This window comes from Lygodium microphyllum, chromosome 11 (genome assembly GCF_053477565.2).
Source record: "Lygodium microphyllum isolate KBCC chromosome 11, Lygodium_microphyllum_v1.1.10, whole genome shotgun sequence".
NCBI lineage: Eukaryota > Viridiplantae > Streptophyta > Polypodiopsida > Schizaeales > Lygodiaceae > Lygodium > Lygodium microphyllum.
This window is the reverse complement of record NC_141145.1, coordinates 35543210-35831567: the sequence shown is the minus strand read 5'-3', so window position 1 is coordinate 35831567 and position 288358 is coordinate 35543210. Positions and strand designations below refer to the sequence as shown.

The following is a 288358-nucleotide window of genomic DNA, read 5'->3' as shown; positions in this document are numbered from 1 at the left end:
CTACTGACCCTAATTATCCTTATCTTAGGTCTCCTTGTAAAATAGATCATGGACAACCCCGTCGTCCTCGGTTGGTCAACTTGCTGGTTATCTCCTAGATCCCTTGTAGTACCTATGTACCTTTATCTTTGATCTTAATTGATCAAGATTGTCTATCCCCTTAACCATGGTTAGTCAAGATGGTTCTGTTTAGAATAGTTCCTACTCTGTCTTAAGTGTAATCTTCTTAAGCCCTCTTAATAATACTCATAGGCGCTTAAGCTTTTACCTATCCCTCTTGAAGTCACCGATGACTTTGACATGGGACTCATGGATCTCAACCCCATTTGGTAGATTACAAACAACGTTGAATTTTCCCAACAACTTTAATGCAGGCAATGTAATGCCATGCCTTCATTTCAATGCTTATAATTTTGATATAATCCATACAATATTTTATGCCACACATGCGAAGGTACTTTCTATGCATGCAATCTTAACATTATCCTCTATGTAATTATTTACACGATCTATAACCTTCTTGGAAGATCTGATCTTTATAACTTAATGTAATTATTGTATGAGACTAGCTGCACTTTAATCTTTTCTACAGCTTATTACATGTACCTTAGAATCCATCTTGCAATATGGAGATGCACTTTGTTTCTTTCAATGTCCTTTGAAATGCATTTTAAGCAAGAACTTGTGCAAGGAGCAATGCACACTTTATGCAGGAATTCATGCAAGACGTTTTTGGTAATTTACGATGCAATTATCCAATCAATTTGACCTATTATGATGTCATCTTACAACGAAAATTATCTTGTTTGTTACATACATCACAACTAAGTTCATACCTAGGAAATTATCAAACAAGCAATTAATGTGATGCATGTGAATATGATTTTTTCACCGTGATAATTATAACCTATGATTTAATAATAGAGCAACCTGGGTTTGGAGCGATGCCTTGATTCCAGTGGTATTGATGCCCGATGAACCGTTTGCGGTTGCGGTGCCACCTCCATCCACACTTGCAGGGTTTTCGGCCATCTTTGTGGAACTACGCTTCGGGGCCATACTCGAAGACGCGTATACAAGAGATAGAATTCCCGCACTCTCCTATGCAAAATTATTGCTGCCTCTCCTTGAGTGGAGAAAAGATAATGAAGGGAGAGGGGTGTATTTTCGGGAATATCAAGAGGGGTGTGTGACCTCTCTTTAAGGAGGAGGGAGAAGAAGCTTCTCTCTCTCTCTCTCTTTCTCTCTCCCTCCCTCTCTCACTCTTCTCACTCTTCTCTCTCTCTCCCTCACTTGATGATGATGATGGGGGGGGGGGGGGGGAGGTTGCTACCAACAACGAGGAGGGGGCTGCCGCGTGATGCTGACGATGAGGAGGGGATTGCCATTCAGGAGGGAGGGGAGGGCTCCCCTTTTAAAGAGGGGGAGGAAGGTGGTATGGGGGGAGACATGGGGGGAATCAATAATTAGATTATTAGCATTAACAAATTCAATTTTAGCACCTTCATCATCATCAAGCATTGCCTAGATACTTTGTAACCTAGGCTCTTCTTCTCCCTATACCATAGCATGTATGAGATCTCCAATCTACCATTTTCTCTTAATGATATCAATTATCCTTTCATGGAACTCTCTCTTGGAAATTCCAAGTATAGCTCATGGGGTAAATTTCAGGTTACTCTTGAATATGTGTTTTTCCAATACCTTTTTAAGCTTCTTCTCTTTTGGAACATCCTCCATAGTATGCTCAAGAAAAGGCCTAGCAAGAAGCAGAGTTAGTGTCAGATATGCCAGTACCGTTGGTAGCCCTCGTAGAAGTACCTAAATTTTCATAATATCTATTTCTCTTTTCTTCCACAATAATTTTTGTATTATGAGACTTAGCAAGATAAGCATAAATAAAAAAGGAATCTACCAGAGTATCCCAATCTATCTTTTCCTAAATACTCTTTCTTGCTTCATTCAATTTTTCTCTTGGAAATTTTCTCTTTCTAAGCATAGATACACAACCAGGATCTTTCTCAATTTGCAAACTATATGTAGTTGGTTTCATTGTAGCATATACGTTCTTTATAGTAGCCACATCATCAACTAACTTTTACAAGCCACCCTTTTCAAAAATTGAATTGAGTGGTAGCCCTGTTTTCCACAAGTAGATCTTTCCATCCTTATAGAAAATCAAATTCTTGTCCAATGCATCTTTATACATCTCATAATCCATGCACTTGTGCTCATGCTATCACACCAAATACATTGCCATACAAAGTCTTCTTTAATCAAAGCCCTTGGTCTTATAAACCAACCATTTTTTTGTATCTTTGCAAGTTTTAGTTGCATGTCATGTACACCCTTAACCAATTCATCCATCATATCCTTTTCAATAGGAGTACCTACAGGAATCGATTTCTTACCTACATGCTTAGTTACTTTTCTAGAAGCTAATGACTTATGCATCCTAGCTTTTCTTCTTTGCCACTTAATAAGCATAGAGACAGCATCTTTAGCATATTACTATCTAGTTTTCAATCCCTATTTAGTGGTTTTGTGTTCTAAGAGCTCTTCCACACTCAATTGAATGCAGGATTAGCCAATTGCAAAAAAAATTCTATCTTTTCAAATTCTAGAGCTTATTGCACCATATTATCAAACTAGTCATATGTATCCTTAAACTCACAAAAAAGCTCCCAACAATCCTTTTATTTGGGTTTTGCAATCCACTATGAAAGTCTTATGAGTAAATCTTGTTTATACATGATTTCAACTCATGGATTATAAGTTACACAAAATATTGAATTATCAAGTGAGTAGGTACTTCAAAGAAATCTAGATTTTCTATATACACCTTCAAGTAATTGGAAATATTCCACACCATCAAACAATTTAACTTTGCTCTTTATTGGAGTTGCATGAGAATGGGGATTGCATGTGCACAAAGAGAGAGAGAGAGAGAGAGAGAGAGAGAGAGAGAGAGAGAGAGAGAGAGAGAGAGAGAGAGAGAGAGAGAGAGAGAGAGAAGATGCTATGTTTGTGGTGCTTTCAATAGCTCTCTTATGAGTAGCACCTTATTGTCTTATCTCTCAAGAATAAAGAATGAGTGTGCACATATATAATTAGGGTTAGTGACTAAGATGGTTGGCTAGCTAGATTGGACTTTATCCCAAAAACCTCCTAGTTAAAGGCCAACATGCCTTTAAGAGGGGGACAAAAGAACGAGAGAATGTGTGATGTACAATACATGTGAGTTCATCTCACCTAATGCCCATCAACTGCTTACACTGTGAAAATTTTTTGAAGGATAGACTCTTGGTAATAAATTCTGCAAAGTTATCATCAATATGAACTTTGACAAGCCTAACTTGATTATCCTCAAGCATCTAATGACAAATGAAGTGATATCTTACTTCTATGTGCTTAATATTTGTATGAAACACATGATTCTTTGCCAACATGATGGAGTTAGGACTATCACTTTGCAACAATGGCATGTCTTCATCATTGAGATCCAAGTCTTCCACTAGATGAGTAAGCCATATGGCTTCCTTGCACACTGCTGTGGTTGCAATATACTCAGCTTTAGCAAGATAGATAATGCCATGCATTTCTTCAAGCAGGACACTGATGAGATTGCACCATCATACAAGGTAAAAACATATCTTGCGATTGATTTTCTATTGACAACATTTCCTACATGTTTTGAAGTTGTACACCATTGCTAATTCTCCTAAACCATATGTATATATGTATTGTATCACTCAAGTATCTCAAGATGCCTTTCACTATTTTTCAATGATTCTTGCCAGGATTTCTGCTCACTACCCCCATTCCAAATGTAGTGTCGAAGCGAGTTGTGAATCATGGTATATATGAGACTACCCACATATGATGAATATGGAACCTTGTGCATTTTAGCATTCTCTCCATCAGATTTGCGACAATCATTAGCACTAAGTCACATATGGAGGCAATGGAGTGCTACTTGCCTTCCCCCCTCCATTTTGAAACATTATAATACTTTGCAAGGATAGATAGGGCAATCTCTTTGCCCTATTCGTGAATATACTCATGCCAAGAATGCAATTCCGTGCCCCAAATCTTTCATTTCAAATGTTTTCACTAATCTTATCTTCAAGGCATCAATCTGATACTTGTTTTTCCTTTCTATCAATATATTATCCATATAAAGGATCAACACTATTAAGCTACCATCTTTAGCCTTTCTAGTGTATAAGTAGTGGTATGCCTCATTTCTCTTGTAGCCATGAGATTGTGTAAAGGCATTGATCCGGGTTTTTTAAAACCCGGATTATTACCACAAAATTTTGGCCAAAGCCCCTATCAGGAGCTTACCATATCACTTTGGGTTTACTCTTCAAGCACTAGGTATGCTACATTGCTTCTTGATTATGATAACTCTAGCAAATGGGGGGAACAAGTTCTTAGAAGGCATGTCAATGTAAAGGGTAAAAGGGATGGTTATCTTAGTGAAGATGAAAATGGATTACACCTAGGGGTTGAGTGCATGCATAGATTTTTCAAAGGACTAGCCTCCAACTACACATGGACTCCGTCTGCATCACTAAGATTTGGAATCTATCACCATCATTAGAGGACACCTCACCCTAGCACACAAGTCAATATCCACATCATGGTGTCATTTGGATCTTGCACAAAAGCTTACAAGCATGGACCCCTTTTGTCACATGCTTATATGTATTTATATACATATGGGGGACTAAAGTCAAAGAAGCTTTTAAAAGCCATTTTTTATAATTTCAATAACTCCCAAGAAAAAGCGAATTTCAAGAAAATTCTCGCGTAAGCCGATCGGTTTCGACCTGGTCTACAAAGTTGCAGAAGAAAATTTTTTCAAATTCCTCACGGATTTGAAGTTACAAAGGCGCAGACTGTTGGCTACGTGCAATTTTCTTCTCTCTTTCACCACACCAACTTTCCACTCTATCCTTCTTGTAAATATATTATAATAATGTGCTTTGGGCACCCACCTCTTGTAATCTAGCTCCATTTCTCTATGTTTTTCTACCACCACCCTTGGCTTCTTGCATGATGACCAAGGTGGGGACTTGTCCCATTCACTATGCTCCATATTTTCAAAGATGCCATACATAATCTAGGATTATGTTAATCAAGAAGATTAGCTTAATCTAATCCCTCATGGAGGCTATATAAAGAGCCCATGGAGAATGAAGGGGAAAGAAGAAGAAGGACAATGACAAGTCCATGGGAGCATTCTAGAATACCCTCATCTCTTTGAGGGAAGCTAAGAGTGAATTCTTTTATTATGTAGCATAATGGCAAGCTTCCTCTACCTCTTCTCCTATTATCTCCCTCTCTTCTCATCTTCTCATCCCATGTAGCATAATGGCAAGCTTCTTCTACCTCTTCTCCTCTTGTCTCCCTCTCCTCTCATCTCTCTCTCTCTTATATTTCAATATGGTGTCTAGTACATATATTCTCTCTTGTAAATTTGTGTCTTGGTTCTCTTGATTCTCTTTGAGAAAGGGGAAGAAGGACAATGACAAGTCCATGAGAGCATTCTAGAATACCCTCATCTTTTTGAGGGAAGCTATGAGTGAGTTCTTTTATTATGTAGCATAATGGCAAGCTTCCTCTACCTCTTCTCCTATTATCTCCCTCTCTTCTCATCTTCTCATCCCATGTAGCATAATGGCAAGCTTCTTCTACCTCTTCTCCTATTATCTCCCTCTCTTCTCATCTTCTCATTCCATGTAGCATAATGGCAAGCTTCTTCTACCTCTTCTCCTCTTGTCTCCCTCTCCTCTCATCTCTCTCTCTCTTATATTTTAATATGGTGTCTAGTACTTATATTCTCTCTTGTAAATTTGTGTCTTGGTTCTCTTGATTCTCTTTGAGAAAATAGAAGAAGAAGAATGACAAGTCCATGAGAGCATTCTAGAATACCCTCATCTCTTTGAGGGAAGCTATGAGTGAGTTCTTTTATTATGTAGCATAATGGCAAGCTTCCTCTACCTCTTCTCCTATTATCTCCCTCTCTTCTCATCTTCTCATTCCATATAGCATAATGGTGTAGCATAATGGCAAGCTTCCTCTACCTCTTCTCCTATTATCTCCCTCTCTTCTCATCTTCTCATTCCATGTAGCATAATGGCAAGCTTCTTCTAGCTCTTCTCCTATTATCTCCCTCTTTTCTCATCTTCTCATTCCATGTAGCATAATGGCAAGCTTCTTCTACCTCTTCTCCTCTTGTCTCCCTCTCCTCTCATCTCTCTCTCTCTTATATTTCCAATATGGTGTCTAGTACATATATTCCATCTTGTAAATTTGTGTCTTGGTTCTCTTGATTCTCTTTGAGAAAATGGATGTCCTAGCCCATCCTCCCTTTGGCTAGGTGGTGCCCCTCTTTAGTTCTCTTAGTGAGGATTGGAGGTTGGATGGGTAAGAGGCAACCCGTTCATCATTTCAGCCCTCAGCATCAAAATTATTGTATCATTTCCGTGGGACCTATTTTAATACATAGAGACCTTTTTGAGCTTGTAGACAAGCTTTTCTTTACCATATTCCACAAAACCCTATGGCTACTCTCATCATGAAGATCACCATTTAGAAATGCTATCTTGACATCCAATTGTATAAAGTTTATATAATCATTAGCCACCATGGCAAGTATAGTGCAAAGAGTAGTCAATTTCACCACACGTGAAAAGATATCATCAAAGTCCACACCTTTTTCTTGCCTTAAATGTTTGGTCACTAACCTTGCATTGTACTTTGATTTGGCATCACCTATAACCTTCCACTTATAGATTTACTTGGATGGAAAAGAATCTATCTCCCATGAAGCTCATCCTCTTGATCCAAAATGTGAAGACCCATATTGTTCCATTTGGATGCAATGCACCTCTTAATGTTGGTAATTGTTAACCCCTTCCATTTCCTACCTTTTTGCTTTCTTCCATTCTCCCCTACAAGCAGTATTAGGTTACCCCATTGGAGGAAGCTCTTGATCTATCCTACACTTGTTGCTATAGTCATGTTGTATCAATAACGACCTCTTATTCTTGATAATAATTAGCACCCTACTTCTAGCCCATCTATTGGTAAATATCGTATTCTCTATATTTGGGAATATTTTGTCCATAGCATTTATTATTTCTACCAACAAGCTTGGTTTTTATTGTTTCAAGAATAAGAAACAATATTTATATTATGTTGCATGCACGACACCACGAAGGTAAGAATATACCTCCCTTTCACACGCATCCATCTTGAGATTACCTTGTTCATCTATGTCATACCACATCATACCTTCACTAGGGGGCTCTAAAGGTAAACTTGGCCTCCCTTATATCCTCCATCCCCTCCACTCTTCCTGGTCCTTTGATGTCCTTGACTAGTGGATGGGACTACCACATGTGATTGAGTGATAGCATGACTTGCCACATGACTATGTGATACCATTTGCAATATGGATGCTTGAGGGGTTGATGGAGGCCATGTTACCACTTGTGCAATTGAGATGGTTGAGGACAAGAATGCAGTATCTACGTGGATGGTTGTAGTCTAGAATATCTATGTGTAGAGTCTTTAGGCTGTGGTACTCTATGATCAAGATGGTCTTAGGTATGACATATAATAAAACACCTCCTCTTGCTTTGGGGAATGCCCAAATTAGTAAGCCCTCATTTGTACCATCATCTATTTCTAATTTGAATTCTAAGATGATGAGTTTGATGATATCTATAACATAACAACAAATAAACAAATATGCATTTATATATAAAAAGATTTACAAATACTATTTTATTATATTAAAAGTGAATGGGAAAGAAAAACCAAAGGATAGAATGCATCTTGATGTGTATTTGAAGATGGAGATGTTGTACAAGCAAACACAAGAACAATTAAACAAATTAGAAACTACAAGTAAAAGACTTCACATAAGACACATGAGCAATACCACTTATTGTTAACACTTTTTACTTGCAAGAATGGCTCATTTATCATTATGATGTTATGTTGGCTTCACCAATAGGCTAGCACTTCTACTCTACTATGCACCTCTAAATTCATGTTTACTATTGTTTAAAAATAGGCGAGCACTCAGATTTATTTTGATGTTTATCTTCATATAGACAAAGCTGAGAGAAAAATTACTTAATAGAGTGCTTACCCATATAGAAAAGGGCATCTAATTCTAAGTCCTCATCAATACCCAATTGTGCCTTGTTTGCACCCACTTCTTCTACAAAAGGTTGAATTCACAACATTGAATATATCTTCACAGATATCAAATGAGAAGCATGGATGAGAAGTTGCATGCATCATAGGTGCAGTGCCACACCCCATCTCCAAAATCAAACCTGACACTGGACATAAGTGATCCGATACATAGAGTAAGAACATAGGTGATATTTGTAGACCTCCATGCCAAAGAGATGAAGAAGATGGCTATGCTAATCTATTTCTCTCTAGAAGGTAATGGGGCCAACAATCACTCGATGCATCTATGCTAATCTATTTCTCTCTAGAAGGTAATGGGGCCAACAATCACTCGATGCATCAATCTACAACTTGCAAAATTAAGAACTGCTCTCTCCAAGAAAAGTAGATGGATAACATCCAGTGTGACGAGTAATAAATACCAATAGAGAGGACCGACTCTACATACAACATAAAAGGCTAGATAGCTTCACCAAACGAATTATAGTAAAATAATTAAGATCACTTTACACGATACCTCTAGATCACATTGGTTTCCATAGCCACATGGAAGCTTGTCAAGCACAAAAACTCGCCTAACAACTTTAAGACCAAGCACATGTATGCACTTTTCAAGCCAATACAACGCATCACTTATTTTGTAAAATACAAATTTAATATCTTGTTTATTTAATTTCTTATACCAATACACATTAACCAAGATAATATACTTGTCAAAGTAATCCAAGTAATTAACCATCCATTATTGTTGGGAGCTCACGCTCGACTACCAAGACCCATGGATCGCTTATTGTTCAAGCATTTCAAGCCGAGCACTAATGGCTACCTCTCACATAGCTAATGCGTGTAGTGAATTTACCTCCATGCCTAATCGAGTTGCCTTCTCTCTCGAGCACTCTGGTGTAAGAAAGCTAAATTCCACAGCAAGCTTTTAAACTAAAAATACAAGAAATAGACATAAAATTCCAGGAAGCCATAGCCAAGGTAGCTTGGCAAGAAATGGTATTACCAATATTGGTTGAGAATCAAATGATGAGAGGCTGCAGCAAGGTATGTACCCCAAGCTATGGTGGCCAAGAGAATTCACCCTCTTAAATGGTGGGAGGTTGAGACCTCAAACAAGATATGTTTGTAAAATGGCAAAAGGATTCTACACATGTTACACCTCCACCTTTTATACATACCCTAGACTAAGGCATTTATGCTAAGCATTTATGCTTTATTACAAGCCATCCCGGCCTAAAAGAGATTTGTCCTCAAAGTTGAAATTGGGACAATTGATAAAGCAAGATTACAATAATAGCTTGTAAGTGATGAATCCATGCTAAATGAAACTCCAAGCTGAAGAAGATCTCATATATCAATGAAGTATAGGTATGAAATTTGAATATATTGCTAGAAACTGTCCAAAACAGGCTGCTACACAAGAATGGCCATAACTTGAAGAAGGAATTTCCAATCATCATGGTTGAGCTATAGAAATGTAGAGGAAAATCTCTAGTATCCATCCATGCCATAAAAATCCAATTTTGATGACCATAGAGCAATTATTTTTATGATAGAAATTTAATACATCAAGCTGCCCTGTTCAGATATTACTCTGTTTCCTGCAAAAGCCATGGAAAAGAGTCAATGTATGATGATGGTTTCCAAGTAGACTCCTCCATGGGAAAAATTCTCCATTTAATAAGGTAATCCAGCAACGAATGGTTCCTTAAAATCTTTTCTCTTTTGCCAATAACCTTTTTAGGCTCATAAATGATAAGACCATCTTCATCCATGGGAGGTAACTCCTGTAAAACCTTTATGGATGGACCCATATATCTCTTAAGTTGGGAAATATGGAAGGTAGAATGGATCCTTGTTGAAGAAGGCAAATCAAGCTTGTATGCAAGCTCACCAACTCATTTGAGGATTTGATAAGGCCCATAGTAACGATGAGCCAACTTATTATGACAGCCTTTGAGAGAAGCATAGGCACTTTGAGAAATACTCAATCCCCTTCTTCAAACTCCAAAAGTCTTTGCTTTTCGTTAGCATAAGCCTTCATAACATCTTGTACCTTCCAAAGGTTTTCCTTGCATTGATGCAAAAGAGATTCCATTTTCTCAACTTCAGCCTTGGCTTGTGGATTTACGTCTTCATGAAAAAAGGGCCGAAGGTATTTGCACTTTGTATCCATAAAATTCTTCAAATGGTGACATGCCAATGCTTATATGATGAGTATTATCATAACAGAATTCAACAAGATGTAACCAATGATCCCACAAAGCTTGAGTGTCATGGCAAAAATGATGAAGATAGACTTCCAACTATTTATTGACACGCTCCATTTGGCCATCGGTTTGGGGATGATATGCCATGGTAGGAATCAAAATTGTTCCCATAGAAGTGAATAAAATCCTCCAAAATCTTCTCATGAACTTAGTATCACGATCGGATACTATCTTTAGCGGCATACCATGAAGCTTAAAAACACATTCCATAAACTGTTCAGCCACGCTTTGTTGTAAATTGAGCCTTGGTAGGGATAAAATGAGCATATTTAGTCAGTCAGTCCACCACCACATAAATGCTATTCCACCCATTCTTTGTTGTAGGTAAGCCCACAATAAAGTCCATTGTAATATCAGTCCACTTGCCTTGAGGAATAGGAAGTGGCTAAAGTAATCCACTGGGTAGAAGAGAGGAATCTTTATTTTGTTGACACGGAAGACATTGCATAACATAATCCTTAACATCCTTCCAAATGCCCTTCCAATAGAAACTCTTATGGATTTTGTCAAATGTTAGAAACTATTATGGATATTATCAAATGTTTTGAACAACCCATGGTGTCCCGCTTTCTAAGGGTGAAGAGTGCATCTCATGCAAGATACGGTCTTTCAAAGAAGATTGTGGTGTCAAGAATACTCTACCATGATACCATAAAAGACCGTTGTGCCATTTGAAATTTGGATATTCTTCTCCTTGCCTTGTTAAAATTCCTTCATCATCTTTGATGCTTGCTCATCAAGCAAATACTCCTCTTGGATATCATGGATCGAATCCTTATGCACGGTTGAAATGGTAGAAATGGAACATGCCCACATTCTTGATAAGGTGTCTGCCACCACATTGTCTTTTCTAGCCATATAAGATATTTCGAAGTCATATCCTTGAAGAGTAGCTAACCATCTTCGTTGCTTGGGAGATAAATTTGGTTGTGAAAGAAAACATTTCAGCACACCATGATTGCTTTTGACCTTGAAATGACTGCCATAAATGTAATGATGCCACTTTTTGATAGCATGCAATATTGCTAACATCTCTTACTCATAAACATGTAACTGATGCTCCTTGTCTCATCAAGATTTTGGCTCTCATAAGCTATGAATAAATGATCTTGACATAAAACAACCCCAATTCCTCTTCCACTAGCATTTGCACATATGATAAATTCCTTTGAGAAAGCCGAACATACAAGGATGGATGCTGAAATTAGAAGAGATTTCAGCTCACTGAAACTTTGATTGGTGATGGAGTCCCAAAATAAAGCTTCTTTTTTTAGCCTATCCATCAATGGAGCCGCCACAAGAACATAATTCTTGATGAACCTTCTATAGAAGGATGACAACCCAAGGTATCCTGTCAAAGAGGTTTCATTCGCAAGAGTAGGCCATTCTTTGACACATTTTACCTTATTGGGGTCCACTCTAATCCCTTGTTCTCCCACAACATGACCTAAGTATTCAACTTCATCTTCCATGAAAGAACACTTTGTCATCTTGGCAAAGAGTGTGTGTCTTCGTAAAGTGTCAAAGACCTCTCTCATATGCTTCAAATGCTCATCCTTGGATTTACTATAGATTAGGATATCATCAAAGAAAACAAGAACTATTTTCAACAAGAAGGACTGCAATATTTTATTCATAAGGGCTTGGAAAGTAGCAAGTGCATTGGAAAGTCCAAATGGCATAACCAAGAAGTGATATAACCCTCTTTCAATTCTAAAGGCTGTTTTGAACTCATCTCCTTACTTCATTTGAATTCAATGATAACCTGATCGAAGATCTATTTTGATGAAGACCTTTGCATCTTTAAGCTCATCTAGAAGATCATCAATTCGGGGAATAGGAAACCTATTCTTGACCGTTCACTTGTTCAAATCCCGATAATCAATACACATGCGAAATGATCCATCCTTCTTTTTGACTAAGAGCACAGGAGAGGAAAATGGTAATTGACTTTGTTGAATTAAACCCATTTGCAACAATTCCTTGAATTGATGCTCTACTTCTTCCCTTTCAAACTTGGACAAGCGATAGGGAGGTTTGTTGATGGGTTTTGTATTGGGCAACAAGTCAATAGGATGGTCAACCTCTCGCTTTGGAGGTAAGGATGATGGTGGCTAAAATAAATCCTTGTACTCCTCCAATAGCTCTTCTAATTTTGGATCCCTTTCCTTTGAAGGAGAAGATGACTGATTTGTTGATTGACCTTTATCTACTTTCGCAAGAAAAAGAGTGAAGATGCATGATTTTGCATTGATTTCTTTTCACAACTTCTTCATAAAAATGAGTTCTATTTGTTTGTGGTCTATGCCTTTCAACTCTATGTGCTGTCCTTGCCAATTAAATTCCATTAGCATTTGTTCCAAGTCCAAGGTAAATTTGCCAAGTGTTTTTAGCCAATTACAACCAATGACAATCTCAATAGGCCCCATATCCAAAGTGATCAAATCCACTTTTATTGTGCAAGAGGGCGATAACTCAATTGAGGTACATGGACACACTTCTTTACTAGACTCATATGCACCATTGGCAACTTGTATCCGCAAGGAAGAATCCATATCAATGGGTAGAAACTTCAGCCCATTCAAAGATTTGGTGTTGATGAAGCTATGAGTGTTGCCCGTATCCACTAGAATATGTGCAACCTTGCCATTAATGAAACCTTTGAGTCTAAGTGTATTTTCCCCTTTGCAACCGGTCTATGCATAATGTGAGATGGTATACAAGGAAACATGAGAATCATGATTACCACCTGGATCAAAAGGAAATCCATCCATGGGATTATAAAATTCTTCGTTGGTGGCATGCTCCCTCTTCATGAATCTCTTCAACCATTGGATATGCATCAACATGTAGTAAATTTACCACTTGATCTTCTTCATCTTCAATTTCCACTTCCTGAGTGATCACCATGTTGATTTTTGAGTTCTTAGCTTTACACTTCAGCTTATGATATTGCAACCACTTCTCCCCATACTTGAAGCATAATCCTTTTGCATGCATTTTCCCAAGCTTGTCGTGAGGAACGAAGTTGTTGTTAGAACTATTTTGGGGCACTTTAGGAGCATTTTCAGTTCTTGAAAAATTACTTCTTGGCTCAGCCACATTTTTGAAAGTTTACTCGTGTTTTGGTACAAAATTTTCACTCTATTTAGAGGCATAAACAGTGGGAAATGTTGGCACTTTGCTATTATAATTGTTTGGACTGTTATACCTTTTTTTTCTCATCTAAAAGAGTCTCTTGATTGGCTGAAAACTTGCCCATACTTTGTAGGTTGATTGGAAATATTATTACCCATACTTCTTTGCTGAAAATTTCCTACATCCCTTTTGTACTTCAAAGAGTATCTTTCAACCAATTGTATGGCCTCATGTAATGTTTTTGGTTGTTTAGCTCCTACCTCTAATGATAGGGCAGGGTCAAGACAAAAAATGTATTTATTCAGCTTAGCAAAATCTGAAATACCTTCAACATACATGGAAAGATTCAAGTACGCATTGGAATAGTCTTTTACGGACATTCCCCTTTGAGCGCACGCATACCATCTTCTTTGAAGTCTTTATTTTTTCAAAGGAGACACAAAGACATCAATCATTGCTTGCTTGAACTCCTTCCAAGAGTCAAAACTTTGCCCAATCTTTTGCATGTAATGTCAGCAAGTATGGGCATAACCTTCAAGATGAAGAGCCGCAAAATAAATTTTGGCCTCTTCACTTCTAGGGTAAAGGGTGAAGTACAATTCAAGCCTATTGATCTACTCCTCCCATTTTGAAGGTGATGCATTATCTCCTTTGAAATTAGTGATATTGATCTTCTCTTTATATTCTTTTTCCTTGTAAGATGACTGCCCATGACATTGTTGTCTCCATGAATCTTTATTCCATGAATTTTGTCTAAAATTAGGTGGCCCAAAACCATGAGATGAGGGTTATCCATTTGAAACACACCCTTGGTTTGGGATGTCATGGGTTGATCTTCGATCATCATGCCTTCCACCTTCGTGAATTTGATTGTTGACTACATTTTATTTTTGTGAATTTGAGGGTTGATGATAAAAATTCTTGTAGAAGGGGTCACATCCATGATAATCACTGTCCCATCAAGTGTTTTCCTATTCCCTTTCACGTCTATGATTATCCTTTAGATTGCTAAACTGAGGCCTTGGGTTATGAATACCATGAATTTGTGAAGGATGATGCTTGCCCCTGACTCTAGAAGGCTCTCCCTTTTCAAAGGTGTGTAATATTGGCTGAGAATTTTCTTTGTTTGTATGGGAAGGATCACCAATAAAGGGAATCGCATGGGAGTCTTCAATATTTTGAGTTTCACTTTGTGGTTTGCTTCCGATTTCCTTTATGACTAAGATGAGCTCTTGGAATAAGAATTTATTTCTTTGCTGCAAATCAGAGATTCCTTGGTGTACTTGAGCCATCCCTTGACACAAACCTTGATTCATATGGGTTAAACCTTCATTCAAAGCCTTCAAATCATTGGAAAGGCCTTTATTGACATGTCCCAACTCTTATGATAGTAGGAGATAATCATTCCTTGCATGCTCTTCATGTATGTCCTGTTGTCCTTGATGTGTGCTATGAGCAATCCCAATACTTAATTCTTCATATACTTGATCAAAATTATGGGCTTCAGTTGTGTAATTTTGATCCTCTTGGAAGCCTCTGACACCATCATTCAATGCCTCAGTAATAGGGTCTTTCTTCCTATTCCTGGCCATTAGGAAACAATGTTGTAATAGTAGACAGTTTATCACCACTTATTTCTCTCTGAATATGGCACCAACCCCAATTTTTAATAACTCTATGGAAATATTATTATATGGGGATATACTAGATTTAATAATATCTCAACTTACAATAGTGTATATAGGTTGATTGAACTCAAATAGTGTATTCCAGACAGCCTGTTTAGGTGCAGTCCATTAGACCCCTTGTCAGTAAATTGACCATAACTTTTGCTCCCAATGTCGGATCAACAAAATTTTTGATTCAAATTAGAGCTTAGTATCCCCTCTTCAAAGGGAGCTTTCAAGTTCTTAGTTTGGATCAGGACAGAATTCTCTGTAATAAGAACTGTATACCTATCCAGAGAATTCCTGCAACCTGTTAACACCCTGTGGGAACCCTATTTGACCCTGAAATGAATCCTGTAGTACTTGTAGACCTTCAAAGCAATTAGTAGACTTGTGATAGGTTGTAACACACCTGTAAGTATCCAGTAAACCCTTGAAACTGATAGGTATTTGTATGGAAAGACCTATAAGTCTGTCCAAGGATGTCACAAACTGCCCTGTTCGGTACCCCAAGTTTTCAAATCTTCATCCACTCTTTCCCAAGTGGTCTTCCGTGGTCCACCACCTGTGGTGAGGGATAAAATGGTAGGATGGGCACCTATATGGGCTCTAAAACTCCAGAAGGTGTGCAAAGTTCCTTGTGTACCAGGTTGTGCACCCCTACGGAGTCTTAAATAGCTCACCTCTCTTTTGACTTGCTATCTCATCCGGCTTTGACCTTTTTCCTCGGTCGAAATATACATGGCAGAGCTAGTGTTCTAACAATCAAGGAATGCAATGCATGGCTGAATCACAATTTTGTCATTTCATGGTATGCAAGAATTGAAAGGTAAAATATATGAAGATTGAGGATGAGAAAGGCTTACCAATAGTAACCAGTGATTCACTAATTTACTATGCTCACCTTTTACAATTTATTGGATATTCTCAATGGATTGAATCACAAAAACCCCAAAGTTAGAGGTTAAGCAATTCTTAAGCATCAATGAAAGGAAAGTGTATGAATTTGTAATATGGGTTGATCAAGCAACAAAGTAAGGAGTAATGAATCAATCTATGCAATCATTTGGGCATCAATTTATGAATGGACAAAGCTACAAATTAGTAAACAAACATCAATCAACCCTAGGTACGGTATTATATGATCATGACATCAATGATTTACTCTTAATTTCTTCCCTTTCAGCAATTGGAAAGCTTGAACAAGTGGATTAATAGGGAAATTAAGAGTAGGAAACAAGAATTACCTCTTGATTGATGTTGAAGAATGGTAGATGAATCAAAATCGGTCAATACTCTATAAAATCCACCATCAAATTGATCCAAGTTGAAGGGTGTAAGCTTAGCTTCAAGAGAAGATTAACCCCATAATGCTTGCTCCAACTCCAAGAAATCAAGAAGCTCTAATTGATTATGGGAATGCCATCATTGATTGAATGTCTTCAAGAAAGGGCTGTAGATAATCCAAGAACCTTGAAGAAGCCTCAATTCTTGATTAGAATCAAGAATTTATGAGAATTCAGGACCTTCTTGCCTTCATGAAGAGAATATGCCTTCAATTCTTGATAGATTTCTCCAATGTTGGCCCTCCTTTGATGTAATAGATTTAATGAGACCTTCTTGAACCTGAATAATACAAAAGCCCCATGATTTGAGCCTTGTAAGACCAAAAATTTTGAAGAATTAAGTGGCTGCCCTGTTTTTCCCCAAATTTGAGAAGAAGAGTTGCTCCAATCTTGACAAAAGCCTTCAATGTCGGGTCCTTGAAGTGTAGGGAAGCTTCAAGAAGAAAGAAAGATCAAAAGCCCCATGAATCAAGCTTCATTTGACCAAAAATTTCATGAGATACATGGCTGCCCTATTTTTCCCTTCATAAAGAGAAGAAGAATGCTTCAAATCTCTTCAAAATGCTTCAATGTTGGTTGTAGATGCTTGCCTTTGACCTTTGGAAGCTAAAAGGCATCAACAAGAAGCAAATTCTTCAAGAAATTGAAAGAGTCTTCATGCTGTCCACAAACTCCATAGCTAGGGTTTCATGTAAGCTTCAAGAACTCAAATGCCAGTGAAGAAGAAGATGTTTGAGGCCAAGATCTTCAAGATAATGCTCCAAATGATTGAATAAAAGACTCCATAGCTCAAGGGATGAGCTTCATCCTGATTTTGTGAAGTAAGAATGGCCTGAAATTCAGCGCAAAATGCGATGGCTGGACAACATCATACGTGGCATTTAATCCCTATCAAAATGGTGTAAGACACGTAGCTAAAGACTCCAAGAATCTCATCCAAGTGGTGCTTTAGGTCCCTGATAGACATGGAAGGAGATATGAGTGAAAGCCTCCATGGAAGCTTGAGGTGGAAGTTCAATGGAAGCTTTGGAAGAGAGAGAAGACCCAGTCTCTTCAAAAAGTAGTGAAAATTTTAGTCTCTTCCAACTCCCTATAGCCCATTTTTGAACCGAAAACCTCCAAAATACCCTGTCAAATGATCATGACCTACTAAACTTGGAAGATATCCACCATTTTCCCCTGGTTCTTGGTCAAATACTTCAAAATAACCATGGTTTGCTGAAGAAGAACCTATTTAGTCACAGTTATGGTGTAACCAGACCTTGTAACTAAATCTTTAACTACAATTCCCTGTCTTCAATGTCTGAAACTAGATAGTGACATGAAATTGACCTTACTCATGGATCAAAGCAAAGCTCTAATACCAATGTAATAAAGCTAAATTCCGCAGCAAGCTTTTAAACTGAAAATACAAGAAATAGACATAAAATGCCAGGAAGCCATAGCCAAGGTAGCTTGGCAAGAAATGGTATTACCAATATTGGTTGAGAATCAAATGATGAGAGGCTGCAGTAAGGTATGCACCCCAAGCTATGGTGGCCAAGAGTATTCACTCTCTTAGATGGTGGGAGGTTGAGACCTCAAACAAGATATGTTTGTAAAATGGCAAAAAGATGCTACACATGTTACACCTCCACCTTTTATACTTACCCTAGACTAAGGCATTTATGCTTTATTACATTCGGTAGCTCCATGATCCAAGTGTAAGCTTCAAGCGAGCTCAATCCTCAAGCTCCATTTCCGCGAGCAAGAGAAGAGAAGAAGAGAGGAGAAGATGGAGAGCTTCTCCACCACACTCCAAGCTCCATTGCCGCGAGCAAGAGAAGAGAAGAAGAGAGAAGAAGATGGAGAGCTTCTCCACCACGGTCCCTCACCCTCACACACTCACTCCCTCACACTCTCACACTCCCTCTCAAGCACAAGCTCAAGCAATCACGAAGAAGAAGAAGAATAAGAATAAGAAGAAGAAGAAGAAGAAGAAGAAGAGAGCTACTTTTGGCCACACACAAGAATGAGCTTCTCATTCACTTTTCAACTTTATATACAAAGCCCTAAATCCCTTTTGGGCGGTCATCCCCTTATCCCCTTTTTTACATGACCGGCTGTGGGCTATAGGCCCTTTTTCCCATTGTCCTCCTATCTTCTTAGCTTCCTTCTTACCACCCATCTACCTTTACAATTTGCATGGGTGAGAGCTCGACACTTTTAAAATAAATCAAAAACAAAATCATCATCATCAAGTATTGTATCAATAGCTACTAAGGCACCTGCAATGCTTCTCACCTTTAAAACATACTCATTTATAGACATCTTTTCTTTCTTTAAGGTATTCAAATCTTGCTTGAGTTGAATCTTTTATGCCTTTGTGTTTATTGAAAATATATTCTCAAAGATTGTCCAAGCTGCATGTGAAGTTTCTGAATTTCTCATATGACCCAACATACTGTTGTCAATGAGTGTAGATAGCCAATACATCACCTTTTTGTCTTTCACACTCCATTCCTTCCACATCTTTAATTCTTTTGCAGTTACAAGATTACTTAGCTTTGGCTCATTTTCTTCATCTGAAATGAGATCGTAAAGGTATTTTCCAATAAGTAAGTTTATCACACGACACTTCCATGATGGATAATTATTCTTGTGCAGCTTCTCAATGATGGGGTTTCCACTATTCTCTACCATATTCACAAAATTGACACAAAATAGTAAGCAAATCTTATGTAACCTTTTACAACAAGTCCACAACAACACACTAAACAACCTCTTTCACTAATTTCTCGATAATACATATAATTTGCAATCTTTATGTAGATAAAACTTGTGTTTTCTTCTTGTAAAACACCTCAAAACTTATAGATTCAAAATCTGTAACATGTGCACCCACTTTCGATGGACATAGCCGAAATCATACTATATCCTAAAACTATTATCCATAACCTTGTGGGTCTAAAACAAGGCCCAAAATGGCCTCAAATGACTAAAAAAGTATTGGAATATCCTTGAAGGGATGATTTGTAGAATATACAGTGCTATGCTCTATCACCAAATCTCATAGCAATATGAGATTTTTGCTCTGCCTTGCTTCCAGTGCCTCCATGAGCTCTATCTAAGAGAAAGAGTGGAAGAATGGGAGAGCTTCTTATTCGTTGCTTGGTTGCTCGAATTCTTGCTTCTTCTCTTTCATTTCAGCCTTCAAAACTAGCCTCTCTCAATGGTGCCACTCTAATGCCATGTCAAGAATCGTATGGTGGAGGGGTACTTGAGTTCTTGCACCAAACACATACTATATATACAAGAGGAACCTCAGTCAAGATCACAAGAGGAGAGATGTGTAATATTTATGCATGAAATATTAATGATTTTTGATCCTACACATCCTACGCAAGAGTAGTTTAAAATAATCTCCCTCGACTAGAAGAACCCTGGGCTAAATGCTTTACTCTCGTGCGTTAATAAACTGCAACCGCGTTGTGCAAATGAGGCCGAGTCTAAAAACCCGTAGGCTGCACGGGAACACCTCTCCAAAAGGGAAAAAGGGGATAATGGTTAAAATTGAGGCAAATTTTTTTATTATTAACCCCCTCCCCCCAAGCCGATGCATGGCAGGGATAGGGAGTGTGAGAAGGCCTTGAGAGGTGGAGACCATGGGGGAGGGAGGAGGCATGCACATAAGCCACGTGGGTGGCTATCTCCCCCCCCCCCCCTATTCTATATAACCTCCCCCTTAATCTTGGGGGGAGGGAGAAAGAGAGAGAGAAGAGAGTCGTGACGTCTGCCAAGCTACCGTGCTGCCGCCATATTTCCGCCACGGGCTGCTGCCACACCTCCACCCATCTTCATCATCGTCAGCATCATTATCATCATTATCCTCATCATCATCTCCTCCATCAATCCTTTCTCTCTCCACATCACGTGTTCTGTCACACAGAAGTTGGAAGCTTCTTTAGAAGCTTCTAAAACAAGGCTTCCATAAGCCTTGTTCATCCACACCATCTTGGGTTTTTTAAAACCGCGACTGTAAGGCCGTGTCCTGTGCGAAGGAGAAGATATCAGGCAGAAAGGGATTCGCAACACATAAAGAACCCAAGAGGAAGTTTCTGAACTGGAATTTGACCCGTCAATGGCTCCCAAGAAAATGGCAAGAGGCGCTCACGCGGGAGCTTCTACCCCGAGCACACGTGTGGACAATACCTCGAACCTCAATGCCCAAGTTCTTAGAAAACTAATTCCACATAAAAGGGATGCATTAGGCACGTTTAATTTTCATGGGGAAGTTATGAATGCATTTATTCATTCATCTCCGAGTTGTGATTCATGTGAGATAATCATTGATGTCCATTGATGTTGTCCAAGTAGTTGCATTGCATGAAAGGGATTTATGTACCATGCATATTGCATGTGATGTTAATTCCATCCTAGGTTGGGTTAAATGCTGTAGGACAGATTAAGTCAATAATAGTCCTATGACATTCGCTCATGCATGAACTTCTTTTATCGAAGTTGTTTTAGAAAAATATGCATTTCATATTAAAGCTTGAATTCAATGCATTAAGCGAAGGGTTATGAGCATAGTTCTTGTTGAGATTCAACGTAGGGTTTACACGAATTAGCCCTAAATTGTTAATCTTTATAGTTTAGGCAAAGAAAAGAAATGGTCATTGTAAATCTCATAGTTGTATATAAGGAAAAAGTCCATGAACCACATATTTGCATGGAATGTTGCATTTGAAATTATTTACATCTTTTTTTAGAAAAAGTATTTGCATCTCTAAGAAGAGATCACCTCTTGTCGCAAGACCATTAGATCGATTAGGTAATTCACTTGCAAAGGTCTAACTCAAGCAATGATCACCTCAATGTGCTAGATAGAGTCAAGTCACGATAAAATTCTGCTTAGTATCGCACTCGGAAAACTAACTTGATAACTCCGACCTCAAAGGTCCTACCCACATTCACACAATGTTAGGGTTAATTGGATGCCCATACAATAATGATCTAGGGTTTTTACCCTAGGGTAAATTGGCCTAATACTAGAATTCTGATTGAGTTTAGAAACCCTAGGGCCAAATGTTGTTGGCCTAGTAAGATTAGGGTTGGGTTGAGTCAAGAGGACATCCCAAAACCCTACATCTTGACCAAGGAATGCCGTTTGATGGGAGAAATGATCCCACAATGTGACAAGTTGCAACATATTATGGCTTTGTGTTTAAATCACAAGATAGATTTGCCACTCCTTGGGACAAGGTTGGTAGGTCCTAAGTACAAGTTTAATTTGCAAGAGGATGAGTAGTCATCCTGCTACATCACCCTTCCTTGGGTTGATTTGCCAAGTTAGGGAAGTTATGTATTGCCTAGCAAGCAATTGACCAATCAAGTTAGGGCGATGAGGTTGCCTAGAATTTACTGTCCTAGTTTAAGGAACCTAAGATGTTTGTTAATTTGGGTTAACAGGGTATAAACCCTAACCCAAGGATAAAAGGGTAAACAAGCAACGAAACCCTTGGGGATCTTGCCAAGTTGCAATTGATCCCGGATCGAATGCTGGATGCATTCGGAGAGAAGGAATTATACCTTAGCAGTTGGCCAAATAAATGACCACTGGATTGATTGTGTTTGTACAGTTAGGAGCACTATTTATACTTCTTTGCTCAAGGAATTAATGTTGGAAAAACAATTATTGCTTCAGGTTGAAGGCATGGAGGGAGAGGCAGCATCAGTTACCCCCGATTGTCTGTTTGACCCTATCCAAGGGGGTTGTTAGCCGCGCCAGGTACGTGGACCGAACCCGCCACGAGAGGTCTCTCCGTGGGTGCTACTTGGAGTAGGAGGACGCTTGGGTGCTGGGGGGGCTCTGGCCGTAAATCCCTTGCCTTTGGGTCCTACACAAGAGGCCAACATGACTCAGGATTGGATCTCGAGGCCCGCATACTAGTCTACGGGTGTAAACTTGGATTAGTAATCCTTGAGGATTGTTGGATTTCCTTCGAGCAGATTATGGATTAGCCTTCGGGCTGGATTATATGATGTATTCCAAAGACTGATAAATAAGATCAATTGTTGAAAAGAAACTTGTTTGACGTTTTTTTTCTATGTCAGTGCATAAGTTACGTGAAAGAATCGGTGATTTATTGGCTAATTAAGGAAGTTGTTTTTGCATGTCAAACTAAATGTGATAGGTAATTAGATAACTAAAGCAACCCCGAGGGAAGTGCAGCGGATGTGACCATGGGTCCGTCCTATGGAAGGGTGGTCCCGGTTGGCTGGGAACTTTTCTTGAAGGAAATTGACAGCAAGGAATGATGACCTAGAATCTAGGAAGCTAGAAACCCGATTTATATTGTTTTAGGGAAATGGAATGGGACTATTCCTTATGGGCAGAGAGGTCGAGCTTTGCATCCCTCTCATTTCCCATTCTCCTTGAACCAAGTGCAGTATAAATCCGCTTCGACGTTGATGTTTCTGCGTAAAGTAGTTCGCCTGGGGCTCAACGCTAGCTACCGTTCTAGGAATTTGACCACTAGGAAAACCCTGATTCAGGTCGGTCCTAAGTGGGAACGACCGGAATGCTTCCACTTCGTGGCAGACTCTGGAAGACCTAGATCGCAAACCCCGTGACATTCCGTGGGAGTGCCGGGCGGCGCTTTCTGGACTCTCTTCCCGATGGGCTGCTAAGACATGTCCTTCGAGTGAATAGGTGGCCACGTTACAAGATGGAGGTCAAAATGTTTTCTTTCTGGTTTTTTCTTCTTCTTTCATACATAATAAAATGTACACAAAATATAGATAAGATACAACATAAAGGAAAGTGTCCTATTAAGTCAAAGAGTGCATAATTGACTATACTAATAAATTGTACTATAACTATGCCTGCTAAAGCTAGGTGCAACAAACTAAATATAATAAGTGATAAGTCAATGGCCATGTGAGGATCATAATAACCATTGATGTGCTAAGTGTAGATGTGCAAATCCATCTAACCAGGCTGTCCATCATCAACGTATGCACCTGTTGATCTTGCCATCTCAACATAGAGCTAGTGGGGAGGAAAGAGAAGAGATCAAGGAAGATAGTAATAATTGAAAGATGAAGAGAGATAACAATAAAGATAAATATATTTAACAAATAGATAAAAAATAGAAGGGAGAAATGGTAAAGAGAGGGTGAGAATAAATAGAGACAGGGAAGAGATAAAGAGAATGTACTCAAAGATAGGAGATAGAGGCATGGCATGGGAGGGAACTTTGCCCTACCCTCCCACAATAAACACAAATTCTAGAGTTGGGGAGAGGGGGGTACAAGCACCCCCACGATAAACAAAAATTTTTTATAGGGGCTGTGTGAGTCCCCCATTAGCATGGCACCCTCTTTATGGATGGGGGCTCTATGCCCCTCCCTTGTGATACTCTTTATTATGGGTAGGGAGGGTCTTTGTCTCCCTCCCCACTATAAATTAAATGGATATATGGCCTCCTCCACCAATGTGGCATGGGAGGGGACATAGCTCCCCTCCCTTGGACCATTTGTATATGCATAGATGATCACAAGGGATGTGGGAGTGCCCCAATGTTGTACCCTTTTTATGGATAGGGGGCTCATTGACCCCCACCCCTTCCCCCCTTCAAACAACAAATTCAAATTCTTTTTATGGGCGGGGAGCTTTGTGGTCCCCCAACAATATGGCATCCTTTTGATGGGGGAGGGGGACTCTTTGCCCCCCTCCCTCTCCCCCCCCCCCCCCCCCCCCCCCCGCGCCCCCCCAAACAATAAGTACAAATCCTATTTTTTTAAGGGGGGCTCTTTAGTCCCCTCTCCCTAATAATTATTTCAATTTTTTTCAATTGGTTGGGGGCTTTGTGCTCCTCGTCAATGTGCTGTGGAAGGGTCACTTTTTGGACCCCCCCACCAATACATCTTTTAAAAATATATTTTGAATTATTTGATCTTAAAAACATGCTTTGAACATGTATTTTAAGTAGAAAGTGAGTTTAAGAGGTGTATTTGAAAAAAGAATCGAATAACTATTTCTTAAAAGATATTAGATATAAAAAGTACACATAATAATTTTGAAAAAATTAATTTCAAATTTCAAGAATCTGTAAGAACAAAGAAATAAAAAATATTAAACTTAGAAAGAACTAGCTCAGAGCTAGAGATCACTCATCACTCCAACCAATCCTTTCACTAGAACCTTTCTAGAAGAAGGATCTGGACCCATCACTCTGGCTACTATCTACACCTGCAACAAGTACATACTAATGCTGGCAACCAACTATTGCACCAAATGGGTAGAAGCTTGGGCTCTACAAGACAACACCGCCAAGTCAATAGCTAAATGGGTAGTAGCTTGGGCTCATACAACACTACCAAGTTAGTAGCTAGATGCCTATTTCAAGATATCTTTACTAGGTATGGCACACTAATTGAATTGGTTAGTGGACTGAGGTATACACTTTATAAATAAGGTCATCCAAGAACTCACATCATTGTTTCTAATTTTCCATAAAAAGTCATCTCCCTACTATCCGCAAGACAATGGTTGAGCCGAATCCACCAACAAAGTTCTGTGCAAGATTCTTACCAAATTGGCAGATCATCACCGAATAGATTGGGATCCCAAGCTTCTTGCTGCACTACGGGTTTTCCCAACATCTTTCAAGGTTGCAACTCGCATGACTCCCTATAAGCTAGCCTTTGGATTGGAAGCCATTACACCACTTGAATTTGTAGTCCCCAATTTTTTGATTGCTAACGATATGAGATCGGCTAATTTTGGAGGAATCCCTCCCATTCCAAATGGAACCCATCACTTAGCTCGAAGAAGATCACATAAACAACACCTACATCTAATCCAAAGTCCAAGCCTGACAGAAACACCAAGTCAGCCAAATCGTTGTGGTTTTCCAAACCCAGATGCGGAAATTCCCTTGTAAGCTCAAATTTAGGTGGAGTGGCCCCTTTTGGGTATTTCATGACTCCAACACTGATTTATTTTATTTGATTGACTTACAAGGTAAGTTGCTGCCAAGGCCTATTAATGGATTCCGGCTATAACATTACCATGCGGAGGGCTTAAGCAACCACTTCCAAAAACCTACATCATTTATGGAACATATAGCAATAACTACCTAATATGCCTCACAAACATATAAAAAAAGATCTAGATAGTAGCTTTCCATCCATTTCTCTCACGTGAGAAAAGTATAAAAGGGTGACAACTTGTTTTATTTCTCATTTGTATCTTTTGTTCCCTCAAGGGTGTTTGTTCCCTCCCATTCTCTTTTTCAACAGAAGTGGTGAGTCCATTATCATGCCTTGATTTTCTTTTTTTGTGCCATAGCTTAATAGAAGGCTACATTGCTTCCTCCATGAAGCCTACACAAAAATTCACTCACAAGTTTATGCTCTCCCTCCATCAAGAAGTGAGGCTATGTCCTCCCATGGTGTTGAATTCCTTGAGGAGGTAGAATAGGCCCATTAATTGGCTACTTCTTTCAAGATTCCCATTCAATTTTTGGGTTTAACCTTCAGATTGAAGTGCAGGGAGACATTGTGGTGACCCTCGGCTTGGTTGGGGTCCATCTTGCCACCTAGTGGTAGACTTTCTCTTGCTCGGCCCATGAAGTGCCTATGGGATACAGTGCACCTCCTTGTAGGTCTTGCCAAACTGGGTGATCACATGCACTTCTGGTTTTGACAATTCATTGATCTCCACTATATTGGCTCATGGCATATGTGCCATGCCTTGTCCTTGCCTCTTCTAAGCATCATATGATTGGGCATTGGGGCATTCAACTCGCTAATGTCCTTGCATACAAAAGAAGCAATGTTTAGAAAAGGATTGGAAATTCCCTTGGCCTCTTCCACCTTGACCACGGCCACACTGGCCATTGCCCAGTTATTGGTAATCCTGATTATTATATGCCACAACTAATGTAGGAGCCAAAGTGGCCTAGAGGTTTGTCCATTGGCTAGAGTTGGTTACTCCACTCCCTTGCTAACCTCTAGGATGGACGATCTAGAACTGCCATTGTACCGACACAACACTCAATGTTGTGTGTAGCCAAGTTGTAGATGTTGCACCATCTTTAGTTCAGGCCACATTTAGCCTAATGTCCAAGGGAGATTGTTGCACTGTGTGCACTAGAGGTTGCTACCCTCGTTCTTCTTGTTGTTGTCTACTGCTTTCTTTCCTTTATCTTTCTTCTTGCTTTTTTTGTCTTTTTTTCTTCCTCCTCCTTGAAATCAGAATTTGTACTACTGGACTTTATGTCTAGGTCAGAATCAAAAGTTGATGTGATGTTATCCTCATGTTAGTACTTTCTAGCTGACTTGTCAAGCCTCTTCCCTTTTCTTGACTTCTCTTTCGACAAGAACTACTCTAACGTGAGAGCCTTCTTATAGAATGGGCGAATGATGGTACCAGAGAGATCATCGAAGACAAAGGATTTTCGAATAGATTTTTTGAAACCTTGGACATATAGGGTATTCATCATTTCATCCTTCAACTGCATATTTGGATCAATGTGGCTATTCAATATTGTGAACTTGGTGGTATACACCTGAATCAATCTGTCATCTTACTTGGGGTGGTGGATTCATTCAAGTTTTTGTGCATCCATTTGATCTTCTTAGAACCAGATATACAAAAAGTAGTTAGGGCTTCATTCCATGATGACCAACAATGTTCTACAGCTAGCTAGGTTGTAGCCTTCTTATGCATCAAGGATTTGAAAATAGCAACCTTGTGAGATTCATTAACCTAACTAGGGTAATTAACTATATATGCTACATCAAACTAATGGATAAAAGCATTTAGATCTTCATTGGAAGATCCAAATAACTTTGGGAGGGAAATACTAGGATAGTGTGCCGTGGGGGTTAGGATGATAGGTAAAGAAAGGATTACTAGTGGGACATCTACTAGGTTTAGTGAAGCAAGAAATCGGCTAGTTAGATTCAAAGGTATAATAGGCAGAAAGATAGAAGGATTCAAAATGCTCCCAATTAGGGGAGCAGTATGCGAATGATGCATCCAAAATTTTGGGATAGCATGCTACACCTTGAGTATGGCCTCACTAAGGAATGGGATAGCCTTAGGGGGTAGTACCATTGTTGTATGACTAGGACTATTGAGTATGGATTACAGCTAAAATTGCCTCATGTGGACTGTGTGAATGCATATGCATTCAGGCTAGCACACATATGAATAGAAATCATGGTCACCATGTATTATCAGTTTCCTTGAATGAGCGCCATAGAGATGATGATGGACACACTCAAAACTGACACTGATTGACATACTTTCAACATTCAGAGCCTAGGTTGAAGAGTGAGATATAATCACAACACTAAAAACAAGCACAAAAGGTACTCAAGACTCAATTTAGAGTGTATTGCTAAAATCAAAGTCTATAAATCAATTAGGGACCAACAGATCACCACACAGTTCTATGAAATACAAGAGCATAACATTGATGGATATAATGACTAAGGCAATACTACTGCCGAATACACTAACTAGGGACAATTCAATCTAACTCTATTGCTAGAGAGCATGAAGGATTCCAGTCAAGAGGGCTTGAAGAATGGCTCAAGAAGGATATGGCATCGAGTATGAGGACCTCCTGTTTGTTGCCCTCCACGATAATGAGTATATGCAAAACAACAACAACCATGCTTTGCTTCCTCCTATTTAAACATATCATTGCTTGTGGTAGGGCCCTCTCATAGCCCATGTGCCATGTTGTCAGATGCATGGAAAGACATTCTCTTCACCCATGTGCTATGTTGGGTTGCCATTACTCCTCTGCTCTTGTCGGCCCTTCAATACGTCACGGGTGACTCCTGTGTTTAATGCCACTGCTACCTTTAACAAAGAGTAAGAAGAAAAAGAGAAGAAGAAGGGGGAGGAATAAGTAAAGAAGAAGAAGAGATACAAAAGGAGAGGAACGAATAAAGTGAGAGGAAGGAACAAGAAGAATAGAAGAGTAGAAGGAGAAGGAGTAGGTGCATTAAGGGGGAGATATAAGAAGAGGATAGAGGAGGAATAGGAGTATGAGTCGTAGGGTGAAGAGAAGAAGAAGAGAGTGGAGGAGTAAAGGAAAGAGAAGAATCAACAAAGGAGAATATGATCCACATCATCAGCTACCTATGCTTCAGTACAAGGAGTCCTATTCTATCCGATAGAAATCTTGTCCAATACTTGTGGATGGCTCCACCATCCTCATCTCACAAGGGATCCACCTAATTGCTCGAGGGTCCAATCATATCTTCAAGACCAATAAAGCTTGGTAGGCTAGTATATGAGGACCCTATTTGCAATGGCCCCGAAGAGATGACACTCTGAGGTGGGGAGTGCAGGAGACATAAATGCAGCCGTGTGTAGACAACACACCATCACACACAACACCATCCCAGGTTTCTTTCATAGCTCATAAAATGTTCTTCCAAATTTTAAATGGAAATTTTGTAATTAGCAAATTAGAAAAGTTAAAATTTTGATAAGAATGGAATGTTAGAATAAAGTAGGAACTATCAATTTAGATTTTAAATTTTGAAAGGTAGGATAAACTGCATGACATCATAATGCATTGGATAAACTCTTGTTTTAGTTGCATATAAGCAAAGTACATCAAATAAATCAATTTTTAATTTAGGAAGGATCATTACAAAAATCCACAACAAATTTTAATAAGAATTAGGAATCATGTAATTGCATCAAAATATATTTCTTGGCATTTACGAATCATGTAAACATAGGGAAAGTGAATTAAGGTAGTTAAAAGTAGGTCATTAAATCCATTGAGTAAAAGTATACTCTTTAATAGAGAAAATTCCACTTGTTATTAGTCAAGTTAAAGTTATTGTGATGGGACCTAAAATGGGCCGGCACTAGCTATGGCACTAGATGGACCTCATGCATACGACTTACAACCCCACCACACGGCCTCGCGGGCCAGGAGCGTCTAAAACTCACTTTGCACTAAATGCTTATGACGATTTTGCGTTTGTATCCAATATGTAGTCGAACGTTCACCTTCCCTTCTCCTCAGAGGAAGATCCCATAACATATAGGCATAATGCCTCATAATACACACATAGGGAAGCACCTCTCAGCTAATTACCGTGGCTCCACTGCGACTCTCCTACACCTCAGGGATTAGCCCCAAGATGCGTCGCTCTAACACATATAACATTCGCACAAACTCCATTCTTTCATAATTTAGCATCCTAGGAGATTTTAATTTTCCTCACAAAACTTTTCCCAACGGAAGCACCCGTCTAATTACAGCTTGGGTTTCCTGTCCTCTCAGCGTTGGTCAAAGTTTATCAAACAAGTGCAATGCATTCTAGGAGATACCACATGACATGCTTGATGCAAGGTGTATGACAATTGTGCACAACCATTTATGATTAAAAAACAGCCATGTGAGGTGCGAAAAACAACCCTTTCATAAATTTTAACTAAGCGTTACGGCTTCGCTGCTTTAGAGACTAGCATCGGAACTTTCGTGCTACTAGTCACCTATATTTGATTATGGAACGATCCCTAAATGCTATGCATAAAGAGGGAAATCAAAATTTATATCTTTTCAGCAATTAGATCGTCACACAAACTTTATCCCCCCCCTCGTCACCGTTTAGGTGTTGCTGCGGTGCATAGGTGTAAATGCTTGTTTTGTATCATTTTTGTATATAAAAAACAATAAACACAGACTATAACACAAAGTACAATGCCAAAATGAGGCTTGACCTCATGCTTTAACCTTGCCAAACATTCACACACATAAATCTTATTTTTCCATATTTTTTGAGCGTAAAAAATCCAATTTTTCCTATTTTTTACAATTTTTTCCTATTTATTATTTATAAAAAATAGGTATTTTCTGATTTATTTGTATTGGCTTATTATTTTGACTGAAACTTAATATTTTCTCTAAGTTTATCCCATTTTCACCTCGACTAATTTCCTTTAAAAATGACATTTTATGGGTTTTAAAGAATTAATAACGACTCTAAATCATCACAGATTCTGTATTTCTATAGTTAGAGCCCTCAATCATGATGCAAAAAAGGGTTAAACAAAAATTCATTGCATATGAACAACATTTGGACCATGAAACAACAAAAACAAGCAAATTTCTTCATATAATTGGAGCATACCGCGTCTTGCGTGTTGCGGGTTTTTTAATAATTATTCTAGGTAGCCCACAGACCAACCAGCAACCATTCTTCAGTACTGAACCTCTTTCTTCGGCCTCCTCTTCATCTTGAAGCAATTCGATCTCACCGCCGAACAAGCAATTTGTCCACCCCTCTTCTTCTTGATTTCTTACACATGAATTGCCTTTATGCATGAGAGATAGGGAGGAGAGAGAAATACTAAAAACTAGAATTTCATTCCCTTCATCATATTGCACGTGGTTACCATCAAAATCTTGCCCTCTTAGTATGGATCACGGTGTTGTATTGCTGCGCATTCGAGGTGTGTAAACCACCCAAAAGTTGTGCGTGTGATTTGTTACTTTGTACATACTTAGACGTAGACGTTGTGCTTTGCTTTGCTTGAACATTTTGCTTTCAGTTGGTTCAAGTTCAATTTCACAGAAGAGTCAAGCGCTGTTTGGGATTGAATCTGATATTTGGTATAAACAAATTAGAAGGAGAATGGGTTCTAGATCTGCAATGAGTATGGTTTTTCCGAGCTTCCCAAGTTGTCTGCTTATGCTGAAGATACAAATGGTATCGACAAGGGAGTTTAAGAAGACCAATGAATTTTCAGTAAAGTTTCTAATTTGGAAACCTCAAGCCTGTTTTTCTTACAAATGCCAACTTTGGATTCATTACTTGCTGTTGGAATGTGGTGTTGTAAGTTTTGGAGGACTCATGTTAGAGAAGGATGTGCTGACCATGTTCTTTGCTCCGAAGGATGAAAGAACTATTTTGAAAGAGCCTTTTTGGGGGAGAAAAAGAATACTATTTTTGAACAGAGAATCGGAGAGAGGAGAAAAAGGGATATACAGATCATAAATCGGTATCTAGGCAGAAGTCATTCGACAGAGCTCTCAGACTGATAGATATCTACCCATAGCTCTCTAATCTATATCAGATCTATCCACTGCACCAGTAATGCATTCTATTGCAAAGAGATAATTTGAGGTGTATGTACCTCTTCTGTGGTTGTCTTCAGCTATGGCACACCGAAATGCTCGTTTGTTTTACTCTTTGTGAAGAAGCTCCCCAAACTCGACCGCCATAGCCGTAATGCAGGAATTTTGATAGCACAATAGAATGGGGGAATGTTTTTTTTGTGATCGAATTAGAGAGGGCGATGAATCTTTGTGGAGCATGCTTTTGTGTTACGCAATGCAGAGGGAGGGAGCAAATTAGCGGGCTATTTGAAAAAGCAGGAGAGAATTGCACTGTGCTGACAAGTGATGAAGCATTGCAACAGGCTAATGCGGCCATAATGAGAAATATCCTACCTTACAACCTTACAGCGATCACTCCTGAAAGAGCATTATCTTTCGCCGACATATTCACACAAATCAAAAGGATGAAAAGGCTGCAGATGGATGAGAAGAAACAATGGCACATGGAATAATCCCTTCGCCTCCCCAAAACAGAGGAAATTCTTAACTGACACACACCAACCGAGGGCAAGATTACTGCCAATATTTGTAACGCGAAGGAAGGAGATTAGGCGTGTCAGGCTTGTGAATCCACAGTAGAAGAAATTTGATTTGGATCACGATGAGATTCAATGACTATATATCAGATTCATCTTACGAGAATGAATGCATACCTACTCCCTACAAGCTGGGTCTTTTGTTCTATGAAGGGTTGATGAATCTTAGACAAAACTGAAAGTTGATTGAAAAGGGAAGGAGGGCCTGATGCAATACCTGCTCGATCTGGGACTGTAAAACTGTAAGTAAGGCCTTTATGGACAAAGGTGCATAATAGTATGAGGACTGGCCAAGCTATCTGATCAACTGCATCTCTGATGTTATTCTGAGCAGTCTGTTGGAAGCTGCAGTAGCACCTTTTGATGTTGCATGAGCTCTGTTTTGAGCTCTTTTGGAGTGGAAGAGCTTGAGTTCCTTTTTTTTCAGAAAGTTCAGAATGTTACTGTTGTCAAAGAAGAGGAAGGAACTGAATTTTTAATGCAGAAAAGAGAGCCTCACAAGAGCTTTCATCTTTGTTTGATCCCGTGCATCGGCTTCAGGAAACACTTGACAATATTCATCAGTGGAAGGAGGTTTTTAACTCTTGGAAAGATATCTGATTTTGAACGAAAAGTGTTATTGAGAGGAAGAAGCTTGAATTGCTTCAGTTGCTTGCACTATGGCTTAAGTGGCAAACTGAAGTGGATAAACAGAGTGCTGGAAGCACATTTTCAGGATTTTCAGAGTTTCTGTTGGCAAGCTGATGTGATTGGTAAAACTGCTTTTGACCAAGTGTGGATAGGCAAAAGATGACGACGCTCGAGTGATGTAAGAAGGAGCTTCAAAGAACCATACAATCATTATAGCAGAAGGATCTACAAATGCTGCAAAATTAAATTGGGTGGCCTAAAACGAGTGAACTGATTAGATTGGAATTCATCTTGTATTTTGTAAACATCTTGGCAGTAATACAATTATTACTTGGCATCATTTTCTTATCTTGCTCATTTGCTTGATTGATCTTCTATCTTGGAATTTCTCAAGGACCTCTGTGGTTGCGACTTTGCTTTTGAAAACCCTTCGACATCTTTGGTGAACCCGACGTGAAAGCGTCGCAGAAATTTCAGGATGGGAGATACTTCATCCTCTATTTCAGCCTCTTCTACAATTCCAGCTGCGTCTACTTCAGCTCCATCAATGACTGCTACGTCAAGTACTTCAACAGAGGATCTAAAGCAGATTTTGCAGAATATGTCCATGTATATGCAGCTCCAAAATCAGCAGACACAATTGTATATGCAGCAGCAGCAACAATTGCATCAACAGCAGTTGTCTCAGCAAAGGCAACTCTATTCAGAGCAGGAGCAAACAGTGCGACTAAGGCTATTGAAGCAGTTGAGAATGAGAAGAAGCTATTTGATGGCCGAAATGTTTCAGCATGTTTGAAGACATATGAGATCAAGATGGGGTTTTTTGGAGTTCCAGCTGGACTTATGAGTAAGTACTTCCTTCGTCTTGTCACACCCGCTTTGAGAACAAAAGTGACTGATCTTTTTATTCAAAATACACATTGGCAAGATTTTAAGAAGGCCTTGAAAGAAGAATACTTCCTTGAGGACTTTGGTATGGCTACTCGGCGGTCATTCCGAGAGTGGGTCTACATGCCAAACAAAGGTCTCGCTGCTTCGGAGTTGATTCGAGAATTCGAAGAGAGGTATAGTCAGCTTGATGCCATTGAACAAAGAGCATTGGATGTTGAAAAAGTTGAGCTTTTCTTGCAAGCTGCAGATCTTGCTCTTCAAGAAGAATTGGGTGAGCTTCTTGAAGATCGCACGAAGCCTATGGGTCTTAAAACTGATTGCAGGATGCTCAGGATGCAGTCTTGACTTTGACCAAGAGGAGGATATGGAAGACTCGCCTACAGAATGGTTCCATGACACCTACACCATCATCAGCTCCTATGCCTACTTCTATCCTTGTTATTTCTTCTCCTCCTCAGCCAGTTTCTTGGCCTATGCCAGTGCCTACTGTTGCCACTCCACCTATTCCTCCTGTTCCACGACCGATGCCTACACCTTCTGCTCCAAAACCATCCGCTCCATCGGTACCTACTTCTCTTGATGACATAATCAAAGGCATCACAGATTTGACACTGGAGTCAGTCAAAGCGGAGTTGGTGGGAAAGTTGAAGGAGCAGTTTGCTTCGACTGCACCTACTGCTTCTTCTAGCGCTCCTACTGCACCTAGGAGTGCTCCTAGTGCACCTAGGAGAGATCGGAGATGTATTTGGTATGATAGTACGGAGCATCAGCATTGCAGGGATTGTGACTCTTTCCAGGATGCAAGGAGGCAGAATTTGGTATATTGGGGGCAAGATGGTAAGATTTGGTTGACTGAGACAGGAGCTCCACTTGCTACTAACTTTGATAAAGGTGGAATGAAGAAGTTAGTGGAGGACATGGCTGCGCGTACTTCTTATGTGACAGCTAGAGGTGATGCTTCTGCATATGGAGTACAGATTGAGAAAGGATCAGAGACTCAGTCCGCGCTATGGACTTATGCTATGGAGATTGCAAACAAGGGGAAAATTCAGCAAACTGTTTTGACTAGTGCAGGCTCTAGCATCAGATCAGAGACAGGTTGGGACTCACCTGTTGACAGGTACTCTATTTATGCTTATTTGGCTAAATCTCATGGTGCAGATGTATTTGTTGAGGAGAAGCGTAAGAGGGATGAAGAAAATCCAAGTGCAGCTAAGAAGACTAGAGGGGGTGAGTTTGTTACTCCACCTACTGCAGGACCGTCTTCAAGACCAGGGCCAGATCGACAGATGGAGGATGCTCAAAAGAGAGAAAAGAGGCAAGAGCCTAGAGAGAGAAAGCAGCCAGGATTCAGATTGATGTCCGATATTGAGACATCTATAGACATGAAGAAAATCTTTAATGATAAGATACTTGGCAGTGAGGTGACTTTCACTATTTCTGAGATTTTGGGCATCTCAAAAAGAGAGTTTCAGGATCAGTTTCAGGAGGTCCTGAAGAGAAAAAGGCATGCATTGTCTACCACTGATACACAGGGAGTTTTGATTGGGGAGTTGGATGAGGATGAGGATGAGGTTATGGTTGATAATGCTTCTGTTTTTTCGCAGGTTGAGAAGAGGGTTCAGCCTATGCATTATGCTGAAATTGATGAGCCTGTCATGATACCGCGTAGTCACTTTTCGCGGAGCCATTGGGCTAGGGCAACTACAGAGACGATGGTAAAGATTGGAGAGAAACAGGTGCCTTATGTTGCATTGGTTGATCATGGTTCAGAGATTAATCTCATAGTTCGTGGAGTTTATGAGAGTAACAGATGGCCTATGGATGTAGAGCATGGGTGGCGTATGAGAGCCGCCAATAACACTGCAGGTGATTTATATGCTGCTTGTCCTAGTGTCAGGGTTTCTATTGGTGATGTAGAGGAGGATTTTCATTTCTTTGTGCAGGATTCATGCTCTTATCCCATAATTCTTGGTCAGCCATTCATTACAGAGATGCGCATGGAAACAAAGGTCATGGATGATGGATCTGCTTATGCACGGATTCACAGTAAAGATGGTATGAGAGCAGTTCAGTTTATGACTGTATGTGTGAACCATGTTAGAAACAGGGATACTCTCAGAGATGCACCCTTGCCCACTGTGAGGGATTCGGGTTTTCATTAGGTACCGCCGTTTCGCGAGACGACGGTGGTACAGAGGAGAGGAGATTGGAGTTCTCGCCTCCTGGCAGCGGTGTTTTCTCCTCCGGTTTTGTTGGGATTTCAGCAAACAGTTCAATGAGTTATCAGAAGACTTCTGGGTTGCCTAGAGCTGCCAAGCAGTATATATGCAGGAAGGAGAAAAATTTGAAAAATGCAGGAATTTTGGAGGATGATGAGCATATAGATGGGATGTATGACAGTGTGATTTGTGCAGATACGATGACAGAGATGGGAGATATGCTGAAAACTGATATGCTGAATTGTCACGGTAATGTATTAGTGCAGTCCCTAGACATGTTTCATGAAATTGCAGATTTTATGTCACAGATTGAGTCAGAGGCTGAGGTAACTCAGCAAAGAGTGTTGAGTGCTGAAGAAATTCAGCAAACAGAGTTTCCAGCTGGTTGTGATCAGCTTTCAGAGAGACAGAGGGCTGAAAATTTTCAGCCAACAGAGTTTACTGCTGAAATATTTCAGCATTCAGAGTTTGGGGCTGTTTCTATGCAGTCCATAGAGCAGAGGGCTGAGAATATTCAGCCATTGGAGTGCAGAATTGCTGATTTACAGCAAGATTTATGTAATGCAGAAGAGCATAATGAAGCCAGGGTTGACACGAAATACAAAACTGTGGATAAGAAGGTGAAGCCAGTTGCTGTACCGCTTCCACCTCTGACAGTGATCAGCAAATAGAGAGGGCTGCTAAACAGCAAATTTTGAGGAATCCAGAGCATATTGGTCATAAATTTTTAGCAGAGACTCTTGCTGAATTGAAAATTGGAAATGGTGATTTCTTGCTACCCATAGAGAAGCAATGCTTTCAGGATATGCTTGAGCGTCATGGAAAGGGATTTGCTTTTTTCCCACATGAGATTGGATGTGTGAATCCTGATATTGTTGCTCCTATGGTCATTTTTACTATTCCTCATATCCCATGGAATCTCCGACCTATTCCAGTGCCTAAAGCACACTTGCCAAAGCTGATTGATTTATTGAATGAGAAAATCAGGATGGGAATCCTTGAGCCTTCATCTGCTCCATACTCAAACAGGTGGTTTAGAGTTCCAAAGAAGAATGGCACTCTTCGATTTATTCAGGACATGCAGCCAGTGAACAGAGTTACTATCAGGAATGTTGGTATAGGTCCAGTTGTGGATGAGTTTGCAGAGGAATTTGCTGGACGTACCATCTATTCTTTGGGTGATTTGTATTCAGGATATGATCAGTTTCAGCTGGCTTTGGAAAGCAGGGACATAACCACCATGAGAACTCCTATTGGGCTTGTCAGGATGTGTACCTTGCCTCAAGGTGCCACTAATTCTGTTGCGCATATGATGAATGCCATGCATAAGGTCCTTCGTGATTACATACCTCAGCTTACCATGCCTTTCTTGGATGATGTGCCCATAAAGGGGTGTGCAGAAGAAGAGAAGAATGAGAGCCTAAATGAGCAGGGATGTAGATACTTTGTGGCTGATCATATTTCAGCATGTGAGAAGATTTTGGCCAGGTTAGAAGAAGTGAACTTGACACTTTCAGGGAAAAAATCTATTTTTGGAGTGAATGAGGTTGTTATTGTTGGGCATATGTGTGGATATTATGGCAGGAAACCCTCACCTGATAAGGTGAATGCTATAGGCAAGATTGCAGAGTATTGTTCTACGACTTTGGAGGTACGGAGATTCATTGGTGCTTGTGTGTTTTATATGATTTGGATACCTCATTTTGCACACATAGCAGATTGTTTGTATCAGCTGCTTCGAAAGGGGTAGAAATTATATTGGGATGAGAGCCACACTAGAGCCATGCGGAAATTGAAGAAGTTATTGCAGAATGCTCCTACTCTCAGGAAAGCGGATTATAATTGTGAAAGGCCTATTGTATTGACAGTTGACACTAGTCCAATTGGCATAGGTTGGGCTGTGGGTCAAGATGATGCAGATGGAAATAGGTATGCTATTCGGTTTGGGGCAAAAGTCCTAAACAAGAGACAGAGGAGATATCCGCAAATCAAGAGGGAGTTATTGGGGATTGTCACGGCTCTCAAATGTGACAAGGAGTACTTTATTGGAGCTTCAGTTGTGGTAGAGACAGATTTCTTGCCATTGATTGGTATGATTACGAGTTGCTCTACTCCGGATATAGCCATGTTGAGATGGATTGCATACATCAAGTCATTAAATCCGGAATTTAAACACATAGCAGGGAAGGATAATCCAGTGGCAGATATGTTGTCTAGAGCCAGATATGATGATGAGGAGACTCTACTTGCAGAAGAGGATGATGCAGAAATTTCAGCCACTATGGTTGATCATGTTTGTCATGTCTATGATATTGTGGCTTTCACAGAAGAACTCTATGTTGGAGATTGGTTGCAGATTGGCAGGTACCTTAGTACACTAAGCAAAAGAGATGAATGGACAGATGAAGAGTTCAAGAAGATCAGAAGGAAAGCCTATGGTTATTTTCTCAAGGACGGATTTCTTTGGAAGCATCCGAAGAAAAGAGGCGGATTACCTTTGCAGGTTGTCTGCGATAGAGAGACACAGTTACAGGTGATGAGGGAGTTTCATGAGAGTCCTTGGGCTGGTCATAGAGGAGTGTGGGCTACTTATGAGAAAATCAAGGAGAAATATTGGTGGAAAGGCATGTACAGATATGTTTCTCACTTTGTTGAGACTTGCAGAGATTGCCAGATGTATTCAGTAGTGCGTCATCGAGATGAGCTTCATCCGACCTATCCGCTATGCATTCATTATAAGTGGGTAGTTGATTTGGTTACCATGCCTATGGGTCTATGGCAGATGAGGTACATTGTTTTGGCTAGAGAGGATCTTACCAATCATGTTGAGGGCAGATCTTTGAGAACGAAGACCACTAGTGCAGTGTGTAAGTTCTTATTGGAGGAAATTTTCTGCAGGTATGGTTGTGTGGGTAAGATCACTGCAGATCGTGGTGAATTGGATGCAGATGAAGCTAGGGAGTTTTTCTCTCAGCTAGGAATCAAGTTGGCTCTAACAACAGCATACAATCCAGAGGGAAATGGAAAGAGTGAAAGAGGGCATCCACCGATAGTGAAAGCATTAGCCAAAGCATGCAGAGGATGGATTGGAGAATGGCCGAGACTTCTACCATTTGCTTTGTGGGCTGATCGTACGACTCATAGTGTTACCACAGGATATATGCCTGCAGAGTTGATGTATGGTCAGAAACCTGTTATGCCGATTGAGACTTGTGCTTTGACTTGGTCAGTTTTACCTTGGCAGGAGGATTTGACGAGAGAAGAGCTCTTAGCTCTTCGGATTCAACAGTTGGAGAGGAGACCTGAGGATATTTAGCTAGCTATTGACAGGTTGAAGGTTGCTAGACTAAGAAATAAGGACAGGTTTGACAGCAGGCATCGCTTGCGGCCAAGAGCAATAGAAGAGGGAGATTGGGTATTGGTCTTTGATAGCAGCCTTGAAAATCAGCATACTGCACTTCGGAAGATGGTGAAAAGATGGTTTGGGCCGTACATAGTTAGACATGTCTTTGATAATGTAACATATGAGCTGACAGAATTGGATGGAACAGTGCTTAGAGTGCCTATTGCTGGAAAAAGAATCAAGATTTTCAAGAAAAGAGATGATGAAGATTATGCATTGGAAGAATTTGCAAGAGAAGAGCAACGAGAAGAAACTCCAATGGAAGAGACAGATGATATGACAGATAATCTTGTTGATCTACCGAAAATGCATAACGAAGAGATTGAACTATTTGTGGATCTTGATGATAACGATCATGGGTAGTTGGACCATCCGGAGGATGCGCAGGATTAGAGGGGGTGGATGTCGTATTGCTGCGCATTCGAGGTGTGTAAACCACCCAAAAGTTGTGTGTGTGATTTGTTACTTTGTACATACTTAGACGTAGACGTTGTGCTTTGCTTTGCTTGAACATTTTGCTTTCAGTTGGTTCAAGTTCAATTTCACAGAAGAGACAAGCACTGTTTGGGATTGAATCTGATATTTGGTATAAACAAATTAGAAGGAGAATGGGTTCTAGATCTGCAATGAGTATGGTTTTTCCGAGCTTCCCAAGTTGTTTGCTTATGCTGAAGATACAAATGGTATCGACAAGGGAGTTTAAGAAGACCAGTGAATTTTCAGTAAAGTTTCTAATTTGGAAACCTCAAGCCTGTTTTTCTTACAAATGCCAACTTTGGATTCATTACTTGCTGTTGGAATGTGGTGTTGTAAGTTTTGGAGGACTCATGTTAGAGAAGGATGTGCTGACCATGTTCTTTGCTCCGAAGGATGAACATGAGGCTCATGTGCAGCTTGCCCTTGAGCATGGAATCCCTGCCATTTTTGCAGTGATGGGGACTCAAAGGATTGGGAATTGATTGGAAGAAAATCAAGAATATGATGGACAAAGGGGGCGTGAAAAAGCAAAAAAAAAAAAAAAAAGAACTATTTTGAAAGAGCCTTTTTGGGGGGGGGAAAGAATACTATTTTTGAATAGAGAATCGGAGAGAGGAGAAAAAGGGATATACAGATCATAAATCGGTATCTAGGCAGAAGTCATTCGACAGAGCTCTCAGACTGATAGATATCTACCCATAGCTCTCTAATCTGTATCAGATCTATCCACTGCACCAGTAATGCATTCTATTGCAAAGAGATAATTTGAGGTGTATGTACCTCTTCTGTGGTTGTCTTCAGCTATGGCACACCGAAATGCTCATTTGTTTTACTCTTTGTGAAGAAGCTCCCCAAACTCAACCGCCATAGCCGTAATGCAGGAATTTTGATAGCACAATAGAATGGGGGAATGTTTTTTTTGTGATCGAATTAGAGAGGGCGATGAATCTTTGTGGAGCATGCTTTTGTGTTACGCAATGCAGAGGGAGGGAGCAAATTAGCGGGCTATTTGAAAAAGCAGGAGAGAATTGCACTGTGCTGACAAGTGATGAAGCATTGCAACAGGCTAATGCGGCCATAATGAGAAATATCCTACCTTACAACCTTATAGCGATCACTCCTGAAAGAGCATTATCTTTCGCCGACATATTCACACAAATCAAAAGGATGAAAAGGCTGCAGATGGATGAGAAGAAACAATGGCACATGGAATAATCCCTTCGCCTCCCCAAAACAGAGCAAATTCTTAACTAACACACACCAACCGAGGGCAAGATTACTACCAATATTTGTAACGCAAAGGAAGGAGATTAGGCGTGTCAGGCTTGTGAATCCACAGTAGAAGAAATTTGATTTGGATCACGATGAGATTCAATGACTATATATCAGATTCATCTTACGAGAGTGAATGCATACCTACTCCCTACAAGCTGGGTCTTTTGTTCTATGAAGGGTTGATGAATCTTAGACAAAACTGAAAGTTGATTGAAAAGGGAAGGAGGGCCTGATGCAATACCTGCTCGATCTGGGACTGTAAAACTATAAGTAAGGCCTTTATGGACAAAGGTGCATAATAGTATGAGGATTGGCCAAGCTATCTGATCAACTGCATCTCTGATGTTATTCTGAGCAGTCTGTTGGAAGCTGCAGTAGCACCTTTTGATGTTGCATGAGCTCTGTTTTGAGCTTGAGTTCCTTTTTTTTTGGAGTGGAAGAGCTTGAGTTCCTTTTTTTTTCAGAAAGTTCAGAATGTTACTGTTGTCAAAGAAGAGGAAGGAACTGAATTTTTAATGCAGAAAAGAGAGCCTCACAAGAGCTTTCATCTTTGTTTGATCGCGTGCATCGGCTTCAGGAAACACTTGACAATATTCATCAGTGGAAGGAGGTTTTTAACTCTTGGAAAGATATCTGATTTTGAACGAAAAGTGTTATTGAGAGGAAGAAGCTTGAATTGCTTCAGTTGCTTGCACTATGGCTTAAGTGGCAAACTGAAGTGGATAAACAGAGTGCTGGAAGCACATCTTCAGGATTTTCAGAGTTTCTGTTGGCAAGCTGATGTGATTGGTAAAACTGCTTTTGACCAAGTGTGGATAGGCAAAAGATGACGACGCTCGAGTGATGTAAAAAGGAGCTTCAAAGAACCATACAATCATTATAGCAGAAGGATCTACAAATGCTGCAAAATTAAATTGGGTGGCCTAAAACGAGTGAACTGATTAGATTGGAATTCATCTTGTATTTTGTAAACATCTTGGCAGTAATACAATTATTACTTGGCATCATTTTCTTATCTTGGTCATTCGCTTGATTGATCTTCTATCTTGGAATTTCTCAAGGACCTCTATGGTTGCGACTTTGCTTTTGAAAACCCTTCAACAACGGATCTTTCCTACTCTCTCTACATGATTGAGTATCCAAGAGGCACATACATCCCCAAAAAATGGGGCATCAATCAAAAAATGCCCCTCCCTGCATCACGACATGTTTTTGCATGTTTTCTTCATTTAGAGTTTCATTTCATTTCATTTATAAAATGTTCACTTTAAAAAAAAACCACTTTCACACTACTATGGAAGGGTTTTCAGCATGGCTGGGGGTGCAAACGGACTCCGATTCGCGATCTGATTTGACAGCTGCCTCCGTGGCATCGAAATATATAAAGCTGGGCCCCGTCACGCTCTTCTTGACTTCTAGATCCAGTAGCCACTTCACAACCCCGAACCTTGCGGGGATTAAATGGGGGATCAAACGACCTCGGAATTGAGATGTGAGACTTGCGTTGGATTCCTAATGTCATTTTGCATCTAGGAAAACTCTAGCTGGGCCATCCACCATCATTTGATTTTCCATGAAAATTAGTAATAGCTCTTTAGGGACTTGCCACTTAAAATTGTCCTGATTGCTACCACCGCCTTTGACGAAGTCTATTTTTCCCCGGATATTTGTAATTTTTGGTTATTTTTAAGCACTTCTCGACATAAAAAATCATCTGTCATTGGCGACCACGGGATAGGGTGACTTAGTCCATCGAATCCCACGAATAGATCTGCACATAAACAACAATAAGGAGCATCAAGCTGATACAAAGAATACACAATACAACACATCCCAGCTCATACCCTACCCCCTGACAAAACCAAGGCATGAAATCCACGAGGAGTAGGCCTAGCATAATCTGACAGAAAGTCTGAAGTTAGTCGCTAACCAACTGCTCCAACACGACCAAACTAAAAAGAACTATCAAGGAGGTTGCCCTAAGTGGTGGTCTGAACTACCTACCCAACTAAGGACAACTCAACCAGGAGCTCCTCATAGGCGAGGACTCCTATAGCCTCATCAAGTAATATTTTTTTTTAGCACATTTCTTCTTTTCAGCTTTTATTTTTCCATACTCGGGCATGTAAAAAGGAGGGAGCTGAAGCGTAGTGACCCAAGGAGAACAGGGCATCGGCCTCAGGTCTTGTATCGATACCCAAGAACCTACCAAGCCCTCGCAAGGCGACACTTAATCCTTTTCTAATGCTCACTTTTATTTTCGCTCCAACCTTCTTTTATTCTTTATTTTTATGCTAGATGCCACCCCTAGGAAGACAAGGCATCGGCCTCGGATCTTGTCTCATCCCCAGGAACCTACCAGGCCTTCGCAAGGCGATAGACATTGTACTAGAACTTTTTCTTGCTTTTCTATCATTATAGGGGTTAAAATCCCTTTTTACACACCTCCGTATATATATATTTTCTTTCAGATATTTATGGTTTTGTCTATTTCCATCATTATTTAGTAGGCTTCTCTAACTGCCTCACAACTAACAGAAACTCCTAGAACGATCGCCTAGCAGGCTAGCACAATAGGGTCACTAGAACTCCCATCTAAAACATGTCTTTCAATGCCTGACAATGCCTTGCAGGAGACAATGACTACTTAGACCTCCCCCAGACATACAGAACTTGAACCTGGGACTTCATGCCTCAAGTGCCGATCCCCAACAAACAAAAGAAAGTAACCCTCACTCACACATATATCATTAATTGCTTAAGGAAAAACCGAGAAAAGGGGGACGAAACCACCTGGAATGGCCACAAGAAGCTTCTTCGCAGCAAAGGCTCCCTCCAGCGACTTCGTCAACCTGTATGGCGCAATCACTAAAACAACAAAGCATTAAGCGTACCTGCACCAAACAGAGATAGGGCCCTCTGGGCCTAAAGAAGTAGCACGTTTCATTGCAAACTAACTGGCACTCTAGGCCTAAAGAGATAGATTATTAAAACCTGAAAACAACTAGCCCTCTTGATCTAAAATGGATAGTTCATTCTAATCCATGCAATATATGATGTCCTTGGCATATATAACACATCCTATCAAACTAATCAGGATACCAAGGATAGCATAAAATAGGAGGACTAGTCTCATGCTCCTATGCGAGTCAGCTAAATGTTGATCTATACTCTTTGTAGATCCACTAGTCCAAGCCTTTCTATTGATATCTCAGTAATAATGGCCATCTCTTCTTGGGTACTATGAGCTGAATGAATGACATCATTAGGTTGATATATCTTATCCCCTTGGTCCTCATTCAAACGGATCACTTGTCCCAACTTTCCAGTAACTCCTCCTATAGGGAGAATCATGGATTTACGATCATTCAACTCTTCTCTAATTGGACCATTACATATGTCAATGATATAATCCAAACTACAAAGAGCTTCAAGCCTAGACCCATCACATAGATGCATCTCAGGGCGGTGGTCCCTATTGACAGATGTCACATTATGGCCTTTAGTCACATCCTCTTGGGAATCCATCAAAGCATATCCACACGCAATTCCTGGCCCTTCATCTGACACACCAACAGTATTTTTAGGGGTTTTGGGCCTCCAAACCCATTGCATATTCCTTTTCATATTCTTAGACTGCCTCATCTGCCCACATTGGTCCAATGGACTCATAGTGGATTTATCACCATTACTTGATGGCCTCACAACCTTATGGCTTCTATTTAGTACAGGTGGACATCTTCTCTACACGAGATGTCTTTACTTGCCTTTGTCCACTCTACAACTTCTTAGCCATAGGAACCATGCTTTTACTAAAAGGAATAGCATATACTCGAAAGCATGATTCATCTATAAATTGGAAAGGTCTCTCAAGAGCCTTACTAGGAGCACAACTAGAACCACTCATAGAATGCTCATCTAAGCTTGTAGACCTAATGGTTCTATCAATTCCACTATCACAACTACCTCTCATGGAAGTGTTGCAAGCCTTGATGGGACTTACTGGTCTTGGAATCTTTTTATCCCCAGGGGGTATATTATCCCTACTATTGCCATTTTCTGCTTGGAGATTTTGGCTACTAAGGTTCCTCTCATAGGTTGCCTTGGTATCAATAAGTGAGCTGTCTCCTTGTAGAAATGGTTGAAAGCTAGGATGCACTTATACTGAGCGGGGAAAACTCCAAAAGTTTTCCTAACATCTCTGAATATGTCCCTCATAATCAATGCATGCATCTTTGCTTCCCTTAACGACTTAGAATTCCGTAGTCCCACTTGGATTTGCATGTTAATCTCTAAGCCATTCAAAAAGAGCTCACATAGCACATCACCTGGCAATGCAGTAGCTCTTCTTGGCCAAAGCCTCAGAATATCATCAAAGGCTCTAGCATATTCTTTAACAGAAGGATAGGACTCTTGTCTAATCTGCATCAGCTACCCTAAAACTTGGGTCATAGGCACCTTCTTCTCATATTCATCTAAAAATCGATCACTCAACTCCTCAAAGGATTTAATAGACCCCCTTGGGAGGCTCCAGTACCATTTTCTAGCCTCTCCCTTTAGGGTACTTGAGAATACGAGCATTTGATGAATATCATTGAACCCACTTGCAAGGCAAGTTAGGCCGTATTCTCATAAATGCACCATCGGATCCTCATTAACCAGCCCATGAAACACTAGGAGATCCTTATAAGGAGGAGGGCATTTAGTCCTTTCCTTCGGGATCAGCACTGGGGCATTAAAATCCTCGTAATCATAACCCAACTCTAGTGTCGTAGGGTCTCCAACCTCTTACATTTCCAGCTTTACTGGTGTGGGGAGGTTAATATTATCCTTAATGTCCCTTTCTGCCAACTCATAAAGTGGTCTAGGGAGACCTATAGCTCTTAGCATGTCATTCCGATCCTTTCTTAGAGGATCTTCCATATCTTGCCCCTTCCTAGGCAGTTCCATGATGGCTCTATCTAGGAGCTTCTACCCCTCATCAAAAGAAAACTTATCCTTAGCACTTAGGATCTGGGGACCGTGTCTCTTAAGCAAAGGTTTTCCCTTTACATCTAGGGCTTCTAACACCCTTGTGATACTTAAAATTTTGGCATGATGCCCCACCACATGGGATGTTTCAGCCATAACTGCACTCCACTGTGTGTCGAGTTTTTCCCATGGCACTACGGCTTTAGCATAATCACTTGTTGATGCCAAGGTAGTCATAGCTTCCAACATACTTATTCCATCCCCTCTAGGTTGATGGATGGTTATACATGATTTCTCTTGGGTAGAGACCACACCAAGGCAAACCTCGACCCATGCCATCACATTAGAGGATGGGGTAACCACTAACTGGTTACTCTTCTCATCACCTAAATGATCTTCTGTAGAGGACTCATGCTCTACATAACTAACCAAGTCCATTAGTAAGTTTTGTATAGGGAAAGCCAAGGTTTTCCATCCTTGAACAAACCCCATTTTATGGTTAGCTTAGCATACTTCTAATGGAAATTATAAACTTAGGTCCCTTTACAACCTAGATTCGGAGACCGCCACTTATAGGCAGCTCCTGATGACGCACCGCTGATGGGACCTAAAATGGGCCGACATTGGCTATGGCACTACTGGACCTCATGCATACGACAGCCAACCCCACCACACGACCTCGCGGGCCAGGAGTGTCTAAAACTCACTTGGCACTAAATGCTTATGATGATTTTGTATTTGTATCCAATATGTAGTCCAACGTTCACCTTCCCTTCTCCTCAGAGGGAGATCCCATAACATATAGGCATAATGGCTCATAATACACACATAGGGAAGCACCTCTTGGCGGGCTGATTGCCACGGCTCCACTGCGACTCTCCTACACCTCAGGGATTAGCCCCAAGATGAGTCGCTCTAACACATATAACATTCGCACAAACTCCACTCTTTCATAATTCAGCATTCCAGGAGATTTTAATTTTCCTCACAAAACTTTTCCCAACGGAAGCACCCGTCTAACTACAGCTTGGGTTTCTTGTCCTCTCAATGTTGGTCAAAGTTTATCAAACAAGTGCAATGCATTCCAAGAGATACCACATGACATGCTTAATGCAAGGTGTATGACAATTGTGCACAACCATTTATGATTTTAAAAAAAGCCATGTGAAGTGCAGAAAACAGCCCTTTCATGAATTTTAACTAAGCGTTACGTGAGTGCTGCGCTGCTTTAGGGACTAGCACCGGAACTTCCGTGCTACTAGTCGCCTATATTTAATAATGAAACGATCCCTAAATGCTATGCACAAATAGGAAAATTAAAATTTGTATCTTTTCAGCAATTAGATCGTCGCACAAACTTTATCCCCCCCCGTTTAGGTGTTGCTGTAGTGCATAGGTGTAAATGGTTGTTTTGTATCATTTTTGTATATAAAAAATAATAAACACAGACTATAACACAAATGACAGGGCCAAAATGAGGCTTGACCTCATGCTTTAACCTTAGCAAACACTCACGCACATAAATCTTATTTTTTCATATTTTTTTAGTGTAAAAAACCCAAATTTTCTTATTTTTTGCTATTTTTTCTATTTATTATTCATGGAAAATAGGTATTTTTTGATTTATTTGTATTGGCTTATTATTTTGATTGAAACTTAACATTTTCTCTGAGTTTATCCCATTTCCATCCCTTTTCTCCAACTCAAAATCGAAAAAAACCACTAATTTTTACTAAAAATGACATTTTACAAGTTTTAAAGAATTAATAACGACTCTAAATCATCATGGGTTCTGTATTTTGTAGTTAGAGCCCTCAATCATGATGCAAACAAGGTTCAAACTAATATTCATTGCATATGAATAACATTTGGACCATGAAACAACAAAAACAACCAAATTTCTTCATATAATTGGAGCATATCGCGTGTCTTGCGTATTGCGGGTTTTTTAATAATTATTCTAGGCAGCCCAGAGACCAACTAGCAACCATTCTTCAGTGCTGAACCTCTTTCTTTGGCCTCCTCTTCATCTTAAAGCAATCTGATCACCGCTGGACAAGCATTCTTCAGCCCCTCTTCTTCTTGATTTCTTGCACATGAATTGCCTCTATGCAGGAGAGAGAGGGAGGAGAGAGAAAGACTAAAAAATGGAATTTCATTTCCTTCATCATATTGCACGTGGTTACCATCAAAATCTTTCCCTCTCAGCATGGATTAGGGATCTTCCCTTCTCTCTCTACATGATTGAGTATCCAAGAGGCACATACATCCCCAAAAAATGGGGCATCAATCAAAAAACGCCCCTCCCTGCATCACGATATGTTTTTGCATGTTTTCTTCATTTAGAGTTTCATTTCATTTCATTTCTGAAATGTCCACTTTAAAAAAAATCACTTTCACATTCATATGGAAGGGTTTTCACCCTGTTTGGAGGTGCAAACGGACTTCGATTTGCATCGAAATCTACAAAGTTGGGCCCCATCACGCTCTTCTCGATTTCCAGATCCAGTAGCCGCTTCACAACCCTGAACCTTGTGGGGATTAAATGGGGGATCAAACAACCTCGGAATTGAGATCTGAGACTTGCATTTGATTCATGACATCATTTTGTATCTAGGAAAACTCCAGCTGGGCCATCCGCCATCATTTGATTTTCCATGAAAATTAGCACTAGTGCTTTAGGGACTTGCCACTTAAAATCGTCTTTATTGCCACTACTGCCTTCGAGGAAGTCTATTTTCCTCCGATATTCGTAATTTTTTGGCTATTTTTAAGCACTTCTCGGCATAAAAAATCATCTGTCATATTGAATTGCATATGTAACCAACATATGTAATCATCTGTCATCTGTCATATTGAATTGAAGTCTTGGATATTCAAATTGATTCATTTTACCAACATAACAACATGCAGTATGAACCCTAGTTCATGAAGCAACCAAAAAGCCGATATAATTCTCTTTTGAGAAAATAGAAGCTTGAAATTCCTAGGGAAAACTACTCACCTTGTTAGCTTACCTAGCTTCCAAGGTAAAAATCAAGATTCCAAGGTTTCCAATTGAGCTTCCACAAGTAAAGATAAATCTTAACCATATCCTAATATATAGCAGTCTAGGAAAATTGTCAAGTCCCATAATAAGGTACGTCAACCAACCAACAAAGGTTTAGACTAAGAAACATCGTGAGTAAAGATAAAAAAAGTTAGAAAAAATGAAAATAACTAATGAAAGATCCAACAAAGAAGATTAATTAGAATGGAGATTCCAAAGAGAACCTAGATAGATTCTAAAGGAAACCTAGAACATCCAAGAAAGGGAATAGACCAAGTTGAAAAGAATTGCCACTAGATTAAAACCTTGCTCTAAATTCCTCTTTATTTTTGTAGAAATGTTACTTGAAAAATAATTTCTTATTCTTGCAATGGTGCCGTACAAGTTTACTTGTTGCATTTAGGAAGTTTGATTAAACTAGTCAAAATCCTAATTTACCAAATTTACAATAGGATAAATGGAAAGCATGCTAGACCTCTCCCAAGACTAGATGTGAATCCCTTCACTAAGAGGGATTGATTTTAACCACCTCAACGAGTTCAGATTAGCCACTATGGTGAGAGGTCGCTCCATAGGGGATCCTTGGGTAGGAGGAGTTGAGGATGCCAAGGGGGATTTAGCTAGTAAACTCTTAGGCTCCTAGGGACTGCGTCTCCAAACCCCTAGGTGACTCAGGATGGACTTCTTAAGGGCCCTGTTTACTTGTTAGGGGTGAAATCTTGGTAAAATAAAGGCCTTCGGGTCATTCTTCTGTATGGGAGAAATGTGAATACTTATATAAGATTCTCTAATAAATAAAGTTGTATTTCAAAGGACCGTTTTCATTAGAAGAAAGATAAAGAGTGAGAGAGAGTTAAAAATAGAGAGAGAAGAGAGATAGAGAGAGAGAGTTGAAGATAGAGCAGAGAGATGGAGAGAGAGAGATAGAGAGAAGGATAGAGATTGAGAGAGATAGAGCGAGAAGGAGAGCAAGCAGACATTGAATACTTGATTCTAAACTCCATCAACTCAAAGTAGGTCATTGAGACTCAAAACATATGAAACATAGGGGAAGAAGCAAGGCCTCAAACCTTGAAGTTGAAGATAAGCACAAGTGTTGTTGAGATTCAAGAAAGAGCACATAGAGCTGGGATGCATGATGGCTATTTGAAACACAAAACACTCAATTGTGACTACAATGTCCATTCTAATCACATCAAAAGCCTTCTAGATTCCTTTTATAAAGTTTTTCTTTTTCCTAAGCAGACTATAGAAGGATAAGTGATCTAGTAGTTAAAGATAAGCTATAACCTAGTAAAGCAAAGATTAGACTAGTAGGATTAGCAGCACAATTTTCTTAAATATTATGATTTACTTGATTAGGAACTCTATGCAAATAGACCTAAAGAAAGGATACGTTGTGGGTTATACCTTCTTTTGTAGAGTATTTGAAGGACATTGTTTTGGGTTGATAAGGTTTTCTTTTGAGAAAAGGCTAAATTTTATGGAATATTTAAACTAATTTTTAGATTGATGTTATGGGAAAGGAATATTTTCCTAGCTATAGGATGATTGCCTTGATTGTGTGTTTACATAAAAGTTCTTGTGCCCTTACGGGAGGATTTATGGTTACATACTAAACCTCACCCAAGGTTAGTGGCATGAGCCATTCCCCAAGGGGATATTTGACCATGATGGAGGCTAGGACTGGCCCCAAATGTGAGAGGTCTCTATGTAGGGAGAATGCTAAGCTATGAGGCAACAAGGGTGCTAGGGGAGGATCGCAACCTAACCCCTATGAGCCTAGGATGAACTTCCTAGAAGGCCCTAATACTAGTTAAGGGTAGATTGGTAGATCATGTGCTTGAGATTTGGACCTAAGTCCCAGATTAAGAAATGGATTGCCAGGGTAGCATTGTATCTTAGAGAAGGTGTAGGATAAATACATTGCTTGGCAACTACTTTCAAAGGATTGTTTAACATTTTTTTTTGTATTTGTGATAATAAATTACATGAAAGAACTAGTTTCTAATGGTTAATTAAGAAAGTTATCTTCACATGTGAAGTTAAATATATTAGGATATTAGATAACTAAAACACACACTTAAGAAAGGTGAGAGGGTGACATTACTATAGGTCCATCCTACGGATGGGTGATCAACTCTTGGTGAGTCGAGAGTTTTTCTTCAAGACGTTAGAACTAGGATGAGGCTACTTGGCTACCTATTATAACTTCTTAGATCCCAATCAATTTCATTTTATGAGACCGGGGTTGAGAATATACCCTATAGGTAGAGGGTTCGATGCATATCACCCATTATTTCTCTCTCATTATGAACCAAGTGCGGTATTGATCTACTTCAGTTTGAGTTGAATTGCAGATATAGTGGCTCAAGGACTGACACTAGTTTAGCTTATAGGTGACATTGGCATTTAATTCGAAACTTCGATTGATCCTTATGGGTTATGGATGGAACTTTTGTAGTGGAGTGTATGTTGCCCCTATTTGTATAGTTATTAGCATTAGTATTTGTATTGAAAATTGTGACGCTAATAATGATTGTGCCAATTTGAATTGGAAACGACAATCAGTATACCTTCATATCCTTATAGTGAGTTTTGCACAATAAAGTTTATCCTCAGCTCACACTTAAAGATTTCATGTGGTGGACAAATGTTCTTACAACATCCATCCACACTAAACCTACATATCCTCTAAATGTGCTAAACTATGTAGCCACCCAAATCAAACACCCATATGATCATGGATTAAGCAAACATGTGTATCACATTAATTGCGTATTTTTCCTAGGCATGAACTTAGTTGTGATGTATGTAACGAGCAAGATAATTTTTGTTGCAAGATGACATCATAATAGGTGAAATTGATTAGATAGTTGCATCGTAAATTACCAAAAATTTCTTGCAAGAATTCCTGCATAAAGTGCATTGTTCTTTGCACAAGTTCTTGCTTTAAATGCATTTCAGAGGACATTAAAAGAAACAAAGTGCATGTCCATATCGCAAGATGGATTCCAAGGTACATGCAATAATCTGCAGAAAAGATTAAAGTGCAGCTAGACTCATACAATGATCACATAAAGCTAGATCATTCAAGAAGGTTATTGATCGTGTAAATAATTACCTAGAGGATAATGTTAAGATTGCATGCATAGAAAGTACCTTCGCATGTGTGGCATAAAATAATGCATGGATTATATCAAAATTGTAAGCATTGAAATCAAGGCATGACATTACGTTGCGTGCATTAAAGTCGTTGGGAAAATTCAATGTTGTTTGTAATTTACCAAATGGAACTGAGATCCATGGGACCCATGTCAAAGTCCTTGGTGACTTCAAGAGGGATAGGTAAAAGCTTAAGCGCCTGTGAGTATTATTAAGAAGGCTTAAGAAGATTATACTTAAGACAGAGTAGGAACTGTTCTAAACACAACCATCTTGACCAACCATGGTCAAGGGGATAGACACTCTTGATCAATTGAGATCAAAGATAAAGGTACATAGGTACTCTGAGGGATCTAGGAGATAACCAGCAAGTTGACCAACCAAAGAAAACGGGGTTGACCATGATCTACTTTACAAGGAGACCTAAGGTAAGGACAATTAGGGTTGGTAGGGTACAAACCCTAACCCAAAGGAAAAGGGGAAACAAGCAACCTAGCTTGCCAAGCCCTTGGAATCTTGCCAAGTTGCAAACGACCAAGGATCGAATGCTGGGAGCATTCGGGAAGAAGGAATCATGCCTTAGCAGTTGGTCATACAAACGGCCTCCGAAATGATCGTGATTGTACACTTAGGCACATTTTTTGAATTTCCTTGCTCAAGGAACTAATTCAAGGCAAAACACTTAATGCTTTAGGTTAAAATCCTGGAGGGAGAGGTAGGTTAAGTTACCTCTGACTAATTGCCTTGCCCTATCCAAGGGGGTTGATTAGCCGCACTGAGTATATGGACCAAATCTGTCGTGAGAGGTCTCTCTGTGGGTAGTGCTTGGAGCGAGAGGAAACTTGGGTGCCAGGGGAGGCTTTGGCTATAAATTCCTTGCCTTCAGATCCTGCACAAGAGGCCAACGTGACTCGAGATGGGATCTCGAGGTCCGTGTACTAGTCTACGGGCGAAAATTGGAGCAGCTACCTTGTAGATTGCTGGGATAGCCTACGGGCATGATACTTGATGTATTCCGGGACTATGATAAATAAAGATTAGATATTTGAAAAAGGAACTTGCTTGACATTGTTTTTGTGTCAGTGCCTAAGTTACGTGAAGGAACCTGTGATTAAATTGATTAATTAAGGAAGCTGCTTTTGCATGTCAAACATAATGTGGTAGATAATTAGATAACCAAGCAAACCGAGGAAAGTGCAGTGGACGTGACTTGGGTCTCCTATGAAAGGGTGGTCCTGGTTAGCTGGAAAGTTTTCTCAAAAGACGTGATAACAAGACTATGAAGACCTAGCATCAGTAGAGTTAGAATCCTGATTTATACTGTTTTAGGAGAACAGAATGGGACTATGCCTTACGGGCAGAGAGGTTGAGCTTTGCATCCCTCTCGTTTCCCATTCTCCATGAACCAAGTGCAGTATAAATCCGCTTCGACTCTGTTGTTCCTACGCAAAGTGGTCCATCTGGAGCTTGACGTTAGCTACTTCCTAGAGACTTTGCTGATAGGAAAGAAACCTTGACTTTAGGTCGATCCTAAGTGGGAACGGTCGGATACTTTCACTTAGGGCAGACTCGAGAAGACCTAGATCACAAACCCTATGACATTCCTTGCGAGTGCCATGCAGCGCTTTCTAGACTCTCTTCCTGATGGGCTGCTAATATGTGTCCCACAAGTGGATGAGCGGACACATTACAGTTGGTATGAGAGCGAGCCAACGAGATCTAAAGGTGGTAAGGGAACTTAATGGAGGTAAGTAAAGGGAATAAGGGGATAAACAGGGGAATGTGAGTAGAATAGAGCAGTGTTTTCTATTAAAAACATTTCTTTAATGCTTCGAATTATCGCTAGAGGCTTGGCATGATGGATATTTTGGACCGCATCTATAATCCTTCGCCCCTGTATGTAGAGCGGAGATGGACAGGAGACTCAGGAATATATTACATAGCAGCCAACCGACTCGCGTACCTTTAGAACAACTTGAAGAGAATCAAGTGGATGGAGAATTTAAAGATCGTGAAGCTGTTCATCTTTGTCAAAGCTCGTGTAAATGCAACTTTGCACGTTAGCGGTTGGCAAGTCAAGCAGAACAAGTATGTCTATGAAGAAGTGACCCGGGTGATCTTTGCTGACAGAATCAAAGTATTAGGGTGCTATGAGAAGAACAGGTATCAGAGGAAGGGATACCCTAAGCTTCCTATGGCTTACCATTTCCTGAAAATCCATGAACCCACTCCATATTATTATTCCATCCCTGTAACCGATTGTAACACAATCCTATTTTTCCCAAACTGATGTATCAATCAGCATGTTCTACTTATCCAAAATAAGTGTACTCAAAGGGTTATACCTTCATGAATAAATAAGACTTTTTATCTTGATTGTGAATGTTAGCTAAGGTATTAAGTGATTAAATCACTTAGCTAAAAAGCTGTGCTAGTCATATTAACATAATATGGAAACGTATGATAAGATGTTAACATAAAGAATCTTATTGCCCAGACGCAACCCCAAGTGCAGATTCCAAGTCTGACTTCTGCACTAAGTCCAGCTGTGGTTCAAGAGAAGAAGCTCCTTCTCAAATAAATTAAGCCACTCAAGTTTGATGGCAAGGGAAGGACGGTTCAAGCCAACGTCGAGATCTGGATTGAGTCCATGGAGGACTATTTTGAGGAAGTAGGAACTGCACCTGCTAACCAAGCCATGCCCGCCAAACTTAAGCTTACAGGCGAAGCGAGACTTTGGTAGAAACAGTGGTGCAGAGATCAAGTGATCTCGGAGGGGACAGTCACTTGGGATAAGCTTAAGGAAGCTGTGCGAGGGAGGTATCTGCCACCTGACTACCGCACACAAAAGATGAATGAATTCTATGATTTGAAGCAGCTAGGATTATCCCTTGAAGCATATTATTCAAAGTTCATCTCACTCCTAAAGTATGCACCCCCAATGGATATGACACAATAGGTGTCAAAATTTTGTGTTGGGTTGAATCCACCCATAAACACTCGATTGGAATCAATGCACCCAACGGACCTACAAGATGCACTCATTCGAGCTGCCCCGATAATACAGGAGGTGCAAACCAAACCAAGGTATAACAAGATTTGGCCTTACAAAGATCAGAATAAGGGTCTGTCTATGGCTCAGACTAAGAGAGTGCAGGGTCAGAATCAGGGCCAAAGAAAGAAAGCTAAGGCCAATGCTGTCAACAACTTTGTTCCAACACAAAGCAATGATCGCAACCCATGTTGTTTCCATTGCAACGAGCCCGGATACTTCAAGAGGGAGTGTCCCAAGCTTAGCAAAGGACATCGCCAAGGGCAATTCCAAGGTCAAAATAGAGCCACTCATAGCCAAGGAACCATCGTTATGGCCAGAGGGAGAACCTCCAGTGTTTCCAACAAGGAGCTGGACAATGAAGAAGATCCATCCATGGATGCTGACATTGAGAGGGCAACGGTTCACGCCACTCTTCATAAGAAGGGTCCAAATCTCCAATTCTCGGTGATCCAAACTCCATTAGAATATCAAGGTAAAAGCTTCAAAACCCTGATTGAGTGTGGCAGTACACATTCCTTCATTTCACCAATCTGCGCAAAGAGATTAAGGATAACCACAATAGATGCACCTACTTTACTTGTGGAATTAGCAAATGGTTGTGAGGATACTTGTACTAGGCAAACTGCTAAGGTGAAACTCCTACTAGGTGGGAAGCCAACTTCTGTGAGATTTAGGGTAATGAACCTAGGTTTCCACAAATGTTTTCTTGGAATGGATTGGCTAATACCCAATGATGCCCACATCCACTGTGGGAAAGGCCAAGTCTCCTTCCAAAATTTTGAAGAGGAACTAGTCACGACTCAAGGTGAGGCCGATAAGCCAAAAATACAGTTTGCAAAAGCAACATGGTTAATAAAAGGTCTTCAGAAGGGTCTACCTATCTATCTAATTAAACTGAATAAGCTAGATCAGAATCAGGAATCTGGAGAAGAACCTTCATGGTTAAAGGAATACGCAGACGTATTTCCTAAAGATCTGACGGAACTTTCTCCCCAAAGGGAATTCGACCACAAAATCAAACTTGTGCCAAGAGCTGCACCGGTCACAAAGAGGCCGTATAAGATGTCCATTCCGAAAGCTATCGAACTAAAAGAGCAACTCAAGCAACTGTTAGATCAAGGCTGCATCCGTCGTAGTAGTTCACCATGGGGAGCTCCAGTTTTTGTTGTTCCAAAAGAAGAAAGATGGAACGCTTCGCCTATGCATTGACTATAGAGGGTTGAATCAAGCAACCATAAAAAATAAATACCCCATTCTAAGAATAGATGAATTACTTGATCCCCTTCAAGGGGTGAAGATCTTCTCAAAGATAGATCTCAGATCTGGATATTATCAGATAAGGATCAAAGAAGAAGATATTCCAAAGACTGCATTTAGTACAAGGTATGGACACTTCGAATTCCTAGTGATGGCATTCGGGCTGATGAATGCTCCTGCTACCTTCAACAGGTTAATGCAGGATATCTTTAGGCCCTATCTTGATGACTTCATACTCGTCTCTTTTGACGATACCCTAGTCTACTCAAAATAGGAAAAAGATCATGAACCCTAGCTTTGCGTTGTTCTTGAAACAATGAGAGCACACAAGCTTTATGCCAAAAAGAAGAAGTGCACATTTTTCAAGCAACATATTGAATATCTGGGATTCATTGTATCAGCAAAAGGAATTTCAATAGATCCAACTAAGGTCAGAGATGTTCTAGAATGGCCAACACCAACTTCTGTCAAATAAATACGTAGTTTTCTTGGGTTGACAGGATGGTACAAAATTTTCATCAAAGATTATGCTTTGATTGCAGCACCTCTGACTGATCTACTAAAGAAGCAAGTAGAAATTGTATGGTCACCTACTACTGAACAAACCAGCTTTGACAAACTAAAGCAAAGCTTAGTATCAACGCCCATCCTAAAACTTCCTGATCTTAGTAAGGAGTTTGAAGTGGTAAGTGATGCTAGCTCACTTTCTTTAGGATGTGTACTTATGCAAGGAGGTCATCCCGTAGCATATTCTTCTGAAAAATTGAAGAGCCATGAAAGGAATTATGCTACCCACGACCTGGAGCTGTTGGCTGTCATCCATGCTCTCAAACTTTGGAGACATTACTTGCTAGGTAACAAATTTTCCTTAGTAACGGACCACAAGAGTCTTAAATGGATTTTCACTCAGAATGAGCTCAATATGAGGCAACGTCGATGGATCGAAGTGTTGGAAGAATATGATTTTGAAATCAAATATAGGCCTGGAAAAGAGAATGTAGTTGCCGATGCACTTAGTTGCAAGGCATTTCTAAATTCTCTTATTTTGCAAGATCCATCAACAGCAAGGTCTCTAGCCACAAAGGTATCAATGCCAAACAACCCGATTCTTGAGCTAGCAAAAGAAGAGGCATATCATGACCCAGTCTATCAGAAAATGCTAAGGGAGATCCCCATCAAGGGTCAAGACCCAAAGCTAAAGATGAAGTATCAAGAATTCTCTATCAGTAGTGGACTTGTCTACTTTAGGACAAGATTATGTATCCCTGCAAGCCAAACTCTTAAGCGGAAGATACTGTGGGAAGCCCATGACTCCCCTTTCTCAGAACCTCATGCTTTAACCTTGCCAAACATTCACACACATAAATCTTATTTTTCCATATATTTTTAAGCATGAAAAAGAGTTCACTATCCTTGGGAGAGTACAAGAAGCTAAGTCCAAGGTATTGTGGACCTTATAAGATCACCAAGTGCCTGGGGCCTAATGCTTATAGACTACAGCTGCCCGCAACCCTAAAGATTCATAATGTATTCCACGTTAGCCTATTGAAAAAGTATCTACCTAATCCAATCATGTACTTGATGATCGGCAAATTGTAATGCCTAGCCAAGGAGTCCTTGAGCTATGGCCTGATAGAATCCTAGATGTTAGGGAGAGGCATTTGAGATCGAGGACCTTGAGAGAATACCTCATCTAGTGGAAAGATTATCCAGAGGAGGATGCCACCTGGATGGATGAAAATACTCTCTACCAATAATATCCCCAAGTCTTCTTGAGATGACGGCATCTCGATTCCTCTAAGGGGGAGAGGGTGTAATATCCCCTGTGCCCTCGTGCCTTCCCCCATGCGAACCCCCCCTCCCTTAAGAATTTTTAAAATTAATTCAAAATTTTTTACTCCCTCCCTCTCTCCCCCTGCCGACTGCATGGCGGGGAGAGAGAGAGTGTGTGAGTAAGGATAGAGAGGGGGGTATGCAACCCCCCAGGTGGGAGGGATGGCGGCTGTGAACAACCGTCTTCCTCCCCCCATACCACCTCCCTCCCCCCTCTATAAAAGGGAGCCCCCTCGTGGGGCTGGAGGACAGTGCCCCCTCGTGGGGCTGGAGGATAGCCCTCCCCTGTGGACATCGACAGTAGCCCGCAGCCCTCCTCCCCCCCTCTCGTCAAAGGCAGTCCCTGCCCAAGTCAACATGCAGTGCCCCCTTGGCCGTGACAAAAGGGGAGAGAGAGAGAGAGAGAGAGAGAAGGGAGAGAGAGAAGGACAAGAAGAGGAAGAAGAAGGAGAGAGAGAGAGAGAGGAGAAGAAGAAGAAGAAGAAGAAGGAGAGAGAGAGAGAGAGGAGAAGAAGAAGAAGAAGAAGAAGGAGAAGAGAGAGAAGAAGAAGAAGAAGAAGAAGAGGGAGAGAGAGAAGAAGAAGAAGAAGAAGATGGAGAGAGAGAAGAAGAAGAAGAATAAGAAGAAGAATAAGAGAGAGAGAGAAGGAGAAGAAGAGGGAGAGAGAGAAGGAGAAGAAGAGAAGAAGAAGAAGAAGAAGAAGAAGAAGAAGAAGAGAGAGAGAGAGAGAAGAAGAAGAAGAAGAAGAAGAAGAAGAAGAAGAAGAAGAAGAGAGAAGAAGAGAGAAGAAGAAGAAGAAGAAAAAGAATAAGAAAGAGAGGGAGAGAAAAAGAAGGAGAGAGAGAGAGAGAGAGAGAGAGAGAAGCTTCTGGAAGCTTCTTCTTCCCCCTCCTTAAAGAGAGGTCATACACCCAGAAGAAGAAGAAGAAGAAGAAGAAGAGAGAGAAGAAGAAGAAGAAGAAGAAGAGGGAGAGAGAGAAGAAAAAGAAGAATAAGAAGAAGAAGAAGAGAGAGAGAGAAGGAGAAGAAGAGGGAGAGAGAGAAGGAGAAGAAGAGAAGAAGAAGAAGAAGAAGAAGAAGAGAGAGAGAGAGAGAGAAGAAGAAGAAGAAGAAGAAGAAGAAGAAGAAGAAGAAGAAGAAGAAGAAGAGAGAAGAAGAAGAAGAAGAAAAAGAAGAAGAAAGAGAGGGAGAGAAAAAGAAGGAGAGAGAGAGAGAGAGAGAGAGAGAGAGAAGCTTCTGGAAGCTTCTTCTTCCCCCTCCTTAAAGAGAGGTCATACACCCCTCTTGGTATCTCCAGAAATACGCCCTCCCCCCTTCAATCTCTTCCTCCACTCAAGGAGAGGCGACGAGACTCTTGCATAGGAGAGTGCAAGAACTCTATCACTCGTACACACATCTTCGAGTATGGCCCCGAAGCGTAGTTCCACAAAGATGGCCGGAAACCTTGCAAGTGTGGATGGAGGTTCGAATCAAGGTGGCACTGTGACCGTGAACGGTTCATCAGGCATCAATACCACTAGAATCAAGACATCACTCCAAACCCAGGTTGCTCTATTATTAAATCATAGGTTGTAATCATCATGGCTAAAAATCATATTCACTTGCATCACATTAATTGCGTGTTTTTCCTAGGCATGAACTTAGTTGTGATGTATGTAACGAGCAAGATAATTTCCAATGCAAGATGACATTGAGGGCTGAAATGATGAACGGGTTGCCTCTTACCCATCCAACCTCCAATCCTCACTAAGAGAACTAAAGAGGGGCACCACCTAGCCAAAGGGAGGATGGGCTAGGACATCCATTTTCTCAAAGAGAATCAAGAGAACCAAGACACAAATTTACGAGAGAGAATATATGTACTAAACACCATATTGAAATATAAGAGAGAGAGATGAGAGGAGAGGGAGACAAGAGGAGAAGAGGTAGAAGAAGCTTGCCATTATGCTACATGGAATGAGAAGATGAGAAAAAAGGGAGATAATAGGAGTAGAGGTAGAGGAAGCTTGCCATTATGCTACATAATAAAAGAACTCACTCATAGCTTCCCTCAAAGAGATGAGGGTATTCTAGAATGCTCTCATGGACTTGTCATTGTCCTCCTCTTCTCCCCTTTCTCAAAGACAATCAAGAGAACCAAGACATAGATTTACAAGAGAGAATATATGTGCTAGACACCATATTGGAATATAAGAGAGAGAGATGAGAGGAGAGGGATACAAGGGGAGAAGAGGTAGAAGAAGCTTTCCATTATGCTACATGGAATGAGAAGATGAGAAAAGAGGGAGATAATAGGAGAAGAGGTAGAGGAAGCTTGCCATTATGCTACATAATAAAAGAACTCACTCATAGCTTCCCTCAAAGAGATGAGGGTATTCTAGAATGCTCTCATGGACTTGTCATTGTCCTTCTCCCCTTCCCTTCCCAAAGAGAATCAAGAGAACCAAGACACAAATTTACAAGAGAGAATATATGTACTAGACACCATATTGGAAATATAAGAGAGAGAGATGAGAGGAGAGGGATACAAGGGGAGAAGAGGTGGAAGAAGCTTTCCATTATGCTACATGGAATGAGAAGATGAGAAGAGAGGGAGATAATAGGAGAAGAGGTAGAAGAAGCTTGCCTTATGCTACATAATAAAAGAACTCACTCATAGCTTCCCTCAAAGAGATGAGGGTATTCTAGAATGCTCTCATGGACTTGTCATTGTCCTTCCTTCTTCCCTTCCCCTTCATTCTCCATGGGCTCTTTATATAGCCTCCATGAGGGATTAGATTAAGCTAATCTTCTTGATTAACATAATCCTAGATGATGTATGGCATCTTTGAAAATATGGAGCATAGTGAATGGGACAAGTCTCCACCTTGGTCATCATGCAAGAAGCCAAGGGTGGTGGTAGAAAACATAGAGAAATGGAGCTAGATTACAAGACGTGGGTGCCCAAAGCACATTATTATAATATATTTACAAGAAGGATAGAGTGGAAAGTTGGTGTGGTGAAAGAGAGAAGAAAATTGCATGTAGCCAGCAGTCTGCGCCTTCGTAACTTCAAATCCGTGAGGAATTTGGAAAAAGTTTCTTCTGCAACTTTGTAGACCAGGTTGAAACCGATCGGCCATTGCGAGAATTTTCTTGAAATTCGCTTTTTCTTGGGAGTTATTGAGATTATAAAAAACGGCTTCTAAAAGTTGCTTTGACTTTAGTCCCCCATATATATATAAATACATATAAGCATGTGACAAAAGGGGTCCATGCTTGTAAGCTTTTGTGTAAGATCCAAATGACACCATGATGTGGATATTGACTTGTGTGCTAGGGTGAGGTGTCCTCTAATGATGGTGATAGATTCCAAATCTTAGTAATGCGGACGGAGCCCATGTGTAGTTGGAGGCTAGTCCTTTGAAAAAATCTATGCATTCACTCAAATCCTAGGTGTAATCCATTTTCATCTTCACTAAGATAACCATCCCTTTTACCGTTTACATTGACATGCCTTCTAAGAACTTGTTCCCCCCATTTTCTAGAGTTATCGTAATCGAGAAGCAATGTAGCATACCTAGTGCTTGAAGAGTAAACCCAAAGTGATATGGTAAGCTCTTGATAGGGGCTTTGGCCAAATTTTTGTGGTAATAATCCGGGTTGTGAAAAACCCGGATCATTAGCCCTCCCCTTAGGCTAGAGGTATTCATGCCTCTAGCTTGATAATGATAGTCCAATAGAGCAAGGAGGACTGCACCCCCTCATTGGTGGCTCTTCATTGAATGACTGCTCCAAAGTGTTCATATTTCTTTGAAAATAAGGCTTCAATCGCCATCCATTTACCCTTGTCTTGTGAACCTTCCCATCCATGTCACCGAGCTTATAGCTGCCATTTGGATATCTCCTTATGACCATGAATGGCCCTTCCCACTTGAACACAAGTTTAGCATCCTTTCTGTTATCAAAGCGGTTATCATAGCGTAGCACAAGTGATCCTTCCCTTATGGGTTTGCTAGCCAACTTCTTATTAAATGTCTTCCTCCTCTCTTCAGCCTGCATGGAATAGTGTTGGACTGCTGCTTCTCTATCTAACTCCAGCCTCTCCAGATCCAAGATCCTTTCCTCTAAATTCTTATCTTGATTCTTCTCTTGATTGGCTACTAAAACACGCAAACTGGCCAGTTCCACCTCTATAGGAAGCAAAGCTTCTTGGCCATAGACGAGGTGAAATGGAGTATAGCCAAGTGAGGTTCTGAATGAAGTCCTATAGGCCCAAAGAGCTGCATTCAATTTTTTATCCCAGTGCTTGGGGTGCATGTGTGCCTACTTGGTAATTATCTTACAAATCAGCCCATTCACTTTTTCGACCAAACCATTACACTGTGGATAGTAGGGAGTAGAATGCATGTGCTTGATTTTTAGCCTTCCCATTAGCTCTCCTACTAGGTTTGCCCTAAAACCAGGACCCCGATCAGAGATAATTTCCAAAGGTGTGCCAAACCTGCAACAAATATGTTCAAACACAAATTTTTCCACTTCTTGGGCTGTGATCCTACTAGTTGCTGAAGCCTCTGCCCACCTCGTCATGTAGTCTACACCCATTATGATGTATTCCTTGCCAGATTGAGTTCGTGGGAGTGGCCCTATTGCATCAATCCCCCATTTCTCAAATGGGCCATATGTAGTTATGGGATTTTGTTCCTCATGCACTAGCTTCCTTGTTCCGGCCTTTTGGCAATTGTCACAAGTGCGGCACCAATGTTGCACATCTCGATGTAGACTAGGCCACACAAAACCGGCTTGGAGAATCTTCCTACTGGTTATTTCTTGAGCAAAATGTCCGCCACAAACCCCTTCATGGCAGCTCTTAATCACATCTATAATTTCCTTTGATGTTGGCACCCTTCTAAGCACTGCATCCTTTCCTTTGCAATACAACACATCATTTATCAAGCGGTATTTAGTGGCCTTAGTAGCTAGCCACCTTTTCTCACTTTTACTCATATGTGTAGGTTCTTCACCTTGCTCAAGAAAATAAAGCACATCTTGTAGTTGAAACTTACCCTGAAACAAGGGAAGCTTTACTGTAATGATGCCCACCATTACCTCTTTCAATTTTTCAGCTGCTAGAGCATCTGCGTCGCCATTTGTGCGCCTTGGCACAAAATAGATTTGCGCTTTCTGTAGCTTTCTCATGAGAGTTTTAGCTTCCCTCATTTTCACTGCTAAGTTATCATTTTTACAAGCCCAGATTCCTTTCATTTGCTTAACAATTAGCATAGAACCCCCAAAAACATTCAGTCGAGTGACACCATGTGAGAGACACCACCTCAAACCTAAAAGCAAGGCTTGATATTCTGCCTCATTGTTAGAATGGACATCCTCCAAGCTGATACCTTCTCCATAAAGTTTGTCACCTTCGGGACTGAACACCACTATTCCTGTTGTCGCTTTGTATTTAATACGCTTGTAGGCTCTGTCAAAGTAGAGGGCATGGGCATTCTCCACCCATGGCGGCTCCTCAAGAGGAGGTGTCTCCTCTTTTATCTTTCCCTTCTCCTTTTCCTTCTTTTGATGGCATCTATGGGTCAACAAATCAGCTAGGCAAGCTCGAGTAGAATCCTCCACCTTGAAGGTGTAGTCAAACTCTTGGAGTTGTATCACCCACTTAGCGATTCTAGCTGAAACATCCATGTGTTGTAAGGCATAGGGAAAATGCTCTTCTGTCATGATCACTGTGAACGGCCTAGGGAGAAAAGATAAGGACGAAACTTTCTTACAGCAAACATTAGAGACAAAACCATCATCTCGACCATCTTGTACCCTCGTTCTGATGATGTCATTACTCTACTAGAAAAGTAAACCGGTCTCATTAGGCCAGTTTTAGCATCCTTTTGTATTAGTGCTGCCCCTAGAGCATCTTTCCTAAAACTCGGGTTGACAAAAAACTCTTGATCCCAACAAGGCTATAAAATTATAGGAAGGGTGCTAAGAGCCTTCTTCACCTCGTGAAAGCACCTTTCGCTTTCGTCACTCCATAGGAGCTCCTCAGAGTGGGTTAACTGTTGCAGTGGAAATATTAATTGGGAGAGGAGATGAATGAACCGCCCCATATATCGCACCTTCTGAATGAAAGAGGTTAGTTGCTTCACAGAAGATGGTGATGGCACCGCCAATAGGGCCTTAACTTTGTTTGGATCTGCTTCAATGCCCCTCTCACTTACGACATGCCCTAACAAAGTTACACTACTTTCGCCAATGCGACACTTCTCATGGTTTAACTGCCCCCCCATTTGTGCAAGGCAGTTGAAAGCTTCATCCACCTTTCCTAGATGTAAAGCCTTAGAACTATAAATACAAAAATCATCAATAAAGACCCTGATGGATTTCCCAAAATATGGCTGGAAGACATAATTCATGAATAGTTGGAAGGTAGTTGGGGCATTTGTTAATCCAAATGGCATTACTTTGTAAGCAAAACAACCCCAAGGTGTAATGAAGGTGGTCTTCTGTTGATCCTCCTCAGCTATTCGGATCTGAAAATAACCTGAATACCCATCACAAACATTGTATCTCTCATGCCCGGCCACCTCGTTGAGTATTTCATCCTGAAAGGGAAGAGGAAAGTGATATCTCTTAGTTGCAGCATTTAGCGGCTTATAATCCACACAAATCCTCCATTTTCCATTCTTCTTGGGTATCACCACCACAGGTGAAACCCACTCTGAATCCCCTATTGGATAGATGAAGCCTGCCTTTAAAAGTCGTTGCACCTCAGTGAGTAGAGCGTTTTGTTGAACTACTCCCAATCGTCGTAGTCGCTGCACCACTGACCGTGCTCCCTCTTTTATATTAATTTGATGTTGTACTACTGTCACACCTGTGATGTGTTCATAATCAGAAATAAAAAGTGCAGAGTGTTTTATCACCACTTCCATGTAGGCTGCCTTCTCCTCAAGTGATAGATCCTTAGCCAACATTTTTTCTAACCCCTCCTTCTCGACCTTTGGAAGCTGCTGCGGAATTGCACTACTAGAAGGCCCTTTTAATGTAATCCCCATCAATTCTAGAGAGCTTTCTTCCTCCTCATTAGAAGACTCTCCCTCTGTCATAGATGACTAACCCTCACTGGAACTCCATTCATCAGCGGTGGTTTCTAACACAAGATCCTCCTGACGGCCCTCCTTCATGTTGTAGATAGTGCTCTTCCATTTTTTATGCAGCCCCTTTTGTGGCCTGAGCTCTAAAGCCCCTGTTTCCCAATCTTGTCTGGCTTTCATTCCCATTAGCCATGGTCACCCAAGAATGAGCGGATAGCTGTCCCCCTTCACTAGCATCACATACATGTCAAGCTCCAATTGCACTCCATACACCTTTACCTTGACTTTGTTTATAACTCCCAAACAATTTACTACTACATTGTTAGCCATTTTGGCCCCAAATTTAGTAGTTTCATTTACCTCTAATCCCAAACGATGCATCAACTTTTCCATCATGATACAAATCTCTGCATCTCCATCCACATATGTCTTTGACACTCTCTGCCCATTGATTTCGGCTTCCACTAAAGGCACAATATCTTTCATCTTTCTAGCCTAGATTGCATTCACATGTCTATTCTTCATGGGTCTAATGCTTACCATCTTTGACCATTGTCGCCGCACTGTTGGAGATAGATGTAGTAATTGTGGCCATGAAATTTTTGGCCCTTGATTCCTCACATCAGCAAGCAAATCATAAGCTCTAGTACATTTACCTAGGGAAAAATCATCTGGCTCAATGTGTCGGCATGAGCGAGCCCTCCTCTTTTTACTGTTGCGTGTCTTTGCAGCCATTGATGACTCTGCCTCCTCTTCCATATTTTCAACCTCCTTTGGTGGTGTAGGCTCCATTTTCTCAATTCTCCGGGCTTTCTTCACCGGCATTGCTTCAACCTCTACTACTTTGGCCTTCCCTTTGACATGACTCTCATCTAAACTAATTATCCTAACATCATGATTCTCTGGCGGTTGGAAAGGTAAGGGCGGCACCTCTGCAAGTGGTCGAGGATGCTGGAGAACTTGAACGGGTGGTGGAGGCCTTGGATTCGGTGGAACAAACCTTTCCCTAGGTGGTGTCACTTGTTGTCCCCTCCTTCTTGGTTGGAACCCATTTCCTAGAAAACGCCTGGGATGAGGGCAAAAGTACATACCATGGCCAGTCTCCCCACAATTATAGCAAACATACTCTCTTTCTTGTCTTCTTGGACCTCGATTGCCTTCATTTATGAGGGGAGGGGGTCGTACTCCTTGCACCAAATTTAATGAAAGGCTTTCAAGTTGATTAGTAATGCGTTGTAGGAGCTCTTGCTGTGGTCTCTCTGGTTCAGGTAGGGCCTCTGCTATTTCTCTAGGCCTTGGCATGGTTGGTAAAACCTACATGGGCTCAACTCCCCCCTTCAACTGGGCTTGATACTTCAATTTTCTATCTTTCTCCCTCGCATAAGTGACTGATTCTTCATAGGATGTGGGAAACTTTCCTTTGACCTTCTCCCTTAGTAGAGGATGGAGTCCGGCTAGAAAACAATCTTTCTTAAGGCAATCAGGTACTCTTTCTCCCTCGGGTAAAGATGTTGTCCATTTATCCCACAATTTTATAAACATGCTTTCATATGCTTGGTACTCCCCTGCTATGGTTTGGCGAAGATCTAAGAGCTGTCTCCAAATATCTTCAGGTGGCTCTGCATCTTGGTACTTGTGCATGAATGCGGTCTTGAGATCCTCCCAATTACCCCTTGTAGCCTCTGAGAGAGCTTGATACCACACTCGAGCATCACCCTTTAGAACTAAACGAAAGGCCCGTACTTTGGTTGCTTCATCATCCCGGCCTGTGACTAGGAAGGCCATTTCTAAGTCATCCAAAAAATCTAGAGCTTTCTCCCCTTTGTGCCCAAAAAAACTTGGAAATGCCATGTTGCCTTAGTAGAGTATGAAGATGAAAACATCTAGACTTAAGTTGTATTTTATAAGGGGAAGGATGAATGGGTTCACAGATGCATTGATTTCAACAAGACGTCTAGGCCCTAGTATGCTTCTAATAATGCCTTGGAATCTAAGCTTTGTGCTAGCTACAATATGCGCAGTTTGCATAGCAAGTGGACGGATAGGTCCATACAACTCGTTCTGATTCATGAGAAACTATTATAATAGGATAAATACATGTACATTGAAGGATGCATTGTAGTCTAGCATTGGGAAGATTATAGGTTCTGGTGATACAAGAATCTCCCTTAATCTTTCAGCCCCAAAGTACATGACAAGACGCTGTTGGAAGAAAATCTTCCTACTGATGCATACATTAACTCGGATGTTTTGTACAGAGTGGAAGGTGTAGAAATTCGGGCCATTATTATTATTCATGATGAGTGGAGACTACTTAAGGGAGTAGAGGGAATGCACTTTCTTGAATTATGAAGGATTTTTCCCAGAGTGTTTCTTTTTGGAACCCACCAACTTTGCTATACGGAGAATTTGCTCACCAGTGATTGTTCTTGCCTTGGTGTGTCCATCCTCGGCGACATATATTTCATAAGGTGTGATGGCCGCCTTTTCAACCACACCCAACCTTCGAGCTAACAATAGTTGAAGGAAGTTTCCATACTTTGCACTTCTACAAAACTCCACACCGTTCATGCATAGTTGTCCTCCTTTGATGTGGATTAGGCCAGAGAGAGAGAGCGATTTGATGATTTGGAGACGAGGACCTCTCGGAAGGGCTTTCAATTTGTTTGCAAAACACTCACCACAATTATGAGAACCTAGCAATTGATGGCAACATATTTTTTTCCCTTGTGAAATAATGGAATTTCTAAAGTGAATAGCTTTTACCCGCATGCGTGCCGTCATCCGATAGGCATACTTTCTTTCTTAAGTTTCTTTAGGAGACAATTTTGGGAGTCGTGGACTTGGACCAGCTTCAAAAATAGTTGGTGAAGGCGTTGAGGAAGAGCCACTTGGGAAACTTGTTGTAGAGGATGCACCACCATGTTTTGTATCATTCCACATAAGGAGGTAGAGAATTGTGGTTGAGAATGTCCTCAGCGGAGGCACCAAAAATGAGGGCTGAAATGATGAACGGGTTGCCTCTTACCCATCCAACCTCCAATCCTCACTAAGAGAACTAAAGAGGGGCACCACCTAGCCAAAGGGAGGATGGGCTAGGACATCCATTTTCTCAAAGAGAATCAAGAGAACCAAGACACAAATTTACGAGAGAGAATATATGTACTAGACACCATATTGAAATATAAGAGAGAGAGATGAGAGGAGAGGGAGACAAGAGGAGAAGAGGTAGAAGAAGCTTGCCATTATTCTACATGGAATGAGAAGATGAGAAAAAAGGGAGATAATAGGAGAAGAGGTAGAGGAAGCTTGCCATTATGCTACATAATAAAAGAACTCACTCATAGCTTCCCTCAAAGAGATGAGAGTATTCTAGAATGCTCTCATGGACTTGTCATTGTCCTCCTCTTCTCCCCTTTCTCAAAGAGAATCAAGAGAACCAAGACATAGATTTACAAGAGAGAATATATGTGCTAGACACCATATTGGAATATAAGAGAGAGAGATGAGAGGAGAGGGATACAAGGGGAGAAGAGGTAGAAGAAGCTTTCCATTATGCTACATGGAATGAGAAGATGAGAAAAGAGGGAGATAATAGGAGAAGAGGTAGAGGAAGCTTGCCATTATGCTACATAATAAAAGAACTCACTCATAGCTTCCCTCAAAGAGATGAGGGTATTCTAGAATGATCTCATGGACTTGTCATTGTCCTTCTCCCCTTCCCTTCCCAAAGAGAATCAAGAGAACCAAGACACAAATTTACAAGAGAGAATATATGTACTAGACACCATATTGGAAATATAAGAGAGAGAGATGAGAGGAGAGGGATACAAGGGGAGAAGAGGTAGAAGAAGCTTTCCATTATGCTACATGGAATGAGAAGATGAGAAGAGAGGGAGATAATAGGAGAAGAGGTAGAAGAAGCTTTCCATTATGCTATATGGGATGAGAAGATGAGAAGAGAGGGAGATAATAGGAGAAGAGGTAGAAGAAGCTTGCCTTATGCTACATAATAAAAGAACTCACTCATAGCTTCCCTCAAAGAGATGAGGGTATTCTAGAATGCTTTCATGGACTTGTCATTGTCCTTCCTTCTTCCCTTCCCCTTCATTCTCCATGGGCTCTTTATATAGCCTCCATGAGGGATTAGATTAAGCTAATCTTCTTGATTAACATAATCCTAGATGATGTATTGTATCTTTGAAAATATGGAGCATAGTGAATGGGACAAGTCCCCACCTTGGTCATCATGCAAGAAGCCAAGGGTGGTGGTAGAAAACATAGAGAAATGGAGCTAGATTACAAGAGGTGGGTACCCAAAGCACATTATTATAATATATTTACAAGAAGGATAGAGTGGAAAGTTGGTGTGGTGAAAGAGAGAAGAAAATTGCATGTAGCCAGCAGTGTGCGCCTTTGTAACTTCAAATCCGTGAGGAATTTGGAAAAAGTTTCTTCTGCAACTTTGTAGACCATTTTGAAACCGATCGGCCATTGCAAGAATTTTCTTGAAATTTGCTTTTTCTTGGGAGTTATTGAGATTATAAAAAACGGCTTCTAAAAGTTGCTTTGACTTTAGTCTCCCATATGTATATAAATACATATAAGCATGTGACAAAAGGGGTCCATGCTTGTAAGCTTTTGTGTAAGATCCAAATGACACCATGATGTGGATATTGACTTGTGTGCTAGGGTGAGGTGTCCTCTAATGATGGTGATAGATTCCAAATCTTAGTAATCCAGACGGAGCCCATGTGTAGTTGGAGGCTAGTCCTTTGAAAAAATCTATGCATTCACTCAACTCCTAGGTGTAATCCATTTTCATCTTCACTAAGATAACCATCCCTTTTACCGTTTACATTGACATTCCTTCTAAGAACTTGTTCCCCCCATTTGCTAGAGTTATCGTAATCGAGAAGCAATGTAGCATACCTAGTGCTTGAAGAGTAAACCCAAAGTGATATGGTAAGCTCTTGATAGGGGCTTTGGCCAAATTTTTGTGGTAATAATCCGGGTTGTGAAAAACCCGGATCAACATCATAATAGGTGAAATTGATTAGATAGTTGCATCGTAAATTACCAAAAATGTCTTGCAAGAATTCGTGCATAAAGTGCATTGTTCCTTGCACAAGTTCTTGCTTTAAATGCATTTCAAAGGACATTGAAAGAAACGAAGTGCATGTCCATATCGCAAGATGGATTCTAAGGTACATGCAATAATCTGCACAAAAGATTAAAGTGTAGCTAGACTCATACAATGATCACATAAAGCTAGATCATTCAAGAAGGTTATTGATCGTGTAAATAATTACCTAGAGGATAATGTTAAGATTGCATACATAAAAACTACCTTCGCATGTGTGGCATAAAATAATGCATGCATTATATCAAAATTGTAAGCATTGAAATGAAGGCATGGCATTACGTTGCATGCATTAAAGTCGTTGGAAAAATTCAACGTTGTTTGCAATTTACCAAATGGGACTGAGATCCATGGGACCCATGTCAAAGTCCTTGGTGACTTCAAGAGGGATAGGTAAAAGCTTAAGCGCCTGTGAGTATTATTAAGAGGGCTTAAGAAGATTATACTTAAGACGGAGTAGCAAATGTTCTAAACAGAACCATCTTGACCAACCATGATCAAGGGGATAGACACTCTTGATCAATTAAGATCAAAGATAAAGGTACATAGGTACTCTGAGGGATCTAGGAGATAACCAGCAAGTTGACCAACCAAGGAAAACAGGGTTGACCATGATCTACTTTACAAGGAGACCTAAGGTAAGGGCAATTAGGGTCGGTAGGGTACAAACCCTAACCCAAAGGAAAAGGGGAAACAAGCAACCTAGCTTGCCAAGCCCTTGGAATCTTGCCAAGTCGCGAACGATCCACGATCGAATGCTGGGAGCATTCGGGAAGAAGGAATCACGCCTTAGCAATTGGTCGTACAAACGGCCTCCGAAATGATTGTGATTGTACACTTAGGCACATTGTTTGAATTTCCTTGCTCAAGGAACTAATTCAAGGCAAAACACTTAATGCTTTAGGTTAAAATCCTGGAGGGAGAGGTAGGTTCAGTTACCTCCCACTACTTGCTTGGCCCTATCAAAGGGGGTTAATTATGGACCGAACCCACCGCGAGAGGTCTCTCTGTGGATACTGCTTAGAGCGGAAGGACGCTTGGGTGCCAGGGGAGGCTCTGATTGTAAATTCCTTGCCTGTGGATCGTTTGTCTCTATCTTTTTCTTTGAATCTTGAATATGGTATCAGAGCCTGAAGCCTGAAAGTTTGGCAGTGGCCATTTGACATCAAAGATATCATATTTGGAAAAAATGTCATCAAAGGAGACTATGTCTATAGCCCATTTTTTTCCAAAAGCCATATCTTGCTACAAAAATAGATTTCGGAGAAATGACCCATGATTCATGACCATTTTGACGTAATCTACAACTTTGTAGAAGAAAGTTTTTCCAAATTCTTCATAGATTTTGAGATATTTATCACAGACCTGTGCAGACTAGCTATTTACTGCAGTAAATAGTAGGTGGTTCCACAACATTGGTGGTTTTCATCCTAACAATATATATTCCCTTATTCTCATGCATTTGCTACTAACAATATATATGTTCTTATTCTCATGCATTTGTAGGCTGGAAACAATGAACTGGTTGCTTATTTGCTACTAACAAATGCTTGGATCATACCACTTGAGTGGTAGATGCTTTTTGGGATACTGTGAGTGTTGAAAGCCCAAAGTCTGGACTAATTTATTACTGGTTATATCAGGGTATTGATTGGTTATTTTTTGCAGGAAAATGATACTTATCATCTTCTCTTGACATAGATGCAATATATTCTGATCGGTTGGACATGTATCAACTCTTACATAGAGTGGCAACTGTATGAGATGTTTTGGGGCTGTTTTGAGGTTTGAATACTCTTGTTTTAGTAGAGAAAATAATGATGGTTATAGTAGTGGACTGGCTATAAACAAGCTGTGGTTAGAGTATTTGGTACCGCTACTTGCATATAGTAGAAACATTGATGCTTGTTTGGTCACATATTGAATCCCCAATGTACGAAAACATGTCTATGGTGGTTTAAGGATATTTTTGAGTTGAGAATACCCTGATTATTGCAGAGTTTATGCTACTGGTCATAAAAAGTTTCTTGCCTATCATAAACTGTGGGAAAGTCTAGTCCATATCAGCATCAGTTTTATGCGTCTATTGATGCTTGTATGGACATATTTTATTGCTAGGATGTTTTGCCACTACCATGGAATGTTTTGAATTGATTTGAGCTTGGTTTATGCTCATTTGACTGTGTTTTTTCATTGCTGGAATACAATTTACAACAAGCAGGTTGTCAGGAAACTCTATTTGAAGAACTACAGGAAACTGGTCCTGAACTATAGGAAATTGTTCCTAAACTGTAGGAAACTATTCCTGAATTGTAGGAAGACTATTTTTGAATTGCAAAAAGTCTGTTCTTGAATTGCAAGAAGGCTGTTCTTGAACTGCAAAAAGTCTATTCCTAAACTGCAAGGAGTCAAGCACTTACAGATTGCATATATCATTGAATACCTTAGTTGCAAATATGGAAAATGCTCAACGCACTGACAATATCACTCAAATTGTGGGAGAGAAGCTTGATAACAAAAACTTTGCTCTATGGAAGTTCAAGATGTAGAACTTTTTGATTGGCAGAGGTTATTGGGATTTATGTACGAGGGCTGAAGTTGAACCTGAATTATCTGAATGGAATCCTACACAAGAATAGCAGAAAGCTCTTCAACACAGTGGTCAAAAAAAGCTAGTAAAGTATTGTGTTGTTTTTCTTTATGCATTTCTGATGCGATGGCTATGTAGATTACCATTTGCTATTCCTCCAAGGATGCTTGGGATGCACTCATGAAGAATTATGGTAATGTCACATATGCAAGAAAGACACAGTTGAAGCAGCAGTTCAACAACAGGTCTAGGAATGGCAAGAGCATTCAAGCATCACAACGGAAATAAAGACCATAGCTGACTAGTTGGCTACTATTGGATCTCATGTTTTAGAGGATGATATGATTGCAGTGACATTGAATGGGTTAGGCAAGGAGTATAAGGCATTTAATACGTCCATTTCTATGAGAACAAAACCCCCTAATTGGGATGAGTTACTTGCACTGTTGCTACATGAAGAAGTAAAGCTTGGCTTAAATATAGGTTCAAGCACATCTCAAGGCAGAGACATTGTCTTTTACTCTAGTCAGCAAGCTGGAGGTGGTAAAGCTCATGGAGCTTTTTGGGGTCGAGGAGACACTCAAAACACACATGGACAGCAGCAACAAAATGCTTGTCATAGCTCAAATATGCAAGGACAGAGAGGATCTAGAGTCTTTAGAGGTAGGAGGAGATCACCTAGAGGTAGAGGTGGCTCCTGGCAGTCACATGAGCATTCTAATAGGGATAAAGACTATCATTATTGCAAAATATATGGGCATATTGCAAAGGATTGTCATAAAAATCAAGTTGATATGAAGGCAAAAGATAGGCAACATGGACATTATGCATCTTCCAGTAGTACTCAAGATGACTAGGGAGATAGACTATTTGCTATGTAGCATGTATCTAAGAATACGCCTAAGCAAGGAAAAGATGAGAAATGGTACATAGACTCGAGAGCATCCAATCATATGACTCCTCATGGTGAATGCTTTAATGAATTAGTAACAGGGTCTCATGGATTTGTATGTACTGGTGATGATACACATCATGATATTCAGCATACAGGTCTAGTTCTGTTGCTCATGCTTCCTAATGGCAAAAAGAAGAGCCTATATGATGTACTACATATACCTTCTATTACCAAGAATTTACTGTTAGTTGTACAGATGGCAGAACAGAATCTGCAAGTCAAATTCAATAAGAATAGTTGTTTTATTGAAGATTATGGAAATGGCTATAAATTGATTACTAAAGGCAAGAGAGATGGCATAATGTTTACCTTGTATGCATCTATCCGGAAATTGAAGGCAGCCATGTTTGCCCATGATAATGGAGTAGTTCGGGATGTAGAAATCTAGCACAAATGCATTGGTCATGTTAATGTACAAAAACTAAAAAATATGCAACAGAAAGAGGTTGTACTTGGCTTGTCAAAGTTTAAGTACACTGATCTTGGACATGTATGCTCTACTTGTCAGTTTGGGAAACAAGTGAGATTCCCATTCATGAGACATGTCAGAAACAATTCTCAGCCTTAACAATTGATACATTTGGATATATGGGGTCCTGCCCATAATGCATCTTTTAGTGGTGCCAGGTATTATGTATCCTTCATTGATGATTTTAGCCGATACACATGGCTATACATTTTAAAGCACAAGGATGAGGTGGTAGATGCCTTTAAGGACTTTAAGAAGCATGTTGAAAATGAACTTGGTTGTTATATCAATGTTTGAGATCTGATGGAGATGGAGAATATGTATCTAGAGAGCTTGACAGGTACCTTGCTAAATATGGCATAAAAAGATAGCTCACATGCAGTTACACACCTCAACAGAATGGTGTGGCAAAGAAAAAAAATTGGGTGCTTATGGAAGCTGCCATGGCAATGTTTAATGAAAAGAATTTGCCAAATGCTTATTGGGTTGAAGAAGTGGTTATTGCAGTTTATGTGCTAAACTGAACACCTATAGCTGGGGTTCATGATTTGACTCCGTATGAGAAACTATATGGATACAAGCCTTAGTCACCTAAAAGTATTTGGTTGCATTACCTATGTACATGTTCCTGATGAAAAGAGGAAGAGGTTAGACCCAAAAGCTATCAAAAGTGTTTTTCTTGGCTATGCACAAGAGAGAAAGGCTTAGAAATGCTATGATCCATCCACTCGGGAAACCCTGATTAGCAGGGATGTAGTTTTTGATGAGCTAGCCTCATGGTATGGTAATTCAAATGCAGTGGTCTGTGATGGACCAGCCAACCCTACTTATGCTAAAAATTATCCTTCAGCTAGTATGTCTATGAGTGGACCGGTGATGGTTCATCTACTATTAGTCCTTGGACAAGATGACTTCACAGTCATGCTACTATTAGTCCTTGGACAGGATGACTTCGCAGTCATGCTACTGCATCCACTGACATGGATATATCAGTGGGGGGAGATTGGATAAAGGCAAAGAAAAGATGTTTGACGATGTGACTGGCCCAGTTACATCTAGATATGGTCACCTAGCCATGATAGTCTTGATAGTGAATTGGGCATACCATTAGTTATGACACCTATGGCGTGAGGCAAAGTAGGTATGTGCCGCCTCATGAGAGGCAAGCCTAGAGTGCATTGTAGTTGAGGAGGTCTGAAAGGATCAAAAAACCAGTTGATAGGTTGACATACAATGGGTATTCAGCCAGACATCATGCATATATGACTAAAGTATCAGGCTACAAAGAACTTACGAAGTTCAGTGAGGCAAGATGAGAACTAGTATGCTGCCATGGATGAAGAATACGTAGCATTGGCTGAAAATGAGACATGGGAATTGGTATGTTTGCTTGAAGGCAAAGTACCCATTGACTGCAAATGGGTTTATAAAGTGAAATGCAAGTTAGATCATTCATTGGAAAGGTATAAAGCTTGGCTAGTTGCAAAGGGATATGCACAGTAATATGGCCTAGATTATGAGGAGACTTTCAACCCGGTTGCCAAGATGGCAATGGTGAGAACAATTATTGCATTACCAGCTTCTAAGCAGATGGATGTCAAAAATGCATTCTTGAATGGTGATTTGCTTGAAGAGGTGTATATGGAGTAGCTTGAGAGCTATGTACACTATGACTATCCGACATATGTGTGTAAGTTGAAAAAGGCCTTGTATGGGCTGAAATAGGTACCAAGAGTATAGAATGCTTGCATAAGCACTTATTTGCATGTCGGGACCTAAAATGGCCTCGACACTAGTTATAATCACTAGCCGACCTCTATAACGCTCACAAGATAACCCCACATGGTCTCGCGGCTAGGAGCATCTAAGGGCACACTACCCTAATTGCTACTAGAAATATTGCGTTTGTAATGGAACCATAGTCCAATGATTACCCTTTCTTACTCTTCAAAGGGAGATCCCATACATCCTAGTATAATATACCAGGTAATACAAAAATAGAGGAGGCACCCCTCCGACTGAATGCTGTGGCCCCACTACATCTCTCCTACACTAAGAGGATTGGCCCCTTGATGCGCTGCTCTAACATAAAGAACATACAAATAGTCTCCACTCTTATATATTTTGAATGATCTAGGAGATTTGATATTACTACAAGGAAAGAAAGAAATAGCGACGCCGATTAGCGACGCGAAATAGCGGCGTCGCTATTTGCGTCGCATTTGCGACGCTAATAGCGATGCCCCACAGAGAAAAAAAAGCGGGCCGAAACCCGAGCAAGTTTTATTTCGCGCATTCGTGAAAGTTTTCGAGAGGGAGAGAGAGAGAGAGAGACCGTTTTGCATAGAGGGTGAGAGAGGGAGAGGAAGAAGGCTTGTCACCGCCGCCGCCGCTGCCGTCATTCGCGAAGGAGAGGAGGAGCCGCCGTCGCGAAGAGGAGCCGTCAAACCCTCTTGCAAATCTTTACAGTGAGTCCATTCTCTCTCTCTTTTACTTGTTTAGGGTTTAATTTGTGTATATTGAGAGAGGGAGAGGAAATGAGAGAAAAAGAGAAGGAGAGGGAGAGGGAGGGGGAGGAAAGGGAGAGGGAGGGAGAGAAAGAGAAAGAGAGGGAGGGGGAGGGGGAGGAAATGAGAGAGGGAGAGGGAGGGAGAGTGCATTCTCTCTCTCTTTTACTTTTTTTTCTATAATTTTGTGTATATTGAGAGAGGGAGAGGAAATGAGAGAGAAAGAGAGGGAGAGGGAGAGGGAGAGGGAGAGGGAGGAAATGAGAGAGGGAGAGAGAGAGGGAGGGAGAGAGAGAGAAAGAGAGGGAGAGGGAGAGGGAGGAAATGGAAGAGGGAGGGGAATGCAATGAGAGAACGAGAGGGAGGGAGAGTGCATTCTCTCTCTCTTTTATTATTTTTTGTATAATTTGTGTATAGTGAGAGAGGGAGAGGAAATGAGAGACAGGGAGAGGGTGAGGGAGAGGGAGAGGGAGAGGGAGAGGGAGAGGGAGAGGGAGGAAATGAGAGAGGGAGAGGGAGGGAGAGAGAGAGAGAAAGAGAGGGAAAGAGAGGGAGAGGGAGGAAATGGGAGAGGGAGGGGGAGCAAATGGGAGAGAGAGAGAGGGGGAGGGAGAGGGAGGGAGAGAGAGGGAGAGGAAATGAGGGAGGGAGAGAGAGAGGGAGAGGGAGGGAGAGAGAGAGAAAGAGAGGGAGAGGGAGAGAGAAAGAGGGGGGAGGGAGAGGGAGGGAGAGGGAGAGAGAGAGAGAGGGGGAGGGAGACATTAAACATAATAGGAAAATGAGAGAGTGAGAGGAAATGAGAGAGGGAGAGGGAGAGGGAGAGGGGGGGAGACGAAAAATAATAGGGAAATGAGAGGGGGAGAGGGAGGGAGAAGAAATGAGAGAAGGAGAGGAAGAGAGCAAAAGGAAATGAGAGAGGGAGAGGAGAGAGAAAAAATGAAAGAATGCGAGGAGAGAGAAAAAGAGAGAAAAGATGTTAAACATAATAGGAAAAGAGAGAAAGAGAGGGTGTGGGTGAGGGTGAGGGTGAGGGAGGGAGAGAAAATGAGAGAGGGAGAGGAAGAGAGAAAAGGAAATGAGAGAAGGAGAGGAGAGAGAAAAAGAAATGAGAGAGAGAGAGGAGAGAGAAAAATCATTAAACCTAATGGGGAAAGAGAGAAAGAGAGGGTCAGGGTGAGGGAGGGAGAGGAAATGAGAGAGGGAGAGAAAGAGAGAAAAGGAAATGAGAGAGGGAGAGGAGAGAGAAAAAGAGAAAAAAATCATTAAACCTAATAGAGAAAGAGAGAAAGAGGGTGAGGGTGAGAGAGGGAGAAAAAATGAGAGAGGGAGAGAAAGAGAGAAAGGGAAATGAGAGAGAGAGAGAGAGAGAGAGGAGAGAGAAAAAGAAATGAGAGGGAGAGAGGAGAGAGAAAAAGAGAGAAAATCATTAAACCTAATAGTGAAAGAGAGAAAGAGAGGGTCAAGGTGAGGGAGGGAGAGGAAATGAGAGAGGGAAAGAAAGAGAGAAAAGGAAATGAGAGAGGGAGAGGAGAGAGAAAAAAATGAGAGAGGGAGAGGAGAGAGAAAAAGAGAAAAAAATCATTAAACCTAATAGAGAAAGAGAGAAAGAGAGGGTGAGGGTGAGAGAGGGAGAGGAAATGAGAGAGGGAGAGAAAGAGAGAAAGGGAAATGAGAGAGGGAGAGGAGAGAGAAAAAGAAATGAGAGAGGGAGAGGAGAGAGAAAAAGAGAGAAAAATCATTAAACCTAATAGGGAAAGAGAGAAAGAGAGGGTCAGGGTGAGGGAGGGAGAGGAAATGAGAAAGGGAGAGAAAGAGAGAAAAGTAAATAGGACCTTACAATAAGCTCATCCTAGGCTCATAAGGGTTAGGCCGATCCTCAACAAACCTAAGGGATATATGGCTAGAGAGCCCTAGCATACTTGTGCCTCCTAGCATAATGTTCTTATTGCAAAGAGACCTCTCATACATGGGGCTTGTCCTAGCCTCCACCACGCAAATATGCAATGAAGACAATCAGCATATCAGTATGAAAAACATTCATTTTTCCATAGCGTAATCCCAAAAATAACTTTGGAGATTCCATAAAAATCAATCTCTTCTTAAAAAGACAAATACAGAAAACTAAAATAGCATAATTCATATGCTTTGCAAAACTAAAACAACATCACCACAAGATCTCTTAGGAGACTCATTTTCAACTATCAATTTTAATTAATAAATATAATATAAAATCACTTGCAAGGAAGGACACTCTTTTATCATTAACCCTCTTTCTTCCTTAGAATAGTCTTAGGAATAAATTTATGCTCTAACAAGCATATATTTGAGCATTATAACTATTTTAAGATTTATTCCATGAGTAGTAGTAGTATATATGCAACCATGTTGAGTGTTGAAATGACTTGTTTTTTTGGCTGATTTTTGTTGTTTTTGAGAGCTGAATGGTTGATTTTATAGGATGATTGGTTGATTTAGAAGTGGATTGAGAGTGTTTTGGATGATATTGATTGTGTTTTGGAAGTTCATGATGTTTGTTGATGGTTCTGTGATGTTCTGATAGGTTCTGATAGGTTCTGTATACCTTCTGTTTTGTTCTGTTTTGGTCTGATTGTCTTCTGTAAGGAGGGATGGAGTATTGATTGATGAAGAATGAGATATTGTGAAAGCTTAGTGAATGGTTTGTGAGAGTTTGGAATGGGTTGAGAATGAGTGATGTGGTTTTGATGACCTTCTATAACCTTCTGTAGGTCTTCTGTAGAGCTTCTGTTCTGTTCTGTTTCTGTTCTGTTCTGTACTGTCTCTGTTCTGGTACTGTTCTGTAGGCTGTTCTGTATGCTTCTGTAAGTGTTCTGTGGAATGTATGTGTGACTTTTGGGAAAGTTTTCTAGCCTTGGAAAGAGGTGAATACAAGTGCAAAAGAGCTGAAGGAAGTGGAAGAAGTAGCTGCTAAAGACTCAAGTGAAGACTAGAGTGAAGTGACAGTAGTGAGCTGTGAAGAGACACTGTAGTGGCTCTGGTGACCCTTCATATCAGACATACCTCTTGGGAGGGGTATCCACGACCTAAGAGTGATTATTGAGAGTAATTTTGAGAGATTGTAGTGAGGATATGATGTATTATTGATAGAGAGAGAGAGAGAGAGAGTCAGAGATAGCCAATTCTACTCAAACAGAGTGATTGTATATGAGAGATTGAGAGAGAAGACTATGAAGATATTGAAGATGAATACTATGTGATGTATTTCCATTCAAAGATGGTGTACTTCTTTGCTTTCTTTGTTCCATTGATGGATTTTGTGAGGATGTTGAAGCATATGGTCGATTCTATTAAAAACCGTGGGAGATTTACATGATGCTGCATGAAGATTTGTTGTGCCTGGTGTTCTTTTCTTCATTGTGATCATATGAAACATGATAAACAAGCTTGTTGATGTTACAAGATAGATTTTCTTGCAAGAGAATTCCCTTTTCCTTGGTGTTCCTCTCGGGGCTCCATGTTTTTGGTGCGCAGCCGGGGAAACTTGCCATCAACAAGCACCAAAAGAGGCTGAAAATGAAGGAAATGGCATTGCCAAGAAGAGAAGAATTCAATGGATGATTGTAAAGTTCCTTCTTCCACTGAAGAGTTGGAATTCCTCATAATCAAAGCCACTTTCCACAAGAAGTTCATCCCACAATGGCGGAAACACATCACCATCATGATGCATGCTCTATGTGGTGGACAGTTTCCTCTTCCTATTGAAGCAGCAGAAACTTGCATCTTGGTGGCAAACTGTTTGGGAACAAACTGAAGAGCAGAAACAGAGAGAATGAACATCCATGGAAGATTTGGCATTCATTGAGAAGTTTCCAGATAACATCAAGTGGGAGATTGTGAAGAAGCTTCAGGAGTCTTGGTCTGTAGAGGTTCACAGGGACAAGAAGGAAAAGAGTTGGAATTTGTTCGTGGATGCTCAACAGCAAGATACATGGGATGCTTGGTGTACTGATAATCTTCTGTTTGTTCAATTAGCAACCCATTGGAAGTTGGTAGACAGAGTGTTTTTCACAACATACACTATTGAAACCATCAGAAGCTGGCATTACTATAATGATGGCACCACCACAATGCTCAGACGTATGCATTTTGACACCTTCAAAACCGAATACCTTCCTCTGTGTAGTGGCATGAAAGCAGAATTCAGGGACGTTGAGAGGAAAGAAGTAGAAGAAATGTTGGCAAGAGAGTCCTCTAGAGACTGAAGCCTTCTGTTAACCCTCTGTGGAGCACTAACAACATAGTGGAGTCAACCCCCTGATGAATGACGCAATAAAAAGGCAAGCGTTGGAACGAGTCCAGAGGTACGTGAGAAGAGAGAAAGCAAAAATCAAGGCTGAGAACGAGCTCGCAGCAGAAGCCACCTTTGACGCCCTTGCGGAACTCTTTACAGAAGTCCCAATGGCACATCAAGCCCTTCCTCCTCCTGCTGGAGGTCCACTTCCAAGCCAGATCCGTCCTGGAAATATTGATGACAGACCAGCGAATGTAGTCCCATTGCCAGTTTTTAAGGGAGAGTACAATGAAGACCCTGATCTTCATGTAGCAGAGTTTATGGTAGCGTGTGTGGCTAACAATGCCAGAACCCCGGAGCATTGGTTAGCAATATTCCCCGCCACTTTCAAGGGCGCGGCGTTTCAGTGGTATGAGAGACAAGCAGCAGGAACTTTTGGCACATGGGACGACCTGAAGTTGGCCTTCCTCACTAAATTCAGGCATGAAGGTTTTGAAGAGCGGATGAGAGAGGAATTTATGAACCTAAGTCAGTCCTCTGGAGAAAGAGTGGAAGCCTATGTCTCGCGAATGGAATCCATCTTGAAGAGATGGACTAACCATAATTTAGATGATGGGATTCAGAAGGGGGTGTTTCTCAGAGGATTACAACCAGAAGTCCGTAAGTTTGTGGAGCTACAAAGACCAGCCACACTACAAGCTGCAACAGAAGGTGCAAGACTGTACGATGAAGTGGAAGCTAGATTAGCAATGAATACAGGAAGAGGAGTCCTACCTCCTCTGGTGCCAGGAATGATGTATCCACCAAATGCAGTCCCAGGGACTGTTCCCTATCCCTACCAACAGATGCCCCCAGTATCACAGTACAGTGCACCAAATCCACAATGGCCACAATCCATGCCTCAAATGATGGCTCAACCACAACAACCATGGTCTCAACCAATTTCCTCAATGCCAAATCAACAGCAATAGTGGAATCCTACCAACTGGAGCCAACAGCCAATAGTTCAAACAGGAGCTCTGAATCAGAACCAGAACAGAGACCCCTCTGTACCAGCCCAACCCGTTTATGCAGTAATTACAGAGACTCCTCAAAACCCTCCTGCCAGTACGTCAGGAGGAGAAAGCTTGAAGGATTATTTATCCAACTCAGTTGCAAACATTAAAAAGGAGTTGATGGATGTGATTACAGAACAACTACAGACGTTGAAAGTGAATACCGCAAGCATATCCAATGTTGCGGGAGCAGGAAGAGATGTGATGCGGTCAAATACTTGGTGTGGTAAGTGTCATCAAGCAGGCCATTTAGCCACTGAATGCACACGGAAACCAACCATCCCTGGAGCCTTCTGTTCCTACTGTTTGCGGAAGAATCATACAGAGGACATTTGCTCTCTGAAGGAGATGCATGATATGAGAAGGAAGGAAGAAGACGCAAGATTTAACTTGTTGGAATCCAAAATGACAACACAAGATATTGGACCCAAGCCTAGAGAGTTTGGTCCTAATTTCGGACCCAGAAGATTTCCTTCTCAAAGTTACAGAGGAAGACAGTCTGGCGGTGGTCAGAGATCAGAAGTGGAGTGTTACAGATGCGGAGAAAAGGGACACATCTCACCAAATTGTCCAAATCCTCGAAGGTCAGTGGATTACAAGCCCTTATGCAGTCGATGCAAAGGAGAAGGCCACACTGCAAAAGACTGTCCAAGCCCAGCCCCAGTGAAAAACAGTGCTACTGATAGTCCGTCCAAGGCCCAAGAGCCTACCTCCAATTTGGTAGAATTGGAAGTTGCTGCCATCACGCGTGTAAAGCAGAAGGAACCACCTATCCAGAAAGAAAATAACCCTCCTACCAGAACAGTGAAGTTCAAGCTTCCACTAGAAGAACAGAACAGCACAGAGCCTAACAGTGACGTACAGAGCACTACAGTGCCACAGAGAGTTACAGAGACAGTTACAGAGACAGGACCAGAGGTCCAGGAGACAGAAGAGGAGGAAGTGCCACAAGTGGCAGAAGAAGCTCCTGTAATTTCTCTGTTGGAAGAAAGAGGGAAAATGAAAATGGGTGTTGCTCCATTCCCTAATCGGTTAGAGAAGCCAGTGAATCCTATTAAGGAATACGATCTGGTCAGAGATCTAGATACCTTTAGACCAAACCTTACATTCCGACAATTATTGATGTTGTCTCCCAGTTGCCGGAAAAGGTTCAAAAGTATACTGACAAGAAGACGTCGTTTAAGGATTGCTCCCTCAATAGCAACAAAGTCCAACAAGGCTCCAGAGCCTGTCAAAGAAGTGGACGTGGCTAACGCTTTCCTAGATCCGGGTACTCCAGAGACTGGCGTGTGGATAGAAGGCTGCTTTATTGCAAATGCACTAATTGATGGAGGTTCATCAGTGAACATTATGACGGATGTGACAATGAAGGATCTAGGCCTACAAGGTGTGCAACCAACCCAATGGCTCATCAGACTGGCGGATCAGAGTAGAATCAAGCCTTTGGGCATTCTTCCATATGTGAAGACTACAGTGGCTGGAAAAGATTATTGGCTAACCTATCTGGTGGTGAAGCCAAACTCTTATGGTACATCCTATCCTCTGTTACTGGGCAGACCATGGCTTTTTGAAGCCAGAGCAAGGACGGATTGGTTCAAAGGAACCTTGACCTTGGGCAGAGGACCCAACAAAGTGGTGCTGAAACTGTATGGTTCTCAAAAAGGACATGGATCCACCTCCTTGGAATTATCTTCTGACTCCCCTAACGAGGCTACGGATGGAACGTCAGCAAACGAAGATGCTGTCAAATAGATCCTTCCCAAGAAAACAGTGGCACATTCCTTAACAATGGATACTGTAAGCCAACTTCCAAAAGATGCAAAGCCATTATCAATGGGTGAATACTTCCTGCCTGAACCAGAAGGGAACGAAACTATACAGTGACCGAGCTGGAGTGCTTGGCAATGGTGTTTGCCCTGGAGAAGTTTCGCCATTACCTCCTATCTACCCACTTTAAATTTTATGTGGATCATGAGGCCCTGTCCTTCTTGATGAACAAAGCAGATGTGAAAGGACGAATGATGAGATGGCTCCTTTTATTCCAGGAGTTTGACTTTGAGGTGATTACTAAGCCTGGTCGTTCCCATGTTCTGGCTGATCATCTGTCGCGTATCCCACAAACTGCAGACGAGGAGCAGGATGATCCAGACCTCCCTGATGCTTCCCTATTCTTGGTAGAAACTGTCACTCCCTGGTATGCAGATATTGCCAATCTGCTGGCAACCCAACAGTACCCTCCTAGTATCTCTAGTCGGGAAAGGAAGAAGCTCATGTTAGAATCAGCCCCATACACCCTGCTAGGCGGTGCACTGTACAAGAAAGGCAAAGATGAAATGCTCAGAAGATGTGTTGCAGGGGATGAGATTGGGATTGTTCTGAAGGCTTGCCACGACGAGCCATGTGGAGGTCACTTTGCAGGAGAAGCTACGGCCAGGAAGGCTCTGCTAGCAGGTTATTGGTGGCCTACCATTCACAAAGATTCCTATGATTACTGTAAAAGATGTGATGCTTGTCAAAGAATGGGGAAACCCCCGAAGACAAGTGCCATGCCATTGCAACCTATCCTTCCTTTGAAGCCGTTTGAGAAGTGGGGCATTGACTTCGTAGGTCCAATCGATCCTCCTACCAGAAGGAAACAGAACCGATACATCCTCGTATGTACGGATTATGTCACAAAGTGGTGTGAAGCTAAAGCCCTAAAGCGTGACGATGGTAACAGCGTGGCCCTGTTCATGTACGAGAATATCATCACCCGTTTTGGCAGTTCCTTAGAGCTGGTAAGTGACAGAGGCACTCATTTCCTCAACAAAGTCATGGAAGAGTTGACAGAGTTGTATAAGATCCGCCATCGCAAGTCCACTCCTTATTACCCCAGAGCCAACGGCCAAGTCGAAGTCACCAATCGCATCCTCTGCTCGATTCTGACAAGAACAATTACCGCACATCGTCGTGATTGGGACGATCAACTTACAGAGGCCCTCTGGGCGTACAGAACCTCTCATAAAGCAGCAACGGGACAGACACCTTTCCAGTTGGTGTATGGTACAGAAGCTGTTTTTCCTGTTGAGCTGGAACTACCCTCTTTGAGAGTGGCTATCAAAGAGCGTTTGGGGGATGATGATTCACAGCGTCTCCTGCACCTGGAATGTTTGGACGAAATTCGTCGGATGGCTCTACAGTGCATGGAAGCCACGCAAGCTCGACGTAAAGCTTACCATGACAGCTTCATCAAGCACAAAGAGTTCAAAGAAGGTGATTTGGTCCTAGCCTATGATTCACGCTTTGGCAAGTTTCCTGGCAAGCTCCAGCAGCGGTGGATGGGCCCCTATAAGGTACTTGTAGTCAACCCTAATGGCTCTGTCCAAGTGCAGACCGTTGATGCCTCTGATGATCCCTTTCTGATTAATGGATATCACTTGAAGAAGTACTTCCCTCCTTGGGGATCTTGACAATTACGGCCACTTGATCTTTTCCCTCGTTGGCGCGGCACTGTACTTGTTATGATGCTACTTCTGATAGCCGTTCTTCAATCACTCCTGATGAAGTGGACGCAACCCTCTGTCCCCTCAAACCCCCCTTCTAGCCTTGATCTCTTATCCTCTATTTTCCACCAGCGACAGTGGCGAGGTGGGTTCTGACAAATGGTAGTTCTACCATTCCCTTGCTCAATTCGAAAGAAAAAAGAGAAAAAGAAAAGAAAAGAAAAGAAAGGAAAAGAAAAAAAAAAAAACATATCGGTCATGGGAGAAAAGGACTTAGGTCCCTGTCATGCCGACCTATTCTTCGAGAAAAGGTGGAAACACCCTCGGGCATAGGGAAAAAAAAGAAAAGAAGAAAAAAAAAAACAAGAAGAAGAAAAAAAAAACACGAAAAACAAATCTGTTATGAGAGAAAAGGAAGAAATTCCCTGTCATAGCAGGCCTCGTTCCAAGAAAAGGTGATAAACACCCTTGGGCGAGAAGCTGGCTGTGGAAAAGGTGGTAACACCCAGCAGTCCAGAAAGTGGATTCATTAATTGATATCCCTAGGATCCAATTCCGAAGCTGCCTCCCTTGGTACGCTGTGTCCTGGGTCTCTTTACAAAGTGACTACCTGTCCTCTAGCGGACGACATATTCCTATCCAACACAATGTTCGATTTGATGGCTACCTCCCTGGGTACGCCTCCTCAACAACTGATGACGCGATCATCATCGACAACCCCTTGAGTGATGTGAGCTTTCATCCTAACCGGATGGGGAAGTGAGTACGGTTACCCTCTGTAACTATCAACAGAGAGTGAGACAGAGGGTGGGGCGAGAGACCAGTCTTTTCCCTTCAAATCGAATGAGAGGTGCGTAGTGTGAATGAAGTGTTGCACGCACGGGATGGGCCTCTCAATGCACAAAGCACGATTTGTTCTGTGCACTGCACTATAAGGCTCCCTGGCCTTCATTCTCGCACCGTATGCCGGCACAGGGCGGGATGCACTGTTGCACCATCAAATGCGCACAAGGCATACAACCTTTGCACAAGTGACTGTGAGGATTACATCAATGGGTTTCAGGAAAAGGCTGCCCTCCTGTATCTATCAACAGAGCGTGAGACAGAGGGTGGGTTGAGTGTGACCGGAGTTTTTTCAATCAATTACCGAGAGGTGAGATTGAGAGACGTTACGACACTTCGAGTCAGGTATGTTCCCGTTTCCCTGTGCACCCACGGGATGGGTCTTTACCGTCAACACAAGACACATCACCCTGTTCTGTACACTGCACTGTAAGGCTCCCTTGCCTTCCTCCTTGCACTTATGCCAGATGGGTTGGATGCACTAATGCACCATCAACTGTGCACCCTGGCATACTCCCTTCGCACCATTTCCCCTTTGTTGATTCCTCAACCGGGTATGAGATATGGGTTTCAATCATTCTTCCTCAAGTGATATCAGTCATGGGGCGAGTGACTGTTCTTTCATTCCAATTGAGTGATTGTGAGTTGCGTGCAATATCCCTCATCATCGACGAATTTCCTACGATTCCTTCCATCAGCTACCTCCCTGGGTGCTGCCGCGTGGTCCCTTCCATGACGGACGTGTGCCGAGAAGATGCCTTGGTCCCTCTAGCGCCGACAACCACACTGGACGTGCCGTCGACACTCAACCTTGATTCTTGACGAAACGGGCCAAGTTTTTCTAACCCTACAACTTCTGTTTCTTAGTGATGGTCATGTTTTAAGTGTGGGGACTTTAGTGGATGGTCTGTGGCGTGGTCCTAGGTCCCTGTTGTTCGGTTAACCCTATCCGTTACGGTCTTAAGTGTGGGGACGCGTCCCTGCGCGTCTACATTGCATACCCTTCTGCATATGCCTCAACTTGTTCATGCATATATGCCATGCCTTGCTTTTACCCTAATGGGATCCCTTCCCACCCATCCGGTTATGTTCCCCCCACCTTTGGGGCTGTTCCCTTGCAGTTTTCCTTCATTCCCTGATTTTGCGGTCCTGTCCTGTGAATGCATCCTACGTTCACCAAACTACCAATCCAACCTTATAGCCCTGTTCCTCTCTTTGAACTGATCCATTTTCCTTTTTACCTACCCCTGTTCCGGTGCACGGTTTTTGAGTTATTAATTTTTGACGCATTTTACGAAATTTAGTCGGTTTTCCATGTGAACGCGCTTTTTTTGCTTCGAAACCTTGATCTGACGTCATAGCCCTGACAACCGCTTTTCCCCTGACATTTTTCCTTTTTAATCCGCATCATTCCGCTACATGGTTTGTCCGTTATTAATTTTCCGGTTTTTCACGACTTTTTCGTGCGTATTTTTGACATCTTTCCATGTGAACCTGCCCTATTTGCATCGGAATTCCCATTTGATTTGACAACCGTGTCCCCTGTGCTTTCCCCTACCTTTTTCCTTTTTCCTCCACCCTTTTTCGACTTCTGGATTTTTACTTATTAATTTTTAAATGACTTTTCGGGAGTATTTTTGGAGTTTTTTGTATGTGAACCCCTCCTACTTCCACCGGAACCGCGGTTTAACATGATAACCCTGTGCCACTCCTTTCTACGGACATTTTTCCTTCTTACTGCATGTCATTCCGGTGAATGGTTTGTTCGATATTAATTTCCGATCCCATTTTCGGGTTTGTTTTTTGGGTTTTTCCCATGTGCACGCGTCTTACCTTAGTCGGAATTATGTTTTGACGTGATAGGATTGTTGGGCACATCTTTCTGCACAGTTTTCCTTTTTTTTGCACTTCATTCCGATGCACGGATCTTTCGATATTAATTTTTTAAATTGCGTTTTTGATTCGTTTTTTGTGTTTTTTGCACGTGACCGCCCTTTATCCCTCCCGGAACCCCCGTCCCATATTTTTCTTGTTTCCCCCCTGTCGTCCTGCCCACTTTTCGTTTTTACGATATTTCGTTTTGACGTCCGGATTGGGAGTTATTAATTTTTCTTTCTTTTTACGTTTTTTCTCGCGCTCGTTTTGCGCGTGAACGCGCCCTTTTTCGATTTTACGCGTCCCCACGCGCCCCGGTCGTGTCCGCGTAACCCGTACCGTCTTTCCCGCGCCATTTCAATCCCGTCACGGCAAATTTTTTTACCCCGCCCCGCGCACGTGCGCGGGACGGGGATACGCACCCATTTCCCCCTGTCCGCCCCTACCCTACCCTCCCCTTGTCCATGCCCATCTCCTCCTTTGGGTGCCCCACCCTTCGGGCACCCCCCATCCCATGGGCTTTGCCCATAACCACCCTCCCTTTTCCAACCCCCCCCCACACCCTTCCCTAACCTACCCCTTCCCCTTCCCCTACCCGCCCACTATCCTGCCCGCCCGACCCTCCCCACCCTAACCACCTCTTTCCCTTCCTCTTCCCTCTCCCTGCGTCGTCCTCCCTCTCCTCCACCTTCTCCTTCCCCTCTCCTATCCTCCTTCTCTCCTCCCTCATGCTGCCCTCCTTCCCCTCCTACTCCTTTCTTCTCCCTCCATCCTCTCCAGCCATTTCTGCTCCCCTCCCGTAACGCCCTGCCGCCTCCTTGCCGTTGTGGCCCCGCTGGACGCCTTGCCCCTGCCTCTGCCGCCGTGGAGCACTCCCCGTGCCGGTGCGACACCCGCGCTGCCTCCGTGGACGCCATCCTCCTCGCCGACATGCCGCCTGCTCCGCCTGTGCCCCGCCCCTCGCCGCCTGCTCCACCTGTGCCACGCCCCTCGTCGCCTGTGCCCCGCCCCTCGTCGCCTGCGCCACGCCTCCCGCCTTCCCACCTTTTCAAACCCCCCTTCCCACCAACCCACCACTAGCCCCCATTCCCCCCACTGTAACCCACCACACCCACCCCCCCACTAGCCCCCATTCCCCCCACTGTAACCCACCACACCCACCCCCCCACTAGCCCCCATTCCCCCCACTGTAACCCACCACACCCACCCCCCCACTAGCCCCCATTCCCCCCATTGTAACCCACCACACCCACCCCCCCCTAACCCCCCTTCCCACCCACTAACCTCACCCCTACCTAAGCCCCTTTTCCCCCCTCGGGACAATCACACACACCCTGCAGAACACCCCCCCTCATACGCCTCAACCCCCTCCTAAACCCCTGTTTTTCCCTCCAGCAGACCCGCTGAACTTCACCCCACCCGTGTCACCTGCAGAAGATCCCCTTTACGCCCCCTTTCATCCGCCGACACCAGCCGCACCCGCCGCCCTTCACGAACCACGTGGAAACCCGCCGATACCTTTTCTCCGCCCTTGACGCACGCGCATGTGGGTGCTTGTTCGTGTTTGATCGTGTGATTGTGCGGGATCGAGTGCGGAAGATCATCAGTTGGTTGCTGACCACGCAGCTGCCACGCAGCCTTTTGCTGGGTATTTTTCCCACATTTTTCATTACCACACCCGTAACTCTTTTTTTTTTTCCATTTAAATAACACCTAAAAAAACACACAAAAACATTGCAAAATATAAATAAATCATTAAAAAAATCACTTTATATTCTGAAAAATTACAGAAACTCTAGAAACCTTTTCTTTTATTTTTTGCAATCCATGGCCCTCTTTTTCTCCACCTGTAAATTTCAGCAAAAAATATTTTTGCCTATTTTAAAATTCTAAAATCTTTCAAAATACCCAAAAATATGCTAAAAATTCATTAAAAATACTAAAAAATTCCCAATTAATTTCTAAAAAACTCATAACCCTTTCCTTCCCATTTTTATTTATTTTTGGCATATTTTTCTCAGTTGTTATAATATTTTCTTTCACACCTAAATTCTTTCACATTAAATCACACAAATTCATAACATACACAAATAAATAAACACAACCATTAACCCAAAATAAATCAATCTCTTTTTCCTCCAACACCCCAACTAACCGTCTCGAAAACCCAATCCAGATATTTTTGGATTGCGAAGTGCGCATTCCTGCATTACATACACACCCCTTCCAGGTATTTATTTTATGTGCTTTATTTATTTATTTATTTTCCCCCTTAATCACAAATTAATTGTTAAAATAAACCCTTTAATTCACCCACAGTTTCCACGCGCCTTCGCGCTAAACACACATACTTTTTAATTAAAATAAACCAGCCGTTCACTTAGCACGCGCTACGTGCGCTACAGAGGCACTTTAAATTTTTTTAATTAAAAAGAACCAGCCGTCACATGAGCACGCGCTGGCAAAAAAGCGCTCCACATCACCTTAATTTATAATCAATGAATTGCATTTAGAGACCCAGTCGGGAATCGAAGTCCGGGAATCGAATAACTGCACCGTTTAACCTAATAATTGGTAATTAAATTTATAATAAGGAACCGCCGTTTTCTTGTTAAGGTTTATCACCTAATAAAAATTCATCCATTTTTAATAAATGATTAAAATCAACCCTTCATTAAATTAATCCCCCCCTCACTGCACTTAATTCCCTTTTTAATGAAGCGTCTCGTGGGATGGGTTTGCGCAGTCCTTAGTGTTATTTTCCATGGTTCTGTCTTGGTTCTATCACAGATGTCGTATTGATATGTGTCGGATATGGTATGGTTTTGGTTTCCTGTCTTAGTTACAGTTACGGGTACGGTATGTAGTTTTTTTCTTTTGTTGCCTGATACGGGGTTCAGGATGTTTGTCTGCTGCATCGCATGAAGCTTTCGGTCGCATTTGTCTCAAGGTCATGTCAAATTTTTTCTAGGATGTGGTTTGCCTAGGGTTAGTAGGTCGTGTCACGTTTGATTGGTAATTCTCTTATCCTTGGTTTTTGTCTGTTGCTTTGCAGGCATTCTCCTTGATTGTCTGTGTTTGTGGTGTGTGTGTAACCATCTGAATGGCGCCTTCTCATGCTCCTCCCCCTATCCAGTACGTCCCACTAGTTAGTAGGGATTACTCGTCCCTACTTACTTTTGAGCCCCTCATGAAGGCCGGACTTGCTGCTTTTGTGGCCACTCCTTGTCCATTGCTTCCAGAGAATCCGTCCTTATGTGATGAGTTCCTAGCCTCTTACAGCAAGAAGACATGCGTAGTCCAAGGCATGTCTATGACATTGACGTCTCGAGGCTTAGGGAAGGCTCTATCTTTACCCTCCAAAGGAGAACCTTTTGTGACCACTCGTCAGCTCTTCTCTAATGAAGAGATTTTGAAACTGCTGCAGAAGCAGACAAGGGAAGTCCTTGATGTTAAGAAAGTGATAAACTCTTCAGGAGTTTCGTTTTCTATGATTACTGATCCCGTATGGAAGACGATGTGTCAGTTCCTTCAGGACAGGTTCATGCCTGCCAAAACGCCATCCCACTATTTGTCCAAAGAGCTTTTCACAGCTTCCAGGATGGTGCTGAAAGGACTTGCTATTGATTGGAGCACATACCTCCTTACTAAAATGGATCAGCATTTTGTTAAAGTCACGAGGGGTAATGTTACCAATGTTACCTATGGATCATATTTGTCTGCCTTCTTGACCTATTCAGGTTTACAGAAGACTGTACCTCCACCTCCTCCATCAGATCCAGTTCCTCCTCCTCCACCTTCAGAAGAGTCAGCACCTATTGACATTGAGGATGATGATTCTCCGCCTCCCCTGGTCATACATCGCAAACGCTTGAAGAGGGTAGCGGATAAAGCCCCTGCTGTACTTCCCTCAGTGCCTATCCCTGCTACTTCTGGCAGTGAACTCCCTGGGTATCTCACTTGCAATAATCTGTTCCGAGCACATCGAGAAGGATCCTTGGAGATCTCAGTTCCTTCCCTGAACAGTCTCGTCTCAGGAGATGCCACTCCTTTCCTCTGCAAGGATATTCAAAGTTCCATTGAGTTGTCAGTGACAGCCTGTGTTCAACAGCTGTACGCATCTTTCTATGAAGAGCTCATGCAGTCCAAAGACTAGTTGCATAAGGCAACATCTGAGTTAGCTTCTGCTAAGGATACCCTAGCAGATCTATTTAAGCAAATGGAACAGCAAACCCAATTGGTGGCCACCCAAAGCGATGAGATTTCTTCATTGAAGACCCAGTTATTCGAGGCTCAGTCACAGGTTACTAGCCTTTCAGCAGAGAAGGAGAGGATGTCCAGCGAAGCGAAAGAATTCCAAGTTCTTTTAGATGACAAGCTTTCAGCTTTACAGATGGCTAATGACACAGTGGCCAACCAAGCCTCCCAAATCCAGCAGTTGCAAGATCAGCTTGCAAAGTCCCGCTCTATTCCTCCAAGCCCTCCTGTTTCATTAATTCCTTCTCTTTCACAGCAGGATTTGGCTGCCCTACAGAGATAGGCTACTTTGTGCCCTCTATTCCAAGACAAAGTGGAAAGATTGCAGTCCAGAATGGACTTGTTATGGTCTACCTTTGAACAGTTTCAGGACTTTGTCCTACCAGACCATTCTTTCTTTGTCCACTACCACTTACAGAAGTTGGTCTTCTATATGAAGCTTTCCATGATGGATTTACCTTTTCCAGAGGATGGCTGGAGTGGGGCTTGGTCTGCTGAGTTGTTGACAGAGGTAGTCAGAATGGTCTTTGAAGATTCTGTCACGCCAGACACCATGTTGATGTCATACATGTATCTACGAGGAGATTTGTTAATCCCAGATGAGGTAGATATGGCATGGTATGTGGGGGATGTGGTCTTACAGGCTGTTCTATATGTCAATCATTTGGAGTTGCGCATAGCTAATATGTTTCAGAGTTATTCCTCCAAAGTGGCTGATTGTCAGGATAGTTCGTGGCATCCCATGATTGATTCGGTGGTCCTAAATCAAAGACAAAACACAGCTCCTACCTTTGTCCAGAGTACTAACCAACTGAGGATGGATCTCTTAACCTATCTTTCCAAACGTAATCCATTTGATGCTACCTTCTTTGATGCCTATCATAGACGATCTCTTTTAGGACCTTCTGTTCCTACCCTCCTCTATTATCAACAATTGGCTCACCGCTATGCTATATATTTTTCCCTTTGTCAAACTAATTCCACAGTAATTTTACCACTTTTTTTCCAACCTTCCAGTTTCCCTCAAATTCCTATTTTCACTTACTGTTCCTTTATTGAGAATAGGGTATTTTCCCCTTCTCCACCCTGTCCTTCACCCCTCATTAATGTTCCCTCCACATTTCCTATTTATCAGTTAACACCGTTCCTTAGTGATTCCTTCCAAATTTCTGCCACTCCTTTAACCTTTTCTTCCTTTTATGATTTTTCCTATCCTTCCCTACATCCACTTTCCCTTATTCCATTACCCTCTCCTAGCACTTCCATATCTCAACCACCTCAGTTGGTTAGTGACTGTGACGGTTTTGATACTCAGATTTCCAGAAGAAGGGGATGGAGTTCGGATGATTGCCTTACAGGACCGCAGATTAATTGGCCAGTAATTCCAGGGGAATGGACAGCTTCAAGTCACGCTTATCAAAACTATGTTCATTTTGCCCAACAATATTCACAGTCTGCAGATCCCTCAGTGAGATTAACTGCTCACTTTGCTTGGTACCTGGCGTATATGCATAGGCACTCTCATACTGATTCAAAGCCTATTCCAAAGTTGTGCATGAATGTCAATGTTAGCATTGATTCCCAACAGCTGGAGATATTGTATTTTCATGCCCTCTGTTTACCTAGCAGATACTTGGTCCTGTTGGAAAGGATGTGTTGTCTCCAATTTTTCCAAAATCCTCCTAAAAACTTTGTAGATGAATCCTTATCTATGGATCGATTCCGACAACATCAATCTTTTAAGAGGGATCATCTTCATTGATGCCTTTCCAATGTATAGTGAAAGCTTTTTAATGAACAACTCTCTTTTTTGAGGAAGTCATTCAGATGGTTGTGTTGTGTATTAGTGTTTGTGTTGTGAGTTCATGTATGCCAAACGAACGTGGTGGTTTCCTATTGGATTTTGTGTACGAGCTACGTTTTGGAGATTTGTAGAGATGGGGTCGTGGTTGGAGAGTTGAAGCTGATGCTGAAGAAGAAGAAGAAAACTCTTATATCCTTTACAAATTTGTTGTGATTTTTAGTTTGATAAGAGGTGTTAATGTATAAAGGGTTTTCCTTTCTTTGTATTTTTATATCAGAAACATGTTATAAGATGGGGTCGTGTTGGATGGATTCTTTTTGCAAAGATATTGAAGATCACAGTGAAGCTTTTTCTTGAACTTGTATTCCCTTTTTCCTGGGTCGCGAGGACGCTTCCTTATTAAGTGTGGGGATATGTTGAGTGTTGAAATGACTTGTTTTTTGGCTGATTTTTGTTGTTTTTGAGAGCTGAATGGTTGATTTTATGGGATGATTGGTTGATTTAGAAGTGGATTGAGAGTGTTTTGGATGATATTGATTGTGTTTTGGAAGTTCATGATGTTTGTTGATGGTTCTGTGATGTTCTGATAGGTTCTGTATACCTTCTGTTTTGTTCTGTTTTGGTCTGTTTTGTTCTGATTGTCTTCTGTAAGGAGGGATGGAGTATTGATTGATGAAGAATGAGATATTGTGAAAGCTTAGTGAATGGTTTGTGAGAGTTTGGAATGGGTTGAGAATGAGTGATGTGGTTTTGATGACCTTCTATAACCTTCTGTAGGTCTTCTGTAGAGCTTCTGTTCTGTTCTGTTTCTGTTCTGTTCTGTACTGTCTCTGTTCTGGTACTGTTCTGTATGCTTCTGTAAGTGTTCTGTGGAATGTATGTGTGACTTTTGGGAAAGTTTTCTAGCCTTGGAAAGAGGTGAATACAAGTGCAAAAGAGCTGAAGGAAGTGGAAGAAGTAGCTGCTAAAGACTCAAGTGAAGACTAGAGTGAAGTGACAGTAGTGAGCTGTGAAGAGACACTGTAGTGGCTCTGGTGACCCTTCATATCAGACATACCTCTTGGGAGGGGTATCCACGACCTAAGAGTGATTATTGAGAGTAATTTTGAGAGATTGTAGTGAGGATATGATATATTATTGATAGAGAGAGAGAGAGAGAGTCAGAGATAGCCAATTCTACTCAAACAGAGTGATTGTATATGAGAGATTGAGAGAGAAGACTATGAAGATATTGAAGATGAATACTATGTGATGTATTTCCATTCAAAGATGGTGTACTTCTTTGCTTTCTTTGTTCCATTGATGGATTTTGTGAGGATGTTGAAGCATATGGTCGATTCTATTAAAGACCGTGGGAGATTTACATGATGCTGCATGAAGATTTGTTGTGCCTGGTGTTCTTTTCTTCATTGTGATCATATGAAACATGATAAACAAGCTTGTTGATGTTACAAGATAGATTTTCTTGCAAGAGAATTCCCTTTTCCTTGGTGTTCCTCTCGGGGCTCCAAACCATCAAGCTAGAGATCATGCTTTGGTATCTGTGGAGATCCCAATCTCATGCCCCCATAGAGATTGTAGTGTGCAATAGTGTGGAGAGAATATAGGTGAGTTGTAAATGGTAAATGAGAATTCTATTGATGATGGAGAGAAGATGAGGTGAATCGACAATCCTATTCTTAGTGAGTGCAACCTACCCATAGTCATGGTCATGGTCGTGATCCTGGTCGTGGACATGGTCGTGGTCATAGTTTTGGTCGTGGTCATCGTAGTCGTGGTCGTGGTCGTGGTCGTAGGCATAGTCGTATTCATAATCATGGTCGTGTTCGTGGTCGTGGTTGTGGGTCGTGGTCGTGGTCATGGTCGTGGGTCGTGGTTGTGGTCATCGTAGTCGTAGGTCGTGGCCATGGTCGTAGTCATAGTCAGTCATAGTCATGGTCGTAGTTGTGGTGGTGGTGGTGGTGGTAGTCGTAGCCGTAGCCGTGGTCGTGGTCGTGGTCGTGGTCGTAGTCATTGTGGACGTGGTCGTGGTCATAGTCATAGTCGTAGTCGTGGTCGTAGTCATCCTCATGGTCATGGTGGTCGTGGTCGTGGTCGTGGTCGTAGTTGTAACGTAGAAAAAGAGAGAGAGATGGAAGGAGAGGATAACAATTTAAGAAAGAAAAAAAAAGAGAGATGGAAGGAGAGGATAACAATTTAAGAAAAAAAAAGAATGATAACAAAAACAAATTGTTTGTTGTAACGTAGACAAAATGGAAAACGATGAAGGTCCTGTTGTTCAAGATCGCGAGGCATATCTTAATCAGCATGTCCCATGTCCTTGCTCTCAATGCAAGCTGGCAATTAGACGAAAACGTCAATTGTCTATAGAACAGTACGACGATTTGGCAAGTTTCAATCTGAGATCATTGATCAGGCGATTGCACATTTTCAGCAAACGGTAAGAAAAGTTAATATCAATCATGCATTGTACTCGCAAGCTAATTGAATACCATATACAATAAGATTGGGTCTGGCTGGCAAATTTTCTATTCAGGGAGGTGATGTCTCATCCCAAGGAGGAGTGCACCCTTTGCGGCCAATTAGAGAAGAGTTCGTGGGCATGCGATGGATGGAGTGCATGAGCCAATCCACCACTTACAAGGCCAATCTATACCATCAATGCCAGAGGAGACAGGCAACCTTCTAGACCTACCTACAATCTTGGAGCCTGAGATGGAGGCAATGATCGATGCATTGATTCCCATGGATGTCGAGACTTCTGATCCGCTTAGAGAGGAAGCATCCATACCATTATATGATGGGTGCCGAGTATCTCGACACTGCTTGCACTTTTAAGTATGCAAGCAAAATACGGGTGGAGCAATGCAACTGTGACCGAGTTGTTCAGGTACCTTGTACATATGCTTCGTTGATTTTTTTTTTCGGCACTATTATTAAAAACATTTGCGCTTTTTCAAGGTGTTTATGATTTTTTTCAGGTTATTGAAATATTATATATTACTACCTGCAAATACCATGCCTAAGTCTCGTGATGATGCACGACATGTTTTACGAAAGCTTGGCATGGACTACAACAACATCCATGCATGTATCAACGATTGCATACTCTTTCGAGGAGAATACGAGACTATGGAGACATGTCCAAAGTGTGGTGCTCACAGGTATTGACAGGACTTGCAAGGGCAAACCATCCCTCAAAAAGTTCTCAGACACTTTTCGCTTATCCCCCGCATAAACCACATGTTTCGTATGTCCGGCATGGCGAGATTGACAATGTGGCATGCACAGAATAGGTCCACGGATGGAGTTCAACGAATATCAGCGGATTCACGCGCATGGAGCCACATTGACTCTACCTTCCCAAGCTTTGCCCGAGAGCCAAGGAATCTTCGGCTCAGTCTTGCAATGGATGGCGTGAACCCATTCGGTCTGCGCTCAACTTCTTACAGTGTGTGGCCTATAGTCCTTGTCAACTACAATATCCCTCCATGGATTTCTACGAAGAAAGGACATCTCATCCTTAGCTTACTCATCCCCGACTGCTACAAAGTAAAAAATATAGACGTGTATCTTCGTCCATTAGTTGATGAGCTTAAGATTTTATGGGAAGAGGGGGTCACCATGCAAGATATGAGCAAGCGGGATGGTCTGCGGTCTGCCAATATTCGAGCCATTCTCATGTGGAAGATGCATGACTTTCCGAGATTCGAAGAGTTCTCAGGTGAACAAGCCTCCATTCTCATTGGTAATATCTATATTTTATCTTGTTCAAGATTTTATTCACTGGGTCGTGGTGTTGGAACAGGTTTGGTTACCTCAGGTTATCATGCATGTCCATTGTGTGGGCCACAGTTAGACTCCTGAAGGTCACGAACCATGAAGAAGATGGTATATCAAGGACACGCCGCTTTCTTGACAGAGGATCATGAACTCAGGGAAGGCTTTCTTGGACGACCTCCAACACGTATGAACGCCGCAAGCTAGTACAAGCTGAAAATGGTCCACGTGGAGTCACATCCAAACGGAATGCGGCGGTTCTTAGTTTTCTACGAGTTGCCATATTGGACCCACTTACAGGTCAACCACTTGTTGGATCCCATGTATATTTTCAAGAATGTGGGCAGCTTGCTATGGGACCACATCACAGGAAAGAGAGACACTATAGGGACACAAATGGATTTGAAGGAGGTAGGTAAGATGGAGGTGCTTTGGCCGCAATCGAGTGCTGATAGTCGCGTGTAGCTACCTCGCACTCCTTGGGTTTTGTCCACTAAAGAAGAGCGCATTGTGAAGCAAGTAGTCAAGTCTATCCGCACTCCGACATGTATGATGCGTTCTCTCAGGTCTGCATTTTCTAAAGATGACCAATTATCAGGGCTAAAATCCCATGACTGGTATAAGATATATCAGTTTTGTACTACGAATGGATTGTAATTGGCGTGCGCATTTTGCTATTTGGAGTGTAGCCATTATTCATAATGCTTTCTAATTTGTGGCAGTTTGTACTACCGATCGCGATCACAGGATGTCTTACTCCAGAAATACGCGGGGCCATTTACAGGTTGTCGACTTTGGTGCAATGGATCTCACAAAAGGAGATTAAGACATCCTCTATTGAATCTGCGAGGCGGGGAGCAGTGGAGACGGTCTGTCTCTTTGAGAAATACCTGCCCACCAGCATGCTCACGATACAAATCCACCTTCTCATGCATCTTGTAGATGAAGTGGGGATTGCTGGACCTGTCCATACGCGATGGATGTTCTTCTTGGAGCGCTTCATGAAAACCCTAAAAGGCTTTGTGCGATAACAGCTCGGCCAGAAGGTAGCATGGCTGAAGGTTGGTTGGTGTCTAAGAGGCACTAGTGCATATTTCACAATGGCTACCAATGGTGGATCCAAACAACAAAAAGCTATGGTCGCTGAAGGATAATGATAGACTGACTAGAGATGTGGTGGTTGGAAATGGGGTAGAAAAAAGAATGGATGCTTCAATGGAGGAGAAGGTGAATCGCTTTTGTATGTTGCACCATGCCTCTATGGAGATATGGCTCGCCAAGTACCAGATTGCTAGGCAAGATTGAGAGGAAGCGCGATCTGAATTTGGACATAGTACGTGTCATCGACCGATTCGATATCCCGAGGGCATGGAGGAGATGCCACAGTTCATGTCAACACGATGGTTGCATGGAGCTTTGACCGCAGTGTCTCGCGAAGGGACAGAGGTCTCAATGGAGGAGTGAGAATTCTCGAGGGGATGTAGTCCAAAGGTGATGAGGTGTTTAGGATTTGTCATATCTATATTTTATATGCAACATCTAATTTGAGTGTTTCAATGTACAATACAAAATATATAGTGTAGCATGGTCGTGCGGACGACATTTTCACGTGGAGCATATTGACAAAATGCGCTCCACAATGGATTGTGGTATCATGGCAAGGTTCGAGCAAGAGATCCGACGACGAGCAATGGATCCAAACACGATTATAGATGAGATGGATTATTTTGGGAACTTGCAAAGTATTATTACGGTGGATTACTGTAGCTTCTCCATGATACTATTCGATGTGCAGTGGTTCAAAGTGGTACTTGGAGGAGCTGAAGCAATAGTTTGACGAGGTCCATCTGGATTTCTTGAAATAGATTCTGAAAAAAATGGATGGATTTGCGCGACACCTTTGTGTTGCCGGCCCATTGTGAGCAGGTGCATGGACTCATTTGTTTGTTAATTGTATTACGACATGGTACATGTCACAATAGTTTAAACTCTCTTGTACATGTTTGTGAACATGTAATCTTCTATCCAAACCCCCGACAACCTCGATGGTGGTATGTTATACCTTCAACTCACCGAAGTGCAAGAGCATATGATCAAAGCAATGTTTCGAGCATAGATGAAGACAATATGCAAACTTGGAGCCATCATCGACTAACAGTGATGGAAGTGCAGGATTCCAAGAATTCTTTGAGAACGAGGTTGACTCATCCTTTTGTGGTGACATGTTTATCGACCTTCCAGTGTATGCGGAGTTGTGTCAGGAGATTGACATGGGACCATAGGATACTTCATACTTGGAGCATCCACTTACTCAATTCGTTGAACAATCACTTATCAGGGTACATAAGATATGCATTTTAAGTGAGATCTTTTTTTAAGGATTTATATTAATGTGCTTTGTATGATTTAAATTGATTATTCTAACATCATTTTTTGTATGTGCAGGTGACATTTTCAGGATGAGTCGAGGGATGAGCGATGAGAAGTTACAGGATATCTTCATGCGCATGTCTCCAGACCAGATCGCGAGATTCAGAGAGATGGCAGACCAGGAGCTGTCTCGGTCTTCGTCATGCCGCTCTGCTAGATCTACTTCAGCACGATCGGATGCTTCAGCTTCGAGCAGACAAGCTCGACGCTCTAGACTTGGGCCAGAGGGAGGGACTGCTTTAGGGTCAGGGGGATGCTGTAGAGATACGGAGGCAGTGAGCTCGTGGTCGACACGGGATACAAGTGCGACTCCTCGCTCTTGTGGTGGTTCCAGGGAGCGTTACTTAGGCTCAGGTGGATGCTATGGAGGCATGGATGCGGTATCTCCGTCTCGTCATTCAACTGGAGTTGCATCACCTCCAGGATTTATCACACCTGTGGGGATGTCTACTCCAGTTACTTTAGCTTTTGCTCAGTCATTTGCAGGTGGCACCCCTATGGGTGCCACTCCGATAGATATTACCCCGGTCGGTACACTGGATGCACAGGGGTCTCATGGATATGCCCATGAACATGGACACAGATGGGAGAGGACCCATCTTAGGCATACCCCAGGGGGGTATGCATATCTAGTCGATGATAGGTCAGGAGCCATCATCATGAATGATGAGGGAAGGAGGGTGATGGCTCGCATGAGAGAGTTGTGCCAACAAGTTTTTTGGCATAACGTCTTAGATCATTGTAAGAACATACCGGAGGGGAGCAAGGACTACATAGTAGCATCCTTGCATGAGGAGTTTCCGATTCCAGCCTCAGTAGATAGATTTTCTACGGGTTGGATGATGGATTGCATGCATGCATATATGTCACACAGACGATTCGACGCACGCAAGGCAATCAAGAGTGGGGCTGCAAAGCCCGAGTGGTTAGATGCGGATGACTAGTGCCGACTGAGGGAGAAGGCTACAGATTCTCCAAGACGTTGGAGTCAGTAGTATGAGGCGGTGAGGGCACGACTCGAGGCCGGAGTGGTCCATCATCTTGGGAGTGGCGGCCACATGACATATTTGGAGGACTTTGTAAGTTTTTCTTTTGTTTTGCTTGTTTATTTTTTTGCAATATCCTTTGTACTGACAATCATGTTTCTAACAGTTAGCATTTTGTTTTCTTTGCAGCACTCCATTACAAATAGCGATTTGATCGGCCTTGAGACTCAATATGCAGAGAGGCACAGTCCCACTTCATTGATCGATCGATTGTATAGACGCGGCGGCCCTGTAAGTCACTCATCTTTCTTGTCTGTAGTTACCATGTTTAATTAGAATGCATTATTGTATGGTGGACTGATGTGTTGTTGTTTCTTTTTTTGCAGAGTCCATTCGATGCTTCTTTGCGGCGGGATGAGCTTTTCGATGGTGAGGATATGTAGCTCACCCTTGGATCCTTGAAGCTCACACACCTTTATTTTTTGGTCGCCTGATCTGTGTAGACATTTTCTATGTATTAGTGATATCTTGTCATGATTGTACCAATCGCTTTCATTATGCGATCATTTATTTATTTCATGTATCAGTGTTATGATTTCAGTATACTTTGTTTTTTTTTGCACGAGCATTGTACACAGTGCAGAAACTATTTTGTATGGCTTAAATAAAGCACACAGTGCTATATGTGGCAAGCTTCCCTACCACAATTTTTTTTCCTATTACTGTCGCTATTAGCATCGCAAATTTACTACTCACGTCATTATTGGCGTCGTTATTTTCGTCGCAAACCATCGGTATCAGCGTCGTTATTGGCATCGGTAATAACGACGCTGATACCGACTGTTCTATGGCATTGCCAATAACAATGCTTTTTGTGACGATGGGAGCAAATTTCGTTATTTACATTTTCGTCGCTTTTAACGTCTGTATAAGGCCTATATCTTGTAGTGTATTTCCTTACCAAGCTTGCCTTAAGAAACTGTTCAACTAACCTACAACTCGGGTTTCCTTACACACTCCACGTAGGTCAATATTTGGAAAGCAATTGCAATGAGTCTAGGTTTGATACCATGTCATGCTCAATGCAAATGTGGATGACCATTGTGCTCAAGCATTTTATCATTAGAAACCAGCTAGGTGAAGTGCAAAAACAACCCTTCAATGATTTTCAAGCTACTCCTATCTACAGTGTTGCTAGATACTAGCATCGAATTTCTTCTGCTACTAATCTCCTTAATTCAAACGATAATTCATCCTATATGTTGTGCATAGACAAATAGATCATAATTTGAATCATTTTCAGCAATTAACCACTTTCACAAACCCTTGTTCCTCCTACCATTTAGATTTTGCATTCGTGGATTAGGTTTAGGGTTCATTTTCTACTTAATTTTCATATAACAAGCGATAAAAACACACTATAACATGGAAACAAGGCTCGGTCCTCATGCTCTAGCCTGGTTGTATGCTCATAAATGTGAAATGCATTTTTTCCTAATTTTTTAAGTGAAAAAACTAAGTTTTCTCTTATTTTTTCATTTATTTTTTCAAAAAACTGAGATATTTCAGAATTATAAGTTCTTACTAATCAAGAACACTCATCATTATTTTCATATCCATTTTTATCCCATATGATCCCAAAACACCCAACAAAAAACTCCAAATTCCATTTTTTTAATAAAAACTGCAACTTGTGGGTTTTGCATGTTCTGTGAAAAATTATTATATCATTAATTTTTTTTAATTTTCTTTCAAATTTCAGAGAGAATGCAACATGGAAAATCAAGAACAATCAAAATCAAGCACTTTCTCCAATCATTTTTCATGAAAACAAAAGAATTGCTCACTTACACATAAAAACCACGATTTCGAGGCTCGTATCTCATAGATGGGAGGCCACTCACACTTTTCTTTGTCGTTGACGCACTCTCTTAGCCCAATCCATGTCCTCCATCACTCTAGCATCATCATTTGCTCCAGATTCTTCATCACAACCCTCCCCCTTCTCTCTTGAATTGATGCGTATGAATAGTTGCTAAGAGGAGAGAGGAGAGAGAAAGACTAGAAAAGTAAAAATTTAAATCCTCCATAAAAATCATCCAAATTATAGTCATCTCCTTCTTCTCTCTCTCTCTCTCTCTCTCTCTCTCTCTCCAAACGGATGTGAATCGGAGAGGCACCGAGCGATTTGGAAAGGGGCGTCCCCCCCCTTTGTTTGTCAAATTTTCATGAGTTTCTTAGGGCTTTTATCAAGCCCAAGGTTAAAACTTCAAAATAACTGGTTAAGCTTTTTTGTGTTCACACTACTCGCAAGTTGATATTTTGATTTGGAGGGGGCAAACGGACTCCGATTTAAGATCCATCTAGATAGGTGTCTTCGTAGCATCGAAATCCAACAAGTTGGCTTTTGTCGTGCACTTTTCGGCTCCCGAATCTAGTAGCTACTTTATAATGCCAAACCTTGCAGGGATTAAATGGGGGGTCAATTGACCTCTGATTGATGAATCGAGACTTGTGTTGGATTCTTGACGTCGAAATGCATCTTGAAAAACTCTAGCTTGGCCATCCACCAGCGTTTGATTTTTCATGAAAATTTGGTCTTGATGCCTCCCGGGTACTTTTCTGCTCCAAAAATGACCCCAAACGCTTCAAGCACGGCTCAGAAGTGGCTCCTAAAATCTAGCTCTCATGGGACCACATGATAGGGTGACTCAACCCATTGAATCCCACGAACAGATCTGCACATGCATAACGACAAAGAGAATCGAGCTGATACAAAAAATACACAACAAAACACATCACAATGCTCATCCTACCCCTTGACAAAATCAAGGCATGAAAATCCACCAAGGGATAGGCCCAACATAATCTGATAGAAATCGAGAGCAAGTCTCTAATAAACTTCTCAAACATGAACTGGCGAAAAATCCTATCAAAGAGGTCATCCTAGTGGTGGTCTGAACTACCTACCTAACTAGGACAATTGGACCCGAACCTCCTACTATGCGAGGGCTCCTATAGCCTGGTCATCATATTTTTCTTGTACTATATTTTTCGTTCAGGGGTTCATACTCAGGCATGTAAAAAGGAGGGAGCAAGGAGAACATGGCATCAGTCTCAAGTTTTGACTCGATACCCAAGCACCTACCAAGCTCTCGCGAGGCGACACTTAATCCTTTTTTAATGCTCACTTTATTTTCGCTCCAACCTTTCTTTCTTTCTTTTCGGCTAGCTGCTCCCCCTTGGAAGACAAGGCATCAGCCCCAAGTTTGACTCGTCCCCAAGAACCTACCAGGCCTTCGCAAGGCGATAATCAGCTACTTTTAAGAAATTTTGTCCTTTTTCCTTTCCTTTTTCTTATTGAGGGGTTAGAACCCCTTTTTACACATCTCTGTAATTTTTCTTTGTAGATAGACTCTGAACTTGCTCTTCTCTTTAATACTTTGGCAGGCTTCTCTAACTGCCTCACACTAATAGTGACTCCTAGGATAGCTGCCTAGCAAGCAGGTAGGATAAGGTCACAAGGACTACCCTCTAGCATAGGGCTTTATTACTTGAAAATGTCCTAACAGGAGGTAGACAACTACTCAGATCTCCCCCAGATATACCTAACTAAACCCTAGGACTTCATGCCTTGATTGCCGGTCCCCAACAACCGAAAAGAAATTAACCCCTATATACACATATAACATTATCTGCTTAAGGAAAGAACTCAAAAAGGGGGTGATACCACCTGGAATGGCCACAATAGGCTCCTTCGTAGCAAAGGCTCCCTCCAGTGACTTCTTCAACCTATGTGACAAAATCATTAAAACAGAAAACCATTAAACGTACATGTACCAAACAAACATATGGCCCTCTTGACCTAAGGAAATATCGCAGTTTACATAGAACAAAACCGGCCCTCTTGGCCTAAAGAAATCAAGCATTAAAACCCTAGAAAAATACCGGCCCTCTGGGCCTAAATACATAGAACAAAACAACTCGTCTATATCCCCCATTTGGAATCTTGTTGATATACAACAAAGTGCTCCATCCCAAGGAAGAAATAAGGCTCTTGCCCTAAACCAAATGTATCAAATTGTGTCCCATTCCTCTTGCATAAATAGCAAGAGGTGTACACATAACGTGTCGTTTGACCAACCTATGGGTCCAATATAACAAAGGCAAATGGGTCTCGGCAACCCTTTGCATCACCATACTAACCATTGCCTACCATATAGGGCATATTCTAATAAAAGGCCCCATAATTGACCAGGTCCTATCTCATCATTAATAGAGATATCCAAACTAGGATCACAGTTGAAGAAAAGATCTTCTTCCTAACCAAAGTTTGCTAATGAGTTTGCAAACTGATTCCAATTTCGTGGAACCAATTGAAGAGACACTCTCTCAAACTTGTCAAGCATGGCCATGGCAGTGTGATAATACATAGAGAGAATGGGATTTTGTATTGTGTAAGTCCCATTTAGTTGGTTCAATACCAATTGGGAATCCCCCTTTACTAACAACTGACGGATACTGCCCTTCTTAGCAATATTCAGGCCTATTGTATTCCACCATGTTATTGGTAAATCCATCCCCGAGATAAACAACTAATTTCATCACGACTCTACGTCAGGGATCTCTAATAACTACCCCTACACTCCCTTTCTTGTTGGGACTCTTGGACACTCCATCAAAGTACAATGTGTACGTCCACAACGGGTTCACATAGCCATCCATTGTCACATCTACTCGTAAGTATAATAGTCAAAATTTAGCATATTCAAAGGATGTACTGAAGGCTCCATCCCACCTTCTTCGTTGAATAGAACATGGATGCTTGTCAGAATTCGTAAGTAGTGATGACAAAAGACTTTAATTTCCTAGGAAAATGATCCATCCCCTTGCTCAATCACTTTATATCCTTTACTCTACTAGATAAGCTTTCCATGATGATATCACTACTTCAAGTATGGGTGTTCCAAGTGAGGAATAAGCTGCCCCATCAACCAATATTTCCTCTTGCAAGTTCCTAATCAACCTCGCATTGACATGCAAGGTATTAGTTTCATTAGTGTATTTAGAGATAATAAGATTTAATCTTATTAAGATTAACCTTATTTTTAAATTCCACTCCCTCAAGATCAGCCAATAATGTCGTGGACTTATTCTTCCTATTCTTACAATCTTGTAGGGACCGTCCCTTTGGGATCAAGTTTTCCTGGAAACAATTCTTTACGTGCATCATAATATAGAACTAATTGTCCCTTCTTAAAGGTACATTTCTTCGCTTTTAAATCATGCAACTGCTTCATTCGATGCTTGGCCACTTCCTGCTACAACAGGCTCTGCAATTTGAGCTCATCCAAGTGGGCCAGAGTCACAAAGCACTCGAAAAGGGCATCCTCATTACCCAAAGAATGATTGATTGCGAATCTTATAGTTGGCAACTCAATCTCTAAGGGCAAAACACACTCTTCCCCATAGACTAGCTTGAATGGGGTGTGGCCAGTGGATCATTTAAACATTGTGTTATATGCACACACTACCACATATAATTTCTTATCCCAATCTCGCTTCTTTTTGAACACTATTTTTTATAAAATACCCACAAGCTACTTGTTAGTACTCTCAACTTGCCCATTTATATGTGGGTTATAAGGAGTCATCTTATTGTGCTTAATTTGCCATGCTTCAATTAGGCTTTTAATCACCTTGTTTAGGAAACAAGTTCCACGATCCGATACTAATTATTTTGCCAGACCAAATTGGCATATAGTCTGCTCTAGTAGGAAACTAGTAGTCTCTTTTGTATCATCCTTCCTCGTCGCTCGTGCTTTTGACCACTTTGTAAAATAGTTAGTCACCATTATGATATATCTCTTCTGTGTAGAAGATGACGGGGTAATAGGACCCACAAAATCTATACCCCAGCCATAATCAAAGTAAGTGGTTGCTTCCTATTCTCCCTATTATCATGTCATTGAAAAGTATCACATCTCTTAACATACTCGAATGGATCTTGGAAAATGGATGGCCACCAATATCCAGCACTTCAAGATTTTTGGGCAGTCAGCCATCCAACAAAATGTACTCCACAAGCAGAGTCATGTCACTCTTCTAATACAAATGGAACCTCATCAGGCATCACACATCGGCGATAGATATCATCAATCCCCTCTCGATATAATGTTCCTATGATAAATGAAAATTTCAAAGCCTGCTGTCTAATTTTTCCTCTTTTTTGATTTTGATAAACCAGCTCTAGCCTCTCTTGTTGATAGATAATGCGTGATAGTAATATACCAAGATGGGATCGAAGCCGTGTCAATTTTAAACATTTCCTCAATATCACTTCCTTCAAGTGAAGTCTCTTTTAGCTCCCCAAAATCCAAAAGGCATTCTATAATACTCTGCAACTTCTGTGGCTTACTTCTAATCTCATAGTCAAATTCCTGCAAAGTGATTAACCACTTTGCTAAATGATCAGATGGTTGTAGCTTGTTCATAAGCCCCTCTGCCTTTGTATAGAAAACTACATTCTCATAGAGGATGTAGTGCCTGAATTTTTTAGTCGCAAATACTATTGCAAGGCACAAAGGTGTAGTTGATTTCTGATATGCCCAACTTCCAACTAGCAAAAGCGATCGGATGGTACTATTTTTCCTCCCAGATTTGTGATAAATAATAGGTGATACTATGCATGGTGGCTACTGAAAATATGTAGAATACTTTTTCTCTTTTAGGTGCTTTTAAAACTGATGCTTTTACTAGCTCTTGTTTCACATAATCAAAAGCTACCTTACAAGGGTCATTCCATACAAATAGATAGCTAAAGGATAATAGATTTGTTAGTGGCAACGTTTATTCTACCAGGACATTTATGAACCTCCGGTAGTACCCTATAGATGACAGAAAGCTATGTACTTCTTTCGAAGTGCATGGCGGACTCATGGAGACTATGACCTTGATCTTTTCAGGGTCAGTTGTGATCCCTACTAAGCTGACTACATGGCCCAGCAATAGCCCATGAGGCACCCCAAAGATGCACTTTCGTGGGTTAAAGCTATGCAAAATTGTCTACAGCGCTCAAAACACTTCCTTAAAATAATCAACTGCCTTTCTCTTATAGTGGCTGCCCCCAGGTCATCAATAAATACTTTCAACTCTTCTGGTGAGATGTCACCGAAGGTCCTGTCTGCTATTCGTTGCCATGAACCAGATGCATTGCATAAACCAAAGGCCGTCACATGGTATGTAAAGGTACCGAAGACAATAATGAAAGTTGTTTTTAGCTTATCTTCTTCTGCAAATTTCCATCTAGTTGTATCCCGCAAAGCAATCCATAAACGAATATATTTCCCTACCCCGCAATAACTGGTCCAAAATCTGGTCAATAAAGGGAAACGGGTAGTAGTCCTTAATTGTTTGCTTATTCAGCTCTCTAAAGCCTACGCAAAGCTGGATTTGATTATTTTTCTTCTTCCTGATAACAACATGTGAACACCATTCAATGTACTGAACAACTTGTTGCAATTTCTACAACTCCTCGAACAACCCGTCCCTCATCTCAAAAGGCATACACCTTACTTTTTGACGCATAGGATGGCTACCTTCATTTAGAGGAATGGTATGAACTGTTTGGTTGGGAAGAATACCTCTTAGTTCATCATAACTCCAAGCAAAAATGTCGTAGAACTCTTGGATAAGGGACAGATAGTCCTCCCTTTCTTCCACACTGAGCATGGACCCTAATTTAATTGGTTGCAGATCATTTGGCGGACCAAGATCCAGCTCAATCACATCCACATCTCAAAGAACAGCCGACAAGACCTTTGGTGATATCTCCCCAGAGGAGTTGAAATTATTCATTGATGACCTGGGGGCAGCCACCATAAGAAGAAGGCAGTTGATCATTTTGCGGAAGTGTTTCGAGCGTTGCTTTTGCAGGTAATTTTTCATAGCTCTCAACCTGCGGAAGTGCGTCTTTGGAGTGCCTTATGGGCTATTGTTAGCCATGTGGTCAGTTGTGTAGGGATTGCAACTGACCCTGAAAAAATAAAGGTCATAGTCACCATGAGTTTGTCACGTACTCCAAAGGAAGTGCATAGCTTTATGTCATCGGTAGGGTATTACTGGAGGTTTATCAATGCCTTGGCAGAAAGAACGTTGCCATTGATGAACCTATTGTCCTTTAACTATCAATTTGCATGGAGTGATGCTTGCAAAGTATCTTTTGACAATGTGAAGCAAGAGCTTGCCAAAGCACCTATTTTAAAAGTACCTAAAAGGGGCGAAATGTTCTATATATTTTTAGCAGCAACCATGTATAGTATTATTGTTGCTTATCCCAAATTTGGAAGGAGAAGTGGTACCATCCAATAGCTTTTGCTAGTCAGAAGTTGGGCATATCGGAAATTAGCTACACCTATATGGAGAAGTTGTGCCTTGTGATGGTATATGCGACCAAAAAGTTCAGGCACTACATTCTTTATGAGAAGGTGGTTTTTTATACGAAGGCGGAAGGACTTCGATTGTTGTTGAATAAGTTACAGCTGCCTGATCGTTTAGCAAAGTGGTTAATCACTTTGTAGGAATTTGATTACTAGATTAAGAGTAAACCACCAAAGCTTCAGGGCATTGTAGAGTGTCTTGTGGATTTCGGAGAGTCAAAAGAGGTATTGGCTAAAGGAAGTGACATGGAAACTTTGTTCAAGATTGATACGTCATCTATTCCCTCCTGGTATGCTGCTATAATGCATTATCTTTCTACAGGAGAGACTGGAGCTACTTTATCAAAATCAGAGAAGAGAAAAATTAAACAGTGGGCATTAAAATTTTCCTTGATTGCAGGAACACTATATCAGCAGGGTATTGATGATATCTATCACCGATGTGTGATGCCTGATGAGGTTCCATTTATACTAGAAGAGTGCCATGACTCCGCTTGTGGAGGGCTCTTTGCTGGGTGGTTGATAGCACAGAAGGCTTTAAGAGCTGGATATTGGTGGCCATCCATCTTCCAAGATTCATTTGACTATGTAAAGAGATGTGATACATGTCAAAGACAAGACAATAGAGAGAATAGGAAGCGTCCACTTACGCTAATTATGGCTACCCTTCCATTTGAGAAGTGGGCATCGATTTTGTGGGACCTATTATCCCATCATCTACTACTGAGAAAAGATACATTATAGTAGCAACTAATTACTTTACAAAGTGGTTAGAAGCACGGGTGACGAGGCAGACAATGAAAAGAGACTGCCAGTTTCCTACTTAAGCAAATCATATGCCATTTTGGTCCACCAAAGGAAATAGTATCGGACCGTGGAACCCATTTTTTAAATAAGGTGATTAAAAGCCTAACTGAAGCATGGAAAATTAAGCATAACAAGATGACCCCCTATAATCCGCAAGCCAATGGACAAGTTGAAAGTACCAATAAGCAGTTGGTGGGTATCCTATCCAAAATAGTCTTCGAAAAGAAGCGGGATTGGATACAAAATTATATGTGGTGGTATGGGCATATGATATGATATTCAAACAAGCCACTAGTCACACCCCATTTAAATTAGTTTACGGGGAGGAGTGTGTCTTGCCCTTAGAAATTGAGTTGCCAACCATTAGATTCGCAATCAATCATTCTTTGGGTGATGAAGATGCCCTATTTGAGTGTTTTACGACTATAGCCCACTTGGATGAACTTAAATTGCAGAGTTTGTTGCACCAGGAGGAGGTGGCTAAATGAGAGCGGAGTTTTGATGCCGAGAAGTGCTTAAAAGTAGCTAAAAATTACGAATATAAAGGGAAAAATATTCAACGTCGAAGGCGGCGGCTCTAGCTAGGAGGATTTTAAGCGTCAAAGTGCTTAAAAGGCGCCCGAGCGACACTTGTTGATTTTTGATAATTTTTTAGACTACCGTGCGGGTTGTCAGGAGTTGCCGGCCAATGTGGGATGTCAAGCCGGATGCGCAAAAATTTACAGCACTCGATTTGGACACCAGACGAGGAAATGGCCAAGGAAACAGTCAAGATGCAAAGAGGTGGACTAAAGTTTGGCCAAATAGGCAAGTGACCTTTGGGAGCCCAAAATTTAAATGTCACATGAAAGTTTGGAGGGGTAGCATGAAAAAAAACATGGGGAGAAGGAGGAGCCATCTACGCCCGAAAATTGCACCATCATGGTTGATCCTCAACCTCCAGCCTGCAAACAACCCCCCCAATGATCATGGGCCTTGATTCCCCCCTGGATGCTGACTCTATCGCTGCCTCTCGCCCCTCAAATGGTGGCTTGGATGGAGATCTCTGATTTCAGTCTTTCTCTCTCCTCCCTCTCTCTCCTTTAAGGGGTTATTCTTGTGTGGAAGAAGACAATGAAGAATGATGGAGGAAAGCTTGTCCGGATAAGACCGGATTGCTTTCGGATGGATGAAGACATGAAGAGTGCTATTCTTGAAGATGCTGAGCATTAAATGCATGCTGGAAATCAGTCCCGTAATCAAGACCAAGAAACCGAGACCTGAAAATAAGCGGTAATGCTATTTTTACAAAGAAAAATGATCTTTTTATGGTATTTGCTTTATGAAATCTTGTTCATATGGGATGAAAGTCCATTATAACATTGTTTGCCATGAGTTTCAATTGTTTGCAATCTGAAAATCTGAAAATATAAGGCTACATGGCCGGAATTAGTGTTAAAATACATGAAAAACACGCGTTTTAAGGGTAAAATTGGGGTTTTTGCTATATAAATGAGAAATATGATATATCACACCAACTAAATCTGAGTTTTTGCTGTCAATGAACCCAAGGGCCACAGCCCACAATCAATTTTTATTTTTAATCATTATTTATTAAGGAAAAATAGAGAAAATACCCAAAAATAAAAAAAATGGGTTTAAAATTAGGAAAAATTGAAAAACGGGCTGAGGAAAATTAGAAAAATTTATATCTATGTTTGTGCAATGTATAACGATGGCAAAGCACGAGGTTGGCCTCGGTTTGTCCCCGTTTCTATGTTCTGTGCGTATTTATCATTCTTTTAAAAGGGAAAAATGCATAGAAACCCTATCTAATTGATCAATGATGCAAAATGCTAAGAGTTGGATGAAAAGGGGCTGAAACATTGAAAGATAAAGAAAAGATTTGATTTATGCATTGCACTTGGCATATAGAAACCGGTTTAAGTAAAGAGGATGGTAGCATGAGCATATGGCTCGGTGCCTCCTTTCAACGCAATACGCGTTAGTGAAATTCATGAAAAGAATGCTTTATGCATCATGCACGATGCTGATTTTTCTTTTGTCTAAGCACATAGCCATACACGATTTGCATTAAGCATAATAATTAAAAGGTATCAGAAAAACCTCCTGGATGCATGGCACCTGTCTTCCTTAGGTTGTGACCAACAATGAGCGTGAGAGGACGTCCCAAGCTGTAGGTTAGTCGTTGGGTCCTAAAGGAAAATTGTTGTGAGGAATGGTACATCCTGTAACGTAAAATATTGGTACCTTGAGAGGAGTTTGTGCTCGTTTGTGTTATATGTTTAGCAGCGCATCAAAGGGCCAATCCCTGAGATGTAGGAGAGCTACAGTGGGGCTCCGACTATTAGTCGGTGGAGTGCCTCCTATATGTGTGTGACGAGGCGTACTTTGGGATCTCCTGTTGAGGAGTTTAAGGGAAATATGTTGGAATATAAACTATAAACGCAGGAATTAAGCTTTAGGGCAGTTTGTCCTTCAGCATTTGATAGACGCTCCTGGTCCGTGAGGCCGTGAGGGTATTTGTGTGTCATGAGCATGAGGTCCGGCTAGTGCTATAGCCAGTGCCGGCCCATTTCAGGTCCCATCACTAAACATTGGATGAAGCGGTTGCATGATCTAAAAGCAAAGAAATATACCTTTAAGAAAGGGCAGTTAGTTCTATACTATGATGCACGTAGGGAGCTATTTCCAGGAAAGTTGGAACCTAGATGGGATGGCCCTTACAAGATAGTTCGGCTAGGTAAAAATAAGTCCACGGCTTTATTAGCTGATCTATAGGGAGTGGAATTTAAGAATAAGGTTAATATTAACAAGATTAAACCTTATTATTTCTGAATATGCTAATGCGCTAAATGCATTGCAGGTCTATGTTGGGGTTGATTTGAGACCTGTAGGAGAGCTTAAACAAGTTGATGGGGCACTTAATCCCTTATTTGGAGCACCCATATCTCGAGCAAAGATATCATCAGGGGAAGGTTATCTGGTGGAGCAAGGGATACAACGTGATTGAGCAAGAAGACGGTACCTTTGTGTGGGAGATCAAAGTTTTCTACCATCACTGTTTGCAGATTTTGACAAGCATCCTTGTTGAGTTTAATGAAGAAGGTGGGATGGAGACATCGGTTCATACTCTCAATATGTTGAATTCTGACTATTATAATTACGAATAGGGGAGTTCTTGATGGCTGGTTGTGTAAACCCATTATGGACGTATACGTTATACTGTGATGGAGCGTCCCGAGGGCCTAATAAAAAAGGGAGTGTTGGAGTAGTTATCGAAGATCCCCGACATAGAGTTGTAATGAAATTAGCTGTTTATCTCAGGTAGGATTTACTAACGACATGGCAGAGTATAAAGCCTTGATTATGGGACTGAATACTGCCAAGAAAGGTGGTATTCGGCGGTTGTTGGTAAAGGGGGATTCCCAGCTAATCTTAAATCAACTCAATGGGACATATATAGTTCGGAATCCCATCCTTCGTATGCATCATCACACTGCTATAACCCTACTTGATGAATTTGAGAGCGTATCTCTTCATCTCATCCCACGTTATGAAGAGGACCTCTTCTTCAACTGTGGTCCTAGTCCGGATGTCGCTCTTGATAATGAGATGGGACATGGTCGCTTGTGGGGAATGTTATCAGACCATGTGTTATATGGCAGGCGATGGTTGATATGGGTAATGCGAAGAGTGGTCGAGACCCATCTACCACTATTATCCTGGACCCATAGGTTGATCAGACAACATGCTATGCTTACGCCTCTTACTATATATGCAGGATGTATGGGTCACAACTTGATGCATTTAGTTTAGGGATGAGAGCCCTATTTTTCCCCTTGGAATGGAGCGTATTTTCGTATATTTTCCTTCTTCCAAGGAGGGATCTATATGAGCTGGTTTGCTTGATTTATTTAGGCCAAGAAAGCCAATTGCTTTGAGGTTTTAATGATCTATTTTCTTAGGTGCCCAAGAGGGCCAGTTAGTTTTGTCGTGTCATGCTTGATTTCTTTAGGCCAAGAGGGCCAGCTATTTTGCAGTGAAATGTGCTATTTCTTTAGGCCAAGAGGGCCTTATGTCTATTTGGTGCAGGTATAGTTAATGGCTTTTGTTGTAGTGATTGCATCATACAGGTTGATGAAGTTGCTGGAGGGAGCCTTTGCTGTGAAGGAGCTGGCCATTCCAGGTGGCTTCATCCCCTTTCCAATTCTTTTCCCTTAAGCAATTAATGATATATGTGTATGTAAGGGTTACTTTCTTTTGTTTGTTGGGGATCGGCACTTGAGGCATGAAGTCCGAGGTTTAGGCTCTGTATGTCTGGGGGAGGTCTGAGTAGTCATTGCCTCCTGCAAAGGCATTGTCAGGCATTGAAAGACCTGTTTTAGAAGGCAATTCTAGTGACCCTATTCTGTTGGCCTACTAGGCGGCCATCCTAGGAGTTCCTATTAGTTGTAAGGCAGTTAGAGAAGCCTACTAAAATAATGATGGAAAGAGACAAAACTCTAAATATCTGAAAGACGATATATAAATATACAGAGGTGTGTAAAAAGGGGTTCTAACCCCTATAAAAACAGAAAAAGAAAGAAAGAAAAAATCCTTGAGCTGTTGTTTATCGCCTTATGAAGGCCCGGTAGGATCCTAGGGACGAGACAAGACCCAAGGCCAATACCTTGTCTTCCTAGGGCTGGCTTCTAACTGAAAAACAAAGAATACAAGAAGGTTGGAGCGAAAATAAAAGTGAGCGTTAGAAAAGGATTCGGTGTCACCTTGCGAGGGCTTGGTAGGTTCTTGGGTACCGAGACAGGACTTGAGGCTGATGCCTTGTTCTCCTTGGATCACTACGCTCAACTCCCTCCTTTTTACACGCCCGAGTATGGAAAATAAGAGACTAAAAGACCAATGTGCTAAAAGAAACTATTTCTTGATCAGGCTATAGGAGTTCTCGCCTAGTAGGAGCTCCTAATTGAGTTGACTTAGTTAGGTAGGTAGTTCAGACCACCACTTAGGATGACCTCTTTGTTTGTTCTTTTTAGCTTGGCTATGTTGCAGTAGTTGGTTAGTGACTAGCTTTAGACTTTTTGTCAGCTTATGCTAGGTCTACTCCTCGTGGAATCATGCCTTGGTTTTGAAAGGGGGTAGGGTGAGAGTTGTGATGTGCTTTGATGTGTATCTTTTTTGTATCAACTTGATGCTCTTTTTGGTTGTGTTTATGTGCAGATCTATTTGTGGGATTCGACGGGTTGAGTTTCCCTATCCCATGGTCGCCAATGACGGATGATTTTTTATGCCGAGAAGTGCTTAAAAATAGCCAAAAATTCCAAATTTCAGGTGAAAAATAGACTTCGTCGAAGGTGGTAGTTACAATCAGTACAATTTTAAGTAACAATGCCCGAAAGTGCTTAAAAGACCCACTAGACGACAGTTGGTGAATTTTCATAATCTTTTGGCATGTCAGACAAGACCCTAGGAGATGTCCGGTAGTGGAGGACTTCAAGAGGGACACCCAGGATTTTTTGGACCATGAATCAGACACCGAATGAGGAAACGGGAGTGCCCGAGAGGCCAAGGGCAAAGGCCAAGTGTAAATAGGATTTAGGGGGCCCAAAATTCATGCCTTTTGGGGGCTCCCTTTGGGACCCCTAACAAACTCAAAATCGTGGGGGGGGGGTCTGTTTTTTTTTGCGACAGGTAGAAGAAGGCACCATTTTTTTACGATTTGTGGAGAGGGGGCCATGGCACCTGCAAACAACCCCCTAGCTGATCTCATGGCTGATCTACATCCTATCTTCGCTCCTCATCGCCGCTTTTGGTTTCAGAGATGGCTGCCCGGTTGTGGAGATCAAAATTCTACTTGGCCGAATATACCCTTGTTCTAGCAACTACTTGAGTTGCTCTTTTAGTTTAATGGCTTCAGGAATAGACATTTTGTAAGGTCTCTTTGCCACTGGAGCAGCTCTTGGAACAAGTTTGATCTCATGATCGACTTCTCTTTCTAGAGGTAACTCAGTTAGCTCTTTAGGAAATACGTCAGCATAGGTCTCCTTGTTTCATCTTGTGTAGTTGCTATTTCACCGTTCAAATCCTGAAATGTGACTTCACCTTTTCCACAATGGAAATGAGCATCATTGGGAATCAACCAATCCATTCTTAGTAAACATTCATAAGCTCCTAAGTTCATTACTCTAAACCTCATACTTGAAAGGTTTTCTCCTAGGTTAAACTCTACCTTGGCAATTTGATGTGTAGAAAGTATTTCCTTTCCATTTGCTAATTCCACAAGCAATTTTGACGCATTTATTGTATCTATTCCTAACTTCTTAGCATACTTGGGTGAAAATAAATGAGTGTGTACTTCCACAGTCAATCATAACTTTAAATGATTTACCTTGATGCCTAGCTGGTGTCTTTATTACTGAATATTGATGATTTGGACCCTTCTTGTGGAATGCAGCATGAGCAACTGCTTTTTCAATATCTTTTTCCATAGTAGGGTCTTCCTCCCTATTAGTCTCTTTTAGGGTAATATTTGAGGTTTCTTCCTCTTGCCATAGCTACTTGACCACAGCCTTGGGCAGTTCTGTCTTGACCTCAAAATTGGCCTTGGCAGTGATTTCCACCAAGCTTTGGACAATCTCTCCTGAAATGTCCTGGCTCATTACAGTGAAAGCACCTAAGACCATCCCTGTTTCCCTTGGTAGGAACAAAATTTCCAACTACATTGGATTTTGTCTTTTTCTTCTGACCTGGTAGAATTGGCCTTGGGTTCTTTTTGCTTGAGACATTTGAATCCTCATTTTCTCTGGTTATTGTAGCTCTAGAAATTATTATGTTTAGGCTTTTATTTTACTTCTTGCACAATAGGAGCATCTCAAATCAAAGCATCTTGGAGGTCTATTGGGCGCATTGATTCCAAATGAGTATTCAGAGGAGAATTTAGCCCATTGTAGAAGTTGGACACTTGTTGAGTAGTACCCATGGAGGGTGCATACTTAAGAAGTGAAACAAACTTGGAGTAATACACTTCCAGGGTCAGTCCCATTTGCTTCAAATTAAAGAACCCATTCATTTTCTGGGTGCGATAAGCTGGAGGTAAATATCTTCCGCTTACAGCTTCTTTAAGAAAATCCCAAGTAATGGTATTTTTAGGGACACCTTGATCTTGGCACCACTGCTTCCACTAGAGTCAAGCTTTACCAATTAATTTTAGCGTAGCTATCATGGCTTGGTTGGCTAGGATAGTTTCAACAGCAGTAAAATAATCTTCCATGGATTCGATCTGAATTTCTACATCAGCTTCCACATTCTCGACTTTCTCATAAAATTTTAGAGGTTTGACTTGGTTCAAAAGATTCATTTTCTCTTGAGCTTCGTTGGGAATTATTGTGGGTGCAAAATTTTGGGAATTTTTCAACAATTACTAAGTTAAAATTGATAAAATTTATATAGCGTTAATATTAGAGTTTGATACTTAAATTATTTCTCGCTTAATTTATTGAAATAATTTCAATTAAAAATATTTTTCCATTGCTAAAGTTAAATGCAATTTCAGAGGTTTCAAGGTAAAATAAGGTTCCATTATTTCTCTGATTGATAAACTATCAATCAATCTTTATTACAACGGATGTACAAGGTAATCAAATGGAAAGAAATACATTACACAGATAGATCATAAGCTTATATTATTTTTTTCCAGAAAAGGATTCCCTACTACAATCTAAGCATGACACTCTGATACATCCTTTATGAAGTAACTTGGATTCTGAGAGTAGATATTTAAGAATCTATATTTTTTAGGGAGATCAAGAAATTCATTCTTTTTATAGTTGTGGCAGCTAGAGCGACCTACGACTTTTACTTTGTCAACTGAAAGGATATTCGTAACTTCCTCATAGATGTACTGGTTTAGTTTGATCTTCTTGCCTCTAGTATACAGGGTTGAGTTTACACTGGCTTCATAAAATAGATAAATCTTGACAACTTTAAGATCTTCCATCCATTTTACCATTTTTAGATTATTCTGAAGATAAGCTAGATGGCTTGCATCGATATAACAATATCCTTTGTTAATCATCCACCGTTTTTCACGATATGGAGGTGAGGGGTTGTACAACTAATCTAATATCCGTATCATCTGAATTCTCTGGGAAAAATGGAATGAATACATAGCTGACATAAACATTACTTGGAAGATCAAGAATCATTTCCAAGAATCGTTATTCTACCATAATTCAAAAACATACATTAACAAAGAGAATAAGACATATCTTAGGCTGTATTTAAAAATATATATTTTTCTTAAGATTACGTCGTATTCTGTATTAACCTGCAATCTCATACCAAGTGTGAGGTGTCCGCTAGGCTCATTCCAAGCACCTTTTTGTAGTCCATTAGTAGGTTTTCCAAATGACACTGCCTAGTGCTGCCTTGGAACATCACGGGGTTTGTCACTTAGACCCCCATTGAGTCTACATCACAATAGAAGTGCTCCAACCAAATCCACTAGGATTCTTGACCTAAATTTTTGGGTTCCTAAAATTAGAGGGGTCTCCTAACAGGCATCTAGCATTAGTAATTTTGAGTTCTCACTTCTGCAAGATTACTCGATTTGAAGTGAACTTGCCATTGCACTTGGTTCAAAGAGAATGGGAGACAGAGGGGAGTGCAGTACGTCAATCCTCTTGCCTATAATGCAAAATCCCATTCTGGCCCCCTAAAACAATGCAAGTCGATTCTACCTAATGAGTAGTTGGTCAATTTATCGTCTTTCTATTTCTATTGCCGATTTAGAAAAGCTCCCAGCTAATCGGGACCACCCTACCATTGGATGGACCCGTGTCGATGGGAGTTACGCCCACCCACTTTGCTTGGATGGCGTAATCATCTTTAGTCTTTTAATTACCTACAGTACATTTATTAGAATATTTTCAACCAACTTTCTTAATTAGTCCATTAAATCACAAGTTTCTTCACATAATTTATCTCACGAACACGCAGATAATTCAAACAACCCTTGAATAAACAAATTTCTTTATTATATTGAAAGTTTATTACAATTTTCATCTTTTGGTCCCTATGGAAGATATACAAAATTCCATGAGGGTATTTTGTCCACCAAGATTCCACCCTTGTAACTAGTATTTAGGGTTCCAGGATCCCATGCTGGGTCACAAAGGGGCTCATTAAACTCTAGGAGTAATGCAGAATTTACGGCCAGAGCCCCCTCTGGAACCCACATCTCCTACTGCCCGAGGCTATCCCTACAGACATACCTTTCGCCTACGCAGCCGGTCTAAGCCTCTCGAAGCGATAACCATGACCCCCTTGGAGTAAGGTCTCACAGCTAGCTTAGGGGTAGCCTAGTACGAACGTTTCTTTTATCCTATTTATCAATGTTTTTGATCAGAGATCTAGATTCTAGCAAATACAAACAGTCCTTTCAACCATATATCGAATGATACAATGACAATCACACCATTGTGCAGATCACAGCTTCCATAGCCAAGGTAGACCTTATCCTAAGGTTACCTTACATTCTAATGAGGATTCTCCTCCCCATAAAGAAGTGTTGAGTGCATCTCTTACAACATGTTAAGCAAGACATGAATTTTCCGTTTGGGGCTAGCTTACCCAACATAAGCAAATTTCCTTTAGAAAAAAAACATTGCGACAATAATTTAACGATATGATTTACAGACCCTTAAATAGACATTCACTTTTCATAACAAGTGTTAATCAGCCTTAACCTTGTCGTTTTGACAATGTATTGAGTTATTTTATTAATCTCAAGTGCGCATATAGTCTTTTACTCATTTTGTGCAATATCCTCCTACAATTATTTCCATCATGACCTTACAAATTATAATCTTGATTAATCTAACTACAAATCATAGGTAGTAGTTAACCATTTATATGTGTATTAATACACTCTCTAGATAAAATTGTCAATTTGTGTAAGTGAAAAATATGAAAGTTAATATTTTATGTAAAAATTCAGCATAAACCTTATTATTTTATATGTGGTGAAATAATAACCTAGTAGTGAATAATCTGGTTTGGCATGATGACATTGGGAATTTCGTCTTTGCTCGTGCTCCCGTTAGCTACATCTAATTTTCCGTTGGTAATGGCAACTCCGACAACCTCGAGGATTCCTGTATCTCTGGCAATACCCGTTCCTTAACAGGTTGCAGTGGTTCCCATGGTCTTTCCACCTTGTTGCTTTAGAGCCATCATCCACAAGCATGTTCAAGAGATAAGGAAGGTGGAATAAATTCAAGATGGGAGAGCGTAAGAGAAGATGGTTTAATCAAAGATCGAGACAGGGGGGATTGAGATAAATCTCTCCCTCATAACCTCTCAGGGTAACTCCTGTCTCTCTCTCTCTCTCTCTCTCTCTCTCTCTCTCTCTCTCTCTCTCTCTCTCTAGCTCCATCTTGTAGCCTCTTGGGGTCTCCTTGTGCCTCTCTAAACTGCTCCCCATGTCTCTTATTTATAGCTAAATTAGAGAAGAAGGGTTGTGGCTAAGAAGAAGACCTCTTTATGGAGGGGATCTTGGCAAAATCAGTAATCTGAAACTTCTAAGATGCAATCTGATGCTCAAACCATAAATCTGATGGTCTCATTAGCTCTGAAAGGGGGATAAAACCGCAATATACTTGGTTAGAAATCTTCTAGATCACTTATTCTTCTCCCCATTCGGAGTGTTGTTTTTTGCTTGAAAATTGTGATTGTGACGCGCGCGATTTTGCCAATCCTTCTTTTTTTCATTAAATCTCCAAAATTGGCTAAAAAGGCCACTTTTTTTTTACATGACGCCCTGCTCTAGAAATTTCCATAGCTTTTTAGGATATTTATAGTAAATAATATCCAAAATATCATAAATATACTAGTTTTGTCCAAAAATCTAGTATTTTTGGACCATCCATACTATACATATTGACACTAATGACTAATATGGCTCATGACTCTTGTTCACATGGTAACTTCCATGATGGGTAACTACAGTCCTTGTCAATTTGGAAAAAATGTTGGGTTACGATCCTTGATTTTTTAAAATTATTTTTTATTTGATTTTTTAAAATTGTTAGTTAATTACTTATTAATGTTAGTTAGTTTTTACTTTAGTTAGTCTTTAGTAAGTAACCATACTAACTTACTTTCAAACTAACCAACTAACTTTTAATTGCATAGAAGTATTACACACCTGAAGTTGAAAACTTGGGACGACAAATTCCAAGGGCGTTTCGAAAAGCTCATAGTGCATCAAGAAGTTTAGTATCTCAATCTTTTCTATTTTGATCTACCAACTGGGTTAAGATTTTACACAAGAGTTTATTCATTAGGGGGAATATGGACTCAAAGAGGACCCTTTAGCTTAGCAATTAATCACTTTTTTAATCAAATATATTATGACATGTGGACCAATGGGAGAAGGGGTGGTCTGCACATTTTCTCCATTCTCTTTTCCACCTTGGACCCACAAATCTAGTTTTACTCAAAAAGTTAGTGATATTTTAAATTTAAAATCTCCAAAAATGGGTCATGACCTAACAACTTGTGGAGGGATTTTTAAAATTCTAATTCAAATATGATTTTTTAAATGCAAAAAGTTGGCACCCAATGCACTAGAGATGCGGGTTGTATGTCATGTGGAGATATGGTCTATAGACGGGAGATATGTGCTGCATTTTGCACAGGCATGGGCAATTTAAATACCCAAAACTTCCTTATTATATTTCCTTCTGAAAGACATGTGGGGTTTAAGCCCAAGGCCCCTGGCTAGAAGCCCCATGCCCCTACCACTAGGGTAAGGGCCAGTGGTGTTAGGAAAACTCAAAAGTAACTATGATAACCAAATTTTGAGTTTCTTTCTTTTTCTTATTGGCAAAAAAGGTACATGGTCTTGGTTAAAACCATGTTTGCCACCATCATTTCTTCTAAGCCCACTTGACTTACGAGATTAGCAAAAGTAATCCTCCTCTAATCCATTCCTTATGAGGCCCTTTTGTGGTCCATATTCCCCCTAATGGTCGATTCAACTAAGCCATTAGCTTGTGAGTAGTATGCAGAGGATTTCTTATGTACAATCAGAAAGAATGGTGAGCTCCTTGATTACCTTATTGAAAAAATATATACCTCGGTTGTTGACAAGTTTGATTGCAGTACCATATCTTATGAAGATGTCCTTAAAGAGAAATTTGGTGGCTGACTTCATCGTATTGTTTGGTAGGACCCATGCTTTGACCCATTTGGTGCAATAATCCATTGTTGTTGTTAGGATATACTTGTTTCATGTATATGTTGTAGTTGGAGAGATGTGATTGATGAAGTCCAGTCCCCACTTCTGGAAAGGTTCCAAAGGTAGGATTGGCCAGTGTGTCAAGCGGTCTTTGGCTCCAGGCTATTGACCGAGTCTCTTACAAGAATCATAGTGATGGACCTAGTTTCGGACATCATCATGCATAGTCAGCCATCATAAGCTAACTTACTAGATTATATGGGTTGTCACTTTGGCGACAAAGTGGCCACCAACAATTCATTGGTGGGATTCCTCTAGGATAGTAGGCTGCTCCATAGGGAGAACTACTCTTTGCAACACTCTAGATAGTGTGTGGTAGTACAATTGTCCCATGACAATTTTAAAAAGTTGGCTACAGAGAACTAGATGTTTTCGTTGGTCCATCTAAAGATGAAACAGAGGCACTCTTGTTTCCAAGGACATCATCATTTCTTCATACCATGACCATGGAGGGTTGGGCAACTCCGGGTGAGGACATTGACTACTATGGCAAATAGTTGGGCATATGAGAAGTCATCCTCTACACTAGTTGGAGGACTCAAAGTGGGATAGAAAATTTGCAATTATGGGCTAGGTGCCAAGATGATGTATGATTGTGTATTCAAACTCTTACATCATGAGAATCCATTGAGCAAGTCACCTAGTAACATTCTTGAACAAATAGACTAGTGTTGAATGATCCGCATGAAAAAGGCATGTCCTAGAAAATAATGCCATAATTTCTTGATGGAATAGATCATGATAACTTTGTTTTGGTAACTAAATAGTTTTTTTTAAGCATTAGATAATCTTCTACTAGCATAAAACATGCACGAACCAACCATTAGCATCCTGCTACATAAGCACACTGCCAATAATAATGTCGAATGCATCTATAAATACATGGAAGGTATTCACCCAATCTAGTGGAATTAAAATAGGAAGCTTTTGAGACTAAGATCCGGAGGTGTTAGAATGTCATGTTAGCTTCTTCATTCCATTGATATGTTGATTTAGCCATATATGCCAATGTATTGAGTGGGACAACCATATGTGCCAAAAGATGCAAGTGGAAACCATGCCACTAGATTTGGCCTAAAAAGTGTAGTGTAGATAGGAAATATGATAATGCAGCTTGCATTATTACTCCCACCTTGGTCTATGTCATTTTGTAAAATAATGTGGCCTAGCAAGTTACCACCTTACATAGCAAATACACATTTGAGTGGATTTACACTTAAACTTCTCTCAACATCTAGTGAGGCAAAGCCACAAGTGCTTCAAGTGAAGACTGACCTTTCTAAGGACACTAAAATCATCTAAGAAGACCCTCATGAAATCTGTGAGGTAGGGCCTAATATCTCCTCCATGTCTCTTTGAAAGGAGGTTGGAGACGGAACCACATCACAGTGCATATATATACTCCCCATTGAAAGCAGTTTTAGCTTGGTCTTTTGGAGCAAGGTGCACTTGATTATATCCATTGAAACCATTGATAAAAGAGTACATCTCCTGGATAGCTACTTCATCGAGTATAATATCTAGGCAAGAGATATGGAAAGGATCTTGGATTGTAACTACATTAAGCTTCCAGTAATCCACATAGATCTGAACCTTCTTGTTTTTCTTTAGAACAATAACAATCAAGAATATCCAATTTGCACAATTTATTGGATCAATGAAACCTACTCTCAATCGTTGATCCAACTCCTCTTTGACTTTCTTAGCTATATGAGGGTTCATTTTGTAGCATTTCATTCGAACTCAAACACCATTCAATTTTAGAGAAATCCAAAGCTAATAGAAACGAGAATCCAACCCTTTCATATATGAATATTTCCATGTAAATGTATCCTTGAATTCAAGTAGCAAATTGATGAGTTGTTGGAAAAAGGGTGGTTGCAATTTGGCATTGATCTTGATTGATTATGTATTTGGTAAGGGTTTTTCTTGAATCCAAATAGACTATGTCCAAATCATCTTCTTTAACTCTTGTTGTTTTCTACATCTATGCTTCAACTTGCACTCTTGATTCAATATTTTACTATATCAATATCAACAATTTGGTTAGTGTTGGTGTTGCCTTCTATGCAGTCTAGGCTCTGAGTTCTATGTCTAGACCATCATCCTCTTTCTACACTTTTGGGCTTGAGGTTGTAGACTCTAGGGTTACATGTATTTTACTAATTTTAAGGACATTAATGAGACATCAGGGTTGGAGATTGGCATTAGCCTTTAAGAACTCCTCTTCCTCATCATTGCAAAGTCCCTCGACCATGTTAACTATTTCAACTATAGTGGTCATGTGGGGTAGGTGGGACAACATTGGTCAATAAGACTATTAGCTTGTGCTAATACATGCAGATAGTTAGTTTATCCTTATCCTAGTTGTGACCGTCAAGGCCTTCCCAATAGCAAGTAGTAATCTTTACCAACATGCTCCATATTTAAGACTACTAGGGATACTAGAAATTGTGTTGTGGCAATTTTTAGAAGTGCATACCTAATGATGCCTAGAGGTTGTACTCGATCTACTATTGTCTATCCTCACTAGGAAGGGGGTTGATTTTCATTTCGTTAATCCTAGTTGTTTGCAAGTTTCCACTGTGATGATATTCACCCTTTATCTATTGTCAACAAGCATGATGTTTTGGATGATCTAGTCCTTACATGGAATAGAAATCACTGGAATGGTGGGATTAGACAAGGGTCTTGCTAGAATTTTTTTTTAAAATTTGATCTTGCAAACAACATGGGCCATCAAGGCCGCGGCTTCCAGTTTTGGTGATAGAAAGTGCTCAGATATTGAATCATCTTCATGAGATGATCCTTGAAAGCTAGGACTAGGTTAAGTAAATCCCCTGGTGGAACAATATTATTGATAGGACCCCATTTGGTTATTGATGCTTGAGATATGATTTTAAGGTAAAATTTAAAGTGCAAAAGTGGACCGAGATTCATAAAAGAGGCATTTTTGGTGAAAATTGGATCAATCACGGATCAAGAAGCTAGAGTTTTTCTAGATGCATTTCAACGCCGGGAATACAATACAAGTGTTTGCTCATCGATTAGAGTCTTTTTGACCCGCCATTTAATGGCCATAAGGTTGGGTGTTATGAAGTAGCTACCTAATCCAAAAACTAGAAAACAAGTGAGAAGGCCAATGTAATATATTTTGATGCCAAAAAGCTGCCCATCCAATTGGATTGTGAATCTAAGATTGTTTACCCCTCTATCTAGGGACTAAAACCACTTGCAGAACAATATGAATGTGCATGAGTGAATTGGTTTTTTGTAAGTTATGAGCTAGCATGATTAAAATAAGCTTAAAAGCCAAAAACTCAATGAATGGGGGCATAGCATTTTTTTGACAATCCTTCAATTCATTAAAAATTGTCATTTTACACCTCTCCGTATCAGTCTTTATGCTCTTGGCCATGGATTTCCCGAATTATTTGCTCCCCATCGTGAAAAACAACAAGCAACTTGATGCATTGAATGGAAAGATAGAAATTCACTCTTTCTCTCTCGCCATAAATGCGGTTCATATGGGCTAAGAGGATGAGAGGGAATGAGTGCTAGTTCATGATAAGATACGAGTAATGGATCAAGGATTCTAGTATAAACTGTTTTCTATTGAATTTTATGATGAATCTCTTGTTCTTATTATAAAAAATGATTGAATATACTTTAATATGTCTAAAATCATAGAACAATCAATAATTTTGAGCAGTTCACATAATGAAAATCAAAATTGTAAAACCCACAATGTGAGTTTTAGTAGAAAAATGATAATTTCATGGATTTTTATGGTTCAAATGGTGTTCTTATGGAGTTACATTGAATGTAATGCTAAGTCACAATCTATATAAGTTTCATAAATCTAAAAATAAAAAAATGGCTATTAATATTAAAATTAATTATGAAAAATTATTTAAAATAATTTTTTTGATGAAAAAATAGTTTTTATGTGTAAAAATTTACAATAAATTAGGTATATATGTATAGATGTATAGTATAGGTAAGGCATGGGGATTTGCCTCATTCTACCTCTATCTTTATGTGAAAGTGTGTGTTTATCACTTTTCTACATGGAAAAAATTTACATGAAACATCCTCTTTAACCAATGCATGATTACAAAGCCTAAAACGGTAGGGGAAAATGGGTTGTGAAAAGTTAAATATAAACTAAATTCTGATTTCCATGCATATCATGACATATAGAACTCACTTCATTTAAGTTTAAAGAGACAATAGCATAGATTAGTCTGGTGTTGTTTCTAAGCAATGAATCACTTCATTAGAAAGAAAATCATGGAAAGAATGTTTTCACATGACACGTTGGCTGATTTGTGATTAATTCTTTTGAGTACTAAATGGCATTACACCTTGCATTTTTATTCTTATACATGATATCAAGAAAAAGCAAGGCTCTTGGATACATTGCAATTTATTATTTAAATTATTGACCAACAATGAGAGTGTGAGGATCCCTAAGCTAAAGGATAGTACAATTTTCTTTAGGGACTGATTAAGTGAGGAAACAAAAATATCTCTTGGAATATACAGCTTGGAAAAAGAGTGGACAATGTTATGATTATGTTTTATATTTGAGACAATGCATTTTGGGGCCAATCCCTAGGGTGTAGAAGTGTTGGAGGAGCCACAATGATCGGCTAAGAGTGTTCTATATGTATGTAAACTAAGGTTTTAGTCACCTATATGTGTGGTATACTTCCTCTGTTGGAGTTAAAAAGGGGAAAAATTATTGGACTACAAATCGCTATAGATGCATGATTTAGCTAGATTACTATATATACTCTAGATGCTCCTAGTTGCGAGATCGTAAGGGTGGTTTGGTGAGCATCGGAGCCAGGCTAGAGCCCTAGAGTCCGTGTCACACCCATTTTTGGTCCAGATAGATGGTGCATTTACAGAGAGCTCCTAATAAGTGGTAGTTTTGGAATTTTGGTTAATAGGAATCAGTTGTTCGGTTCATGCCAAAGAGCATTGAAATAGATTCGTTATTTCTTGATAGACACCATCAAGACGAGATCCAACATCAAGAAAGAGACAAGAGGGCTAGACAGTGGGCTTGGATCCCTTAGGAGATATTCTCCTAAGCATAATAGTTCAATATCCTTGAGATAGAGAGATCTTGTTGACCCTATTATCCCATCCATTCCATTAGGGGGAGGAGAAAGCTTTAGGGTTCCCTTCTCTCGAAAATTCAATCTACTTTGAGTGGGAGTATAACTTCTCCAATACAAACCCCCTATAGCAAATATGATCATTGTTATGGTGTAACCCATTGCAATACCCGTAGAAATACTAGACTTTCTAGCCCTTGGTTTTCCTCTATCCAGTTTTAATGGGTTACTAGAGGAAGATGCAGAGCTCCACATCAGTGAGTTTCAAAAATTAATGTTCAATCACCAAATTCAAGATGAAGGACATCTCATGATGTTTTTTTATATGACTTTGAAAGAAAGAGTTGCAATGTGATATCATGGCTTGGAATCCAATACCATAACCACAATTAACTTATTATTTATGGCCTTTCAAAGAGAAAACATTTCCCTTGAGAAAGATGGTCAGTATTGGGTGCGTGTTTTGAATGTGACACGTCAAGAGCCCCATGAGAATGCTTGAGCATATGCCAAGAAATTGAAAGAGGTGTTTCACAAATTGCAAACCTCTATTCATATTCCATCTGCTACCCAACTACACTATTTCCTACATGGATTTGATTTTAACATCTAAGTGCAATTGAGTAGTGTTACTCTTGCTGATATAGATATTGCTATTATGCGAGTAGAGAAGGTAGACTCACACTTATACATGGACTACGTATCTAGGGCTAACCTAAAATCAAGTCTAGATCTTGAAAATAATTTGACATTGATAAGTGGAAGTCAATGTGTGACTAGTATATCTATGACCAATTTGAATGGAAGAGGAAGCATAATATAGAATGTGCTCATGCTGTTGGCTCCTCTTAATGTTGCTATGTCGATGGCTAGCCAAATGGTTCCACTAAATAATGGAAGCCAAATGACGAACTCTAATGTTATGCTAGCCAATGATGGACCTAAAAACGGACCGGCACTGGCTCATGCACTAGCCGGGCCTCGTCACTACGCACAAGACAACCCCTCGGCCTCGCGGCCAGGAGCGTCTATCAAAATCTCTGCCTCCCTACACATTGCGTTTGTAATACGTTGTAGTCCAACTGATCCTAACCCAATATTACTCCTCAGAGGGAGTCCCTTTCACATAGCCAAAAGGCTCGAATCACATACACATGGGGTTCCTCCTACGGCTAAATGCCGTCAATCCTCTGCGACTCTCCTACACCTTGGGGATTGGCCCCTCGATGCGTCGCTCAACATCTAAACATTTCGCACAAAAGTCGCTCAAGGTACCAAATAAGCGTGTCCAGGAGTGTACCATTTCTTCCTCACTTGCTTTCCCCTTTGGGACCCGCGTCTAGCCTGCAACATGGGTACCTCACTGCCTCTCATCGTAGGTCAGGTTCCAATAAACCAATTGCAATGCATGTTCAGGAGCTGGTCACTGATATTTTTTTTAAATTCTTTTCATGCTCTATGCATTTAATGGATGCCTAGTGCTCAAACATTTAGCAAAACAGTATCGTGCACAAGTGCAAAAACATTCTTTTAATGGTTTCCAACTACCGTTCGTGCTTCGTTGCATGGGCCTAGCACCGAGGTGATCCTCGTGCTACTAAGCTCTTAATTTTAATTATCATCCGTCCTAAATGCTATGCATAAAAGTAAACAACTTTTCCATCATCTCACACGGCATTTAGATATATTTCAACTTCTCTATCCTTCCCCGTTTAAATATTGCATCGTTGCATAGATTTACGAGGCATTTTACCATCATTTTATGTGTAAAAACCGGGAAAAACACACTAGAACCCCACAAACATTCACAAACATTGCTCTTATTTATCCTTATTTTTCGAAATCCAAAACATATTTTTCCCCTATTTTTTAGGGTTTTTCCATCCTTTTCTTACCATTTTCCCATTTTCTCCCATTTTTTAATTACTAAAAATTAAGAACAGATTAGGGGCTGTGGCCCTTAGTTCATTTCAGCAAGAATAGAATTTTAGTAGATGTGGATTAATTTATTTCATCATTTTTAGCCCCAAAAAACCCATTTTTCTTCATTTTTATGCTTTTTCCTGTTTCGGTTTATTGTTTTCTGCCATCCGGCACATGTTTTTTCTGATTTCTAATGATGAAGGGACAGAAAACAACTCAAACCACGACATACTCAAAACTCAATCCATATGAACACATTTTTGTCAACCAAATTTGCATAAAGAGACCATTTCCTTTGAAAAAAAGATTATTACCGTGACTTGTGGGTTTTTTCCATTTAATTTGGCGCGTTCCCCCACTGATTTCCAGCCATGGATTATGCTTGGAACCAGCAATTTACAACGGTTTGGTATTGCTCTTCAATCCCGTCAAGAACCGGCATCCATCTGGCCGTCCGTTTGCACTCTACTCTTTCACGCACGAACGGGGCTAAGAGGAGAGAGGAGGAGGAGAGAGAAAGATGGAAAATGGGGCTTCCTGCACAGTCCACCATATCTCATGCAAAGGGTGGCGATGGAGAGCGAAAACATGTTGTAGATCGGCTGTGCCTTCATCTCCCCTGCTTGTATGTAGCCACTATCTCTCATTTGTGGGGAGGGGGGGGGGGGGGGGGGGGGCGCGTTTTTTTCGGCGGCTGAAAACAGCCGCCGCCCCCCCTCCATGACGTTTTTTTTTTAGGGGGGGTGCCAAAGGTCACCCCCCCTCTATTCACACCTTTTGAAATTTCCTTTTTGGCCCCTTTTTGGGCACCCCTGCCAGTTTTTTGGCCACTTCCTTGTACGGACTCCGATTGTCGTGCTGTAAATTTCTGGGCATCCCTCTCGGCATCGCGGACCGGCCTGTAGCTCCCACATCCCGTCCTGACTGACAGAAAAATTACTAAAAATCAGGATGTGTCGCTTGGGCGCCCGTCGATTGCTTATGCTTAAAATCGTCCTAGATCGAGCCGCCGCCTTTGACGGTGAATATTTTTCCCTTGATATTCATAATTTTTAGCTATTTTTAAGCACTTCCCGGCACCAAAATTCCACTCTCATTGGCGACCACAGGATAGGGCGACTCAGCCCGTCGAATCCACGAACATATCTGCACATAAACAACCAAAGAAGCATCAAACTGATACAAAACAATTATATACTTAAACTCAGCACAATGCTCCCCCTACCCCTGGACAGAACCAAGGCATGATATCCACAAGGAGTAGGCCTAGCATCATCTAATAAAAGATGTGAAGTGAGTCACTAACCAACTGCTCCAACACAGCCAAACTAAAAAACTTACCAAAGAGGTTACCCTAAGTGGTAGTCTGCGCTACTTACCAACTAAAAACAACACCACTAGGAGCTCCTGCAAGGCGAGGACTCCTATAGCCTAATCAAAGAGTATTTTCTTTCAGTACATTTCTTCTTTTAGGGTTGTTATTGGATGAACATACTTGGGCATGTAAAAAGGAGGGAGCTGAGCATAGTGACCCAAGGAGAACAGGGCATCGGCCTCAGGACCTATCTCGGCACCCAAGAACCTACCAAGCCCTCGCAAGGCGACACTTAATCATTTTCTAACGCTCACTTTTATTTTCGCTCCAACCTTCCTTGTTTTGGTATTATTTTTCCAGCAAGAAGCCACCCCTAGGAAGACAAGGTATGGGCCCCGGGTCTGACTCATCCCCAGGAACCTACCAGGCCTTCGCAAGGCAATGAGCAACTGCCTATACATTTCCATTTCTTTTCTTTTCTTTGATAGGGGTTAGAACCCCTTTTTACACACCTTCGTATCGATATTCATCTTTTAGGATGTACAGAGTTTCTTGGCATCATCATTATTATCTTCTGGCAGGCTTCTCTAACTGCCTCACTACTAACAAGAACTCCTAGAACGGCTGCGTAGCAGGTTAGCAGAACAGGGCCACTAGGACGTCCTTCTAAAACAGGTCTTTCGATGCCGGACAATGTCTTTACAGGAGGCAATAACTACTCCGACCTCCCTCAAATATACTAAGCCTAAACCTGGGACTTCATACCTTGGTTGCCGGTCCCCAACAAAAATGTATCCCCTCGACAAGTACAAATACACATATAACAGGAAAGAAAGGTAAATATCACCTGGATTGGCCACAAGAAGCTTCCATCGCAGCAAAGGCTCCTCCAGGCTCCACAAAGTCCATGAACCACGAAATCTGTCCAGCACAACACTAAAAACAAAAACCCAATTAAACGCACCCGCACTAGACAGGGAAATGGCCCTCTTGGCCTAATGAAATCAGACATGACTTTGCTACAAAACTGAATCGGCCCTCTTGGCCTAATGAAATCAAACAATACTATGCATAACATCCTCCTGGAAACAACTATGATAGACATCAAAGCATACTATTCCCAGGGGAACAAAGGCTCGTAGCCCGAAACTAGATGCATTAGATTATGACCTATCCCTCCTGCATATATCGCAAGAGGTGTTCGCATCACATGTCGTCTAACCAATCTGTGGGTCCAAGATAATAAAGGCAGATGAGTCTCGCTTACCCTCTGCATCACCCAAATCAACCATCGTCTGCCAAAGAGGGCATGTTCAGAAAGCATACTCCACAACCGACCAGGTCCTGTCTCACCATCAATAGATATATCGGGACAAGGGCCACAATTAAAGAAGAGGTCTTCTTCATATGCAAAACTAGCCAATGAATCGGCAAACTGATTCCAGTTCCGTGGAATCAGTTGAAAAGACACTTAGTGGACCAAAAAACGGGCCGGCACTGGCTCATGCACTAGCCGGGCCTCGTCACTACGCACAAGACAACCCCTCGGCCTCGCGGCCAGGAGCGTCTATCAAAATATTTGCCTTCCTAAACATTGCGTTTGTAATACGTTGTAGTCCAACTGATCCTAACCCAATATTACTCCTCAGAGGGAGTCCCTTTCACATAGCCAAAAGGCTCGAATCACATACACATGGGGTTCCTCCTACAGCTAAATGCTGTCAACCCTCTGCAACTCTCCTACACCTTGGGGATTGGCCTCTCGATGCGTCGCTCAACATATAGACATTTCGCACAAAATCCACTCAAGGTACCATTTAATCGTATACAGGAATGTACCATTGTCCTTACTTCTCTTTCCCCTAGACCCCACAACTAGCCTATGGCTTAAGGTGTCCTGTCTCTCACTCAACGTGGGTCAAGATCCTAATGAAAATAATTGCTGTGCATCCAGGATTTCTGATACCTTTTAATATTTCCATGATTTATGCATATTGTGGATGCTAAGTGCTCAAACAATTATGAAATCAATATTGTGCACATGTGGAAAAAAACATTCTTTTAATGATTTCCAACTACCGTTCGTGCTTCGTTGCATGGGCCTAGCACCGAGGTGATCCTCGTGCTACTAAGCTCTTAATTTTAATTATCATCCGTCCTAAATGCTATGCATAGAAATCAGCAACTTTCCCATCATCTCACACGGCATTTAGACATATTTCAACTCCTCTACCCTTCCCCGTTTAAATATTGCATCGTTGGATAGATTTATAGGGTATTTTACCATCATTTTATGTGAAAAAAACAGGAAAAGACACACTAGAACAAGAAGGTGGGGTTGAACTGAGGAAAATACTCATGCTTCAGTCCCCACAAACATTCACAAACATTGCTCTTATTTATCCTTATTTTTCGAAACCCAAAATATATTTTTCCCCTATTTTTAAGGGTTTTTTCACCCTTTTCTTGTATTTTCCCTTATTTTCTGCATTATTTAATTACTAAAAATTCAAAACAGGTTATGGGCTGTGGCCCTTAGTTCCTTCTTGCAGAAAAGTGAAAGTTTAGTTGGTGTTCCTATTTACTTTCCCATTTTTATGCCAAAAAACCATAATAGAGGGAGAGGGAGAGGGAGGGGGAGGAAATAGGAGAGGGAGAGAAAGAGAAAGAGAGGGAGAAGGAGGGAGAGTGCATTCTCTCTCTCCCTCCCTCTCCCTTTTGCTTGTTTAATGTTTGAATCACTTTATTTTTTGCTTGTTTAGGAGAGGAAATGAGAGAGAAAGAGAGTGAGAGGGAGAGGAAGGGGAAGGAAATGAGAGAGGGATAGAAAGAGAAAGAGAGGGAGAGTGCATTGTATCTCTCCCTCTCCCTTTTGCTTGGAGGATGTTTAAATCACTTTATTTTTTGCTTGTTTAGGAAATGAGAGAGAAAGAGAGATAGAGAGGGAGAGGGAGAAAAAGAGAAAGAGAAAGAGAGGGAGAGGGAGAGGGAGAGGGAGGGGGAGGGGAAGGAAATGAGAGAGGGAGAGAAAGAGGGAGGGGGAGGGAGAGGGAGCGAGGGAGAGGGAGAGGGAGAAAGAGGGAGGGAGAGGGAGAGGGAGGGGGAGGGAGGAAATGAGAGAGGGAGAGAAAGAGAACGAGAGGGAGAGGGAGACGGTGAGAGAAAGAGAGGAAGAGAGGGAGAGGGAGAGAAAGAGAGGGAGAGGGAAGGCAAGGAAATTTAAGATAATATATGTATTGATAATGGTATGCAATGTGCTTTGCATACGGCCACGTACTTCATCAAAATGAACCCAAAATTATTGTTATAGAAGAAGAAACCCTTAAATTGAGTATAGGATAATTTCTCTCAGGTCTTATGACTATGAGTAGAATTGATTGAAATAAATTTTATTACTATAGTTATAAAATTTCATAGATGGCGCGCATTAATTTTAAAATGGATTACTTATACTCAAAGCCGAGATATAACAAAAAACTATCTACCGGGACAAACAAATCGTTAAGCATGATACAAGGCCGAGATATAACATCGGAAAATCTCTCGACTACTATATACAATGCAAGGTTTATGGTCAACTTGCAACTTGATGTACATCTCCATAAAGCTATCCATTTAAGCCTCGTTTGCTGTAATGTAGATAAGATGGCAAACGAAGAAGGTCCTATTGTTCAAGACCGCGAGTTGTATCTTAATCAGCGTGTCCCATGTCCTTGCTCTCAATGCAAGTTGGCAATTAGACGAAAACGCCGATTGTCTATAGAACACGTACGACGATTTGGCGAGTTTCAATCTGAGATCATTGATCAGGCGATTGCATTTTTCATGCATTGTACTCTCAACCTAATTGAAAACCATACACAATAAGATTGGGTCTTGTTGGCAAATTTTGTATCCAGGGGGGTGATGTCTCGACCCAAGGGAGAGTGCACCCTTTGCGGCCAATTAGAAGAGTTCGTGGATGTGCGATGGATGGATTGCAAGAGCCAATCGACCACTCGCAAGGCCCATCTATACCGTCAATGCCAGAGGAGACAGACAACCTTCCCGACTTGCCTACAATCTTGGAGCCTGAGATGGAGGCAATGATTGATGCATTGATTCCCATGGATGTTGAGACATCTGACCCGCTTAGAGAGGAAGCATCCATACCATTATATGATGGGTGCCGAGTATCTCGGTTGAAGACATTGCTTGTACTCTTAAGTGTGCAAGCAAAATACGGTTGGAGCGATACGAGTGTGACTGAGTTATTCAGGTACCTTGCACACAGACTTCATTGTTTTTTTTTTAAACAGTATTATTGCAAACATGGATGGATTTTTCAAGGTGTTTTATGATTTTTTCAGGTTATTGAAATATCATATATTGCCACCTGCAAACACCATGCCTGAGTCTCGTGATGATGCACGACATGTTTTACGGAAGCTTGGCATGGACTACAATAACATCCATGCATGTATCAACGACTGCATGTTGTTTCGAGATGAATACGAGACTATGGAGACATGCCCAAAGTGTGGTGCTCACAGGTATCGACAGGACTTGCAAGGGCAGACCACCCCTCAAAAAGTCCTCAGACACTTTCCGCTCATCCCCCGCATAAACCACATGTTTCGCACGTCTGCCGTGGCAAGCTTGACAACGTGGCATGTGCAGAATAGGTCCACGGATGGAGTGCAACGAATATTAGCAGATTCGCGCGCATGGAGCCACATTGACTCTACCTTCCCAGGCTTTGCGCGAGAGCCAAGGAATCTTCGGCTCGGTCTCGCCATGGATGGTGTGAACCCATTCGGTCTGCGCTCGACTTCTTACAGTGTGTGGCCTATAGTGCTTGTCAACTACAACATTCCTCCATGGCTTTCTACGAAGAAAGGACATCTCATCCTTAGCTTGCTCGTCCCGGGCCGCTACAAAGTAAAAAATATGGACGTGTATCTTCGTCCATTAGTCGATGAGCTTAAGATTTTGTGGGAGGAGGGGGTCATGGTGCAAGATATGAGCAGGCGCGATGGTCGGCGATCAGCCAACATTCGAGCCATTCTCATGTGGACGATGCATGACTTTCCGGGATTGGGAGAGTGCTCAGGTGAGCAGACCTTTGTTCTCGCCGGTAATATCTATATTTTATTTCATTCAATCAAGTATTCACTAGGTCGTGGATCGCCTTGCAGGTCTCGTTACCTCAGGTTATCATGCATGTCCATTGTGTGGGCCACAGTTAGACTCCCGAAGGTCACGAACCATGAAGAAGATGGTATATCAAGGACACGCCGCTTTCTTGCCGGAGGATCATGAACTCAGGGAAGGTTTTCTTGGATGACCTCCAGCACGTATGAACGCTGCAAGCTGGTACGAGCTGAAAATGGTAAACCCGGATTCACATCCAAATGGAATGCGACGGTTCTCAGTTTTCTACGAGTTGCCATATTGGACCCAATTACAGGTCAACCACTTGTTGGATCCCATGCATATTTTCAAAAATGTGGGCAGCTTGCTATGGGACTACATCACAGGAAAGAGAGACACTATAGGGTCACGAATGGATTTAAAGGAGGTAGGTAAGATGGAGGCGCTTTGGCTGCAGTCGAGTGCTGAAGGGGGAGTGCAGCTTCCTCGCGCTCCCTGGGTTTTGTCTACCAAAGAAGAGCGCATTGTGAAGCAAGTAATCAAGTCTATCCGCACTCCGACGGGTATGATGCGTTCTCTCAGGTCCGCATTTTCTAAAGATGACCAGATTTCTGGGCTAAAATCCCATGATTGGCATAAGATATGTCAGGTTTGTGAACAAAAAGGATTTTAATTAGCGTGGACATTTTGAAATTTGAAAAGTGACCATTATTCTTAATGCTTTCTCATTTGTGGCTGTTTGTCCTACTGATCGCGATCGCGGGATGCCTAACTCCAGAAATTCGCGGGGCCATTTACAAGCTGTCAACTTTGGTGCAATGGATCTCACAGAAAGAGATTAAGACGTCTTCTATTGAATCCGCAATGCGGGGAGGAGTTGAGACGGTCTGTCTCTTTGAGAAATACCTGCCCACTAGCATGCTCACGATACAAGTTCACCTTCTTGTGCATCTTGTGGATGAAGTGGAGATTGCTGGACCTGTCCATACGCGATGGATGTTCTTCCTGGAGCGCTTCATGAAAACCCTGAAAGGCTTTGTGCGACAACGAGCTCGTCCGGAAGGTAGCATGGCGGAAGGTTGGTTGGTGTCAGAGGCGTTAGTGCATATCTCACAATGGCTACCAACAGTGGAACCAGACAATGAAATGCTATGGACGCTGAAGGACGATGACAGGCTGACTGGAGATGTGGTGGTTGGAAATGGGGTAGAAAAAAGAATGGATGCCTCAATGGAAGAGAAGGTGAATCGCTTTTGTATGTTGCACCATGCCTCCATGGAGACGTGGCTCGCCAAGTACCAGATTGCAAGGCAAGATCGAGAGGAAGCGCGAGCTGAATTCCGACGCAGTACGCGTCACCGACCGATTCGATATCCCGAAGGCATGGAGGAGATGCCGCGGTTTATGTCAACACGATGGTTGCATGGAGCCTTGACCGCAGCATCCAGCGAAGGGACAGAGGTCTCAATGGAGGAGTGGGAGTTCTCGAGGGGATGTAGTCCAAAGGTAATGAGGGGTTTAGAATGTGTCGTATCTAAATTTGCTTGCTACATCTAATTTGAGTGTTTCAATGTGCAGTACAAAATATATAGTGCAACGTGGTCGCGCGGACGGAATTTTCGGGTGGAGCGTATTGACAAAATGCGCTCCACAATGGACTGTGGTGTCATGGCAAGGTTTGAGCAAGAGAGCCGGCGACGAGCAACGGATCCGAACACGGTTGTGGATGAGATGGAGTATTTTGGGAATTTGCAAAGTATTATTACGGTGGATTACCGTAGCTTCTCCATGATAATATTCGACGTGCAGTGGTTCAAAGTGGTACTTGGAGGAGCTGGTGCAATAGTTCGACGAGGTCCATCTGGATTTCTCGAAATAGATTCCGAAAAAAAATGGATGGATTTGCGCGACACCTTTGTGTTGCCGGCCCATTGTGAACAGGTACAGCTAGGCATTTGCTTGCTAATTGTAATACGACATGGTTTATGTCACAATGGTTTGAAGACGGTTTGTAAGTATTTGTGAACAGGTAATCTTCTATCCAAATCCCCGACAACCTCGATGGTGGTATGTTATACCTTCAACTCCTCGAGGTGCGAGAGTATACGATCAAAGCGATGTTCCAGGCATAGATGAAGAAAATATGCAAATAGAGGGATCGAAATTACAAGGGGTGGAGGCCATCGCAAGCTTGGAGCCCGCATCGGCTAACAATGATGGAAATACAGAAGTCGTAGAATTTTTTGAGAACGAGACAGACTCGTTCTTTTGTGGTGACATGTCTATCGACCTTCCAGTGTATGCAGAGTTGTGTCAGGAGATTAACATGGGACCATAGAATACTTCATTCTTCAAGAATTGTATTACTCAATTCGTTGTTTAGATCTTCCATAAAGGTAGATAAGATATGCATTTTAAGAGGGATTTTTCAAAAATGATTTATATTAATGTGCTTTGTATAGTTTAAATTGATTATTCTAACATTATTTTTTATCTGTGCAGGTATCGACATTTTCAGGATGAGTCGAGGGATGAGCGATGAGGAGTTTCAGGAGATGATGGCACGTATGTCTCCAGATCAGCTCGCGAGATTCAGAGAGATAGCAGATCAGGAGCTGTCTCGTTCTTCGTCAGGGCGCTCTGCTAGATCAGCTTCAGCGCGATTAGATGCTTCAGCTTCGAGCAGACGATCTCGATGCTCGCGACTTGGGCCAGAGGGAGGGACTGCGACTGCAGGAGGATCAGGGGGGTGCTGCTGTGGAGACACGGACGCGGTGTCTCCGTCTCGTCGTTCAGCTGGAGCTTGGTCAACTCCAGGATTTGTCACACCTGTGGGGACATCCACTCCAGTTACTCCGGCTTTTGCGCAGCCGTCGGCAGATGTCACGCCTTTTGGTGGCACTCCTTTTAGTGGCACCCCCTCTGGTGGCACTCCTTTTGGTGGCACACCCTCTGGTGGCACCCCTTTGAGTGGCACTCCGGGAGAGGGTACCCCCGTCGGTACATCGGATGTTCAGGGGTCTCCTGGATATGCCTAGGAGCGTGGACGGAGATGGGAGAGGGCCCATACAAGGCACACTCCTAGGGATTATGGATACCTAGTGGATGGCAAGTCAGGAGCCATCATCATGAATGATGAGGGGAGGAGGGTGATGGCTCGCATGAGGGAGTTGTGCCAACAAGTTTTTCGGCACAACATCCTGGATCATTGGAGGAACATACCGGAGGGGAGCAAGGAGTACATAGTAGCATCCTTGCACGAGGAGTTCCCAGTGCCAGCCGCAGTGGATAGATTCTCTACGGGCTGGATGATGGATTGCATGCGTGCATACATGTCACATAGACGATCCGACGCATGCAAGGCAATCAAGAGTGGGGCTCCAAAGCCCGAGTGGTTAGATGCAGACGACTGGCACTGACTGAGGGAGGAGGCTACAAATTCGCCAGGACGTTGGAGTCAGCAGCGGGAGGCGGCGAGGGCACGAATCGAGGCCGGATCGGTACATCATCTTGGGAGTGGCGGCCACAGGACATATTTGGAGGACTTTGTAAGATTCTCTTTTGTTTTGCTTATTTGTTTTTTTGAGATATTCTTTGTACTGACAATCATGTTTCTAATAGTTAGCATTTTGTTTTCTTTGTAGCACTCCATTACAAATCGCGATCCGCAAGGCCTTGAGACTCGATATGCGGAGAGACACGATCTCAGATCATTGATCGACCGATTGTATAGACGCGGCGGCCCAGTAAGTCACTCATCTTTCTTGTCCGTAGTTACCATGAGATATTTGAATGCATTATTGTATGGTGGATTGATATGTTGTTTCTTTGTCTGCAGAATCCGTTTGATGCTCCTTTACAGCGGGAAGAGCTTTCGGGGGACGACGATTTGTAGCTCGCCCTTGGATCCTTAGAGCTCACATACCTTTAGTTTTTAGTCGCCCGATCTATGTAGACATTTTCTATGTATTAGTGATATTGTTTTATGATTGTACCAATCGCATTTTATGCGATATCATGTATTTATTTCATCCATCAGTTTTATGATTTCAGTATACATTCTTTTTGTTTGCAAACGCTTTGTATGCAGCAGTGCAGAAACTATTTTGTATGGCTCTCATACAGCACACAGTGCTATATGTGGCAGGGCAGCTTGCTGCCCTGCCACAAATTTTTTTTTCTCTGTTACCGTCGCTATTTGCGTCGCAAATTCCCTGCACGCGTCGCTATTGTCATCGCTATCAGCATCGTAAATTCCTGTAACCGTCGCTATATGCGTTGCAAATGCGACGCATATAGCGACGCATATAGCGACGGTTATAGCGACGATTCTATGGCGTCGTCAATAACGACGCTTTTTGCGACGACGGGGGCAAATTTTGTTGTTTGTATTTTCGTCGCTTTAAACGTCGCTATAAGGTCTATATCTTGTAGTGTTTGCCAACGACATGATAGTCGAGAGAATAGGAAACGACCACTCACCCCTATTATGGCGATACTTCCATTTGAGAAGTGGGGAATAGACTTTGTGGGTCCTATTACTCTGTCATCGACTACACAAAAGAGGTACATCATTGTAGCAACTGACTACTTCACAAAGTGGTCAGAAGCACGTGCAACAAGGAAAGATGATGCTAAAGAAACTGTTAGTTTCCTTTTAGAGCTGATAATATGCCGGTTTAGTCCGCCAAAAGAATTAGTGTCGGACCGCGGAACCCATTTCCTGAATAAGGTGATTAAAGGTTTGACAGAGATGTGGCAAATCAAGCATAACAAGACAACCCCCTATAACCCGCAAGCCAATGGGCAAGTTGAAAGCACCAATAAGCAGCTTGTGGGCATCCTGTCCAAAATTGTGTCGGAAAAGAAACGGGATTGGGATAAAAAGTTATACGTGGCAGTGTGGGCTTATAATACGACCTTCAAACGAGCCACTGGCCATACCCCGTTCAAGTTAGTATATGGGGAGGAGTGTGTCTTGCCTTTAGAGATTGAGCTGCCGACTATTCGGTTTGCCATCAATCATTCTTTGAGCGATGAAGACGCACTTTTTGAGCGCTTGACGACACTGGCACATTTAGATGAGCTTAAGTTGCAGAGCTTATTGCACCAAGAAGTGGCGAAGCGCCGAATGAAGCAGCTACACGACCTCAAAGCCAAGAAATACACCTTCAAGAAAGGACAGCTTGTTCTGTATTATGATGCACGACGTGAATTATTTCCAGGCAAGCTAGAGCCCAGATGGGATGGGCCCTATAGGATCGTTAGAATAGGAAAGAATAAATCCACAGTCTCGTTAGCTGACCTTGAGGGGATAGAATTTAAAAATAAGGTTAATCTTAATAAGATTAAACCTTATTATTTCTGATTGCACTAAAGCTATGATTACCTTGCAGGTCTAGGCGAAATCGATCAAACATCTGCAAGGAAATCGTGATAGAGGTTGATGGGTCGTCTGATCCCTTATTTAGAACACCCATATTTGGAATAGAGGTATCATCAGGGAAAGCTCATTTGGTGGAGCAAAGGATACAAAGTGATTGAGCAAGAAGGCGGGACATTTATTTGGGAGATGAAGGTCTTCTGCCATCACTGCCTACAAATTTTGACGAGCATCCCTGTTGAATTCAATGATGATGGAGGGATGGAGCCTACAGTCCACCCGTTGAATATGTTGAATTTCGATTACCATAATTACGAGTAGAGTTCCGGATGGCGGGATATGTAAACCCTTTATGTATGTACACCTTGTACTTTGATGGGGCGTCCAGGGGTCCATGCAAAAAAGGAAGTGTAGGAGTTGCCATCCGAGACCCCCGCCGACGCATTGTCATGAAGTTAGCTGCTTATCTTGGGGTGAATTTTACCAATAATATGGCAGAATACAAAGCCCTGATTATGGGTTTGAATATTGCGAAGAAGGGTGGTATCCGCCAGTTGTTGGTGAAAGGGGACTTTCAGTTGGTTTTAAATCAACTCAATGGGACATACATGGTACGGAACCCCATCCTTTGTATGTACCATCATACTGCCATAGCCCTGCTAGACGAATTCGATAGAGTGTCTTTTCAGCTGATTCCAAGGAATTGGAATCAGTTTGCCGATTCTTTGGCTAATTTCGCGTATGAAGAAGACCTCTTCTTTAATTGTGGCCCTTGTCCCGATATATCTATTGATGAGGAGACAGGACCTGGTCGCTTGTGGGGTATGCTTTCTGAACATGCCCTCTTTGGCAGACGATGGTTGATCTGGGTGATGCAGAGGGTAAGCGAGACTCATCTGCCTTTATTATCTTGGACCCACAGACTGGTTAGACGACATGTGATGCGAACACCTCTTGCGATATACGCAGGAGGGATAGGTCATAATCTAATGCATCTAGTTTAGGGCTACGAGCCTTTGTTCCCCTGGGAATAGTATGCTTTGATGTCTATCATAATTGTTTCCAGGAGGATATTATGCATAGTATTGTTTGATTTCATTAGGCCAAGAGGGCCGATTCAGTTTTGTAGCAAAGTCATGTCTGATTTCATTAGGCCAAGAGGGCCATTTCCCTGTCTAGTGCGGGTGCGTTTAATTGGGTTTTTGTTTTAGTGTTGTGCTGGACAGATTTCATGGTTAGTGGAATTTGGTGGAGCCTGGAGGAGCCTTTGCTGCGATGGAAGCTTCTTGTGGCCAATCCAGGTGATATTTCTCCTTTACGAGTACTTTTCTTTCCTATTATATGTGTATTTGTACTTGTCGAGGGGATACATTTTTGTTGGGGACCGGCAACCAAGGCATGAAGTCCCAGGTTTAGGCTAAGTATGTTTGAGGGAGGTCGGAGTAGTCATTGCCTCCTGTAAAGACATTGTCAGGCATCGAAAGACATGCTTTAGAAGGACGTCCTAGTGGCCCTGTTCTGCTAACCTGCTAGGCAGCCGTGTTAGGAGTTCTTGTTAGTAGTGAGGCAGTTAGAGAAGCTTGCCAGAAGATAATAATGATGATGCCAAGAAACTCTGTACATCCTAAAAGATGAATATCGATACGAAGGTGTGTAAAAAGGGGTTCTAACCCCTATCAAAGAAAAGAAAAGAAATGGAAATGTATAGGCAGTTGCTCATTGCCTTGCGAAGGCCTGGTAGGTTCCTGGGGACGAGTCAGACCCGGGGCCGATACCTTGTCTTCCTAGGGGTGGCTTCTTACTGGAAAAAAATTTGACAAAACAAGGACCGTTGGAGCAAAAATAAAAGTGAGCGGTAGAAAAGGATTAAGTGTCGCCTTGCGAGGGCTTGGTAGGTTCTTGGGTGCCGAGACAGGTCCTGAGGCCGATGCCCTGTTCTCCTTGGGTCACTACGCTCAGCTCCCTCCTTTTTACATGCCCAAGTATGTTCATCCAATAACAACCCTAAAAGAAGAAATATACTGAAAGAAAATACTCTTTGATCAGACTATAGGAGTCCTCGCCTTGCAGGAGCTCCTAGTGGTGTTGTCTTTAGTTGGTAAGTAGTGCAGACTACCACTCAGGGCAACCTCTTTGATAGGTTTTTTTTAGTTTGGCTGTGTTGGAGCAGCTGGTTAGTGACTCACTTCGGATCTTCTATTAGATGATGCTAGGCCTATTCCTTGTGGATGTCATGCCTTGGTTCTGTCTAGGGGTAGGGGGAGCATTGTGCTGAGTTTTATTATATATTTGTTTTGTATCAGTTTGATGCTTCTTTGGTTGTTTATGTGCAAATATGTTCGTGGATTCAACGGGCTGAGTCGCCCTATCCCGTGGTCGCCAATGAGAGCGGAATTTAGGTGATGGAAAGTGCTTAAAAATAGCAAAAAATTATGAATATCAAGGGAAAAATATTCATTGTCAAAGGCGGCGGCTCGATCTAGGACGATTTTAAGCGCCAAAGTGCTTTAAAGGTGCCCGAGCGACACTTGTTGATTTTTCATAATTTTTCAGACAGTCGTGCGGGTTGGCAAGAGTTAGTGGCCAATGTGGGATGCCAAGCCGGACGCCCAGGATTTTTCAGAGCTCAATTCGGAGTCCGGACGGGGAAATGGCCAAGGAAACGGTCAAGATATGAAAAGGTGGACACTTGGGAGGCCAAATTTGAGCATGCCTTTTGAGTTTGGACCCCCCCCAAAAATTTTATGCACCTTATGAAGCAAAAAACGTGGAGAGAGAATGAAGAGGAATGAAAAAACGTGATCAACAGAGGGCGCCGTTTTTTTCACCATGGATGGAGAGAGGGCATCATGGATGTTACAAACACCTTGCCTAATGGATTATGGGGCTTCATTCCCTCCTGTCTGTGGATCTTATCGCCGTCCTTCGCTCCTCAATTGATGGCCTGAATGCTGAGATAGAAATCTAGTCTTTCTTTCTCCTCCCTCTCTCTCTTCTAAGGGGGAATTCATGTGGGAAGAAGAAGGAAGAAGAAAGAATGGTGGAGGCTTGTCCGGCATGGATTGGATTGCTCCACGGGCTGGAAATGGTGATTGGTGATTGTGCTGGACATGAAGTGCTACTGATTTCTAGATTTGCAACCATGGACATGAAACCCGAAATACGCAAATAAGCAGTAATTCAAAATTTTCAAAGGAAATTTGAGATTTTATGGCTTTGGATTGATAAAATGTTGTTCATGTGGGTTAAAAATTGTGTATGTTGCTGTTTTTCATGAGTTCTTGCTGGTCATAATCAGAAAACCAGAAAAATATGCATCTTGTGGTTCAAAATAATACATTAAAACACGTAAAACATGAAAAATCAAGGAAAAATCCTCTCCCTCTCCCTCTCCCTCTCCCTCTCTTTCTCTCTTACTCTCTCATTTTCTCTCCTAAACAAGCAAAGAAGAAAGTAATTTAAACATTAAACAAGCAAAAGGGAGAGAGAGAGAGAGAATGCACTCTCCCTCTCTTTCTCTCCCTCTCCCTCTCTTTCTCTCCCTCTCTCTCCCTCTCCCTCTCCTTCTTTTTCATTTCCTCTCCTAAATAAACAAAAGAGAACGATTTAAACCTTCAACAAGTAAAAGAAAGAGAGAGGGAGACTCACCAATGAGATATGGCGAGCGTGGGCGGCTTCTCTTTGCAACGAGGGCTCCTCCTCTCCTTCGCGAACAACAACGGTGGCGGTGGCGATGGCGGTGGCGGCAGCAAGTCTCTTCCTCCTCTTCTCTCACAAAGCCTTGGCTCTCTCCCTCACTCTCTCCCTCGCTCTCGCTCTCAAAAGGCGAAGAAAACAAAATGAAAACAGCGCTCTAGTTTCGGCCGCACTTTTTTTCCCTACGGCGTCGCAATTGGCGTCGCTATTTGCGATGCAAATAGCGACGCATATAGCGACGCCAATTGCGACGCCAATAGCGACGCCTATAGCGACGCCGATATCTGCCGTCGCTAATCGGCGTCGCTATTGCCCCATTCCCTTGTAGTGAAATATCGCATCTCTTAACATACGCAAACGCATCCTGGAAGATGGCAGGCCACCAATAACCTGCTCTTAAAGCCTTTTGTGTTGTAAGCTGTCCAACAAAATGGCCACCGCAAGCAGAATCATGGCACTCTTCCAAAATGAATGGCACCTCATCAGGCATCACACATCGGCGATAGATGTCGTCAACCCCTTGCCGATATAATGTACCTGCGATCAAAGCAAACTTTAACGCTTGCTGCTTAATTTTCCTTTTCTCAGCCTTAGATAATTCGGATCCCGCCTCTCCCGTTGATAAATAATGCGTTATTGCAGCGTATCAAGAGGGAATAGATGCCGTATCTATTTTAAATAACAACTCCATGTCATACCTTCAGCCACAGATTCTTTCGGCTCCCCAAAGTCCACTAGACATTCCACGATGCCTTGCAACCTTGGTGGCTTACTCTTGATTTCATAATCAAATTCCTGCAAAGTGATCAACCACTTTGCTAGACGATCAGGCGGCTGTAGCTTATTCATCAATAGTCGAAGTCCCTCCGCCTTCGTATAAAGCACGACTTTCTTATAGAGAATGTAATGCCTGAATTTCTTGGTCCCAAAGACCATCGCTAGACACAATTTCTCCATGTAAGTATAGTTAATTTCGGATACCCCCAGCTTCCGGCTGGCAAAAGCAATCGGGTGGTACCACTTCTCTTCCCAAATTTGGGCTAAACAGCAGCTGATACTATACATGGTGGCTGCTGAAAATATATAAAACACCTCACCTCTTTTAGGTGCTTTTAAAACGAGTGCTCTTGCTAGCTCTTGTTTCACATCCTCGAATGCTACCTTACAAGGGTCACCCCATACAAACGAACAGCTAAAGGACAATAAATTTGTAAGCGGCAACGTTCTTTTTGCTAAGGCGTTGATGAATCTACGGTAGTAACCAACCAACCTTCTCGGGGTCTGTCGGAATCCCTACCGACTGACCACATGACCCAGCAATAGTGCATAAGGTACTCCAAAAACACACTTCCATGGGTTTAGGGCGATGCAAAATTGTCTACAGCGCTCAAAGCATTTTCTTAGAATGATCAACTGCCTTTCTCTCACGGTGGCAGCCCCTAAGTCATCAATAAACACCTTCAACTCTTCAGGGGATATGTCACCAAATGTCTTATCTGCTATTTGTTGCCATGAACCAGGCGCATTGCATAAACCAAAGGCCATCACATGGTACGCAAAAGTACCAAATACAGTGATGAAAGTTGTTTTCAACTTGTCCTCTTCTGCAATTGCCTTTTGGTTGTATCCTGCAAAGCAATCCATAAATGAATATATCTCCCTACCCGCTAATTGATCCAAAATCTGGTCAATAAATGGCAACGGGTAGTAGTCCTTAACTGTCTGCTTATTCAGCTCCCTAAAGTCTACACATAAACGGATTTGATTATTCTTCTTCTTTCTAATCACAACTGGCGAACACCATCGTGTGTTGCACAGGAAAAATCAAACCCGCTTTTCGAAGCTTCTGTAACTCTTCAAACAGGCCATCCCTCAGTTCGAAAGGCATACGCCTTACTTTCTGCCATACAGGACGACTGCCCTCTTTCAACGGAATTGTATGAACAGCAAGACTAGGAGGGATGCCTCTCAACTCATCATAACTCCAGGCAAAGATATCACGGAATTCCTGGATCAAGGCCACATAGTCCTCCCTTTCTGCTGAACTGAGCATAGAACCTAATTTGATTGGCCGCGAATCATCAAGCATACCAAGGTCTAGCTCGATAACATCTGCATCTCTTATACGATCTTGGCCCTCTATCGGCTCATTCAAAGTGATCTGATAGATGTCCTCTGTGGTGGATCCCTCTTTGGACTCATCACTCGATGATGTCTCACTAGCAGATAAATCTTCTAATGTCTCCAATTCTGTAGAAGATAGAGGAGCTCTCTCACTCTGCGGGGACTCAGGATAAGCATCAACCACCACACGCTGGGCACCTCTGCCGAATATCAGTCGACCGGCGGGTATATCCACTTGGCAGTCCGCTTGCAAGATCCAAGGTCGTCCGAGTAATACTTGGTAACTTGGCCGTCCCGCAAACCGAATCACCCTAAAGTCCAACAGGCATTCTACATTTGCAACAGTGACATGGACCTTAGTAATGCAGCCTTCTGGCTGTCTCAAACTATCATTTGCCATTCTGAGAATTGTGGAGGTATCTTTCTGGATCGCAAGACCCAACCTTTCCAGTTCAAAACTCATAATGTTAACAGATGATCCCGTGTCGACAATGGCATAATCTACTAATATCCCATTGACATAGGCTGCAACCCTTGGGCAATGCTTCTCAGCATGCTTGAACCAGTCATCACCAACTCGCGCAATACCCAAAGGTTCTACGATATACCCGGTACGTAGAATCTTTCTAAATTCCTTACGTACTCCTGGGGAAAGCTTAATAAGCTATAAGAGATTCACATCCGGCTTGACTTCGCAAAGAGAGCTCGCCAAATCGAATTCATGATAGTTTGATAGAGCTCGCTTTTCACGCCAAACCATCCGCTCTTTAGGTCGCTGAACCGGCTTTAATCCCTCCTTTTTAACTTTCACCTTCTTCTTTGGTGGTTCCTTATCGGCTTTACTTTCTACGGGCTTCAAAGGTCCCCCTTCCATGGCAGGATCCAAAACTTGTGTTCCTTTGTCGCCTTGTTTAGGGTTTCCATCGACAGGCTTATCCTTGTCGGCTTCTCTACCCTTTTGACCTCTTGTAAGTGGAGCTCGCAAATTAGAGGTTTCAGCATCATTAACGCGTACAGCCTCAATCAAACTAACCCCACTACCACTTGGTAGCTCTTCCACTGTAGTCTTTGGTCGTTGAAGTATTTGTTTAGGCCCGTCTTCTCGCTGGGAATCATTTCCTTGCACGCGATGATTAACAGGCCCTGGTTGCCGACTTCCTCGCTGGAGGGAACTGATCTTACTCCAGCAAGTAGCTGCTAAATGGCCAGATTTTCCACAGATGTCACACTTAACATTTGGGAAATTTCTTGGATAGTGCTGCCTACCACACCATTTGCAACTAAACCTCGAAGGTGCACCCTCCTCTGGGTATCTACTTCCTATCAAATTTTGTTGTTTTTTAAGGAAGTTGACATCAACGGCTATTTGCTGATACTGCTCCATAATCATGTCGGTATAATGCTTCATCATGTCCTTAACCTCGCCAAGAACATTGGAAGAACTCGACTCATAGCCTTGGTCATTACCATGTCGTTCCACCGGCCTAACAATTCGATTAGGCACTGGTTGTTGAGCCACAGGCATGGTGTTAGAATTGACCGCCTGGCCTCCACCACTTGAAGCCATTTGACTGCCCGTAGGCATCGACATGCTAGGGGGAGCTGGTAATAAAGGGACATTCTGTATCATGTTTCCTCTCCCATTAGGGTTAGCCATCGCTATCCCTTGGCCACTACTGCCATTGGCCATTGCCACATTATTTCCCAATACTAAACCCATGTTCGAATTGCCTCAAGAAGCATAGCCTGCTTGTAGTCGGGATTCCACCTCTTGTGCTCATGTAATGGTAGTATCTATATCCCCCAAGGGGACACTACTCAACTGCAATTGGATGTTAAAGTCCAAACCATGTAGGAAATATTGTAACTGGGCAGCTGCGGGGATAGGAATAGAGGTGTCCAACTTACGGAAAACCTCTTTTATCTTCTCATAAGCACGAATATCCTCGTGTGGTTCTTGGCGGATCACGTTAAGTACACGCAACCAATATTGCCCACCCCTTTCAGGGGCAAACTCCCTTCGAAAAGCTCCATAAAATGCATCAATGTTCAATATGGTTCCGGCTTCTAAACCATGATACCATATAGCGGCTCTTCCTTTGAGAGTCATGTTGAAGAACATCATTAAATGTCCTTCCTCTTGAATGCGACAATTAAACATCAGCTTTTGAAACTCCCTAATGTGGAGTTCCGCATCTTCCTCAACTAACCCATTAAAAATGAGTAGCGGGTAGCCTAGAGCTGGCAAATCCGTCGTTCCTGCTGGAATTGCAATAGGCTGCGCCATGACGAGGATTGGATTTGCCCTAGGAATAGGGGACGGTGGGGTTACACCTCCCGTACTTGACGTGGATTGGCTTATAGGAGGAAGGGGAGCACTAGAGCTTCCACCTTCTCCTAACTTACTACTTGTGGCCCCAAGACCACTAGATCCACTCCCTCGTAAGGGTTCAGCACCGCTACATTTAGGGGAATATCTCCTAAAAATTTCAGCACGTCGCCTAGCTCTTTCGTCTCTTTCTTGCTTTTGGATTTCTGCTAGACGATGCTTATCAATAAATAACTAATCAATCTCAGTATCCTTTGGCATAAACTGCTAGTTGGTCCCTAAACAACCAGGATTCGAGAACCGCCACTTTTAAGGGGCTCTCGGCAAACGCACCACTGGTGGACCAAAAAATGGGCCGGCACTGGCTCATGCACTAGCCGGGCCTCGTCACTACGCACAAGACAACCCCTCGGCCTCGTGGCCAGGAGCGTCTATCAAAATCTCTGCCTTCCTAAACATTGCGTTTGTAATACGTTGTAGTCCAACTGATCCTAACCCAATATTACTCCTCAGAGGGAGTCCCTTTCACATAGCCAAAAGGCTCGAATCACATACACATGGGGTTCCTCCTACGGCTAAATGCCGTCAACCCTTTGCGACTCTCCTACACCTTGGGGATTGGCCCCTCGATGCGTCACTCAACATATAGACATTTCGCACAAAATCCACTCAAGGTACCATTTAGTCGTATACAGGAATGTACCATTGTCCTTACTTCTCTTTCCCCTAGACCCCACAACTAGCCTATGGCTTAAGGTGTCCTGTCTCTCACTCAACGTGGGTCAAGATCCTAATGAAAACAATTGCTGTGCATCCAGGATTTCTGATACCTTTTAATATTTCCATGATTTATGCATATTGTGGATGCTAAGTGCTCAAACAATTATGAAATCAATATTGTGCACATGTGGAAAAAAACATTCTTTTAATGGTTTCCAACTACCGTTCGTGCTTCGTTGCATGGGCCTAGCACCGAGGTGATCCTCGTGCTACTAAGCTCTTAATTTTAACTATCATCCGTCCTAAATGCTATGCATAGAAATCAGCAACTTTCCCATCATCTCACATGGCATTTAGACATATTTCAACTCCTCTACCCTTCCCCGTTTAAATATTGCATCGTTGGATAGATTTATAGGGTATTTTACCATCATTTTATGTGAAAAAAACAGGAAAAGACACACTAGAACAAGAAGGTGGGGTTGAACTGAGGCAAATCCTCATGCTTCAGTCCCCACAAACATTCACAAATATTGCTCTTATTTATCCTTATTTTTCAAAACCCAAAATATATTTTTCCCCTATTTTTAAGGGTTTTTCACCCTTTTCTTGTATTTTCCCTTATTTTCTGCATTATTTAATTACTGAAAATTCAAAACAGGTTATGGGCTGTGGCCCTTAGTTCCTTCTTGCAGAAAAGTGAAAGTTTAGTTGGTGTTCCTATTTACTTTCCCATTTTTATGCCAAAAAACCATCATTTTTCCTTGATTTTTCATGTTTTACGTGTTTTAATGTATTATTTTGAACCACAAGATGCATATTTTTCTGATTTTCTGATTATGACCAGCAAGAACTCATGAAAAACAGCAACATACACAATTTTTAACCCACATGAACAACATTTTATCAATCCAAAGCCATAAAATCTCAAATTTCCTTTGAAAATTTTGAATTACCGCTTATTTGTGTGTTTCGGGTTTCATGTCCATGGCTGCAAATCTGGAAATCAGCAGCACTTCATGTCTAGCACAATCACCAATCACCATTTCCAGCCCCTGGAGCAATCCGATCCATGCCGGACAAGCCTCCACCATTCTTTCTTCTTCCTTCTTCTTCCCACATGAATTCCCCCTTAGAAGAGAGAGAGGGAGGAGAGAGAAATACTAGATTTCTATCTCAGCATTCAGGCCATCAATTGAGGAGCGAAGGACGGCGATAAGATCCACAGACAGGAGGGAATGAAGCCCCATAATCCATTAGGCAGGGTGTTTGTAACATCCATGATGCCCTCTCTCCATCCATGGTGAAAAAAACGGCACCCTCTGTTGATCACGTTTTTTCATTCCTCTTCATTCTCTCTCCACGTTTTTTGCTTCATAAGGTGCATAAAATTTTTGGGGGGGGTCCAAACTCAAAAGGCATGCTCAAATTTGGCCTCCCAAGTGTCCAGCTTTTCATATCTTGACCGTTTCCTTGGCCATTTCCCCGTCCGGACTCCGAATTGAGCTCTGAAAAATCCTGGGCGTCCGGCTTGGCATCCCGCATTGGCCAGTAACTCTTGCCAACCCGCACGACTGTCTAAAAAATTATGAAAAATCAACAAGTGTCTCTCGGGCACCTTTAAAGCACTTTGGCGCTTAAAATCGTCCTAGATCGAGCCGCCGCCTTTGACAGTGAATATTTTTCCCTTGATATTCATAATTTTTTGTTATTTTTAAGCACTTCCCATCACCTAAATTCCGCTCTCAACACTCTATCAAATTCGTCTAGCAGGGCTATGGCAGTATGATGGTACATGCAAAGGATGGGTTTTCGCACCATGTATGTCCCATTGAGTTGATTTAAAACCAACTGAGAGTCCCCTTTCACCAATAACTGACGGATACCACCCTTCTTTGCAATATTCAAACCCATAATCAGGGCTTTGTATTCGGCCATATTATTGGTAAAATTCACCCTGAGATAAGCAGCTAACTTCATGACAATGCGTCGTCAGGGGTCTCGGATGACAACTCCTACACTTCCTTTTTTGGATACACCCCTGGACGCCCCATCAAAGTACAAGGTGTACGTCCATAAAGGGTTTACAGATCTCGCCATCCTGAACTCTACTCGTAATTATGGTAATCGAAATTCAGCATATTCAACGGGTGGACTGTAGGCTCCATCCCTCCATCATCATTCAATTCAACAGGGATGCTCGTCAAAATTTGTAGGCAGTGATGGCAGAAGACCTTGATCTCCCAAATAAATGTCCCGCCTTCTTGCTCAATCACCTTGTATCCTTTGCTCCACCAAATGAGCTTTCCCTGATGATACCTCTGTTCTAAATATGGGTGTTCTAAATAAGGGATCAGACGACCCATCAACCTTTATCACGATTTCCTTGCAGATGTTTGATCGATCTCTCCTAGACCTGCAAGGCAGTCATAGCATTAGTGCAATCAGAAATAATAAGGTTTAATCTTATTAAGATTAACCTTATTTTTAAATTCTATCCCCTCAAGGTTAGCTAACAAGACTGTGGATTTATTCTTTCCTATCCTAACGATCCTATAGGGCCCATCCCATTTGGGCTCTAGCTTGCCTGGAAATAAATCACGTCGTGCGTCATAATACAGAACAAGGTGTCCTTTCTTGAAGGTGTATTTCTTAGCTTTGAGTTCGTGTAGCTGCTTCATTCGGCACTTTGCCACTTCTTGGTGCAATAAGCTCTGCAACTTAAGCTCATCTAAATGTGCCAGTGTCGTCAAGCGCTCAAAAAGTGCGTCTTCATCGCTCAAAGAATGATTGATGGCAAACCGAATAGTCGGCAGCTCAATTTCTAAAGGCAAGACACACTCCTCCCCATATACTAACTTGAACGGGGTATGGCCCGTGGCTCGTTTGAAGGTCATATTGTAGGCCCACACTGCCACGTATAACTTTTTATCCCAATCCCGTTTCTTTTCCGACACAATTTTGGACAGGATGCCCACAAGCTGCTTGTTGGTGCTTTCAACTTGCCCATTGGCTTGCGGGTTATAGGGGGTTGTCTTGTTATGCTTGATTTGCCACATCTCTGTCAAACCTTTAATCACCTTATTCAGGAAATGGGTTCCGCGGTCCGACACTAATTCTTTCGGCGGACCAAACCGGCATACTTGATAACATCTGCATCTCTTATACGATCTTGGCCCTCTATCGGCTCATTCAAAGTGATCTGATACATATCTTCCGTGGTGGATCCCTCTTTGGACTCATCACTCGATGATGTCTCACTGGCAGATAAATCTTCTAGTGTCTCCAATTCTGTAGAAGATAGAGGAGCTCTCTCACTCTGCGGGGACTCAGGATAAGCATCAACCACCACACGCTGGGCACCTCTGCCGAATATCAATCGACCGGCGGGTATATCTACTTGGTAATCCGCTTGCAAGATCCAAGGTCATCCATGTAATACTTGGTAACTTGGACGGCCTGCAAAACGAATCACCCTAAAGTCCAACAGGCATTCTACATTTGCAACAGTGACATGGACCTTAGTAATGCAGCCTTCCGGCTGTCTCAAACTATCATCTGCCATTCTGAGAATTGTGGAGGTATCTTTCTGAATCGCAAGACCCAACCTTTCCATCAGTTCAGAACTCATAATGTTAACAGATGATCCCGTGTCAACAATGGCATAATCTACTAATATCCCATCCACATAGGCTGCAACCCTTGGGCAATGCTTCTCAGCATGCTCGAACCAGCCATTACCAACTCGCGCAATACCCAAAGGTTCTATGATATACCCGGTACGTAGGATCTTTCTAAATTCCTTGCGTACTCCTAGGGAAAGCTTAATAAGCTGTAAAAAATTCACATCCGGCTTGACTTCACAAAGAGAGCTCGCCAAATCGAATTCATGATAGTTCGATAGAGCTCACTTTTCACGCCAAACCATCCGCTCTTTAGGTCGCTGAACCGGCTTTATTGCCTCTTTCTTAACTTTCACCTTCTTCTTTGGTAGTTCCTTATCGGCTTTACTTTCTACGGGCTTCAAAGGTCCCCCTTCCATGGAAGGGTCCAAAACTTGCGTTCCTTTGTCGCCTTGTTTAGGGTTTCCGTCGACAGGCTTATCCTTGTCGGCTTCTCTACCCTTTTGACCTCTTGTAAGGACAGCTCGCAGATTAGAGATTTCAGCATCGTTAACGCGTACAGCCTCAATCAAACTAAGCCCACTACCACTTGGTAGCTCCTCCACTGTAGTCTTTGGTCGTTGAAGTATTTGTTTAGGCCCATCTTCTCGTTGGGAATCATTTCCTTGGGCACGATGATTAACAGGCCCTGGTTGCCGACTACCTCGTTGGAGGGAACTGATCTTACTCCAGCAAGTAGCTGCTAAATGGCCAGATTTTCCACAAATGTCGCACTTAACATTTGGGCAATTTCTTGGATAGTGCTGCCCACCACACCATTTGCAACTAAACCTCGACGGTGCACCCTCCTCTGGGCATCTACTTCCTATCAAATTTTGTTGTTTTTTAAGGAAGTTAACATCAACGGCTATTTGCCGATACTGCTCCGTAATCATGTCGGTATAATGCTTCATCATGTCCTTAACCTCGGCAAGAACATTGGAAGAACTCGACTCATAGCCTTGGTCATTACCATGTCGTTCCATCGGCCTAACAATTCGATTAGGCACTGGTTGTTGAGCCATAGGCATGGTGTTAGAATTGACCGCCTGGCCTCCACCATTTGGAGCCATTTGATTACCTGTAGGCATCGACATGCTAGGGGGAGCTGGTAATAAAGGGACATTCTGCATCATGTTTCCTCTCCCATTAGGGTTAGCCATTGCTATCCCTTGGCCACTACTGCCATTGGCCATTGCCACATTATTTCCCAATACTAAACCCATATTCGAATTGCCTCGAGAAGCATAGCCTGCTTGTAGTCGGGATTCCACCTCTTGTGCTCGTGTAATGGCAGTATCTATATCCCCCAAGGGGACACTACTCAACTGCAATTGGATATTAAAGTCCAAACCATGTAGGAAATATTGCAATTGGACAGCTGCGGGGATAGGAATAGAGGTGTCCAACTTACGGAAAACCTCTTTTATCTTCTTCGCATAAGCACGAATATCCTCGTGTGGTTCTTGGCGGGTCACGTTGAGTACACGCAACCAATATTGTCCACCCCTTTCAGGGGCAAACTCCCTTTGAAAAGCTCCATAAAATGCATCAATGTTCTACATGGTTCCGGCTTCTAAACCATAATACCATATAGCGGCTCTTCCTTTGAGAGTCATATTGAAGAACATCATTAAATGTCCTTATTCTTGGATGCGACAATTAAACATCAGCTTTTGAAACTCCCTAATGTGGAGTTCTGCATCTTCCTCAACTAACCCATTAAAAATAGGTAGCGGGTAACCTAGAGCCGGCAAATCCGTCGTTCCTGCTGGAATTGCAATAGGCTGCGCCATGACAAGGATTGGATTTGCACTAGGAATAGGGGACGGTGGGGTTACACCTCCCGTACTTGACGTGGACTGGCTTATAGAAGGAAGGGGAGCACTAGAGCTTCCACCTTCTCCTAACTTACTGCTTGTGGCCCCAAGACCACTAGATCCACTCCCTCGTAAGGGTTCAGCGCCGCTACGCTTAGGAGAATATCTCCTAAAAATTTCAGCACGTCGCCCAGCTCTTTCGTCTCTTTCTTGCTTTTGGATTTCTGCTAGACGATGCTTATCAATAAATAACGGATCAATCTCAGTATCCTTTGGCATAAACTGCTAGTTGGTCCCTAAACAACCAGGATTCGAGAACCGCCACTTTTAAGTGGCTCCCGGCAGACGCACCACTGATGGATCTAAAAACGGGCCGGCACTGGCTCATGCACTAGCCGGGCCTCGTCACTACGCACAAGACAACCCCTCGGCCTCGCGGCCAGGAGCGTCTATCAAAATCTCTGCCTCCCTACACATTGCGTTTGTAATACGTTGTAGTCCAACTGATCCTAACCCAATATTACTCCTCAGAGGGAGTCCCTTTCACATAGCCAAAAGGCTCGAATCACATACACATGGGGTTCCTCCTACGGCTAAATGCCGTCAACCCTCTGCGACTCTCCTACACCTTGGGGATTGGCCCCTCGATCCGTCGCTCAACATCTAAACATTTCGCATAAAAGTCGCTCAAGGTACCAAATAAGCGTGTCCAGGAGTGTACCATTTCTTCCTCACTTGCTTTCCCCTTTGGGACCCGCGTCTAGCCTGCAACATGGGTACCTCACTGCCTCTCATCGTAGGTCGGGTTCCAATAAACCAATTGCAATGCATGTCTAGGAGCTGGTCACTGATATTTTTTTTAAGTTCTTTTCATGCTCTATGCATTTGGTGGATGCCTAGTGCTCAAACATTTAGCAAAACAGTATCGTGCACAAGTGCAAAAACATTCTTTTAATGGTTTCCAACTACCGTTCGTGCTTCGTTGCATGGGCGTAGCACCGAGGTGATCCTCGTGCTACTAAGCTCTTAATTTTAATTATCATCCGTCCTAAATGCTATGCATAAAAGTAAACAACTTTTCCATCATCTCACACGGCATTTAGATATATTTCAACTTCTCTACCCTTCCCCGTTTAAATATTGCATCGTTGCATAGATTTACGAGCCATTTTACCATCAGTTTATGTGTAAAAACCGGGAAAAACACACTAGAATAAGAAGGTGGGGTTGAACTGAGGCAAATCCTCATGCTTCAGTCCCCACAAACATTCACAAACATTGCTCTTATTTATCCTTATTTTTTGAAATCCAAAACATATTTTTCCCCTATTTTTAAGGGTTTTTTCACCCTTTTCTTGCCATTTTTCCCATTTTCTCCCATTTTTTAATTACTGAAAATTAAGAACAGATTAGGGGCTATCGCCCTTAGTTCATTTCAGCAAGAATAGAATTTTAGTAGATGTGGATTAATTTATTTCATCATTTTTAGCCCCAAAAAACCCATTTTTTCTTCATTTTTATGCTTTTTCCTGTTTCGGTTTATTGTTTTCTGCCATCCGGCACATGTTTTTTCTGATTTTTAATGATGAAGGGACAGAAAACAACTCAAACCACGACATACTCAAAACTCAATCCATATGAACACATTTTTGTCAACCAAATTTGCATAAAGAGACCATTTCCTTTGAAAAAAAGATTATTACCGTGACTTGCGGGTTTTTTCCATTTAATTTGGCGCGTTCCCCCACTGATTTCCAGCCATGGATTATGCTTGGAACCAGCAATTTACAACGGTTTGGTATTGCTCTTCAATCCCGTCAAGAACCGGCATCCATCTGGCCGTCCGTTTGCACTCTACTCTTTCACGCACGAACGGGGCTAAGAGGAGAGAGGAGGAGGAGAGAGAAAGACGGAAAATGGGGCTTCCTGCACAGTCCACCATATCTCATGCAAAGGGTGGCGATGGAGAGCGAAAACATGTTGTAGATCAGCTGTGCCTTCATCTCCCCTGCTTGTATGTAGCCACTATCTCTCATTTGTGGGGAGGGGGGGGGGGGCGCGTTTTTTTCGGCGGCTGAAAACAGCCGCCGCCCCCCCTCCATGACGTTTTTTTTTTAGGGGGGGGTGCCAAAGGTCACCCCCCCTCTATTCACACCTTTTGAAATTTCCTTTTTGGCCCCTTTTTGGGCACCCCGGCCAGTTTTTTGGCCACTTCCTCGTACGGACTCCGATTGTCATGTTGTAAATTTCTGGGCGTCCCTCTTGGCATCCCGGACCGGCCTGCAGCTCCCACATCCCATCCTGACTGACAAAAAAATTACTAAAAATCTGGATGTGTCGCTTGGGCGCCGGTCGACTGCTTATGCTTAAAATCGTCCTAGATCGAGCCGCCGCCTTTGACGGTGAATATTTTTCTCTTGATATTCATAATTTTTAGCTATTTTTAAGCACTTCCCGGCACCAAAATTCCGCTCTCAGCTAATCAGCGGATCAATCCCTAATTAGGTGATTAGACTAGCTAAACCGCAAGTGGATGATCACAGTTATGAGTCTAGCACATCAAAAGTCCTTAGCAAAGTCAAGGACATGATGAAGCATTATACTGATATGATAACAAAACAATATAGAAAAATAGCTATAGATATTAATTTCCTAAAGAAGTAGCAAAACTTGATAGGCAGTCCATATCTTAAAGAGGGTGGTTCATTAAGATTTAGCTATAAGTGGTGTGGTGGTCAACACTTTTCGAGAAACTACCCTAGTGTCAAATGTGACATATGTGGGAAGTCATGCCATCTAGCTAGTAATTGCTGGAGTAAGATTAGCTCTCTTCAATGAGGGAGTAGGCATCTAGGTTTGATTAATCATCGAGCACAAGGGAATACCCTTCAGAAGGATGAGGAACTAAAGCAAATATTGTAGAGAGAAAAAGCTATCATAGAAGGGGTGCCTAGTGGTAGTGGTGTAAGCCTTATCAAAGCTATGCTTGTCAATACCATTGAGGCTTCCAATTTATGAGCCATTACAAGAGGATAGAAGGTTAAATAAGGTGATAGGGATAATGTAAAACCTATTGAGGCAAACCCTAAACAAGATGATAAGGGGACACAAGTCCTTAACCCTAATGTGGAAGCTAGTCCTCTAAAAGAAGTCATTGATGGCAAAGTTGATTGCAATAAGAAGTTGCTAAAGAAGAAGGTAGAAGGCAAGAAAGAGGCACCTAAGCTTGTTCAGCGAGAGAAAGAATGGTTTGGCGTAGGAGAAGAGAACCATTGCTAATTATTATGAATTTGACTTAGCCAATTTTCTTTGAAGGTAAAGCCTAATATGAATATCTTGTATAGCTGATCAAGTTATCTCCAAGAATGCATAAAGAGTTTAAGAATATCCTTTGCACTGGGTATACCATCCAACCCTTAGAAATTGCCCATGTGGGAAATGACTAGTTTGAACATGTTGAAAAGCATTGCCCAAGGGAGGGTGGTAGTATATGTTGATGGTATATTACTAGATATCACATAAGCTTCATAAATCTAAAAATAAAAAAAGTAGTAATTAATATTAAAATAATTGATTAAAAATTATAAAAATATATTTTTAATTAAAATTTTTAGTTTTTATGTGTAAGAAATTATAATAAATTAGGTATATCTGCATGGATATGTAGTAAAGGTAGGGCATGGAGATTTGCCTCAACATACCTCTATCTTTATAAATAAAAGTGTGTGTTTTCTACTTTTCTATATGGAAAAAATATATAAAACACCCTCTTTAATCAATGCACGATTGCAAAACCTAAACAGTAGGGGGAAAGGGCTTGTGAAAAGTTAGTATCAATTAAATTCTGATTTCCATGCATATCATGATATATAGGACTCGCTTCATTTAAGTTTAAAGGGATAATAGCATGGATTAGTCCGGTGTTATCTCTAAGCAATGCAACACTTCGTTAGAAAGAAAATCATGGAAAGAATATTTTCACACAATACGTTGGCTGATTTGTGGTAAATTTTTTTAGCACTATATGGCATTACATCTTGCATTTGCATTCTTATACATGATTATTGAGGGTTGATTTGACTTATTTTTTGGATGATTTTTGTTATTTTTTTGAGCTGAATGGTTGATTTTATGATGGATGGATTGATTTTGATTGAGTTTGGAAGTGTTTCAGAGTGTATTAGAATGGATTGAGTATGTTTGAGAAGCTCATGGTGATTTTTGATTGAGATATGATGTTCTGATAGGTTCTATAAGAATGTGTTAGTTTGGTTCTAATAGGGTTTATTTTGCCTCCGTTTTGATCTGATTTCTTTCCATTTGTGAGATTGAGATTGTGAAAAAGTCTTTTGAGGAATGATTGAAAGTATGTTGGATGGTTTTTAATGGTTTGAGGTGCTTTTGATTTGAACTACATGGTTTGTGTGTCTTTTGTAGACCTTTTATAGTATTTTATAAAGCTTCTATATCTGTTCTGTAAGTCTCTATTTGCTTTTGTACATGTTCTGATGGATGGATGTTTAGCTTGGGGAATACTTTGTAAAGAGAAAAAATAAAGCTCGAAATAGCTTGAAGAAGCAGAAGTAGCTGATGAAGACTTGAACTAAAGACTGAAGTGACAATGACATTGATGAGCTCTCACTGGATACTATAGTGGCTTTGATGACTCTTCATATTAGATATACCTCTTAAGAGGGGTATCAACAAAAAAGAGAGGATTATTGAGAGTAATTCATTATTATTCTCATATACTATTGAGAAAGAGCATATGTGAAAGAGATAGAGTATGAGAGATAGCCACTTTTCTATGAGAAACATTGTATCTACATGATAAAGATAAGAGAAAGACTATGAAGACTATGGAGATGATGAAATATTAATATTATGTGATGAATTCCATTCAAAGTTAATCTTTTATTTATATCATTCTTATTCTTTGATGGTTTCTGTGAAGAATATGAAGAATGTGATGAAGTTTTGTTATGATAAATCTGTGGGAGAATTACTATATGATGCTGCATGAGGATTTGTGAAGATTGGTGTTTATTTTCTTTTTGTGGTTGATTAAAATTTAAAAAACATGCTTGTTGGTGTGACAATATAGATTTTCTTGTAGTAGTTTTCTCATTTTCTTGGTATTCCTCTTGGGGCTCCATGTTTTTTTTGTGCAAATAGGGAAAGTTACCGTCAACACAACACCAATACAGGTTGAAAATGGAAGAAGTGGCATTGTTGAAGAGGAAGAAAAGGAATGGAAGATTGTAGAATTTTTGCTATTGTTGAAGAATTGAAAATCTTCATTTCCAAAGCCACTTTCCACAAGAAATGCATTCCTCAATGGAGAAAACATGTCATTATCTTGATGCGGACTCTATGTGACAGCCTGATCCCATTGTCCTCTAAAGTCGTAGGAAGTTGTATCACTATAGCCAATTGTTTCCCACAAAACTAAAGACAAAGAAGAAACAAAGAGAATGACTATCCATGGGAGATTTGGCCTTCATTGAAGAATTTCCAAACATCAAGTGGGAGATTGTGAAAAAGCTTTAGGATTCGTGGTTAGTTGAGGTTCACAAGAATAAGAAGGAAAAGAGTTGGAATTTGTTCATGGATGCTCAACAGCAAGATACGTGGAATGCTTGGTGCACTGATGACCTTTTGTTTGTCCAATTGGCAACTCATTGGAAGCCAGTAGATCGAGTGTTCTTTCTAACCTATGCTTTTGAAACCATCCGAAGTTGGTATTATTGAAATAATGGGACTATGATAATCCTTAGAAGAATGGATTTTGATACCTTTAGAACAAAATATATTCCCCTGTGCAGTGGAATCAAAGCCAAATTCAAAGATGTTGAAAAGAAGGAAGTAGAAGAAATATTGGCAAGAGAGTCCTCTAGGGATTGAAGTGCTTTTGATTTTGTTTTTATTAAGTACAGACAAATTGGGTGGATCTAACTCCCTAATGAATGACACGATCAAGAGACAAGCATTAGAATGAATCCAAAGTATGTGAGAAGAGAGAAAGAAAAAATCAAATCCGAGAATAAGCTAGCAAAGTAGAAGTCTCCTTTGATACCTTGCAACACTCTTAACAAAAGTCCCAATGGAAAACCAAGGTCCCCTTCCTAGCTAGATCCATCCTGGAAACATTGCTGACATGCTAGTAAATGTAGTTCCATTGCCAATCTTTAAGGGAGAGTGCAATGAAGACCTTGATCTTCATGTAACCAAGTTCATGGTAGCATATATAGCCAACAATTCTAGAACCCTTGAGCATTGATTAGTAATATTCCTTGCCACTTTCAAAGGCATAGCATTTCAATGGTATGAGAGACAAGTAGTAAGAACATTTGGCACATGATGGGACAAGGACTTCTCACCAAATTTAGGTGTGAAGGTTTTGAAGAGTGAATGTGAGAGGAGTTCATAAATCCAAGTTAGAATGAATGGGTGGAAGCATATGTCTATTGAATGAAATACATAGTAAATAGATTGACCAACCATCACTTGGATAAAGACATCCACCATAAGGGAGTTTTTCTTAGAGACCTTCATGAGTTTTTGGAGTTGAGAAGACCAATCAACTTGCAATCTGCACTGGAAGGTGTAAGACTATATGATGAAGTTGAAGCAAGGCTTTCGATGATATCAAGAAGAGGAGTCTTATCTTCTCCCATGCCAAGAATGGTATAGTGCACCCTACCCTTAGATGCAAAGGTGCGAGACTATTTGCAAGGCTAATGGATGTGATTACAAAATAACTACATATATTGAAGATGAATACTACCGGCATATCCAATACTATAGGAGATGCAAGAGATGTGATGCAATCTAATACATGGTGCACAAAGTGCCATTAGGCGGGACATTTAGCCACTAAATGTGTCCAAAAACCAACTATCCTTGGAGCCTTCAGTTCCAACTATTTAAGAAAGTATCACACAAAGGATATCTTCTCTCTAAAAAGAAGATTCACAAACAAAGAAAGAAAGATGGGGAAGCAAGGTTCAAGTTCTTGGAATCTAAGATGACAACCCAGGATGTCGGACCCAAGCCTAGAGAGTTTGGTCCTAATTTTGGTCCAAGGAGGTCCCCTACACCCAAAGTTATAGAGGGAGACAATCTAGTGGTGGCCAAAGATCAGAAGTAAGTGTTACAAATGTGGAGAAAAGGGATACATCTTACCAATTTTTCCAAACGCTAGATGGTCCAAGGACTACAAGTCCTTTATGCAGTTGATGCAAGGGAGCAGGCCACACTACAAAAGACTGTCCAAGTGTCCAGCCCTGACCAATACTCTTGAAAACCAACAGAAGGCCACACTATGAAAGACTGTCCCAGTATCCAGCCCTTGTGAAGGCTAGTACTCTTGAAAATTAACAAAAGACCCAAGAACCTTCCTCTAACTTGGCAGAATTGGAAGTTGCTGCAATAATGTATACTAAGAAAAGAGAACCATTGTTCCAAAAGAGAATATTCCCTCTACCAAAACGGTGAAGTTCAATCTTCCAAAAGAGAAATAGAATAGTATACAATAGAACAATAGAGTATAGAGTAGTCCAGTCCCACAGAAGGACACATAGATAGTTAAAGAAGTAGGATCAGTAGTCCAGGAGTCAAATACTTAGACACCTTCATAACATTTCGACAGTTGTGCTGATCCTGTCCCCCAGCTATTAAAAGAAATTTAAAAGCATACTGACAAGAATCACACTGACAAGAGGAGATGGCCTACGGATTGCCCCATAGCTACCACTATGTCCAATAAAGCCCCAAAGTCTGTGAAAGAAGTGGATGTGACTAACACCTTCTTGGATCCTGGTACCCTAAAGATTGGCATTTGGGTTGAAGGATGTTTTATTGAAAATGCATTGATTGATGGCGGTTCATCAGTAAACATAATGACAAATGTGACAATGAAGAATTTAGGCCTGCAAGGCATGCAGCCTACACAATGGCTCATCATACTAGCAAACTAGAGCAGAATTAAGCCTTTGGGCATTCTCCCATATATAAAGACAACCTTGGTAGAAAGAGACTATTGGTTGACCTAACTTGAGGTGAAACCAAATTCCTACGAGACCTCATACCCTTTGTTGCTAGTGAAGGGAGCTACAAGCTCAACTCTCAAGACCTACGAACCGCTTAATGAGCTTCTCATTCACTTTTCAAGTTTATATACATGCCCTACTTCCCATGGGTGGTCATCCTTAATTTTCACATGGCCAGCCATGACCTAGGCCCTTTTTCTCCATTCTTTCACTTCCTAGCTAGTCCTTCTGCCTTTCTAAGTTTACAATTTGCACAGGATGAAGCCTGGCGCTCTCTTACAAGGATTTGAGAGCGTCTTTGCATTTAAAGGTGCGCTTTCTTGCTTTTAACGCCTCCAGACTTCGGTGGCTGCACCTTGGACTTTTGGTGGTTGTTCCCATGCTTTTGTATTTTATTTGGACTTATTATTCTTCTGGGCGCCTTCTCCATGCTTGCCCTACACCTTTTATTGCTTTTAGATTTTTCTATTTTCTCGCTCTTTTCTTGTTGTTGGTGTTGCAGTAAACATTACCCCCCTCCTAGGCGAGTGCCAGTCCCATGGCACTGATGGGTGATAGCTTGGAAGGTGGTAGTGTTGTAGTAAACATTACCCCCCTCCTAAGCGAGTGCCAGTCCCATGGCACTGATGGGTGATAGCTTGGAAGGTGGTAGTGTTGGTGGCTGGGTGGCCTTTTGAGTTTGTATACATGCCCTTGTCGAGGATGGTGTTGGAGGGATTCATCCTTGAAATTGAAAATGGTTTTGAATTGGGTCCCTCCGGAAAGGTGTCTTGATAAAGATATGCTTTGTCTTGACAAATATCTGCCCTTGAAATTGAAAATGGTGTTGGGGCATATCCATTGGTTGATGTGCTTTCTCCTTGATACGGCCTGATCTTAACTTGCAAGGCAAAGTTGTGCACTTCCTAAGGGGCGTGTCTGCCTCTCCATGGTGCATGTAGTGCACATGGTGGTGGAATTGGGAGTTGGGTCCGAACCTTGGGCAAGCCCACGGTGTTGTCCCACACTTGAGGACCCAATTCGTGTATCATCATGGGTGTGGTGCAGAGCTTAGGGTAACAGGTCTGGTAGTCTTGCCCTTGATGTGCCCTAAGCGTGAAGTGGGGAAGGAGCTAGGTGGAAACCCTAGGTGCAGTGAATGTGGCACTCAAGATGTTTCATGGGGAGCTCAAATCTTTGCTTTTCTCTTTCTTGCATCTTTTTGTCCTCTAGTGCCCTCTTTCTTTTCATTCCTAGTACTGGCCTCTTTTGTTTTTCTTTTTTCTCTTTCTTTCTTTCTCTCTCTTTTTCATTTTCTCTCTCTTTTTTATTTTTTTCTTTTTTTTTGGATGACTTATTGATCATGGCTGCGACTGGAATACAAAAAGAGTTCTTATGTTGTATTTCTATCATCCTCGGATGGTCCACGAGGTGGCCTCAATCACTTAGTCAAAAATGTGCGGCTTTGCAGATATTCTTTGATGCTAGCTCTTGCCTTCAAAGGTGTTGATGACAAAAAGGGATCGTTACACCTCATGAAGCAGGTATTGATCATGTCCTCTAGGATTTCCGTCCAGAAGGAGGGGAGTAAGGTCGCCCTCATCATGAGCCTAGCCATGGCGTGACTATCAATGCCTAAGTTGATATAAAAAAAGAGTGGGGGAAAGTGGGCTTCCTCAGCTACAAGCTTTTGCTTAAGCAAGAACTTAATGAGTCTAAGGTAATTACAGGTTACTATAAATGTCGGGTCTAGACATGAGGAGAAATCCTCGAGGAAGCGGTTGATGGATGGAAGGATATCCTCCAAAACCAAGCATCCCTCAGGAGTCCATGCATTGACATTGTAGATTGTTGGAAAGTTAAGGGGGCCATGCAAGTTCCCATCATGGTCGACTCCATGTTTGCGAGGGTAAGGCATGTAGATGGGGTCGTTTCGCTCTTTATGTAATGAGCTGTAGAAAGCAATCCAGGCATCATAGTTGGTATCCCAAATCCTCCTCCTCCACTTCGGCTGCGCCTCGTAGCCTTGGGCAGTCTTGGGAACCCGGTTCACCTTGTCTTGCCAATAATCTGCTGGTTCCTGTCTCCATCTGGTAACTACAATGTTTCCCTCCTCTATCCATCTGTTGGCGAGGTCATTAGCCATTTTGTTGATTCTTACCACTGTCTCCAAGGGTAGAACATGATCTAAAGCTCGTGGATAAGAAAAGGGCAGCTCAAATGGTCGTGTCTAGAACTCCTATTGTCGCCATATACTCAACTCTTGAGACTAGTGACGGGATGGGGATCCTCACATATTGGCATGGGCTCTTCAGGGAGTTGTTATGTCCATACTCGCTCTCCTCTAGGCTTGATCCGCAAGCTCTTGCCTTCTTCTTTGGGCTGCTACCATGTGTTCAGAATTTGTGCCCCTTCTAGCTCTTTCGGTGGCAATTCAGGCAGGGGCAAACTGGGATCTATGTGCTATTCTTCCTTGAATTTTTGCTCAAATTTCGTCCCCTCTTCCGTGGCTTAATCTATTGCCGGCTAGTCTTCAGGTGGTGGTTGTTGCACTTGTCCTTCAAACCCTAGTTCCCTGAGCTTGTCAATGGAAAGGCTGGCTTGGCGTAGGTAACTATATTGTTGTGCCGCAGTAATACCTGTCCCGATTGGAAGGGTGTGTTCTTGAAGGTCGTATCTCAAGGCACGAGATGCCAATTCTAACTTCGTCTTCATCCTTTCCATTGAGTCCTTGCCTTCAACTTGGGTGATATTCAGTACCGTTCTCAAGAAGGCTTGTCTCTGAGTGTCTGAGCACACTTCGGCAGCCTTTGCTCTTGATTCCGCGAACACTCTTTCGCATTCACTCGCTGCCAGGCGTTCTATTAGTCCATGCACTCTTTCAAAGTTGTGCCGCTCCCATTGCCGTGCCTTCTCTTCCATCTTTTTCCTTCCCTCCTCCATTTCTCAAGACAGCATCACTACCACTTGTTGCTGCTCATTCACTAAGTCTAGCATCTGCATCTTCTCCTTATTGCGGCAGTTCAGCTGCTCTTCTGCTATTTTCCTTCCTTGTTCTGCAATGGTAAATTGCAGATGTGCCTCCACGAATCTCTCTGATAGTTCTTCTCGGATCTGCTCACGGCTTTCTAACTCTGCAAAATGCAGTCTTCTTTTTGTTATTGCCATAGCCATGAGAGCTTCCACATCTCTTTTTGTATTTTCCAAGTCATCTTTCAGCTCTTATGTGATTCCTGTGGCATCCTTCCTTTCTTGTTGTAGGACTTGGATCTCTCTTTCTAGACTTCCTTGCTCCTCTATTTCATACCATAGCCGGAACACCAAGGTGTCCTCGTGCTCTTGAAAATCTTGGCTTTCTTCCTACCGGTACTTCTCTAAGTGAGTGGTCCTTTCCATTAGCTCATCATACTACTGAATTAACATTTTCTGACTCTTTAGATGAGCTAGTAGATCATGTTCTTCCTCCTCCAATCTTCGCCTCAAATGATCCTCACTTTCTTGAGCTTCGTTGGTCTTGGCATCCAACTGCTCTTTTAGGGCCTTAAGCTCTTTTTGATGATCTGTGGCTTGCTTGGACATGTTGAGCCTCAAAGCTGCCAAGGTTTCCTTTTCGACATCCAGCTCTACCAAGGCCGCTTTCTTTTCCTCTCTAGCCTTGCTCAACTAAGTGAGGAGTTCAGGCACATATGCGTCGTAGTCTACTGTTGGTGACACTCTGAGAGGGGCCGTAGTGGTTGATGCTTCCAGGTTCTTTTGCTTAGGGTCTTGCCGTGATTTTGCATTTGTTGTGGCTGGCCTCTTTGTTCCTGCTTCAGGGGCAATCTCCGCCACTTTGTTAGTCAGGAGCTGTATCATTGCCATTAATTGAGCAGTGTTTAGAGGTGGCACTGACTCCTGTGTCGTGGTGGGTGTGGTTTCAGTTGGGAGTGGCACAAGGGAAGAAAGGAAGGGGTGCAGTGGGGCCTTGTTGTTTCTTGCAACCACCGAGGCTATTTCAACACTACCACCAACTCCAGCCTCATGATGCGAGCTCAGTGGGCTCATCTCTCCCCCTCCATGGGTAACTTCCATGGACTTGTGAGTTGCCTCTACAAAATCTGTAGCTTTCTTCCTCCTCATTTTTTCAGCTTCATCTTCAGCTCTTCTCTTCCTCTCCTCCTTGGTTCTTCTTGACTCTTCTCTGATCCTTTAAAATTCTTCCTCTTCTTTTCTCCTTCATTCCTCCTCCATTCTCTTGGACTCTTCTTGTGCTCTTTTCAACTCATCTTTCTCTTCCTTGCTTAACTTTTCCTTCTTTTGTTTTTGGATCTTGACAGTCTTCGCCTTTCCTTGTGCCCTAGCTTCAGCTTGAGTGGATGGTGCTTTAGGCTCTTCTTTGCCACTAATTGATGGAACCTCAAATGGGCCGGCACTGGCTATGGCACTAGCCGGACCTCATGCTCATAACAGACAAACAAACACACCCTCACGGCCTCGCAGACGAGCAACGTCAATCTACTACTAAAGGACAAAGTGTCCTAAAGCCTAATCTATGTGTTTATAGTTTTATATTTTTGTAGTCCAACGTTTCCCTTTCTATAAACTCCACAGAGGGAGAACCCATACATATTGGCAATAAATGCCACAATAATCACATACATGGGAGGCAACCTCTCGGTGGAAACACCGGGCCCCACTGCAGCTCTCCTACATCGCAGGGATTGGCCCCTTGATGCACTACTCAACATATAAAACAAACGAACAAACTCCACTCTTCATTTCGAAAGTACTCCAGGAGATACCATGTGTCCTTACCAAATGATTCCCCAAGAAACAAACGTCTATCCTACGGCTTAGGATACCTTTCAACACTCAAGCGTGGGTCATTGTCATTGAAAACAGGTGCTATGCATCTAGTTGTTTTTACTCCGATACCATGATTTACATGCACATGCAAAGTGGATTTCAAATCAGACACGTGGTGTGCACAACCAGGCTTTCCCATGCATTTACTAACTCGTTGTGGCGATGCAAGGATAACACTGAGACAACGCTCGTGCTACTATCCTCTTAAGTAACATACCATGAACTCTAGGTCATGACATGTATCATAAAATTAGCAACAATCAGCACGCAAATCACACCATTCAAACCTCCCAACCCCCTACGTTTAGGTATTGCTTTCGTTGCATAGGTGTAGAGGTTCATTTTGTCATGTCTTGATGTATAAAAAGCAATAAATCACAAAATTTGACAAAGAGATAGGGCAAACTGAGGCCAAACCTCATGCTTTGCCACTATCATACATCCACAAACAATCCTTATATTTTTCCTTATTTTTCCAAGACGTATTTCTATTTTTCCCCTTATTTTTTTCATTTTCTTGATTTATTTGGAAATAAAATATGCTATTTTCTGGTTTTTCTTATTCCAATCACTTTAGTATACTATTATTCAATTTATCTCCCATTTTCCCCCCATGGGAACACCTTTTACCCACCCAAAATGGAAAAACTACCATTTTACCGCTTAAAAACCGCATTTTGGGTTTACGGGAATTAAATTAAACATGTAAATCATTGCAAAATCAAAATTTTTATATAAATAACAATTAGTCATGATGCAACCAGCACACAAACAAATTTTCATCCAATAAGAACATAATTATCATCATAAACTATAAAAAATCCTTCATTTTCTTCATAAAAATGGTCATACCGTGTTTTTACGTAACCCGAGACGCCTTGAATGACTGCACAACCAGAAAATGGAGCCTCCATTTCTCTCAATCCAATGTTGCTCATCAATCTTCAGCATCTCCATCAATCTCTATCACCATTTTCTTCATTCTCCCTCCCTAGTTCCTCCTTCAAGATGGTACACATGAACAGCCCATAGAGGGGAGAGAGAGGGAGGAGAGAGAAAGACTAGATTCTTTTCTGCCCAATGTCAGTTCCATGGGTTGCTTTCAGCCTAGAATCATCATGTGGGAGGGTGAGGGTGAAAAATGCGCCGCCATGTCTGATCACATTTTCTCCACGCCATCTCCACGATTTCTTGCATAAAATTTGAGGGGGGCGGGGGGCGGGGGGGGGGGGGGGGGGGGGGGGGGGGGGGTTAAAATTCCCAAAGGGCATCCCCCCTTTGGTCCAAGTTGTGTCCACCCTTTCGTATCTTGGCCAATTTGTGGCCTCTTCCTCGTCCGGGCTCCGTTTCAGCCTCTGAAAAATCCTGTGCATCCGTCTTGACATCCCACACTGACTGGCAGCTCCTGGCATATCGTACGACAGTCGAAAAAATGATAAAAAATCCACAAGTGTCACTCGAGCACCTTTTAAAAGCCGTCTTTTACTTGGTGCTTAAAATCGTCCTAGCTGTAGTCGCCGCCTTCGATGTTAAATATTTTTTCTCTAAATTCCGGATTTTTGGCAAATTTTAGGCACATCCTAGGCTCAAAACTCTGCTCTCATTGGCGACCACGGGATAGGGGGACTCAGCCCGTCAAATCCCACAAAAGATTTGCACAAAACAACCAAAGAAAGCATCAAGCTGATACAAAATAGATACATATTAAAAAACAGCACAATGCTCACCCTACCCCCTGACAAAACCAAGGCATGAAATCCACAAGGAGTAGGCCTAGCATAATTTGATAGAAGGTCCGAAGCTAGTCACTAACCGACTGCTCCAACACGGTCAAACTAAAAAGAACTATCAAAGGGGTTGCTTGAAGTGGTGGTCTGAGCTACCTACCTAACTAAAGACAACACAACGAGGAGCTCCTACTAGGCGAGTACTCCTATAGCCTGATCAAGAAGTATTTTCTTTGAACACATTTCTTCTTTTAGGTTTTTATTTTTCCATACTCGGGCATGTAAAAAGGAGGGAGCTGAGCGTAGTGACCCAAGGAGAACAGAGCATCGGCCTCAGGTCCTATCTCGGTACCCAAGAACCTACCAAGCCCTCGTGAGGCGACACGTAATCCTTTTTTGACGCTCACTTTTATTTTCGCTCCAACCTTCCTTACTTTCTTCTTTTCCAACAAGACGCCACCCCTAGGAAGACAAGGTATCGACCCTGGGTCTGACTCGTCCCCAGGAACCTACCAGGCCTCCGCAAGGCGATGATCAACTGCTTATACATTTTCCTTTTCTTTGCTTTTCTATTTTTATAGGGGTTAGAACCCCTTTTTACACACCTTTGTATATATTTATTTTCTTTGAGATATTTAGGGTTTTGTTCCTCTTTATCATCATCATTTTTCTTCGACAGGCTTCTCTAACTGCCTCACAACTAACAAGAACTCCTTGAACAGCTGCCTAGCAGGCTAGCAGAACAGGGTCACTAAGACTACTTTCTAAAACAGGTCTTTTAATGCCTGGCAATGTCCTTACAGGAGGCAACGACTACTCAGACCTCCCTCAGACATACCTAACCTAAAACTGGGACTTCATGCCTTGGACTCCAGTCCCCAACCAAAAAAGAAAATCCCCTACAAGTACACAGACACATATAGCATAAAAAACACATTACTCGTAAAGGAGAGATATCACCTGGATAGGGCCACGAGAAGCTTCCTCGCGACATAGGCTCCTTCCAAGCTCTTCTTCAAACCTATCTAGCATAGAACTAAAACAAGAAACCATTAACCGCACCTGTACGAAACAGACAGCTGATCCTCTTAGCCTAATGAAATAAAGTATTTCACTACAAAAACTGAATCGGCCCTCTTGGCCTAACGAGATAAAACATTTAAAACCTCGCAAAACTGGCCCTCTTGGCCTAATGAAATAAAACATCATAGCACCTACACATCCCTCCCCGAAATAGTACAGATATACAATAATATGCTCCTTTCCAAGGAGGAAAAATAGGGCTCACAGCCCTAAACTAAATGCATAAGATTATGACCCATCCCTCCTACATATATAGCAAGAGGTGTATGCATAACATGTTGTCTAATCAGCCTATGGGTCCAAGATAACAATGGTAGATGGTTCTCAGCTACTCTTTGCATCGCCTATATCAACCATCACCTGCCATATATTGCATGCTCTGATGACATTCCCCACAAGCGACCGGGTCTTGTCTCATTATTGATAGCAATATCCAAACTAGGACCACAGTTGAAGAAAAGGTCTTCCTCATAAGCAAGGTTTGCCAGCGAATCCGCAAACTGATTCTAGTAACGTGGAATCAGCTGAAAAGACACTCTCTCAAACTCCTCAAGTAGAGTCATCACAGTTCGATGATACATACAAAGGATGGGATTCCGCACTATGTATGTCCCATCTAGCTGATTCAAGATCAACTGGGAATCCCCTTTTACTAACAACAGCCGAATACCACCTTGTTTGGCAATATGCGGTCCCATAATCAAGGCTTTATACTCCGCCATATTGTTAGTGAATCCTACCCTGAGATAAGCAGCTAACTTCATTGTAACTCTACGTCGGGGATCTCGGATTACTACTCCAATACTCCATTTCTAATTAAGGCCCCTGGACACTCCATCAAAATATAATGTGTACTTCCACAATGGGTTTACACAGCCTACCATCACGAATTCCTCTATTCGTAATTATGATAGTCAAAATTCAACATGTTTAGAGGGTAAACTGACGGCTCCATCCCACCTTCTTCATTAAACTCAACAGGGATACTTGTCAACATTCGTAAGCAGTGATGGCAAAAGACTTTGATCTCCCACACAAAGGTTCCGTCTTCTTGCTCAATCACTTTGTATCCTTTGCTCCACCAGATGAGTTTCCCCTGATGATATCTCTGCTCCAGATATGGGTGCTCCAAATAAGGAATTAACCGCCCCATCAACCAGCTCTAAACTCGTCTACAGGTCTCAAATCAGCCCCAGCATGGACCTGCAATGCATTTTCCGTGTTAGCATACTTAGAAATAATAAGGTTTAATATTATTAAGATTAACCTTATTTTTAAATTCTACTCTCTGCAAATAAGCTAGTAGAGCCGTAGACCTATTTTTCCTTATCCTGGCAATCTTGTAGGGGCCATCCCATCTAGGTTCCAGCTTCCCTGGAAACAGCTCCCTACGCGCATCATAGTACAGAGCTAATTGCCCTTTTTTAAAGGTATACTTCTTTGCTTGAAGGTCGTGCAACTGCTTCATCCGACGTTTAGCTACCTCTTGGTGTAATAAGCTCTGCAATTTTAGCTCATCCGGGTGGGCTATGGTCGTGAACCGCTCAAAGAGTGCATCCTCATCTCCCAAAGAGTGGTTAATTGCAAACCGGATGGTTGGCAACTCGATTTCAAGGGATAACACACACTCTTCCCCATAAACTAATTTAAATGGAGTATGGCCGGTAGCTCGCTTGAACATTGTATTGTACGCCTATACTGCCACATACAACTTCCTGTCCCAGTCTCGTTTCTTCTCAGAGACTATTTTAGACAAGATACCCACAAGCTGCTTATTAGTACTTTCAAATTGTCCATTGGCTTGCGGATTATAGGGGGTCGTTTTATTGTGATTGATTTTCCAAGCTTCAGTCAGAGGCTTTTGATCACTTTATTCAAAAAGTGGGTTCCACGGTCCGACACTAGTTCCTTCGGTGGACCGAAACGGCAGATAATCTGCTCTAAAAGGAAACTTGCAATCCCTTTTACATTGTCCTGCCTTGTCACCCGAGCTTCTGACCATTTTGTAAAATAATCAGTTGCTACTATAATGTATCTCTTCTAGGTAGTAGATGACGGGGTGATAGGACCCACAAAGTCAATGCCCCCCCACTTCTCAAATGGAAGGATAGCCATAATAAGCGTAAGTGGCCATTTCCTATTCTCTCTGCTGTCATGTCTTTGACAGATATCACATCTCTTAACATACTCAAAGGAATCTTGGAAGATAGACGGCCACCAATATTCAGCTCTTAAAGCTTTCTGTGCCGTCAACCATCCTGCGAAGTGCCCTCCACATGCAGAGTCATGGCACTCTTCCAAGATGAAAGGAACCTCGTCATGCATCACACATCAATGATAGATATCATCAACACCCTGCCGATATAGTGTTCCTGCGATCAAGGAAAACTTCAAAGCCTATTGTCCGATTTTCCTCTTTTCTGATTTTGATAAACTAGCTCCCGGCTCTCCCATTGATAGATAATGCGTGATAGCAGTATACCAAGATGGAATAGAAGCTATATCAATTTTAAACATTTCTTCAATATCACTTCCTTCAACCAGAGTCTCTTTTGGCTCCCCGAAATCCACAAGGCATTCCACAATACCCTGCAACCTCGGTGGCTTACTCTTAATCTCATAATCGAACTCCTGCAAAGTGATTAACCACTTTGCCAAACGATCAGGCAGTTGCAGCTTGTTCATAAGCAATCTAAGCCCTTTGCCTTCGTATAGAAAACTACCTTCTCATAGAGGGTGTAGTGCCTGAATTTTTTAGTCGCAAAGACCATCTCAAGGCACAACTTCTCCATATAGGTATAGTTAACTTCTGATATGCCCAATTTCCGACTAGCAAAAGCTATCAGACGATACCACTTTGATACCACTTTTCCTCCCAGATTTGGGCTAAATAGCAGTTGATGCTATGCATGGTGGCTGCTGAAAATATGTAAAACACCTCGCCTCTTTTAGGTGCTTTTAAAACTGGTGATTTTACCAGCTCCTGTTTCACATCCTCGAAAGCTACCTCTTGGTAGAGGACTTATTGGGGGCTGATCTTGCTGTAGCGGCTGGGGACTCTCCTTCGGCTACTGTTGCACTCGTAGCAAGGGCCTTTCATGTTGTCTCAATGGTCTTTATGATGAACCCATTCCAATCCACTTCCTTAGGGGACTCTGTTGCTATGCTTTCCAACACTGAGACACAGATCTTGTTCATCAAAGCATTGTATCTCTGTCCTGAGAAGAGGGCATGGACCATCTTTGCTTGCATCTTTACTTCTGGGTTTGGGATGTCTGCCAAACTTACCCCATCCACTGTGTGCATCTCACTCTTGTTCATCCCCAGGATGGCATATATGTCTCTTCTATGATGCTTCACAGCCTTGGGGGCCAAGCCAAGGGCCTTCTCCACCACTTCACCGGTACCTCCACCTGGTGGGCAACATCCCCTCTTCTTACTTTCACTATGCCACAGTTCCTATGAGCATTAAAACTCCTCAAGAAACTCTACGCAAGCACTGTAATCCACCGCTTGTCCCACTTTCTCCACATACATCCAGAGAGTACACTTGTCCACCAGCTGCTTTACTGCTAGCTCCTCTAGGATGGCTTCGTCCAAGTTTAGAGTGTGCTTGAAGGTGAGCTGATTAAATCCTCGTGTCTCCACACCTATCTCGTACTTGGCTTGTTCTTCTTCTGTGAACGGAAGCTTACCGCCTTTTTCCTGTCCTACCATTGTTGTGGGTACTTGCCATGCAATAGTACCCATAATTAGTATTGATGGGGTAGGCAAGACTGAATTATGGCATTATGAAAGAATTGAACAATTAGAAAAGCTGCACGAGAATGTGAAATTTGAGAAATAAAAAACTGAAAGAAAAGACATGAATTTTCCAAGTGTACTTTACTCTTAAGTTTTTATGCGTAGTTTAACTCTTCATTATGTTTTTCCTTTGTGTTATGTTTTCTTGATCACCTTACCCCCTCCCCCTTGTGGAAAGATGAAAATTCCTTCTAGGATTGAATAGGACAAGGCAAGAATGTTAAAGCACAGCGTGGTGTGTTTAAATTGACAACATCCACTAGTAGAAATTTGGGTTGTATTCCAATTGGGCATGATGGTCAAGTTAATGTAGTCTAATGGATGCTTGTGTGAAATACATTAAGACATCGTTAGCACATTGCCAAATTTGAGGCGGCTAGCAATGTGTTGCTCTTCTTTTGTAAGGACTTGGTCAATGTAAGGATGGGTCAATAAATGGTCGTCAAGCAGTTTATCACGCAAGATGGCCATAACCCTAAAAGAAGTAGGAGCTATTGTTGAGACATCGAGCTCCACTCGTGATATGCCAGGGTGACCGTTGTATGAGCAATATACACTTGGCAAATAACCCAGTCTATCATGCTAGAACAAAGCACATTGAGGTGCATTATCACTATGTGCAGGAGAGGGTTTTACTAGGTCTTATTGATCTAGTTTATGTCAGCATACAGGATCAGGTAGCTGACATATTCACAAAGGCATTGGGTGCAGAGAAGTTGCACAAGTTCAGAGACCTGCTTGATGTGTAGGAATTGGGATTGAGCTCGAGGGGGAGTGTTGAGACATCGAGCTCCACTCGTGATATGCCAGGGTGACGGTTGTGCATTTATGTCACCGACTTGTTAGCTGTAGATGCGGTTGGTACACCGCCCATGAATAATAGCTAGATGATAGCTATCCTTATCTACTCTAGTTCGTGGCTTAGTTAGTATGCCACCTTAGTTAGTTGAGTTTGGTTTGAGACCCATATATAGGATTCTTCTATTTCTATGTACTAGAGTTCTTTTGGCTTACAAAACTAAGAAGAGGAAAACTGTTTTCAGCCTCCACGTGTGTGTGTATTCCCCCATTGTGCAAGCAAGAAAGCTACAAGTGAGACTCCTTCCTTCTCTCCCACAATCTTGATAGCTATGTACGTGGAGTCATATTCTGCAGCCTTGATTGTGCATCTCTGCTCGACATTCATCATAATTTAGCAGCCTTTTCACTCCCATTGGAGGCGTAAGGCATACCATTGCTATAAGAATGAAGAGGTAGAGTTTGCAAGACTCACGAGCTCTTCAAGCTCTTGGACTGGTGCAGAGCCGACAGGCTTTTGGTATGAGGTCAGCATCTTGCTAATGATTGCTTGCTCCTTTGAGACTTCACTACTAGCGATAAGATCAATTGCAACCTTGGGGAATTTTGATGGTCATGAGCTCGTACTCTTTCCAGGTGCATGGTAAAGCACGGACTTCAGAAGCAAGTGGCTCATCAAGAAGGCCAAAAGGTCTAGCTGCTCATAACTTTGGGCGAAGGTTGTGAATGTGTTGTCCAGCATTTTAATGCAAGTAACCAAGTCATCACCTGAATTGGCAGAAAGGTCCTTGGCCATAGCAAGAAATGAGTGTCACTCATATGAAGGCCTAAGACTTGCTAGTGGCTGCAGTGGAATAGAACTAGATGGATGCATTAGCGATGATATTTTGCTAGATTTCTCCTTGGTATGAGCATCCTCTTGGAAGGTTAGTTGTGTGTCTAACGGCTTGGACGACATGCAACCTTCATCATGAGCTGCTTTGAGCATGCAAGAGTTGATTGCATTAGATGATTGCGAGACATCTAGCTACTGCGTAAGTTGATAGGTTTGTGAGATCTCGAGAGACATAGTGGGTTTAGGCTGCACGAGACTAATTGGTCGAGTCTCTAGGGGCTTTGCTTTGGCATCAGTAGTGGCTAGTTTAGAGCCAGCAGGTTGTGGCTTTGATCGATAGATGGGCTTAGGTTTTTGGGCTTCAGCCTTTGTGGTTGTCATAGATTTGACAGCTTGGGTTTTAGGTATGGCTGGTTGTTTAATGAACACACTACTTGAAGTAGGTGTGGCCGCAAGCTGTGTAAGGGGTTTGTTCTTAAGGACTGATGTCTTGGGCACCCAGATCCAGCTGTTGCCCTCATAGTATCCTTGAGAACGTAATAGGGTTATGGGGACCCATCGCGGCTTAAGGGTGTGTTTACGTCTTTGGCATCAAGGCTACTTTCTAGACTTTGCATGAGAGTTTCTAGGTCTGCGGAGTCACATTTGGTTATAGTGGGAAGGCTTGCCTTGATGTTTAGGTACCCATTGAAATGTAGGTTGCTTAACCTGAGGAGTGGGTTTGGTGGGGTGGTGTTTTGTGGGATAAGTGGGGTGTGACACATCACAACCCCCCTCCTTAGCCTTAGGCATGGTCTTCTCTATTGGTGGAGTGGCGGTCTTGGAGGGACCTGCACTACCCTTGTTGAAAGTTGTCACGATGCGCACATTTCCTATGGCAAGGTGAATACACTGCAGATCATAATCGACATAAAAATGGGTTTGTTTTTTGAAAGTGCTCCCTAGCAGTGATGCCTTGCTTGCCTCCTTCGTGTTGGGCAACACATAGAAGATGATTGGCAAACTTTCAGACTCAATAGAGATAACGACTTTGCATTTCCCAAGGAGTGCATAGGATTCGCCCCCAAATGGGCTAAGTTTAGCATTAGCTGGCTGCAACTGGGGTTGACCAATGAGGGTCCAATGAGCATGGGTTAGGACATTGACAACAACTCCCTCATCGATCAAAGCATTAAAAGAATGTATCTTTTGGGCTATGTCCATGATTCGTAAATAAGCTAGAGCAACAACTTCCTCATCATCCTCTATCTCGGTGATGTAAAATATTACACGGTGCAGCGAACAGAATCTGAGAAAGAGATAGAGAGTACACAACAGATAAGAGGAGAATCAATAAATTCTTTAACTTCAAATAACTGATACAAAGATGGCTCTATCCACCCGTGGGCTTCCACTGTGTGAAGCTTAGATGGCGATCTAGACAGACGATAGGTGAAGAGCTTAAGGCTAGCTGGAACAACAACTCTAATTGGGTGAAAGATGAGTGATCGATGGCTGTGAAGGGGTTTAGTTTTTATAGCGTGCGAAGGCCGTGAGGTTGGCCTGACCGACCTACCATATAAGCCTCCACTAGTCGGCCAGGGAATATTCCAAGGAATATTCCCTTTGCCATCGGGCTGGGAGCGCTGCCCCCGGACCCCCGCCAAGGGGGCCGCTGGCCCCCCTGGGACCCCCCAGCCAGGGGCCGCTTCCGCGGCCCCCGGACCCCACAATAAAGGCCCCTTTTAACTCCCTTACCCTGCAACTCGATGTAATGCATCTCAAGTTGCTACCAGCTTAACCACTCCGTCTAACCCAAAGATTAGACCCACAATGGTCACCTTTTTGCCATCCGGTCACATAGACCTCATCTGATATACAAGTCAGGACTGAACCAATGTCTGGGCTCACATTTGGCTTCTCCTCATAATGGAGGCCTTACAACTTTGAGCACCATGGATCATTGGTAGCACCTAATGAGGGTGGGGCATTGATCATATCTAATACCCCCCCTCAATGTCCACCCATAGGTGAACTATCTCCTCGGCCCAATGCCGAGTCTCTGAAGATGAACTTGAAGCAGATCCTTCGTAAGTGCTTTGGTGAAGATATCTGCTCCATTCTCCTCTGTTGGACAGTAGACTAGTTCCACTATCCCATCCTCCATCAAATCACGCACATAGTGATACTGGATCTCTATATGTTTGGTGCGTGCATGAAACACTGGATTTTTTGCAATGGCGATGCAACTCTGATTGTCACATCTCAGCACATTTGGTTCTTCATCCTGCACTCCCATATGCCATAGAATCCTTCTCAACCATACTGCTTCACATGCAGCAAAACAAGCTGCCTTGTATTCTGCTTCGGTAGAAGACAATGCCACTGTTGGCTGTTTCTTACTAATCCAAGAGAAAATTCCTGAACCCAAAGAGAAACAATAACCAGAAACTGACTTCCTGGAATCGCTGTCTCCTATCCAATTTGAGTCACAGTTCCCCCTAAGAGAAGTTCCGAAACTGTATGTGATACCATAGTCAAGAGTTTTCTTCAAGTATCTGAGCACCCGCATCCTAGCCTTCCAATGACTCTCATGAGGTTTGTTTGAGAGCCTGCTCAAAACACCAATATCAAAACTGATATCTAGTCTGGTGTTACACAAGTAGATCAGACTGCTGACTAACCTCCTATACCTCCTAATGTCTGCTAGTGCTAATGTATCCTCGACGGATAACTTTGCATTCACCTCCATAGGTGTAGCTATCTCCTTGCACTCGGTCATGCCAAATGCCTTCAAGATATCCCATGCATACTTCTTCTGAGAGATGAAGATATTTCATGGCTCTTGCCAGACTTCAATCCCCAAACAATAGTGCAGCAAGCCCAAGTCTGTCATTTCAAACTCAGAACTCAAAGCCTTTCGAGTTTGGTTGATCATATCTTCATAGTCACCTGTAATAAGAAGGTCGTCCACATATAGGACAATCACTACAGACTTTTTACCATCCCTGTAAACATACAAGTTAGCATGTGAGGCACATCTTTTGAAGTTTAGGTTTAAAAAGAACTTATCTATCTGCTGGTACCATGCTCTGGGGGCTTGTTTCAACCCATATAATGCCTTCTTTAGCTTACACACTTTGTTCTTAGAATGGGGGGCCTCAAACCCTAGTGGCTGAGCCATGTACACCTCCTCCTTGAGGTCACCATTTAAGAATGCTGACTTAACATCCATTTGGTACACTGGCCACTTCTTATGGGCAGCCACTACAATTACCCTGTGAATAGTGGTCATTCTGGCAGTTGGGAAAAATGACTCTTGAAAATCAAACCCTTCAACTTGTGAAAATCCTTGGGCAACCAGTCTAGCTTTGTACTTTTCTAAGGTACCATGAGCCTTGTACTTTACCTTCCAAATCCATTTGGTGACAAAAACCTTCCGCTTTGCTGGTCGATCCACTAGCTCCCAAGTGTCATTCTTCATTATGCTGTCATACTCCGCCTGCATAGCAGCCTTCCATGATGGATCTGCAAGTGCTTCTTCTAAGTTAGTTGGCTCCTTTACTTCTCTCATAATCTCAACCATCTAGGCCATATTGACTATGTGAGTAGAAGCCCTACTTTGCTCCTCTATTCTCTGAGACCTCCTTTATCCGTCTGCCTTTTCCTCAACAGATGCAGGCGTAGGATTATTGTGGTCATAGAGCTGCTTCACCCAGCGCGGCAATGGATTTTCCGGTGGGGTGATGTCAGGTTGGTGAACTTTTTCCTCATCATCTGAAGATGATGCTTCCTCCTCCTTAAGGATAGGGATAGCTCTCGGGACAGGTTCATAGTGGACTACTTCTTTGCTTGATGATAAAGTGTAAGAACTTGCCTTCTCCTCCTCCATTGTATGCGGCTCCTCCTTGAACACCACATCACGGCTCGCGATGATCTTATTTGCCTCTTGGTCATATAATTTATAAGCCTTCTGCTCATCACTATAACCCAAGAAGATACATTTTCTGCTTTTTGGTTTTAACTTGTTTCTCTTCTCATCTGGAACATGTGCATAACATTCAAATCCAAAAATTGTGAAATGTGAGACAGATGGTTTCTTACCAGTGTAAGCCTCATGAGGTGTTTTTCCCTTGAGAGCCTTTGTGTAGCTCCGATTTAGAATGTAGACTGTAGTATTAACAGCTTCAGCCCAAAAATGGTTAGGCAATCCCTTGTCCTTTAGCATGCATCTTGCCATCTCCACAATGGTGCGATTCCTGCGTTCCACAACACCGTTCTGTTGAGGTGTGTGAGGCGTCGTCAATTGACGCTTGATCCCTTTGCTCTTGCAAAAGCCTTCAAACTCCTTTCAGTTGAACTCACCACCACCATCTGTTCTAAATTTCTTCACACTTTTCCTTGTTTCATTCTCAACAAGTTTTAGCCATTCTTTAAACTTACCAAAAGCTTGAGCCTTATCATGAAGGAAGTACACCCACATCTTCCTACTGTAGTTGTCGACAATCAACATAAAATAAGAAGATCCCCCCAAGGCCTGTGTAGGCATCTTACCACACAAGTCAGCATGCACCAACTCTAGAGGAGCCTGTGCTCTATTCTTGCTTTCTTGTGGAAATGCCTTTCTCTGTTGCTTGCCCATCATACAAGCTTCACATGGTTCCTTCAATTCAGTTATTGTAGGTAGGTGAGCAACCATACCTTGCTTTTGCATTTCCTTTAACACTACAAATCCGATGTGTCCAAACTTTTCATGCCAAAGCTTACTTGTGCCCACTCCAGCGGTGGCTGTAAGAGCACTTAGTTCATACAGGTTGTTCCTTCTTTCTCCTTTGCCAACAATTGTGCCAGCACTATCAAGAATTTCTGCACCTGTCTTCTTGAACCTCACTTCATGATCAAGATCACTTATGGCAGCAAAGGATAAGAGATTTCTCCTGATTTTGGGAACATACAACACATTTGAAAGCTTTTTTACTTCACCATTTGCAGCAACAAAAGAAATAGTACATGTGCCCGTAGCAGGGCATTTAGCATCATTTCCAACCGTCACAGTGATGGATTCTTGTAGAGACTACATAGAACTGTATAGACCTTTTTTGTTGGTCATGTGACGGGAGGCCCCACTATCCAACACCCATGAGTCAGTGATGGATTCTTGTAGAGACTACATAGAACTATATAGACCTTTCTTGTTGGTCATGTGACGGGAGGCCCCACTATCCAACACCCATGAGTCAGTGGTAGATTATTCTTGCACCGAGGAGCACACTTCCTCAATGGTCGCCATGAATAATTCCAGCTCTGCTTCATTCGTATTGGCTATCTCTTTCCCTTTACTTTTAAGGGTACCATTCTTTTCATCTGCCTTCTTGACATGACAATCTGCAATTGCATGTCCTTTCTTCTTGCAGTAGAAGCACTCTCCTTGAAACTTCTTCTTTCCTCCCTTCTTCTTTTTGTCACCATCATTTTTGGTGGAGGAACCACCTTTGCCTTCTGCATTGGCAGAGAATGTAGCATCTCCATTGTTGCTTCCTTCTTGGGCTTTCAGCCTCCACTCCTCCTCCATTAATAATGCACAAAACTCCTCAAAAGTCAAAGCTTGAGGTCTCACCTGAGTATTAAGGGCAGTTACTAGTCCATCAAACTTTTGTGGACAAATCTGAAGACACCTTCGAGCTAGCTCTTTACTAGTCTTTTGTATCCCAGCGCCAGCCATCTGGTCGCGCAGATTCTTAATTCGAGTGATGAATGCTTCAACCGTCTCTCCTTCGGCAAACTTCTCTGCTGCTAGTTGATTCTCCAAGTTTTGAATCCTTTTTTGGTTTCGTGTTTCATACTGACTCCTTAGTACATTCCAAGCCTCTGACACTTTGGTTGTATGCTAAATCAAAGTCAGAACACTGTCAGAACAGCTTGTAACTAAGGCACACAATGCATCTGCATTCCTTTGTTTCCAAGCTCGTAGAAGATCTGCATTCGGAGGAATCATCACACTAGGATTTAATGGATTGGGGGTAGGCTGTGGTTCTGCGTCAGTCCCCAGCACAGTCTCCAAAAGCTCATAAGAATCAAGGATAGTTGTAATTTTGAACTTCCACAAGGTGTAGTTTGTACCATCTAACTTGCCTTCGCTGAAGGTTGGTGGACGAATCCTCAGTGTGTTTGAATAGCCGATACAGCAACACCACCTCCTGCACCACTTCCTGATGCACCAGAACCGCTTCCGGAAGTCGACATAGTTTCTCTTTGCTGTTGAAGCCTTTGCCTCTTGCACACTCTCCGATCTCTAGAGCCCCCTGGGCTCTGATACCATGTAAAATATTACACGGCACAGCGAACAAAATTTGAGAAAGAGATAGAGAGTACACAACAGATAAGAGGAGAATTAGTAAATTCTTTAACTTCAAACAACTAATACAAAGATGCCTCTGTCCACCCATGCGATTCCACTGTGTGAAGCTTAGATGGCGATCTAGACAGACGATAGGTGAAGAGCTTAAGGCTAGCTGGAACAACAATTCTAACTGGGTGAAAGATGAGTGATCGATGGTTGTGAAGGGGTTTAGCTTTTATTGCCTGCGAAGGCCGTGAGGTTGGCCTGACCGACCTACCATATAAGCCTCCACTAGTCGGCCAGGAAATATTCTAAGGAATATTCCCTTTACCATCGGGCCGCGGGCGCTACCCCTACACGGCCCCCGGACCCCACAATAAAGGCCCCTTTTAACTCCCTTACCCTGCAACTCGATGCAATGCGCCTCGAGTTGCTACCAGCTTAACCACTCCGTCTAACCCAAAGATTAGACCCACAATGGTCACCTTTTTGCGATCCGGTCACATAGACCTCATCTGATATACAAGTCAGGACTCAACCAATGTCCGGGCTCACATTTGGCTTCTCCTCATAATGGGGGCCTTACAACTTTGAGCACCATGGATCATTGGTAGCACCTAATGAGGGTGGGGCATTGATCATATCTAACAGGTGATGGTTGTGATGTAGACATTGACAGGGTCCTCTATCATAGGGGGCTCATGTAAAGGATGTGTGGGAGGGTAGTACTTCTTCATGCGACTATCATTGAAAAAGCCTATGCCCTTGCCTTCTAGTGTTTCAAGTTTGACATTGCCCATCCTACTGATGATACACACTCTAAAAGGTCCTAACCCTCGAAACTTCATTTTCTGCTTATGGCCCTTCACAGAGTACAACAACACAAGGTCGCCCTAGTCAAAATCATGTTGTTTGACATGCTTGTCAAACCACATCTTTCTTCGCACCTTTTCACAAATTAGAGCGTGGGTGGTGATGAGTCTAGTTTCAGTGAGGCATTCCAACTCGATAAGATGGTTAGTCCAAGCCTCTTTCCCTTCCCAATGCTCCTGCACCGCTATCCTCAAGCTAGGCATAAAAAATTCTAAAGGCAGGATAGCCTCGGTTCCATATGTTAGCCTGAAGGGCGTTTGTTCCACATCCGTTTTATAGGTTGTTTGATAGGCCCATGAAGCTACCATGAGCTTCTTATCCTAGTCGCTCCGAGAAGTGGAAACCACCTTTGTGAGCACATTGACCAGGATCTTATTCATTGATTCTGCTTGGCCATTGGCTTGGGGATAGTACGATGAATACTTCCTATGGATGATCAAGAAGGTTGCGCCCTTTGACCTTGAAATCTTCAAGGATATTTGAGGTCTTCAAGGTCTTGAAAGTCCAAGTCTTCCCCTCCTTGATTTGATGCTAGAGTAGCACAAAAAACTCAGATTTGATCAGAGGCAAAGTTGATTGTGTCAGATGGCACAAGTGATAAGAGTCACCAGATTAGTGTTAAGAGACACTATGCTTGACTATGCTTCAATCTTGCCAAAAAAAATCACCAAGATCTCCCATCATCAATGATTTGTTAAGAATGTATGCCGAATCCAATGATATTTGAGTTTTAACACTATGGCTTTGAAAGATTGGCTATAGAGTCTTCATTAGGGTTTCTGTGTTGGCCTGGTTTTTTGTTCTATGTGCATTGTAGACTTGATCATTTCCCAAACTTTTTACATGGATAGAAAGCCTATCTCATGGACTTTCAAAGCCCCATGGTGATGGCCCAGATCGCAACACACAGGAAGTGTAGAGACGGTACGAATAGGCTGCACTTGTTCAGGGATTGCGACTATGAATTTCCATAATGCTGGACTATAGAGTGATTGATGTTAAGCATTCTCATGATGGAAAGATATGACCAAAATTTAGAAACATTTCCCTAGAAGGAAGCATGAAGAGGTATGGGCTGTAGGGGTAGATCAAGAAGCTCCAAGTGAGCTGGGTACTATTTGGCTATGGCAAACAAGAGGGCAAAGTGAAGATGGAGGTGTAAAATGAGTTCATTCACTCAAGTCAAGTTGGACTTGAGCTGAGAGGAGTGAGAGGAGATTTGTAGGAGTAGAGAGGTGAGCTAAAACATGCTAAGACATGCTCAATTGCGCTCTAATACCATGTAAAAACACAGATCTAGATCATGGCAGCTATGGTGGCTCAGAGATTCCTCATAGAGCAACACTAGATTCATGAGTACTTAGACATTATAGGAATTAAGACTTAACTAAAAGTACAAACACAAGCAAATCAAGTACACTAAGATAAAGAACAAAAAAAAACAATGACATTGCATTCATCACATATGAAAGTGACATCCAAGTACAATCTTATACTTCTCTCGTCTCGCATGTGGCTATGGAGGATGGAGCTTGGAGGTGGAGGTTTGAGGATGCTTGAGCTTGCATCAAGAATCATGGAGCTATCGAAGTGCTTGAGAGAGGAAGCAACTCAATCGGGCATCAAGGTAAGCTCACCATACTCATAGAGAGGGATAGTGCATCGGCTATGTGAGAGGTAGCCATTAGTGCTTGCTTGAAATGCTTGAGCAATAAGCCATCTCTGGGTCTTGGCGGTTGAGTTTATGCTCTCTCCTCTACATTTTGGTTATGTTGTCAGGACCAACAGATTCAAGCTTGAGCACTTGCATGCTTCAAATCAAGCATTGAAGTAAGGATTTCATCCCCGAATTGGAGCTTGAGATAGATAGGAGGTTTTGGGTCTTTAATCCATGCTACAAGTAAGTATTTTTTATTCTTGATGGTTAGTTTAGTAGGAGAAATTAGTTTAGTACTTTTCTTTTGATTTTTATTGCATTTAGAGTAGGTTAAGGTTAGAAAATTGGTTGAAAAAGGGTAGGGTTTGCTACTGTAAAACATGCCAAAAAGGGCATAAATCTAGGAAAAACAGGAAGAAGGACAGCTGAAGGGGGTTGAGGCCAACAAGCGAGGGGGCAGGAATGACAAGAACCTTGTGAAGGAGGGGTTTAATAGCTAGGAGACCAGGGGGGAGACAATTTGAAACCATGGTTTTTTGAAAGAGAGTGTGTGTGTGAGCTTCATTACATGAACCTGCTTTAATCGCATTGTCGACAAGTTCTTTGCCCACTACAGGTATACCCACATCTTCTCCTTCATGCATAGGTAGGATCTGGAGGTGCTTGACTAGTGTGAAGGCCACAATCACTCTGCATGGAAAATTTTACGTTGACTCGAAAAAAGTGCGTCACGTTCGGCCCGTCCAAGTGACGGCGATTCCGGGCTGAGTCTCAGAATTGGCCCTCGACCCACTCCCATTCTGCCATTTGACCCAATCGACTCGGACGGTTGGAAACTCAGCCCTTGGCCCACTCGACTTGGACACGAAAATTTGACCCTCGACCTGATGGCCCTCGGCTCGGCCATTCAAGCCAATTGACTCAAATAGGTGGAAGCTCAGCCCTCAACCCACTCGACTCAAACATGTCAAAATTCAGCCCTCAGCCCATCCCGTATTTGGCCCTTGGCCCAATTGGCTTGGACACCCACCACTTGGCCCTTCCGAATCAGCCCCACTCGACCCCTGCAATTTGGATTTGTTAGGTCCAGTCTGATTTTTCCAGAATTTTTTGACAATTGAACCAGACCACCTAGACACCGACTTTACAAATATTTGAAGACTATACAGACGCTTGAGATGGCTTTCTGGCACAAGGAACAAAGGGATCAACGAGACTCAGGCATAGACGCGACACTAGTCGACCATCTAAGCAATCCAGCCTAGCAGTAGCATCGAGTGGAGTCTTAGAGCACTAACAAATCATGACTGAGCGAAGGAAATAGCAAAGAACCCTATTAACCCACGGGGACGGCCAAAAACTGAGAGTACAAGCTTATCAGGCTAAACCCATAATGAGAGTGCTAGAGTCGTCTAGGCACTTGTTTTCTCACTCACTCTGATTTCAAGCCCTCAAAGCACAATTGTGAAGAGCTAAAAGCCTGATTTCGCATAGTGCATAGAAAAGAGCACACGCACACACACACGCATAGAGTGAGGATAAGTTGAGAACTAGTTGTAATTAACAAGGAACACACCTAGACTTAAAAACTTGAAGGAACCCACTAGTAAGAGAAGACCCAAAGACATAGAAGGGTGATCAAATCCCCAAAAGGAGGACCAAGCAAAAGACATAGCCAAAAATCAAATGCAACAAGGACAGACAATATCGTGGAAGTGGATCTACCCGGCCTTATCGATTTGATCGACAACTTGGCAGAACAGGAAGTCCTAGACATGGAAGAGGGTAGCTCAGGCCGTAGAAGCAACAAGGAGCTTAACCTAGGAGACTTTCCTGAGGCTGTCCAACAGTTAGTGAACAAATACAATGCTCAAACCCGGCTAGAGTATCGTGGTAGACCTGTAAAGGACATCATAGTAGATCTCGAGGAGGAGAGGAAGCTGGCACGTAGGGCTTTAGAGCTACGTACAACCAAGATCAACAAACTAGGAACTTACGCCAGAGCTTAGAAATGCGAGAGATCTAGAGAGTGCTAGCCCTAGCAGGTAGAAAGTGGTCAGAGAGCGAGAGAGTGCTAGAAGGAGACCTCACACTGAGCAAGCTCTTGACGAAGCAACTACTAGATAACATGGTAGTAGAGCAAAGCTTTGCAGCATTAGCAACATCACTGCTAGCAGGATTGGGGGTCAACCAAGGCTCTAAGAGCCAATCCAAAATTCCTATGGTGGCAAAGCAACTGGACAAATACCATGGACAAATACCAAGCTAACGACGACCCATACAGCTTTGTGGAATAGTTTGAGCAGGTCTACAAGGCCAATGGCCTCACCGATCCTACTCAATGCTCCCAAGCCTTCGAACTGTGCCTCGGTGATAAGGGGATGTGGTACATGAGTCTAGATGATGCATAGCGTGCCAATTTCAATGGCTTGAAAAATCTCTTCATTAAGAGATTTTTCAAACATGGATACTCTGATAACTTGCTAGTGCGACTCATGAATGTCAAGTAGAGAGAGAAGGAGGACATTCGAGATTATGTGACCCATATGAGGAGCCCCTTGAAAAGAATCCCAATTGGCAAGAGACCAACCGAAAGAGTGGTAACCATGGTGTTCATCAATGGAATATGAAGTGAAGAGCTCTACAAAGCCTTGGTCGGCAACTCGAGCTTATAGCGAGATGCACAGGCAAGGGTCTTTGAAGAAGCTATTAGAGTGGATGACCAGCTCAAGGAAAAAGGCTCCAGAGGCTCAAATCGAGAAGAGTTTGGCACTAGGATTTCTGAGAGGGTCTCAACGCCGAGTGAGAGAGCCGACCCAAGCATGTAGGACAAAGGGAAGGGCACTGATTCGGGACAAGAGCTAGCGGAGATTAGGATGGCCATAGCCAAACTACAGGAGATTATGAGATGACCAATGTGCCCACATGCCCAATGTGTGCATTATGGTGGAAACCACTTGCTAGCTAAGTGTAAGGATCCTAGGTCACAATTGTGCGCTAATTGTGGTAGGTTCGGCCATGACACCATGCATTGAGATTACATCAGAGGCTCCCATACCCATAGCCTTACGGCCATCCCTACCTTGTGAACATGCCACTGAACTTCTTTGGAAGGGGAGCCCCATTGGCTCTCTTGGAACCTAATGATGCTAAACCAACCATCTCTAGGATGGAAATAAATCCTACAGGTATCCCTAAACCACCTAGATCCTACGTGACCCATGCACCTAGTGATACTCTAGTCCACTATGTGGATGAGCCAAGCAACAAGGAGCCTTATGTAAACCCATACGTGTCATAGAATGAGGAAGGAAATGCTATCCTCATGGAATATTGATCAGTACCGATGATGGCATTAGGTAGAGGAAGAGGCAGATGCCTAGGAGGGCAAACCCAAGAGTGAGTCATGTGTTGGACTTGCTATCACACCCATGACATATTTCTTCGCACTGCCCCGAGAGGGAGCAAGAAAATAGAGATAAGATGAACCTGAGATGTGCTGAGTGTGGAATCACTCATCTCTTTGTTGATTTCCCTAGGTGGAGGCCATCCTCTAGTTTGGCAAAAGAGCCATCTGTTCCATTGGGGTTGTTCCATGTTGAGACACTCGACGGGGAGGCCACACCTATCCCATTGCATGTCATGACCCGCATGCAGACGAAGCAGACTGGTATATCATTGCCAAGGCTCAGTTGGAAAGAAGAGTCAGAGACGAAGGAAAAAGAGACCAGATGCTAAGGTCACCCTCAAAACCAAAAGTGCCACAAAATTGCCAGCTTGAGGGAAAGTCATTGACACAAAAGAAGAAATGTCGGCTCCTCGGATGGCTGAAAAGGGAAATGCTAAGGTCCCAACCCAAAGTGCCAACTCGAAGCCATCAAGAAGGTTAAAGAATGGGTAAAGGAGGCTCAGGAGCACCTAAAGGATGCTGAGCCCATACTGGAAGACAAGATCGATGATCTCTCAAGCATAACACCCCAATCTCTCTCCCATGACCAAAATCAAGGGAGGTGATGGCACCACAAGCTGGGCCACCTAGACAAAGTCTAAATGCTCTGGACTAGCAAACCAATCAAGGCCATTGGCCAAGAACCACAAACTTAGGAGAGAGGCAAGTGACTAGCAACCTCCTCAATACACTGGTGACCACCCCTGTAACTCTATGCTTAGGCGACTTGCTTAGGCAACATCCAACACTATGGCTAGAGCTTAAGCAATGGGTTGAAGAACCAAATGAGCCAATCAAAGACTGATGCAGAAACTCAAATACCGAGTCTCACGCTACACTCCATGTCTATATCCTTGCACATCAATGCTTTTTGAGAAGGCAGGGAAATGCATGCAGTCTTGCCAATCCTAGCTTTGGGGAATGTCATAAGAAAGGGAATTGTAGACATAGGGGCAGGAGTGAGTGTGCCAAGCTATGCATTACAAACTTGGGGTAACCCACCGATTGAGACTACTAGGTTCAACGTCACTCTGGCTAACGGAATGCAGGTGAAACCATGTGGAGTGTTGCAAAATTGGCTAATGAAGATTGTAAGAATCCAAATCTTGGTTGACTTTATAGTCATGAAGGGAGTGGACTACGACATCCTGCTAGGCCAACCCTGGATGCACAATGCAAGAGTTGTAGAAGAGTGGGGCAACGGTCTTATCTTCTTAGGAAATCAAATAGAGGTTGTAAGGGTAGAGATAGACACTTGGAAGACTATGGCAGTCGACCTAGATGCCATCTCCACCATGCTGAAGGGCAACGGACAGACTAGGGATCCTATGGGGCCCTTACCAAGTATATCCCATGCCCTAAGGACGACGAGACTAGATGGATGTCCTTGCTACCATTGATATGCCATTCTCAGACATTGAGGAGTGCAAACATGCCATCAAGGCAACTGGTAAGCTCAAGGATACACCTTCAGTGCCAGTCTACATGATGACCCGGAGCCTACGTGGAAGACCCAATCATGTTGCATTCCAAGTCCCAAACAATAGACGAGAGCTCTTGGAGATTCTAGGGTACTTGACCGACAAGTCGACTGGCAATCCAACAACGAATCTTAAGCCACTCCGAGACCTCTTGGATGAGCTTGAATGGCGATGGTCCAAGATACATGATTTAAGCTTGAGATACAATTGGGTTCTAATCCTCGACCAAAAAGAAGAGAATTGTCAGAATGAGGGAGAACGAGGAGCAACCAGACAAAGATAGCTCTAATGATGAATATGAGGAATGTTGTTCCTTTAATGAAGAGAGCAAAAGGAAAATCGATACTCTAGAGTACAAAAGGGGGCGTATAATCAAACCAATCATCAATAAATGTGACATAGTATTTGCTACCACCAAGAGATACATTTTGTGTAGGCCCCCAAACATCTGTATGTACTACATCAAGTATATTTCTGCTCACTTCTCTATCATGTGAGAAGGGTTGTCTCGTCTGCTTACCAAACTATCATGCTTCACAGACTTTATGCAATTCTGCAACTCTAAAAGAAGACAACTGTGTAACCAATCCTCTGGACTACATTAATTTCAGCCTTTGCAAATTTGCATGTCCAATATGTTTATGCCATATTTCAATATCTGCAACTACTCCTTTTCCTTTAGCATACATAGCAGCATCCATTGTAGGAATTCCAACATCTAAAGTGAAAATTCGGCCAAATCTAATTCCTTTTGCGATCAAGCTACACTTATTATTAAAGTCTTCTACAAAACAACCTTTTGCATTGAATTGGACCAACAACCCCTGCTCTACCATTTGGCCAACAGACACTAGATTCTTTATAATTGATGGCACATGTAATACATCTATCAGACACTTTGTCTGGCCATCATACAAGGACAAGGGAACCTTTCCAATGTGTGAAATTGGGTGGCATGAATCATCACCCGTTTGCACATAACCTGGGTTTTATAAGTCCTGCATATCTCTTCAAGCCATTCAACATGACTGATCATATGATTAGATGCACCTGAATCAACATACCATACATCATCATGTGTCCCCTTTCCTTTAACTGCATTCATCATATACTGCATAAGAAACAGATGCTCATTTTTGTCTTCATTTTGTCGTGAAGAGGATGCATAGTTTCCTTGCTGCAATTTACCACTGCCAATATCATCCTTCTTAGCATAACAATTGGCTGCAATATGTCATGTTTTGCCACAATAATGACAAACAATAGAAAATTTTCCAGAGCCTCTATTCTGCCATCCACCTCTTCCTCTAGAGCTTTCCCTGCCTCTAAAGTTTCCTCTGCCTCCAGAGACCTGCATTTCACCAAACTGTTGATTGAACCTGTTTTGGTGCTTATCGCCAGCACATCCCATACCATGGCCTCTCAAAGAGGATCTACTTCGGGGGGTTCACTATATATATATTCTCTATATAACTTGAGTTCATGGCCTATTTATAAATATCCTAATCTGTGAATTTTTCTTGAATAAAACACAACCCTTTTCTATTCAATGTATAAGTAACCCCTTTATATGACACCCTTCTGTATGTAAAAAAATATAAAAATGGTGTTTTAAAAACCCCTTATTTTGAACTCACGTTATATATACATATATTCATGAGTGACCCCCCGAGGGATCTACCACGTCCCCTTCCTGAACTCGAGTAAAATGCTTGGACCTGTTCATTATTTCTTTCAGACGAATCACCCAGCATATTAATCTCTTCAGTAATGATGAGAGAGATTAGCTCATCAAAATCTGGAAATGGCTTCGGTACATATATTGAAGTAACAAATGATTTCCATGCCTTCTCATTGTTAAGGCCACATAGAGTGGATGAAACCAAATCATCATCATCCGACATTGCATCAATCGCTGCTAAAGCATCTGCAATGCTCCTCACCTTCAACACATACTCATTGACAGATATTTTTCCTTTCTTCAAGGCATTCAACTCTTGCTTGAGTTGAATCTTTCGTGCCTTTTTATTTACTGAAAACATGCTCTCAAAAATTTTCCAAGCTGCATGTGAAGTTTCTGCATTCCTGATCTATCCTAGCATAGTATTATCAATGACTGCAAATAGCTAGTACATCACCTTTTGTTCTTTCACATTCTACTCTTTCCATGCTTTTAACTCATCTGCAGTCGGAGGGATACCCAGCTTTGGCTCATTTTCTTCACCTGAAACAAACTCATAAAGGCCCTTTCCAATGAGGAAGTTCTTCACACGAAACTTCCATGAAGGGTAGTTGTTCTTGTCGAGCTTCTCAATAATGGGATTTCCACTATTCTCTGCCATTATCATAAACAAGGATACAACATAGCAAGCTAGTCTTCTGCAATCTTTCACAGCACGTGTATACCAATACACCAAGCAACCTTTTTCTGATTGCTCAATAGTACATGTAATATGCAACCTGTTTGCAGATAAACCTTATGTTTACTTCCTGCAAACACCTCAAAAATTACAAATTCGCAATCTATAACCTGTGCACCCACTTTCGGTCATACAACCGAAATCACAGTGTACCTTGAAACTGTTGTCCGCAACCTTGTTGCTCTAAAATGGGGCCTAAAACAGCCTGAAACACCCAACACAACTACGGATAAGACCTAAACGGCTTGTCTGTAGAATATACAGTGATTTGCTCGCACACCAAATCTCACAGCAATCTGAGTTTTTTGCTCGACCTTGCTTCCGGTGCCTCCACAAACACTATCCAAGAGAGAGAGTGGAAGAATGGGAGAGTTGATTACCCATTGCTTGCTTGCTCGAACCTTACTTCTTCTCCTTTACTTCAGCCTTCAAAATTAGCCTCTCTGAGTGGTGCGGCTCTGATACCATGTCAAGAATCACGTGGTGGGGGACTTTGCTTGAGCTGTTGCGCCAAACACACACTGTACACGCAAGAGGAAGCTCACTCAAGAACACAAGAAGAGAGATGGAGGCCAAAACGTTTTCTTGTTGGTTTATTATTCTTCTTCCACAAATTATACAATGTACACAAAGTATAGATGAGATACAACATAAAGAAAAGTGGCCTTCTAAGTTAAACAGTGCATAACCGACTACACTAATCGACTGGCATTATATCTTTGCCAGCTGTAGGTAGGTGTAACAAACTAAATATAATAAGTGATAAGTCAGTGGCCATGTGAGTATCATAATGACCACCAATGTGCTAAGTGTAGACATGCGGACTCATCTAGCCAGGTGGTCCATCATCAATGTCCGCATGTGTTGAGCTTGCCATCTCAACAAAGGAGAGTTGGGCCATGCTCAGCTGAGCTCTGATACCATGTGAAATATGCAGGATCTAGAGTATGACAGATGCGGAAGCTATGGAGGTTGAAAGAGGAAATAGAAAATCATGAAGACATTGACTCTGACTGGGACAAATTGTTACACAAGTGAATTAGGTTCCAAGATTGAGACTTGGACTCATAAACACAATCTTGTGTATTGACAATGATATGACACTTTATTGGAAAGAAAAGAGTACTATCATTGCATTAGAAAAAGAGTGCAAGTACAATGCTTTATAGGATTTGAGTGGTGGTACTTTCTCCTACTATGCATATGGGATTATGGCCCTAAGCCCTCATGCTCCTTGAAAGATGATTTTTGATGCCAAGAAATGCTTAAAAATAGCCAAAAATTACGAATATCCGAGGAAAAATCCCACAACATGCAAGATACGCGGTGTGCTCCAATTTTATGAAGAAATTTGCTTGTTTTTGTTGTTTCATGGTCCAAATGTTGTTCATATGCTATGAATTTTTTTGAACCTTATTTGCATCATGTTTGAGGGCTCTAACTATAGAAATGCAGAACCCGTAATGATTTAGAAGTATTATTAATTTTTTAAAACTAGCAAAATGTCATTTTTAATGAAAATTAGTGGTTTTTTTCGATTTTGAGTTGGAGAAAAGGGGTGAAAATGGGATAAACTCAGAGAAAATGTTAAGTTTCAGTCAAAATAATAAGCCAACACAAATAAATCAGAAAATACCTATTTTTTATGAATAATAAATAGAAAAAATAGCAAAAAATAGAGAAAATTGGGATTTTTGCACTCAAAAAATATGGAAAAATAAGATTTATGTGCATGAATGTTTGGCAAGGTTAAAGCATGGGGTTAAGCCTTGGTTTGACCTCATCCTTTGTGTTATAGTATGTGTTTATTGTTTTTTACATACAAAAATGATACAAAACAACCATTTACACCTATGCACCACAGCAACACCTAAACGGTGAGGGGGGATGAAGTTCGTGTGACGATCTAATTGCTGAAAAGATACAAAATCTGATTTCCCTTTTTGTGCATAATATTTAGGGATCATTTCATAATTAAATATAGGCAACTAGTAACACGGAAGTTCCGGTGCTCGTTCCTAAAGCAGCGCAGCATGTAACGCTTAGTAAAAATTCATGAAAGGGTCGTTTTTCGCACCTCACATGGTTGGTTTTTTAATCATAAAATGGTTGTGCAAAATCGTCATACACCTTGCATCAAGCATGCCATGTGGTATCTCTTGGAATGCATTGCACTTGTTTGATAAACTTTGACCAACGCTAAGAGGACAGGAAACCTAAGTTGTAGGTTAGACGGGTGCTTCCGTTGGGGAAAGTCTTGTGAGGCAAATAAAAATCTCATGGAATGCTGAATTATTAAAGAGTGGAGTTTGTGTGAATGTCATATGTGTCAGCGATGCATCTTGGGGCTAATCCCCGAGGTGTAGGAGAGTTGCAGTGGATCCGCGACAGTCAGCCAAGAGGTGCTTCCCTATGTGTGTATTATGAGGCATTATGCCTATATGTTATGGGATATCCCTTTGAGGAGATGGGAAGATGAACGTTGGACTACATATTGGATACAAACACAAAATTGTCATAAGCATTTAGTACAAAGTGAGTTTTAGACACTCCTGGCTCGCAAGGTCGTGTGGTGGGGTTGTCTGTCGTATGCATGAGGTCCGGCTAGTGCCATAGAGTGCCGTTCCATTTTAGGTCCCTTCAGTGGTGCGTCTGGCGGGAGCTGACTATAAGTGGTGGTTCTAAATCTTGGTCTTATAAGGGACCTGTTAGCTTTATTATATAGTTGATAGCCGCCTTGAAGCGGTTGATGCTAAAATAGGTGGATTGAAGTTTCCGCCATGAGCATGATGATGAAACCAAGGAATCCCCTTAACCCTAGAGATACATTGTCCATTCTAAATGGTTTAGTGGGATCTTTAGCTAGAAATCTGATCGATTACTTTACCCTTTTCCCTGAAAGTGACACCATGCTGGAGTTTCATTCACTATGGGGAAATACCTATGGAGTATTCATGAGAGATAGTCCATGGGAGCTAGAGGAAAGATCAGGGAGTAAAAGTGATGTTAGGATGGCACAGTCATTTGTGATCCTCAAAAGCGATAAGTTTTTGAAGGAAAATACCGTGATGCCATTAGTCAAAGTAATATATGTCTATGAGCAGGAGATACCTCCGATGCTAGGGCCTGATGCAATTGGGTTCCAAAGCGCAATTTTGCAGATCCATAAAGCATTGGACGATATCTACATATGTGGAAAACCCTTATCAGAAAGGAAGGTTCTATTAGGACCTACCTCCGATTCTAGGGAAACAATAGCAAATGAGGATAGAATTACTAAAACACCAACATCAAGCGATGGAGTAGACTCCTTAGTGCGTAGCATAGGAGTCCCTAGACCACTTTGTGAGTTGGCAGAAAGGGATAGCAAGGATGATATTAACCTTCCTACACCAATAAAGGTGGAAATGGAAGAGGTTGGAGACCCCAAGACACTAGAGTTAGGTCATGAATATGAGGATTTTAATGGCCCAGTGCTGATCCCGAAGGAAAGGACTAAATGCCCTCCTCCTTATAGGGATTTGCCAGTGTTTCATGGGTTGGTTGATGAGGATCCGATGATACATTTACGAGAATACGACCTAACTTGCCTTGCAAGTGGGTTCAATGATATTCATCAGATGCTCTTATTCTCAAGTACCCTAAAGCTAGAAAATGGTACGGGGGCCTCCCAAGGGGGTCTATTAAATCCTTTGAGGAGTTGAGTGATCGATTTTTAGATGAATATGAAAAGAAGGTGCCTATGACCCAAGTTTTAGGCAGCTGATGCAGATTAGGCAAGAGTCCTATCCTTCTGTTAAAGAATATGCTAGAGCCTTTGATGATACTCTGAGGCTTTGGCCAAGAAGAGCTACTGCATTGCCAGGTGATGTGCTATGTGAGCTCTTTTTGAGTAGCTTAGATATTAACATGCAAATCCAGGTGGGACTGCAGAATCCTAAGTCATTAAGGGAATCAAAGATGCATGCCATTGATTATGAGGGACATATTCAAAGATGTTGGGAAAACTTTTGGAGTTTTCCCCGCTCAGTACAAGTGCATCCTAGCTTCCAACCATGTCTACAAGGAGATAGCTCACTTGTTGATACCAAGGCAGCCTATGCGAGGAACCTTGGTAGCCAAAATCTCCAAGCAGGAAATGGCAATAGTAGGGATAATATACCCCATGGGGATAAAAAGATTCCAAGCCCAGTAAGTCCTATCAAGGCTTGCAACACTTCCATGAGAGGTAGTTGTGACGGTGGAATTGATAGAACCATTAGGTCTACAAGCTTAGATGAGCATTCTATGAGTGGTTCTAGTTGTGCTCCTAGTAAGGCTCTTGAGAGACCTTTCCAATTTATAGATGAATCATGCTTTCGAGTAGATGCTATTCCTTTTAGTAAAAGAATGGTTCCTATGGCTAAGTAGTTGCAGAGTGGACAAAGGCAAGTAAAGACATCTCGTGTAGAGAAGATGCGGCATGCCAAAGGTCCACCTGTACTAAATAGAAGCCATAAGGCTGTGAGGCCATCTGGTAATGGTAATAAATCCATAGTGAGTCCATTGGACCAATGTGGGCAGATGAGGCAGTCTAAGAATATGAAAAGGAATATGAGATGGGTTTGGAGGCCCAAAACCCCTAAAAATACTGTTGGTGTGTCAGATTAAGGACCAAGAATTGCATGTGGACATGCTTTGATGGATTCCCAAGAGGATGCGACTAAAGGGCATAATGCGACATCTAACAATAGGGACCGCTGCCCTGAGATGCATTTATGTGATAAGTCTAGGCTTGAAGCTCTATCTATTTTGGATCGTATCATTGACATATGTAATGGTCCAATTAGAGAAGAGTTGAATGATCATAAATCCATGATTCTCCCTATAGGAGGAGTTACTGGAAAGTTGGGACAAGCGATCCGTTTGAATGATGACCAAGGGGATGAGATATATCAACCTAATGATGTCATTCATTTAGCACATAGTACCCAAGAAGAGATGGGCATTATTACTGAGATATCAGTAGAAAGGCTTGGGCTAGTGAATCTACAAAGAGCGTAGATCAAGCTTTTAGCTGACTCGCATGAGTAGCATGAGGCTAGTCCTCCTATTTTATGCTATCCTGATTAGTTTGATAGGATGTGTTGTATATGCCAAGGAGATCATATATTGCATGGATTAGAATGAACTATCCATTTTAGGCCAAGAGGGCCAGTTGCTTTAAGTAGCTAACGGCTGATTTCTTTAGGCAAAGAGGGCCAGTTGTTTTCGGGTTTTAATAATCTATCTCTTTAGGCCAAGAGGGCCCATTGGTTTGCAGTGAAAAGTGCTATTTCTTTAGGCCAAGAGGGCCCTATCTCTTTTTGGTGCAGGTACGTTTAATGCTTTGTTGTTTTAGTGATTGTGCCATACATGTTGACAAAGTCGCTGGAGGTAGCCTTTGCTGCGAAGAAGCTTCTTGTGGCCATTCCAGGTGGTTTCGTCCCCTTTTCTAGTTTTTTTCCCTTAAGCAATTAATGATATATGTGCAAGTGAGGGTTTTCTTTCTTGTTGGGGACCGGCACTTAAGGCATGAAGTCCTAGGTTTAGGTTAGGTATGTTTGGGGGAGGTCTGAGTAATCCTTGCCTCCTGTAAGGCATTGTCAGGAATCGAAAGACCTGTTTTGGATGGGAGTTCTAGTGACCATGTTCTACTGACCTGCTAGGCGGCCGTTCTAGGAGTTCTTGTTAGTTGTGAGGTAGTTAGAGAAGCCTATTAAAACAATGATGGAAAGAGACAAAACCCTAAATATTTGAAAGACAATATATGAATATACGGAGGTGTAAAAAGGGGTTCTAACCCCTATAAAAATAGAAAAGGAAAGAAATAAAAATTCTTGAGCTATTGTTTATTGCCTTGCGAAGGCTTGGTAGGTTCCTAGGGATGAGACAAGATTCGGGGCCGATGCCTTGTCTTCCTTGGGGTAGCATCTAGCTGAAAAAATAAAGAATATAAGAAGGTTGGAGCAAAAATAAAAGTGAGTGTTAGAAAAGGATTAAGTGTCGCCTTGCGAGGGCTTGGTAGGTTCTTGGGTATCAAGACAGTACTTGAGGCCGATGCCCTGTTCTCCTTAGGTCACTACGCTCAGCTCCCTCCTTTTTACACGTCCGATTATGGAAAATGAGAGGTTAAAAGAGTGATGTGCTAAAAGAAAATATTTTTTTATCAGGCTACAGGAGTCCTCACCTAGTAGGAGCTCCTGGTTGAGTTGTCCTTAGTTAGGAAGGTAGTTCAGACCACCACTTAGGGCGACCTCTTTAATAGTTCTTTTTAGCTTGGCTGTGTTGCAGCAATTGGTTAGTGACTAGCTTCGGGCCTTCTATCAGATTATGCTAGGCCTACTCCTCCTAGATTTCATGCCTTGGTTTTGTCAGGGGGTAGGGTGAGAGCTGTGATGTGTTGTGTTGTGTATTTTTTGGATCTGCTTGATGCTCCTTTTTGTTGTTTATGTGCAGATCTATTCATGGGATTCGATGGGCTGAATTGCCCTATCCCATGGTCACAAATGATAGATGATTTTTAATGCCCAAAAGTGCTTAAAAATAGCCAAAAATTACGAATATCCAGGGAAAAATAGACTTCGTCGAAGGCAACGGTGGCAATTAGTACGATTTTAAGTGGCAATGCCCCAAAAATGCTTAAAAGAGGAACAAGACGGCGGTCGGAGAATTTTCATAGTTTTTTGGCATGAGAGACAAGATCCTGGGAGATGCCCGGAAGTGGAGGACTTCAAGACAAACGCCCAGGAATTTTCAGATCAAGAATCAGACACCGAACGAGGAAGAGGGAGTGCCCGGGAGGCCAAGCCCAAATTGGCAATAGGTGAAAATGGACTTTAGAAGAGCCCAAAGGGTGTGACCCTTTGGGGCTCCCTTGGGATCCCAAAATTTTGAAAAAACGTGGGAGAGGGGGTTTCATTTTTTTCATAAGATCAACAAACAGGGCGCCATGAATCCACGATTTGAAGAGATGGAGGATGGGGGCTGTGAACAACCCCCCCAACTGATCTTGGCCTTGATCTACATTCTATCTTCGCTCTCCATCACTCTAGACCACTCCTCCTTTGGCTGCCTGTTTGTGGAGAACAAAAACCAGTCTCTCTCTCTCTTCTCTCTCTCTCTCCTGCATAGAGGCTATTCGTGTGCAAGAAGTCAAGAAGGAGAGGGGCTGAAGAATGCTTGTCCGCGGATTGCTTCAAGATGAAGTGGAGGCTGAGGAAAGAGGTTTAGCACTAAAGAATGGTTCCTGGTCAGTCTGTGGGCTACTCACAATAATTATTAAAAAACCTGCAACACGCTAGGCACGCGGTATGCTCCAATTTTATGAAGAAATTTGCTTGTTTTTGTTGTTTCATGGTCCAAATGTTGTTCATATGCAATGAATTTTTGTGTGAACCTTGTTTACATCATGTTTGAGGGCTATAACTACAGAAATGCAGAACCCGTAATGATTTAGAGTCATTATTAATTCTTTAAAACCCGCAAAATATCATTTTTAATGGAAATTAGTGATTTTTTTCGATTTTGAGTTGGTGAAAAGGGGTGAAAATGGGATAAACTCAAAGAAAATGTTAAGTTTCAGTCGAAATAATAAGCTAACACAAATAAATCAGAAAATACCTATTTTTCATGAATAATAAATAGGAAAAAAATAGTTAAAAAATAGAGAAAATTGGGATTTTTGCGCTTTAAAAAAATGAAAAAATAAGATTTATGTGTGTCGCAGCAATATCTAAACGGTGAGGGGAGGTGAAGTTTGTGTGATGATCTAATTGCTGAAAAGATACAAATTCTGATTTCCCTTTTTGTGCATAGCATTTAGGGATTGTTTCATAATTACATATAGGCGACTAGTAGTACGGAAGTTCCGGTGCTAGTCCCTAAAGCAGCGCAGCATGTAACGCTTAGTAAAAATTCATGAAAGGGTTGTTTTTCGCACCTCACATGGTTGGTTTTTTAATCATAAAATGGTTGTGCACAATCGTCGTATACCTTGCATCAAGCATGCCACGTGGTATCTCCTGGAATGCATTACACTTGTTTGATGAGAGGACAGGAAACCTAAGCTGTAGGTTAGATGGGTGCTTCTGTTGGGAAAAGTCTTGTGATGCAAATAAAAATCTCCTAGAACGCTGAATTATGAAAGAGTGGAGTTTGTGTGAATGTCATATGTGTTAGCGACGCATCTTGGGGCTAATCCCCGAGGTGTAGGAGAGTCGCAGTGGAGCAGTGGCAGTCAGTCGAGAGGTGCTTCCCTATGTGTGTATTACGAGGCATTATGCCTATATGTTATGTGATCTCCCTCTGAGGAGATGGGAAGATGAATGTTGGACTACATATTGGATACAAACGCAAAATCGTCATAAGCATTTAGTACAAAGTGAGTTTTAGACGCTCCTGGCCTGTGAGGCTGTGTAGTGGGGTTGTCTGTCATATGCATGAGATCCGGCTAGTGCCATAGCCAGTGCTGGCCCATTTTAGGTCCCATCACTCCTCACAAAGGGATTGAAGTAGGTGTGATTGCAAATATCTCAACATTTAGGACATATAGGGTATTATTGATGATTTGTGTTAAACTATGCATTGATTGCTAGACCTCTATACAAGCTATTGATTATATTCGAATGGACCGAGGAATGCCAACGCGCATATGAGAAACTAAAAAAGGATGTAATCATAGCACCAATACTATGAGCCTCAGATTGGATACTCACATTTCACGTGCACATCAACGCTTTAAAATTTACTGTAGGAGCTGTATTGTGCCAACCTAGTGAACACAACCCTGGACTATCCGGTGAGCTTTGGAAGCAGACAACTCATTGAGACTATAATGAATTACTCAACAATGGAGAGAGAGGGCTTGGCCATGGTGTTTGCCGTAAATAAATTTTGACATTATCTTTTTGCTATGCCTTTTACTTTTTTTGTTGACCATTAAGCCTTGTTGTATTTGGTTAACAAACCATCAGCTACATGACACATTGCTAGATGGCTTCTTCTACTTTTGGAATTTTATTTCTCCGTGATGGTGCATAAAGGGAAACAACATTACATGGCTGACCATCTATCTTGCATCCCCACGGGAGAAGCGACTGGACAAGGCATTGTGGACGAACTACCAGACACGTATCTATTCTACTCATCCAGTGAAAAAGATTTGTTTAGAGCTGACATGATGCCATATTGGACAAATGACATAGTTCAGGTGCTTGAACACAGACTTTTGGAATGACTAATAGAAAAAGGCTGACTCAGGCGGCTCATCCTGAAAATCCAACCCTATCAATTGATAGTTGGCTAACTTTACATACTGGGGAAAGACAGGTTACTATTGCATAAATGCGTGTGTGAGCATGAGATACACAACATGTTGATAAAGGCATACTGTGAAATTGCAGGGGGACATTTCGGTGGAGATGTGATAGCCTACAAGGTGTTGTAGTCCAAGCTATGGTGATCCACCCTCTTCCGAGATGCGACATGATTTGTGAAGCACTATGACGAGTGCCAAAGGATTAAAGCTTCGATTCGTATAAGGATCACATAGATCTAATCCCAATTATTGCATGACAATCCTTTGAGAAATGGGTTTGACTTTATCGGACCCATTAGACATGCAGCACAGTATTCACAAGCCAAATACATTATTGTGGCTACCGATTATCTGATAAAATGGGCAGAAGCTCAAGCTACAAGAAAAAATGACACTCAAACCATTGCTAAGTTTCTATGGGAGCAAGTGATCTCACGATTTGGCTGCCCCATCAACTTCTAGTTAGCAACCAAGGCGGCACACACTTCATTAACGAAGTGATAGCTCACCTCTTGTCCTCCTTCCTAATCATCCATTGAAAATCCTTGTCTTATTACCCACAGGAAAATAGTCAAGGCGAATCAAAAAATAAAATCCTAGTAAACGTCCTAAGCAAGGTCATCTCTACTTCACGCAGTGATTGGGATAACAAGTTGATGGCGACCTTGTGGGCCTACTGCAGGACTTACAAGACGGCTGTAGGATAGACCCCCTTTATATTGACATATGGTAGAGAGGCAATCCTTTCCTTAGAATTATTTGTACCAAGCCTCAGGATATCCCTTCAAGAAAGATGGGATGGAAAGGGGGCATGGATGGAACGCTTGATTGAACTTGAATGCTTAATGGAAACCCGGCTTCTAGCCACCCATGCACTCATATGCGAGAAGGCAAGATGCAAAATCTAGTTTGATAAGCATGTCAAGTAGCGCAGCTTCGAACAGGGTGACTTAGTACTGCTATCCCAATCAAAGGACATAAGAAAAAGTTGAAGTTTTAGGGGCTAGGATCTTTTAATGTTCGAACCATCAGCCAATCTAGCAACGTAGAACTAGAAATCCTAGAGAGTCAGGGCATAGGCTTCTTCAATGGTAGCCGCATAAAGAAGTATTTCCCTCCCACGCACCCATAGCATGAGCCCCCAAAGCTAGCACCCATGTCCATGTATGAGTGGCCACTATCACTAAGGTGGACGGTGAGGATGAGGAAGCAATACCACCAGCTCACCTATACATGACAGTCAATGCTAAACATATATGCATCATCAATGCATTGATCGATGAAGGAGCTGATTTTAATATCTTGACTCATGACCATTGGACCCAAATTGGAAAACCGTAGTTACAGCCCACTAATGCTAATCTCACCCCTTATGGAGGTCAACCCTACATGATGTAAGGACATACGATCAAGTCGCCCCAAGGCCTTATTGCAGGCGCAAGGCTACTATGCGGGTAGCACGTGGATTTGGCTGCCTAAAACCAAAGCAACCAAAGGCTATACATAAATGCCACCCTCAAGCTTGACCACACAAAATATCATGCCAGAGACACTCACAACACAAGAGAATCAGGCCACTAAGTCCATAGAACCTTCAAAGCCTAGCTCAGTAGGGCCTGAACCAATGTATCGCCCAAAATCATAGCCTGCTACTAATAAAATTCCCAGTTCTAGTGCTGATGATACCCCTTAGATCTGAAATGCATCCAATAGCATGACAATTGCAACTACCACAAAACCCATCAAACGTGAGGTCAAGCTCCAATCTAAAGAGCAAATCAAGTTGTGACTATTAGTTGCTGAACTCTCTAGTCCTGTCAAGCCTCAACCACCCACCAACCTTTGACCCTCTTATGAGAGACAATCAATTCTAACCTTGGCTACGGACTTAGCTAAAAATATGGGGGACGACTTGGTTGCTTGCCTCCGACGCTTGGACGCTACTTTCATGACCTTGGCTAAAAGCTACTATCGACTAGACTAAGGCCTCTTGGAAGAACTATAACAACGAAAGTACAAACACTCCCTTACTCTTGGGAGGAGTTGGAATTTGTATTTATTAAGGCTTTCGAATCAGCTCAGGAGTTAATTGCAACTAAGATATCCTAGGAGCAAGGAATCAAGCAGCGTCTCATTTCATCATATAGCAAGAATACAATCATGGCCACAAACCAAGAAATCCAGAAGTTGAAACATCTTGTCAACCACAACTCCTCCTTCTTACAGAAATGATATGCTTTACGCTTGCAGTGGGAGCTAGAGGGATGCCAAATAATGACCAATGCTGAATAGCGACATGCAATCAAGGCATCTGAATATGACCCAATCGATGTCGCTCTAACTTCCTATAGGGTGTTGACTTCCATTCATAACCAACCTGTAGAAGAACACATTAAGGGACATTCTTATTTAGATCGCATCCTCACTGAGGACCTCACTGAGGAGGAGTTGCACGTTGCTAGTCAAGTGGACTCCGGTGACTTCTTACTTGACGTCCTCACTTACATTATGCACGTAGGCATCTGCCCTTTCGACATGGATAGTTCTCCCTGCTAGAAGAAGAAAATAAGGTAAAATCCAAAGAAGAACCAAGCACCTCTAAATATGAACAAATATTATATGTAGGTTCCAGGTACAAGGGCAAGAAAGATCAACTAGTATGTGACTTTTGCAAAAGGATCGGGCACACATAGAAATTGTGTCATGCCAGGAAGAGGTCCCAAAAGGCCTATCTAGTTGTTGTTAAAGAAGAAGAAGACCATGAAGCAAAAGAAGAAGAAGACGAAGAAGAAGAAGAAGAAGACCACCAGGAGAAGGACAAACCTCATCAGTCCTTCTATTTTGATAGACTTTTTTAGCCTAGCCCTAATGCTTCTAGCATAAGCTTGTAAACTCCTCATGTAACCTTGTACTACAGCCTCTGTACACTTTGTGAGGCCCCTTTCATAGCCTCTGGATGTCCACCACATCTTTGGTACCCATACTTAACCTTTTCTACGACAACCTCTAGTGTTTACCATGTTTGTGGTGTGCCCACACTTTTTAGGTAGTTGCTCACTAAAGCTGAATCTACACACTTTGTACTTCTCTGGTTGTGATTGAGGAGGGGTGTTGAGATTTGCAATCACATCCATGCTACCTCTTTGTATGAATCAGATGGACAGAGCATATGCATGCTACTTGAAACCCATAGGCATAGAGGGGAAGACTGCCACCTACCCTATTCTATATAACATTATAGTTTGATGTCACTTTCATATGTGATGAATGCAATGCCATTGTTTTTTTGGTTCTTCATCTTAGTATACTTGATTTTCTTGTGTTTGTACTTCTAGTCAAGTCTTGATTCCTATAATGTTGTACTCATGAATCTAGTGTTGTTCTATGAGGAGTCTCTGAGCCACCATAGCTCCCATGCTCTAGATCCATGTTTTTACAATTATGGTTCTAGCCTCTAGACTATGAAACCATATTGTAGCTCATCCTTTCAGGTTCATATTAAAGAAAATCATCAAGTATCCTTCATCTTGGATTCAATAGTTGAACATTAAATTTTGGAATTCATCAATATGAAGTTCCACATCTTTCTCTACTACTAACCCATTAAAAATGGATAGAGGAAATCCCAAGGCTTGCAAGTCCAATGTTCCTGTTGGGATTGCAGTGGATTGCACCATTATAACAATCAAATTTTTCAAAGAAGTTTGAACGATGGGAACTATTACTCCACTTGAAGTGGGCTGACTAACTGGAAGAGGGAAAGTACTAGATCTTCCTCCTCCTAACAGACTATGCATGGGGCTAGGGTTATTAAGACTCCTCCCTTGTAGGGATAATAAACCACTCTGTTGAGGAGAATATCTCTAATAATTCAGCCCATCGTCTAGCATGTTCAACTTTTTCTTACTTCTAAAGCTTGGCTTGATGGTCTTTTGAATCTATCTCACTGTTTTTTGGCATACACTAATAAACTAATCCCTATTGATCGAGATTCGAAGACCACCACTTATTATCAGCTCTCGACAAACACACCACCTATCCAGACCTAGAATGAGCTTGATGTTAGCTCTAAGGCACTAGCCGGGCCTCTATTACGTACTCAAACCACCCCTCACAACCTCGCGATCAAGAGCGTCTAAGGGGTATACTACCCTCACCCCTCACAACCTTTGAGGAGTGTGGGAAGGATAATAGATAATCCTTCCCACACTCCTCATGGGAGGCTTCTTACAAAGTTTTATTGACGTTCGACCTTTAGGTAGTGTTAAGTTAAAACCCGATTCATGCCATTTTAGGGGACCAAAATGGGACTATGCCCTATGGGCAGAGAGGTTGAGCGGTGCATCCCTCTCGTTTTCCATTCTCTTTGAACCAAGAATGGCATGAGTCTGCTTCAGCTTGGGCATCTCTGCATAAAGTAGGATATCCAAGATCTTACATTAGAATACTATTACGAGACCTTGACCATTAGGAACCCCAATTTCAAGTTGATCCTAGTGGGCTCGGCCGTGAATGTTTTGTTGCGAAGAAGACTCGGGAAACCCTAGGTGACAAACCCCGAAACATTCCATGGGAGTGTTGGGAAATGACACTTAGATTCGTTTCTCGATGGACCGCTAAAGGCATGCCTAGATAGCCGTTAGGTGGGCATGTTATAGTTGGTATCAGAGTGAAACTTTGTAAGGATGCGTGATTGATTAATGTATGGTTCATAGGCATATCCTAAACAGAAAAATCTAAATGGTATGGATTGATTGTGAGGCACACCGCCTTCTGTACCCATGAATGCTGACATATAAGAGAAGAAATTCATTGTTAAACAAATTAAGGCATCCAAGTTTGATGGGAAAGGGATAGATGTCGTAGTGGAGGCGGAGATGTGGATTGAGTCGATGGATGATTATTTCTTTGCTTCAAGAACCACTTTCTCCAATCAAGAAATGATAGACAAACTGAAGTTAGTTGGCCAGGCTCGAATATGGTGGAAGCAATGGTGCAAAGATCAAGGTATTTCTGAAGCCGCTGTCACTTGGGCTCAGCTGAAAGATGCTGTACGCGGACAATATCTTTCACCAACCTACTAGACTTTGAAGATGAATGAATTGTTCAAGATCAAGTAGCTGGAATTAACCTTGGAAGCCTACTATTCAAACTTTGTAACCCTACTAAAATACGCACCACCTATGGATATTAAATACTCCTCTGAACCACTTTCTTGAAGCAATGCGTCTGACGGACTTGCAAGTTGCATTACTTGGAGCAAAGCCAATCGTCCAAGAACTTGGATCAAGAAATTGTGACAAAGATGTTTCCTGAGATCAGGGCAAGAGATGCCACATGTGCAGAGAGATAGGACACATCCGTAGGAGATGTCCCTACTGTTAATGCTTTCATTACAATGAGCTAGGGCATGTCTAAGAAAATTGCCCTAACTTAAGTACGGAAGACATTGAGCCTCCAAGGAAACGAAGCTACACAAGTGCAGTCTTTGGATATATAGAGGAATTAGATGAAGATGAAGACCTAGAATCCACTACACCTCTTCAGGATGATTAGAAATCCTAGAAATTTTGTCGACATGAAATACAACTTGTATTGGAATAAACTTTACTCTTGTAACTACAGTTAACCTGAGTAATATGAGTTGCATCTATTTTGAGCATAGAACTTGTAAATGATTAGAGATACTCAGCAAGGAATGACAGTTATAACTTGGAATGAATTTCTCTTAAGTCGTTTCTTCTCAACTAATATGGATTGGGTCTTACCAGAATGTCGAAGCTTGGAAGTATTCTTTAGTATTACAAGCAAAGTCGATTGTCCATGATGGAGCTTAGTCCCAAACTAAGAAGAGGACAATCTGGGAACATAGTTTCCGAGATAAAGGACCACTTCGATCTTCTAAAAGAATCCTAGGACAATTTGGTCTAAAGAAGAAACTCCTGCCAAGGACAACTAAGAACCTTGCGACCCCAAGTGATAAGGCTCCGCTTTGTTTCTATTGCATGGAGTTAGGTCATTTCAAAAGGGAATGTCCAAAGCACACTAAACATTGATGCTGCGAGTGCCACAACATTGGACATAACTATGTCAATTGTCCCAGCAGGACTCAAAGAAAACTTGAACTTACAAGGAATGAAATTATACAAGCTCCAGTGATCCAGAATATACCAGATACTTAGGAAAAACCTAGAGGATATCCATGAGATATAACTACAATTAAATCTTCTCTTATAATCCAGACTCCGATAAGATCTAATACAATAAGTCATGTTCCACAAGACCGCATGCTTATGAGTGATCCGAATGTCACAACGAATGTGTGATGAATCCCTATCCCACAGGTTCAAGAACAAAATTCCTAGTTCTTCCAAGATGAGGACATCTTGAGTTCGCTAAGGGGGAGAGGATGTAATGTCCCCGCCATTGAGTTAAGCACCCCCCTTTTTAATTAATTGAAAATTTTTTCCCTCCCTGTTGTCGTCGAAAAAAGGTGGCAAGGGGGGAAAAGGGAAGGGACGGCATAATCAAGAGTGAAGATCACGATGGAGAGGATGATAACAGAGTTGCAGATGATGGTGACGAGCACGAGGAGGATTCGGACGAAGTCAACGATCAAATTGATGGGGGAAGGGGCACATGTGTGCCACCTCACTCCCCCCCACTATCTATTCCCCCTCCCCCCCCCCATAATAAACCTTCTTTCCCTTATAAAACCCCCTTAAGCAAAGTAAAATGATGGCCTTACTCTCCCCCCTGGCTACCATGGGAGAGAGAGATAGAGAGATAGAGAGAGAGAGAGAGAGGAGAGAAGAAGAGGAGGAGAAGGAGAGAGAGAGAGGAGAGAAGAAGAGGAGGAGGAGAAGAGAGAGAGAGAGGAGAGAAGAAGAGGAGAAGAAGAAGAAGAGAGAGATAGAGAGAGAGAGAGAGGAGAGAGAGGAGAGAAGAAGAGGAGGAGAAGAAGAAGAAGGGAGAGAGAGAGAGAGAGGGGGGAGAAGAAGAGGAGGAGAAGAAGAAGAGAAGGAGAAGAAGAAGAAGAGAAAGAGAGAGAGAGAGGAGAGAAGAAGAGAAGGAGAAGAAGAGAAGAGAAGAAGAAGAAGAGAAGAAGACACTGAGTCTCAAGTGATCAGCCCCTCAAGGCTCAAGCCATACTCCTCATGTGTAGTTCCTATGTTGGAAAGCAGAATTTTTTGAGTACTAGGTACTCATCCCTTTTGATTTTCCCTGTGATGAACAACTCTTTAATTAGTTGATGTATGGCACGTAAAATTCATCTTATAAATAACTATATGTGATCATAAAAGTGACAATGGGACTATTCACCCTTCATCCTTGTTGTTGACTTGTTTTGATCAGGTGTTTTACATGGTCTCACCAAAGAGATTGTCTATCCTCTCCGTCGTTGGGTAGCAGCTATGGGGCTCACCCTTGGTGTGCGATTGCATGCTAGCAACATCATAGCAACTAGGGAAAATGGAATCTTGAAAGTGTGAAGATTTGCACCTTTAGTTGACACAAAAGATGCTAGGAAATAGAACCCTTGGCACAACAGTCCTAACTTAGCAAGAAGAACACAACACTAAGTAGGAAGAACAGGCCTAAAAGAATAAGAACTAGAGGAAGCCCAGCCATCACATGGACACTTGATAATCCAATCATGTGGGTAGCCATGCCTAATCTATGTGAGCCTCGAATCCCTATCATCGCATCCATGTATGATAATCTAATTACGAGGATACCTTTGTCTCCATGTGAGCTTTATTTCTTTTGATTTTTTATATTCTATTTTAATTCCAACTTTGTGTTACATGGGTTTCTTTGAAGGAATAAAAAGAGATACAAAAATCACTCTAAGTTTGCAGAAAAGAATCTAAGTTTGTGATGTCCCAAAAATACCAAAGCATTTCTATCCAACCAAATATGCTAGAGGTATACTCCCCTCATGCACGTTCTTTGTAGAGCTAGGAGGTTGTTTACATAGTAGTAGCTAGAGTAGATCATTTAACTCACCCACTAGGAGACCTTGAGTTTGCTTATGCAATCATCATGCCAGAGCTAAGCAAATGTCTTGGGGAGGTCACTCATGAATATATTTTTGCATCACATGGGTTCAAAATAAGGTATTTTTAGAATACCATTCTTATACATTTTCTACATATATAGAAGGGTATAATCTAAAGGGGTTATTTATAGATTTCATAGAAAATGATTGTGTTTATTCAAGAAAATTTCATAGATAAGGATATTTATAAATAGGACTTGAATACATGTGATGTAGAGGATATACATAGTGAACCCCTTGAGGCAAATATGTTGAGATGGCAAGCTCAACACGTGCGGACATTGATGATGGACCGCCTGGTTAGATGAGTCCACACGTCTACACTTAGCATGTTGGTGGTCATTATGATACTCACATGGCCACTGACTTATCACTTATTATATTTAGTTTGTTACACCTACCTACAACTGGCAAAGATATAACACTAGTCGATTAGTGTAGTCGGTTATGCACTGTTTGACTTAGAATGCCACTTTCCTTTATGTTGTATCTTATCTATACTTTGTGTACATTGTATAGTGTGTGGAAGAAGAAGAAAAAACCAGCAAGAAAACGTTTTGGCTTCCATCTCTCTTCTTGTGTTCTTGAGTGAGCTTCCTCTTGTGTATACAATGTGTGTTTGGCGCAGCACCTCAAGTAAGTCCCCCCCACCACGCGATTCTTGACATGGTATCAGAGCCGCGCCATTGAGAGAGGCCGATTTTGAAGGCTGAAGTGAAGAGAAGAAGCAAGGTTCAAGCAAGAAAGCAATGGGTAAGAAGCTCTTCCATTATTCCACTCTCTCTCTCTTGGATAGTGCCTTTGGAGGCATCGGAAGCAGGATCAAGCAAAAATCTCAGATTGCTGTGAGATTTGGTGTGTGAGGCACTGAAAGTGGGTGCACAGGGTACAGATTGCGAATCTCTAATTTTTGAGGTGGTTGCAAGAAGCAAACATAAGGTTTATCTGCAAACAGGTTGCAGATTACATGTATTATTGAGCAATCAGTGAAAAAGGTTGCTTGGTGTATTGTTGTGCACGTGTTGTGAAAGATTATAGAAGACTAGCTTGCTATGTTGTATCCTTGTTTGTGATAATGGCAGAGAACAGTGGAAATCCCATTATTGAGAAGCTCAACAAGAACAACTACCCTTCATGGAAGTTTCGTATGACAAACTTCCTCATTGGAAAGGGCCTTTATGAGTTTGTTTCAGGTGAAGAAAAGGAGCTAGAGCTGGGTATCCCTATGACTACAGATGAGTTAAAAGCATGGAAACAGTGGAATGTGAAAGACAAAAAGGTAATGTACTGGCTATCTGTAGTCATTGATAATACTATGCTGGAACATATCAAGAATGCAGAAACTTCACATGCAGCTTGGACAATTTTTGAGAGCATGTTTTCAGTAAATACAAAGGCACGAAAGATTCAACTCAAGCAAGAGTTGAATGCCTTGAAGAAAGGGAAAATTTCTATCAATGAGTATGTGTTGAAGGTGAGGAGCATTGTAGATGCTTTAGCAGTGATTGATGCAATGCCAGATGATGATGATTTGGTTTCATCCACTCTGAGTGGCCTTAACAATGAGAAGGCATGGAAATCATTTGTTACTTCAGTATATGTTGGAGGGGAGATACGGAGCTCTACCCCGAGACCTACGAACCGCTTATTGATCACATAGCCGACACGCAATGCCTACCTTACGGGTGTAGTGAGCTTATCTTGATGCTCGATCGAGTTCCCTCCTCTCTCTTGCACTCCAGGAGCTCCACGATCCTTGTGGCAAGCTCAAGCAACCTCAAGCCCCCTCCGAAGCTCCATCCTCCATAGCCACGCAAGAGAAGAGAAGAGAAGAGAAGAAGAGAAGATGAAGAGAGAAGAAGGGGAGCTTCTTCTCCACGATCCCTCACTCTCACACTCTCACACACTCACTCCCTCACTCCCTCACACTCCCTCACTCAAGCACAAGCAAGAAGGCAAGAAACAAGAGAGGAAGAAGAAGAATCTTTGGCCACACACAAGAATTGTTAGAATATCAAGCTCATAGTATGTGTGACCGACATTAGTCTTGTCCAGCTGTATCAGCAAGTGTGGGACATTAAATAAGTCGGTGGTCTTAGACCCAGTGTGAATGGTCCTACGGACCTTAGTACTATTGTATACACTTCCTCTTTATGTGTGGTTATGATAGAATGAATGAATGTAGAAGATGAGAGCATGCTTGCTCCTCACTCCGTCTCTGCCTCTCTCAATCTCAGCATGGTATCAGAGCACCCATGACTGGGCTCTGTGGAGTGAAGAATTCGGGAGTGAAGACACAGGTTCTTGAAGTGAAGAGGGCTGACTGTCATTGATTGTTATTGTCTGTGCAACAAGGTATGCATTTTTTTATCAGATGGAGTCAGTGCTTCATGTTAGTGTTTGAGGCTTGTGTGGGAGCTTTGGGGAGCACCCTTGATCATATTTGAGTGCTCATCATCATCATTACCATCAACAGTAGCTGCTGGAATCAGATCTATAGGCTGCATGAACTGCGCATGTTTATGTTGCTGCCCTCATGGTCTGCAAATCATCAACTCCATCATCCATGACTGGCACACAGCTTGTCTATGCTCTCTGGAAGGTCATTGAAGTCCTGTATATGTCAGTACTTGATCATGAGCTCATCTATGAGCTGTGACAGTTGACCACAGATCTGAAAATAGTGAAGACCTGATGTAATCAGTGAGTATACAACATACACTTGACTCTACTCAAGAGCCTTGAGCTTCTTGGCATGCTCAGGAAAACTTGTTGAAGCATATACATGCTCTGGGAACCATATGCATTGTCTGACATGGTTGTGGACTAAAGTTATTGATTGAAATGCTCAGTTTTGGGAAGTCAATGATAGCCTGAAAACTATCATAAAACTGTCATCATCATATAGTCAGTGCATTGAAGAATTACAGGTTTTTTGTTACCTACAGGGAGTTGTATGGTACGGGATATGAATGTTGAATGCTATAAGCATTGATATGAGCATTGGAAGCTCTTAAAAACTGAATTCTGAATCTGGAAACAAATGTATTCACAGGGTATTGGCTGGTCATAAACAGTGAATGCATTATATGACATTGCCTCTTACAGATAGAGTGTCTGCAGATGCTTGTTTGGTCATGTATTGACCTGCACACATAGTGGCATATGTATGAAGTGGTTTGAGGATCTCCTGGGCTGAAATACATCTTGGTTTGACATTTTATTTGCTAAATGCAATCTATGAGCAGGAAGTTTGACACCTATACTTGCTGGATATGCACAGTTTTGTGCCCATATGGTTATGCTTGGACTGCTACATGTACTAGCAGCTGTCTATGAAGGTTTGGGATATGTATGACATGTATATGACTCAGTTTTGGCTTTGAATAAGCTGCTGGTCACTAACAGTTTATAGTTTTGAGACTGTATGTATTTATCCTGGTAGTGAGGTTGCAGGAGGTTAAGCTGAAGCAACTCCAAAGCATATGTCTTGACTAGTAGACTTATGAATTAGACCACTGATTTTTGGACTACTTTGAGCTGTCACTGGGCTGAAATACCCTGGTTTTTTACTGCAATTAATTGCAAAAAACTGTCATAAACAGTTGAGGATTGAACTTGGTCAATCATACTCGTTGGCTTGCAGGAAGTCGGGCAGTGACTAAATAGTGTCTGGTACAACATGGAAAATGCAGAAAGGACTGTCAACATAACCCAAATAGTGGGGGAAAAGCTTGACAGTAACAATTATGCCATATGAAAGTTCTGCATGGAAAACTTCTTAATAGGAAAAGGCTACTAGGAGTTGGTGACTGGAGCGGAAGCTAAACCTGAGCTCCCAAATCGACCTATGGCTGATCAGAGACGATTACACCGAGCTTGGGCAGAAAGAGCTCGTAGAGTCTTGCACTGGCTCTCTTTATGTATCTCAAATGCCATGGTAATGCAAATAATGAACTGCAGCTCTCCTAAGGATGCATGGGACATTTTGGTCAAGTATTATGGCACACCCACAAGTGCCAGGAAGATATAGTTGAAGCAGAAGTTCAACAACATGGAGAGGAAGAGCAGATCTATACAGGATTATGTCACGGAGGTTAAGACCATTGCGGATTAGTTGGCATCTATTGGTTCACAGGTTGAAGATGAAGACATGGTTGCTATGACCTTGAATGGCTTGGGGCTTGAGTATAAGTCTTTTGACACTTCTGTGTCTGTGCGGGCTGAAATGCTTGATTTCAATGAGCTGGTTGCATTGCTTATCCATGAAGAGGTTAAGCTTGGTTTGGCTGCACGATCTAGTAGTTCTAAAAACAAGGATACAGTTTTCTATTCCAATCAATGTGGCCATAGAAACCGTGGTAGAGGCTATGGATTTGGCAGAGGAGGCCAGCAAAATGCATCCTATGGCAATAACAACCAGTAGGTATCAAATGCAAGAAGTGGTGGAAACTTTAGAGGCAGGGGGAGATCTAGCCCTAGAGGTAGAGGCTCTTGGCAACAGCAGCATCCATCTGACAATCCGAACAAGGATAAGGATTGTCATTACTGCGGGAAGTATGGGCATATTGCCAAGGACTGCTGGAAGAAGCAGGGCAATCAAAAAGGCAAACAACATGGGAATTTTTCTACATCTAGTTAGGAAAATGATACTTCAGGAGATAGATTGTTTGCCATGCAGTATGTAAAAGAGAGAGTTGCTGAAAAATGCACTGATGATGCAGTTTGGTACATTGATTCAGGGGCATCGAACCATATGACTCCTCATGGTGATTGGTTTCACTGATATGGTGGCTGAAAAAAATGGCTATGTCTGTATAGGTGATGACACGCAGCATAGCATTGAGCATAAAGGCAAAGTGCCTCTTGTGGTTCATGATGGCAAAAAGAAAAATTTGCATGATATATTGCATGTTCCTTCGATTACAAAGAGCCTACTGTCTGTTGGTCAGATGATGGAGCAGAACTTGCAGGTTAGATTCAACAAGCATGGTTGCTTTATTGAAGAGTTTGGTAATGGATGCAAGTTGATAGCTCACGGTCACAGGAATGGCAGAATGTTTACTCTTGATGCTACCTTGCCAGAGCTGAATTTAGCTATGTTTGCCCATGGTTCTGGTATTATCAGAGACTTGGAAATTTGGCACAAGAGAGTGGGGCATGTAAATTTGCAAAAGCTACAAATTATGCAGAAAAAACAGCTTGTTACAGGTTTACCCAAGTTCCAATATTCAGATATTGGTCATGTATGTGATGCTTGCCAGTTTGGTAAACAGTCAAGATTGCCATTTGTCAGGCATGTAAGGCAGAGTACACGTCCGCTACAGTTAGTGCACTCTGAAGTTTGGGGGCCAGCCCATAATGCATCCATGGGAGGCTCGAAGTATTACGTGACATTCATTGATGATTACAGTCGCTATACTTGGGTTTACATTCTGAAGACAAAGGATGAGGTGTTTGCTGTTTTTCAGCAGTTTAAAAAGCAAGTTGAAAAGGAATTTGACTGTTATATCTCTTGCTTGAGATTAGATAGCGGTGGGGAGTATGTATCAAATGAGTTTGACATTTTTTTGGCTCAAAATGGCATACGCAGGCAACTTACCTGCAGCTACACTCCTTAGCAGAATGGAGTAGCTGAAAGAAAGAATAGGGTCTTGATGGAAGCTACTCGTGCCATGATGAATGAGAAGAAGTTGCCGCTCTATTATTGGGCTGAGGCGGTTATGACAGCCATGTATATATTGAATCGGACTCCCACTGTAGGTATTCATGAGATGACACCGTTTGAGAAGTTGTATGGCTATAAGCCAGATGTAAGTCACATAAAAGTCTTTGGATGTCTTGCTTATGTGCATATTCCAGATGAAAAAAGGAAGAAGCTGGATCCAAAAGTGCATAAGTGTGTTTTCATTGGATATTCGCAGGAGAAGAAGGCATACAAATGCTATGATCCCTCTACCAAGGAGACCTTGGTGAGCAGGGATGTTATTTTTGATGAGATGGGTTCTTGGTATGTATCACCAGCAATAGTGCCATTGGATATGCCTTCCACTCATGTATCTACAGTTGATATGCAGCAGAGCACTGCTACGACAGGACCTAGTAGTCAGACAGTAACCCCATGGACAGGGAGATTGAGGAGCTCACCGTCCACTGACACTAGTATGTCAGTGAGGGGGAGATATGATGTCGCGAAGAAAGGAAAAGAGAAAGTTACTAAGGATGTATCTGGGATGATGACACTTGGTAGAATGACTTCTGGATATGAGTCTACTGACACTTTAGATAGTGAACTTGGTATTCCGACTGTCTATATGCCTGGTGCAAAGCAGAGCAGGTACATTCTGTCTCATGAGAGAGGGGAATCGAGCAGTGCACCACATCTTAGATGCTCACAAAGGGTCAAATACCCTATTGATAGGTTGACATATAATGGCTACACTACAAAGCATTATGCTTACATGACAAAAGTGATGGAGATCAAAGAACTAGGTACATATGTTGAAGCAGTGGAAAATGAGAACTGGTGTGCAGCCATGGATGAAGAAATGAATGCCTTGGCTGAAAATAAGACATGGGATCTTGTGCCACTGCCTGAAGGGAAAAAGACCATTGGCTACAAATGGGTTTACAAAATCAAATGTAAATCGAATGGCAGTGTGGAAAGGTACAAAGCCAAGCTGGTTGCTAAGGGGTATGCCCAACACTATGGACTTGATTATGAGGAAACATTCAGCCCTGTTGCCAAGATGGCAGCCATATGCACTGTGATTGCCTTGGCTGCTACTAGAGGGTGGAAATTACAGCAGATGGACGTTAAGAATGCATTTCTTAACAGTGACTTAGTAGAGGATGTCTATATGGTTCAGCCAGAAGGGTATGTTCACCCTGATTTTCAGCATTATGTATGCAAGCTAAAAAAGGCACTGTATGGGCTGAAGCAGGCTCCAAGAGCTTGGCATGCTAGGATCAGTTAACTACTTGCAGAGGTTGGAATTTACTGTTGGTAGGGCTAATCACAGCCTATTTACATAGAAGACCGTTGGTAGTGCTGGTCATATATGTTGATGATTTGATAATCACTGGTGATGATGACTTGGGCATACAACATGTAATAAAGATGCTGAAATCTAAATTTGACATGAAAGATCTAGGTGAATTGAAATACTTTTTGGGTATTGAGGTAATCAAGGCTGAAAATGGTTTATGGCTGATGCAGAAACATTATGCCATGGAAATGCTGAAGAAGTATGGCATGGCTGAATGCAAACCATTGGATACACCCCTTGATCAAAATGTCAAGCTGGACATTAGCACTGGAGCTGAAATTCAGGATGTGACTATGTACAGGTAGATGGTTGGAAGTCTGATCTACTTGACCATCACTAGGCCAGATTTGAGTTATGCAGTTGGGCTCATAAGTCAGTTTATGTAGAAGCCCAAGAAGCCACATTTGGATGTTGTTAGGTAGATTATGAGATATGTTAAGTCCATTGTAGATTATGGGTTGTTCTATATGAGAGATAAGCCCTTGAAACTGGTTGGATACACAGATGCGGATTGGGCAGGATGCTCATATGATCACAGATCTACGAGTGGTTATGCTTTTGGCTTTGGAAGTGGCATGATCAGTTGGAACAGCAAGAAGCAACCAACGGTTGCATTGTCTAGCACTGAGGCAGAGTATAGGGGTGCTGCATTGGTAGCATGTGAGATTTCATGGCTGCTCAAGCTTATGGATGATTTGGATATTCAGGTGGATGCTCCAATGACCTTATTATGTGACAATCTCAGTACTGTACTCCTGGTAACGAATCCAATTCACCATGCGAGGAAAAAACACATAGAGGTACACTACCATTTTATTAGAGAGATGGTTCTTGCAGGGAGAGTAGATCTTATGCATGTGAAGAATGATGAATAGGTTGCAGATATCTTTACCAAGTCTTTGGGTAAAGATAAGTTTAGTAGTTTTAGACAGCTACTTGGAGTTCATCAAATGATTTGAGCTTAAGGGGGAGTGTTAGAATATCAAGATCATAGTATGTGTGACCGACATTAGTCTTGTCCAGCTATATCAGCAAGTGTGGGACATTAAATAAGTTGGTGGTCTTAGACCTAGTGTGAATGGTCCTACGGACCTTAGTACTATTGTATACACTTACTCTTTGTGTGTGGTTATGATAGAATGAATGAATGTAGAAGATGAGAGCATGCTTGCTTCTCACTCCGTCTCTGCCTCTCTCAATCTCAACAAGAAGGAGCTTCTCATTCACTTTTCAACTTTATATACAAAACCCTAAATCCCTTTTGGGCGGTCATCCCCTTATCCCCTTTTTTACATGGCCGGCCATGGCCTAGGCCCTTTTTTCCATTGTCCTTCTATCTTCCTAGCTTCCTTTCCACTGCCCATCTACATTTACAAATCGCACAGGTGAGAGCCCGATGCTCCTTAAATTAAATCATGACGCGCTTGCGCTCTTTTACAAAAGTATTGACTTGCGCTTTTCCTTGTGCGCCTTTTTCCCTTATTTAGGACTTTTCTGCGCTTCTTATGTTTCTAGATTTTTCTTGGCACGCCTTTGTCTTCCGTTTCACTTTTGCCTTGGCCTTGTCTTTTGCTTCAGCTTTTTTGGATTTTCCACCTTTGTTCATTTGAGGGTTAACATTACCCCCCTCCTAGACGAGTGCCAGTCCCATGGCACTCACCGTCGTAGGTAGCAGGCTTTGGCATGCACTGAAGATGTGGGTGAAAGGGACATCGATGGTTGCCATGGAGGAGTGTTGGTGGTGGTGTGGAGGAAGGTCGTTGGGGGCACGTTGGTGGCCTAGGTGGCTGGTGGTAGGGTTGTTGGAGTTGGTGGTAGGGCTATTCTTTGTTGGGGATTGCACTGATGGCCAGCACAAGTGTTGGTTTGTTAGGGATTCTGCACATGACGATTCTTGGCGAGCTTGCAGGATGATAAAGGATAAGAGTTCAGAGTCGGGTGTCGATGAAGAGAGAATGACACTTTCGTTGGAGTCTTCAATACCTGCAATTGAAAACCTCTCATAGGTGGTCTCTCCCTAGGGGTAGTGCTAGTCTGCTCTATCGTGCACAATGTCAAGATTGTGGGAGAGAAGGAAGGAGTCTCGCTTGAAGCTTTCTTGCTTGCACAATGGGGGAAGACACACAAGGGTGGAGGCTGAAAACAGTTTTCCTCTTCTTAATTGTGTAAGCCAAAAGAACTCAAGTACAAAGAAATAGAAGAACCCTCTATATGGGTCTCAAACCAAACTCAACTAACTAAGGTGGCATACTAACTGAGCCACGAACTAGAGTAGATAAGGATAGCTATCATGTAGCTATTATTCAGGGGCGGTGTACCAACTACATCTGCAACTGACAAGTCGGTGACATAAATACACAACGGTCACCCTGGCGTATCACGAGTGGAGCTCGATATCTCAACACTCCCCCTCGAGCTCAATCCCAATTCCTGCACACCAAGCAGGTCTCTGAACTTGCGCAGCTTCTCTGCGCCCAATGCCTTCGTGAATATGTTAGCTACCTGATCCTCTGTGCTGACATAAACTAGATCAATAAGACCTAGTAAAACCCTCTCTCGCACATAGTGATAATGCACCTCAATGTGCTTTGTTCTAGCATGATAGACTGGGTTATTTGCCAAGTGTATACTACTCATGTTGTCACAATAAATGACAACTGGACCATCTGTAGACTGATGCATATCATAAAGTAGCTTATGCAACCAAGCTACCTCACATGCAGCCATTGCTGCACCCCTGTACTCAGCCTCTGTGCTCGACAAGGCAACTGTAGGCTGTTTCTTGCTGCTCCAAGTGACTGCAGCACTCCCAAAAGAGAACACATATCCACTGGTAGAACGTCTATCAGAAATGCTACCAGCCCAATCAGCATCAGTGTATCCATGCAACTGTATCTGAACCCCAGTCTCATAAAATAGTCCATACTGCAATGTGGACTTCACATACCTGAGTATGCGTCTAGCCGCATCCAAATGCGGTTTCCTTGGAGCCTGCATAAACTGACTTACCAATCCAACAGCATAGCTCAAATCTGGCCTGGTAATAGTCATATAAATCAAGCTTCCTACTATGCGTCTGTACATAGTAGGGTCTTCCAGAAGCTCACCTGCATCTGTGCTCAGCTTCACATTCTGCTCCAAAGGAACTGAAATAGGCTTACAGCCTGTCATCCCATATTTGGACAGCATGTCCAATCCATACTGCCTCTGCAAGAGCTGTATCCCACTTGGTGATCTAATCACCTCAATGCCCAAGAAATAACGCAGCTCTCCCAAATCCTTCATCTCAAACTTCTGCTTCAATAGCATTTTCACATGAAGGATATCTTCATCACTGTCACCTGTCATAATCAAATCATCAACATAAATGACAAGTAGCATAATACCTTTCTCTGTTTTTCTCACATAAAGTGAGAAATCTGCCTTGGAAATCTAAAAGCCAATAGTGACAAGATACTGTCCTATCTTGTCAGACCATGCTCTAGGTGCTTGCTTCAAGCCATACAAAGCTTTCTTCAACCTGCAAACAAACTCAGGATGAACAGCATGCACATAACCTGGTGGCTGCTCCATATATACCTCTTCTTGCAAATCACCATGCAAGAAGGCATTCTTTACATCCATCTAATGTAAAGACCATCCCTTTGATGTAGCCATAGCAATGACTGCTCTTACGGTTGCCATCCTTGCAACCGGACTGAATGTTTCTTCATAGTCAATGCCATATGTTTGTGCATACCCCTTGACTACTAATCTTGCCTTGTATCTGTTCACAGAACCATCTGCTTTGTGCTTCACCTTATAAACCCACTTACAGCCAATTGCATTCTTACCTTTAGGCAAAGGTACCAATTCCCATGTAGCATTTGCTTCCAAGGCATCCATTTCTTCATCCATGTCTTTCTCCCATTTTTCTTTTCCCATGGCTTGCTCAAAAGAAGTGGGTTCTGGTTCCTGTATCACTTTGACCATATATGCATAGTGAATGGCTGTAAATCCATCATATTTCAGCCTATCCACAGGACCTAACTCTGGTAGACCTGCGCAAAGTGGGTTCACTCCCAGGTGCTCTCAAAACATCCCTGGTCTTCCTTACTCCAGGTGTGACAATAGAAGGAATACCCAACTCATCATCAATGCTCTGTTCTGAGCCACTGGATTCACCATCCACATAAGAGTGACCTGCATTCACATCAAACATGGGCTGATCAACCTTCTCTTTTCCTTTTCGTGATACCTGCATACCACTATCTGCATTACTTTGAGAAGATTCTCCTGATCTCAATCTGCCTGTCCATGGCGAAGAGTGTGAACCACTACTAGAGGACGCTCCAGGTCCACTAATATTTTGTGACTGCTGCTGTGAATTCTGTGCAGCATTACCATTTTGTGCATCTACATCATCAATCACATTTACTGGTTTATACCAGCTACTCATCTCATCAAAAACAACATCTCTACTCACTATAAACTTACGAGTAGAAGGGTTATAGCATCTATACCCTTTTTGCTGCAGAGAGTAACCAATAAAGATGCACTTCTCAGCTTTTGGATCCAACTTGGATCTCAACTCATCTGGCACATGTACATAGGCAATGCAACCAAAAATTTTCAAATGAGAAATATCTGGTTTCCTACCAGTATACCTCTCCTCTGGAGTCATTCCATGTATTGCTGCAGTGGGAGTCCTGTTCATTATGTAGACTGCTGTAGCAACTGCTTCAGCCCAATAAAAATCTGGCAGGTCTTTTTCATTGAGCATGGTACGAGACACCTCTCCAATATGTCTATTTTTTCTTTCTGCAATTCCATTTTGCTGTGGGGTATGACTGCATGAATATTGCTGCTTTATGCCATGCTCCTGCAGGAACCTTGCAAACTCATTTGAGAGGTACTCTCCCCCTCCATCTAACCTTAGGCATTTTACTTGCAGACCTGTTTCTTTTTCAACCATAGCTTTAAGAGTTTTGAAATGCCCAAAAACTTCACTTTTCTTTTTCATAAAATACACCCAAGCTTTTCTGCTATAGTCATCAATAAAACTGACAAAATAATGACAGCCTCCAAGAGATGCAGCTTTAGTAGTCCACACATCAGAATGGATTAATTCCAATGGCTTCTTACTCTCTTGAACATGTCTAGGAAATGGTTTCCTTGCCTGTTTTCCAAACTGACAGGCTTCACATACCTTATGCATTTCTGCAACCTTGAATTTAGGCAATCCTGCAACAATATTTTGGGCCTGCATTGATTTAAGTCGCTGTACATTAACATGACCAATGCGTTTATGCCAGATATCAATATCTGCAACTACACCGGTCCCATGTGCAAACATTGCTGCACTCAATTCAGACATGTCTGCATCCAATGTAAACATTCTGCCCTTCTTCTTTCCTTTTGCTATCAAGCGACCTTTATTTTTCATATCCTCAACAAAGCATCCATGAGGATTAAATCTGACCTGCAAGCCCTGCTCAACCATTTGACCAACAGAAACCAGATTCTTGGTGATATTCGGGACATGAAATACATCGGACAGGTATTTCTTTTTCCCATCCTGCATAGACAAGGGAATTTTTCCAATCTGCACAATAGGATGTGCAGTATCATCACCAGTCTCCACAAATCCTGGTTTTTCCATTTTCCTTGCATCCTCCATCCATTCTGCATGACCTGTCATGTGGTTTGATGCACCTGAGTCAACATACCATACATCGTTGCTTTCTTCTGCACTTGTCACAGAATTGTTCATGTGCTGCACCATGAACAAATGCTCATTTCTGTCATCACCCTGTCTACTAGAAGATGCATAATTCCCTTGTTGCAGTTTTCCATTCATGATGTCATTTTGCTTTTTATAGCAGTCTTTAGCCATATGACCCATTTTACCACAGTAGTAGCATTCAATATTACTGTTTGCATTTTGACCTCTTTGCCATCCACCACGACCTCTTTGGCTCCCCCTGCCTCTAGAGTTACCACGTCCTCCTCCATAGGACTGGTTTTCTTGAGTTTGCTGCATATTCTGATTTCTACCACGGCCTCCAAATCGGCCTCCTCTACCTCTGCCTCTACCTCTTCCAGCATTTGAGTAGAAGACAGCTTCTTTTGAAGTTCCTCCTGAAGAAGATGCACCACCATTTCTCTGCTCCTCAGAAATTAGAAGAGCAATCAACTCCTCAAAATCAGGAAATCTTTCACGAACTGAAATGGATGTCCGAAACTGTGCATAATCCTTTCCTAGACCATTCAAGGTCACGGAAACTAAATCATCATCTTCCACTGGCGACCCAATGGAAGCAAGTGCATCTGCAATCTTCTTCACCTTCATGTGGTAGTCATTGATGCTCATATTTTCTCTTTGCACATTGTGCAACTCTTGCTTGAGCTGCATTTTCCTGGCTTGTGTATTTGTGCTATACATCTTTGACAGAGTATCCCATGCCTCCTTTGGCGTACTTGCATCTTGAATATGCACAATCATAGAGTCTGAAATGCTGATAGACAGCCAATACATAACTTTCCTGGCTCTCTCATGCCATGCTTTAAATGCCTGCATTTGCTGTTGATTGGGAACATCAGGAAGAACTGGTTCTTCTTCATTTCCTGCAACAAATTCCCAATATCCTTTTCCCATAAGGAAATTCGTCATTCTAAACTTCCATGCTTGGAAGTTATTCTTGTCAAGCTTTTCAGTGACAATCTGTGAGAGAGAATCAGACGCCATTACAGAATACTGCAAAAAGTTCTGTCACTGCAAAGAACACAGCTTCAGCCTCACAAGGGCAAATCTGCAAAACTGGCGAAAGTGGTATTTGACCACACAGTCACTTCCTAGTGACGATTTTGCATAAACAGAAACCAAGGATGATTCTGTAACTCCCAATGTCTCTGCGCACAAGCATACGATGCAATTTCTGTGGTAACTTTTCACCGACCTGTAGAACAGTGGTCGCACAGCATAAAACAGGGCTTTTTCCTGAGTGCGTGCAGAAAACTTCCGCCTCCAAAACTGGCCCCGAAATGGCCTCAAATCAAAAAAACAGGGTCGCCAAGAGAGCAAAAGCTCTCTCCCGCAGCATATACTGCCCTCTTGCTGCAGCGCGAAGGGCGTCTCAACCTGAGACAATGCACTCCTGCAATTTCCGGCTGTGCTACCTGCAGAGATCTACTCCCAAAACAGAAAATGAAAGCAACACTGCTCCTCTTACCAGAACACCGCGAGCTTGGCTTGCTTTCTTGAGCTCCTTACCACGAACAAGGCTCTGATACCATGTCAAGATTGTGGGAGAGAAGGAAGGAGTCTCGCTTGAAGCTTTCTTGCTTGCACAATGGGGGAAGACACACAAGGGTGGAGGCTGAAAACAGTTTTCCTCTTCTTAGTTGTGTAAGCCAAAAGAACTCAAGTACAAAGAAATAGAAGAACCCTCTATATGGGTCTCAAACCAAACTCAACTAACTAAGGTGGCATACTAACTGAGCCACGAACTAGAGTAGATAAGGATAGCTATCATGTAGCTATTATTCAGGGGCGGTGTACCAACCACATCTGCAACTGACAAGTCGGTGACATAAATACACAACGGTCACCCTGGCGTATCACGAGTGGAGCTCGATATCTCAACACACAAGACATAGTTCAATTATTTTGGGAGACAGGTCGAGCTCTAAGCAAGCTGAGAGTATTGTCCTGCACTTAAGGACCCAAACTGTGTATATATTTTGGTGCAGATATTATGTGAGTGCTCGTGCATACTTATATATTATGTAGTTTGAAGACCGTGGTTGGTTCCTCGTAACAATGTGTGGATGAAGCAAAGTTGTCCATGTTGAGAAGAAGTACACGTGAAGGTGTTGAGATATCGAGCTCCACTCGTGATATGCCAGGGTGACCGTTGTGCATTTATGTCACCGACTTGTCAGTTGTAGATGCGGTTGGTACACCGCCCATGAATAATAGTTAGATGACAGCTATCCTTATCTACTCTAGTTCGTGGCTCAGTTAGTATGCCACCTTAGTTAGTTGAGTTTGGTTTGAGACCCATATATAGGGTTCTTCTATTTCTATGTACTTGAGTTCTTTTTGGCTTACACAACTAAGAAGAGGAAAACTATTTTCAGCCTCCACCCTTGTGTGTATTCCCCCATTGTGCAAGCAAGAAAGCTACAAGTAAGACTCCTTCCTTCTCTCCCACAATCTTGACATGGTATCAGAGCCTTGTTTGTGGTAAGGAGCTCAAGGAAGCAAGCCAAGTTTGCGGTGTTCTGGTAAGAGGACCAGTGTTGCTTTCATTCTTCTATTTTGGGAGCAAGTCTCTGCAGGTAGCATAGCCGGAAAGTGCAAGAGTGCATTGTCTCAGGTTGAGACGCCCTTCGCGGTGAAGCAAGAGGGCAGTATATGCTACGGGCAAGGGCTTTAGCCCTTGGTGACCCTGTTTTTTTGATTTGAGGCCATTTCGGGGCCTGTTTTGGAGGCGGAAGTTTTCTGCACGCACTCAGGAAAAGGCCCAGTTTTATGTTGTGTGACCACTGTTCTACAGGTCGATGAAAAGTTAATGTAGAAATTGTATCGTATGCCTGTGCGCAGAGACATTGGGAGTTACAGAATCATCCTTGTTGCCTGTTGATGCAAAATCGTCACTAGGAAGTGACTGTGTGGTCAAATACCACTTTCCTCAGTTTTGCAGATTTGCCCTTGTGAGGCTGAAGCTGTGTTCTTTGCAGTGACAGAATTTTTTGTAGTGTTCTGTAATGGCGTCTGATTCTCTTTCACAAATTGTCAATGAAAAGCTTGACAAGAACAACTTCCAAGTATGGAAATTTAGAATGACGAATTTCCTTATGGGAAAAGGATATTGGGAATTTGTTGCAAGAAATGAAGAAGAACCAGTTCTTCCTGATGTTCCCAATCAACAGCAAATGCAGGCATTTAAAGCATGGCATGAGAGAGCCAGGAAAGCTATGTACTGGCTACATATCAGCATTTCAGACTCTATGTGTTGAGAATCTGCCAATCACACCCTATGTATGCCCCTTTGTATGGAACAACTAGGCTAGGAAGATGCAGTTCATTCTAAGAAGAGAGAAAGATCCCATAGGCACAATGATGAAATGTGCTACCAAGCAATCCTATATAATGATGTACTTGACTATCACTTTCATATGATGATAATGCAATAGTATTTGTCTCTTTCTGTCAAGTCTCTGTGTCATTGTCAGTCCTACACAAGATTATTTTTATGAGTTCAAGTCTCAATCTTGAAACCTAATTCACTTGTGTAACAGTTGTCTTCTTTATCAATGTCAACTTGAGTAGTATCTTCATCTTCCATCCTCCATAGCTTCCGCCTTTGCCATGCTCTAGATCCCGCATTTGTCACATGGTATTAGAGCCCAGTTGGGCATGGCATTGCTTCTCCAGCCTCTCTTGATTCCTCTCAACCTCTATCCATCTCATATCCAACTCAATGTCAGCTCATGACTCCATTTTTCAACTTGACCTTCATCTTGAACTGTGTCTGCCATAGCTAGGACTGCACCCTGCCTCCTTGGAGCTTGTTGATCTCCTTCCACACTCAATATTTTGACCCGCTTTCTTCTGGAGATATCTTGCCTAGGTCAGGGCAAAGCCTCCTGATACATCACAGTCCAAAATTGCTCATCATCGAGCCTAGCATTGCGTGAATTCGAGATCGCTGTTAAATTTGCGCCTCTGCCCGGTCGTACATGCCATGGAGCCCGTCTGTACTGCGCCGTGTCCTGCAACCATAGGGCTTTGTAAGCCCATGACCTAAGCTACCTCTAGCTCGAGTTTGACGCCGGATGATCATGTTTATGGGCTGATGTAGCAGAAAAACCAGTAAGGCTGAAAAACCTAACTGTGGGACTCCATAGCTATTTTGTCTCAAGCTTTCATCTCACTTGATTTTCCTCATTGGCTTGAGTCAAGCTAAACCCTGCCACTTTGATTCACTGATTTGATTAGTCTCCAACAACATTTGTCCATCAAATCAAGGAGGGGAGATCTTTGAAGCACTTAAAGACCATTGAAGATTTGAAGACCTCTCATAGACTTGAGCTCCAAAGCTTCATTTTCTTACTCTTTTCACTCAACTGAAGGTTTTGCTAATCTGATCTGAGTATTTACTCAGTGTTCAGCAAGATTTTACCAGCAACAAGGAGGGGACTCAAACAACGGGTTCATCAAGCAAAGGATCGGCATCAAGAATCACCATCTTCAACTCTAGTATCCCTTGATACTTAAGAGTGTTGATTTAACACTATCTTCACTTGTGTTTTTTGACACATTGAAGATCAATTTGGTTGCCACTTACTCACAGATTTAAAGCAGATTCTTGGTCATATCTATGATAACCAAGAAGATTTGTATGTGGATACACTTTATGAAAAGTAACATGACTTATCTACACTACATAGAAGATTTTTGTGATCTACTTAGACACGGAGTTTCTCATACTAAAGTACAATCAATGATTCCATCTAAAGTTTTTGAAGACACTCCAGTTACCTTGGCCATCATGAAGAATGAGATGTCTTTGCTTGAGGGGGACAAAGACATGGACATGAAGACTAAAGTTGCAAGCAAAGTCAAAGATGAACTAGACCAAGAAGACCATAAGATCAAAGAGCAAAGGAAGAAGGACAATAAGAAGATCAGCCATGAAGACCAAAAGACCACATCATTCAAAGCTGAAGAACCAAAGATGAAAGACAAGAAGATTTTCCATGCTGACAAAGAGAAATCATATGCTAAAAAAGACCACAAGGGCCTATCGGTCATTCTCTCATTTTCTGTTTTAAAAGCATTGTACCTGCCTAATGCTTCCTGCCATAAGCTTTGTAAACTCCTCATGTAACTTGGCATTACAGTCCCTGTACACTTTGTGAGGCCCCTGTTACAGCCTCTGGATGTCCACCATGTTTATGGTACCCACACTTAGCCTTTTCTGCAACAGCCTCTGGTGTTTTGCCACGTTTGTGGTATGCCCACACTTTGTGCCTTTCTAGTTGTGATTGAGGAGGGGTGTTGAGAATCTGCCAATCACACCCTATGTATGGCCCTTTGTATGGAACAACTAGGCTAGGAAGATGTAGTTCATTCTAGGAAGAGAGACAGATCCCATAGGCACAGTGATGAAATGTGCTACCAAGCAATCCTATATAATGATGTACTTGACTATCACTTTCATATGATGATAATGCAATAGTACTTGTCTCTTTCTGTCAAGTCTCTGTGTCATTGTCAGTCCTACACAAGATTGTGTTTATGAGTTCAAGTCTCAATCTTGAAACCTAATTCACTTGTGTAACAGTTGTCTTATTTGTCAATGTCAACATGAGTAGTATCTTCATCTTCCATCCTCCATAGCTTTCGCCTTTGCCATGCTCTAGATCCCGCATTTGTCACACTATGATTGTGCATATTCAAGATGCAAGTACGCCAAAGGAGGCATGGGATACTTTGTCAAAAATGTATAGCATAAATATGCAAGCCAGGAAAATGCAGCTCAAGCAAGAGTTGCATAATGTGCAACAAGAAAATATAAGCACCAATGACTACCACATGAAGGTGAAGAAGATTGCAGATGCACTTGCTTCCATTGGGTCGCCAGTGGAAGATGATGATTTAGTTTCTGTGACCTTGAATGGTCTAGGAAAGGATTATGCACAGTTCTGAACATCCATTTCCGTCTGTGAAAGATTTCCTGATTTGGAGGAGTTGATTGCTCTTCTAATTTCTGAGGAGCAGAGAAATGGTGGTGCATCTTCTTCAGGAGGAACTTCAAAAGAAGCTGTCTTCTACTCAAATACTGGAAGAGGTAGAGGCAGAGGTAGAGGAGGCCGATTTGGAGGCCGTGGTAGAAATCAGAATATGCAGCAAACTCAAGAAAACCAGTCCTATGGAGGAGGACGTGGTAACTCTAGAGGCAGGGGAAGCCAAAGAGGTCGTGGTGGATGGCAAAGAGGCCAAAATGCAAACAGCAATGTTGAATGCTACTACTGTGGTAAAATGGGTCATATGGCTAAAGACTGCTATAAAAAGCAGAATGACATCATGAATGGAAAATTGCAACAATGGAATTATGCATCTTCTAGTAGACAGGGTGATGACAGAAATGAGCATTTGTTTATGGTGCAGCACATGACCAATTCTGTGACAAGTGCAGAAGAAAGTAACGATGTGTGGTATGTTGACTCAGGTGCATCAAACCACATGACAAGTCATGCAGAATGGATACAGGATGCAAGGACAATGGAAAAACTAGGATTTCATGTCCCGAATATCACCAAGAACCTGGTCTCTGTTGGTCAGATGGTTGAGCAGGGCTTGCAAGTCAGATTTAATTCCCATGGATGCTTTGTTGAGGTTATGAAAAATAAAGGTTGCTTAATAGCAAAAGGAAAAAAGAAGGGCAGAATGTTTACATTGGATGCAGACATGCCTGAATTGAGTGCAACAATGTTTGCACATGGGACCGGTGTAGTTGCAGATATTGATATCTGGCATAAATGCATTGATCATGTTAATGTACAGTGACTCAAATCAATGCAGGCCCAAAATATTGTTGCAGGATTGCCAAAATTCAAGGTTGCAAAAATGCATAAGGTATGTGAAGCTTGTCAGTTTGGAAAACAGGCAAGGAAACCATTTCCTAGACATGTTCAAGAGAGTAAGTAGCCATTGGAATTAATCCACTAAGATGTGTGGACTACTAAAGCTGCATCTCTTGGAGGCTGTCATTATTTGTCACTTTTATTGATGACTATAGCAGAAAAGTTTGGGTGTATTTTATGAAAAAGAAAAGTGAAGCTTTTGGGCATTTTAAAACTCTTAAAGCTGTGGTTGAAAAAGAAACAGGCCTGCAAATAAAAAACCCAAGGTCAGATGGAGGGGGAGACTACCTCTCAAATGAGTTTGCAAGGTTCTTGCAGGAGCATGGCATAAAGCAGCAATATTCATGCAGTCATACCCCACAGCAAAATGGAATTTCAGAAAGAAAAAGCGGGCATATTGGAGAGGTATCTCGTGCCATGCTCAATGAAAAAGACCTACCAGACTTTTACTGGGCTGAGGCAGTTGCTACAGCAGTCTACATAATGAACAGGACTCCCACTGCAACAATACATGGCATGACTCCGAGGAGAGGTATACTGGTAGGAAACCAGATATTTCTCATTTGAAATTTTTTGGTTGCATTGCCTATGTTCATGTGCCAGATGAGTTGAGATCCATGTTGGATCAAAAGCTGAGAAGTGCATCTTTATTGGTTACTCTTTGCAGCAGAAAGGGTATAGATGCTATAACCCTTCTACTCGTAAGTTTACAGTGAGCAGAGATGTTGTTTTTGATGAGATGAGTAGCTGGTATAAACCAGTAAATGTGATTGATAATGTAGATGCACAAAATGGTAATGCTGCACAGAATTCACAGCAGCAGTCACAAGATATTAGTGGACCTGGAGCGCCCTCTAGCAGTGGTTCACATTCTTCGCCATGGACAGACAGATTGAGATCAGGAGAATTTTCTCAAAGTAATGCAGATAGTGGTATGCAGGTATCACGAAAAGGAAAAGAGAAGGTAGATCAGCCCATGTTTGATGTGAATGCAGGTCACTCTTATGTGGATAGTGAATCCAGTGGCTCAGAACAGAGCATTGATGATGAGTTGGGTATTCCTTCTATTGTCACACCTGGAGTAAGGAAGACCATGGATATTTTGAGAGCACCTGGGAGTGAACCTACTTTGCGCAGGTCTACCAGAGTTAGGTATCATGTGGATAGGCTGAAATATGATGGATTTACAGCCATTCACTATGCATATATGGTCAAAGTGATACAGGAACCAGAACCCACTTCTTTTGAGCAAGCCATGGGAAAAGAAAAATGGGAGAAAGCCATGGATGAAGAAATGGATGCCTTGGAAGCAAATGCTACATGGGAATTGGTACCTTTGCCTAAAGATAAGCATGCAATTGGTTGTAAGTGGGTTTATAAGGTGAAACACAATGCAGATGGCTCTATGAATAGATACAAGGCAAGATTAGTAGTCAAGGGGTATGCACAAACATATGGCATTGATTATGAAGAAACATTTAGTCTGGTTGCAAGGATGGCAACCGTAAGAGTAGTCATTGCTATGGCTGCATCAAAGGGATGGTCTTTACATCAGATGGATGTAAAGAATGCCTTCTTGCATGGTGATTTTCAAGAAGAGGTCAATATGGAGCAGCCACCAGGTTATGTGCATGCTGTTCATCCTGAGTTTGTTTGCAGGTTGAAGAAAGCCTTGTATGGCTTGAAGCAAGCACCTAGAGCATAGTCTGACAAGATAGGACAGTATCTTGTCACTATTGGCTTTCAGATTTCCAAGGCAGATTTCTCACTTTATGTGAGAAAAACAGAGAAAGGTATTATGCTACTTGTCATTTATGTTGATGATTTGATTATGACAGGTGACAGTGATGAAGATATCCTTCATGTGAAAATGCTATTGAAGCAGAAGTTTGAGATGAAGGATTTGGGAGAGCTGCATTATTTCTTGGGCATTGAGGTGATTAGATCACCAAGTGGGATACGGCTCTTGCAGAGGCAGTATGGATTGGACATGCTGTCCAAATATGGGATGACGGGTTGTAAGCCTATTTCAGTTCCTTTGGAGCAGAATGTGAAGTTGAGCGCAGATGCAGGTGAGCTTCTGGAAGACCCTACTATGTACAGACGCATAGTAGGAAGTTTGATTTATATGACTATTACCAGGCCAGATTTGAGCTATGCTATTGGATTGGTAAGTCAGTTTATGTAGGCTCCAAGGAAACCGCATTTGGATGCGGCTAGACGCATACTCAGGTATGTGAAGTCCACATTGCAGTATGGACTACTTTATGAGACTGGGATTCAGATATAGTTGCATGGATACACTGATGCTGATTGGGCTGGTAGTATTTCTGATAGATGATCTACCAGTGGGGATATGTGTTCTCTTTTGGGAGTATTGCAGTCACTTGGAGCAGCAAGAAACAGCCTACAGTTGCCTTGTCGAGTACAGAGGCTGAGTACACGGGCGCAACAATGGCTGCATGTGAGGTAGCTTGGTTGCATAAGCTACTTTATGATATGCATCAGCCTACAGATGGGCCAGTTGTCATTTATTGTGACAACATGAGTAGTATACACTTGGCAAATAACCCAGTCTATCATGCTAGAACAAAGCACATTGAGATGCATTATCACTATGTGTGGGAGAGGGTTTTACTAGGTCTTATTGATCTAGTTTATGTCAGCATAGAGGATCAGGTAGCTGACATATTCACGAAGGCATTGGGCGCAGAGAAGCTGCGCAAGTTCAGAGACCTGCTTGGGGTGCAGGAATTGGGATTGAGCTCAAGGGGGAGTGTTAAGATATCGAGCTCCACTCGTGATATGCCAGGATGACCATTGTGCATTTATGCCACCGACTTGTCAGTTGTAGATGCGGTTGGTACACTGCCCATGAATAATAGTTAGATGACAACTATCCTTATCTACTCTAGTTCGTGGCTCAGTTAGTATGCCACCTTAGTTAGTTGAGTTTGGTTTGAGACCCATATATAGGGTTCTTCTATTTCTATGTACTTGAGTTCTTTTTGGCTTACACAACTAAGAAGAGGAAAATTGTTTTCAGCCTCCACCCTTGTGTGTATTCCCCCATTGTGCAAGCAAGAAAGCTACAAGTGAGACTCCTTCCTTCTCTCCCACAATCTTGATAGAAGGTGTATGCGACATCCTTTGCATTGTGACTACACGACGTAACGTAATTGAACACAGGGACACTGCACTATCGATAGCTAGTAGCTATTGGACCTGCGTGATGAGGACAGTGCACTTTTCATGACCATTTGTGTGATGCTTACCACAATTGATTGCAATGGTACTAAGGCAGAGTGTAAGACGGAATTGTGCAAATGGGTCAAGGTGACAGGTCTAACCATAGGCAAGACAAGCTCCTAGGTATGTCTTGCCCTTGATGTGCCCTAAACAATTGTGGGTGATACAAAAGGGCTAGGGGACTAGGGATGGAGCCAGCCGACCAAGGTCACTAGACATACCTAATTTGAGGACCCCTAGGTGTTGTGCTATGATCGTGGGTGCTTCATATCTGTTCATTCTTTTCTTTTCTTTTTTCCTTTTCCGTTTTCTTTTCCGTTTCTTTTTCTTGTGGTTTTTTTCTTTCTTTCTTTCTTTCTCTTATCTTTTCTCCCTTTTTTTTTTTGGACTTGCCTGAGTACAATCATTGCAATATGTTGAGGCTATCAACCCCTTCAATGGGTTGGGAAATGTCAAACTTCGAGGGCTCAGGAAATGGATATTACAATGATGATTGTGCCCTAGCCTCGTTGTTAGAGAAGCAGTCATTGAGATGGGGAGATACACTTGAGATATTGCAACCCTCTTTGGAACGTGTGATGTTGGTACAATTGGGGTAACAGCTGTTGTGATTGCCCGACATAGAGTGTGTGATGTGGGTACTCACACGGGTGATTTTTGCTTTCAGTAGTGGGCTTTGTCGCGGCTCTTTGTGGGGTCGGTGGTCTTGTGGTGACTTGGGCATTGAATTCTTTCGCACAAAGACCTACGTCATCCTGCATCCACTTGTCACTTCATGAGAGTACATGCACAGCATATGCTGCAACTATAATAAACCAATGCAACGCAAGGAGACATCATTTATCTGAATTCCATGGTGTTGACTTAGATACTTATCACCTGCACTTGATTAGCTTTTTCTTTTGCTAAAGATGTGAAATATATTAAATGCAGATATGAAAAGTTTATACAATTGGGGAACATGTCAGTACATAACCCTTCAGAGACAAAAAGTCATGGCCAAGTAGCATTTGATAAGCCTTTTACATAACATGGGGCTACTCTATTTGTACAAGGTGGGGCGAGTCTGAGTGGTCGGGCGATTGAGGCTTTGCTGGTGAGGGGCTCCTATGAGGTTGGGCAGGAAAGATGTTGCTCGGGACCTGAATGGTGTAGTCCCTGGCTGCAACTATTTCCAGAATACTTTTGAACAATGCATCAAATTCCTGCTTGCCTCGAGCTACCCTCTCCTCTTTCCAACACCTGGTGCCCGAGCGTCTGCTGGGGGCGTGCACGATCGGTGTTTCCATGCCTTGTGTGCTCCCTTGAGCTTCTATTCCCCTCGCCTGGGGATTTTTCAGCCTACATTTGGGGCAGTGTTGCTTGGGGCCTTGTTTCTTTGCATACCTTTTGAGGCTAGGTACATAGCGTTCCGGTGGAGGAGCTTGTGCTGCATGCTCCCTTTGACGGTGGATAGCATCTTTGCAAGCCAGCTGCACTGGGTGCTCCATGTCTGCTACCATAGGGGGACTTGAAAAATGCGAATCAAGGATTAGGCCTTGAGACAGGATAAAACTATTTGCATGGAAGGGATTATACAATGGGTTATCAAGCGCATATGACGAGGAGGGGAGAGGTGAGGCACGTAGTGTTTGTTATAGAGGGATGGCCCCCATAATGATGTTCGTTTTGCCTCTAGCCATTAGTAGAACTTGGCTTATGCTAAGTTGCGTGGACTGGTTGTCATGGAATGGGGCAGGGCTTATCCTCGGAAGGATAGATCGGAAAGGGGGAAACGTGTATAGAAAGGGATAGTACTCTATCTACACCATTAGAGATGTTGGTCAAGGCTTCCTATGGTGGTAATGAGGGTTGCATACCCTCCACCTGGAGGTGGGAATGGTCACACATCTTCTAAATGTGTGGTGAGATGAGGACTTGAGGAGCTTAGCCTGTTGAACCCAACTCTTCTCCCTGCGCTTGACTATCATTGCTTGTGTGTGTTGATATTGTCTATACAGGGGTACAAAATTCATTGTTTATTTATGTACATATTTACGAATCCATGTCACTTCACGAGGATAAAAGCCAATTGTAGAACTCTGGATTGTACTGGAGTGTGGCACACGCATCTAGTACTCGTGGCATCTTACTCAATACCGATAGATATTTTGCAACATCGAGTAGCATGGAACCTTGTCCGAGTCTACTGGCAACATGTAACTCCTTCTCAATGAGAACCTTATCAGACATAGAGTTCTCTTGGCTAGTTTTAGCAAAGTCCGTACCCTGAATGGCAGTCAGCACTCGAAAGGAAGTTGGTGCCACATAGGTTGGGTCTCTTTGAGATCGCCATTTGACCAATCGCTCCTCTGAGGCTGTCATGATCTGGGCTCTAGTTCGGCCATTACAACGCGGTTTTCAAACCAACGTTGTTCGAATTGACTTCGACCCTCTGATTGTCGCTTTAGTTGCTCTATCTCTAAGAGATTTGGTTGGCAAAGCACATCATTGAATGTTACAGTTAAGCGTAGTTCGTCGGCTTCCTCGTCAAAGATGAGTCGCATGCATTCATATAGGAGCCTGCTATAGTGCTCGTCAAGATGTTCTTGCTCTTCCCAGGATAAGGGAAATGGCAAGTATTCTTCAAGCTGATCTTTAGGGAATGCGCCCATGTCTGCCAGGACATAGACACGTGCGAACACTTTGAGCTTAGCATCCAACTGTGTTAAGCATTCTGCGACACTTCTATGTTCATCGAGGGCTTGCTCGGTTGCTATCTCATGCAAGGTTCTAGGAGTTTGCCTAGGCTTTAGCATAGATGGGGGCTCAGGCCTAGACGAGCAAGATTGGTCAATCCTAGGATTTCTTATGCTCTTGGGGTTTCCATGTTTCTCCTGAGGCTTTGTCATTGTGTCATGGTTCTCCTTGGATGTGACTGGTATAAATTTGTCACCCTGTTGTGACAGCGTTGTATCCACTCTTGATTGGTCAATGCGAGTTCTGTTGTCGGTGGATTGAGTGTTGCAAGCAGTCATTGATGATAACGACTGCTTTGATTTTTCAGAGCACACGGATGTGTCTGAGATTTCACTACTATTAGGAGAGGCATCAATGGGGTCATTGGTGGATGGACTCGATGCTTTATTTTTCAGCTCTCCAGCACTCTTGGTGTCAATGTTCTTGGGGTCCACAACCACCTGTAACTGTTGTTGTTTTCGTTGTTTTCTCCTCTTTTTCCTGGTCAGTGAAGGTGCATCTCTCAACGACTCAGGACCTTGGACTAGGTCAACTGTTGATGTGCTTGGTTGGGCCTTAGCATTCTCTTTCTCTAGTGTGTCCTTATGGGACATAGCCGTGGCTTGCTGAATAGCCTTGCTAGGTTGTGAGGGTACAACTGCCTCCCTTTTTGGAGAGTCTAGCTCTTCCCTTCTATTTAACTCCTCCAACCTAGACTTTAGGCACTTTGGAAGTGCTGGAGTTATCAATGAAGTTGGTTGCGACACCTCCTCCACCACAGGTAAACTACTAAGGACACGTTCCACAAGGGGCATTGTCACGGCCAAGGGCTGTGACTGATGTGATCCCTGGTTGGAAGTAGTAGCAGCTAGTTCAGTAGACTTGCTACTATTGGTGGATTGCGGTGTCAAGTCCTTAGGTCAATTGGAAGTGGTCATGTCTTTTGTTTCCCTTAGAGCATTCACTTGCGTAGATCGAGTATCAGTTGAGCTAGCCACGATGGATTGCACAGACATATCCTTAGGTTGAGAGCTAAGGGTGGTGTCGTGTCCTGCCTCTTGGACATTTGGAAGCTCTGATGTAGGTAGAGATTGGGATTGAGTAGCTGCACTTGATGACTATTGTGCTTCCTGTGTCCGTTTAGGGGAAGAGGGTGTAGGGGACTTGGGACTCCTAAGTGGCTTTAACATTGGCTGGGAGATTTGCTCGTGGCTATTAGATGATTTTGCTATTTGCTTTGTTGAGCATTTAATCTTGCCATGAGCAATGTTGTGCCTATGATGCCTGCTATCCTCTTGGGGAATCAAAGGCTCCTTTGGCACTAGTGGCTTTTGCGTATCCTCAATGATTACATCTAATATCTGCTTGTCAAGCACGCTAGGCTGAGGATCTACCCTTTGATTAGTCCCGTTTGGTTTCTTAATTTCGACCATGAGGGGCTCGGTCACCCCACTGTTGTTGACTCGAGACTTGGTTTTTCGTTCAAATCTCCTCCTATGCTTCTTTGCTCTTGATACAATCTGGCCTTCAGTCAACAAGGAAGGTTTAGCAAAGGGTTTTGGTACCCAAATCCATCGGTTACCTGTGTAATACCCTTGAGCACGTAGCAATGCTTTGGATATCCATAGTGGCGTTGTGCTGACCCTCCATCGATACCTTTGTCTATAAGGCTTGGGCTTCTTTTGGGGTCTTCTACGATATTTGTAAGTCCAAAGCCCGTCCTTGGTATTGTCTCTTGACCTTCTTGTTTTAGGGATGGCCTCACTCACTAGTTCTCGTTGTTCGACCTGTGGTTGTATCAAGTCTTCCAACAAGTCCTTGCTCTCATTAGCAGGCTTAACTGTTATGTCAGCACCCTCCTTGCCTTTCCCTCGAGGTTCGATGAGGTCACCCTTGCTAAAGGTTGTGACTATCGTCACACCCGGTAGTATCAGGTGTATCCTCTATGCTACATAGTTGGCCTCACACTTGGTTTTCCTTTTGAAGGATCTTCTTAGGAGGATTTCCTTCCCGTAGTTAGTACTATTTGGAGGAACATGCAATAGGATAGGCAAGATTTTAGTTTCAATTGTCACAAGGATTTTGCACTTCCCTATGATCAGAGCATCGATAGTATGCTCTCTTTTCGAGGTGAGTTTGACCCTAAGATAAGCACATGGTACTATGTCTTCGTCTTTCGGGTCTTGGCTTGTAAATTTAAGCCTTCTGACAAATGCCCTTGAGTCCCCAACTGCACAACCAGATGTGGATTCTCCATTGATGTCTTGGATCATCAATGCAGTGCTATTCAAGGAGCATCTATCGTCAGGACTATCATATCTAGTCATTCTTGCTATTGTAGCTTGATGTTGTTGCTTTCCGCTTTGACTAGATGCAGTCCAAATGCAACACATATATGTTTTTGCAATGTGGCCTTTTTGCCCTTGTTGGATAGATTGGCCCATTGATGTTCTAGGGTCTCTGTTTCTCTCTGTTCGGGTATGGGCTTTTGGTTGCTCTTTTGCAAGTGAGAATCCATGCTCATGTAGAGCTACACTAGGGCCCATTTTGGAGGACCTGTCACGACAAGTGTTTTCTCTCCAACCTAATTGGGGGAGGTGCGAAGGGGGCAGAGCCCCCTCTGCAGGGGTCCGGGGGGGGGGGGGGGGGGGAGGAGGCACACCATGCGCAATTTGGAGGACCGTTTATAGCCAAATTTTGAACTACTTACTCAAAGTTTTAGCCCAGTGAGATCGATCTATGATATGGTTTCAGTTCTATATGGTGTCTCGATCAGTTTCAGGTCTACGAGTTAAAATTTGAAAAAAAATCCAAATTCGGCCCAAGAAGTCCGAGTTGCAGGGGCTAAATCCCCGATTCAGCTCATCCGGGGCCGAGCAGAAAGGGCCAAATGTAACTAGTCTAAATGTCGAATTTAGCTAGTCCGAGTCTGGTTGTCCGAGGGCCAAGTGGCCAAGTGGGTTGAGGTCCGAGTCAAGTGGTCTGGACTGGTAGTGGGCCGAGGGCCGATTCTAGGACTCAGCCAGGGTGGTCTGATTCTGAGAATCAGATGGGCTGGTCCAATTGTGAAAATCAAACAGGGTGGTCCAATTTTGGCATTGGGTCTAATTTTGACACTGGGTCCGATTTTGGGAATCGGATCGAACAGGGTGGTCCATTCTAGCAGTCGGACGGTCCGACTCCCGAAATTGAATGGTCCGATTCTGGGAATCGGACAGACTAGTTCGACGGCACGGACGATGGCCCGCAGGTTGCGGCGATGCCTCAAGCTCAACGCCTACTCCTTAAAATCATCTTGTGCCTTCTTAATAGGTGCAAGGCAATACAAGGAACTGCCAGGCATACCTAGAATCACTGTGGCGCTTGAATCGATTGGCACTTTAGACGTCTCTCCACAACTCTCTCTCTCTCTCTCTCTCTCTCTCTCTCTCTCTCTCTCTCTCTCTCTCTCTCTCTCTCTCTCTCTCTCCAGCTCACTCTCTTCTCACAAGGCAGAATGTCAAATGTGGTCTTTCCTGGTTTCTTGGGCCTCTTATTGCCCCATCCCAGTGTGCTGCAACCTCAAAAGTTAATCCCTCACTCTCTTCTAGCTAGAAATCTAAATCTCTGCCCCTATTTCCCTGTGTCCAGTAGTAGCAGAACCCTTCTGTTTTCCTTCTTTTTCCTATCCTAATCTTAACCTAATACAACAAAAATCAAAACCACAGATGGGGATGGATGGTCCTACTCTAATACTCAATAACAAATAAAAATACCTACTTGCTCCAAGGATTAAAACCTCCTAAATCTCCTAACTATCTCAAGCACCGGTTCGGGCTACAAACCCTACTTCTATACTCGATTCGATGCGCGTGGCACTCAAGGCTCGATTCCATGTGTCCCGGTAATGGAACCATTATGGAGGGGAGCTACTAAGCTCTACCTTGAGACCTACGGACCGCTTATTGATCAAGCGTTTCAAGCCGAGCAGCCATGGCTACCTCTCACATAGGCGATGCGCAATGTCTACCTTATGGGTGTAGTGAGCTTACCTTGATGTTCGATTGAGTTCCCTCCTCTCTCTGGGACTCCGGTAGCTCCATGATCCTTGTGGCAAGCTCAAGCAACCTCAAGCCCCCTCCGTCAAGCTCCATCCTCCATAGCCATGCAAGAGAAGAGAAGAGAAGAGAAGAAGAGAAGATGAAGAGAGAAGAAGGGGAGCTTCTTCTTCACGATCCCTCACTCTCACACACTCACTCTCTCACACTCCCTCACTCCGTCACTCAAGCACAAGCAAGAAGGCAAGAAACAAGAGAGGAAAAAGAAGAAGCTTTGGCTACACACAAGAATGAGCTTCTCATTCACTTTTCAACTTTATATGCAAAACCCTAAATCCCTTTTGGGCGATCATCCCCTTGTCCCCTTTTTTACATGGCCGGCCATGGCCTAGGCCCTTTTCCCATTATCCTTCTATCTTCCTAGCTTCCTTTCCACCGCTCGTCTACATTTACAAATTGCACGGGTGAGAGCCCGGGGCCGGCGCTCCTTAAATTAAATCATGATGCACTTGCGCTCTTTTACAAAAGTATTGACTTGCACTTTTCCTTGTGCGCCTTTTTTCCTTATTTAGGACTTTTATGTGCTTCTTGTGTTTCTAGTTTTTTCTTGGTGCGCCTTCGTCTTCCGTTTCACTTTTTCCTTGGCCTTGCCTTGTGCTTTAGCTTTTCCGAAATTTCCACCTTTGTTCATTTGAGGGTTAACATATGTACGGAAGCCATTTCCAGATTTTGATGAGCTGATCTCTCTCATGATTACTGAAGAGATCAATATGCAGGGTGATTCGTCTAAAAGAAATGGTGAACAGATCCAAGCATTTTACTCGAGTTCAGAAAGGGGACGTGGTAGATCCTCTTCGAGAGGCTGTGGTATGGGACGTGCTGGCGATAAGCAGCAAAACATGTTCAATCAACAGTTTGGTGAAATGCAGGTTTTTGGAGGCAGAGGAAACTTTAGAGACAGGGGGAGCTCTAGAGGAAGAGGTGGATGGCAGAATAGAGGTTCTGGAAATTCTGCTATTGTTTGCCATTATTGTGGCAAAACATACCATAATGCAGCCCATTGCTATGCAAAGAAGGATGATATTCACAGTGATAAATTGCAGCAAGGAAACTATGCATCATCTTCATGATAGAATGAAGAAAAAAATGAGCGTCTCTTTGTTATGCAGCATATGATGAATGCAGTTACAAGAAGGGGACACATGATGATGTACGGTATGTCAATTCAGGTGCATCTAATCATATGACCAGTCATGTTGAATGGTTTGGAGAGATGCAGGACTTACAAAACCCAAGTTATGTGCAGACGGGTGATGATTCATGCCATCCAATTTCACACATTGGAAAGGTTCCATTGTCCTTGTATGATGGCCACACAAAGAGTGTGACCGATGTATTACATGTGTCATCAATTACAAAGAATCTAGTTTCTGTTGGCCAAATGGTAGAGCAGGGGTTGTAGGTCTGATTCAATGCAAAAGGTTGTTTTGTAGAAGACTTTAATGATAAGTGAAGGTTGGTTGCAAAAGAAAGTAGATTTGGCCGAATATTCACTTTAGATGCTAGAATTCCTGCAATGGATGCTGCTATGTATGCTAAAGGAAAAGGAGTAGTTGTAGATATTGAAATATGGCATAAATGTATTGGACATTCAAATGTGCAAAGGTTGAAATTAATGCAGCCCAGAGGATTAGTTACAGGGTTGCCTTCTTTTAGAGTTGTAAAATTGCATAAAGTCTATGAAGCATGCAAGTTGGTAAGCAGGCAAGACAACCCTTCTCACATGATAGAGAAGTGAATAGAAAAATACTCGATGTAGTGCATACAGATGTTTGGGGGCATACACAGAATGTATCTCTTGGTGGCAGCAAATACTTTGTCATATTTATTGATGAGACTGTTCAAGGAAGCTATGGGTATACTTCATGAAGGAAAAGAGTGATGTTTTTGAGAACTTCAAATCTTTTAAGGTAGTTGTTGAAAAAAAAGCAAGCTTAAAAGTGAAGTGCTTGAGATCAGAAGGAGGGGGAGAGTACCTCTCTAATGAGTTCAGTGGTTTCTTGAGGACTCATGGGATAAAGATGCAATTTACTTGCAGGTATAACCCATATCAAAATGGTATTGCAGAAAGAAAAAACATGCATATTGTAGAAGTTGCATGGGCATTAATGGCTAAAAAGAATATGCCCAAACATTTTTGGTCTGAGGCTGTCCATACTGCTGTCTATATTATGAACAGAACTCCCACAGTTGCAGTTCATGGGATGACTCCTGAAGAGTGCTTTACTGGCAAGAAGTGTTGAGATATTTGCAATCACACCTACTTTAATCCCTTTGTATGGAACAATTAGGCTAGGAAGATGCAGTCCATTCTAGGAAGAGAGACAAATCCCATATGCACAATGGATGTTAAGTGCTACCAAAGAACTCTATATAATGATGTACTTGAACTATCACTTTTACATATGATAATGCAATAGTGCTTGTCTCTTTCTGTCAAGTGTCTGTGTCATTGTTGTCCATACACAAGATTGTGTTTATGAGTTCAAGTCTCAATCTTGAAACCTAATTCACTTATGTAACAATTGTCTACATTGTCATGTCAACATGATTTGTGTCTTTATCTTCCATCCTCCATAGCTTCTGCCTTTGCCATGCTCTAGATCCCGCATCATCTTTGACAAGAAGCCCGATGTATTGCACTTGAAGGTATTTGGATGTGTTGCATATGTTCATGTGCTAGATGAGCTACAGAAGAAGCTTGATCCAAAGGCTAAAAAATATATTTTTATTGGGTACTCTTTAGAGCAGAAAGGGTATCGTTGTTATAACCCTGTCACAGGTGAGTTTAGAGTGAGCAAGGATGTTATCTTTGATGAGATGGGTAGTTGGCATGCACCTACTGGTGATGTATTAGATGATGATAATGATTAGAACAGCTATGTGCAAAAAGAAAAATAAGAATCACAAAGTCTTAATGGAACAGAAACATCATCTGGCACTATACCTATAGTGAGCCCTTGGTCTGGGAGACTAAGGAGTAGCCCCACATCTTCACATGGATCTATAAGTGTTGTAGGGAAGGACAAAGGAAAGAAGAAAGAGCTGGATGGTAATGATGCATCTACTAGTCATTTGGGATTTGATGGAGATTCTAGTGGTTCAAAGAGTTTGGATGATGAGCTTAGCATCCCTTCAGTCAGGACACCAGGTGTACAGAGAGCTCATAGTAATGTAAAGGCTCCATTGAGTGATCCAATGGTATGCAGATCTAGCAGGGTCAAATATCCTGCTAAAAGATTTGGTTTTGAAGGTTATACAGCTCATCATTATGCTTATATGGTGAAACTAGTTAAGGATGTTGAGTTTGCTTGTTTTGAGGATGCTGTTGGTCATGCTTATTGGGATGCAGTAATGGATGAGGAGATGGCTGCATTAGAAGCCAATAAGACTTGGGATTTGGTACCCTTACCTAAGGGTAAGAAAGCTATTGGTTGTAAGTGGGTTTACAAAGTCAAGCATAATGTAGATGGTTCACTTATCAAGTATAAAGCTAGGCTGGTTGCAAAAGGCTATGCTCAAACATATGGCATAGATTATGAAGAGACATTCAATCCAGTTGCTAGGCTGGCAACGGTTAGATGTGTGATTGCCTTGGAAACAGCCAAAGGTTGGATTTTGCAGCAAATGGATGTTAAGAATGCCTTCTTACATGGTGAATTGCAAGAAGAAGTGTATATGGAGTAGCCAACAGGTTATGAGGATTTAGAGCATCCCACATATGTGTGCAGGTTAAGGAAGGTGCTCTATGGGTTGAAGCAAGCACCTAGAGCATGGTCTGACAAGATTGGAGAGTATCTTGTCAATATTGGATTTTGTATTTCTAATTTTGATCACTCACTTTATGTGAGAAAGGGAGATGCAGAGTTGGTCATCATAGTCATCTATGTGGATGACTTGACTATTACAGGTGACAATGACAATGGGATTGCTGAAGTAAAGGACTTCTTGAAGAAGAAGTTTGAGATGAAAGATTTTGGGTGAGCTGAGATACTTTCTTAGTATTGATGTGATCAGGTTTATGGCTATCCCAAAGGCAATATGGCTTGGATATGTTATCCAAGTATGGTATGACAGCATGTAAGCCTCTTTTAGTACCATTGGAGCAAAATGTGAAGCTGAGTGTTGATGTTGTAGATGAGGTAGAAGACCCTACTATGTTCAGGAGGATAGTAGGGAGTTTGATTTACATGACTATCACAAGGCCAGACTTGAGCTATGTTGTTGGTCTTGTGATTCAGTTTATGTAGATGCCTAGAAAGCCTCATTTGGATGCAGTTAGACGTATATTGAGGTATGTGAAGTCCTCTTTACATTATGGACTTTTTTATGAGGCACGTAAGGACATGCAGGTCTTTGGATACACAGATGTAGATTGGGCTGATAGCATGTCAGACAGAAGATCTACAAGTGGATTCATGTTTTCCCTTGGTAGTGCAGTAGTTACATGGAGCAACAAAAAGCAACCTGCAGTTGCTTTATCGAGTACAGAGACTGATTATAGAGTTGCTGCTACGGGAGCATGTGAGGTGGTATGGCTGCATTGTCGGATGGCACCTTGTGCAAAGAGCCACTATCCATCACTAGGTGGGTTGGTTCCTTGATCTACCACATCGAGGGAGCAAGGGCGATTGAGTAGACATGAAGTAGAAGCAAGATGAGAGCAAATGCACCAGGTGTAAGAGATCACACTTGATCAAAGGAGTTCAAGAAAGAATGAGTGTAAGGCATACCCTAAACCATAAAGTGTTTGCACATATATGCTCAATGAACCCTCTTTAAATGACACCCATAATGACAAGGGCACCCCTTTAGGATTCTAATTTCTATCTCCCTTTCTCTTAGTAGTGGCGATAGGCCACAACACTATCTCCCACTATGATCAATAGCCCAAATCGACCGATGGAGAGTAGAGATCAACATCCTAAATATACACAACTGTTCTTAGCCTAAAATACTTTATTCTTACTTTTTGTTGAACCCTTGAAAATAAGCACGTGTTTCGGCATGCATCCAAAATAAAACTAAAAATTTTCTCATGTTAATGAAAAAACACTCATTACAAGTTGCCCATACCCTTAATAGATTAATGTAAAATACTTTATCATCATACCGTAAACCATTTACTGAAATAGCTCCTCCAAATTGGACTCTACGTGCATTTTGCATATTTTCTACTCTCACCTTCACCTGGTCTTCTGCTCTACCTCTGATCCTAAAGCCATTTGTGAGCCCTCGTATTGAGCCCTCCCCTAGAAGGAGCATATGTCTAACCCATGTACACCTAGAATCAACCTCCCAACAAAGAGATTCTACCACTATGACACCAATTCCATCATGACCTATTCATCGATAAGGCCATTTTTGTTTCCAAAAGTCATCCTCGAGCATTGCATATTTGAGATTTTTCCCTCCATGGTGATGGTCCTTGCACCAAGGTTTCGATTTGGTGGATGGTCTTTCGGAGACAACACTGAGTGATTAGTGGCAACTCATTTTCCACAGGCTACCTCCCTTGTTCAATGGTGGCCCTCGTCCCTTTTTATTAACTTCAATGGTCCCCACTAAGCAATGCATGGCCAACCATTTCCAGTGGAAGCCTCCCTCGCAACCCATTGCCAAGAGAAGCCTCCCTTGTTCAGTGGTGGTGGCCTACATTTCGTGCCTTTGAGATCACCATCAAGTTGTGCTTGGCCAGAATTCATGAGGGAATGCATGTGTGGCATGGTGGTAGCCATCATCCCTTGTAATTTTCCCCAAGGTTCATCACCAAGCGGTGCATGGCTATCCACTACTAGGGAAAGCCTCTATTACCATGATGGTGACCCTCGTTCAATGTTATTGTACTCTTCTATCCAACATGGCTTCATGTGTCCACAATAGGCTTTTTTCAAGAATGACGCATTTTTCAAGAAAAGAACGTACTAAAATTAATGCGATCCTCCCAAATCATCACTCCCATGCAACTTGTCAAAAATGGAACGAAAGCACAAAAAGCATGATACTCTTCTTTTTTCAAAGTGTTGAAAATTTTTTATTTTTTATTTTCAAAGATTCATATCTCCAAAATAGTGAAGAATTGAGCTAAGCCTATTAGATGACAAAATATTCTCCTCAATCTCCTCTTCAAACTCAATCCTCTCAGTGTAGGAGAGCTGTAGTGGGGCCACGACATTCAGCCATAGGGGCGCCTCCTCTATGTTTATATTATGTGGTATATTATACCAAGATGTATGGGATCTTCCTTTGAGGAGTAAGGAAGGGTAATCGTTGGACTACAATTCCATTACAAATGCAATATCTCTAGTAGCGATTAGGGTAGCGTGCACTTGGATGCTCATGGCGAGATCTCAGCATTTGGACCCTTGGAGGTTGAGAAATTGCAAATTTCTCTACTGAAACCCTAATTTATAGTAGAAATTAGGGTTTAGCAGTAGCCAGTATGGAATGATGGATTGTAAGCCATGAAATCACCGCTAGATCAAAATGTAAAGCTTGGACTTGATATTGGTAGTGAGATAGAGAATGCTACAATGTACATGGGTAGCCTAATCTATCGTACCATTAGTTCTCCTGATCTCAACTATTTAGTGGGGTTGATTAGTCAATTTATACAAAAGCCACACAAATCTCACTTGAATGTAGTTAGGAGGATTATGCAATGTGTGAAGAGTACTTTTGATTATGGGCTATTTTTTGAGTTTGAAAAGCCACTTAATATAGAAATGTTGATTGTGTTGGATGTGCATATGACAAATGATCAACTAGTGGTTATGCTTTTAGTCTTGGAAGTAGTATGGTCAATTAGGGTTTTAAAAAAGTAGCCTATAGTTGCTCTCTTTAGCACAAAGGTAGATTATAGAGGTGTAGCCTTAGCTACATGTGAAGTAGTTTGTCTCTTAAAATTGTTACATGACTTGGATATACAAATTGACAAGAAGATCACATTGCATTGTGACAACATGAGAAGCGTGATGTTGGCTAGCAACCCATTTTAGCATGCTAGATCAAAGCACATAGAAGTTCATTATCACTTGATCAAGGAAATGGTACTTGCAAGAAACATCTGCTTTATATGAAGATTGAAGACCAAGTATCTAAAATCTTCACCAAATCACTTGGTAGAGATAAGTTTGTCTACTACTCTTTTTAGTTGGTGTGGACACATAGGTCATCGACAAAGACTTCGAATCATTTCTTGAGTATGTCCTTGAAAATGGTACACATAAGGTGCTAGAAGGTAGCAGGAGCATTAGTTAGTCCATGGCATGACTATATAGGCAAACACCCCCCCCATTCAATGGTGAATACCATCTTGTGCCTGCCGTTTGGATGGACTTGCACTTGGTTGTAGCCTAACAAGCCATCCAAAAAGCTGTAGGCTTCCTTTCCTGCCACTCTCTCTAGCACATGCTTTGTGTATGGTAGCATGTAATTGTCTCTCTTGGTGTCCACACCAATTGGAAAGAGTACTTGCCATGAGGCCGTGTGGGGTTGTCTTGTGAGCGTTATAGAGGCCCAACTAGTGCTTATAGCCAATATCACTCGTTTTAGGTCCCGACAAGTGGTGCTACTACAAGTGGTGGTTTTTGTGCCTTGGTTGATTGGGACCTATTCTCTAATATATGCCAAAGATTAGTGAGCTAGACTCACAAGACCGTCAAGCAGAGCTCCAAAAGCAAGAAAGGGCTGAAAGAGCTAGATACCGGGTCAAGATAAAAAGAAGATACTCTCCGTAAAGGAATGGCCCAATATCTTTGCAAGGGCAGGGTTTTAATAACCCTAGTTCGACACACAGCTCATTAGGGGAAGGAAGTTCTAGTTCTTCCCCCCTCCAATTAGTCCCTCCACTTCAAGTGGAGCTATAGTCCCGGTTGTTCAAACCCTTGTAGCAAATGTGGTTGCTACTATGGCAGCACAACCTATTGCTATACCTACTAGAACAGCAGATCTGCCAGCTTTAGGCTTCCCCCTATCCATCTTTAATGGGTAGTGAGGAAGATGTGGAGCTCCACATTAGGGAGTTTCAAAAGTTGATGTTCAACGGTCGCATCCAAGATGAAGGACATTTAATTATGTTCTTTAACATGACTCTCAAAAGAAGAGCTGCCATATGGTATCACCACGGCCTAGAGGCCAGAACCATAACCACTATTGATTTATTTTTCAAAGCCTTTCAAAGAGAGTTTTCCCCTGAAAGGGGTGGTCAATATTGTCCATGTGTACTAAATATGACATGTCAAGAGCCACATGAGGATATCCAAGCATATGCCAAGAAGTTAAAAGAGGTCTTTCACAAATTGCAAGCCTCTATCCCTATCCCAACAGCTGCCCAACTACAATAATTTTTTGCATGGTTTGGATTTCAACATTCAAGTGCAATTTAGTGTCCCTTTGCCAGATGTAGATAATGCCATTAGACGAGCACTAGAAGTAGAATTTCGACTACAAGCGGCATATGCTTCTCAAACTAATCTTAATATGTGTCTAGTTTTGGGAAATAATTTGGCATTGACCAATGGCAATGGAAGTCAAGGGATATCTATGACTAACCCGAATATGAGAGGAAGCATGGTCCAAAACATTCATTTATTACCAGCTCCTCCCAATGTGACTATGCCTATGGCTAGTCAGATGCCTCCACCAAATGTTGGAGGCCAAGTATCAAACCCTAACGTTGTTCTTGTGAGTCAACAACCAATGCCCAATCAAATTGTTAGGCCAATGGAATGACTAATAGACAATCATGGCTATGAGTCAAGTGCATCGAATGTCCTTAGTGAAGTTAAGGATATGATGAAGCACTACAATGACATGATTTCCAAACAATATCGACAAATAGGCATTGATGTCAATTTCCTTTAAAAATAGCAAAATCCGATAGGAAGTAGACGCCCTGAAGAGGGTGCACCCTCAAGTTTTAGTTGTAAATGGTGTAGCAACCAGCACAACCCTAGAAATTTTCCAAATGTTAAATGTGATATTTGTGGGAAGTCCAATCATTTGGCTACCACCTGTTGGAGTAAGATTAGCTATCTCCAACAAGGTAGTAGACAGCCATGACCTATTAACCCTCGTGCACAAGGGAATAATTTTATGTGAGATGATGGACTGAAACAAATACTTCAAAGAGGTAAGGCTACTGTAGAGGAGCTACCTAGTGTCAGTGGAATTAGCCTCATTGAGGCTGTATAGGTTTATGGCACTGAAGCTTCTAATCTACAAGCCATTACAAGAGGTCAAAAGGGTAAAGAAGGTGTCAAAGATAATGTAAAACTTGTCAATGGAAACCCTAAGCAAGACAACAAAGGGACACAAGTCCTGAAACCCATAGAGAGTAAAGCTAACACTAAGAAGGACAAAGAGTTACCAAGGAGAAAGGCAAAAGCTAAGAAGGAAGTACCAAAGCCAGTTCAACGACCAAAAGAGAGAATGGTTTGGTGAGAGAAGAGAGCTCTAGCGAATTATCACGAATTCGATTTGGCAAGCTCTCTTTGTGAAGTTAAACCAGACGTAAACCTCTTGCAACTAATTATGCTATCTCTAGGAGTACGCAAGGAATTTAAAAAGATTCTATGTACTATGTATATCATGGAACCTTTGGGCATAACACGAGTAGGAGATAATTGGTGGGGGCATGTTGAAAAGCATTGCCCAAGGGTTGCAGCCTATGTTGATGGAATACTAGTGAATCATGCTATCATAGATATAGGATCATCTATTAACATCATGAGTTCAGAATTGATGGAGAGGTTGGGTCTAGCAATCCAAAAATACACCTCCATAATCCTTCGAATGGCTGATGACAGTCTGAGACGACCTGAAGGTTGTATTACCAAATTCCTTATGATTGTTGCGAGTGTGGATTGCACTGTGGACTTTAGGGTTATTAGGTTCGCACAACGGCCAAGCTATCAAGGCACCTGAAAAAATTATGAAAAATCCACAACCACTGTGAAGCCCGTCTTCCAATGTGATTTTAAAACCCGTCTTCCATGACTGCCTGAAATTGTCAGATCCGCATTCGTTGCTTCCATTGAGCTTCGAGTTTTGCCTCAAAGTGACAAAATTTGGCACATTTCTAGTATTCTCTGGGTCGTAAAATCTTCTCTCAATGGATCCCATATTGGTAGAGGACATCCCAGTTGTAGCATCTTCTTTGTTTTCTTGCGAATATTTCTTGAAGGACAGATATGGCTAACATGTATGTTACGGGGAATCAAATGGTTCAAAACACTTCAAACATCCACTATCCTATCTCTCTTTACAATTATCTTCTTCCGCAACTTCTAGTCCCCAATTAGCATTGATAACATCTCTTATGTAGGTGCCTATCCTACCCTCTCTTCCAGCATCTGACAAGCTGGATGGGACAAACTACCCTCTATGGTCATGACACATGGAGTGTCTTCTCAATGAGTGTGACCTTTGGGAATATGTTACTATCCCTCTACCTTAACCTATCATGGATCCTCATGAAAGTATGACCATGGATTTGGTAGCTTTATGGGATTGATTGAATGCTAGAGCATGCTCTTTTCTCTTATTGAGTTGTATAGATTCTATGCTCATGCATGCAAAACATATCCACACCATCATGGAGGTATGGAGGGATCACATCCATAGGATGGAAGAGATTCGAGATGAACCTTCATTCCTTGGCACATACATTTCTTTGGAGGACCTAGCTATGATACTTCTCTTATATTTTCTCACCGACATATGATGTGTTCTACACTAGTCTTCTCACTTCTCATAGCCAGGATACTCTCACTTGGGAGGAGCTAGTCTCTTTGGTGCTTAAGTAGTATGTACATGACAATGAGATAGATTCTTGGATAGCCCATGCCCATGGTTGTGCTTATGTGGGTTTATCTCCAGGTAGAGAGCAAGACAAGTAAAAAAAAGGGAAGAGGAAGAAGGTAGAGTCATCTTTTGACTCTAATACACATTTTGTGGGGAAGTATAGAGGATATTCCACGTGTCCTCATTGTGAGAAGACCTCACACCAGGAGGAGTACTAAAGGAGGTACCTTCAGCTTCATCTGGGATTGAAGGGTGGATCTACATCAGAGCCTTTGTCTATCTCTACTTCATCATCCACTATTACCACCAAGTTAGTGTTTCTACACCCATTTATTAGGTGGAGAATCCTTCTATGATTGTCTTGTCTTCTGAGCAACCTTGGCTCATTGACAATGGTGCATTGAGTCATATGACTCCTCAAGGTGATTTGTTGTAGGATCTCCATCCATCAGTGGGTATCTTTACTATTGGTGACATTTCTTCTATGTCTTTCCTTCCCTTTGGGCCTTTCCTTTAAGTGGCTGCCCCTTTCCTTCATCATTGAGACACCATTCCATACCACTTGGCCCTTTTTCCCTATTGTTTCTATGCAACTTATGACACCCTTGATGGTTTCTCACTATTGTCCATAGTTGGAGGTTAGAGCCTTAGCTCAGCCATTCATGATTGGAGTTTTCAGGAGTGATATGATTGAGGCCTCCTCATTTCCATTTCCCTTTGATGGCCTTCCATTTGTGATTAGATTTTTATTTGGAGAGGGGGCCTTGCTCCTTGGCAGGCTTTCTTCATTGATAGACTCCATCAACCTTGGCACTCTTCCTAATAATCCTCAGTTCCACATCTCCTTTAACCTTCCACCACATCCAGGATCTAAGAGGGGGTGTATGTAGTCATGTGTGTCTTCTGTGATCATCTCCTACTTTGAACCTCAATTCAAATCAAAGAATGACATTATGACCTCTAGCTTTTTTTTTGGTCATTTGATGTGTTTAAGATGCTTTAGATGGAGGGCACATTAGTGCATTTCTTTTTGTGCACTTTTGGCTATTATTTAGGGGGTTGACCATATTTAGGTTTTTTTCTCTTTTTTTCCTATACATAGGTATCTTGCCCTCCCATTCTCATTATCCATCATTAATCCTTTGTGACAAGCTAGCCCGCCTCGTTCTATCATCCCCCTACTATCATCTAGTACCTACACCAATGCATGAAGCTATGTATTAGGGATGATTGTTGCAGCCTTGTACCTTCAACCATTGTAGTCACATTGTTTCTTCTCTCTCTTACATTCTCTCTTTGTCTCCTTCTCTCTATGTTCACTTTCCCCTTTCCATTGTGCACTCTCACAGTTTTAACCTTAGGGAGAAGGGTTAAGGGAAAGAAGATAAGGAAGAGAAATTGAGGGAGAAGGGCATCTGTTTTCAAATATAATGATGATTATGCCATGACAAAAGCATGAATTGGAGGCATGCAATCACAACTACAATGTCTTATGGGGTTAGGTGATGCCATTTGTGGAGCTTTAGGCTCTTTGTTTCCACCAGCAACTTATGTTCTTTTCTTCTTCTCTTCTCTATTCTATATCATAATAAGTAGCCCCCAACTTCTTATTGAAAGTAGGCCTTGAGCTTATTAATAGGTAGGCCCTTAGCTTCAACAAACCCTCTTCTTGTTTAACAAGCAGACCCCTTGCTTCAGGCAATAATAGCTAAAAACCCAAATAATTAACTTTGAGACTAGTCTTTTGAGGACTATAGGCACCTCCTCTTTGACAATGGTAATCTTCAAAAAGTATTTGAGTATGTTAATGAGCATGAAGGATATATACCTCTCCCTTGAATGGTTCCTCAAATGGCAACCTCTTCACTTAAGTCATAATCCACATCTTAGGGCTAGATCCTTGCTAAAATCTTTCTCTTGCACTCTAAATATATGTGTCTATAATTTTTCTTATACATATCTAAATAAGTGTCACTATTGGGATAGATATATATGGACAATTTTTTCGATGGTTTTTTTCACTCTATTATTGATGCTTATATAGATGCATCCATAACGAAATTCTCACCGATGTACATTTGGATGGCACGGTCTGATATTTTACAATATTTTTACACGTGATGTTATCAAAGATTTCACTACTAGTATACCCCATGTATGTTGTAGTGCTTGCATGAGAGATAAATATTAACCATATGTTAATCTCAAAGTCTAATAATTTTTATTTTTAACACATTATTACTTAATGCTTTAATTCAAACTCTATTCTAAAAAACTTAGTAGTTAATACTTAAAAAATAAATGTTACTACATAAAAAACCTTCATCCTTAATACTTAATCAAGCTTATTATTTTATACTTAATAAATGTGAAGTCTCAATGATCATGAATACTTAAAAAACTTAAGAGTTAATAATACTAGTTAGTAAATGAATTAACACTATATTAGGGAGTTTGGAAATTTTCATATACTATGGGAATTCATAGGATGTACTACAAGGGAATGGGACAATAGCGATGGTCATTTGCGATGCAAAAAAGCGACGTTGCTAAAAGTGTCCCTGTATGCGTCACTATTAACATCGCTAATACAATTTGCAATGCATATAGCAACACATATAGCAATGCTAATAACGATGCTAGTCTGAGAAAAAAGTTTCGAAAACCCAAGACGTGACATTTTCCGAGAAAACATTTACGAGAAAGAATGAAAGAGAGAGCGAGAGAGCTTAAAGCTTTGAGAGGGAGAGCGAGAGAGCTTAAAGCTTTGAGAGGGAGAGGGAGAGAGAGAGGGGGGGAGCCCATCACCACCATCACTGCCATTGTCACTATACAAGAAGAAGAAAGAGAAGTATCTAAGGGAGAAGGGAGGGAAGGTGCGAAGAGGAGGTACAAAGGGTTTCATCTTTAGGCCTTTGAGGTAGGTACATAGCCTTTTCTTGCTTTATTTTTGTGTTCTCTTCTTTTCTTTTCTTTTCTTTCTCTGCAAAGAGATGCATGGAAAGAGAGGGAGGGAGGGAGGGAGAAGAAGGAAGGAGAGGAAGAGAAAAAGAGGGAGAGAAAGGGGAGAAAGGAAACAAAGACAAAGAGGAAGAGAGAAATGAGAGATGAAGGAAGGGAGAGAGGAGGATGACTGAGAGAAACAATGAGAGAGAGAAGGGGAAGAAACAAAGAGAGAGAAAAAAAAAGAGAAATAGAGAGAGAAACAAAGGGGGAGGGAAATAAAAAGAGGAAGAGGGAAGGAAGAGAGAAAGCGGTAGAAAAGAGAGGAAGGAGAGTGAAAAGAAGAGAGAAATAGGAAAACAATGAGAGAATGAGAGAGAAGGAAAAGAAAGAAAAGTAAAGGGTGAGGGGGGAGAGAGAGGTAAAGAGAGATGGGATGACATTGCTTTCAATATCTTTGTTTTTTAAGCTTTTTATTTTCTATGCTTGATTGTGTTTGCAACGAGATGCATTGAGTGAGAGTGGGGAGGGAAGGAGGGAGAGAAATAGAGAGAAGGAGGGAAGTACGAAGGGATTTTTCTTCTAGCTTTGAGGTAAGTGCATTATTTCTTCTCTCTTTTTTTTTCTCTTTTCTTTACTTGTCTCTTTCTTTTTGTTAATGAAGAGATGTATAGAGAGAATAAGTGAGAGAGATCAACGCAAGGGGGGAGAGAGAGAGAGAGAGAGAGAGGCTGCTACCACCACCAATCCACCATGAAAAGAGAGGGGACAACTGCAAAGGAGAAGGAGGGAACCCATAAAGGAAAAGAAGAAGAATGAGAGAAGCACAAAAGGATTCTTCTTCAAGCTTTAAGACAAGTGTATTCTCTCTTCTCTCTCTTTTTTCTCTTTTCTTTACTTCTCTCTTTCTTTTTGTTGATAAAGAGATGTATAGAGAGAAGAAGGGAGAGAGATCAACGCAAGAGAGAGAGAGAGAGAGAGAGAGAGAGAGAGAGGCCAATGCCACCACCATTTCCATTGCCATCCACGAAAAGAGAGGAAACAACTGTACCCAAAGGAGAAGAAGGAGGGAACCTGTGAAGGAGAATAAGAAGAAGGAGAGAAGCGCAAAATCTTTCTTCTTCAAGCTTTGAGGTAAATGCATTCTCTCTTCTCTCGTTTCTTCGCTTTTCTCTTTCTTATTGTTTTTTAAGAGCTTCACAAAGAGAGAGAGAGAGAGAGAGAGAGAGAGAGAGAGAGAGAGATATGAAGAGAGGAAGAGAGGGAGGAAACATCTTGAACTTAAAAAGTAAAAGTTAATTACTTACTTGGTAAAATCAACTATGATAGAGTTGGCTTACTAGCAATGAGAGAGTGTAGGGAGGTTCTTAGCACCAAGAGGAGACCCTTCCAACACCAATATTTGCTAACATGAGGTTTTTTTGTGGGATTCAATTGGTGGGAACTTTGATTATGTAGAAAGGCTCACTGGTGAGCAAGATAGTGGCTAAAAGCTATCGAGAAAGGATAGTGGTAGTTTTTCATATCCATTAGAAACCACTATTAATAGTGAAACATGTTAAGATCCATTAGAAAACAGACATGTCACACATATTTTCAAAGGGGCATTGTCATGTAGCTCAAAAGATCTTGTTTTTTTTCCACCACTATTAGCATTTCTCTACTTAGCCACATTACTAGATTCCAACATAGGGAGCACCATCTGCATGGGCTATGTAGCCAAAGGTGAAGGTATACTCATGGGCCTGAAACAAGCCCATTTTAAGGGAGATTAGCCATTGTTAGTAGATGAATCTTACTATAACTCATCCATATGAGGTAAAATCTTGTTAATGAAAGCATAAATCCCCAACAAAGATGTAAGTTCATTAGCATTAGCTATTTATCAAGGCATTATGTGTGAGATAAAACTTGTAAATGGAAAGAGAATCCCTCTCTATGAAAATAACAATGATAAATGATAGAGAGAGAGAGAAGAGAGTGAGGGTTGAATACCATTGACTATGTCTACAAGGAGAGAGAAAGAGAGGGAGTGGGTCCACCAACAATAAGGCATGTGGAAGAGCAAGAGAGGGAGGAGTTTAATGGCACCATGCATGTACACACACACACACACACACACACACTCTCTCTCTCTCTCTCTCTCTCTCTCTCTCTCTCTCTCTCTCTCTCTCTCTCTCTCTATGTGGCGTGCACTAAGCATTAACTTCTTGCGCAAGAGAAAAACATCAACCATATAATAATTTTAAGGTGTAATCATTTTCATTTGAAATTTTTATGAAAGTTCTACAATGTGAGGATTGTATGCTCTTCATGTAGGATTGTTTCTAGGTGTGGGAGATCCCTAAACAATAATATAGTATGGAAGGATATATTTCTATGTTACCATACACATGCATAAAGCTCCTTTCATCCCTAGGGGTAATATATTTAAGCATTCACATACTTTTATTTCCTAATTTGTATTTCCCTCTTAATGCATTTATTTTCTCAAATTAACACGCATTCCTTTCTTAATTCATTTCCTTAATAATATTAACATTTTTTATTTGTTAGTATATTTCTTTGCTAGAATTAGCATGTGTTTTAGTATTCATGTATTTGTTTATTAGGAGTGTTATGTGTTTCTCATTAGTGCATACATTGGTTATCTTTCTCCACTAGAAATAATTGTTTGGTTTTTCTAAATATTTGTAAAGTTTATATAATTTTGATCTAGGTCTTCAATGCATAGATAATGGAAGAACTCTTTGTTCGAAATATAGCATGTGAACTCTATGTAACTAAGGGTGCATGAGGAAAGCTAAGTTGTAAATGGTCTAGAGGACTGGGGAAACCCTAACCCTAGCTTCCAGTGGCTATATAAATAGCTCTAAGGGTCACTCTCAGAGTAGAAGAGAGAGTGTACCAATTGTACTTCATAAGCAACTAAATAAGCAAGATCTTCTTCTTGTACTTTGTGAGCTCTCTTCTCCCTCTTGTGCACACTCCTCTACGCTACAACTCTGATATTCCAACATGGTATCAGAGCCACCTCTGATCCATTAATATTTCTCTAACCCTATCTCAATTGAGTGCACAAGCGGTGTCAGTTTTCATCTTAACCTCTCATTGTAAGGTGTCCGCCCATTGACTTTCTAGGCACTCTTTTAATGGTCTATCGAGAAACGAATCTAAGTGTCGCTACTCGGCACTTCGACGAATGTTCCAAGTTTTATCGCCTAGGGTTTCCCGAATCCGCCTCGCAACGGAACGTTCACGGTTGAACCCACTAGGATTGACCTGATATTTGGGCTCCTAGTAGCCAAGGTCTCCTAATAGCATTGTAATGTCGGATCTTGGACATCTTACTTTACACAGAGATACCCAAGCCGAAGCAGACCCATGCCACACTTGGTTCAAAGAGAATGGGAAACGAGAGGGATGCACCGCTCAATCTCTCTGCCCGTAGGGCATAGTCTCATTCCGGTCCCCTAAAATGTCATGAATCGGGGTTCTATCCTAACAATTTCTAAAGGTCGAATGACGATAAAATCTTGTGAGAAGCCTCCTAGTTCTCTAGGACCACCCTGCTGTAGGATAGACCTGTCGGGGTTTCCGCCCACCCGCTTCTCTTAATAGCTTTAGTTTTTTAATTAGGTCCTACCACATTTATGTGTGACACTTAAAGTCAGCTTCATTAATTCAACCTTTTAGGGAACATGGTTCGTTCGCATAACTTATAGCACAGACACAAAAACAGAGCAAGCAATCTATTGACAAACAAGTTCAAACAAGTTCCTTAACTTACCATACAAGAGAAAATTATGTATCCCTTCTATCCAACAGAAGTATCTCTTCTACCCTGCAGAAGTAACTGGTCCAAATCACATGGCACTACAAATTCAATCCTTTATCTAGAATAGGATCTCCCAACAAACCCAGACGTTGGGGGCCACAGAGGTCTTCAACTCCATTCTAGACCTAGCAAGGGGTATTCAGAGCTCCACCTGACCCGCAAGGTGTCCAAGAGCGAAACATCATTCCCGTGGTTGGCCTTTTCACTACTCAACCTTTGGCCCATGAATCGAGCAGTGCCCTCTTTGGGTTAATCCATGGTTCGATCATGGAGGTGATCCACCCATGCAATATATCCTTCCTTAATTAAATCCTTTAGGAATCCAGCACAACAAGGCATTCAGTGCTAATATCATTTTCTAGGAAAACATTCATTTATCCCTATGGCAACTTGTCGTCACAGACCCTTGCCATGCATTTAGCATAAATCACAAGTACTTGGAACAATCATCCAAACAATAAACCAACAACCAGTTGAATGTAAAAGCATTTTGGATGTTGCTTGATCGACCAACAAAAAAACCAATTGTGTTATTTCCAAACAATGCAACAATAGATGATATAACACTTCCATTGCATATTTGCTCTTCCCCTTGGGATCTAAGAGCGATACTATGCAAAATGTTTCTTAACACTTCCTTCCTTCGGCTAAGGCATATGTTAAGGGTTCAAACACTATTCATGACGTAAGTTCTATAGGTCACTTACATTGATCGATGACCCAATCCTAAATTAGATTATAGTTATCCAACGGATCTCAAAACATCTTAGTTTTGATCCTTATGATTAATTTCTTATACTAGCTCTTAGTCAAGTCATGAGACAAACAGGAAATTATTATCATATATCAAAACATGTTATAGGCATAACGTGTAAATACTTGATAAGATAAGTGCGAGATGATCTCAAGTAATTAGACTCCAACAAGCCTTGCCTTGAGCTAGAATCTAGTTCTTCTTAATATTTGGGCTCTTAAGCTAAGTACTTTTGAAGTATCTAAACTTTAAACTAGTACTCTCTATTCATGATTCTTAATGTCCTATTCTTTTAGTAATTATGCTATTTATAACCCTTGACTATGCTTTAACCTAGCACTTGTATGCAAAATCTTTTAATGTTGTTCTTTTGATGACTATACCATTCATAACCCGTGACTAATTCTTCATTGTAATTGCTCTACCAGTAAATTAGCCATATGCAACTAGGTGCAATTAACTTCCCTTGATATATGCACTTCACAAACTCCATTTTTCGAGTAGGTGAGATGAAATTTATCATTTTCGATGGCCTATACTCGTGCATCATAGTATGGAGCCTAACGTATCTCATACGAGAATCAAAACAAGCATCTATCAATTTGGAAATACATTACTTACGACTAGTACCGCAGTTGGATTGACAATGATGCCTTCGCCCGAAGCTTCGTTGTTGGTTATGGGATTGCCATCCGCACGTGACATTCTTCGCTTGGGGGCCATCGTCCGCAAGTAGACTCAAGAGATTAAGAAGGTGGAATAGATTCAAGATGGGAGAGCATAAAAGAAGATGGTTAAGTCAAGGATCGAGATAGAGGGAATTGTGCAGCCTCTTGGGGTGACTCTTCTCTCTCTCTCTCTCTCTCTCTCTCTCTCTCTCTCTCTCTCTCTCTCTCTCTCTCTCTCTCTTTCGAGAGCTCTCTCACAATCTCTTGGAGGGTATCCTTCTCTCTACCTCTCTCTCGCAGCCTCTCGGGGTCTCCTTATGCTCCCTTGTGCCTCCCTATGCCTCATATTTATAGTGAATTAGAGAAGAGGGCTTATGGCTGAGAAGTGGAGCTCTTTGTGGAGGGGGATCTTAGAAAGATTAGTAATCTGATGCTTAGATCATAAATCTGATGGTTTCATTGGCTCCGAAAGGGGGGTAAAACTCCAATACACTTGATTAGAAAGCTCTTAGTTCATTCCTTCTTCTTTTTCTCTGTTCGAAGTACTGTTTTTTGTCAGTGGACTGCGATCGCGATGCGCGTGATTTTGCCATTCTCTTTTTTTTATTTTTCTTTTTATAAATCTCCAAAACTAACTAAAACATCACTTGTCTTTTCTTTTAAATGACATCCAGTTCTAGAAATCTCCATATCTTTTTTTTTTAATAATATCTAAAATAAACTAGTTTTACCCAAAATCTAATATTTTTGAACCATCCAAACTATACACATTAATACTAATGATTAATATAGCTCATAAGTCTCGTTCATGTTGTAACTTATGTAAAGGGTGGCTATGGTCCTTGTCAATCCAATAAAAATATCAAATTTATGAATCTCAATTTTTCCAAATAAAATAATTTTAATTAAATAAAAATAATTAATTATTAATGTTAGTTAGTCTTTAGTTAGTAACCTTACTAACTTATTAATCGACTAACTAACTTTCGAACTAACCAACTAACTTTTATTGTGTGGAAATATTACACTCATCCTCCATAGATCTAAGCCAACATTCAATTGAGGACCTAGTGAGGGAAAAGGAGGCCATTTTAGCTCATGTTCTCTTCTGGAAACTTATTCTTCACCTTAAGCTATACCTGTCTGCCTCTTAAATCAACCAAATTGTGCCTTCTTTGGCCTGACATTGTAGAAATACCCAAATCAATGCAATTTTATAGAGTCGTGTGTTTCACTAGATGGCATGATCTATAGAAGGTGCAATATTCATGACCACCATAAGATTTTGGTAGCCCTCTAGGTGGGCTATCCACATCTAAAAGGGTTCCCCAAAATTCTTCCTGTGCTAACCACTATGGGCCAAACCCTTAGTCTCACTCTGTTTGGCAACCCTAGCCAAAAAGCTTGAAGCTTGGTTTTCTTCAATTTTCTACTTAGTAAAGTCATTAATAGTGATTCTAATTAGTGATGACTAATAAAGATTCAAGTTCATTGCAAATCTGAATGTTCAACACTTGGAGCTTCTTGTCCTAAAGGTGACTCTCAAGCTCGTCATTCAATCCAATTTCAACACAAGCATTTCACTAAGCTTTGATATTAGTGATCTTAAACATTATTGCTTAATCTAGTTATCAATGCTTGTTGGTTATTCTTAGAAATCTGAAGGTTTTTAGACCTTAAGCATGTTCACTAAGTGCTTAAATATCATCATCTCTTTCTCTTGACCATTGTAAGGTTGTGTCAGATATAAACACATAGACCATTTTATCTCCTTTTTAAATGTTATCTTGCTGATTTCTTAATCACTTTCAACCTTTTACTCATTTAATTTAAACATCATTTCATTTACTCCTACTCTTATTTTCCACCTTATACAAGATTAGACATACCATTGTCCTGTACAATTAGTAAGGCCTTCCTATCATGGCCTATGTTGATGTAATACCTCAAATCCGCAAGTTTGATGGGAGAGGCTTTCACCCATGGCAGGTGTTAATGAAATATTAAACGATGGAGGGATTACTAGCCCTTCATCAAACGGGCCAAGGCCATTGACCCATCCACCCCTATAGATGTAAAAGATAATGAAAGAGCCCAAGCCATAATGTGTTACACCTGGAGGAATCCTTAATCCACCACATTGATCAACATACAATTGCAAAGGAAAAGTGGTACGAGCTCAAGGAATTCTACGGTGCAAGAGAAAAGAACTCCAAAATCTTCCTCAAAATAGATTTTTTCAGCTTGGAATACAAGCATAGAGAAGAAAGGGACTGATGGCCCAACTAGCTTCAGTCCAAGCTCTAGTTGTTGAAGAAGATGCCATTGCAATACTTTAAAAAGATGTAAGGAAAGTCTTTTCAACACTTGTAACTACCCTAATAAATGTATCAAATCCTACATTTGAACGTGTCATATAGTCTTGTCTGGATGAGGAGAAAATAAATCGAAAGGAAGGTAGCACTAGCTCAACATCTACCTCAACAATCCGTGATCAAGTCTTGGTCCATACTATTTCTACTAAATGTTTATTTCACAATAAAAAGGGACATATTGTAAGTAATTGTTGGAAAAAATATCCCAATAAGATGAAGTGCAACAAATGTAAGCAAACAAGACATATCACCAATAAATGTCCTAACTCTTGTGAAGCACCAAAACAATTGGAAGCCAACTATGTCTCTGAAGCACCTATGACCACCTTTTTCAGTATTTTTTATTCATCTTTCCATAAACATCCTCGTAGCATACTTTATAAAGGCATCCCACTCATTGATTTTTTTTTTTTTGGGGGGAGACATTTCCATGCTATGTAATCTAATGCCACCTTGGCATTAAGGGGGGCCCGTTAGAAGTATAACATGTGAACTCTATGTAAGCAAGGATGCATGAGGGAAGGTGAGGTGTGAATGGACTAGAGGACCCTAGCTTCTAGTGGCTATATAAACATCCCTAAGGGTCACTCTTAGAGTAGAAGAGAGAGTGTACCTGTTGTACTTCATGAGCAACTGAATAAGCAAGATCTTCTCTTGTACTTTGTGATCTCCCTTCCCCCTGTTGTGCACACTCCTCTATTGAGATATTTGTAATCACACCTACTTCAGCCCCTTTGTAAGGAGCAGTGAGGGCTCAGGACCAAAATCCCATATGCAGAGTAGGAGAAGTGCTACTATTCAATTCCTATAAAGCATTGTACTTGCACTCTTTTCTAATGCAATGATAGTACTCATTTCTTTATAGTAAAGTGTCCTTGTCACTGTCAATACACAAGATTGTGTTTATGAGTCCAAGTCTCAATCTTGAAACCTAATTCACTTGTGTGACAAATTGACTTGTCAGTGTCAATGTCTTCATGAGTCTCTACTTTCCATTTCAACCTCCATAGCTTCCGTCATAGCCATGTCCTAGATCCGAGTTTCTAACATCCTCTATGTCACAACTTTGATATTCCAACACTCATATCATAAGATTTTTCCTATTCTTGCAATATTTGTGGAATTGGAAAGTTCCTTGCCTTTTCCTAGACTTAATATTTTCAACTAGACTTCTCTAAGTATTATGTTTAATATATGTTGACTATTCAAACCGTTATACATCAACATAAGACTCCATGTACATATATGTATGTGCACATATGCTTATGCATATTGATGTGTAATAATGTAAATTTTTGCCTAAATTATTATTATCCTCATAAAATATTGAAGTATGAATGTTTTAATTAAGCAAATCACATTCACACACTTATGTACACAAAGAATTTGAGATGGGCAACAAAAGGCTATGAAACTTGTTTCAAATTGGCAAGAAACGGTTATAAAAATTTAAATGCATAGACTTTCACTATCTCTCCATTCAAAAACTAAAAGGGATTCATTAGCTTCTTTGGAATATGGGCATGCCCTCATTTTATTTTAGTATTTAATTTCAATTATGAGACATTACAAAACGCCATGTTTCTATCTATTTTTCTAGTATTTAAGATAGAGGTATTGGATGACTAAAAGCATGTACATATTTTTCAAGTCAATTACAATTAGATTTCCAAATACTTTTGAGTTTTGATTGAAAACTTCAACTTATCATAATTGAAGACCATAAAGGAGCTCTTTGGAGGCCTTTTCATACAATTATGAGACTACTTCTAAAACCTACAAAATGCATTTAAAAGAGATAACTTCACTTATGCTTTATAAAAATGAGATTATATCGATGAATCTAAGCTAGAATTGAGAATTTTTTAAAGCCTCACACTTGGAAACCTTTAAATTCATTAGATTCAAAAGGGTAAGGACTGCCATTTAGTAGTCTCTTTTCTTCTCTCTACATCATTAAGTCAAAGTTTGGAAACATTAACTAGCACTTGTATAGTAAATTGCACAACTATTTTCTTTTTACTTAATTTTTGCTTTCCACTGACTTGAATTGGGAAAGAGTACATAATCCCGAGATAATTGCTATTTGTAAATATATCGTATCACATGTGATAATCAACTATTTGACCTTAACATACAACCTACAAACACATAGGGCACACATGTTTACACTATCATCCACATAGGGAATGATTAAGAAGAATATACATACAAAGATCCTTAATTAATAGGGTATTTTCTAGGGTAGGGATTTAAAAATTACCTCAAAAACATATAACTAGGGGTTTGTTTATGAAGATTTGAATATGCATGATAAGGTGGTTTTTGAATATTCATTGCCCAAAGAAAATCATGTATTTATAACCTGCGCAAAAGCTAGCTAATGTTTAGAATGACATGGATGCAATCATTCCAAATAATGACTAGCCAATGGATTGGTGTGGCTATACATGCTATCTACTTCCACTAAAGCATGAAAAACTAAGGGGAATGGACCAATGTGATCTCACCTTGTTGATGCTAATGGTCTAACTTATTGGAAATTTTTCTCTTTATAGCCATATGGGTTTTTTTCCGTTGGTTTTCAATTAGCATTGCAACCAAAAATTGTGTATTACTACTTATCTAGAGATGCAATGACCTCTAACTAGTTTTTTCGACAATGGAAGGCTCTTCCAATGCTTGGGTTGTTTGAATCATGAGATTCATAGCATATGATACTACACTTATACATGCCAATAATCAATGGGATGTAAGAATTGTGCCTAAGCATATTCAAATCTATTTGGGAATCAAAGTTAGCCTACAGTAGAATGATACATCACATTGCATGTCTAACATTAAGTATAGTTGACATTTTTGGTCTCTTATAACATTTGTAATAGTTTCCCAATCAAAAACACATGGTGAACTAATGGCATTTCAAATGGTCAACAATTCAATAGGCATGAGTTATCATAATGTCATATTGGACTAAAGTGTGTTGCGATTCAATCTCATGCTAATGTGAGTATAATTGTTGTATTTGTTCCAATACAATAGTAGAATAGAATGATAATACGAAGGGCCAAACCATTGTTTACTGAATGTTCTCTATATTGACATAGGAGAGTTCACAACTACATGTCATTTATGGTTACATTATCAACTATAGTTCAAGTGCCCATGGATATACAATATTTCATTCTTGTTGCTTTGCCTTCCTCTCCTTGTAAAGCTTCACAAATCTTTCAGGAGGGAAAGGTGCTAATATTTCTTTCACACTAGGATAATCCATAATTCTCTCTCTCCAAGCACTTAATTGAGGGCATCTTTCATGGCTAGGAAGTTCAAGAAGTCCGAGCAAATCAAGTAACTTAAACAATGTAGCAAATGAGGCAACAACAATATCCAAGAGTCCAATGGAATCACCTCCAAAGTAAGGCTTCCCATCTGCCAATTCAACAAATGCTTGCTCTAACCATAGGTAACTTTCCAAAAATTCTTGCTTGGCAGCCTCTCGATCTTCTTGAGTCACATTACGCCAACCTATTCGAGTGCCCGCATCATAGAGCTGTTCATCTTGCCAGATTATTGAATGATCAACAACATGGATTACTTTTATTCTATATTTATAGACATCTACTCACATATTACTACTTTACAACGTGGTAAATGATGAGTTCCCCACTAGTGAATATGGTGTATGTTTACTTTGTGAAATACACGACTTCAAAAGTTGTACAAAACCAAACAAGGTAGATGAGTTAATAAATTGATTAATAAGCTTTAAAAAAGTATGCATGCACACGCATACACCGATATGTATGCGTACATATAAGAGCCCTTTCATGCAGGAGGTTTTGCAAAGGGACCACGATTGGAAGGCTTAATTTTTGACACTTCACGTGGTGCATCTCGTGAAGGCTCTTGAGATATGGGACCCTCTCATTCCTTTGCGGGACTTTTGACTATTAGGCAAAAGTTCCGAGACATTCCTGACAGTTTGGAGGGTGCCATCGACTGTTGCAAGTAGCCCCTCCTGTATGTAATGCACAAGGATTGTTCAAAAACGATCCTCTCAACCGCCCACCACCATTGCTAGCATCGGCTGCCCCTCTGCAATCTGTTGGCTAGCAGGAGCAGGTTCATCAATTTCGATGTTTTCCTCTCGCTTGATTATTGTGCAAATGATCATTTGAATTACTCTACCTATCAAGGTGCTGCTGCTGCTTCTTCTTCTTCTTCTCACGCATGCAGCTAGCTATGCATGGGGCCGAGTTGGTTGTTGGCTGCAATAGGACGAGCTTTTAGGTGCAGCAGGTGATAGGCTAGTACAAACCGGATCTTGTATCTGCAACAAGGCGAAGCCGGCAGCAACAGGGCGGGGTAGGAAGTTGGAACAGGGAAATCTATCTCGTGACGGAACGATGGGTGCTACATCGATAGACACTGTGTTCCTTTTTGTAGATGCATGTGAAAATAATAAGATGGATGCATTTGGGAATCAGTAACACGCTGCTCGAAATCATTGATGGAAGGCACACCTAAGCGTCTGGGAAGGAATCCCAGCTTTCATAGATTCCTTTTCATTGATGGAAGGCACACCTAAGCATATGGGAAGGAATCCCACCTTTCATATAGATTCCTTTTCCAGGCGGCGGTTGGATGAGACATGCTGTGTGACGGCGCGCTCTAATTTATCATGTGTAGAGAGGTGGGAATGCCTACAAGTGTGTATAGAATCCAAACTGAGAGAGAGAGAGAGAGAGAGAGAGAGAGAGAACCTTATCACCCACGAAATTTGCCCAGAAACGTGTGCGCGCACGTGCGTAAGGGTCCTGAGGGAGCAGCGGGTTAGGAGAGGGCCAGGTGTCGTTGATATACTCGACGATGATGATGGACTCGCAGATGGCGCGGCCGCGATGGAGGAGGACGGGGACCTTCTTGTGGACGGGGTTGGAGGCGAGCAGGAGGGGGCTCTTGGCCGACAGAGCCTCCTCCTGGTACTCGTACGCCACCCCTTTCTCCCGCAGCGCCATCAGCACCCTCCAGCCAAACGGGCTCATCAAGGTACTCAGTACCTTCACCTCCGCCTCTTTGTTACCACTGGCCATCGCTTCTCTCTCTCTCTCTCTCTCTGTCTCTCTCTCTCTGTCTCTGCGTGTGCGTGCGCGCGCGCCTTTGTTTCTCCCTTCGACACACAGTGGCATCTTTATCCGAGTCCATCCACAACTTCACTCGTCAACAACCCTACAAGACTTCTCTCCGCACGTCCCTTTTAATCGCTTTCAACGTGCCCCGCTACTCACGTCTCTCTAGTCCGTCAACGAATTTACTCGTCAACTCTACTTCAACCCGCACGTCCCTTTTACTCGCTTTCCACCTGCCCCGTTACACATCTCTCCGGTGTAAAGGGGCCAATAAAGTAGCGCTTTCACCTCATCCGAATTGACTGAATTTTACAAGAAAGATGTGGCTTTTTTAGTCACTTAACAATTTAATATAAATTTTTTAAAATTACAAATGAGCTTAACTTAAGTCGAACAATTGAGCCATGTAAAAAAAAATTATATTTTAGATTTTATAAGACCTTAAAACGATACATCCTCGAGTGTCACTTTATTGGCCCCTCACTATCCCTCTTTTATAAACCTTTTATTTGTAACTAAGGCTACTTGATAAAAATATCAAAATACTTTAATATTTTTTCTTTGAGCTCTATATAATATAAATAGTTTGACCATTAAAAAACATTTATGCAACTCACTTGGAAAAAAAAATTATAATGGAAGATTGTTAGATGACAATCTATTGGCCCCTTTACCTTGGTCCATCAACGAATTTACTCATAAACTCTAGAAGACTGCCTGACGTGGTGTTGTCCATGGAGGAGGATGTGATATTTGTGTGTGTGTGTGGGGGGGGGGGGACGCGAGGGGGGCACGGATGTTGGGTTGGCAAAGACTTGTGCGAGAAACAGTGTGACAATCTCCATTGCCATTGCCTCTCAGTGCTGAAATTTGCAAGTTACAATGGTCTTGTAGACCTTCAAACGAAGTGGTTTGCTATGACCTAAGTACTTATAGAAACTCACACTAGTTTTGGGCCTTCAAGACATGAAATCAACAATTGGAGGACTTGCAAGAGAAGTACTATAGTTAAAAAGTACCCTTTAAAAATAAAGTCTCACACATACACACACACATATATTCAAAATCATGACTCAAAATAACAAGTGCTAGTTCATAAATCTCAATCACCACATTCCTTGAGATACATAAAAGTTACTAGTATATTACTCATCCAATCATTGATTGTGGAATCTAAACCCTTATCTTTTGAAAAGTTTTTCCTTGTTAGTCCTATACACACTATGCAAAGAAATAGTGAGCAACATACACTATGCAATCTACCTTGACCTTTGCTCAATGTAGGTGAGTGTTCGTCCATTGACTCCATTATTCAGTAGCCCAAAGTCTATTTATAGTGTGAGTTGTGACATGATCGACCCTACAGGTTGTGACGCGTTGAAACTAACGACATGACTTGTCCTAGCTTTGCTTATCTTGGCCCTATGGCATCCACATTTATCAGTTGGTTAATGACAAATTCCAATCATAACCTTTCAAGTTGTGGATGCAATGTGACTGCGTGATTCATGAGGTACCATTTATGATTGGTGAATAGCAACCTTGGGACCTACATGTTGCAACTGTTCATGACTATTGCAATGTGACAACATGACAATTGACTCTACGTGAGGCAAGCTGGCCACTGCGGCATTCACCAATAGCATATTAACAACCCTGTAGGTTGCCAATGCAACATGAGGAGTACAACAATGTGAGGTAGGAGGTTGTAGGTTGTCATTTATAGCTTGTGGGTTGTGGTGAGCCATTATCACATTTGCTACGCTGGAACAAATAACCTATAGGTATAAATCATATTCATTAAATGTCTACCCGACTAATCTTTTTAGGCATAACTCAATGTTCATATTGATCAGAAACCTATAACTCATTGATGCACGATTGAGGTGACATGTCACAAATCATACGTGAGTTGAATTTATTTGCCTTTAGGACAATCATATACCATTAGCACATCTGATCATGCCAATGTTGAGAAAGTACCTTAGCTCATCCAAATCCTTCATCTCAAAATTTTATTTCAAAAGGCCCTTGACATTAATTCCATTATCACTATCACCTACAATAATCAAGTCATACACATAGATGACTTTGATGACCAAACTTGCATCATCATTCCTCACATAAAGTGTATGATCTTTATCTAAAACATAAAAGCTAATTTTGACAAGATCCTCTCTGATATTGTCAAACTATACTCTAGGCACTTGTTTCATCCCATACACCACCTTCTTTAACTTACACGCATAGGTGGGATGCTCTAAATTATCATAGCCTACTAGCTACTCCATATATATCTCTTTTTGCAAATCATCATGTAAGAAGGTATTCTTCATATCCATTTGCTATAAACCCCAAACTTTGGCTGATGCCAAAGCAAAAATATATCTAATTGTTGCCATCCTAGTAAGTGGGCTGAATGTATCTTCATAATCTATGCCATATGTATGTGCATAGGTTTTTTGCAACCCATCTAGACTTATATCTAGTAACAGGTTCATCTGCATTATGCTTTATTTTATAGACCCACTTACACTTTCTTTTCTTTGGAAAATGATACTAGATCCCAAGTTTTGTCTGTCTCCAATACAACCATCTCCTCTTCCATTGCTAAATCCCAATGAGCATGACCAATAGCCTCCTAAAAACAAGTAGCCTCAACATCCTCAACTACTTTTACCATACAAGCATAATTGTTAGCTACATAACCCTCAAAACCAAATCCTCTAATAGGATATCTTACCTTGCTAGATTTGTGTACTATTGGATTACTCAACGGCCCACTATTGGGAGTAAAGGTGCCTCTGCCTAGCCACCCGTGTATTACTACACTAACAGTACCCATGCCTACACACTGCAAGCGGTGGGCGCCCATCGCCGTCACTTTATTCTTTATTCTTTTAGTGACAAATGAATAAAGGGAAGGCCGGTCACACATTGTGACTGTTGGAGTTCACACATTATGAGTCTCTCTCTCTCTTGCTCTTGCTCTCCTGCCATAGCTCTCCTATGCAAGCTTCGATCCTTCTCACCTTTCAATTGGTATTCGAGCATGGTTGCTTGAGCACTCGAGCATGGTTCTTGACTCCATCAGCATCCCATTGAATCCCTACACCATTGGTATATTCTCCCGGCAACCATAGTGACTCATTTGAGCTCCCTGGCTTTCGGACGGCCCATTTGGGCACCCTCAAGGCATTCCTTCTTCAGAGGCAGTGAAGCATTCTTTTGAGTATTTATTTTAGTTTGTATGGTGCAGTAGAAAGGGGCACCTATAGTTCCAACCATTGGAGCTCCCCCATTTCATATCTTGGCTCTTGCCTGATTAGGCTTGACAAGGCTTTGTATAGGCCTTCTTTAGGCCCTACTTGAGCCCCCCTTCCACCCCATTAATGCCACATGGACCAGCAGCATACCCAGCAACATCAACCCTATTTATGCCAGCTTAAAGATCTGCTTTTTTTTTTTTTGCTTCAACCCTCACTTGGCACTTATTGGCAGCTTGAAAACACTTCATTTGGCACTTGGGAACACCCCCTTGATGCTCGGCATTGGTGGTTTATCATTGGCATTGATTTGTGGACTGATTGAACTCAGTCCAAGACTATTTTCCATAGTCCACAAGTAGCCACAAATTTTGTTACATCAGCACTTTATGTTTATGCTTGGAAAGCATTGGCTATTTGATGCCTAAATGCCTATGGTTGATGTCGGATGTTTAAGGAATTTATGCCTACTGTTTTGCCATCATTTTGGGCTGATCTTGAGCTGAAAAATACTAAGTTTTATGCAGTGAATGTATGTTGGAAATTCCAGGGCTGAAATGGTTTTATCAGAGGTTTCTTATACCCATTGCAATCGGGTTATGTCTTGGAAGCCTTACATGATGTATTGATGCTTTAGGGTCGACATAGAGCTTGACATTGCTCCTGAATGTATTATTGAGCTTGAGCTCTGCCTTGGTTAGCACTTTGGATCTCTGTTTGAATGTACTTTGGCATGTATTGGTCTATGCTTGAACACCTTTGACATGCCTGATGCTTATGTCACCTACATATGCTAGTTACATTGTTTGGACTTGAATGCTATTGGAGTTTCATTTGGGCTTGAATTTGGATACTTTGAAGCTTATTTTTTGGTCTTGCTTTGGCTCGTCAAAGATTGATTGGTGGGATTTTCTTCATGACATTGGATGCTATCATTGGATCCTTGACCACTCATATGCTTTGGATGTCTTGTTGATGTATGACCTTGGATACTCCATCATTGGTGCTCTTACATGCCTTGTTTGAGCTTGGATGCTTGATTGTTATGGATTTTGTGCCAATGGGAGAGTTTATGTACATCGTCATTTAACAGACATTTAACACGCGGGTTATGTACTTGAGCTTTCGGATACTTGAGACTGGGGTCTCCTTGTGGATGATGTATGGTTGATATGCCTTGGTCTGTGTGGAGGTAATGGGTTGATTCGGCTTTGTATTCATTGAGTAGACACCAACTTGTGCCAGATCTTGGAAGTGGTATGTACATTTTGCCCTGTTGATTGGGGGGGTGTATTGACTTTACTGTGACAGACTTTGCCTGACATGCTTGGGTGTTGGCTTGTGCCAGTTTGAATGTTACATGCTTGTTGATGCCTGCTTAATTCTGTTTTGCATTGGCAGTCAGTGGTTGACTTGGAATATTGTTTTTTGCCTAACGTCAGCTCTCATTGTACATTGCTGCAAATTATTACAACAAGCATATATCTCTAGACTGTGATGTATTTTTCATGTTAAATCATCCTGATTTGATGTACTTTTGATGGTACCTGGTGGACACTATCATTAAATACTCGTTTCTCGCCATTTTGCCTTGGTTCTTATGGTTTTTTTATCATATTCTGTAGTTTACAGCAAGAAGTTTTGAGCTGTCTGCATTGTTTCAGCTTGTAGTATGGCATCTTCTTCCATTGACACTACTATCGTCAATATTACTAAGATTGATGGTACGAATTATGCCTATTGAAAGAGCTGAGTTTGGTAGGTGTAGAAATCACAGATAAAGCCACTAAGGTTGAGTGGAGAGCAGCCTAAAACTATGACTAATGACGAATGGATGGAGCTTGATGAGTTATGCAAGTCCACCCTCATATTGTCTCTCATTGAACATGTGCATTACAATGTGGTTAAGGAAGCACAAAGTTCTTGGCAGCTTTGGGATAAGATCAAGAACCTCTATGAAAAGCAAAGTCCTGCAAGTCAAATGTATTGGTGGCTAAAAGAGCTTATGGATCTCCGCATGAAAGAGAATGTGACCATGTTAGCTCACCTGAGCCAGTTTCATGCTATTCTTAAGAACTTGGTTTTGCAAGGCATTGATTTCAAAGAGGATGTCAATACATTGTTCTTCCTTAGAACTCTTAATGAGTCTTTGGATGTATTCTGCATTGCCTTATGTGCTTCTGCTACTACTTTGAAGCTATCTGATGTTGAGAACTCTCTTCTGCAGGAAAAGATAAACCGTAAGAATTTGGATGCCTCTCGTGTGTCTCATGCTTTGACAATTAGAGACCGACATGATGGAAATGCAAAGAATAACTGTGGTAATGGTCATGGTTGGGATTCATAGAAATCTCGGTCCAAGTCGCATGGCAAGTCACACAGCAAGTCTTGTGGGAGAAATGCAAATCTAACTTGTCATCATTGTGGGAAGAAAGGCCACATAAGCCCACAGTGTCATGAATTGCACAATGAAAGGTGCAAAGACAAGGGGAAAAAAAGAGAAAGTGCAGGAAAAGTCTTCTGATCGTAGCATAGTACCTGCTAAGTCAAGTGTTAAAATTTAAGAGATCAATGTTATGGAGCTTGAGGATAGTGATAGGGATTATATCCTTGGAGTAGCTTCATCTAGTGCTTCACAAATGACAGAGATACACTCTATGTATGCACAGTGCTGGCTCTTGGACTCAGGTGCGTCCTTTCATGTGACACCTTGCCGAGAGTGGTTCCATTCATACCATTCTGTTTTGACTTTTGTGTGCTTGGGTGATGATAGGGTAATGACAGATCTCTTGAGATTGTTGGATTGGTGATATTAGGCTGCAGTTTCCTTTTGGCGGCAGTAGTTTTGTTGTACATGATGTACATCATGTACCTACATTGATACACGGTCTCATGTTTTTTGGATAGCTTGATGATGCAAGATATCATGTATCTTTTGGAGACTCTGCATGGAATATTACTTGTGTTGTAGGCTTGTGCTTGCGAGAGGTGCCAAGGTTGGTAGCCTCTACCCCTTAGTTGTTTCTAGATCTATAGTTGATCATGCTTTGTCTGTGGGGTCTTTACCTCATGTATATCTTTGGCATGCCCATTTGGGACACATATCCATTAAGGAAATGAAAATGCTTTCTAGTTTGCAGTACTTACCATCCCTTGACTATTCTCATTTTGATTCTTGTGATCATTGTCTTTATGGTAAGCAGACTAGGTCTACACATAAGAAGTCTAGTATGCCATGCATGAGTGAGCCCTTGGCTTTGGTTCATTCTTATATTTGTGGATCCATGCCCTATTAGTCTATGGCTGTTGCAAAGTATTTTGTTACTTTCATAGATGAATTTGCATGTAAAGTATGGACTTATCCCATAAAGTAGAAGTCCAATGTAGTGATAGTTTTTCAGAGATGGCTTGCTTTGGCAGAAAACTAGTTTGGGTATAGGCTGAAATGCCTAAGGACAGATAATGGGGGTCAGTATGTCTCACTTTCTTTTGAGTAGTTATGTGATGAGAGGGGTATTAAGCATCAGTTGAGCCCCCCCTACACCCCTTCCCATAATGGTAGGGCTGAGTGGATGAATAGGACCATCCAAGAGAGGGTCCGTAGTATGCTTAGCCACGCATGCCTACCCCAACACTTTTGGGCTAAGGCAATTATGACTGCCATGCATATCATTAATAGATCACCCTATAGTGCCATTGATTTTCATGTTGCACAGTAGGTATGGATAGGAAAGCCCGCCTCTTATACGCATTTACGTGTCTTTGTATGTGAGGCATTTTTCCATATGCCCAAGGATAAATGTAACAAGCTAGATCCTAAGAGTGTTAAATGCATATTCCTTGGCTATGGAGATGCAAGAGACATGGGTTACTATTTATGGGATCTGTAGTTTCCTTCTGGTAGTAGTTTTGTTATACACGATGTACGTCATGTACCTGTATTGACACGTAGTCTCATGTCTGCTAGATAGCTTGATGATGCAGGATATCATGTTTCTTTTGGAGACTTTGCATGGAAGATTACTCGTGGTAGGCTTGTGCTTGTGAGAGGTGCCAAGGCTGGTAGCCTCTACCCCTTAGTTGTTTCTGGATTTATAGTTGATCATGCTTTGTCTGTAGGGTCTTTAACTCATGTATCTCTTTGGCATGCCCATTTGGGGCACAATCCGTTAAGGGAATGAAAATGCTTTCTGGTTTGTAGTACTTACCGTCCCTTGACCATTCTCATTTTGATTCTTGTGATCATTGTCTTTATGGTAGGAAGACTAGGTCTACGCATAAGAAGTCTAGTATGTCACGCATGAGTGAGCCCTTGGCTTTGGTTCATTCTGATGTTTGTGGGTCCATGCCCTTTCAATCTATGGGTGGTGCGAAGTATTTTGTTACTTTCATAGATGAATTTTCATGTAAAGTATGGGCTTATCCCGTAAAGCAGAAGTCCAATGTATTGGCATTTTTCAAAGATGGCTTGCTTTAGCAGAAAACCAATCTGGGTATAGGCTAAAATGCCTAAGGATAGATAATGGGGGTTAGTATGTCTCACGTGATTTTGAGCAGTTATGTGATGAGAGGGGTATTAAGCATCAGTTGACTGCCCCCTACACCCCTTCCCAGAATGGTAGGGCTGAGTGGATGAATAGGACCATCCAGGATAGGGTCCGTAGTATACTTAGCCATGCAGGCCTACCCCAACACTTTTGGGCTAAGGCAGTTACGATTGCCATGCATATCATTAATAGATCACTGTATAGTGCCATTGATTTCCAAGTTGCAGAGTAGGTATGGACAAGAAAGCATCCCTCTTATGCACATTTAGGTATCTTTAGATATGAGGCATTTTGCCATGTGCCCAAGGACAAGCGTAACAAGCTAGATCCTAAGAGTGTCAAATGCATATTCCTTGGCTATGGAGATGCAGGAGAGATGGGTTACCTGTTTATGGGATCCATAGGTGTAGAAAGTCATCCGCAGCCACCCATGATGTAGTCTTCCATGAAGACAAGATGCATAGGTAGCCTAAGAAGATAGTGGAGATACACATGGTTATATTTGAGGAGGAGCCATGAGCTCATGCACAACCAACTGGACAACCTGCAGCAATAGTAGGTACTCATGGCTAGAGTGTTGAACAGAACGTTGAGCAGGTAGCAAAGCCTACAATGCGGCGTTCTACTAGAGATAGACGCCTCCCCTGACAGATTTCAGTCCCCCCTCGATGCATTATGTCTTAGTTACAGATGAAGGAGAGTCATTCACTTATGATGAGGCTATGTGCAGGGGTGACAGTCACTCTTGGGGGAGGGCTATGCAGCCTGAGATAGACTCCTTGCATAAGAATGAGACTTGGGATTTGGTTTCCTTACCTAGTGGCAAGAAGGCTCAGCCATGCAAATGGGTGTACAAGTTGAAGAGTACCCTTGGACACCCCAAGCCGGCTTATAAGGCAAGACTTGTTGCTAAGGGTTTTAAATAGGAGTATGGAGTTATCTTTGATGAAGTTTTTTCTCTTGTGACTAAGATGACCACCCTTTGCTTGGTTTTGGTCTTAGTCATGCAGCTTGACTTGGACTTGTATCAGATGGATGTCAAGATGGCATTTTTACATGGGGATTTGCATGATGAGATTTATATGCAGCAGCAGCCGAAGGGCTTTGCAAAGCTTGGCAAGGAACACCTAGTGTGCAAGTTGAAGAAAAGGCTTTATGGCTTGAAGAAGGCACCAAGGGAATGGTACTATAAGTTCAATGCTTTTATGCAGTCACATGGCTACAGTTGTAGTGTTATGGATCCGTGCTTGTACACGAAGAAAGCTCGTGATGGATCTTTGCTTATTTTGGTACTGTATGTGGATGACATGCTATTAGCAGGGAAAGCTCATGATGAGCTAGATGCTCTTAAGGCTCAACTCAAGAAGAGCTTTGAGATGAAGGATCTCGGACATGCCTCTCACATACTTGGTATGCACATTAGATGCGACAGGTAGGATAAATTAGCTATGTCAATCTCTAAAAGTTAAGTATAGTTATAGTAATAATTATTTAGATTCATCATTGAAATTTGAGTTATTCTCTTGAGTAAAAATTAACGGTTTCTATGAATGTTTAAACATATAGGACTTATTTTTATGATAATGATAATTGTTAATAGAATTAAAGACCCCTTTAAATAAGAATAGTGTTTATCGATTTGGCCATGGAAAGACTTTTGTAATCATAAACTATCCTAGACGACATACGAAATATAGATTATTACTTAGAAATTGATTTTCTAACTCTTGGGTGACAAAACGATAAATATGGAAGTATAGAAAATGGTTGATTAAGTAAACTTTAAAAAAAATCATAGGGAAAGAAGGCATTTTGAAAAATTAGGAAATTTGTAAAACAAATCAAGCAAATTCTTCCCGTAGAAAATTCAATAGCCATAAAAAGGAAGTAGGAAATGGAAATCCTTAGAAATTATTGGTTGTTAAAATCAAAGTCATTGAAAAATCTTTTCGATAAAGTTATAACTGGCTTTATTAGTTACTCTTTTTAGTAGCATTAATTGCTCAAGAAATATTGACTGCAAAGGACTGTATGGTTAATGATTTTTTATTTTTGAAACATGGATGTGATTGTGATTTTTTCACTAATGGAAGGAAATACTTTTGCCTAGATTAAGGGCGATTTTAGTTGTTGACTTTCCTCTGGGGTCAACTTCTAGAAATCGAACGAGATGGATATACTTTTTTGTCTACCTAGATTATATGGGACAATCCAGTACGGAAGGTTTCCTCCTATGGCAACTCATAACCATGAGGGGCTCTAGTCAGAACTTATTCCTAGAATATGTAGTCAGGGTCCTAAGATGGAGAAGAAATCCATACTATTATGAATGCGGTTTTGTATTGGATCTTGGAGATGCAAGCTCACTGGAAACGCTCCTTTGGGTTTTGAGGGCCGACACACCTCCGGTTTCGGAGGCGAAATTGAAAATATGTAAATATGATTTTATCCAATGTTTTGAAAGTGCTGGTTTCACTGTTTTCGTGTCGTGAATTAACGAAGACATGAAATGAACCCTATCCTAAAAGGGTAACTAATGAAGTTGTTTTTATGTGTTCAACAACGTGGTAGTATGCTCTGTTTAGATAACTAAAGAAAACACCCTTTAAAGGGAAGCGAGCGAGCGACCATTCCTGACGAAAGGCATTCGATGGCTAGGTGGACCTGATGAGTCAAGTGCTTTTTTGGAAGGAAAAAATAGGATAAGAGCTGACACGATGACTTACCCTGGGGTCAGAGTCTTTGAATCCGGACTAACCATTATCTTAGGGGAAAGGTGCAGTGCCTATGCCAGAATGCATTAGGGTTCCACGAACTCGACCCTGTTACTGAAAAAAAGTGTTGCACTCCATGAACCAAGGATAATGACCCCTCTCCATTTAAACGAAAAGCCTCTCGAAGAACACCTCCAAATGTGAGGACGACCTCCAATTATTATCGACTATATTTAATGGTCGGTACGTCACACATGGTATTAGATCAAGAAAATTTTATTTTTAAAAAATTTTAAAATATTTTTTTAAATACTATAAAGAATAATCACGCATTAAGAGAGGATGACCTAGGCCAAACTACCATAAAATACTAATATGGAAATTTCCCATAAGTTTGGGACATGTGGTCAAATCTTTGGATTTGTCATAACTTGAACACTATAACTTCAAATCGAGCGCTCTATAGCTCAATAAATTCCATTTTTCAAGTGCTTTCCAAGGATGGGTCACATCATATGGTTTTGAGAAACTTATGGCCATATTATTCGAGTGCCACCTTTTTGGTATTCAAAAAATGAAATTTGGGAGATTCCCAAATTCACTAATATTGTGTTATAAGCACAATCCCTAGAAAAGATCCCAGAAAGGAAATTCGTAGGAATTATTTACGAATGGATCTATGGGTAAAATTATGCAGTTTGAGGCCAAAGATTATTGGTCAAAAAAATTTACTAATCTCGCACTGGAATTTTTCTTAAATAACATTGCTCATCTTGGAAATTATGTATAAGATGAATAACGGTTATTCCGTGAAATATTTCAGGAAATATATCAACATGGAAACCAATATTCTCTTTTACTCAGAGAGGAAATTTTCGGCATTATGGAAAATATTTTTATTCCCCCAGAAATTCAGACCGATCCATGAGCGGTGGACCCTAGAGGAAAATTGGGCAAAGACACCAACTTACTGGCCAATTTTTGTTGATAGAACAAGTAGTATTCAGTATAGCTTATGGGCATTACATTGGACAGAAAGACTCCAACTGGTCAGGCTCTATATATTTCATAAAAGTGATATGAATCCAACATTCCTTAGCAATGACAACAAAATGTCTCTAAGTCAATGGATCTATAGTTCCATTGTCAACATCATCCAACCAAATCAGGTGATGGTAGCCTATCGTACTCGTCAAGATAATTATGAGGTGGAGGAATTGCCAAATCTTCCCAATAGCTATTTGGCATGGGATACATCCAAAGAACCTCCGACTTATTACTCATTGTCTTTATTCAGAATCCATGGATATATTTGTAAATTTTCTTAAATACAAGAAGCCAAAAAATATGTATGGAGCTTTAGTAGTTTGCAGGATAAGCCCATGAAAATAAATTTTTTTGTAAAGCCTATGATGCTTGTTAAAAATATATAATATACTTTTTTTAAAGAAAGATTTTGTCATGGTTGAAAAAAATCTTGGTTTGAGATAAAGAAGAAATCATCTCTAAGGATTATAAATCGTGAATTTCTCAACACTAAGAAATTATCGAATTTCAAGCTCCCTCCAATCCTACACCGATGGCGGTTGTCGTCCTAGTCACGAAATCAGTGGTTGAGGAGAAATAATTTTTTTCTTTGCTCAAACAAGTAAAGCTGCCAGAATTTAGTGGCGAAGGAGGGAAAGTTGCCATTAATGTCGAAACGTAGATAGAGCAGATGGAGGATTATTTCTTCGCATCTGGCGCAAGTGTTGCTAATTAGGCAATGATAGCAAGGTTGATGCTTACAAGTGAAGCCAGACTATGGTGGAAATAGTGGTGTCGAGACAAATCAATCTCTGAGCCTACTATTATCTAAAATCAGATTAAGGAAGCTATCTGAAATCGCTACTTACCCCCTACCTAAGAGACACTCAAGATGAACGAGTTCTTTGACCTCAAGCAGTTGAGAATTACCTTGGAAGGGTACTATTCTTGGTTTGTGACCCTGCAAAAGTACGCTTCTCACTTGTCAATGAAGCAACAAGTGGTGTGTTTTTGCCAATGTTTAAATTTTCCCCTTAATGAACAGCTAGAAGCAATGAGGCCTACGGACTTAGAAGATGCACTACTAAGGGCACAACCTTTGGCGAAGGCTTACTCTAAGTCAAATAATAGGTTCAATAATAGATTTCCCTACTCCAAAAGAGAACGGGTAGTATATCAACAGCAACGGAGTTACAATCAAGGATAAGCTAATGCAATCGGTGCTCCTAAAAATCGTGGCAGAGATAACAACACAAATAGAAACTGGAACAATGAGCCATGATACTGGAGATATAATCAACCAAGTCATTTTCGCTCTGAATGCCCAAATAAGGGGACCAACACCAATACCAATGTCAACGTCCCGCAATGTCCTCAAAGAAATGAGAATTTTAATAATAGAGGACGTGGATGTGGAGCTAGGCGAGGAGTTGGGTGAGGAACGGGTCATGGAATGGGGCAAGGAGTAGGCCATGGAGCTGGAGTCCATGCATGTGCCATCACACTAGAAGAAGTCGAGAGGTTATCCATTCACGTGCCAGGACACCTCATACCCTCTTCCAACCTCATTAGGACACCTCATATTCTCTTTCTAATTTTCTCTTAAAATCAAAAAAGGATATTTTTCTAAAAAATCTCAAACTACCACCTCACTAGAAATATCCTACACATGGTATTTTCATGTTAAAATAATTTAAGACATTTTAACAAGTTGACACCCAATTAATCAACCTATTGCCCATCATTTTCATGGTGCCACCATGTGACACCTTAGATGTCGCTTATGCAGGTAGTATCCCACACCCCCCCCCCCCCTCTCCTATAAATAAGACCCCTCCCCTCCATTGTAAGAGCATGAGTGTGAAGCTAAATAAACTCTGTTGTGAAGAAGGGTGATCAAAGAAGCAATGACGACACCCTTATGCTGCCAAAATCTTCTCTTAATTTTCTTCTTTCTCTAAAATCAAAAAATATTTTCATCATGCCACGAAGAAGACGAGGTGTGGCATCACCCCCAAATGTGGTTATGCTGCCAACATCGTCACTTAATGCAAGGCAATGTGAGGCCGGCTACAAATAATCCTAGCCAAAACCAGGTTCTAAAATAAATTTTAAAAATGCTATTTATTTAAGAAAAATAATAAAATTCATTTTATTCTTGAAAGCATGAATTAGATTATTACTTTAAGGTAGAAAAGCATAATAAATTAATGATCAAAATTAATTTATAACGTTAGCATTTTTCTGATCTTTTTTTTAATCGAATGATAATTCTTTTTTAGAAAGAAGGAATTAGTGATAATTATAGTTTAAGTTAGATTAGGTTCTAGTAATTAAAAATAATTAGAAAATTAGTTATATATATACATGGGATAATAAATTCAATTAAAAAAGAATGATTATTATACTCTAAAAAAATACTAACATAGAATGTTATACTAAAGAATAAACAAGTATGCTTGAAAATTTTCTAGCTTAGAATGTTATGCTAATTATTATGCTCCAATTTTTTTTACATAAAATGTTAAGTAAAAAATATTATTTAGCATTATATCTAGTTTAAGGCTTATCCAAGGTAATCTATTAGAAAATTAACATTATTAGAATATTAGAATTAATATTAAAGAAAAATATATAGAATATTACAACTATTTTCATGATTGAGTTAACTATAAATTGTAGTATCACACTTATAAGAATGACATTAGTGGAATCGTTAGAAATATTAAATATTAACTAAGGATAATTTAGCTAAGTCCATCTCTAAAAGTTAAGTATAGTTATAGTAATAATTATTTAGATATATAATTAAAATTTAAGTTATTCTCTTGACTATAAATTAACAGTTTCTATGAACGTTTGAACATATAGGACTTATTTCTATGATAATAATAATTGTTAATAGAATTGAAGACTCCTTTAAATAAGAATAGTGTCTATCAATTTGGCCATGGAAAGACTTTTGTAATCATAAACTATCCTAGACGACATACGAAATATAGATTATTACTTAGAAATGGATTTTCTAACTCTTGGGTGACAAAACATATAAATACAGAAGTATAGGAAATGGTTGATTTAGTAAACTTAGAAAAAAATGTCATATGGAAAGAATGTAATCAAAGAAAGAAAAGAATTGGTTCCTATAATTTTGAAAAATTAAGAATTTGGCAAAACAAATTAAGCAAAGTCTTCTCGTAAAAAATTTAATAGCCGCAAAAAGAAAGAAGCAGGGAATGGAAATCCTTAGAAATTATTGGTTGTCAAAATCAAAGTCATTGAAAAATCTTTTTGATAAAGTTATAACTGACTTTATAAATTATTGTTTTTAGTAGCATTAATTGCTCAAGAAATATTGACTGCAAAAAAAAAAGGACTGAATGGTTGATGGTTTTTGATTTTAGAAACATAGATGTGATTGCGATTTCTTCACTAATGTTAGGAAATATTCTTGCCCAAATTAAGGGCAATTTTAGGGGTTGACTTTCCCTTGGGGTCAATTACTGGAGCTCGAACGAGCTGGATATAATTTTTGGTCTGCCTAGAGCATTGACCAGTGCCTAGGATGGATGGTCCAGTATGGAAGGTTTCCTCCTATGGTGACTCATAACCATGAGGGACTCTAGTCTTATACCTAGAATGTGTAGTCAATCATAAGATATTACTGATCTCACATTGGAATTTTTCTCAAATAACATTGCTCATCCTGGAAATTATGTGCAAGATCAAGAATGGTTAAACCATGAAATATTTTAGAAAATATATCAACATGGAAACTAATGTTCTCTTTCACTAAGAGAGAAAAGTTTCCACATTATGAAAAATATTTTATCCCCCTGAAAATTCAAGCCGATCCTAGAGTGGTGGACCCTAGAGGAAAATTGGGCACATACACCTACTTGCTAGCCAATTTTTGCTGAAAAAGAATAAGCTGTATTGAGTATAGCTTATGGGCATTACGTTGGGCAGAAAGACTCCAGCTAGTCAGGCTCTATATATTTTATAAAAGTGATATGAATCTAACGGTGCACATTAATGGTGAGACAATGTCTCTAAATCAATGGATCTACATTTCCATTGTCAACATCCAACCAAATCGGGTAATAGTAGCCTATCATACTTGTCAAGATAATTATGAGGTGGACAAACTGCCAAATCTTCCCAATAGCTATTTGGTGTTGGATACTTCTAAAAAACCTTCTACTTATTACTCCCTGTCTTTATCTAGAATCCATGGATAAATTTGTAAATTTTCTTATATACAAGAAGTGGAAAAATATGTATGGAGCTTTAGTAGTTCTTGCAAGATAAGCCCATGAAAACACAATTTTTTGTAAAGCTTATGGTGCTTATTAAAAATATATAATATACTTTTAAAAAAAAGATTATGTCATGGTTGAAAAAAATCTTGGTTTGAGATAAAGAAGACTTATCATCTCTAAGGATTATAAATCAGGAATTTCTCAACACTAGGAAATTATCGAATTTCATGTTCCAATCCTACACCGATGGCAGTTGTTGTCTTAGTCACGGAATAGGTGGTTGAGGAGAAAGAAAGAAAGTTTCTGCTCAAACAAGTAAAGCCATCAGAATTTAATGACGAAGGAGCAAAAGTCACCATTAATGCCAAAACCTAGATAGAGTAGATGGAGGATTATTTCTCCGCTATTGGCACAAGTGTTGCTAATCAGGCAATGATAACAAGGTTGAGGCTTACTTACAGGTGAATCCCAGACTATAGTGGAAATAGTGGTGTCGAGACAAATTAGTCTCTGAGCCTACTATTACCTAGAATCAAATTAAGGAGGCTGTCCAAAATCACTACTTACCCCATGCCTATCAGACACTCAAGGTGAATGAGTTCTTTGACCTCAAGCAGCTAGGAATTACCTTGGAAGGGTACTATTCTCGGTTTGTGACCCTGCAAAAGTATGCTCCTTACTTGTCAATGAAGCAACAAGTGGCGCGTTTCTGCCAAGGTCTAAATTTTCCCCTTAATGAATAGGTGGAAGTAATGAGGCCTACGGACTTGGAAGATGCATTACTAAGGGCACAACCTTTGGCAAAGGCTTACTCTAAGTCAAATAATAGGTTCAACAATAGATTTCTCTACTCCAAAAGAGCACGAGTAGGGTATCAACAACAAAGGAGTTACAATCAAGAACAAGCTAATGCAATCAGTGCTCTTCAAAATCGTGGCAAAGATAACAACACAAATAGAAACTAGAATAATGAGCCACGATGCTGGAGATATAATCAGCTAGGTCATTTTAGCTCTGAATGCCCAAATAAAGGGACCAATGCCAATGCCAATGCCAACGTCTCACAAAGTCCTCAAAGAAATGGGAATTTTAATAATAGAGGATGTGGACGTGGAGGTAGGTGAGGAGCTGGTCGCGGATTGGGGCAAGGAGTAGGCCGTGGATTTGAAATTCACGCATGTGCTATCACACTGGAAGAAGTGGATCCAACTACGGAAGAAAAAGTCGAGAGATGATCAATTCACGCGTCCATGAATAATCAAGGCATTGGACGGCAATTTTCTATCATCCAAACACCAACATAATATCAAGGTATTCCTTTCAAAATTCTCATTAATTGTGGCGCAACTCATTCCTTTATTTTTCCAAAATGTGCTAAGAGGTTGAAGTTAAATTGTGAGTGTGTGCTAGAAAATTGATGGTAGAGCTAGAAAATGGTATAGAAACAGTCTCAACTCATGCCATAAACAACATACAGTTTGAGTTAGATAGGTAAACCACAAAAGAAAATTTTCAGGTTATGCCTTTAGCGGTATATGACTGTCTTTTAGGAATGGATTGGTTGAGTCCCAATCAGACAAATATTCATTGTGGAGAAGGATGAATTACATTTAAGAATCTCCTAGGTGAAACAGTCCAAGCACAAGGACGCTCACACAAGCCAAAAATTGAGCTAGCTAAATCCAGTCAAATCCTAAAGGGTATTACGAAAGGACTCCCTATCTATTTGATAAAATTAAACAAAGAGGAGGATAACAAAGATGAAGAAGAACCTTCATCGCTGATGGGTGAATTCCCTGATGTCTTCCCTGAGGAGCTAACTAAACTACCTCCTGAACGGGAAGTAGACCATGAAATAAAATTAATCCCTGGAGTCGGACCAATGGCAAGAAGGCCATATAAGATGTCAATACCCGAAGCTATTGAGCTGAAATAGTTGAAGCAACTGGTGGAGAAAGGCTTCATTCATCCTAGTAATTCTCCCAGGGGTGCACATATCCTATTCTAGAAGAAGAAGGATGGAACCCTTAGACTATGCATTGACTATAGGGGTGAGAATCAAGTTACAATAAAAAATAGGTATCCGATTCCTCGAATCGATGAATTGCTGGATAGAGTACAAGAAGCTGTGATCTTCTCAAAAATTGACATGAGATTTGGATATTATCAAATCCAGATAAAAGAAGAGGATATTCCCAAAATAGCTTTTAATACCAAGTATGGCCATTATGAATTCACAGTACTGTCATTCGGGCTAGCAAATGCTCCTACCACTTTCAACAAGTTGGTCCATGATATCTTCAAGCCCTATTTAGATGAGTTTGTACTCACCTTTTTTTAAATAAAATTCTCACCTACTCCAAGGAAGAAGAAGTACATCCAATTCATCTATGGATTGTTCTCGAGATGCCACCACCTACTCCAAGATGATAGAATACTTGGCATTCCTTGTCTCGAAGGAAGGAATATCCGTAGATCCCACAAAGATCAAGGATGTCCAAGATTGGCCACCACCTCAAAACGTTAGAGATATAAGAGGATTTCTAGGTCTAACAAGGTGGTACACAATTTTTATCAAGGATTATTCTTTGATTGCGGCACCTCTCACTGAACTAATCAAGAAGAAAGTTAAGATTGTATGGATAGAACAAGAGCAAGAAAGCTTTGGCAAGCTCAAAGAGTGCCTCACCACTGTTCCTGTCCTAAAGTGATCGGACTTCTCAATGGAATTTGAGGTCATCACAGATGCAAGTATCATGGAATTGGGATGTGTCCTTAGTCAAGAAGGTTGTCTAGTCGCGTATTCTTCTCGAAAGCTGAAACCTTATGAGAAGAATTATGCTGCGTATGACGTGGAGCTTTTAGCACTCATCCATACCTTAAAACTTTGGCATCATTATTTGCTCGGCAAAAGGTTCACACTTGTGACTGACACAAAAGTCTTAAATGGATCTTCACATAGCTAGATTTGAACATGAAACAGAGGAGATGGATTGAAGTGCTTCGAAAATTTGATTTTGAGGTCAAGCTACACCATGGAAAGGAAAATGTGGTAGCTGATGCCTTGAGTAGGAAATCATTCCTCAATGCTTTATTCTTTGAATATCCTAGAAGTAGAGGATTTGTTGCTAGCCTAATTTCCACCCTAGAAAGGAAAATGTGGTAGTTGATGCCTTGAGTAGGAAATCATTCATCAATGCTTTATTCCTTGAATATCGTAGAAACAGAGGATTTCTTGCCAAGCAATCCCATCTTGGATCTAGTGGCTATAGAGACCATCAAACCATGCAGTGATGGCTCAAAATTAGAGCCCAGATACAAACATTATCACCTTGAAGGAGAGTTGTTGTATTATCAACATAGGCTATGTGTGCCTAACAATTGGGACCTCAAAAAGAAGATTCTCTGGGAGGCCCATGATAGTCCCGTGCTGGACACTCTGGCTATGCTAAGATTGTCAACGCTGTCAGGAAAAGCTATCATTGGCCAGGAATGAAAGCTGATGTTCGGAGGTACGTGACTAAATGCTTGAGTCACCAACAAATCAAGGTAGAAAGGATCAAACTTCCTTGAGTGTTACATTCACTTAACATTCCATAAATGAAATAGGTATGTATCAATATGGACTTTGTGGTTGGCCTTCCTCCTACAGAGTGCAGGGAGGTAATGATTCTATCCTAGTAGTTGTGGGGATTTGCTGACAAAGGTTGCTCATCTCATCCTAGTAAAGACTACCTTCAAAGCATCTCACATTGCTAGGTTGTTTGTCAAAGAGACCTTCCGACTGCACAGACTGCCAAAGAGGATAGTCAATGATAGAGACTCACTGTTCATGTCCAAATTCAGGACTTGTCTCTTCCACGCTATTGTAATCCAATTGTACTTTAGTACTGCCTATCATCCACAAACAGATTGGAAAACCAAATGGATCAATCAAGTATTGCATGACATTTAAAGGGCTTACTGTAGCAAAGAGCTTAAGAAGTGGATCTAATATCTTTCCTTGGTGGAATTCACCTATAATGCCTCATACCAACAAAGCATTGGTATGACTCCCTTTCAGGCATTGTATGGGCAAGAGTGATTGTCTCCTCTAAATTTTTCAGATCTGACCTTATGGGTCGAAGCAGCTAGGAAAATTAGAAGAAATGGTAGATCTAACCAAAGCGATATGTCAATAAATTAAGGCTGCTGAAGACATGCAAAAGGCTTATGTGGACATCAAGAGAACTTCTCACAAATTCAAGGAGGGCGAGATGGTCTTCTCAAGGATTGGACCTAAGAAAAGTTCTCTATCTCTTGGAAAATTCAAGAAGCTAAGCCGTAGATATTGCGACCCCTACAAAATTATCAAATGTCTTGGTAGGGATGCCTAAAATATAGAACTTCCACTTCATCTTAAAGTTCATAATGTTTTCCATGTAAATATTCTAAAACAGTATGTCCTAAGTCCTGATCATGTCTTAGATGATGGACAGATTGTAATGCCAAGTCAAGGAATCTTAGAAGTCCAGCCTAAGAGAGTTCTAGAGGCTAGAGATAAGCCTCTCAAAAATCGTACTATTTGTGAGTACCTTGTACAATGGAAGGACTTCCTTGAAGAAGATGCCACCTAGATCAAGGAGTCCATTCTCCAGAGACACCACCCAGAGCTTCTCTCGAGATGAGGACATCTCGATTTCTCTAA

General features: G+C 41.5%; 1 protein-coding gene across 1 annotated transcript; it reads right to left on the bottom strand.

The window, feature by feature from the left end:
* Positions 1-265709: 265709 nt before the first annotated feature.
* On the bottom strand, positions 265710-267971 carry LOC148028701 (glutathione S-transferase U20-like). The gene is made up of 2 exons (XM_087687488.1): positions 267491-267971; positions 265710-266277 (listed from the first exon to the last, which is right to left on the bottom strand). Exons 1-2 carry the CDS (start codon positions 267914-267916, stop codon positions 265906-265908), a joined length of 798 nt encoding a protein of 265 aa, XP_087543614.1. The 5' UTR covers positions 267917-267971; the 3' UTR covers positions 265710-265905.
* Positions 267972-288358: the final 20387 nt, after the last annotated feature.

Coding starts and splice junctions, on each gene's coding strand:
- LOC148028701 (XM_087687488.1), bottom strand. CDS start 267,916: ATGCCACTGTGTGTCGAAGGGAGAAACAAAGGCGCGCGCGCACGCACA. Junction 266,278..267,490: donor CAAATTTCGTGGGTGATAAG/GTTCTCTCTCTC, acceptor CAAGATGAACAG/CTCTATGATGCGGGCACTCG.